This window comes from Lacerta agilis, chromosome 10 (genome assembly GCF_009819535.1).
Source record: "Lacerta agilis isolate rLacAgi1 chromosome 10, rLacAgi1.pri, whole genome shotgun sequence".
Classification (NCBI taxonomy): Eukaryota; Metazoa; Chordata; class Lepidosauria; order Squamata; family Lacertidae; genus Lacerta; species Lacerta agilis.
The window spans coordinates 2,596,152-2,883,547 of record NC_046321.1 but is presented as its reverse complement, the minus strand read 5'-3'; the positions used below and the strand labels follow the sequence as shown (position 1 = coordinate 2,883,547).

The window sequence follows — 287,396 nt, the reverse complement described above, 5'->3', positions numbered from 1 at the left end:
TATCCTTTATTTAGGTGTGGTTTTTTAAAAAATTTTTATTATGCCAGATCCTTCCTTGATGGTCAAGTTACGCTTTGTCCTAATTTGATGCTGTTTGGTGCAGCGGTTACAGAGAACATAGGTTTCCGGCGTACACACAATGGGAGCATACACACACACACACACACACACACATTATAATATATATATATAACACATTTGTAGGCTGCCCTATACCCACAGGTCTGAGGGTGTTACAACATAAAATCACAATATAAAAACACAAAACAAAAACAACCCAATAACCCCCCCCCCAAACAGTGACCAAGGTGACCTGGTGAGCCTCACGGCCGAATTGGAATTCAAAACCTGTTCTGTCCCAGGTGCTAGTTCGACACTCTAACCACTACACTGCACTGCCTCCTAGTGTGAGTGTTTGGCTCCCAACAGTTCTATGTTTGCCCCTCTCCCTCGCCTTCCACTCTTCTTCTTCTTCTTTGGCGACCCCTTGTAGCCAAGTGAGATTGTCTTCCATGTACGCAGTCTTAGCAGTGAGTCCGTAAGTGACTGTGGAGGCCAATTCTGGACCCCCACGTCCTTCCACAATGGGGACATTGGTTCCCGGGCGGGAGTTGATCACAGTGTGGATTTGCCAAGCGTGCCTTCCTCTTAGCACGTTTCTCCCTTGCGTCCTGAGTCCGAACGTCTTCAAAGCCCATGACACTTTGGTAAAGGCTGCTCTCACAGGCCAGTGTTTCCCAGTTGCTGGTGTTCATACTACATTTTAAAGATTTACATTGAGAGGGTCTTTTAACCTCTTTCGTTGACCATCAGAATGACGCTTTCCATTTTTAATTTTGGAATAGAAGAGCTGCTTTGGAAGACGATCATCAGGCATCCGCACAACATGGCCAGTCCAACGAAGAAGATGTTGAAGAATGATCGCTTCGACACTGGTGATTTTTGCTTCTTCCAGTACACTGCAAGTACCCAGATGCCTCCTTGCTTGCCCCACAAATGGGTTGTGCTTAGCTTCCCTGACCTGTAAAGTCCAGGCTCCTCAACTCTGTCCGGACTGCGCTTGCCATGCTGCTGAGCAGGGAGGTCCAAACAAATAAAATATCTTGTTATGCTGATGCAATAGTTAAAATAATATAGAGTGCAACATGCTGTGTGGTAATGTTTGCAACAAATTTCTTTACCTTTTAATGAGGTGTGAAAGAGGAGAGCGCAAAATATGGTCTGAAGCTCAACATCAAAAAAACTAAGATCATGGCCACTGGTCCCATCACCTCCTGGCAAATAGAAGGGGAAGAAATGGTGGCAGTGAGAGATTTCACTTTCTTGGGCTCCATGATCACTGCAGATGGTGACAGCAGTCACGAAATTAAAAGACGCCTGCTTTTGGGAGGAAAGCAATGACAAACCTAGACAGCATCTTAAAAAGCAGAGACATCACCTTGCCGACAAAGGTCCGTATAGTTAAAACTATGGTTTTCCCAGTAGTAATGTATGGAAGTGAGAGCTGGACCATAAAGAAGGCTGATTGCCAAAGAATTGATGCTTTTGAATTCTGGTGCTGGAGGAGACTCTTGAGAGTCCCATGGACTGCAAGAAGATCAAACCTCTCCATTCTGAAGGAAGTCAGCCATGAGTGCTCACTGGAAGGACAGATCCTGAAGTTGAGGCTCCAATACTTTGGCCACCTCATGAGAAGAGAAGACTCCGTGGAAAAGACCCTGATGTTGGGAAAGATGGAGGGCACAAGGAGAAGGGGACGACAGAGGACGAGATGGTTGGACAGTGTTCTTGAAGCTACTAGCATGAGTTTGGCCAAACTACGGGAGGCAGTGGAAGATAGGAGGTCCTGGCGTGCTCTGGTCCATGGGGTCACGAAGAGCTGGACACGACTGAACGACTGAACAACAACAATGCAGATATATTTCTTCTTCATACATTCTTGTTCGAGTTCATATATTACACAGTCCTCAAATTTGGATAAGGAAAGGTCCCTGGAATGACACAGGGAGGCTGGCTCAGGCAGCTGGGTGGGGTAGAGGGTAGAACAAGGTTTGCGGATATTTCCTTGTTTCGCCCAGAAGGGCTTCCTCAGCTATTAATAGTTCTATATTATACAAATATAAACACTTGATAATACAATGATGAATATTTAACATGTAGAAAGGAGGTCCTGCAGCAAGGGATGCTGGGAGCTGTAGTGCAACAGAGTCTGACAGAGTTCTCTGGGTGGGGTGGTGGACCTCTAACAGGGAGAGAGGGTTTCCCCTACCTGAGTGTCCCAGAGAATACAAAGAATATTTCTTTATTATTGAAAGCTGCAAGCAGTTTGTTTATTGTTTATTCACTATCGAGTGCTGAGTGGGGGGGTGGGGGGCAGGACCTGAATGAATCAGTTCAAATTACAAGAAGGGAGATTCCAACTGAACATTAGGAGCAACATTTTGATGCTAAGAGCCATTCGACAGTGGAACAGCCTTCCCCTGAATAACAACAACAACAACACAACAACAACAACAACAACAACAACAATTTTATTTTTATACCCCGTCCATCTGGTTGTGTTTCCCAGCCACTCTAGGTGGCCCAACAGAGGAGTGAAAACAGAATAAAACTTCAAACACTAAAAAAACTTCCCTAAACAGGGTTGCCTTCAGATGCCTTCTAAAAGTCAGATGGTTGTTTATTTCCTTGGATGTTGGGGCTCCCAGTTTCCGACCGTGGGATATGGCTGCCTCCCATGAGATCGGACCCCAATCGTGCCAGTAATTCGGGGTTAATATGGGGGTAATTAGCCCTGCCAGCCCCCCCCCCAGGGTGGTGGGGGCTGTGCCACCTGCAGATAATCTGTTATCTGACAGGGACGCTGGGTGATGTCCACGGCATGAATCGGGAACTCTCCAGGGTCAGTCTCACAAGCCAGGGATCACTGTTTTCTAAAAATTATTAAAATTCGGACTAAGAAACAGGTGTGTTCTGGATGGAAGGAGATGAAAAAAGATCTGCTAAGCTTACCAGTCGCTGGACACTAAGGCTTGGACTTGAAAGAGACTCTCATCTTTACACTTGGATTTATGAGGTGAGAGGCTGCTGTTCTTTCTACTTCCTATATTGGATATCTCATGATTTGGCAGACTTCACCAAGATAGAATCAACTGTCTAAAGGAAACGCAGGAGGTGTAAAAACTAATTGGATGCTTGGCTGCACAGTCTTTGGTGGAGAGACCCAATTAGAATTAGAATTGGCAAAACAAGACCAGACAAGATCGATTATTTAGCACCATACACATCTCACGCGTAAGTCCTGGGTTTCAAGGATAGGAACAGATTTATTGCAAGAAAATAAAACACATGCGGAATATTTTGATGCTTCGGGATGAGCTGCAGCCTTGATAAGGGGGATATCAGGCTTTGGGGAAATCAGATCCCTCCCAAGGAGGCAGCAAAGAAGCAGAGTTCTTACCAATTAGATTGTTCAATAATCACAGCAAGAGACCAAGGAGTGCCGTCTCTAATGGTGTTGCTCCAAGTAAGATCCCACCCCCTTACGTCTCTAAAAGCTAGAGTTTATTTCCTCGACCCCTGAAGGGAGGGCGTTCCACAGGGTGGGCGCCACCACCGAGAAGGCCCTCTGCCTGGTTCCCTGTAACCTCGCTTCTCGCAGGGAGGGAACAGCCAGAAGGCCCTCGGAGCTGGACCTCAGTGGGGGTGAAGACGCTCCTTCAGGTTTAACATTATTAGAATGATATTAGATATATTATTGTAAAATGTCACGGGAGATACTTGTAAATCAAAACATTTTTGTTACCTTGCTTCCTTTCGTCAAAAACGCTGTTTCCCTTCTGCTGCTTGCTGGTTACTCTGGTTACTCTGCAGCGCCCTCTGGTGTCATGTTTTAATAATGGGTTATGAACCTTAAAAGCAGGACGTCCTGCGTCCATATAGTTATCAAAACCATTCCTTAGCCTTTCCTTAACATTTTTAACCAGGAATGGAGATCTGCCCCGGTATAGGGAAGCTTCCCATCATGCCGAAGCTCACCAAGATGACTAGATTCAAGGAGGCAGAGACAAAACTGGAGCCACATATGTGCTTGAAAGAGAGTTTATTCATTGGTGTGTCACACACAGGCCAGACAAGAGAGAGGCCAGACTCTTGGGCGAAGGCACTGGAACGTAGCGAGCACAATGGCTTGGGCCCCGTGGAAGGAGAGGACTCGAACCCAACCCCATTCTCCAACACGTGGGGCTCGTGGAAGCGGCGTGGGAAGCCATGGCAAACTGCTGCACTCAGTACAACGAAAATCGGCACAGAAAGGGAAGCTTTTCCGTACAGGAATTATCGCCCCATTGAGCAAGGTCTGTAAGAGATGGGGGGGGGGAATGTCACCAGTCTTTCCCTACTGAAACAGTGCTATTTATCACAGTTGGTGAAACGATACAGATGGAATCATGTGGCTGACACATGGGAGCACGTAGCATTTTTAAGAAAAACCTTTAAAAAGGAATTTTTCAAATCCTTTAAACATTGCAGCTTTCTTTCTTCTTCTTTAGTCTTTTAGAGGTGCATTAAAATCTGGTGTGTGTGTGTGTGCATGTACTATGGAAATATCAAGAGCATTCAATTGCCCTGTTTGTACCTATAATTTTGGCTGTGCCACATGACACGGACTGATGGAGACTTACTTCTCCTTTATTCTTGGACTGAATAATGAAACAGGTGAAACTCGAAAAATTAGAATATCGTGGAAAGGTTCATTTCTTTCAGTAGTTCAACTTAAAAGGTGAAACTCATATATGAGATAGACTCATGACATGCAAAGCGAGACATGTCAAGCCTTTATTTGTTATAATTGTGATGATTATGGTGTACAGCTGATGAAAACCCCAAATTAACAATCTCAACTTTGGGGTTTTCATCAGCTGTACGCCATAATAATCGCAACTATAACAAGCAAAGGCTTGACATATCTCGCTTTGCATGTCATGAGTCTAACTCATATATTAAACTAGTAGCTAAGGAAAACAATTGCATACATAAATGGACTTTTCCACGATATTCTAATTTTTCAAGTTTCACCTGTGTGCCACCCAGGGCACAGGACAGAGAAAACTCTGCAGGATGAGCTCTACTTTGGCAACAGGTTTTCTTAAAAACAAACAAAGAATTAAACAAAACGAAAAACCATTGGTGGTGCATTTGCCAAATGATGGGGTGTGTGTGTGTGATCCCTTTGATTTTCAATCTAAAATCAATAGTGCCAGTCCATCTGGTGTGCAGCTATTTGGGATCTGTGCAATATTATTAATACAGCAAAGTCTACCAAAGAGAAAATGTGTGCTGCACACACAAAGCTTCCAAAGTGGGTGGCGCTGTGGTTTAAACCACTGAGCCTCTTAGGCTTGCCGATCAGAAGGTCGGTGGTTCGAATCCCTGCGAGGGGGTGAGCTCCCGTTGCTCGGTCCCAGCTCCTGCCAACCTAGCAGTTCGAAAGCACGTCAAAGTGCAAGTAGATAAATATGTATTGCTGCAGCGGGAAGGTAAACACCGTTTCTGTGAGCTCTGGCTTCCATCACGGGGTGGACAAACGGTGGCTCCCTTGGCCTGAAAGCAAGAGGAGCACCACAACCCCATAGTCGCCTTGGACTGGACTTAACTGGTGCCAGATATGAGTAAGTAAGGTGTCTAATATGGCAGACAGGTTCTGAGACTGTGTCTTGGTTCAAATAAAGCTCTTCTTGCAACCGATGACTCAGATAGACTGGTAAAGAAAAAGTGATTTACAGTATACGTGTTGTGTGATAAGGACGTGGGTGGCGCTGTGGTCTAAACCACTGAGCCTCTTGGGCTTGCCAATCAGAAGGTCGGCGGTTCGAATCCCCGCAACGGGGTGAGCTCCCATTGCTCGGTCCCTGCCTGCCAACCTAGCAGTTCGAAAGCACACCAGCGCAAGTAGATAAATAGGTACCACTCTGGCAGGAAGGTAAACGGCGTTTCCGTGCGCTGCTCTGGTTCGGCAGAAGCGGCTTAGTCATGCCGGCCACATGACCCGGAAGCTGTACACCAGCTCCCTCGGCCAGTAAAGCAAGATGAGTGCCGCAACCCCAGAGTTGTCAGCGACTGGACCTTTACAGGGGCGTGTGCAATATAACACCCTGCCACGGATGGCGACGTGGAGTCCTTTTTCTCTACCTATTTTCCCTATTTAAATTTATGCTTTAAACTGAAACAATTCTTCGATGTGTCTAGATCCAGCCTGACAAGCACTGTGTGGTTGCGAATCTATTTTGTGCATTATACAAGCAGTCCTGCTCTGCCCTGAAGGTTTAGGGTTGCCACACCTATTTTTGTGAGCTGGCTGGCTCTGAGATGTGACTCTCCTGCTGCAATTCAATAATCCCAATTTTCATATGCAGCTGCCAAGAACATTCTGAATTATGCGGCGAAGAAGAGGGGTAGTTTGCGCTTGCTGTACAGTACGTATCTGCAAAGGGTTGCCTTAACAGGGCAGGCAGGAAAGATGAATTCAAAGACTGAAATTAAGAGGAAATGTTCTCGAACCCCACCGAGATTGTCAAATCTCCTTACTTTCAGCAGTCAGCGCTACACAGTGCTCATTCTCCCGATAGCCCGGTTCCCCAGCTGCCCAAGGCATGTAGTCCGATGCCGAATAATCTGCCCATCTCCACCGTGGGAGCTGTAGAGATAGCAAAAGTCTCAGTGTCTTTTTGAGAAAGCAGCACCATCCAATTCCAGCTCCTGACTCAGACTCTTTCATTGGCTCTGCCCAAGTAAAAGAGGAAGAAGGAGAAGAGAGAAGAAGAAAAGAGGAGGAGGAGGAGGAGGAGGAGGAGGAGGAGGAGTTTGGATTTGATATCCCGCTTTCTCACTACCCGAAGGAGTCTCCAAGCGGCTCACATTCCCCTTTCCCTTCCTGCCCTACAACAAACACTCTGTGAGGTGAGTGGGGCTGAGAGACTTCAGAGAAGGGTGACTAGCCCAAGGTGGAGGAGCATGTGGAGGAGCGGGGAAGCGAACCCGGTTCCCCAGATTACGAGTCTACCGCTCTTAAACACTACACCACACTGGCTCTGAAGAAGAAGAAGAAAAAGAGGAGGAGGAGGAGGAGGAGGAGGAGGAGGAGGAGGAGGAGGAGGAGTTTGGATTTGATTTTCTGCTTTCTCACTACCCAAAGGGGTCTCCAAGCGGCTCACATTCTCCTTTCCCTTCCTCCCCCACAACAAACACTCTGTGAGGTGAGTGGGGCTGAGAGACTTCAGAGAAGGGTGACTAGCCCAAGGTGGAGGAGCATGTGGAGGAGCGGGGAGCGAACCCGGGTCCCCAGATTACGAGTCTACCGCTCTTAAACACTACACCACACTGGCTCTGAAGAAGAAGAAGAAAAAGAGGAGGAGGAGGAGGAGAGAGGTTGTTTGGATTTGATTTTCTGCTTTCTCACTACCCAAAGGGGTCTCAAAGCGGCTCACATTCTCCTTTCCCTTCCTGCCCACAACAAACACTCTGTGAGGTGAGTGGGGCTGAGAGACTTCAGAGAAGTGTGACTATCCCAAGGTCACCCAGCAGCTGCATGTGGAGGAGGGGGAAGCGAACCCGCTTCACCAGATTACGAGTCCACCGCTCTTAACCACTACACCACGCTGGCTCTCTCAATTTACCCGTGGACTGCCATCTGTCCAGATTCTAATTTGCTCTGAATTAATTTTAAGATGTATTTTAATTCACTGAAGGCCTGTTTTATGTTCTTTGTATACTGTGTTAGCTTTATGATGTTAGCCGCCCTCAGCCCAGCTCCAGCCGGGGAGGGCAGGGGTACAAATAAAATGTATTATTATTATGAAGAAAGTGAAGAAAGCTGATGGGTCACAACAAGCCAGGCTGTTAGTCCCAAGTGTCGTGGTGCCACAAGCCGATCAGGGTGGCAATATATTCCTGCCACAGCCGGAACCACCAGAGAGTTACCAATGTGCAGAACTAGTGCTTGCCCCACAACCTGGCAGGAAAAGACAGCTTTGGTTGGAGGCATGGGCAGCACCCTGGGGTGTCAGAAGGGGAGGGGCAGTGGGGCAGTGGGGCAGTTCGCCCCGGTGCCGACCCTAACGGAGGAGACAAAATCCCCCTGGGCGGATTGGTGCGGCGGCGCTTGCACCCCCGGCGAGTGGATTTGTGCAGCAGCACTCGTACCCCCCACTGTGTGGATCGGTCCCGCGTCGCGCGCACACACCCCCCCCGCTGGGCGAATCATCGAAACAATGTATCTGAAGAAGTGTGCATGCACACGAAAGCTCATACCAAGAACAAACTCCCCAAAATCAAAAACAGGAACAGGGAAAAGGGATAAATAAGTTGATCGTCCAGGCAGAATTGTAGAGTTGAAGGAAGCCCCATGGGGCCATCTAGTCTGCCCCTGTGATGCAGTGATCTCAATAAGCACTGATAGATCTGGCCTCTGCTAAAAACCTCCGAGGAAGGAAAGTCCGCCATCATCTCAGGGAGCCTGTTCTGCTCAGAATGTTCTCCCTGATGTTTAGGTTCTATAAACATCAGGAAGAACATTCAGAGTCATCCTAGTAGCACCTTAGAGACCAACTAAGTTAGTTCTTGGTATGAGCTTTCATGTGCATACACACTTCTTCAGACATTCCACCTTACATCTTCCCCTCCATGCACACGAAAGCTCATACCAAGAACAAACTTAGTTGGTCTCTAAGGTGCTACTGGAAGGGATTTTTTTATTTTGTTTTTACTATGGCAGACCAACACGGCTACCTACCTGTAATCAAAACAATGATTCTCCAACGCCAACTTCGTTGGACTGGTCATGTTGTGCATGATTTTTGATTAATTTTTTTTAAAACAAGGAATGGGGAAAATATATAATTCACCTTAAAAAGCATTGTAAACAATTAAAATTATTGGTAGGAATAACACTTGTAGTTTAATGTTAAATTTTGGGTGTCATGGAGATTTCATAGATTTGGATTAATAGACGAGATGCAGGGGGGAAAGGTTAATATAAGGACCCACAAAGGAGAGAAGGAAAGTTCAGGAGACTCTCCGGAAACTCTCTTCCTATGTTGGATGTTTGATAATTGTTTGCAAATTGTTAAAATTTGAAAAACTGAACAATTTGTTATGGTTTTTTTTAAAGGAAAACAAACAAAAAAAAAACAAGATGCCAAATAAAAAAATTCTTTGCAGTAGCACCTTAGAGAGCAACTAAGTTTGTTCTTTATATGCCTGTTGTCTGTCCAGGGAGTTTTCTTGGCAGGGATACTGGAGTGGCTTGCCAGTTCCTTCTCCAGGTGGATCACATTTAGTCTAAACTCTCCGCTATGACCTGTCCATCTTGGGTGGCCCTGCAAGGCATAGCTCAGAGCTTCCCTGAGGTATTCAAGCCCCTTCGCCACACAGTGATCAAACTTATCCATCCTTAAAGAAATCAGCCCCAAGTGCTCACTGGAAGGGCAGATCCTGAAGTCGAGGCTCCAGTACTTTGGCCACCTCGTGAGAAGAAGACTCCCTGGAAAAGACCCTGGTGCTGGGAAAGATGGAGGGCACAAGGAGAAGGGGACGACAGAGGACGAGATGGTTGGACAGTGTTCTCGAAGACTGGCATGAGTTTGGCCAAACTGCGGGAGGCAGGAAGATAGGCGGCCTGGTGCTCTGGTCCATGGGGTCACGAAGAATCGGACACGACTGAACGACTGAACAACAACAACAAGTTTGTTCTTGGTATGAGCTTTGTGTGCATGCAGAGTTCTTCAGATACCAACACGGCTACCTACCTGTAAGATGCCAAATGTAAAGGCAGCCAGGACATCTGTCCCTCTTACATCCACACCAAAGAGGGGATAGTGGCAGCTGCACCAATGGTGAAGAAAGGGGGTTCGGGGGTTCGATCCACCCGGGGTGTCATCCTGAGGGGGGTGACATCGCGCGCCTTCCCCCCGGGACGCTTGCCGCCATCAGCACAGCACCCACGCCCTGTCCGTCCCTGTGGGCGGTTTGCCCCATCCCCACGGGCGGTTTGCTCCGCCCCTGAGCGTGCCGCCCCAGGATAGCCGCAAAAAATCGCAGGCTGCCTCTACTCACCTTCCCACCTTTCCGCCTGTACATCCCAATCCAGACTTTATGCTTAGGGTTAAATAGCTCAGTTAGTTGTTGGCCACAACGGCCATTTCTTCACGATTGGGAATGGTGGCAAGATGGACCTTTGCGCCATAGGCTTGGCATTTGGCCTGGGGGAGAACGAGGAAAAGGAGGCGGTTAGCCCAACGAACAGACGGCTGCCTCGTGAATACCACAAAGTTCTTCTTGTGCCTTCTGTGCATCTGCACTAACAATCACTTCTGAGGGATAACAGGATTGGTCCCCCCCCCCTCCGCCCTGAGTTTCCCTGAACCGGCATTTTACCCTAAAAGAGTAATGCAGCAGAGAGAGAAGTGGAGCAGGAAAAGGAAGTAAATTGAGGCACCAGATAGATTTGGTGAGGATTATTCTCATTTATGGCTACTTAGCAACATCCCTTCTCATTTCCTGAACCCTTCTGCTATATTTTCTGGCTAGAAGCTACCATAAAAGGTAAAGGTAAAGGGACCCCTGACCATTAAGTCCAGTCGTGAATGACTCTGGGGTTGCGGCGCTCATCTTGCTTTACTGGCCAAGGGAGCCGGCGTACAGCTTCCGGGTCATGTGGCCAGCATGACTAAGCCGCTTCTGGCGAACCAGAGCAGCGCACAGAAATGCTGTTTACCTTCCCACCGGAGCAGTACCTATTTATCTACTTGCACATGCTTTCGAACTGCTAGGTGGGCAGGAGCTGGGACCGAGCAACGGGAGCTCAACCTGTCGTTGCGAGGATTCGAACTGCCGACTTTCTGATCAGCAAGCCCTAGGCTCTGTGGTTTAGACCACAGCACCACCTGTGTCCCTACAAGCTACCATAGTACCATATAAATAAACCTTATACAAAGCCTATTTCTCTCTGTGTGTGTGTGTAATCAATAATGAATACCAGTATGCAGTGCTTTTTTCCCCTTCTAAAAAACTGTTTGGGAGTACTCTCATTTTGACTCAAGAAAATCACAATTTTATAGTTCAAATCAGGGGAAATAAATACAGTCAATGGACAAAAGTACAAAGATGCACAAAATGTTTAGGGGTATGTGTCCCCCCAGGGAAAAAAACAACTCACTGCCAATATGGCAATATGCCCTTACCATATGGACAAGCTATTGTTTTATTCAGTTACTACTGCACAGCCCGGCTACTACTCCCTCCCTTAGATCCTGGGGTACATTGGCTTGGCCAAGGTTTTTACCAAAGGAAAGGGGGTTCACCTGTCACAGGATCTCATGGCTTCCAAGAGTGTGGTTTTGATTGTAGCTTAAAGATCATCAGAGAAATACAGGTGAAACTCAAAAAAATAGAATATCGTGGGAAAGTCCATTTATGTAAGCAATTGTTTTCATTAGCTACTGGAGTTTAATATGCGAGATAGACTCATGACATGCAAAGCGAGATATGTCAAACCTTTGTTTGTTATAATTGTGATGATTATGGCGTACAGCTGATGAAAACCGCAAAGTTGAGATTGTTAATTTGGGGTTCTCATCAGCTGTACGCCATAATCATCACAATTATAACAAATAAAGGCTTGACATATATCTCGCTTTGCATGTCATGAGTCTATCATATTAGTTTCACCTTTTAAGCTGAATTACTGAAAGAAATGAACCTTTCCACGATATTCTAATTTTTCGAGTTTCACCTGTAAGTTTTGGCATGCAATGGAAGTTGGGCAGCAAATACAGGGGCTTGGGGATTTGGTTTGGAGACAATCCTAGGTTCATGCCTTACCTCTGCGCTGTGCCAAGATTCTGGGTTGCTGTGGTATTTATAGCAAAATCGGGAAAAGGAGAACCAGTCTTTGGGGCAGGGACTTCCTGATCCAGTCACTGGAGAATGAAAGGAGGGTCAGAAGGGAAGAAGGAATTGTTCCCCAACAATTAAAGCTATAGCCTTGCTGCATTTCATCCGATAAAGATTAAACCAGAGACTCTCCTGATATCTAACATAGCATATTTTATGTTCCAACACCTCCCTTTAAAAAAAACAAAAAACCCTGTATAAATTTGGCAGACTGACCTTGGCCACCTTTCGAACCGTCTACAAGTTTATTTATTCTGTCCATCAACACAGTGTTATTCTTTCTCAATTCCGTCATTTCTTTACGATAGGCTGCGGAAAAGCTTTCCAGCTGGGAGAGTCTAAATTCTACCTTCGCAATGCGATCGATAATGTCCTTCGTGGAGCTTTGAGGTGGGGCGCCAGAATTTCCATCCTTTGATCTCCTAGCCCTCTCTGTGAGAATAAGCAAAACATTAGGCTCTTCAGAAGGGCTCGTTTTGCCGACAGCTGGTATCTACAAGCTCTTTCGGGCACACAGGGCAGAGAACAGAGGAGGAATTTGATCAGTTATTACTATTAAATTAAATTTATTACAGTCGTACCTTGGAAGTCGAACAGAATCCGTTCCGGAAGCGCGCTCGCCTTCCAAAACGTTCAGAAACCAAAGCGCGGCTTCTGTTTGGCTGCAGGAAGCTCACTTCTGGGTTTGTGGCATTCAGGAGCCAAAACTTCAAAGGACCAAGGCATTTGGGATCCAAGGTACGACTGTATTTGCTTTATCCATTTGCCATGGCAACTCAAAGTGAGTCACCAGCCTGCCCACCTCATGCAGACAGTAAAACCATAGCAAATATACATTAGAAGATCCCAACTGCTCTAAAAGGCCACAGATTGTTAAAGGCCAAATGCTTGGCTGATGACTGAAGATGAGTAATGTTTGCGCCAGGCGAAGCTCCCCAGTGAAAATATCCCAATAATGGGGAGCCACCACTGAAAGACCCAGTGTTCTTGTGTTTCCACCCTCCAAACCTTCCATGAAGGGGCACACGAAGAAGGGCCTTGGATGGTGATGGCAACAGTGTAGCTGCCTGAACCTGGACCTAGGGACAGAGATGGACTTCCATGATTGCAAAAGCCAGGAATGATAGCTGGGGGGACCAGAGGTGGATTTCTACGACTGCAAAACGTAATAGCCTAACATTCCTGTAGCCGCCATGCTTGGCCAAGCCAGATAGTTGAGCTGGTTAATTATAAGCTAAAAATGTAGCCTGTGACTCTTGCGTTCAACACTTTCCTGTTTTGTCAAAGGAAGGGAGTGCATACGAGGAACTGTAAAAACTGCCCTGGCTGGTTCCACCAGCTAGTTTCAGAAGGGAAAGTTCGAACTGGTAGCTATGGAAATATATCTTCTTCTTCTTCTTCTTCTTCTTTTTCTCCTCCTCCTCCTCCTCCCTCCCTCCTCCTCCGCTCCCCGCTTCTCCTTACTCCTATCGCTCCGCTTCTCCTCCTCCTACATACTCCGCTGCTGCTGCTTCTCTTCTTCTTCTTCTTCTTATTCTTCTTTTTCTTTTTTTTCTTCTTCTTTCTTCCTCCCTCCGCCTCCTCCTCCTCATCCTCATCCTCTCCTATCCCTTCCCTTCCTTCCTTTTCCTCCTCCTCTATCCTCCTCCCTTCTCTTCTTCTCCTCCTCCTCCACTTCTCCTCCTCTCCTGATACACCATCTAACCGCAGGGTCTCAGGGCGGTTCGCAACATATAATAACAATATTGAAATACAAAATACAAGCAAAACGAACCTATGCCCGCATGGTTGGCCTTTCCCAGACAGAAATATCTTCGTGGAAGATGACCAGGAGCCCCAAAAGAGAAAGTCTGAACATGTGTGAGAGAGGCCCATCTGCACCTGGAGAGCAAGGGAAAAGGATTGGTAGAAAGGCTCATGTGCTTATGCAACTGTATTCAGATGCGTCGCTGGGGTAGCATTTGCTTTGGCTTAAGCAGGAAGAACCGCTGTTAAAACCCTACCACATCCTTGTAAGGCACTACATAAGAAGCCAGCTACTTCCATTCCAAATGAACACCACTGGCATTAATTAGTCGTGTATTGATGTGCTGAATGTGTCCATGGCATTGCTTAATAAACAACTAGGTAGGGAGCCCCAATCCATGCTTCAAAGAGACTTTGTAGTGGGACCTCTACTCACGACCACAATCCGTTCCAGAGGCCCGTCCTTATGGCGAAACGGGTTGCTGGGAGAGGCGCCGTTATGTGAGGGTGACAATTGCCCGCTTCTGCGCATGCGCCAATGGCAATTGCAGCCGCGCATGCACGAGCGGCGGCCAAACCTGCCGGTTACTTCTGGGTTTGCTGCGGTCGCATCTTGGAACATCTGCCAGTGGAGGCGGTTGTAAGTAGAGGTTCTACTGTACAATCATAGAATCATAGAGTTGGAAGAGACCACAAGGGCCATCCAGTCCAACAATGATCTACTAGCAGTGATTTACCTGAACAGATAAGAACATCCATCTAGCTCAGCACCCTGTTCTCACAGTAGTCAACCTATGGGAAACAGGATGCAGAATTTGATCATAAGAGCACTTTCCCCTCCTGGGGTTGTTTATAATTGCTCAATTACACATTGAAATGGAGCATAGGAGCCAACTCCTAGGGCCCCTGGGGTTTCAACCTCCACAATAAATATTTGAGGGGCCAGGCCCCCAAAATTGATGGGCATTCCCATTCAAATGGTGTGTGTGCACTGCATCATGTGATCGATTCTGCAGGGTGGGGCATATCTGGGCCCCCACCATATTTTATTCAAGTGGCACCCCTGAAATGGAGAAAACCTGTATGCATATTGGCGAAGGGTTTGACACTGGAAAATTCCATGGAAGCACACTGAAGCTTTCTCTGAGCTTGAACAGGTTGATAACTAACTGCTGGTGTTCTCTGTTAACACTCACGTGAGTGTTTAACCTTAGATCATGTGAAGGGATTCAATTGCAAAACTCCTGTTAGTCTTTCTCTGGACAGCACAGAGAACATAAGAACATGATCGTGGTGCCTCTCCAAGGAGCTGCGTACTCTTAGGCTGGATGCAGGCTATGGGAGAGACAGGGCTTTGATTTTGGCTCTGACTGTAATTCTATATTTAAGAAGAACCTATGCTTGAATATGCGTCTGTTTTATACCACTTTTGGGAGGTATCATTGATTGCTTTCTGTACCTGTTTTGAAGAAGTTCCAAAGGGCAGGTGTGCTAGGGCTCGAGACTGTTGTGAGGATATATGCAGCTTTTTGGAGGAAAGGCGGGGTTTTTAAAAAGCAATAATAAAATGCATAGTCCCCCGCCACACACACTTTTACCAGTCAGTTGCTCTCTACAGCTCTCCATTTACTCTGCTATGGCTCTCAGCTCACCAACACATAACACCGACTTTACCAACAGGAGGATTAGGAATCTAAGCACCGGAGAGGCTGGTTTTTTAAAAAATATATATCTTTAGACAGTTAGGCTAAGCCATTTCCGCCTTAAGGAGGATGTGGGGTTGCTGGCTTCACGACCTCCCCACATGCAGTGCGCAGGGAGTGGAGGCCAGCCCTGCGCAGCTGGGAGATTCCCAGTTGTGTCATACCCCTGCCCGGCCAATCGGGCTGCTCAGGGGGTGTGGCCTGACCCATAAATGCAGGACGCAGCTGGGATCTCCCTCTTTTCCACCTTCCAGCTGCTCCAGTTTTCCCACCCTCCTTCTTTCTTTGACCTTGCTATGGACTTCGGTTGGTCGCCGTTGAGGGACCTGGTAGGAATTTTTCCACTTGGCAAATTGGCACAAGCCACTTGGTTTTCGCCTACCTCGTAGCTAATTGTCACAACTTTCAGGGTATTGGCGGTTAGGCATTGGAATAGTTCTGTAGATGGAAAGAGGGGAGGTAGCGCTACTACCAGCCCCGGATATTGAAGGGTAGTCCATTAAAGGATTCTGGGGGGGGGGTGTGGCCCGGTCCAAAGCCTAGGGAGGTTAGGGCCTAAGGCACGCCCCAGTGGTGACCCCGGGGAGCTCCTAGTTGATGCATCAGTAGGATTCCCCCTACTGGTGGTTAACCCTTCCTGGACTTATAGTTGACCTCCTTTGTAATGTTTTATTTTGAAATCTTTAAGATAATTTTAGTGTCCTGTTAATTATGTTGCTTTGACTATATACTTTATACTTGACTTTCTTCAGAGATGTTTGATTCTCGATTGTTTTATTGATGTTTAATGGCACTGCTCACCGATTGGAAGGTTGGCGGTTCGAATCCCCGCAATGACGGGGTGAGCTCCTGTTGCTCGGTCCTCCCTGCTCCTGCCAACCTAGCAGTTCGAAAGCATGTCAAAGTGCAAGTAGATAAATAGGTATGCCGTTCTGGCAGGAAGGTAAACGGCGTTTCCGTGCGCTGCTCTGGTTCTCCAGAAGCGGCTTTGTCATGTTGGCCACCTGACCCGAAGCTGTACGCCGGATCCCTCGGCCAGTAAAGCGAGATGAGCGCTGCAACCCCAGAGTCGTCCGTGACTGGACCTAATGGTCAGGGGTCCCTTTACCTTTACCTAATACGCTGTAAACCGCTTTGAGGTTTTTCTTAAAAATAAAAGCGGTATAGAAATGAAATGAACAACAACAACAACAACAACAACAACACACAACAACAACAACACACAACAAATAAATAATAATAATAATAATAATAACCAATTTATTAATCACCTTCTAAAGCAGCATATGAAGTAGCAACCCCCCTTTTCTTCCTCTGTGACTCCTGCAGTCTAAATGCCCTGCCTTACTTCTACATCCATGCATGAATTTCTAACCCAACCTTCACCAGCCAGCACCTGGGAGGAATTGCAATAGAATAACAATGCTGAAGAATGGATGCTTTTGAATTATGGCGCTGGAGGAGACTCTTGAGAGTCCCATGGACTGCAAGAAGATCAAACCTATCCATTCTGAAGGAAATCAGCCCTGAGTGCTCACTGGAAGGACAGATCCTGAAGTTGAGGCTCCAAGACTTTGGCCACCTCACGAGTAGAGAAGACTCCCTGGAAAAGACCCTGATGTTGGGAAAGATGGAGGGCACAAGGAGAAGGGCGACAGAGGACGAGGTGGTTGCACAGTGTTCTCGAAGCTACTAACATGAGTCTGACCAAACTGCGGGAGGCAGTGGAAGACAGGAGGGCCTGGCATGCTCTGGTCCATGGGGTCACGAAGAGTCGGACACGACTAAACGACTGAACAACAACAATGCTTTTTAATAAATCCATTATATAACGTTGAAACTGATATTGTTGGAGTAAATGACGCTTTCCAACTCCACATTCTTTGAATCCATGATCGTTGGAAAGCAAACCCTGCAAATTTCGAACCCAGCCAGTTTATTTCGTCTTTCCGACAGAGGCCCACCCATTTCCCTTCCAACTTTTCATGTGCGTTTCCTCCACTGAGAGCCTCTGAAAGATTTGCAAGGCCAAAGAGAACCACTTACCTCTTTGTCTCAATGCCTGTCTCCAATTAACTTGTCCAGAGGAAGGGAGACTTTTGTTCCTTCTGCCAGGGGGTGTCATGTGCTGGCAATGCTGTCATCAGACACAACCTATTAGAACAACAGTTTATTTTTCCAGGTGAGCAGTGACTCGCGAACCAGGAACTCCCAATGAACTGGTGTAGGGTACATGGAGAGTATAATATTAAAAGCTGAATTCTGCGGCAAATCACAGGGGAGACATACTGGGAAATTTCTTCCAAGTCTGGTCACTGGTCCATCGAGCTCAGTACTGGGTCTGATTCTAAACTGACAGTCAGAATAGGGTTGGCATATTCAAAGTTGCTAAGTTTTTTTGGGGGGGTTAAATTTGCTAAGCTTTGCCGTTTTTGAACTGCTTTTATGGAAAATTGGCAAAAACGGCACTGCCGCCATATGTCCGATTTTCCTGGACGTTTTTTATTTCCGCCCGGACACTGCTGCCGACTGCAATATTCCAGATATGTTCAGGAAATTTGAGACGTATGGCAATCCTAACAGAATCTCTCCAGTTACAGGTGGGTAGCCTGTTGGTCTGCCATAGTCGAAACAAAATAGGAAATTCTTTCCAGTAGCACCTTAGAGACCAACTGAGTTTGTTCTTGGTATGAGTTTTCTCTCCAGATGTTCAGGCAGGAGTCTTTCCTAACCCTACCAGAAGATGTTGGGGATTGAACCTGTGGTGCTGTGGTGTAAACCACTGAGCCTCTTGGGCTTGCCTATCAGAAGGTAGACAGTTCGAATCCCCATGACAGGATGAGCTCCCGTTGCTCTGTCCCAGCTCCTGTCTACCTAGCAGTTCGAAAGCACATCAAAGTGCAAGTAGATAAATAGGTACTGCTCTGGCGGGAAGGTAAATGGTGTTTCCGTGCACTGCTCTGGTTTCCGTCACGGTGTCCCGCTGCGCCAGAAGCGGTTTTGTCCTGCTGGCTACATGGCCTGGAAAGCTGTCTGTGGACAAACACCACATGCCCCCTCGGCCTGAAAGCAGAGGAGCACCGCAACCCCATAATCGCCTTGGACTGGACTTAACCACCCCAGGGTCCTTTACCTTTACCTTCGGCACGCTAAGCAGATGCTCTTTTGCCTACCCTGGTAGCCTCAAAGTGCTGGCCACTGGAGATACTTAAGGAGCAAAAGGAATTCAGCACAGCAATCGTGCAACGCCCCTACCGACTGCAGAAGTTTTAGTGTGGGATTAGAAGGAGTCATGTCTCTCTGAACTAAGTGATGCACCTTAGACGGCAAATAAATTGGGGGTGTGCAACGCACGGCGTGCAACCTTCATTGCATTCCCTGCTCCAAGATGTTAATGGAGAAATCTGACTGTGGGATGTAAAACACAGGCGCAGTCAACAACATTGCTAGGTGGACATGAGGGGGTCTCAGCTGCCAGCTGGAACTTCCTGTTTATTCTGGGCTGGGATGAGCTTCCACTGCGTAACTAGAGATGGGTGTGGCTTCACCTGTGCAGGTAACACAAAACCACAGGCCAGCCACCATTTCTCTTTTTTCCGACCATCTTTCACCACAGCAACATGTGCTTAGGCAAGCTGCTCTCTTGGCCTCCAGCCAAGAGACTAGAAGAAGCTATCTCTCTTAAGGAATAGTCTCCTAATGATGTATATATTTTCTAAGCTAAAAGTCTGCCTTCTGGGCTCCGATTGTGAACAGATGATATCTTGTAAGTAAACTCTTTTTATGCTTTTATAGAAGACTGTGTCGTGTCTTATTTTAAGAGGGGTTAAAGGGAAATACCAGGACAGTATTATTATAGAGACTCTAGCGAGTCTGAGCAAGCTATCCGCTGTGTGTGTTTAAAAAGGCGAATGAAAACACTGCTAAGTTCTGGGACTTGTTAACACAAGTTGGAATAGGATATAATAAACAAATAAAATCCTCTCCTGCATCCCTAAAAATTCCCACACTGACGGCTCCCTTGGACAAAAACATAAGGACACCAGCCAGGAATACCAGAGCAAAACTGAAGCCAGTAGGCTTGGTCTTTATTGAAGACTGTCAAGACAGGACGCCCACCTGCCACCAGGTAGAACAAGATGGAAGCCCCAAACAAAAGTAGGGTTGCCAGGTCTGCTTCCAAAATATAGCAGACAAGCAGGGGGGGGTTAAATTAAATTAAATTATATATTTTCTTACAAACATTTTAACATGTATTAAAATAACATTTCATCATAAAGCTTTTGAATAAAAAATGTCCACTATTTTGGGGGGGAATAGTGAACATAATGTGAAAAAAGTGGACTGTCCACTCAAATAGTGGACACCTGGCAACCCTAACAAAAGGAGACCCCAACTTTTATTAGTTCCTAATCCCCAAGTTACACCCCTAAAACTACATCATCACTCCATCACAACGACATCATTGATACATCACAAAAGGGAGGGTTTGAGGTGGTAACCTGAGTATTTTGACACCTGCCTTCTTCCTCCTCATACCACTCCCAGGCACACATTTCCGAGGAACAAAAGGATGTTGACAGTTTCTGCCCTTCCCGGGAGGGTGATCACCGTCCTTTGTCTTGTTGTTGTTGTTCAGTCATTCAGTCGTCCAACTCTTCGTGACCCCATGGACCAGAGCATGCCAGGCACCCTATCCTCCACTGCCTCCCGCAGTTTGGCCAAACTCATGCCAGTCGCTTTGAGAACACTGTCCAACCATCTCATCCTCTGTCGTCCCCTTCTCCTTGTGCCCTCCATCTTTCCCAACATCAGGGTCTTTTAAGGGAGTCTTCTCTTCTCATGAGGTGGCCAAAGTACTGGAGCCTCAACTTCAGGATCTGCCTTCTAGTGAGCACTCAGGGCTGATTTCTTTAAGGATGGATAAGTTTGATCTTTTGCAGTCCATGGGACTCTCAAGAGTCTCCTCCAGCACCAGAATTCAAAAGCATCAATTCTTCGGCGATCAGCCTTCTTTATGGTCCAGCTCTCACTTCCGTACATTACTACTGGGAAACCATAGCTTTAACTATACGGACCTTTGTCGGCAAGGTGATGTCTTTCTTTTTTAAGATGCTGTCTAGGTTTGTCATTGCTTTCTCCCAAGAAGCAGGCGTCTTTTAATTTTGTGACTGCTGTCACCATCTGCAGTGATCATGGAACCCAAGAAAGTGAAATCTCTCACTGCCTCCATTTCTTCCCCTTCTATTGCCAGGAGGTGATGGGACCAGTGGCCATGACCTTAGTTTTTTTGATGTTGAGCTTCAGGACATATTTTGCGCTCTCCTTTCACCCTCATTAAAAGGTTCTTTAATTCCTCCTCACTTTATGCCATCAAGGTTGGTCCTTTGTCTTAGTCTGTGCCAAATCCATTTCCAAGTGGTGGACCCTTTGTGAGTGAAATGCCCCATCGTCTGACACCTTTTGGGCAGGTGTGTCCGCCTGGCAACACTCGCTGTGGATGTGCCGCCAAGCTCAGGGGATTATAGCTGCCTTGTGTGCATCCCCCCCTTTGATAGTCCTTCTTCCATGGTGGAAAACAAAAGTGGAACGGTGTGGATCTGATACACGGGATTTTATAGGAATTTATAATGAAAACACTATAGAGAAAGAAATATTTTCACTCAAGTGTGTGAGTGTGAGTGTCGTGCTTGTGGAACTGGGTGGTTCGAGGAAATTCCTGAAACAAGGATGCTTTATCACAATTTATAAATTAATCCCCCTGCTGCCAAAGAGGACCTTAGCATGACTGTCCGAGTTCGTTTGCTCCCCCCCCCCCTTTCCTCCTTCCTCCTTCCTTTTCATTGTTCTGTTTGTTAGACTGCAAGGCCATGAACACAGGCGGCTTTGTTTGTAATTTTTTTTTGCGGCGTCTGGGAAATGTTAAGATGCATTGTAAAAATAATAGCATGAACAGCAGTTGTACAGGGAACTATTTGTTTTTTAAATGACTGGTGTTCTATTATGCTTTTATATTTATTGGAAGCCGCCAAAGTAGCTGGGGCAAACTAGTCAGATGGGTGGGGTACAAATTTTAAATAAAAAAAAATACTGTTATTAGAATCATGGATTTATAGAACTGTAGAGTTCCCATCACCTCCTGGCAAATAGAAGGGGAAGAAATGGAGGCAGTGAGAGATTTCACTTCTTGGGCTCCATGATCACTGCAGATGGTGACAGCAGTCACGAAATTAGAAGATGCCTGCTTCTTGGGAGAAAAGCAATGACAAACCTAGACAGCATCTTAAAAAGCAGAGACATCAACTTGCCGACAAAGGTCCGTATAGTTAAAGCTATGGTTTTCCCAGTAGTAATGTACGGAAGTGAGAGCTGGACCATCAAGAAGGCTGATCGCCGAAGAATTGATGCTTTGAATTCTGGTGCTGGAGGAGACTCTTGAGAGTCCCATGGACTGCAAAAAGATCAAACATATCCATCCTTAAAGAAATCAGCACTGAGTGCTCACTGGAAGGACAGATCCTGAAGTTGAGGCTCCAGTACTTTGGCCACCTCATGAGAAGAGAAGACTCCCTGGAAAAGACCCTGATGTTGGGGAAAGATGGAGGGCACAAGGAGAAGGGGACGATCGAGGATGAGATGGTTGGACAGTGTTCTCGAAGCTACTAACATGAGTCTGACCAAACTGCGGAAGGCAGTGAAGGATAGGCGTGCCTGGCGTGCTCTGGTCCATGGGGTCACGAAGAGTCGGACACGACTGAACGACTGAACAACAGAGTTGAAAGGTACACCTAGGCTCATCTAGTCCAACTCCCTGCAATGCGGGAGCAAAAACAGACCTTTTTTTTAACTTTAACATAGAATCATAGAATCCTAGAGTTGGAAGAGACCAAAAGGGCCATCCAGTCCAACCTCCTGCCAAGCAGGAAACACCATCAAAGCATTCCTGACAGATGGCTCCGCTTAAAGACCTCCAAAGAAGGAGACTCCACCACACTCCTTGGTAGCAAATTCCACTGTCGAACAGCTCTTACTGTCAGGAAGTTCTTCCTAATGTTTAGGTGGAATCTTCTTTCTTGTAGTTTGAATCCATTGCCCCGTGTCCGCTACGCTGGAGCAGCAGAAAACAACCTTTCTCCCTCCTCCATATGACATCCTTTGATATATTTGAACATGGCTATCATATCACCCCTTAACCTTCTTCTCCAGGCTAAACATACCCAGCTCCCTAAGCCGTTCCTCATAAGGCATCGTTTCCAGGCCTTGGACCATTTTAGTTGCCCTCCTCTGGACACGTTCCAGCTTGTCAGTATCCTTCTTGAACTGTGGTGCCCAGAACTGGACACAGTATTCCAGGTGAGGTCTGACCAGAGCGGAATACAGTGGTACTATTACTTCCCTTGATCCAGACGCTATGGTTAAAGCTCTAAGAAATCCTGGAAAGAGGGGTGCAAATGAAGATAAAGAGGATGCAGAGTTTTTTAAAAATCCCAATCCATAATTCCAGGCCCCCAGGAGACAATTGGATGTTAAGGTCCTGATCAGAGCAATTATCTCCCCCTTGCTCCTCCTCCTCCTCCTCCCCTCAGAACTTTTCTTTAGCTCTCTGCATCCTGTGCTTCCTGAAGGGTGTTGGCTGTTTCCATCAAACCACTTTTTAATTTTGGCCTCCATTTGCAAAAAAAAATTCAAACGATACATGGTGCACAGCCCTTGAAATTCTCCGCTGTCTCCGCTTAATTGTGAACACCCATTAGTTGACCCAGTTTTTTCCTGGGCTTCCCAGAGTGTTTAGGAAGAAACATCCCTTCTTCTAGGGTCAGGCTACAGTCATACCTCATGTTGGGTAACCTCCTGGTTACAGAATCTTCGGGTTACGACCACGGCAAACCCGAAACTGCGGCGCCATGTGTGTGTGTGCAGAAGCGGTCCTCCGGTTATGGACTTTTGGAGATACGGCCGGGCCTCCGGAACAGATCCCGTTCATAACGGGAGGTACCACTGTATTCACCTTTCTAAATGTTCCTAGAATGTGCCGTTTTCTTCGTTTTAATCCATGGGTAGGCAAACTCAGGCCCGGAGGCCAGATCTGGCCCAATCGCCTTCTAAATCCGGCCCACGGATGGTCAGGGAATCAGCATGAATGCGTCCTTTTATTTAAAATGCATCTCTGGGTTATTTGCGGGGCACAGGAATTCATTCATTTTTTTCCATCAAAATTTAGTCCGACCCCCACAAGGTCTGAGGGACAGTGGACCAGCCCCCTGCTGAAGAAGTTCAGAATGGACAGGTTTCCTTCAGAATGCATAGGTTTGATCTTCTTGTAGTCCATGGGACTCTCAAGAGTCTCCTCCAGCACCATAATTCAAAAGCATCCATTCTTCGGTGATCAGCCTTCTTTATGGTCCAGCTCTCACTTCCATACATCACTACTGGGAAAACCATAGCTTTAACTATACGGACCTTTGTTGGCAAGGTGATGTCTTTGCTTTTTAAGATCCTGTCTAGGTTTGTCATTGCTTTTCTCCCAAGAAGCAGGCGTCTTCTAATTTCGTGACTGCACTCTTCTACAAATGCTTTTAGAAACATATCCCCAGCAGGAAAGCTCACCAATACAGTGTTTGGATCTAGTGAACAGAAAACCCCAATTCCAACAGAGATCTGAAAGAGTCTTTCATATAGGATGGCACAATTACCTTATGACCCTCAGAATACATTGTGCAATCTGTGCTACAGAACAGTGTTCAATTCTTGTTGAGTTACGATCACATCGGATGCTCATGATTCAGAAATGTTTGGCTAAGGAAATGTCTCCATGATCCAAAGGACATACCGTACTTTTCCGTGTATAAGACGAGGTTTTTTCTTACGAAATAATGTCAAAAATGGGGGGGAGGGTCCATCTTATAAATGGATAGTGCAGAGTTGGGACAGGGAAATTGGTTGCTACCGCGAGCAGGAGATTTTGTGGGGCAATTGGGTGGGTGATTGGTGGCTGCGGCAAGGGCTGCTGTCGATTGGCTGTTGTATCGGCAATTGGGCTGGTGATTGGCGGCGGATGGAAGCAAGCGGGCAGACGAACGGTGGATTTGGTGAGGTATGGGCTTTTGAATTATATGCAATGGGAAAGGTTGGCAGTACGACCCATGAAGGGGAAAGTCAGAAGTCCACAGATTCGAAGGAATCTTTGAATGTGGATGTGTATAGTTGTATTCAGTATTTTTTTCCCGGGGGGGGGCATGCAGGGGTATGCATACCCCTAACCAGTACTTTGGCCACCCCATGAGAAGAGAAGACTCCCTAGAAAAGACACTGATGTTGGGAAAGATGGAGGGCACAAGGAGAAGGGGACGACAGAGGACGAGATGGTTGGACAGTGTTCTCAAAGCTACCAACATGAGTCTGACCAAACTGCGAGAGGCAGCAATGGATAGGCGTGCCTGGCGTGCTCTGGTCCATGGGGTCACGAAGAGTCGGACACGACTGAATGACTGAACAACAACAACAAACCTGTTTATGAATTTTTGTACAGGTGAAACTCGAAAAATTAGAATATCGTGGAAAAGTCCATTTATGTAACCAATTGTTTTCATTAGCTACTGGAGTTTTATATATGAGATAGACTCATGACATGCAAAGCGAGATATGTCAAGCCTTTGTTTGTTATGATTGTGAAGATTATGGCATACAGCTGATGAAAAGCCCAAAGTTGAAATTGTTAATTTGGGGTTCTCATCAGCTGTACGCCGTCATCACAATTATAACAAATAAAGGCTTGACATATTTCGCCTTGCATGTCATGAGCCTATCTCATATATTAGTTTCACCTTTTAAGTTGAATTACTGAAAGAAATGAACTTTTCCATGATATTCTAATTTTTCAAGTTTCAGCTGTACTTTTGTGTCCATTTACAAGTGGGTAGCCGTGTTGGTCTGCCATAGTCGAAACAAAATAGAAAATTCTTTCCAGTAGCACCTTAGAGACCAACTAAGTTTGTTCTTGGTATGAGCTTTCGTGTGCATGCACATTCTTCAGATACAGATTTCATGCTCATGCACACGAAAGCTCATACCAAGAACAAACTCAGTTGGTCTCTAAGGTGCTACTGGAAAGAATTTTCTATTTTGTGTCCATTGACTGTGTTTATTCTTCCCGATTGGAACTACAAAATGGTGGTTTTCTTGAGTCAATATGAGAGTATCCCTAAACATTTTTTAAGGGGAAAAAAGCACTGGTTGTATTGTTTTAATTTTATATTTGTAAAACCAACTAAAAATTATTTCAGCAACAACAACAACAACAACAATTTATGCTTTATGTGATGCTGCCCATGTGAGTACTGATTTTTTTTTTCAAAACTGAGAGGAAAGTCCAGCTCTTGGTCCAGTTAGTCCTCCATATAAAAGGTCTGTTTAGATTTATTTGTTTATTTTGGTTAGGGGTATGTTTGGTTATATGGGATTTTCTCTTCCTTCCTTTCTTCATTCTTTCTGTCTGCCAGTGGCCCTGGCTCGCCCAGCTGAAGACTACAAGGCTTGAATTATTGCCTTGGACTGCTACTTATGATTTTTTATTGATCTAATATGCTATGGAATATACAACAGACACTCTGGGCAAGCAGATTGATGCAGAAACACAGGGCAACAGGACATTTGCTAGTGGGGCAGGACTTTTGCATCCTATTTACACTGTGCACAGATTGGTTTTGTATTTTTTTAATGTTTTATTTATTGCAGGCCAACAAACTGCATGAGTGCTTTGTGTATGAATGGGTTAAAATCATAGAGGTGTGTTCCTAGGTTCAGCTAGGTCATTCCCCCTCTTCTCTGATGAGGGAGTAAGTGAAGTCTTCACTCCTTGTACCCCCGCCCAACTTTGCACCATGGCCAAGAAAGACGCGGGTGGCGCTGTGGTCTAAACCACAGAACCTAGGGCTTGCCGATCAGAAGGTCGGCGGTTTGAATCCCCGCGACGGGGTGAGCTCCCGTTGCTCGGTCCCAGCTCCTGCCAACCCAGCAGTTCAAAAGCATGTCAAGGTGCAAGTAGATAAATGGGTAACGCTCCGGCGGGAAGGTAAACGGTGTTTCCGTGCGCTGCTCTGGTTCGCCAGAAGCAGCTTAGTCATGCTGGCCACAAGACCTGGAAGCTGTACACCGGCTCCCTCGGCCAGTAACGTGAGATGAGTGCCACAACCCCAGAGTCGTCCGCAACTGGACGTCACAGTCAGGGGTCCCTTTACCTTTGAAGAAATATGTGTCTACGTGGGCTCCAAGCTTAGAGCACGTGGTTGAAGCTACCATTTTGCGTTTACTACCCACAAATATTCTGCCTGCGTTTTCCTTGCCGCTGCTTGAATAAAACAAACCAGGGTCCCAAGCCAGAATTTCCATCTGGAAACTGTAGAAAAGGCTCCCTTTCCTTTAGAAGCTGCAGAAATGTGAGTTGAACCCTATAAAAATGGAGCTTTTCCTCTTTGCTTTTCCCCCTTTGGAAAACGAGCTTTGCTTTTCCCCCTTTGCAAAAAAAGCTGCAAAACATTTAGCTGATCCTAAAAAAACCAGGGTTTTTCCCTTTGCAAAAAAGCTGCAAAACTTTTAGCTGACCTTAAAAAAACTGGGTTTTTCTCTTTGCAAAAAAAGCTGCAAAACATTTAGCTGATCCTCAAAAAAACGGCTTTTAGAGGAGGAAAACCAGAATTTTTTTTTCTTGTTTCCTCCTCGAGAAACGAGGTGCGTCCTATGGTCCGGTGCGCCTTATGGAGCGGAAAAATGTGGAAATCCATTCAAATACACATATTCAGACACAGATTACAAACTCAAACTCACAGGGATATGTACAACACAATAATCTGTTACAGTATTGGAAATGAGAGTATTTGAATAGAGACAAGTTCATGTTAGTCCGTAATCAGATTTGTTGTGAAGATCTTAGTTTCAGGAGTCAGAAGTCAGTTATGGATCAGAAACAGGGCCCTGTTTCGAAGTATTCACCTTCATCAGCTAAGTTTTAAGGGGTCGTTTAAGTTTGAGCTCAAGATACCCGTCGATCTTCACGTATAGGTACAAACTATCCTGTTATTTTCTATTTCTCAGAGATAACAACTAAGTGTGTGAAGATCGACGTGTATCTTGAGCTCAAACTTATACAACCCCTTAAAACTTAGCTGATGAAGGTGAATACATCGAAATTTATATTGGCCAGAGTTCTTGTTGTGTTTTTTTTTCTCTTAGAGATTGCATGGGATTATTGTTCTACTAACCAGAACTTTCTTCTTTGGTTTCCTCTCTCAGCTGAAGATGAGTCGCATCACTTCTTCCATCTCTCCATTTTGGGCTTCCTGGCTGCCTGCTTCTTTCTGCAAGGTACATCCCGGCTGGGCTCCTCCATCTCTGGCTGAGAAAAGCCAGGCAAAATATAGTGGTTCTCGGGAGGAATGGCATGGCTTGATGCCTAGCCACCAACAGCGTACGAATCAATATGGCCAACCTGATTCAAAAACACCCACCCTCCCCACTCACACGTGAAAGCAAAGTTCACCAGCAACTGCACCCTAGGCCAACCCCAATCTGTCTCACCACCAAAGGAACGCAAGCGAATAGCAAAGAGAACCTGCACAAGCAACGCTGACACCAAACCCCACACATACAGGTGAAACTCTGAAAAAATAGAATACCGTGGAAAAGTCCATTTATGTAAGCAATTGTTTTCACTAGCTATTGGAGTTTAATATATGAGAAAGACTCATGACATGCAAAGTGAGATATGTCAAGCCTTTGTTTGTTATAATTGTGATGATTATGGTGCGCAGCTGATGAAAACCCCAAAGTTGAGATTGTTAATTTGGGGTTCTCGCCAGCTGTACGCCATAATCATCACAATTATAACCAATAAAGGCTTGACATATCTTGCTTTGCATGTCACAAGTCTATCTCATATATGAGTTTCACTTTTAAGTTGAATTACTGAAAGAAATGAACCTTTCCAAGCTATTCTAATTTTTCGAGTTTCACCTGTACATTAAGCAGAATAGAAACATCGCCACCTGACTCCACCACCACCCACCCTGGCCCCCTCCACCTCTTCCCCCCTTTTCTTCCTAAGGCAACACTACTGTTTCAACAAATGAAACTGACGTATAGAAAATGTAAGTTGAAAAAGAGACACTGCAATACTTTTTGTAAACCAAGAAATAATAATAATAATAATAATAATAATAATAATAATAATAATAATATAATAATAATATTGCCTGTGGGAAGCCAGCAAGCGAAGATGAACACAAGAGCTCTCTCCCCTCCTGTGGTTCCTAGTAAGTGGGATTCGAAGCATTGCTGCCTCCAGCTCTGGAGAGAGAGCAGAGCCATCATGGCTGTTAGATTCTCCATAAATGAGCTACATGAATATTCAAATGCAACTTTCCAGCCTGTTAGGAGTTTGAGGGTAAGGTGGACAGAGAGGAAGTTTTCTGAGACTCTCGCCTCAATATTCAGCTGGTGAAAATGTTATTGGAAGAACTCTGATGGTAAGAGCTGTTTGACAGCGGAACAGACTTTCATTTGAGGTTCTGAGAGGAGGCTCGATGGCCATCTGTCAGGGATTATTTAGTTGTGATTCATGCATTGCAGGGGTTGGATTAGATCAGGCAACCTAAGCCCGGGGGCCGGATGTGGCCCATTGCCTTCTCAATCCATCCCACGGACAGTTGGGAATCAGCGTGTTTTTACATGAGTAGAATGTGTTATTTTATTAAATGCATCTCTGGGTTATTTGTGGGGCACAGGAATTCATTCATTTTTTTTTCAAAATATAGTCCACTCCCCCACAAAGTCTGAGGGACAGTGGACTGGCCCCCTGCTGAAAAGGTTGTGACCCCTGCCCTATAGGGCACATCACAGTACCCCATACTCTGGCCACTAATTTTGCAATATTTGAAGTCACTCTCCATCTCCTTCCCATGATTCTAGAACTGAAATGCTCCAAGAGAGACTAATCAGTAAGAGAATTCCTCTCTTGTGACTCGAGGACCCATATCCCGCATTCAGAAATAAAACACAATGACACATAATTTTTTGGTTAATGGAAGGAAAAAGGCCACAACTTTATTGGTTACAGCATGTGAGTGGTATTGGCATAGGCATTGGGTTGAACAAACTACAGTAGACCCCCCCTGCAGAGCGTGGAGTCTCTGAAGGGTTAACCGCCCAGGAGGTGGAGCCTGTTGATGCGAAATACAACTGAAGCTCCACCCCTGTAGTCACGGGGTCGTGACATGGCCCTAGCCACCAACAGGGCATCGGACAGGATCCACGACCGCCGAGTGATGCGAAATGGCGGAAAGAGCCGCCGCGGCTGCCTAAGGAGCAGCAAAAGCCCGCCCCTGCTCCAGCCCTATTGGCTGCCAGCTAGGGGCGTGGCGTGGCGGCGGGAAAAGGTAAGGCTGGGGGCAACGCCCCCCGCCTATGCCGGAGCCGGCTCCCGCTCACAACCCCTCCCCTCCTGGAGGAGAGGCTTTGTCTGTATTTTCTCTCCCACGGAAGATGCTTTCAGTTGGACTTACTTCTGAGAGGACATGGTTAGGTTGCCCTGACAGTAAATATATTGAGTAAATAAATGACAGGAGAGATGTAAATAAGGTCATGTCTGCTCCTGTGTCATGTTGGGCGTAGTGGTTCTTGCTGCCTCCTCTGAGTGTATAAATAAACAGTTTTTTGCCTATTGGAACCCATACTGAGATTTCTTCTCCACCATGAAGCTGACACTCGTCCTTCTGCTCCTCGCCCTGACATGCTGCTCCTCGGATGAAATCGCAAAGGTAAGCATCACTCCTCTGCTAACTATCGCTATGACACTCAATGGCGCTTTACCTCAAGTAGTAGTATATAGTATATATAGTATTATATAATAATTATTTATACCCCTCCCATCTGGATGGGTTTCCCCAGCCACTCTGGGCAGCTTCCAACACAACATTAAATGCAATAATCTATTAAACATTAAAAGCTTCCCTAAACAGGGCTGCCTTCAGGTGTCTTCTAAAGGTCTGGTAGTTGTTTTTCTCTTTGACATCTGGAGGGAGGGCGTTCCACAGGGCGGGTGCCACCACCGAGAAGGCCCTCTGCCTGGTTCCCAGTAACTTGGCTTCTCGTACAGAGGGAACCGCCAGAAGGCTCTCGGAGCTGGACCTCAGTGTCCGGGCTGAACGATGGGGGTGGAGATGCTCCATAATCCATTCTATGTCTTCAGATATGGCATCTACAAATGAGATGCTGGAGAACTTCACCAAGTTCATGAATACCAGTACCTGACACTTTAGGCTACTCTCCTGAGGTAGCTGCAATGGAAACCATGAACTCACTAGCCTGCCACCCATAATCTTTCTATCTGTCCATTTGGGGCTTCCTGGTGGCCTGCTTCTTTCTACAAGGTTCATCCTCAAACGGAGACTGGGAGAAGCCAAGCAGATAGCAATCCTTAGGAGAAAAGGCATGGCCCATGAGGCAAACCCTAATACTGTAATATAGATTTGAAAGACGAAGCAGAGGACAAAGGGGGACGTTTTATGTTTTTGTGACCAACGTAACATACTGATGTAAGCTTTATTGTCCTAATCTCATAGGACTTAAGTTGTAATGTAAAATTTCTTCCTAGTTCATTAAAGGAGGAACCAAACGTATCTTTAACCCATTATCTGTTTGTTTGGAGAGATCCTTAACTGAATTTCAGGGGTGGGGGGTGTCATCTTGCATGTCATGATTCTGGTTTATTTTCATTTCTGGACAATATGGGGAAAGATCTTCTATCTTTCCCCACCCCCACCCCCCAACTTACCTCCAGTGGGTGCTGTATCAACCTCTCTCCTGCATCTTCTTCCCTAAGCGCATTTTGCACAAATCCTTTCTTCTCAATCACAGCATATATTAGGACCAACAGTTCCTCAGCATCCTTGAGATTGTGCTGGCCACACAACCTTTCAGGTCTCACCTCTAGGTCCTGGGTGAGGACCCTCTCCAATTCCTGCAAATAGTCCGGATTCGGACTCAGCCATCTCCTCCACAAGGCAACCTTGACTTTGTTTTTTTTTTTTTTAATAAAAATTTATTGGTTTTTCCACATAAAAGACAACAACAAATAAACACATTCAATCAACATAAAACAAATACAACAAAAACTAACAAAACTAATACATACCTCAACAAAACAGGAATACAGGAATCTATTAATTATAATCTCGTTTCAAATCTTGTTTGGGGGGGACTTCCCCTGTTCTCTCCTCTGCGTTCAAATTCTAATTTACTTTTAAGTAACTTTGTAACTAATTTAACAATCATTCACCATAAATCTTAAACTTCAAATAAACATCTTAAACATCTTATATCATTCAATTTATTATTATCACATAAAATCATATTCTGAATCTTAACTTCTTAGATCCTTTTTTCTCTTAACTTAGTAAAACTATTGCTGTTATTACTTCTAATTCCTACCTTAAAATATTATAATCATAACATTATTATAAAGAACATCTAAACATTTCTTCCCTTCTCCAAATCTTATGTTTCCCTCTGACGTCGGAGTACCATGGTTAGCCTTCCTGATAAATCTCATAAATTCCTTCACCCCACCCCCTCCTCACCATCCTCTCTTCTCATCTCAATCTCCCATCAGTCTTCCCCCCAGCAATTCCCAGTTGAAATCTTCCTTCCCTCCCACCAGCTTCTTCTTTCCAATGTCACATCTTCCTTGTTCCAGAATGTCACCTTCTCCTTGATACCTAAAGACCAAAACATTGGTACCAAGTCCCTTTGCTGAACTCTTCCAATCACTTGTACATTGTCCCAAATGGTTCTAGTCCATTCTGCAAATCCATTTTTAAATCCCAGTGTTGATGTTCCTGCATTTCTGGGCTCTCACCCCAGAAAGCCATTATAAAGTCATTATCAGCAGCTCAGACCTCTCACATCCATGAGGCCCTTCTTTTGTTGAACCTGTGTCTTCTCAACTTCAGATGGTAGTTCTGGAAAATAATTCTCTGCAATTGTATCTTAAATGTATCTTTAAATTCACTAATTGTTACTTTGAGTTCCTCAGCAAAGTTCTTAAGAGCACTTTGAATCCCAGAAAAAGTTTCAGTGACACTCTGATGCAAAAGTTCCAATGCAGTAAGATTTTTTCCTGGCCTGATAACATTGCTGGGTCTGGAAGAACCGTGGGAACCAGACAGATATAGGCAGGAGCAAGCAGGAAGCAACAAAATCTCAGTACTTTTCCATCCTCACTGATCAAATTTCAGCTGCCATTTCCCCCTTCATCAGAGGTTAAACTTTCTTTCACTATAATACTCTGTTAAACGGAAGAAATAGTTCAAATTTCTCAGTCTCACCCCAATAAGGGATTTCTTAAGCAATGAGAATCAGAATCAAATCAACGAAAAACTTCAAAGCATTCCACAATAGCAACAGCCAAATCCGGTGTTACTTTGATCTTGCCGCAAAGGAGAGAAACGGACTTCCTCTTTTAAGTTTCTCTCCATAAGCCAATCAGTCCAAATCAGTCCAAATTGGGTCTAAATTCTTTCCTTACTTATGGTTTTTCTTTTACCAGGCAAATTTCAGAAGAACGGGCGCTCACTGCCGGCGGCCGGCTGCCGCTTGGTTTCCCCCGGTTGGGGACAGCTTCCTCAGCCCCGCGCCAGAGCCAGTTCACTCGAGCCTCCCATTTACAAGGGAAACTCGAGAACTGGACGACGCAAAGGGGCCCACCGGAATGCCCTGTCCACGGGATGCTCCTCCCGTGGGTTACTGGAGCCCGCAGCGCGGTTGCGGAGCTCCTACCCCCGGGGGAAACCGGAGCTATCTCGGAACCGAGACAGCTCCCAACCACCGGCAATGGCACTCGCGCCGGAGGTCGAGGCAACCTTGACTTTGTTTTCCCTCTCCTCTTGCAGGCACAGAAGCAGATAGCTGCCCCCCAGACTGGATCAATTTTCAGAGTCATTGCTATTCATTAAAGAAAATTGCACGGAATTGGAATGCTGCAGAGGTAAGGAGAGGTTCTTGGAAGCCCTGTGTAGCAAATTCCTCAAGACACCATGTTTCTGGTCAAATGTCAAACACCCACCCACCCTTCCTCTCCTCCCTGGCAAGCAACTCACAGCAAATTTAGCTTAGTCTTGGAATACAAAGTTGTCCCTGCATATGTCACATGGCAGGTTAAAAAAAAATGAAAGGAAGATGGATGGTGCTGCTATAAAGGAATATAAAAACTGGTTTCTCAATGAAGAGTAGAAACCAGTTAATTTCACACACACACACACACCCGAATCGGGAGATAAGGCTCACATCCGCACCACACATTTAAAACACTCCTTTACTATATTGACAGTCCTGTATAATCCTCGGAACTGTGGTTTGATAAGGATGCTGGGAATTGCAGCTCAGTGACATCAGCACCCTTAACAAACTACATTTCCCAGGATTCTCTGCAGGCAACCATGACCGCCTAAGCGGTTCCCTCCCTGCGAGAAGTGAGGTTACAGGGAACCAGGTAGAGCCATGAAATGTCAAGGAAATATACAAGTATGTGACTTTCAGAAGACATCTGAAGGCAGCCCTTTTTAGGGAAGTTTTTAATGTTTGATGTTCTATTGTGCTTTTAATTCTGTTTTTATTATTATTATTATTATATTATTATTATTTTACAAGAGTGCTTTAATGTATGTCATGAATGCCGAAGAAATGCAAGCACACTGAATGGATCCATCTTTATTTCTTCCATAGCTGCCTGAATGAGGGCAGACCTTTAGCTGTGATTCCTGCATTGTAGAGAGTTGGACTAGGTGAACCTTGGCCGTCCCTTCTAACTCTACAATTCCATTATTCTTTGTAGTGGGTCATTGTCAGATGGTGGATTTCCTCTTCCTCTTCCAATGATGTGATCAGAAAGGTGTGGTACACAAGTGTACACTCATGCAACGTTGCATGTTAATAACCATACAAATATACGACTCAGCAGTTTGCAGACACAAGTAGGCAGACTGCACATGGGTTGCATGTAACATGTGAACATGCCCTAAACTGAGGTCTCGTCTTTGAGACCCCACACAATCCTGCTTGGGAAATCTGCAGGAGCCACTCGATGCAACCAATCAGCTTGCCCTCACCTCCAAGGTAAACCCCTTGTTCTTTTCTTTCACAGGCAGACTGCCAAACGCATGGGTCTGAGAGCCACCTGGCCTCCATCCGTAGCGAGAAAGAGAACAAGCATTTGGCTCTTTTATAGCAGGAGAAAATGATCCCGGATTTCCTGTCTGGATTGGACTGTTCAGTTTCAAAGGTGGGGGAAGGTAAGTGAAGGGGGTAACCTCTGCTTTTTCACTTGCCTCTCATTAGGAATAGCAGCCGGCAAGTGCACAGAGGAGAAGTCCAGAAGATGAGAGCTCCCTACAGGGAAGGAAAGGGCAGATATTTCCATTTCTGAAAGGGAGAATCTGGGGCTCAGGTAAAGCTCTTCATTCAAAGAGTAGCCATCTGCCTGAGTCCCCAGGATGCAACACAGGCCCCATTTATAACCCTCGCAATATTGCTTTAATAAGGTTTTAAATCAACAAAGTTGATATGCCCCTTAGCCTTGGAGCAATATTTGGATCTCCAGTTGGAAAGGAGGACATACTGTCTTTCCCACCTTTAGGACTTCTGCAGAAGAGAGGAATGAAGTGGGTGTGTTTCTTGTGCTGGGCGAGGGGGAACAGCTGACCCTGCCTAGTTCTCCCCCATCCAGTACAAGTCCGAGAGGTCCAGCAGCCTCATCTTCCTTGGGATTTGATCCACCAGCTGAAAATCAATTCATTGACAGCCTCGCTCTAAAATCACACTGGGGAGAAGAGCTGAAGGGTCAGGGCAAGGGTGTAGGAAGTGGGGTGTGGGGGGTGCAGACTGCCCTGGGTGTCATCCGTGAGGGGGGTGACAAAAAGGCACCACCGCCACTGTTGCGCACCGCGGGTGGGTCACCCTGCTGCCATTGCATGCTGCACACACGGTGGATCTCCCCCCCAGCTTGTGCCGCTCCCGGGGGTGCATGGCATGGCTGCTGCTCCGGATGCCCATGCAGCTAACTCTGCCACTAGGGTCAGGGTCCTCGAGTCAATATGGCTCACTGCTGCCTCCAGAAGTCTTAATGTATGGGTGCCCTCGCAGCACCCCTGGCCTCAAATGGAGTCCCTGCAGCTCCTCTTTGGACTCATGTCCCTGGGAGTCAGTTGGTAGAGCATGGCAATCTTCATCTCACGGTCGTGGGTTCGTGCCCCACGCTGGGCAATAAATTACTGTATTGCAGGAGGTTTGGGTCCCTTCCAACTCTATGATTCTAGGATTGTGCCCCCAAATCTTCATGCCCAGCGTGGCCAAACCAGTCATGCTCCCCTAAACCCGTTTCTGAATGAGGCAACTGGAGATTCCTGTTTCTTCCTCAGCAAGACTTTTGCTGTCTCTACAGATCATACGTAAGATGGACTGATAACACCAATGTTGACTACACCGCTTGGGCAGATGGAGACCCAGGCAAGAGAGGATATTGTGTCGAGATATCTGCGGATGGTAAGAAGGGGCCTTCGTAAGCTGAAGACCTTTGCTGAATTTTTGTTCTGTGAGCCTTGATTCCAAGGTATTGATTGTGCTCTCTATATCAGGCCTTTCAGGACATAAATCCTTCTCAGGCAGCCTACAAGTAATGAGGGACTGCATGGTGTGTGTGTGTGTGTGTATGTATATATATATATATATATATTATATATATATATATATATATATATAAACAAAACGCTGTCAACATCATGAACTTATTCTTCCTTGACCTGCTCATTCTTGATGTGAGATGCTCCCTTGATCTACCAGCTGGGTCAAGTCACTGACCAGATTCAGCCTCTGGCCACCCTACTTGCAACTCACAAATTAGAGGGTGGCAATTCTCAGCCAGAAACAGTGTCTATATGCCTACCGACCGTTCATAGGCCAGGTTTAATAAGTTAACTCCACAATCCCCAAATCCAGGGGTCAACAACCTTTTTCAGCAGTGGGCTGGTCCACCGTCCCTCAGACCATGTGGTGGGCCGGAATATATATCTATATATCTAATCTATATCTATATCTATATCTATATCTATATCTATATCTATATCTATATCTATATCTATATCTATATCTCTATCTCTATCTCTATCTCTATCTCTATCTCTATCTCTATCTCTATATGGATGGGGGGGAATGGATGGGTTGTTGTTGTTGTGTTGTTGTTGTGTTCAGTCGTTCAGTCGTGTCCGACTCTTCGTGACCCCATGGACCAGAGCACGCCAGGCACCCCTATCCTTCACTGCCTCCTGCAGTTTGGCCAACTCATGTTAGTAGCTTCGAGAACACTGTCCAAACCATCTCATCCTCTGTCGCCCCCTTCTCCTTGTTCCCTCCATCTTTCCCAACATCAGGGTCTTTTCCAGGGAGTCTCTCTTCTCATGAGGTGGCCAAAGTACTGGAGCCTCAACTTCAGGATCTGTCCTTCTAGTGAGTACTCAGGGCTGATTTCATTGAGAATGGATAGGTTTGATCTTCTTGCAGTCCATGGGACTCTCAGAGTCTCCTCCAGCACCAGAATCAAAAGCATCAATTCTTCGGCGATCAGCCTTCTTGATGGTCCAGCTCTCACTTCCGTACATTACTACTGGGAAAACCATCGCTTTAACTATACTAGCCAAGGGGAGGTGGAGGTCTAGCTAGGACATGCCTTGAGCTGTCCTTATTTGCTTCCTTCTCTCTTTCCTGGAATTTCCCCCACAGGACAGTTCATGACAGATCTCCTGGGGCAGGGAGTGGGGAGTCTAGTTAGATCAGGCCCTTCAGTCAGAGGTGGGAACTGGATCCCACCCCATGCCAACCCTCCAAGCAGGGGTGTAGCAAGGTAAATTGGTACCCGGGGGTTTTGTCACCTCCCTCCCCAGAGGCAAGGGAAGGTCAGGTGGTACCCGGTGTGGAATATTTCTTGTCACCCCCCCCATTGATCCCCCCCCCCCGCAAAAACAGTTTTACGTTAATTTCATATTTTCTTACAAAGGAATAATAACAAGTAATAATAAAAAAACTTTTATTATATCCCGCCCTCCCCCGGCCAAAGTCGGGCTCAGGGTGGCTAACATCAGATACATAACATTGGTGTAAATCAACAATAATTAAATGACCTCTAAAAACATCTCAAAAACAAATTCAAGTCTAATTAGATCGCTTTCCACAGGGTGTAGGGTTTGGGAACAGTAATTGCTCCACTGACCTGAAATTTCAGCCTTCACGACATAGGAAACAGCCAAGTGAACAGCTATTTTGGTGGAGGAGGGTCAAGATATTAACCAATATGCATGAAATTTCATATATAGCTATATATCCCTAGTATAGTAAGATAAGACCTTTGGAGCAGGCATTTTTTTCAAAAAAAGTTGTTCCCTTGATAATTTGTTACCCCCCTCCATTATGGGTGCGCATACCTCTAAACATGTTGTGAATCTTTTTTTCACAATTTTTCACAATGTTTCACAATTTTTTTAAAAAACAAACTTTATTAGGTTTTAAAAAATTACACACTTATCACTCGACAGCAAAAAATATACCACAAAAAGAACAGAAGAAAAAAGAATACACAATATTGACATACATAGATTTGTATGTGCATAAACAGACAATTATGGGGCTCTCCTTACCCCTCCCCATCACCTGGTGTTAACTTCCAACCTTATCTTTTATTGCGGTTTCTGTAACTATATCTCTTTGTATACCTGAACTTGTTGTTTGTCCTTTTTTGATTTGCTTTGGGCCCTCTCATACATTTGTTAGAAGATTGGCCGTTTCCCCCTGTATTTCCTATATAATCTTTGAATGCTTTCCAATCTATCACTATTGTCTGGTCTGGTTGCTCCCCTGACTTCTCCTATCTTTCTTGCCATATTTTGGTATGATAACAATTTCGTTTTGCCAATCTTCCACATTTGGTACCGTTTTACTCTTCACACTTTTTTTAAAAATTTTTGGTGATTAGGAGCCTCGCTGCCATGGTGGCATACATTAACACACATCTATCTTTCTCCTTAATTTCATCGTTGTGAATCTTTGTACCCTTGTCCATTGATTGTATTCATTTTTCTTGATTCGAACTATAAAATGGTGCTTTTCTTGAGTCAGAAAAAAGGACTGGTGTTAGTAGATCAGTTCAATAAGCGCAAATAATTGGGCATAGGCTGCAATTTCAAACTCATTTTTTTTTAGCAGCAACATGTCAAATCTGCAGGACAAAAGTTCCAACTCTTTAAATTTATCCGTGCTGGTTTCTTTCTTTTTTTACAATACAATTTATTAATTCCCCAAAACGTAGACATAATAACAACAGTAGATAAAGAAGAAGAAAAGAAGGGGAGAACGGCAAAAAACTATGATAGTCAAAAAGAATTTAAACCATAATTTTTGCTTGATTTCCCTCCCTTCCCCCTCTTGGTTTCATTGTTTAATGCTTGTTTGTGCATTAAACAATTAATCTTTTAATCTTAATAATCTGATTTTTAAACCTTATTCATCTTAATACAGTGAGTTTCAAAAGTTATACTAACGTAAGAGTATATACACAATTCACCAAATTGATCTTTTTATTGCAAACTCCGCGTTTTGAATGCAATACTCCCTTTGTCCACGGGACAAGGGTGGCGCTGTGGGTTAAACCACAGAGCCTAGGTGTCAGGGAAAGAAGGATTGCTCAGGAGGAGCAGGGGAAGAGAAAGGGGGCAAGCTGCAGCTGAGAGAAAGAGAGCGATTCCTCCAGTAAAGGGGGGTCGCTGGATACCGAGAGCAGTTGCCTATAATCTCAACAGATTCATCTTCCTCCCCCAGCCCCCATCAGGAATTGTCTCCGGAGGAGGGAGAGATTTCAAACATTTTCCAGTAGCAGACAAGTGAGTGAGCAGGGGGGGGGGAGGCGACGACGTCATATTAGTGTGCCGAGAAATTGGCTCTGTTGGTGCGCGCGGGAGGGCAGCAGTCCAGGAAACTGAAACTATTAAGCAGTCATGTTTCAAAACTCTGTAACTCTTAATGAACAATAAATAGCTTTGTAGCTCACCGCTGGAGCTGTCTTTTCTCATGAGCAACATCAAAGGGAAGAGATCACTAGGGCTTGCCGATCATAAGGTTGGCGGTTCGGATCCCTGTGACGGGGTGAGCTCCCGTTGCTCGGGTCCCAGCTCCTGCCAACCTAGCAGTTCGAAAGCACGTCAAAGTGCAAGTAGATAAATAGGTACCGCTCCAGTGGGAAGGTAAACGCCGTTTCCATGCGCTGCTCTGGTTTCGCCAGAAGCGGCCTAGTCATGCTGGCCACATGACCTGGAAGCTGTACACACACCGTCTCCCTCAGCCAGTAAAGCGAGATGAGTGCCGCAACCCCAGAGTCGTCCGCGACTGAACCTAACGGTCAGGGGTCCCTTTACCTTTACCTTACTTGCATCCCTTTCCCTTTACCTTACTTGCAACTAATCATTCATTAGTTAACTTATCTCCCAAAGTAAGTTTGATCCACAATTCACTTGCATATTATTTTGTGCTTGTAGCAACCGGAACAGGAGCGGACTTCCTTTTCACACTCCCATTTTTCTTGCCAGATCATCCAATTAAACAAATCTTTAATTATCTTCTCACGTTCCAGTCGGCCAATTGTTGGGAAAGTACCCGCTGGTGGCTGGATCAGTAGCTGGCTTCCGTAGAGCTGCGCTGTTGCCTAGCGCACTGACTCCTTTCGGTTCCCACCACCACCCACTCTCCGTTCCTTTCAGGACAGAGGCAGAGGTCGGTAGATGCGTGGGCCGTCCGTGAGTCTGCAGAACCCCGAGGGCACCCCAATGCTCCTCTTGGATTTTTGGGGCGCGCGCGTCACTCTCGCGCTCTTCCCCTCGCTCTACGGAGCAGAGTCTGATGGAGCGGTCAGATTCTCAGGTCCGGTCACCATGTTGCGGGACCCAGAAGTCGCCCATCCTTGCTGGTTTCTTAACGTTGATGGAGGGAGGGAGGGAGGGAGAAGAAGAAGAAGAGTTTGGATTTGATATCCCGCTTTTCACTACCGAAGGAGTCTCAAAGCGGCTAACATTCTCCTTTCCCTTCCTCCCTCACAACAAACACTCTGTGAGGTGAGTGGGGCTGAGAGACTTCAGAGAAGTGGTGACTAGCCCAAGGTCACCCAGCAGCTGCATGTGGAGGAGTGGAGACGCGAACTCGGTTCCCCAGATAATGAGTCTGCCGCTCTTAACCACTACACCACACTGGGAGGGAGGATGGTAAGTCTGATGGTTCTTCTTTGTTGTCTTCTCTAGGGTATGATAAATGGAACGGTGCCGACTGCGAAACAAAGAAGTATTACATGTGCAAAATGCCACTGTAGTGATGGGCGTCCTTCACTACCGAGGCTTCTACAATTTCAGCACCTTGGAGAGCGGGACCAATCTGGAGGTCTTTTCCTTCCACCGAGGCATCCGTTCCCCTGCCCACACTGCAACCGCATGTCGTAGCCTTTGAGATGTCTATGTGCTGAGACTTCAATAAAGAAATTCTCCTCTGCATCCCGTCTCTGTCTCCTTCAAACCGATCGTGGGGCTGCTAACCAACCAGGGATGTCAGAGGTCGCTGTCAGGAACAGAGGCAGGAACAGCCCATGTCTGCTTTATCGTCCCGTGTCTGGAAGGGAAGCTCATCCACCCTGGCATACGAGTTCCCTGTTCCCTATTCTTACTTCTTTATTACACTTATGGCTCTTTCTTTCCTCCAAGGAAATGAAGGTGATTTTCCTCCCCACATTTAACCCCCACAACAACCCAGTGAGGTAGGCTAGGCTGAGAGATTATTATTTATTACATTTGTAGGCTGCCCTATACCCACAGGTTTGAGGGTGTTTACAACATAAAATCACAATATAAAACCACAAAACAAAACAAAAAACCCAATAACACTCCCCTCCCAAACAGTGACCAAGGTAACCTGGTGAGCCTCGTGGCCTAATGGGGATTCGAACCCTGGTCTCTCTCAGGTGCTAGTTTGACACTCTAACCACTACACTGCACTGCCTCCCTGTGTGAGTGTTTGGCTCTCAACAGTTCCATATTTGCCACCCTCCTTCGCTTTCCACACTTCTTCTTCTTCTTCTTCTTCTTCTTCTTCTTCTTCTTCTTCTTCTTCTTCTTCTTCTCTTTCTTCTTCTTCTTCTTCTCTTCTTCTGTGATCCCTCATAGCAAGTAAGATTGTCTTCCATGAACATGGTCTTAACAGTGAGTCCGTAAGTGACTGTGGAGGCCGATTCTGGATCCACATGTCCTTCCACAGTGGGGACACAGGTTTCCGGGCTGGAGTGGATCACGGTGTGGATTTGCCAAGCCTGCCTTCCTCTTAGCATGTTTCTCCCTTGCGTCCTGAGTTCAAGTGTCTTCAAAGTCCATGACACCATTGGTGGAGGCTGATTTCCAACTGGAGCGCTTGCAGGCCAGTGTTTCCCAGTTGCCAGTGTTATACTACGTTTTTTAAAGATTTGCCTTGAGAGAGTCTTTGAACCTCTTTTGTTGTCCACCAGGATTACGCTTTACCATTTCAAAGTTTGGAATAGAATAGAGTTGTTGCTTTGGAAGATGATAAAATTTAAGCATTAAAAAACTTCCCTAAACAGGGCTGCGTTCAGATGTCTTCTGAAAGTCAGATAGTTGTTTATTTCCTTGATATCTGATGGGAGGTGGTGGGGTCTCCTTCCTTGGAGGTTTTTAAGCAGAGGTTGGGTCGCCATCTGTCAGGGATGCTGTAGCGGTGATTCTTCTGCACTGTATGGGGTCGAACTAGGTGAGCTTTGAGCATCTTACAACTCCACAATTCTATGATTCTGTGAGCTAATGTTGCATACCTTCCAAGTGCCCCAAATATCCCAGGATGGTCACCAGAACCCTGAAGCCATCGTGACTTCTCACTTGGTCACGGAGAGTCCCAAATTCATAGCGCAGGAGGCAGGAGGGGTTGAGGGCAGGAACTTTGTTGTTGTTGTTGTTGTTCAGTCGTTCAGTCGTGTCCGACTCTTCGTGACCCCATGGACCAGAGCACACCAGGCACGCCTATCCTTCACTGCCTCTCGCAGTTTGGCCAAACTCATGTTAGTAGCTTCGAGAACACTGTCCAACCATCTCGTCCTCTGTCGTCCCCTTCTCCTTGTGCCCTCCATCTGTCCCAACATCAGGGTCTTTTCCAGGGAGTCTTCTCTTCTCATGAGGTGGCCAAAGTACTGGAGCCTCAGCTTCAGGATCTGTCCTTCTAGTGAGCACTCAGGGCTGATTTCTTTGAGAATGGATAGGTTTGATCTTCTTGCAGTCCATGGGACTCTCAAGAGTCTCCTCCAGCACCAGGAACTTACACTTTACCAAACATATCACAAATTCAAAGCACATCTCAACTGAAGGCACAATCCTACACACATCTCCCACTTTCCTGTGACTTGAGGCAGATTTTTAACCTCAGAATACATTGTGCAATCTATGCTACAGAACAGCGTTCAATTTTGTTGAGTTATGATGACACCGGATGCTCATGATTCAGAAATGTTTGGCTAGAAGGAAATGTCTCCATGACCCAAAGGGCATACTGTACTTTGCATGGACAGGCGGAGTCCCCCAAACCCCAGGCGACCCCCGAGCGGAATAATGTCACAAGACAACGTGCTATGGGATTAAAATTGGCCACAACTTTATTAAGAGTCAGATGTAGGGAGACCTTGGCTCAGGCATTGGGCGTTTATCCTTCCCAGCCCCCCAGCCGGGGATCTGGGAAACTTCAGGGTTATCCAGAATATTTGGGGATTGGGCTGGCTCTGAAGAACATGTTCAAGCAGAGAGCCCGCCACCCGTTTTGCCGCCACTGGTGGGGGAGAGCAATGAGGGGGAGAGCGTATGGCCAATGCCTCCCCCCTAGACCCCTTTAACAGGGAACCCTGGTATCGCCGCCGCACTGGGGGCTTGGGGTCACCGCCCCACGCCCCCCCCATTTAGGAAGATGACTAAAGGATTCCGCCCAAGGCCTGAAACTGCCAAAGTTTGTGACGTTTTGCTACGGGAAGGGCGAAACCTGCCAATGCAGGGAAATTCCTTTCCGGCCCTTCAACAGCAGCCGTGACATAACAGCACCGGCATATCTGTGGGGGGGGGGGGGAGGTTAACCTGCAAAATTAAGCCTTAATTGAGGGAGTGGAGGGTGGGAGAAGCTCTGGAGCCCGACTGCCATTTCCCAGGTAAGCTACACCTTCTATTGTGTGGGCTGGGTAGTCCCTCCCCTTACCTGGCCAATCCCCTGGCAATGCCTCCCCCAGGAGGGATTGGGCGCTGGCTGAGGTAGGCGGAGACCACAGGTATCCAGCCTGGGGAAGGCGACGCCAGCTCCGAGCTAACAGGAGCCGCTCTGGGTTCCAGGGGGGCTGCGCGTGACCACGCAAGCGTCGCCCCCATTTGATGTGTGGAGCGGTCATTTCTGTGTATAAGATGTGGTTTTATTCTTATGAAATAATGTCAAAAATGGGGGCGTCATCTTATAAATGGATAGTGCAGAGTTGGGACGTGGGAATTGGTTGCTGCCTCGAGCAGGAGATTTTCTGGGGTAATTGGGCTGGTGATTGGCGGCGGCTGACAGTGAGCAGCCAGATGATTGGTGGGTTTGGTGATGCGCGTGATTGCCATCGTCGGTCTTGCGGGTGTGTGATTTTCTTTGTGTGTGATTTTGTGTGTGATTTTCTTTGTGTGTGATTTTGTGTCCCCAAAATACAGGGCACTGGGACCTTAAAGAGCATTCTCCCCCACCCTAGTCCCAAAATTACGCACCCCAGAAACATAATCCCCTCAGAGCTGGTCTTACTCAGTGCGACCTCTCAGGCATGCCTCCTGCTCCATCTTTTTTTTCTTTTCTTGGCGCATGTGAAGCTGCAGCGGCCATTTTAGGTGAGGGCACTGGGGACCCCCCCCACCCCCACCCCCACCAAAAGCAATTTCGCCTGCGCCACATTTCCACTAAGCGGTTTGTGTCAGAAAGTCCTCAGGTGCTTACAGATGGCAGTTATAAAATGGTGGACAGGGCATTGTTGCTCTCTCTGGCCAGGTCTGATGATGTCGACGGGCAATCCGCCTTTCTATTGGATGCTGTTGGAGTCTTCATTCCTTTTGCTGGTGAGGTATAATAGGCGCACCACTTTTTTGCCTTTATTCTATATTTTAGGCATGACAAGTGTGGTTTTTTTTGAATTTTTATGATGCTAGATCCTTCCTTGATGGTCAAGTTACGCTTTGTCCTAATTTGATGCTGTTTGGTGCAGCGGTTACGGAGAACATCGATGTCCGCCGCACACACAATAGGAACATTTATATATATATAGATTACTTTGGCAGGAATGAACCTAAAGACATCCCCGCCTTTCAGATCTGAAGCTCCAAAGAACACTTGGGGTGAGCAAATTTCATTAAGATGTAACTGTCCCCGAAAGAAAGAAAAGTGAGAGCTCAACACTTTTTGGGGGGTGGGGGGAGCCAGTGTTTGTGTTTGTCAAAGCGTCTTGCAGAAAGAGTCCCTGTAACTTACTTCCCTTTCCCAGATTATAGTAACTCATAATCTATGTGGGAATGCAATAACACTTGTAATGTAGCAGATACTAGGGAAATAATGGAGCAGCATAAAATATGGACTATTGAATAAGGCACAAAAAAGGTAAAGGACCCCCTGGAAGGTTAAGTCCAGTCCAAGGCGACTCTGGGGTTTCGGCGCTCATCTGGCTTTCAGGCCGAGGGAGCCGGCGTTCGTCCACAGACAGCTTTCCAGGTCATGGGGGCAGCAGGACTAAACCGCTTCTGGCGCAACGGGACACCGTGATGGAAACCACAGCGCACGGAAATGCCATTGTTTACCTTCCCACTGCAGCTGTACCTATTTATCTACTTGCACAGGTGTGCTTTTGAACTGTTAGGTAGGCAGAAGCTGGGGCAGAGCAATGGGAGCTCACTCCGTTGCGGGGATTCGAAATGCCGACCTTTCGATCGGCAAGCCCAAGAGGCTCAGTGGTTTAGACCACAGCGCCATATGCAATTGAAAAGGTTGACAATAGGACACATAAAGGGGAAGGTCGGAAGTCCAGAGATATGAAGGAATCTTTGAGTGTGGATGTGTATGGTAGCATTCAGTGTTTTTTCCCCAGGGGGTACACAGGGGTACGGATACCCCTAACCATTTTATGAATTTTGGTACTTTTGTCCATTGACTGTGTTTATTTTTCCTGATTGGAACTACAAAATGGTGGTTTTCTTCAGTCAATATGAGAGTATCCCTAAACATTTTTAAAGAAGAAGAAAAAGCACTGGTTGTATTGTTAGAATTTAACACTCATAAAACCAACTAAAAATTATTTCAATAATAATAATAATAATAATAATAATAATAATAATAATAATAATAATAATAATAATAAATGCTTTTTGTGATGCTGGCCACATGAGTACTGAGGTTTTTGCAAAACTGAGGGGAAAGTCCAGTACCGTATTTACGTATAAGCTAAACAAGCTATAGCTTAGGGCCCCACTCTCTTGGGGGTCCCCAAAAAAATTAAAGGGGAAAAAAACTGGATGTACATTTCCAAAATAGAAGATGAAAAACCAATAAAATAAAACCTACATACAGCAACAGTGTTTTGTGTGTTGTGTAGGCTCCTGTGATGTAAGTCATGGGCCCCACCTGCTAGCCTGCTCCCTAAAATATCACAGGTTTGTTCCTTTCTATATATAGGGTGCCTACATTCTGCATGGACTGGTTGGATGGCAACACGTGCAAATGGCTTTAGATGCCTATGAGGTCCATAAATTACCATATGGCATATATTCCACACAAAAAACAACGGCCATTTGTTGTTGACAAAGGACAGCTGGACATAGAAAGGGCCTCGTTACCTTCAGTAGCTTAGGGCCTCATCAAACCTAAATCCATAAGAAAGGTCTATTCAGATTTACAGCTGTGCCTTGCAAAACGAATGCATGGCTAGATGAAAAACTTGCTAGACAAAAGGCATTCGCTAACGAAAGGATGACTCGCAAGACGAATTTTCCTATGGCCGTGACTCGCAAAACGAAAACGTTTTGCAATTTTTTCCCGTAAAACCGTGCTTCCTCCGATCGTGCTTCGCAAGACGAAATTTCCACTATACGACAACACTTGCGGAACAAATTAATTTCGTCTTGCGAGGCACCACTGTATTTGTTTACTTTGGTTAGGGGTGTGTTTGGTTATATGGGATTTTCTCTTTCTTCCTTTCTTCATTCTTTCTGTCTGCCAGTGTCCCTGGCTCGCCTAGCTGAAGACTACAAGGCGTGAATTATTGCCTTGGACTGCTACTTATGATTTTTATTCATAGCTGTCAACTTTCCCTTTTTTTGCAGGAAATTCCCTTATTCCAGCGCCGTTTCCCATTACAAAAAAAGGGGAAAGTTTACAGCTATGGCCGTTTCCCAATGCAAAAAAAAGGAAGGTTGACAGCTCTGTTTTTATTTATCTAATATGGTATTGAACATACAACAGACACTCTGGGCAAGCAGACTGATGCAGAAGCACAGGGCAACAGGACCAGAGGCGTAGCAAGGGAGGGGCGCGGGGGGCCGCCCTGAGTAGTGCCCTGGGGAGGGTGACACTCGCGGTGGGGCCCCGCCCCCGTGATTGGCGCCTCCAGCCAGCGGGGGGGGGGAAGCCGCGGAAAGGGGGCTTTCCCCCTTTCAGCGGCTTCCCCCCCCCCTGCTGGTTGGGCTCCCTGAGCGGAGCCGGGACATGGAGAGGGGCGGGCCAGCGAGGAGGGGTGACACAAGCGTGACGCCCCTCCTTGCTGGCCCGGGTGGTGGCGTCACTCCGTGTGCATGCGTCATGACGTCATGTGCACGGAGTTACGCCCCGCCCCCCCAGGGGTGCCGCTTGGGTTGCTGCCCCCGGCAGCCAAGCGGCTCGCGGCTCCAGACTTCTACCCAGGGAAGGCCACTTCAGTGCTGCTTATGCTGCAGTTCGACTTCACCCCCAGAAGCGCACTCCATTGTCTCTCAAGACAGAGGAATGCCAAGAACCAACAGCAAAAAATTTTTTAATGTCCCCCTTGGGGCAGAAAATCAATTTCTCCAAGAAACTCAGATGGATATGCAAGAATTTCTGTAAACCAAAGATGGCATGGATGGATAAAAGGAGAGGAGACAGAAAAACTCCAAGCCCTCGTGCTGATTTGAGAGAAAGTTTACTGGTGTCACAGGCCAGAGAAGAGAAGATCTGACCCACTGGCAGCCTATGGGGAGAATTCAGCCCCATATTCCTCAAAGGTCACTGAGCAGCATGTTGAAGCCTCGATAAACGGCTGCCGTCACTACTTGGAATATCTGCAGAGAAAGGGGAGGGCTATTTTACAGTCACGGTCGTTCCACGACATGTAATCTAGAGGGGGAAAAGAGAGTAATGGTGTCAGGCATCCCTGTGGCTTCTTTCCACTGAAAGAATATCTTAATTCAGACCTGGCAAAATGATCCCAATAAATTAAATTAAATTGGAGGGCAGTTTCCACTCCACACATTTGACCAAGTAATTTTTGTTCTCATTGTAATTTACAGAATCTAGGCCAATTCCGGACTGCAGCGATTTTTTTTGTTGTGATTTATGTAGGAAATTGTTCAGTTTGGTTTTGTATATATTTATTTTTTAAAAAAATTATTTATTGCAGCCAAACATAACTGTGCATGAGTGCTAGTTTGTGTATGAATGGGTTAAAATCATAGAGGTGTGTTCCTGGATTCAGCTAGGTCATGCCCCCTCTTCTCTGATGAGGGAGTAAGTGAAGTCTTCACTTCTTGTCGTTCCCCCCCCCCCCCAACTTTGCACCATGGCCAAGGATGACATGCCTTCGTGGGCTCCAAGCTTAGAGCACGTGGTTGAAGCTACCATTTTGCATTTACTACCCAAGAATATTCTGCCTGCGTTTTCCTTCCTGCTGCTTAGATAAAACAAAGCAGTTTGGGGCACCTCCAAGAGACTCTCCCACCTATCATCTGTCTGTCTATCTATCTATCTATCTATCTATCTATCTATCTATCATCTATCTATAAAATAATATGAAAGAAAGGAAACGTGAATAATGTGAAAGGGAGAGAGATAAAATAACCATAGACAATACAATAGAGTATATATGTACATAAGTAATACATATAAGTAATAGATATATAGTTATAAATTTATTTTATAAATAATTATAAATATAATCATAGAATCATAGAATCCTAGAGTTGGAAGAGACCACAAGGGCCATCCAGTCCAACCCCCTGCCAAGCAGGAAACACCATCAAAGCATTCCTGACAGATGGCTGTCAAGCCTCTGCTTAAAGACCTCCAAAGAAGGAGACTCCACCACACTCCTTGGCAGCAAATTCCACTGTCGAACAGCTCTCACTGTCAGGAAGTTCTTCCTAATCTTTAGGTGGAATCTTCTTTCTTGTAGTTTGAATCCATTGCCCTGTGTCTGCTTCTCTGGAGCAGCAGAAAACAACCTTTCACCCTCCTCTATATGACATCCTTTGATATATTTGAACATGGCTATCACCCCGTAACCTTCTCTTATTACAGGGGGGAAATTGTGAGAATGGATTTTAAGTAATAGTGCAAATAATGAAATGCAAGACTAAGCGATGGAGGTTGAAAGTCATTAGACGTGGTTGATGGAAGTCCTAGGCTTACAGCCAACATGTTGTGTAAGATGAGAGGAGATGTTATGTTTTGTTTGGAAAATATATATAAAAACTAATAAAAATATTTATAAAAGAAGAAGAAGCAGCAGCAGCTGACTGCTGGCACTCCCAAAGGCATATTGTGACACACACACACACACACACACCTTCTCACCTTTAGTTTTCAGCTCGGCACACTTTTCAATGCCGCGATACCCATCGGGTTCCCCGGGTGCCCATGGAGTGTATGTGACTGGAGACAAGTCTACCCACCGCCACTTGGCCTCCTGTAGAGACAGAAAAAGAGACAGGGGCTTTGCTGGGGAAGGAACAGAGCCACCCAGTACCTCCTCCCTCCCAGCATAGAAGGGGCGGAAGGGACCCCCCCAAAAACCCTGCTATGCAGGAACCCCTGCTAGAGACTCCCCAATTGTGTGGGAACCTTTATATAATATAGTTGCAGAGTTAAACGTTCCTTATTTTAGGCAAGTTTTCAATCTGTGACATTTTGATGTATTTTAATATTTGTTGGAAGCTGCCCAGAGTGGTTTGGGGGACCTAGCCAGATGGGCGGGGTACAAATAAAATTATTATTATTATTATTATTATTATTATTATTATTATTATTATTTAAACCTGCACAGCGGCAAACGGCTTGCTGACTCGTTTGAGTCTTTCGCCCTTTTCTTGATTGTCAATCCCTATATCCCTCTCAAAATAAAGATACACATGAATCTGATTAATAACCGAAGTAAAGTAATTTACTGACAGATTCATTCATGAACATATTTAGGTTACAAAACAAAAGATATAAACTATATTAGTGAGTCTCCTAACACATCTTTAAGCAGCAGCAGCCTAACCGGCCAACAGATCAAAACTAACTGACACGAAGTTGGTCTTCCCTTACAATGTTGGACTTGACGGAGTTCATCCCACAAATTGATGGCCATCCAACCTCTGCTTAAAAACCTCCAACGAAGGAGAGTCCAAGACCTTTTGGGATTCTCCCTTGCTCAGTCGGTAGAGCATGAGACTCTTAGTCAGTTTGCATTTCTTAGTGCAGAAAGATGTGTAGAGATCTTTCCTGTTCTGCTTAATTTAAGAGGGTTCTGGAAGCTTCTTTGTGTGAAAGGAACAAGGAGAAGGTTGGTGATGGTTGGGCTATTCGTTCAGAGAAGCTGAGTACAACTGGCTTAAACTGGTTCTCTTATCTCTTTCTGTCAAGGTCATGCTGACTATAAAAGTAAGGCCAGAAGGAGCCTGGGTTTCACTTTCTTTTTCTCTCTTCTGGTGTGGTGTTCTGTATATGGAGTTAAAAAAAAGGTAAAGGACCCCTGACAGTTAAGTCCAGTCGCGAACGACGCAGGGGTTGTGGCACTCATCTTGCTTTACTGGCCGAGGGAGCCAATGTTTGTCTGCAGACAGATTTTCCGGTTCATGTGGCCAGCATGACTAAGCCGCTTCTGGCAAAACCAGAGCAGCGCACGGAAACCCCGTTTACCTTCCCGCTGCAGTGGTACCTATTTATCTATCTTTGACGTGCTTTCGAACTGCTAGGTTGGCAGGAGCAGGGACCGAGCAACGGGAGCTCAACACGTCATGGGGATTCGAACCGCTGACCTTCTGATCGACAAGCCCTCGGCTCAGCGGTTTAGACCACAGCGCCACCCGTGTCCCCTATATAGTGTTAAGGTATAGTCTTATTATAAGTGATTGTAAATTTAAGTGAAGTCTGCTGCAACTGGATTTCTTATGGACTGTGCCAATCCTGAATATATTGGATTTGTGACCATTATGCTCATTGGCCTTCAGTAGCAGTAAAGCTCTTGCTGGGTGAAATATTAATTGCCTCTGGTCTATTTTTGGGAATCCTGCAACGTGTTTAAGTTTTTACTTTGCTAACTATCCGCTGGAATCTTCTCTGGATCACTATGAGTAGAATTTCATGACAAATCTCACAGTTGTGGGTTCTGTGCTGCACCTTCCAAAGAACAAACACAACAAGCCATCACATTGGAGGACTACAGTCTATTTAAGGTCCCTAAAATTCTTCTATGGCTTGGATTAAATTCTGAGCCAGAGAACAGCTGCCGATTTCTTGACCTTTCAATTCCCCCCTATTCAATATGATGGAGTGTGAGGCCAGAAAATGACCTTAAGGTAAAATTGAAGATATATTTGGTATGCCTACATGGTATGAATGGAGGTATGTATGAAGTGTGAGTAGAACCAGATGCTATGTGACTCTGAAGAATAAAGATAAAGAGATTATTGAGTCAAAGATAAAGAACTATTGAGCCAGCTAATGGACGGGGCAAAATAGGATGAATGAGCATATAAGCAGGATGTACCCAATGTCTGGGTGAATCAGAGGACAAACTGAAGACATGTTGAAACAAGCAAGCTATTCATGAAGGCAAAATGGCAGCATGATGGAAGGTGTGCTGTGGGATGCTCTTCATGAGGACATTGTGAGGGATCAGCGTAATAAAGGGAACATTGATTCCTAGGAGAGATGAGACTATTTAAGAAGCTGCAAAGCCCTGGCAAGGTTTCGTTTGCTGTCCAACTGCAGAGGAAAGCCACCCAACAGACTCTTAAGAAAGACTGATTAGTGGGTCCAACCTTCTGGTGAGTATGAACGAGAGGAGTGAATGAGTCCTTATTAGCTATTACCTGTTAATCAATAAAGGGTTATATCCTGAAGAGGTTTGTGTCATTCTGCCTTTCTTGAAAACGCTGTGATCCAAAAAGAACTAAACTGTCACTCGATAAAAGAATTTCATGACAGGAGCACTGGGAAGGAGGAAGTTAAGAGGCTGCAGGACTTCAACAGTGATGGTGGAGTTGTCTCTCCTCCATGGAAGGACGGAGTGGGCTTTGTTCCCTCACTGACCTTGGGCCTTCTCCTTCCCTCTTTGGAATTCGATCCTATCCCAAGTAGCAAAGAGCAGGGTATTGCTCAACCTGTTCCACCGCCTGAGGAGAAACGGGGGATGTGCTGTCCCTCCCAGCTGCTGCCAAAGCCTCCTTTACCAGGCATGGGTGGCGGTGCCTGTGAAGCAAGCTCTGGCGAGATTTTGACAAGATCACGTGAGATCTCGCCAGTAGCAGGCGCTGCTGCCAGCGCCGTTTCTCTTTCGTTGGCAGAGGTGGTGGGGTGCCACCTCTTGGGGTTCTGCTATGACTGCTTCACCCCGCCTCAGGGAAGGGCCTGTCCTGTAAGAGAGGCTTCTCTCCATTTAGTTGAAGAAGTGATGGCGAGACTGGTGTGCCGCTGTTCTCCGCACTGCGTGAGAAATGTGCCTGGCACAATCGCCTCTTCTTCTAACGTGGGGCACACTTTCTTGGTTCAACGGCATCTTCCTAAGCTTTCGATCTGCAGTTTCTTCGGGCACAGAATGTGGAGAGGAAGAAGAAACAGGGGCATAGCAAGGAATAATTTTTTTTGAATTAAAAATTTGAAAAAAAAATTTCAATTTTTTTTCAATTTTTTTTTAAATGCCTGCTCCGAAGGTCTTATCTTACTATACTAGGGATTATATAGCTATATATGAAATTTCATGCATATCGGTTAATATCTTGACCCTCCTCCACCAAAATAGCTGTTCACTTAGCTGTTTCCCTATGTCGTGAAGGCTGAAATTTCAGTCCAGTGGAGCACTTACTGTTCCCAACCCTAACCCTGCGGAAAGCCACCTAATTAGACTTCAATTTTGATTTTGTGATGTTTTAGGAGGTAATTTAATTATTGTTTGATTTTATACCAATGTTATATATCTGACTTTGGCCGGAGAGGGCGGGATATAAATAAAAGTTTTTTATTATTATTATTACTTGTTATTATTCCTTTGTAAGAAAATATGAAATAATGTAAAACCATTTTTGCAAGGAGGGGGAATCAAGGGGGGGATTGACAATAAACTTTCCGCACCGGGTACCATATGACCTTCCCATGCCTCCGGGGGGGGGGGGTTACTTTTTTTTTTGCCCCCGGGTACCAATTTACCTTGCTGAAGAAACAAAACAAGAAGCTCCCTGTACACACCTTACCCGCCTTATGGGTAAACAGCCCAATCCAGACTTCAGATTCTTTTTCTTGATTGAAACGGATATAGGATGCTACTGTCCTCATCTCTATGTAATTAAGGATGGATGCCAGGTGTCCTCCTTCTCTCTGCGCTTGGCAATACATCTGAGAGAGACAAAGAGTTCAGGCTTTCACCCTAGAGGCTGCCCTCTTTCGCTCCACCCCACCCCCAGGGGAATGAATTCCAGCGGCCAGCTCGGGTTGGCAGGATCAGCCCCACAAAGCATCTAGGGGGTGGGGCTCCAGGTGAGCTCAAACATTCTTGAGCATAAATGTTGCAGAAATTAGAAAGTGCATCTTTACTTATGTCTGCTTTGTGTGATTTAGACTCTTATGCCTCTATGAATTTTATTTGATAGTAATAAATCAGATAGAAAGAACAAGAGATCATTTTGCCAGTTAGTGGTTTGAGATTTTAAACAGACCTTCTCTCTCCTCCCCCACCCCACCACCATCACCATGCTGTATGACACATACCGTATTTTTCGCTCCATAAGATGCACCTGAACATAAGACGCACCTAGTTTTTAGAGGAGGAAAGCCCTGGTTTTTTGAGGATCAGCTCAAATTTGTGCAGCTTTTTTGCAAAGGGAAAAGCCCTGTTTTTTTGAGGATCAGCTCAGATTTGTGCAGCTTTTTTGCAAAGGGAAAAGCCCTGTTTTTTTGAGGATCAGCTCAGATTTGTGCAGCTTTTTTTGCAAGGGGGGAAAGCAAAGCTTTTGCAAAGGGGGGAAAGCAAGAGGAAAAGCCCCATTTTTATGGGGTTCAACTCACATTTCTGCAGATTCTTAAGGAGCCCTTTCTACAGTTTGCAGAAATATAATCTAATCAGCCAGTTACATGTGGCTGGGGAAACAAACAGCCTCCCTCTGCAGGCACATTCAAGAATGGAGGCCTGGGCAAGGGGGCGGAGCTGAAAGGGAGCCGGGAGTTTTATCTCTCTCCAGATCTCTTGCTGATCAGCTGCTGAGCGGGGTCCTTTCAACACTCCCTTCTCTCTCTTTCTTTTTAAAAAAATATCAGGATCTGCTTTTGGCCCCTGGGCAATTCGGCTCCAGGGACCACCATTCGCTCCATAAGACGCACAGACATTTCCCCTTACTTTTTGGGAGGAAAAAAAGTGCATCTTATGGAGTGAAAAATACGGTAAATGTGTATTTTTCTTTTATAATTTTGAGTGCATTTGGCCATGATTACTCCTTGAGAAGATTATTAGGAAAATACTTTGAGAAATTTTATAGAAGTTGAACAGGGCGCAATATCCCAAGAATGGCTTCTTTACCTCTGCATCATTCCAAGATAGGGGATGCTCGAAAAATGCATAGCAACCGCCATCGTAGAACATCCAGTTATCTGGGCAGGATTTTGCTTCTGCGCCCGCTAGAGGAGAGAAAATCATGCTGAAGGGGTGTAGCAAAGCCATGCCCTTAACTGTAATTTAAATACAATCAACGAATTTCAGCTACAGTTAGAATCATAGGATCATAGAACTGTAGAACTGGAAGGGGCCTCACAGTCCAACTCTTTGCAAAGCAGGAATCACAACTAAAGAACTCATGAGAGACGGTCATCCAACCTCTGTTTTAAAACTTCCAATGAAGGAAAGTCCACCAGCTTCTGAGGGAATCCATTCCTCTGTCGAATGCAGGGTTGTCATACAACCGGAATTTCCTGGACATATCTGGAATACTGCAGTTGGTAGCAGTGTCCGGGCGAAAATTGTCAAAATGTTGGGGGGGGGGAATCTGGACATTTGACAACCCATGTTGGCAGTGTTGTTTTCATCAGTTTTCCATAAAAATAGCTCAAAAACGTCAATTATCTATGTGGTTTTGCCTAAAGCTTTCCATTTAAAAAATAGCTCAAAAATGTAAATTATCTACCTGATTTTGCAAAATAAGCTCAACAACTTGGGGCAACTCAACAACTTTCTGTTTGGGTTTTCACTCTTTGAAATATGGCAACCCTAATCGAACAGCTCTTGCTGTCAGAAAGTTAACCCTGATATTTAGTTGGAATCTCCTGTCCTACCCTTTGGAACGGCAGAAAACAAGTTTGCTCCACCTTCCTCGTGTCAGTCCTTTAGATATTTGAAGATGGCTATATTCAAACATTTATACTGAGTTATTTGTGTTGAATTGCTTGCTTGGGTGAACGATTAATTACAAAGCAGAAAATGCAATCCTATACAAGCTGAGTTCAATAGGATTTACCCCTACAATCCTGTAATACCTCATTCATCTATGGGCTTATCCACAGTGGAACAAAATGTGGACCCCACCACAGTGTTGGCCCAAATCTTTTCCGCTTCACATAGGGTGGTGTTGATGGTGTCCTAATTTTCCAAGGATCAACCTCTCCCCCCTGCATTTAAAAGGGGAATGTCCAGGACAGCGCCGGGGTGAGGAGAACGCCATGTGGACATCTCTACATCAATGGTGAGACATCCACATTTTCCTCCAGTGTGGACGTGCCATGTATATAAAATATAGCACCTTGTGGGGAAGAGTAGGTCAGAATTCAGATGCAGATTTGCTCAACGCTGTGTGCGAAGTTCTTTGTGTGGCTAACTAGAAACAGGCAACGGCTAATTTGGGAAGAGGAGTCAAGAAGCACTTGAAGGAGGTGGTAGATGCACATTGCAGGACATGAGGGCAATCGGACTCTATCATGCTTGATCCCCAGTAGATTGTACTCACACACATGTTCCCACTGGTCCTGGATAGTCATTGATAGTCTCTTCGTCCATGAGAAAAAAGATTTGGGGAAAACAAAGCCAGAAGGACTTCTTTGTTATGGGAAGACCTTGTGTCTGTTGTGAGTCTGGGAGAGAAGGGTTTTTACGATTACCTGCCACCTGGTCCTCTTTTTAACTGGAGATATTGTGGGTGGGTCCAGTGTAGGACCTTCACCATGCATAGTCTATGCTCCAACACTAAGTGATGGCTCCACCACGGCATACAAGCAGGAAGGAATCCCTTCTGAGTGCTAAGCCATCCTGTTTCATCTTGGCTTGCCTCGTCTCAAACAGAGATTGAGGAGTCCAGCTTGGATGTACCTTGCAGAAGAAAGGTGATGACCAGGAGATCAGGAAGGAAGGAAGCGACTGGTCCCATCTGTACTTGAAGAGAGATGAAGAAGAAGAAGAAGAAGAAGAAGAAGAAGAAGAAGAAGAAGAAGAAGAAGAAGAAGAAGATAAAGGAATACGTAGAGACACTTGTTCTCCAGTAAACTAAGTTTCCTATCTTGTATCCAATTTCCCACCCTATAAGAGGATGAGATGGTTGGACAGTGTTCTCGAAGCAACTGGCATAGAATCATAGAATCATAAAGTTGGAAGAGACCCCAAGGGCCATCCAGTCCAACCCCCTGCCAAGCAGGAAACACCATCAAAGCATTCCTGACAGATGGCTGTCAAGCCTCCGCTTAAAGACCTCCAAAGAAGGAGACTCCACCACACTCCTTGGCAGCAAATTCCACTGTCCAACAGCTCTCACTGTCAGGAAGTTCTTCCTAATGTTTAGGTGGAATCTTCTTTCTTGTAGTTTGAATCCATTGCCCCGTGTCCGCTTCTCTGGAGCAGCAGAAAACAACCTTTCTCCCTCCTCTATATGACATCCTTTGATATATTTGAACATGGCTATCATATCACCCCTTCACCTTCTCTTCTCCAGGCTAAACATACCCAGCTCTCTAAGCCGTTCCTCATAAGGCATCGTTTCCAGACCTTTGACCATTTTGGTTGCATGAGTTTGGCCAAACTGCGGGAGGCAGTGGAGGATAGGGGTGCCTGGCATGCTCTGGTCCATGGGGTCACGAAGAGTCGGACGTGACTGAACGACTGAACAACAACAACATCATCATAAGAAAATACTTGTTTTCCTGGGGGTTGACATGCCTATTAGAGACTCTGTTGTAGTCAAGTTTATTACTCTTCATTTATTGGCTTTGTATGCCTCCAGATGCTTCATCTCCCCATTTCATCCTCACAACACACCTGAGAGTTTGGTTAGGCAGAGAAGGAGTGACTGGCCCAAGATCACCCAATGAGCTTCCAGGCCGAGTGGGGATTCAAACCCTGCTCTCACAGGTCCTAGTCCAACACTCCAACCACTTTGCCACACTGGCTCTCTCAAGCTGGGATACCAGGGCTCAGATGTCCCAAAACGGAACACTTAACCTGGTAAGCACATCTGCAACTCCTGGAATCTTGCACCTCTTCTGGAGATTGGGGTTGGCATGTAGCAATAGAAATATGCAATTCCTTGGTGAAGTTTAAACACCACTATTTTAGTTTCCTCCCCCCCCACCCCCTTTCCCACTGAAAATGTTTTTCCTTAATTTTTACCTAAACTGGTTTCCTGTTTGGATTTTCTTGGATGCCATTCCCTGGATACCAGATTGATCGCTAGCAAAATGCTTCTAAGACTCCAGGATCCTGATTCCTGGAATGTCTCTCTGGATTGGCAGCGGGATAATGTAGTAAGCTTAAACTAGAGGGCTGGTGAAATTTAGGTGGTTGAAATATAGGATTCAAAGAATTGTAGAATTATAGAGTAGCTAGCCTAGCCCCCTGCAATGCAGAAACCGCAGCTAAATATTTCCTGACAGATCCAATCTGTTTAGGGAAGTTTTTAATGTCCAGCCAGATGCGTGGGAAGTTTTAATGTCCAGCCAGATGTGTGGAAATCCAGCCAGATGCATGGGGTATAAATAAATTAATCATCATCATCATCATCATCATCATCATCATCATCATCTATGTTTAAAAACCTCCAAAGGAGGAGAGTCTACCTTTCAACTGTGTATGCAACACTGGATCCGAGATGAAACAAAGCTGGAAGAAAGGTTTCAAACATATTCTCCTAATATAGTACATCTCTCTCTCTCTCTCTCTCTCTCTCTCTCTCTCTCTCTCTCTCTCTCTCTCTCTCTCTCTTTCTGCTAGATTAAAAAAAAAATCTAATTGATGGTCCAGAGAAGTTTGCTTTTCCATTGACAGTGTGGGATTTTTCTTTTCTCATTTGAAAAGAATGTGTTTTATTGAATCTTAATTTGTTTGCCATGAAATGTACCACCAACATTCGAGATTTAATGCTTGTGACTGTGTTGAATGCACCCCCTCCCAGCTGAAACACCTCACCAGCTTCGATATCTGCCAGCTTTTGGCTTAGCCTCTGCAATGGTGCCATGGTCTAAACCCCTGAGCCTCTTGGGCTTGCTGATCAGAAGGTCGGCGGTTCAAATCCCCGCAATGGGGTAAGCTCCTGTTGCTCTGTCCCACCTCCTGCCAACCTGGCAGTTTGAAAGCATGCCAAGTGCAAATATATAAATATTTACTGCTGTGGCGGGAAGGTAAACAGCGTTTCTGTGCACTGCTCTGGTTTCAATCACAGTGTACCGTTGCGCCAGAAGCGGTTTAGTCCTGCTGGCCACATGACCCAGAAAGCTGTCTGTGGAAAACACCGGCTCCCTTGGCCTGAAAGCGGGATGAGCACTGCAACCCTATAGTCACCTTTGACTGGACTTAACCATCCAGGGGTCCTTTACCATAAAACCCCCACAAAACCCCATTAGTTCCACTTCAAAACTGCTGTGAGAATCTGGTACCACTGAGCACCTCTCCAAGGAAGGACTGGGCAACTAAAAAGCAATCTGAGAAAGCTACTCACTTGTCTGTCTGTCTGTCTTTCTCTTCTTCAGTTGCTGAAAATCGTGACAACTTTAACTTCTCCTATTTGCGAACATTTCAGAGGCTTTATAGATAATATTGTGGGGGGTGGGGGGCCGTCATATACATATGAGTTTGTAATAATCAGATAGATGCACTCAACCCAAAAGCACACCCAGACCAATTTCCTTTGAAAGCTCTATGGATGAGCAGCCGTCCAGGCAGCAGAAATTGCAGGAAATGTAATACTGTATTAGAGAATAATGGAGAAACAATTGGACTAGGGTCTGGCACAGCCCATGTTTCACATCCCCACTCAGCCATGAAGCTCAGTGGGTGACTTTGGGCCAGGAATTGTCCATGAAATGAATCTGAATCAAGACCGGCCACTGAGGTTTCAGGCAGCTGCTTGGAGGCAACACTGGGGTGAATGAAAGCCAAAGACTGGAACTGAATCTAGAGAAGGCTGCAAATCTTACTCTGTATTCTGTCAAAATTCTCATTTATTGATGTGTGTTTATCTAATTCAGAAAGTCAGCAATCCAATTCACACAAAAGCTCATACCAAGAACAAACTCAGTTGGTCTCTAAGGTGCTACTGGAAAGAATTTTCTATTTTGTTTCCTACAGTTGTTTTGTACTGAAGGTGCACCTGAGAAACTAAACTGGTGGTTTTTGGGGGGTTGTGACCTACTTGTGTGAGGCCCATGAGTGTCTCAGAGTATGGATGAAGATATGTATGTTTTGAGTGTGAGTAAAACCAGATGGTATGTGACTCTGAAGATAAAGATAAAGAAATCGTTTGATTCCGAAGATAAAGATAGAGATTGTTTGATTCTGAAGATAAAGAAAGAGGGACTGTTGAACCAGCTAATGGAATGTATAAAACAGGATGGAAAAGAAGGATGTACCTGATGTTTGGATGAGTCAGAGGACATGTTGAGACAAAGAACTATCCATGAAGATAATCTTCTTCTTTCTTTTTTTAATTGAATCTTTCATCGTGCAATAAGATATAGAAAACTAATCTTAAAAAAGCTACACAAAAAACATAAGCACAATAAGTAGAATATGGAACAGAACAGAATAGAATCTTCCTTCTTCTTCTTCTTCTTCTTCTTCTTCTTCTTCTTCTTCTTCTTCTTCTTCTTCTTCTTCTTCTTCTATCACTCATAGCCAAGTAAGATTGTCTTCCATAAACACGGTTTTAACAGTGAGTCCGTAAGTGACTGTGGAGGCCAGTTCTGGATCCACACATCCTTCCACAGTGGGGACATTGGTTTCCGGGCAGGAGTTGATCACGGTGTGGATTTGCCAAGCGTGCCTTCCTCTTAGCACGTTTCTCCCTTGCGTCCTGAGTTCGAGTGTCTTCAAAGTCCACGACACCTTTGGTAAAGGCTGTTCTCCAACTGGAGCGCTCGCAGGCCAGTGTTTCCCAGTTGTTGGTGTTTATACTACATTTTTAAACATTTGCCTTGAGACAGTCTTTAAACCTCTTTTGTTGACCAACAGCATTACACTTTCCATTTTTAAGTTTGGAATAGTTGCTTTGGAAGACGATAATCAGGCATCTGCACAACATGACCAGTCCAACGAAGCTGATGTTTAAGAATCAATGCTTTGACACTGGTGAATTTTGCTTCATCTAGTACACTGATATTAGTTCACCTGTCTTGCATGATGTGTAAGATTTTCTGGAAACACCGTTGATGGAATCTTTCGAGAAGTTGTATTTTCCGGGCAGGAGTTGATCACGGCGTGGATTTGCCAAGCGTTCCAGTGTTGTGTAGTGGTTAAGAGTGATAGACTCATAATCTGGTGAACCGGGTTCGCATCTCCTCTCCTCCACATGCAGCTGCTGGGTGACCTTGGGCTAGTCACACTTCTCTGAAGTCTCTCAGCCCCACTCACCTCACAGAGTGTTTGTTGTGGGGGAGGAAGGGAAAGGAGAATGTGAGCCGCTTTGAGACTCCTTTGGATAGTGATAAAGCGGGATATCAAATCCAAATTCTTCCTCTTCTTCTTCTTAGCATGTTTCTCCCTTGCGTCCTGAGTTCGAGTGTCTTCAAAGCCCATGGCACCTTTGGTAAAAGCTGTTCTGCAACTGGAGTGCTTGCAGGCCAGTGTTTCCCAGTTGCCAGTGTTTATACTACATTTTTAAAGATTTGCCTTGAGACAGTCTTGAACTTCTTTCCATTTTAAGTTCGGAATAGAGTAGTGTCTTTAGAAGACAATAATCAGGCATCTGCACAACATGACCAGTTCAACGAAGTTGATGTTGAAGAATCATTGCTTCAACACTGGTGATCTTTGCTTCATCCAGTACAGTGGTACTTCTGGTTGCGAGCAGGATCCGTTCTGGAGCCCCATTTGGAACTTGAAAGGTCCGCAACCTGAAGCACCGAATCTGCACACTCGTGTAGTGTGATTCAGCACTTCTGCGCAACCCATTCCGGTACTTCCAGGTTCGGCACGTTCATAACCCATGCTGAACGCAACCCGAGGTATGACTGTAGTATATTAGTTCACTTGTCTTCCTAAGTGATGTGTAAAATTTTTCGGAGACACCGTGGATGGAATCTTTTGAGAAGTTGGAGATGGCGTTTGTAAGTGGTCCATGTTTCACAAGCAGACAGTAAGGTTTGTAGTACAATAGCTCTGTAAACAAGCATTTTGGTTTCCCTGCGAATGTCCCGGTCCTCAAACACTCTGCACTTCGATTGGGAGAAAGCTGCACTTGCAGAGCTCAGGCGATCCTGAATTTCGGCATCAGTGTTAACCATTGTGGAGAGATAACTGCCTAGGTAGGAGAAGTGAATGACATTTTCCAACGTTACACCATTGAGTTGGGTTTGTGGCGCTGTTGTTGTTCAGTCGTTCAGTCGTGTTCGACTCTTCGTGACTCCATGGACCAGAGCACGCCAGGCACCCCTATCCTCCACTGCCTCTCGCTGTAGAGGGGTTGTTTTGTACTTGTTGGTGTAGCACTTTGGTTTTTTGGATGTTGAGCGACAGGCCAAGCTTTTCGTAAGCCTTTGCGAAGATATTTAGGATGGTTTGGAGGTCATCCTCTGAGCGTGAGTACACTATGTTGTCACCAGCATACTAAAACTCTATGGCGGAAGTTACGGTACCCTTACTCTTTGCTTTCAGCCTGCTCAGATTGAAGAGCTTTCCATCTGTTCAATATATGATTTCTACCCCAGTGGCGAGTTTCCCTTTGACAAAGTGTAGGATCATGGCAATGAAAATAATGATTAGTGTTGGGGTTATAACACAACCCTGTTTAACACCTGATCCCACTGTGAATGCTTCACTTTGAGAGCCATTGTTACCTGCGATTGTTGCTGTCATATTATCATGGAGGAGCCGAATGATGTTTACAAATTTATCTGGGCAGCCAATTTTCAGAAGGACAGTGCACAGGACATTACGATTTACAGTGTCGAAAGCCTTAGTCAGGTCCACAAACGCCATATACAGGGGATATAATATGAGGAATCAACATGACGGAAGCTATGGTAAGACTTATGCATGGTGAAACTATATAAAGGCTGAAAAGTCCCTGGCACAGTGCGTTGCTATTCTGCTGCAGAGGAGGCCGTCCGAATACTCTTAAAAGAGATTGATCACCTCTTTTAGTGAGTCTGCCCATCTGGTGAGTATGAATGAGAGGAGTGGATGAGTTCTTATTAGTTATTACCTGTTAACCAATAAAGGGTTATTTCTAAGAAGATTTGTGTCATTTTGTTTTTTCTTGAAAAGTCTCTAATCTAAAAGAATCACCTGTCACCAGTCGTGTGACACTTGTATCACAGTGTTGCATCAATAACTCCTGTCAGACATACAAAATCTCCCAAACCATCACCCCATCTTGTACTCCTTGTTCAAAAATATTATTTCTCCATCCTCCAGAGGATTCGGCTAATAGCTTCCTGGAAACGTTAACTAATGGCACACAACTAAACAACTTTGCTTTGAATGAGATAGCCATCTCCACAAATCTGAAGCGCCCTCACATGGAAGATGGATCAAGCTTGTTTTCTGCAGCTCTGCAGTGGAGGACCTGAACCAGTAGATTCAAGTGACAAGGAAGGAGATTCTGACTCAACATTAGGAAGAACTTTCTGGTGGTAAGAGCTGTTTGACAACGGAACAGACTCTCTGGTGGACTCTCGTTCTTTGAGCTTTTTAAACAGAGATTAGATGGCCACCTGTCATGGATGCTTCAGTTGTGATTTCTGCATTGCAAGGGGTTGGACTAGAGGACTTTTGGAGTACTTTCTCATTCCACAATTCTACGATTCCATCAGTATCTATGTTCACCCTACTTTCCTCAGATCCCTTCTGCTTGTCAGATGCACACTCTTGGGGAGCCTCTACTTTAAGTTTACCAGATTTTTTTCAAAGAATCCGGGGACACTTTTTTTGAAAAGAGAAAAAAAGTTATTTTTTAAAAAGTTATTTTTTTAAAAAATTAAGAAGTAATATTTTCTCTACTGTGGTTTCCTCTGTTGAGCAGCCTTCCTCTCTTGGAGTGCTAGCTGCCGTGGAGTAGACTCAGGTCGGGCCTGGGCTCGGACATGTGTCCTTGCCCTCCCGGTGCTCTCCTACTTTTCCTCCTCAGTGGCGGCGGGGGTGGTGGCTGTGCGGCAAAGTCGGGGCTCCCCTCTTTTTTTCTCCTCCCTCTTTCTCTTTCTCTCTCTTCCTTCTCCTTCTCCTCTCCTCCTTATCCCTGCGTCAGCTTATGGGTTTTCCTGCCCCCGGAGTGCCACTGGGCAGTTGGCTAGGTGGCTGGGCAATCTCGCTCCCGGCTGAATTTGGGTCTGGGGGGGGGGGTCAGCAGTTCTCCCAGTCAGGGCCAGCGCATCCATTTAGGCGAACTAGGCAATTGCCTAGGGCACCAAAATGGAGGGGGCGCTGGCCAGGCCTGGGTGGGACGGGCTAGCAGCAGCTTCTCTGCTGTAGCGGAGAAGTGCTGCTTGCCCCACACACCACCACCCCCCGTCTCCCACTAAAGCAGGCTTTGGTGGGGGGCGGGACAGGCGAGCAGCAGCTTCTCCGCTACAGCGGAGAAACTGTTGCTTGCCTCTCCACCTCCCGCTAAAGCAGGCTTTGGCGGGGGCGGGGGGCACCAGAAGGTGGTTCGCCTAGGGCGCAAGAAGCCTTAGCACCGGTCCTGCTCCCAGTTGATGCGCTGGGCATTCCCGGTTCCCCCTTGGCAGTGGCAGCAGCAGTCTCAGCAGCCCGGAGCTATCCTGGTAGTGTAGTTGGCTCTGGCTGGATTCAGGAGCTGCTTGCTGCCATGCCGCCCGCCATTTTGCCTCGCCAGAAGTCCCCATATGATGTGTCTTGTGCCGTTGAACCAATCACGCAACATTCATTCCTTACTAATAAATCTACAACGCTTAAAGTATAAATCCGGGGACATTAAATGAAATCCGGGGACATTCCGGGGACGGATTTTGTCCAGGGACAGATTTGTAAGTCCGCGAAACGGGGACGTCTGGTAACCACACTCTACTTCGCATTGGGGAATTTGGCTTTAAGAAAAAGGTGGAAAGTTTCAGTGATGGAACCATTTTTTTAAAAAAAAGACTGAGGAACTTGGGTCCCTTCTACAGTCCGTTTTGTGCTGAGCAGTAAGAAACTGCTTGCATTTGCCAGAGTAGCCTTTCACACAAATTTTCTGTCACCACCAGCATTTACCACCATCGGTGAATATGCTGGTTCATCCAACAGCCTCAGAAGATTACTGTGAACATTATCTGCATTACTAAAATCAGAAATATTTCCATTAAACCTAACAGGTAGGTTGCGGTGGTTTTTTTTTAAGGCTACTGCCGAGACAGTCTATATTGTTGCAAGCTGCTAGTTTATTAAATGTGCGTTTCTTTGGCTTACTCCGAGAAGCTGGCCACCTGACTGTGAAGTTGTTTTTATGCCTTCTGGTACACGGAGAAATTTCCTTATGGGATAAAGTATCTTGAGCAATGAGCAAAAGACTGCAGATAACCACGACTATTGCAATAATGTCCATCCACCTGATGGAATCCTGGGTTGGGTTCCGAGTCGCTTTGGTGCATGTTTAGGAAATATAATGGAAGGTGGAAAAGGTTATTTACATACATACCTGCTCCACCAGAACCTCTGTTGTTTTTTTAAAATGCAAATTTGTGTGTGCTTCTTGTTATGCCCATTCCTTTTGGCAATCAAATAGCGCAGAGATACTTCACATCTTGCATAAAAGTAATAGATGCTTCTGTCACTCTGGCCAGCTAATCGGAGGCAGACCCACAGAGACGATGAGTAAATAAAGTTGCTCCGAAGGGAACCAGGTCCACCAAGGTAAATGGGCAGTAGCACCCCTTGTGGGGGGCAGTGGGATTACCTGGGGGGTACAAAGAGGGGGGTACAAAGAGGAACAGGGGGGCAGGGGGGCACAGAAGCCTAGTGAATTCAAACCAGACAATGGGAAACTCGCATCACTTCATGAAACCCATCCATCACATTAAGAATCGACTGAATGAAGAAGTTGTTTTGAATATGGGATCTCTCTGGTCTTTGGGCAGTATTCTTTTACAGCTTTCTTTAATAATAATAATAATAATAATAATAATAATAATAATAATAATACAGTGGTGCCCCGCTAGACGAATGCCTCGCTAGACAAAAAACTCGCTAGACGAATGGCATTCGTCTAGCGGAAGCTGCCCCGCAAGACGAAAAAAGTCAATGGGGCTGCTTCGCCAGACGAAATTTTTTTTTTTTTTAGCGCGAAAACCTCCGCGCTCCATTGCCGCTTCGCTAGATGAAAAATTCGCTCTACAAAAAAACTCGTAGAACGAATTATTTTCGTCTAGCAGGGCACCACTGTAATAATAATTTATTACTTATGCCCTGCCCATCCGGCTGGGTTTCCCCAGTCACTCTGGGCGGCTTCCAACAAAAGATTAAAAATACATTAAAACATCAGTCATTTAAAACTTCCCCAAACAGGGCTTCCTTCAGATGTCTTCTAAATATCAGATAGTTGTTTATCTCCTTAACATCTGATGGGAGGGCGTCCCACAGGGCGGGTGCCACCACCAAGAAGGCCTTCTGCCTGGTTCCCTGTAACCTCATTTCTCGCAGTGAGGGAAGTGCCAAAAGACCCTCGGAGCTGGACCTCAGCGTCTGGGCTAAATGATGGGGTGGAGACGTTCCTTCAGGTATACTGGTCCAAGGCCATTTAGGGCTTTCAAGGTCAGCACCAACACTTTGAATTGTGCTCGGAAATGTACTGGGAGCCAATGTAGGTCTTTCAGGACCGGTGTTATGTGGTCTTGGCAGCCGCTCCCAGTCACCAGTCTAGCTACATCATTTAAAGCAGAACATGAATGCCTATTGCTTTTGCTGATGCAGATGCTTTTGGGTTCAGAAGTGGGAAATTGTTCCATGGAGTTATCTGCCTATCTACCTTTTTCATTTTGTTCTTTCCTGCCAGGTAAAGATGGGACCAGGTGCTTCCTTCCATCTCCCCATTCTGAGCTTCCTGGTCATCTCCTTTCTGCAAGGTACATCCTGGATGGGCTCCTGTGGTGTTGGCCCCCAGCCTGAGGACTCCTTCATGCTTGCATCACCAATGTCACTAACTGGTAGCTTAGTATGACAAGAACAAGCGTAGTCTTGCACAATCCCCATCTACCTCTGGTACAGCCACAGAGAGAGGTTTCGAAGCTTTGGCTTCTGTTTCTGCTCTGCTGTGGCTTGCCATTTCATGCGAACGTACAAACATGTAACAATCCACATTTCTGCAGCAAAGGCTGGACTAGTTTGGCCTCCTTCGGCCTGATCCAGCAGGCTCTCCTTAATAGGAAAATGTGGGACATTCAATAGAGAAATTTGTGGTGGGTTATGTTTGGGATGCGGGTGGAGCTGTGGTCCAAACCACAGGGCCTAGGGCTTGCCGATCAGAAGGTTGGTGGTTCGAATCCCCGTGACGGGGTGAGCTCCCGTTGCTCGGTCCCAGCTCCTGCCAACCTAGCAGTTCGAAAGCACGTCAAAGTCAGGGCCGGCGCGTCCATTAAGGTGAACTAGGCAGTTGCCTAGGGCGCCAAAATGGAGGGGGCTCTGGCTTGGGCGGGGGGGGCGGGACGGGCTAGCAGCAGCTTCTCCGCTGTAGTGGAGAAACTGCTGCTTGCCTCTCCACCACTCCCCACCTCCCGCTAAAGCAGGCTTTGGCGGGGGCGCCAGAAGGTGGTCTCGCCTTGGGCGCAAAAAAACCTAGCACCGGCCCCAGTCAAAGTGCAAGTAGATAAATAGGTACCGCTCCAGAGGGACAGTAAACGGCGTTTCCATGCACTGCTCTGGTTCGCCAGAAGCGGCTTAGTCATGCTGGCCACATGACCCGGAAGCTGTCTGCAGACAAACGCCGGCTCCCTCGGGCCTATACAGCGAGATGTGCATGTAATCCCAGAGTCGTCTGCGACTGGACCTAACGGACAGGGGTACCTTTACCTTTGGAAAAAGTTCTGTAGTCACCACTAGAGTCTCTGAGTTCAACGTTTTGCTGTTGAAAGTCCATCAGCCCCTCACAAAAAACTTCCCCTCTTTTCTCTCAGCTGTTGGCTGCAGCCTTCACTGGTCTTCCATTAAAGGCAACACAATGTCTACTGCCCCTCTTTATGCCCTGAGTGGATTTCCCCACAATCCACCTGCAGGAAACGGTTGTATTTCTGTATTCCGATCCACCAAGCCAAGCTCTCTTGACCACGGCTCATGTTTCCCTCTTCTCTAGCCAGCTCAGCAGGTCCTTCCTGCCCCACTGGTTGGACGTTCTTTGAGAAAAGCTGCTACGGACTCTTCACCCAGGTTCCCCTGGACTTACAAAGGCAGAGGTAAGGAGCATGCCTGGGCCAAACCAAGGGGCGCAATCTGAGAATGCTTATTCCCCCTCTTTTCTGTAATAACCTAGCAGGCTTTAAATGGCCAGCGTTTTCCACATGTACCCATGGTAGGCTGGTCACAAGGGCAAGGTGGGGGCAGAGCCCTACCAGTACTTTGGCAATACTTCAAGGCTCATCCAGGCTTCTGCTGTTCTGCAGCAGCCCCGATCTTATGCACTGAATTGAATCTTATCAGGTCTTGTGGAACATCCAAAGGAATTTTGCTTAACCAAGCTTCAGTTCAGCAGGTGTCCTAGGCACTAAGTCAGAACTCTGCTCACTACTCCACACTTGAAACAAAATAGAAAATTCTTTCCAGTAGCACCTTAGAGACCAACTGAGTTTGTTCTTGGTATGAGCTTTCGTGTGCATGCACACTTCTTCAGATACACTGAAACAGAAGTCACCAGATGGCTAAAGATAGCTTTGTTATGTATAATGAGATAAGAATCCAATGTCTTTGTTCAGACCAGGTTTCTCCATGGTTTTAAGTTTGGTGATTAGTTGCAATTCAGCCACTTCTCTTTCCAGTCTATTTCTGAAATTTCTTTGTGTTAAGACAGCTACTTTGAGATCTTTTATAGAATGTCCTGGGAGATTGAAGTGTTCTCCTACTGGTTTCTCTGTCTTGTGATTCCTGATATCAGATTTATGTCCATTTATAAATACATAACAAAGCTATCTTTAGCCATCTCACCCCTTGCCTTTCCCTGCAAGACTAATTGCAGCCGTTAAGAGTCGTCAACAGGTTTTCCACACCTATCAGTTGATCACCCATTCCCACCACCCTTCTGAGTAATACCCCTCCCCACTCCCTCACTATATTTAAGGATCTGGTGACTTCTGTTTCAGTGTATCTGAAGAAGTGTGCATGCACACAAAAGCTCATACCAAGAACAAACTCAGTTGGTCTCTAAGGTGCTACTGGAAAGAATTTTCTATTTTGTTTCGACTATGGCAGACCAACACGGCTACCCACCTACTCCACACTTGTTTTGTTTTACCGCTCTATCCTAATAGCATGTTGATGGTAGTAGTAGTAGTAGTAGTAGTAGTAGTAGTAGTAGTAATATTGTACCTTGTCCATCTGGCTGGATCGCAACATATATATGGCTTCCAACATATAGAAAAACATTTTAAAAAATTAAACATCCAAAAACTTCCTTTAGATGTTTTCAAAAAGTTGTTTATTTCTTTATCTCCTTGGCATCTGCTGGGAGGGGCGTTCCATAGCACAGGCGCCACCACCAAGAAGGCCCTCTGCTTGCTTCCCTGTAACCTCACTTCTTGTAGTGCAAGAACAGCCAGAAGGTCCTCGGAGCTGGATCTCAGGGTCCGGGCTGGATAATGCGGGTGGAGCTGAAGCTGTTTAGGGCTTCTCATTCATGTGGTGTGACATCATCAGCACATCAAGCATTTCCCTCCCTTCCACCTGCAGCAGCCAATGGTGTCGCAGGGAAGGGGTGGGGAACACATGGTATGATGACATCACTCTGGTCAAGGATAAGTGAAGCTGCCAGTTACAAGGAAGGAGGGAGCTGTAAATCAGGGTTCCCCCGTGCCAGTTTTCCTACCTTCTGCTTACAGCCTTCCTCTTGGGGAGCAGGAATGTTGGTTTGGAGAAGAAAAAGGTAAATGTCTTCTCTTACTGCTCAGAGTTGCACAATGACTGAGAAGCCTACTGAGATGTTCAACCCAATTCAAGTGGCATCCCCTGCTGTCTAAGGTGAAACCTTTTGTCCGTCTTCTCTCCCAGGAGCAGTGCCGTTCTTCGGGGAGAAATGGCCACCTGGCCTCCTTCATGAGTGCCCAAGAAATGTCTGTAGTGGCTGCATATGTCAAAGACCTCTATACAGCTGGGAAACCTGTCTGGATTGGACTGCACACCTACAATATGGTCAGTAGAAGCAACCTTGGACTCTCCTCCCTATCAGTATTCTGAGTACGGGAACTGCATACTATCCAAGGTGAAGCTGTAGAGCAGCAAGAGGGCATTGAAGAAGAAGAATCTGCTGGATCTGGCCAATGGCCCAACTAGCCCAGATGCCTGGGAGAAACGTGTTAGCAGGATTCAAGCACACAAGCTCTTTCCCGTCTGGTGGTTTCCACCAACTGGGATCCAGAAGCTTTTCTGCCTCCAACAGTGGAGGCAGAACATAGCCACCCTGGCTTCTGTAGCCCTCTACTCCAGAACTGAGGAACCTCCTCACTGTCTGAGCAGGACCCTCCGCTGCCAATGGGCACAGTGTTAAGTCTAGGGGAGGAGAGAGTTGTTGCTTATTCCTCGGCAATGAGTCCCACCTCTTTTGGTCTTTCTCCAGGGCAAAGCATGGAAATGGACCGATTTATCCACAGTCTCCTATCAAAGTTGGGCACGGGGGCAGCCCTCAAAATCCATGGATAGGCTGTGTGTTGAGCTGATGGCAAAAGGTGAGTTGGAGGCTTCAGCGCTCAGGAATGGATGCTTTAAGGCAGAGGTGAGCATTTTTTTTTCAGCAGGGGGCCGGTCCACTGTCCCTCAGAACTTGTGGGGGGCCAGACTATAATTTGGAGGGGGGGGAGAATGAATTTCTATGCCCCACAAATAACCCAGAGATGCATTTTAAATAAAAGGACACATTCTACTCATGTAAAAAACACCAGGCAGGCCCCACAAATAACCCAGAGGTGCATTTTAAATAAAAGGACACATTCTACTCATGTAAAAACATGCTGATTTCCGGACCGCCCGTGGGCTGCATTTAGAAGGCGATTGGGCCGGATCCAGCCCCTGGGCCTTAGTTTGCCTACCCATGCTTTAAGGTACATTGAGGTGAGAATGATCCATTGTTTGGAGGAATAGAATACTTACTGGGAGAACTCTAAGAAGCCATGATCCCTATGTTATAGGAATTCTAGGGTCTTGTATATAAAAAAAAATAAAAGTTCATAAATGTACAAGGCAAACACATACATAAGTATATAAACCGCGTGTCTGAAATAGTACAGGAGAACAATCCTGAAGCCATTTGGACTCTCCCATATTGACCTCAAATATTTCTCTGCAAGGAGGAAGGAAAGCTTTCCAATGGTCTTTGGACTGTAGGAGCTTACACCTCCCTGTAAATACAGTCCGGCAAGTATCTGTTAATCAATATGCGTAAGAGATTCAGGAACTGAGTATTTTCCGTCTCAAAGGAATTGCCAGGCTACCCAGAAAAGGCAATCAGATAAGAATAAGGCATGATCAGGTATCCTGGCAGATGGAGAGAAGCAACACACTCAGATTTCTGCTGGGGACCATTTCCTTCTGTGATGTTTGTATGATGTTTTGGGGGGTGGTCTCTGGCTACAGGGTGGGCAATTTCAAAAGTCTATATAAGAACTTGCACGCCAATGTTCTGGGTTCCTCTCCTCCCTCCCTGAGAGGGCGAGTGGGGGACCCTGTTGCAACAGTTTAATAAAGATCAGGGTTACTAGCTGCTTTGCTTCTCAATATTCTCTGGTTGGCCTCTGTTATTTTCTCCTACGGATAGAGAAACCTACATAAGGACTCTATACGGGCTCTTGGACACCCCATAAGGGAAAAAGGAGAAGGTTTTTTCTTGTAACACCTACCACACACTTACAACTATAGATGGACATATCACTCCGTGGAGCTTAGATGTGAGGGTCTTCTTCTTTTTTTAATAATAATTTTTATTGTTTTAATAAACAACTTCTACAAAGAAAAAAAAGATCAATTCACGCATAATCACCCATATTTTCCTCCTTTCTGGCTTTCATAGCTGTGACTTCCCTCAGACCTTCCAAATGGCTTTCAAATTTCTATCTTTTAATCTATACATCTTTAGTCTATCATTGCTTAAACTATCATATACATAATAATCACTATAAAATTCACAATTACAATAATATTTCTTCATTTATCTACGAAGCTTCTTGAAGTCCTATAAATGTATTCAATTGAGTATCATTATCTTTCAGATAGTTCGTAAATTTAGTCCAGTCTTTGATGAATTTCTGGTCCCGCTGTTCTCGGATTCTTCCCGTCATTTGTCCAGTTCTGCATATTCCATTAATTTCACTGTCCATTCTTCCTTTGTCGGTGTTTCTTCCTGTTTCCACCTTTGTGCTATCAAAATTCTTGCCACAGTCACTGCATGTTGGAAAAGTTTAACATCTTGCTTTTTAATGTCAGTGCCTATAATACCCAGTAGGAAAGCTTCTGGTTTTTTTTAACAAATGTATATTTCAACATTTTCCTCATTTCATTATATATCATGTCCCAGAAGTTCTTACCTTCTTACACTCCCACCACATATGATAAAAGGTGCCAACTTTTTCTTTGCATTTCCAACACTTATTATCAATCTTATACAGTGGTGCCCCGCTAGAACGAATTCCTCGCTAGACGAAAAACTCGCTAGACGAATGGCATTCGTCTAGCGGAAGCTGCCCCACAAGACGAAAAAGTCAATGGGGCTGCTTCGCAAGACAAAAAAAAAATTTAAGCGCGAAAACCTCCGCGCTCCATTGACGCTTCGCTAGACGAAAAATTCGCTTTACGAAAAAACTCGTAGAACGAATTATTTTCGTCTAGCGGGGCACCACTGTACATCTTTGCCAATTTGACTGGGGTAATATAAGATGCAAGGGTCTTCAATGATAGCTGAACAGTAAATAAGATAGCTGTCAGGAACGTCCCCTCCCAGAGCCACAGCGAGGACTGTGGGGGTGAGGAGTGGCAGGCTGGGGAGAACAGAGGCTTGCTTCCTTCCCATCCTGAAGATGACGCAATCCCCTCCCGTCCAGGAATGCAGGCTAGAAATCCCCAAGACAGCGTAGGTCAGATGGCGACAGGCCAGGCTTCAGAGGAACTGCAGCTTTTAGACATCACTCCGAGGAGGGTGGGGATTGATTCAGGAGAGGAGGGACAGGCTGTTCCTGAGTCCCCATGGGCTAGCAGAAGGGGCAGAGTCCAGGCTTGGCATCAGGCGAACAGGAGGCGGGTTGGCCGATGGCGGATATCCTGTTGGCGTAGAGCCTGCCCTTCAGTCGGCTCAACGTCTTCACAAGGACTGGAGCTGGGGAGCTCAGAATGTAACTACTGTGCAAATACTAATAAATCTAAGCACAATTAAACTGTCAGCTTGCCATGTTCTTGGCAAGAGCCAGTGTGGGTAGTGGTTAAGAGCGGTAGACTTGTAATCTGGGGAACCGGGTTCGTGTCTCCACTCCTCCACATGCAGCTGCTGGGTGACCTTGGGCTAGTCCCACTTCTCTGAGTCTCTCAGCCCCACTCACCTCACAGAGTGTTTGTTTGTGGGGGAGGAAGGGAAAGGAGAATGTTAGCCGCTTGGAGACTCCTTCAGGTAGTGAAAAGCGGGGTATCAAATCCAAACTCTTCTTCTTCTTCTTCTCTTCTTCTTCTTCTTCTTCTTCTTCTTCTTCTTCTTCGGGGGAGAGACATCTGGAATCCTGACAATAGGGAAAAAATTATTAGAATATGGAAAATTAATGAGAAAGGGCAAAATACTCGAGCAATAATATGGGATACAATGAAAGCAGTGATTAGGGGAATTAGTATTAGGGAATCAAGTAAATGGGGGGGGTGACAACAAGAAGAAATGAAAAGTTAGAGGAAGAAATTAGGACACTGGAAAATCAATGTATTAATGATAAAGATAAATTACAGCCAGAAATTAGTTGAGATTCTTGCATTGCAAGGGGTTGGACTAGATGGCCCTTGGGGGTCCCTTCCAACTCTAAGATTCTGTGATTCTTAACTGGTAATGAGTTTCATCATCACCATCGTCACCCCCTGTCCATCTGGCTGGGTTTCCAGCTGAAAGATAGACAGACAGACCATTCATTTATCTGCAGACTACTCTGTAAATTATGAACTGAGAGGGGGCAATAGAAAACTTTTATATAAATAAAAAGCCTCTTTTCTTCCAGATTATTTAAAATGGAAAGCTGTGCCATGTACAGGAAAGCAGCCCTTCCTGTGCAGAGTTCCTTTGGAGAAGAGACGTTAAATCAGGATTTCAACATGTCCAGAATCATGGAGAAATGGAACTGCCCCAGAGGAGAGGCCCTTCCTTCCCGACGGCACAAGTCACCCAGTGTTCTGACCCCATAGAGTGCCTGGGGTTAAATGCCGTCTGTTCTGGGCTGTGGTAATACCAATAAACTCTCTCTTCTGAGTACACGTGTCACCTTCAGTCTTCTAGCTGTGATTCCTGCATTGCAGGGGGTGGGTACTAACAGGAGGATCCCTTGACGGAGTCCCATAGAAAGCATCGACACACATCCGAAAGACATGCGCACAATAATACAGCATACTAGCAGAGTCAGCGAAAGCAATGTTGTGCGGGAATTGTGGCATTGAGCATTTTATTATTTAAATCAAAGGAAACAAGAGAAACTTGGCATGCTGTGTGAGCGGCTTCTCACACATCCTCTCTAGCTGTTAGCTGGACAGAGAACAAAGAGTGAAGTGGTCAGCTTGACTTCCGCTCACACACACAGTGATCAGAAATGAAATCACCCAATCATATGACCCTCTGCAATAGTGGCAGTGGAAAATACTAAAATCCTCCCCTTTTTCCTTTGCAACTACTACTGCTGCAGCATCTAGTACATATGCAACATACGTACAAACGCATCTTGTTGTTCCTTGTTAACAACTTTCGACAAAAGGTCAGCAGGAATTTCTTTTCCTGGATATAGGATACATTTATCAATCCTCTTTTGATAGAGTCTCTTGTACGAAATAACTAGATTTGCAAGTATTTGGTTCTTTGCTTACAACCCTCAGAATTTAGCAAAGCTATGCAAGATTTGTTGTCCTGATAAACCTGTACAGGACAGATACATCAATCTCATGTCTTTACATAATTGTAACAAGCATGTCAACATCCAGGAGTGAATATGTGAGAGCATTAAGTTCAGCTTCACAGGAACTTAAACTTACAGTGGTTTGCTTCTTGCATGACCAGTCAAATAAACAGTTGTTGTACATTGGCACACACCAGAAGTGCTTTTACCATATATGGGGTCACTTCGAATCTTGCACCAGCATATATTTCAAGCCCTCCAGACATCTGATTAGTAAATCTCTGTCTGTAATGCATAGTACCTTTCAGATAGTGAGCAACGCGTTTCAACACTTTCCATTCTTTAACAGTAGGCTTGGTAGCATGTCTGCTTAACAGATTCACACTGACTGCAATGTCTGGTCTTGTATAACTGTCAATGAACTCAGCTTGCCTTAAAAAAACCGTTGGGGAAAGTAACATCAGAAAGGATATCATCAGTATCATCCATCTGACAACCTGTAAGCATAGGTGTCTCAACAGAATTAGCTTCAATCAAATTCAGTTTAGTTATTACATCACTGGTTTTCTTTGTCTGGTGTACCAAAATATTGCAATCCTGGTTTCTCTCTATCTCCGAGAGAGATATAATTGGTACCTCACCAAGATTCTTTATGTCAAAATGCTCCTGTAGCTGTAATTCAGCTAGGTGGTTTTATGCATGCTTCATCCTTTCCATAGGAATAGGATATCATCAAGAAAACAGATACAAGAGAGCCTGTGTTGCTTTCCCTCTTTGACAAACACACAAGGGTCAGCTTTACCTTGGGTGAAAACCCAAACGGAAAATAATACTTCTGTCAATTTCGTGTGCCAACAACCGAGCGCTATGTTTGAGTCCATACAGAGATTTCTTAAGACTACACACCATTCCCTGTTTCACTTTTATACCATCAGGTGGCAGAATGTAAATTTTCTCATCCAGTTCACCAATACAGTAAGGCTGTGTTAACATCGTGATAAGAAACATTCATTTTCTCTTCGCCAGCAATTTTAAGCATCAACCTTAGGCTTTCAAACTCACAGTTGATGAATAGACCCGTGGTAATCTTGATCTGGGATCTGTGAAATCCACAAGCGACTAGGCTCGCCTTGTGTTGATTACCTTCTATGTTGGGTCAGTTTTGGCTTAAGACCCAACGACTATCATTAACCTTCATGGAAGGTTGCATTGGAAACCAATTCCCAAGATTTCTTGCCTTAAGGAATCAAGTTCAGCCTTCATGGAATTAAGCCAAGGCTCGGCATCCTCTGAGGACAAACTGAACTTCTTGGAAATTTGCGGGTTCTAAAACCTCTTTTGAGTTGCTAGCAACAGCCGTGTAGCATGCTCACCAGCATACCTTTTTAGGAGGTTTACCTTTGGTAGCCTCTTGGGTCCTGCGTATAATACGTAAATCCTCAGGGTCAGGTCTTTCACTCTTTGGAGGAAGACAGCCCTGTAGTGAAAAGATGGTACCTATAATTCAGTATCAGACTCATCAGATGGTTTGAGAAATGTTTTGGTGCTTTCGTAATCAGCTGTGTCTGTATTACTTTCAGAGCCTGCAGCAGCAGCACCAAAATCACTATTAGAATCTGAACCTTCACCATCAACAGATTCATCACTTGTATCATTAGAAGCAGGGTGACACTGAAAAATCCCCACACTGTCCCATTTTGCATTATTCAACATCCTGTTGGTTGTTCAGTCGTTCAGTCATGTCGACTCTTCGTGACCCCATGGACCAGAGCACGCCAGGCACGCCTATCCTTCACTGCCTCCCACAGTTTGGTCAGACATGTTGGGAGCTTCGAGAACACTGTCCAACATCTCATCCTCTGTCGTCCCCTTCTCCTTGTGCCCTCCATTTCCCAACATCAGGGTCTTTCTAGGAAGTCTTCTCTTCTCATGAGGTGGCCAAAGTACTGGAGCCTCTACTCAGGATCTGTCCTTCCAGTGAGCACTCGGGGCTGATTTCTTTAAGGATGGATAAGTTGATCTTTTTGCAGTCCATGGGACTCTCAAGAGTCCTCCTCCCAGCACCATAATTCAAAAGCATCAATTCTTCAGCGATCAGTCTTCTTTATGGTCCAGCTCTCACTTCCATACATTACTACTGGGAAAACCCATAGCTTGAAGTATACGGACCTTGGTCAACAACACTCCTAGTCAACCTTATTGTGTGGTATCAGACATTAGCACACTGTAAGCACCTTTCTCATAACCAAGAAGTTAACCATGCAAACCTCTTTTGCTCAATTGTGTTGTCTTGAGGTGTATGAACCCAGACATCTGAACCAAAAATTCTAAGGTGCTTGGTGAAAGGCTTTTTCTGGAACAGCTTTTCATAAGGGGTGCAGCCTATGGCTGGTGAGAACCTGTGATTGTAACAATAAACAAAGCACTTTAAAGCCTCTCCCCAAAAAGGGGACATCTGATGGGAGGGCATTCCACAGGGCGGGCGCCACCACAGAGAAGGCTCTTTGCCTGGTTCCCTGCAACCTCACTTCTCGCAGGGAGGGAACTGCCAGAAGGGCCTCGGCACTGGACCTCAGTGTCTGGGCTGAAAGATGGAGGTGGAGATGCTCCTTCAGGTATACTGGGCTGAGGCCGTTTAGGGCTTTTAAGGTCAGCACCAACACTTTGAATTGTGTGGAAACAAACTGGGAGCCAATGTAGGTCTTTCAGGACCCAGTGTTCTATGGTCTTGGCGGCCACTCCCAGTTACCAGTCTAGCTGCCGCATTCTGGATTAATTGCAGTTTCTGGGTCACCTTCAAAGGTAGTCCCATGGAGAGCGCATCCAAATGACTCTCAGGCTGCGCACCTGGACCTCCAGGGGCACAGTATGCCCCATTCCGGACCAGGAAGTCCCTCACAACTGGCCCGCCCCCTGTCCCCCAAAAACAGAACTTCTGTCTTATCAGGATTCAACCTCAATCTGTTATCTGCCATCCATCCTCCAAGTAAATTGCATTGGAATAAATGGTGCTCACCACCACCCCATCACTCCCACTTCCAGGAGGAAAATTTTGCAGCATTTAGGGCTGTTTTGTTTAGATAAATGGCAAATAAGGTGTGACATGATAGAAGTTTATTAAAATTCTGGATAGCATGAAGCGAGGTGGATAGAGAAATATTTTTCTCTCATCATAACACTAGACATCCAAGGAAACTGAATGTTGGAAGATTCAGGACAGGTAATAGAAAGTCTTTCTTGTGCAACACCTGGTTAAATTATGGAACTTGCTCCCAGGGGAGGCAGTGGTGGCCTTAAAAGAGAACTGGACAAATTCGGGGAGAAGGCTTTTGATGGCTGCTTTCTGGAGCCATGGGAGAGACAGTGTGTTTGTGCTTGGGTTCTGCTTCTGTGGACGCCTGGGTGGCCACTTTGAGAGCAGGATGCTGGACTAGATGGGCCATTGCTCTGATCCAGACGGCACTTCTTACGTTTTCCCTTAAGTCTCAGTGTGACCCTTGCAGAACTCAGCAGGGCTGAGGATGGGGATGAAATCAGCCAGCTGGTATAGCTACCGTATTTTTTCCGCTCCATGACGCACTTTTGTCCTCCTAAAAGTAAAGGGAAATGCCGTTTACCCTTCCCGCTGCAGTAGTACCTATCTATCTCCTTGCACTTTGGCGTGCTTTCGAACTGCTATGTGGGCAGTAGCAGGGACCGAGCAACAGGAGCTCACCCCGTCGCAGGGATTTGAACCGCTGACTTTTTGATCAGCAAGCCCTAGGCTCTGTGGTTTAGACCACAGCACCAGCCGTGTCCCCTATATAGTGTTAAAGTCTAGTCTTATTATAAGTGATTGTAAATTTAAGTTTAGTTCTGCTGCAACTGGATTTCTTATGGACTGTGCCAATCCTGATTGTATTGGATTTGTGACCATTCTGCTCATTTGCCTTCAGTAGCAGTAAAGCTCTTGCTGGGTGAAATATTAATTGCCTCTGGCCTATTTTGGGGGATCCTGCAACGTGTTTAAATTTTTTACTCTGCTAACTATCTGCTGGAATCTGCTCTGGATCACTATGAGTAGAATTTCGTGACAAATCTCAAGGTTGTGGGTTCTGTGCTGCACCTTCCAAAGAACAAACACAACAAACCATCACATTGGAGGACTACTGAGCCGGAGAAACAGCTGCCCATTCTTGACCTTTCAATTCCCCCTATTCAATATGATGGAGGTGAGGCCAAAAATGACCTTAAGGTATAATTGAAGATATATTCAGTATGCCTACATGGTATGAATGGAGGTATGTATGAAGTGTGAGTAGAACCAGATGCTATGTCACTCTGAAGACAAAAGATAAAGAGATTATTGAGTCAAAGATAAAGAACTATTGACCCAGCTAATGGACTGGGCAAAACAGGATGGATGAGCATATAAGCAGGATGTACCCAATGTTTGAAACAAGCAAGCTATTCATGAAGACAGCATGGCAGCATAATGGAAGGTGGGCTGTGGGAAACTCCTTCATGAGGACATTGTGAGGGATCAGCGTAATAAAGGGAACATGATTCCTAGGAGAGATGAGACTATTTAAGAAGCTGCAAAAGCCCTGGCAAGGTTTCGTTTGCTGTCCGACTGCAGAGGAAAGCCACCCAACAGACTCTTACGAAAGACTGATCACCTTTTCGTAGTGGGGCCAACTATCTGGTGAGTATGAATGAGAATCATAGAATAGAATCATAGAATCCTAGAGTTGGAAGAGACCACAAGGGCCATCCAGTCCAACCCCCTGCCAAGAAGAAAACACCATCAAAGCATTCCTGACAGATACAGTACCACTGTATTCTGCTCTGGTCAGACCTCACCTGGAGTACTGTGTCCAGTTCTGGCACCACAGTTCAAGAAGGATACTGACAAGCTGGAACGTGTCCAGAGGAGGGCAGCCAAAATGGTCAAAGGCCTGGAAACGATGCCTTATGAGGAACGCTTAGGGCGCTGGTATGTTAGCCTGGAGAAGAGAAGGTTAAGGGGTGATATGATAGCCATGTTCAAATATATAAAAGGATGTCATCTAGAGGAGGGAGAAAGGTTGTTTTCTGCTGCTCCAGAGAAGCGGACACGGGGCAATGGATTAAACTACAAGAAAGAAGATTCCACCTAAACATTAGGAAGGACTTCCGGACAATGAGAGCTGTTTGGCAGTGGAAATTGTTGCCAAGGAGTGTGGTGGAGTCTCCTTCTTTGGAGGTCTTTAAGCAGAGGAATGCTTAAAGACCTCCAGGAATGCTTTGATGGTGTTTCCTACTTGGCAGGGTGTTGGACTGGATGGCCCTTGTGGTCTCTTCCAACTCTATGACTCTATGATTCTATGATCTGGGCGTCTTATGGAGCGAATGGTGGTCCCTGGAGCTGAATTGCCCAGGGGCCAAAAGAGGATCATGCTTTTTATTTTACAAAGAGAAAAGGCGTGTTGAAAAGACCCCGCTCAGCAGCTGATCAGCAAGAGATCGGGAGAGAGATAAGAGTCCCGGCTCCCTTTCAGCCCCACACTCCTTTGTTGAATGTGCTGCAGAGGGAGGTTGTTTGTTTCCCCAGCTACATGTGACTGTCTGATTAGATTATCTGTCTGGAAACTGTAGAAAAGGCTCCCTTTCCTTTAGAAGCTGCAGAAATGTGACATGAACCCCATAAAAATGGAGCTTTTCCTCTTTGCTTTTCCCCCTTTGCAAAAGGAGCTTTGCTGTCCCCCCTTTCAAAAAAAAAACTGCAAAACTTCTAGCTGATCCTCAAAAAAACAGGGCTTTTCCCTTTGCAAAAAAGCTGCAAAACCTTTAGCTGATCCTCAAAAAAACAGGGCTTTTTTTCTTTTATCCTCTTCTAAAAACGAGGTGCGCCGTATGGTCCGGTGCACCCTATGGAGCGAAAAATACGGTACTTGGTAAGACTCTCTTGCCTACTTCCCTTTGCATCCCAATCAACAGCTGCTTTCAGGCCATTTTGTGAGGGGAAAGCTGCTTTCCTGGGGACCATTATGCTACACAGCATCTGAAATGTGTGAATGCAAAATGAAGCCCATTCAGAGCAAGGGCAAAGTTGCCCGGATCAATTTGCCTTTACTCGGAATGGATCGCAGGGCATTGGTGTAGACGACCCTTGTGGTCCATTCCAATCAGTGGCAGAGGAACGGTGTGTGGTGGGGCAGCTTGCCCCGGGTGTCATCCATGGGGGGTGACAAAAACACCTCCTGGGTGGGTCGCCGCCCCACCCCCCTGGACGCCGATTTCCCCCAATGGGTGCCAATCGCTGTGCCAATCGTCCCGCGGGATGCTCGCCCTGACCTGTGGCCGGCTAGCGCTGCCCCTTGGTGCACAGCATGTGCGCTGCTACGGGTCCCAGAGAAGCTAGCTCCACCTCTGCTTCCAAGTCCGCCTTCCTAGGATTCTCATCATTGGCTCCAGAGCCACCTAGCGTCAGGCACCCTGCCTTCTTCCCTACCAGTGCCAATAGACACCAGGCACTTGTATGGGAAAGACAAAAATGTACCAAGGAGTTAGTGATCTGACACGGTTACCCTCCCTGCCTCTGTTCCTTCCCTCTCCCTCGCTCTTGTGAAGTTTTTTTGATGGTGTGAGAACAGTCTTTAATGTCCTGAGAACGTTGGGAGGAGGTGAAGTCCCCCCCCCCGCTGCCTTAATCATTTGTGGAGGATAATGCTGGATAGCTTCTTTGATGTTGGACTTTGGTGGCTAATGGAGGATCTTCACGTAGCCGGTCTTGAAAGCTGCACGGGTTATCTATAAAATCGGATGGTTTGGGCAGATTTCCTTTGAAGCTCGTGCACAGACAAATCGGCCGCAGGGCTGCCTGGAGGAGTCGCTCCATCGCTTCTTGAGGGCTTCCAAGTGGCAGGTTGAAGTGCTTGCTCGATGCAAATACATCGCTTGCTGTTTTAGAACGAAACCTTTAACCTTCTCGCTCGCTTGTGTATTTTGTATTGCTTCTGAATCTCATTTTAAAAGAACCACCTTGCCTTTGGCAAGGCAGCACCACAGCTACAAGCAGTGCTGGGTTTACGTATAAGCTGAACAAGCTATAGTTTAGGGCCCCACCCTCTTGGGGGCCCCAAAAAAATGTGAAGAAAAAAACCTGGATGTACATTTCCAAAATATAAAATGTTGTGTTGTTGTTGTTCAGTCGTTCAGTCGTGTCCGACTCTTCGTGACCCCATGGACCAGAGCACGCCAGGCACTCCTGTCTTCCATTGCCTCCGCAGTTTGGTCAAACTCATGTTGGTAGCTTCGAGAACACTGTCCAACCATCTCATCCTCTGTCGTCCCCTTCTCCTTGTGCCCTCCATCTTTCCCAAAATCAGGGTCTTTTCCAGGGAGTCTTCTCTTCTCATGAGGTGGCCAAAGTACTGGAGCCTCAACTTCAGGATCTCTCTTGGGGGCCCCCAAAAATGTAAAGAAAAAAAACCTGGGTGTATATTTCTAAACTATAAGATAACAAAACCAATAAAATAAAACCTACATACAGCAACAGTGTTTTGTGTTGTGTAGGCTCCTGTGATGTAAGTCATGGGCCCCGCCTTCTATCTTGCTCCCTCAAATATCACTGGTTTGCTCCTTTCGATATACAGTGGTACCTCTAGTTACGAACTTAATTCGTTCCGGAGGTCCGTTCTTAACCTGAAACGGTTCTTAACTAGAGGCGCGCTTTCACTAATTGGGCCTCTTGCTTCCGCTGTGCCGCCGGCACACAATTTCCGTTCTCATCCTGGGGCAAAGTTCTCAACTCGAGGCAAGTCTTCCAGGTTAGTGGAGTTTGTAACCTGAAGCACTTGTAATCTGAGGCATTTGTAATTTGAGGTAGCACTGTATAGGGTGCCTACATTCTGCATGGACTGGTTGCAAGGCAACATGGGCAAATGGCTTGAGATACCTATGAGGTCCACAAATTACCATATAGCATATATTCCAAAGAAGGGCAGTGCCAAAGAATGCTCCAACTACCGCACAATTGCACTCATTTCACACACTAGCAAGGTTATGCTTAAAATTCTACAAGGCAGGCTTAAGCAGTATATGGACCGAGGACTCCCAGAAGTGCAAGCTGGATTTCGAAGGGGCAGAGGAACCAGAGATCAAATTGCAAACATGCGCTGGATTATGAGAAAGCTAGAGAGTTCCAGAAAAAACATCTACTTCTGCTTCATTGACTACGCAAAAGCATTTGACTGTGTCGACCACAGCAAACTATGGCAAGTTCTTAAAGAAATGGGAGTGCCGGATCACCTCATTTGTCTCCTGAGAAATCTCTATGTGGGACAAGAAGCTACAGTTAGAACTGGATATGGAACAACTGATTGGTTCAAAATTGGGCAAGGAGTACGACAAGGCTGTATATTGTCTCCCTGCTTATTTAACTTATATGCAGAATTCATCATGCGAAAGGCTGGACTGGATGAATCCCAAACCAGAATTAAGATTGCCGGAAAAAATATCAACAACCTCAGATATGCTGATGATACTACCTTGATGGCAGAAAGTGAGGAGGAATTAAAGAACCTTTTAATGAGGGTGAAAGAGGAGAGCGCAAAATATGGTCTGAAGCTCAACATAAAAAAACTAAGATCATGGCCACTGGTCCCATCACCTCCTGGCAAATAGAAGGGGAAGAAATGGAGGCAGTGAGAGATTTCACTTTCTTGGGTTCCATGATCACTGCAGATGGTGACAGCAGTCACGAAATTAGAAGATGCCTGCTTCTTGGGAGAAAAGCAATGACAAACCTAGACAGCATCTTAAAAAGCAAAGACATCACCTTGCCGACAAAGGTCCGTATAGTTAAAGCTATGGTTTTCCCAGTAGTAATGTACGGAAGTGAGAGCTGGACCATCAAGAAGGCTGATCGCCGAAGAATTGATGCTTTGGAATTATGGTGCTGGAGGAGACTCTTGAGAGTCCCATGGACTGCAAGAAGATCAAACCTATCCATTCTCAAAGAAATCAGCCCTGAGTGCTCACTAGAAGGACAGATCCTGAAGTTGAGGCTGCAGTACTTTGGCCGCCTCATGAGAAGAGAAGACTCCCTGGAAAAGACCCTGATGTTGGGAAAGATGGAGGGCACAAGGAGAAGGGGACGACAGAGGATGATGGTTGGACAGGTTCTCGAAGCTACTAACATGAGTTTGGCCAAACTGCGAGAGGCAGTGAAGGATAGGCGTGCCTGGCGTGCTTTGGTCCATGGGGTCACGAAGAGTCGGACACGACTGACGACGACTGAACAACAACAATATATTCCACACGAAAAACAGTGACCATTTGTTGTTGACAAAGGACAGCTAGACATAGAAAGGGCCCCATTACCTCCAGTAGCTTAGGGACTCATCGAACCTAAATCTGGCCCTGGCTACAAACTAAGTACAAGTCTTCAGACATCTGACAAACAGGACTCTAGTTCGAGCACATTGGAACGTTTTCCATGCGGGCAATGCAAAACGGTGTGAAAGGAAACAGGTAGAAATGAATGAGTAGATGAAACCCATGGCAGCTGCGAGGCTGGGGCCGCTGTAGGCGTCGCGGTGGTGCTGTTGACTGGTTGCCAACCCCCAGTCTCTCTGCTTTCTCAAGCTACTTTTTGCACCTTTTCCTTCTTTGTGTAGCATTCTGCGAGTGACAAGAACGGCCTCTGCTATGCATTTTCTGCCTCCAATACACAGCTGCACCCTTGTTACGGAAATTACAAGGCGGTGGGGGGGGGGTCACCTAAGCAAAGTCTCCTCCTGAGTACTCATTGGGGTACTGAGTGCTGCCCTTAAGGGAACCCATCTCTCTGCCATGATCCAGTAGGCGAGAGACCATGTACACAGGGAAATGCCTCAGCAGGTAATCTCTGGGTGCTTCAGGAAGCCACTGGGCTATATCCCTCAGCTGGAATCCCATTGTTCTCTCCCAGATAAGTGCTCAAGGTATCCTTGCCAATACTTAACACCCATTCACATTTGCTCAGGGCTATCTCCCTGATATTACTCTGTTTCCCCCATATGCAAATCTTGTCTTTCCTATATGTTAATCATGTATAACCCTCCCCTTTCATGATGTAGTGATGATGTTTTAGTGATGTAGTGGTGAGGTTTCCAAACTGTATTCTGGGATATGATAGGAGTTTTAAAAGTTCTTGTAACACTGTTCTGGGTGTGCAGTTTGACTGTAACCTATTGTGCAATAAACCCTGTCTTGTCCTTGCTCCAGTGGCTGGACTTCTTTTATTTAACTCCGCAGAAACCAGTGGGCTTATCCCCAAGGGCCAGGTGCCTGGGCAGTTCCACACCTGGGATTTTTCCGTTACAGTCCTTCACCCTGCTGGGTGCCCACCCACATTAAAAGTTTGAACCAGGTCAGGGGAGGGAAGAATCAAACACCCAGCTTCCAACAAGGAACATGAAGTGCCTGTTCTGTCAAATCAAAGGAGCAACGCTGGGCTGTGGGCGCCATTTTGGCTTTCCGCCTACGCAACCTGAGTCGCCAGGTTCCTGCATTTTTGGCTGCCTCCAGACTCATTATTTTGTGGGAGGAGAAAGAGCAGCCCGGATGATCAGGGAATCAAGCAGGGAAGGTTGGAGAGTTCGAGACTTTAAGGCCACTTCTGCACCAAACTTTTAAGCAGTATCACACCGCCTGAAGCAGCCATGGTTTCCCGCAAAGAACCCTGAAAACAGTGGCTTGTTAAGGGTGCTGAGAAACCCTTGTTCCCCTCCCAGAGCCTATAATTCCCAGCATTCCCTGGGGAGTAGGTATTGATTGTTAAACAACTTGTTTCCGAGCACAATTCAAGTGTTAGTGCTGACCTTTAAAAGCCCTAAACGGCCTTGGGCCCATTAGTCCTGAAGGAGCATCTCCACCCCATCATTCTGCCCGGACACTGAGGTCCAGCTCCGAGGGCCTTCTGGCGGTTCCCTCCCTGCGAGAGTGAGGTTACACAGGGAACCAGGCAGTGGGCCTTCTGGGTTGGCACCCGTCCTGTGAACGCCCTCCCACCAGATGTCAAAAGAGAAAACAACTACCAGACTTTTAGGAGACATCTGAAAGCAGCCCTGTTTAGGGAAGCTTTTAATGTTTATAGATTATATGTATTTTTAACATTCTTTGGAAGCCGCCCGGAGTGGCTGGGGAAACCCAGCCAGATGGGCGGGGTATAAATAAATTATTATTATTATTATTAATTATTATTATTATTATTATTATTATTATTACTATATTATTAAAAGTGCCATGAGATGAATCAGAAATCAAAAAGTGTGTGTGATGTTGTTAGTTGGTGTCTAGTTGTTATGAGAGTATGGTAATGTTTGTGTTGTTTTTTATGTTTTATGTAAATTGTTTTGCAATAAAAGTGTGTGTGTGGGGGGGGGAGATGTTGTTGCAACCCATCCCTCTGAAAAGTTAACATATTATATATTCACCACCACGTTCAGTCTGTTCAGACTTTTCAGTAACCATTAACCGCTCACTTTCCATGGGATTTTTGCGTGGGATCACGGTGCTCACGCGTTTGATGCCTGCAACGGAGGCACATGCTGTCCCGCACCTGTTGCTCTATAAATGCCCCAAGAGGGTTGAGAATTCTCTAGAGGAAGGAGAGAGGTTTTGGCATTTGGACAACTGAAGCAGAGGGACAAGTGAGTAGCCTTTGTGGCCGAGTCTCCTTGGCTCTGCCAGTATCGGGGGGGGGGGGGGGCTCAGTGGCAGAAAACGCTCACAGCTCTCTTGAAAGCAAACAGGTGCAGCTACCTTTGAAATGTAGCACCTATTCTCACTGGGAATACCTTGATGGATGCATTATTAAATTATCTGAAGATTGCTTGGTTAACTTTACAGAAATGCCATGAACCGCTTGCCAAATTCAACTCTTTGTAATAATAAAATAGAAAATTTCCAGTACACCTTAGAGACCAAATAAGTTTGTTCTTGGTATGAGCTTCGTGTGCATGCACACTTCTTCGGATACCTGAAGAAGTGTGCATGCACATGAAGGCTCATACCAAGAACAAACTCATTGGTCTCTAAGGTGCTACTGGAAAGAATTTTCTATTTTGTTTCGACTATGGCAGACCAACACGGCTACCCACCTGTAACTGGATCTGTGTAATAAGTTTTTTTTTGGGGGGGGGGAGGTGAGGGCAATGCAGCTTTGATAAGCAGGGAGAAACAAATCTATGAATATGAGCAGGGAGAAGAAAAAGAAATTCCGGTAGGATTCCTGCATTGCAGTGGGTTGGACTAGATGGCCCTCAGGGTCCCTTTCAACTCTACAATTCTGTGATTCTAATGCAGGCATCCTCAACCTCAGCCTCCCCCCAGGTGTTTTGAGACTACAATTCCCATCATCCCTGACCACTGCCCCTGCTAGCTGGGGATCATGGGAGTTGTAGGCCAAAAACATCTGGAGGGCCGAGGCTGAGGAAGCTTGTTCTAATGGCTGGCTGGATATCACTTGGTCCAGCATCCTGTTCACACAGAATAAGAAGGAAATGTTCTCTCTCCACAGGTGCAGATGGGGATGTTCTCTCCCTTCAACCTCTCCCTTGTGGCTTTCCTGGTTTTGCCTTTCCCCGCAAGGTATGACTAAGTTGGGCTCATCAAAACCCTGGTTGGGACAAGCCAAGAAAAGTCTTCTCCAAAACCAAGTGGAAGTAACCAGGGGTTACCATCCTCTTGGAGCGGTTGCAATGGACAACTGCTTGCTCCATCCTCAATGCCACTCTCCCCCTCCCCCCCAGTCAGCCTTTGGCCAACCTGATGCCCTCCAACTGCTTGGACTACAACTCCCAGCAGCCTCAGCACCATACAGCTGTGCTGCGTTTTAGCCCAACACATCTGACAGGCACAAGGCTGCTCTAGATAACTTCTCTTTTTTTAAAAAAATAAATCTTTATTGAACTTAAAAATACAAAACCATAAAACACAACAAAAATAAATCAAACATAACTATAGATATATATATATATAGAATATATATATATATATATATACCAACATATAAACAATTTTGACATTATCCATATTCTCACTATTTCATCATTTTAACATTCACTTGTTTATCTCAAACTCTCTCGTATCTCCTCTAATAAATCATTCCACACTTATTTACTCCACCTGTCGTCCTCTCGGGTTATTAAACTTTCCATCTTTGGCTACTGTAATATTCCTTATATCTATGCTCTATCCTTTGCTTCACACCGTCACTACTGCTAATTAATAGTTCCCAGTACAGAATATTTAGAAATGGATCCAAGATTTCAATGTGGGGCATTGTTTTTTTCAAATACTGTAATCTCCAAATTTTTCCCAACTTTGTTGAAATTTTTGATTGCTAGCGTCCCCTGATTGAATCTAAATAAAATAAAAATTCTTTCCAGTAGCACCTTATTGATTAACTAAGTTTGTTCTTGGTATGAGCTTTCGTGTGCATGCACACTTCTTCAGATACACTGAAACAGAAGTCACCAGACCCTTATATATAGTGAGGGAGTGGGAACGTGGTATTACTCAGAAGGGTGGTGGAATGGGGGATTGGCTGATAGGTGTGGTAACCTGTTGACGACTGCAATTGGTCTTACAGCAAAAAGCAAGGGGTGAGATGGCTAAAAATAGCTATATCATGTGTAATATAAGGGTCTGGTGACTTCTGTTTCAGTGTATCTGAAGAAGTGTGCATGCACACGAGAGCTCATAACAAGAACAAACTTAGTTGGTCTCTAAGGTGCTACTGGAAAGAATTTTTTATTTTATTTTGTTTTGACTATGGCAGACCAACACGGCTACGCACCTGTAACTGATGAATCTGTTAGTTTAGCTAGATCTATATAACTAAATACTTTCTCCTGCCATTCTCCAATTTTAGGTACTTCTTTCTTTTTCCAACATGTTGTGGAAGGGGTTAATTAGCTAACCTGTATATATTTACCTGAATGTATTGTTAGTCCAGAAGTAAAAGAACTTTTAAGCTTTGCCTTATGAAACCTCTCTGTAAAGCTGTGAACTTTCATCTGCATTGTATTTCTTTCTGGCAAGCTATGACTAATAGTCTGGAGATAACAAAGAGAGTAACTGTCCTTGCAGAGAGGAACTAGGTCAGAGATAGGATGGCCTTGCTGGAGTGCGCATGAACCAACTCAGGGCTAAATGTCCTTTTGCCTTATATGTACAACACGAAATGTTCCTTATATCAGTGTTTTTCAACCACTGTTCCGCGGCACACTAGTGTGCCGCGAGATGTTGCCTGGTGTGCCGTGGGAAAATTGAAAAGTAATTATAAAATACTTCTTTGTGTTTATTTGATTCCTATTCAAGAGAATTACTTTATATATAGTCAATATAGGCACAGAGTTAATTTTTTTAACATTTTCTAATGGTGGTGTGCCTCGTGATTTTTTTCATGAAACAAGTGTGCCTTTGCCCAAAAAAAGGTGAAAAACACTGCCTTATATGGACAAGCGGAAGATTTGTGGGGTGGGACGAGAGCCAGAGAACTGTCTATAAGAAATGTCTGAAAATTGACTGGTTTTGTACTTGCTTAGATGTCTGAACACGGCAGGTACCTCTGCATGCAGAAAATAAATCTTTCTCTCTCTGAAGCCAGCAGCCTCAGGTGTCTTTTCTGCTCCCATGTTTTCTCACCGGGCGCAACCATGGGAACCCGTAGGCTCCACTTGCAGTCATGATTCTTGCCACAGCTTCTCCTCGGATCATATAAATCTTTCGCCTTTTACTCTAATATACCGTATTTTTTGCTCCATAGACGCACTTTTTCCCTCCTAAAAAGTAAGGGGAAATATCTGTGCGTCTTATGGAGCAAATGGTGGTCCCTGGAGCTGAATTGCCCAGGGGCCAAAAGAGGATCATGCTTTTATTTACAAAGAGAAAAGGGGGTGTTGAAAGGACCCCGCTCAGCAGCTGAGCAGCAAGAGATTGGGATAGAGATAAGAGTCCCCGCTCCCTTTCAGCCCGCCCTCCATTGTTCAATGTGCTGCAGAGGGAGGTTGTTTGTTTCCCCAGTGACATGGACTGGCTGATTAGATTATCTGTCTGGAAACTGTAAAAAAGGCTCCCTTTCCTTTAGAAGCTGCAGAAATGTGAGTTCAACCCCATAAAAATGGGGCTTTTCCTCTTTGCTTTTCCCCCTTTGCAAAAGGAGCTGCAAACTTTTAACTGATCCTCAAAAAACCAGGGTTTTTCCCTTTGCAAAAAAAGCTGCAAAACTTTTAGCTGATCCTCAAAAACCAGGGCTTTTCCCTTTGCAAAAAAAGCTGCAAAACTTTTAGCTGATCCACAAAAAACAGGGCTTTTAGAGGAGGAAAACCAGAAAAAATATTTTTTTTCCTTGTTTCCTCCTCTAAAAATGAGGTGCACCCTATGGTCCGGTGCGTCCTATGGAGCAAAAAATACGGTAACTTCTCAGTCTTCATCCTTCTTTATTATGGCTTGCTCTGCCATCCTCCTCCTCCCTCCCTCTTAAGGCCACACCCCTCGCTAGAGGACCCACATTCCCAAGCGGGACCTCTTGCTCCTTCCTTCCTTCCTTACAAGCCAGCTGTGGCCCACCCACGGTTTTCTTTCCCTTCTCTTTCAGCAGACGCAGCAGGCTTCAGCTGCCCCAGAGGCTGGATCAAGCAAGGAAAGCAATGCTTTGGGTTCTTCAACGTTCCTTTGACGTGGCAAGATGCAGAGGTATGGTGCCGAGAGGGCTTGAACCAGGGACTCAACCATATTTTTCGCTCCATAAGACGCACTTTTTCCCTCCTAAAAAGTAAGGGGAAATATCTGTGCGTCTTATGGAGCAAATGGTGGTCCCTGGAGCTGGAATTGCCCAGGGGCCAAAAGAGGATCATGCTTTTTATTTTACAAAGAAAAAAGGGGGTATTGAAAGGACCCCGCTCAGCAGCTGAGCAGCAAGAAATCGGGAGAGAGATAAGAGTCCCGGCTCCCTTCAGCCCCACCTTCCATTGTTGAATGTGCTGCAGAGGGAGGTTGTTTGTTTCCCCAGCCACATGTGACTGGCTGATTAGATTATCTGTCTGGAAACTGTAGAAAAGGCTCCCTTTCCTTTAGAAGCTGCAGAAATGTGAGTTGAACCTCATAAAAATGGGGCTTTTCCTTTTTGCTTTTCCCCCTTTGCAAAGGAGCTTTGCTTTTCCCCCTTTGCAAAAAAAGCTGCAAAACTTTTAGCTGATCCTCAAAAAAGGGGGTTTTCCCTTTGCAAAAAAAGCTGCAAAACTTTTAGCTGATCCTCAAAAACCAGGTCTTTTCCCTTTGAAAAAAAACTGCAAAACTTTTAGCTGATCCTCAAAAGACCACGGCTTTTCCCTTTGCAAAAAAGCTGCAAAACGTTTAGCTGATCCTCAAAAAAACAGGGCTTTTCCCTTTGCAAAAAAAAAAAGCTGCAAAAGTTTTAGCTGATCCCCCCCCAAAGAAAACATGGGTTTTAGAGGAGGAAAACCAGAAAAATATTTTTTTTTCTTGTTTCCTCCTCTAAAAACGAGGTGCGCCCTATGGTCTGGTGTGCCCTATGGCGCGAAAAATACGGTATTTCATTAAAAACTTAAGCACAGTAAAAGAGCCGGCTGGATCAGGCCAACACATCTTAGTGCAGTCTCCTGTTCCCAAAGTGGCCAACCACAGGCTTACAGGAAGTCCGCAAGATGAATCTGGGTGCAAGAGCACTTTTTCTTCCTGCGGTTTCCAGCAACTGGTATTCAGAAGCTGATCTCTTGGCGAGGTGCAGCCCGCTGGGAAAAATTGGCTTTGCAAACTCCCAGGCTGTGCTTGCCTTACCTTGCTTCCTTATCAGGGATCTTTGATGTGGCTCACTGCTTGTTTGTGCTTGTGGTTCTCATGAGTGGGATGCAGGTGGCGCTGTGGTCTAAACCCCTGAACCTCTTGGGCTTGCCGATCAGAAGGCCGGCGGTTTGAATCCCCACAACGGGGTGAACTCCCATTCCTCTTTCCCAGCTCCTGCCAACCTAGCAGTTCAAAAGCACGTCAAAAGTGCAAGTAGATAAATAGGTGTACCGCTACGGCGGGAAGGTAAACGGCGTTTCCATGCGCTCTGGCACTTCTAACTCTACAATTCTAGGTTTGTGTGATTTTTGCAGTACATGCTCAGCCCGTGGTGGATACATGGGCTGCAAATGTCTCCTCTTATTGCTCTGAAGTTGCTGTCCAGGCACAGTGACAGAATACAGGATGGGTGACACCTGGCTTGAGAGCAGTACATGTGAAAAGGATCTAAGAGTCTTGGTAGACCACAAACTTGACATGAGTCAACAGTGTGATGCAGTGGCTAAAAAAGCCAATGCAATTCTGGGCTGCATCAATAGGAGTATAGCATCTCGATCAAGGGAAGTAATAGTACCACGGTATTCCGCTCTGGTCAGACCTCACCTGGAATACTGTGTCCAATTCTGGGCACCACAGTTCAAGAAGGATACTGACAAGCTGGAACGTGTCCAGAGGAGGGCAACCAAAATGGTCCAAGGCCTGGAAACGATGCCTTATGAGGAACGGCTTAGGGAGCTGGGTATGTTTAGCCTGGAGAAGAGAAGGTTAAGGGGTGATATGATAGCCATGTTCAAATATATCAAAGGATGCCATCTAGAGGAGGGAGAAAGGTTGTTTTCTGCTGCTCCAGAGAAGCAGACACGGGGTAATGGATTCAAACTACAAGAAAGAAGATTCCACCTAAACATTAGGAAGAACTTCCTGACAGTAAGAGCTGTTGGACAGTGGAATTTGCTGCCAAGGAGTGTGGGTGGAGTCTCCTTCTTTGGAGGTCTTTAAGCAGAGGCTTGACAGCCATCTGTCAGGAATGCTTTGATGGTGTTTCCTGCTTGGCAGGGGGTTGGACTGGATGGCCCTTGTGGTCTCTTCCAACTCTATGAGTCTATGATTCTATGAATGTAGGAGAAGCCTACTGAGATGTTCAGCCCAATTCCAATGGCGGCCCCCATTCCCCGGGTTGCTCTTTTTCGGTCTCCCTCAGATTGCCTGCCAGGCCTTTGGCGAGAACGGCCATCTTGCCTCCATTCACAACGAAGACGACATGAAGGTCCTGTCGAAACATCTGTACCGTAACTATAAAGGCGGCCAGCATATATGGATCGGCTTGTACGACCCCAACACTGGGAGTGATCATGTGAGGTCTGTCCTCCTCTTTCCAATCAATATTCAGGGACTGTTCAAAATGGCAGCCTCAAAGGGTGAGGAAACCAGCCTTGAGGTGGTTCCTACATGGAGGGAAAGAGCAGAAAGAGGAACCCAGGTGTCAGGTGAGCCTTTACAGAAATGGTTAGCCATCCACCTTTCTGGGAAATACCTGAGAGTCCAGCATGCGAGTCAGAGCCCTGTCTTAACTTTGACCATACAGGGCTGTCTTTTGAAGGTGGCTGGATGGAGAGGATGACGTCTGGTCTGCCACACCTTTATCATCTCTGAAGAAGAGGGGATCACGGCAGGTGTGCTTCTTGTGAAAGTGGGGCTGTCGGCAGGGGGGAGAGAACAGCTGCACCTGCCAAGATCCCCTCTTCAGCATGAACATTGGAGGACCAGGTGTTCAAACTTGATCCTTTCCAACAAGGTGTGTGTGTGGGGGGGAGGGAAATAAATCCTCTTTTTTTTTCTTTTTTTGCAAATGGCATAGCCATTTTCTCAACAAATTTCTCCAGCGCATGCATGTTCAGAAGCAAGTTCCTCTATCTTTATATCTCTGCTGTATTATCCCAGTGCTTTTTCCCCCTGGGGGTACGCAGGGGTATGCATACCCCTCAACATTTTGTGAATCTAAGTTTGGCCTCATTGAAGGGCAGTATTTCAATATGAGTAGGAAAATGAGAGTACCCCTAAACATTTTTTTAAAAGAAAAAAAAAGCACTGTGTTATCCTATATAGTAGGAGCGGGTGGTGCTGTGGGTTAAACCACAGAGCCTAGGGCTTGCTGGTCAGAAGGTCGGCGGTTCGAATCCCCGCGAAGGGGTGAGCTCCTGTTGCTCGGTCCCCGCTCCTGCCCACCTAGCAGTTCGAAAGCACGTCAAAGTGCAAGTAGATAAATAGGTACCGCTCTGGTGGGAAGGTAAACGGCGTTTCCGTGCGCTGCTCTGGTTCGCCAGAAGCGGCTTTGTCATGCTGGCCACATGACCCGGAAGCTGGACGCCGGCCCCCTCAGCCAGTAAAGCGAGATGAGCGCCGCAACCCCAGAGTCGGACACAATTGGACCTAATGGTCAGGGGTCCATTTACCTTTACCTATCCTATATAGTAGCTACAGAAATCTCTGAGCCTCAAGTTTTAGGATAACATTATCAGGTTGAAACAAAATCGAAAATTCTTTCCAGTAGCACCTTAGAGACCAACTGAGTTTGTTCTTGGTATGAGCTTTTGTGTGCATGCACACTTCTTCAGATACACTGAAACAGAAGTCACCAGACCCTTAAATATAGTGAGGGAGTGGGGAGGGGTATTGCTCAGAAGGGTGGTGGGAATGGGGGATTGGCTGATAGGTGTGGAAAACCTGTTGACGACTCTTAACGGCTGTAATTAGTCTTGCAGGGAAAGGCAAGTTGTGAGATGGCTAAAGATAGCTTTGTTATGTATAATGAGATAAGAATCCAATGTCTTTGTTCAGACCAGGTTTCTCCGTGGTTTTAAGTTTGGTGATTAGTTGTAGTTCAGCCACTTCTCTTTCCAGTCTATTTCTGAAATTTCTTTGTATTAAGACAGCTACTTTGAGATCTTTATAGATCTCAAAGTTATTATCAAATAACTTTGATATTATAGATATCAAAGTTATTATCAGGTTGACACAAGTTAACCTGACGCAGTCCGCTTTCCAACTATGCCAAATTTTAGTAAGCAGGAAGTGGCAAAAACAAACCAACAAACCTCAAAGCTGTTTTGTGGCGGTGGTTAGTAACATGATTGCGGGAAGGACTTTAAAACAACGAAGGACCCAAACCGATGGCTTCAAGTTACAAGAGAGGAGATTCCGACTAAACATACGGAAAAACATTATGACAGTAAGAGCTGTTCTGAAGTGGAACAGACTCCCATGGGAGGTGGTGGACTCTATTTCCCTGGAGATTTTTAAGCAGAGGTTGGAGGGCCATCTGTCATAGATGCTTTAGCTGAGATACCTGCTGAGATTAGCTGAGATCAGAGGTGTGGGAAGGTCAGGTGGTATCCAGTGCGGGAAATTTCTTGTCCGCCCCCCCATTGATTCCCTCCGCCCTGCAAAAATGGTTTTACGTTATTTCATATTTTCTTACAAAGGAATAATAACAAGTAATAATAATAATAAAAACTTTTATTTAAATCCCGCCCTCCCCGGCCAAAGTCGGGCTCAGGGTGGCTAACATCAGATACATAACATTGGTATAAAACCAAAAAATAATTAAATTACCTCCTAAAAACATCTCAGAATCAAATTAAAGTCTAATTAGATGGCTTTCCACAGGGTTAGGGTTGGGAACAGTAAGTGCTCCACTGAACTGAAATTTCAGCCTTCGCGACATAGGAAAACAGCCAAGTGAACAGCTATTTTGGTGGAGGAGGGTCAAGATATTAACCGATATGCATGAAATTTCATATATAGCTATATAATCCCTAGTATAGTAAGATAAGACCTTCGGAGCAGGCATTTTTTAAAAAAGTTTTTTTTAATGAACCGCCCTAGTAGGGCAGTAATTGTTCCTTGATAATTTGTCATCCCCTCCATTATGGAACATGGGGCGGACCGCCCCCTACGCCCCCCCCCTTGCTACGCCCCTGGCTGAGATGCTATGATTCTAAGTCCCAGCATCGTGGGAACTGGGATTCTGAGTCTCCAGGTGCCCTTCTTCTGCCCATTGATTGGACAGGGAAGGGTCCCATCCTTCCTCAGCAGAAACTATGCCTCTTCTGCTCTCTCTCTATAGAACAGGCAGTTCAAATGGACAGACAGCACCACTGGAAGATACTATCCTTGGGCCCCCAGTGAGCCCAACAATGGGAATGGCAACGAACACTGCGTTGAACTCTACAGCCATGGTGAGGAACAAGAGGAGGAAGCAGAGGAGGAAGCCCTGGGATGCTTCAGAGATGGAGGGTGGAGCACTGGAGGAGGGGGCAAGGCAGGGCAGGGCAGGGCAGGGCAGGGCAGGGAAGGGAAGGGAAGGGAAGGGAAGAGCCAGGTGTTTCCCCACCCTCTCCTGCACCACTGTCTCCCAGAACCAGGAGGGGACTGAAGTGGGAAGAGCAGAGGACCTTTCCATGTAGGCATAGTCTCTGGCTAGATGCATGCAGCCTGTCGGTGGGGGCAGGGTGGTCCCTTGTTGCTGCAACTGTTCCATCAAGCACAGACCTTTGAATAGCTGCCTAGATGCTAGACTGGGGTGGGGTGGGGGGTATTCACAACCATGGAAACTACTGTAAGTGTCAGCTTTGACAACAGAGAGTTAACTATCTGCCCTGGCGTCCCTTTGGGCTTCGGGGGGGGGGACCCTTGGCATCAAAGCTGGAGAACGGCACATGGTTTCAGAGAACTGGGTTGCTGCTAGTAGGTGCCTGTAACTCCCTGCCACATGTTTCCTAGACCTCCTGCCACCCCGATGAAGTTGGACACTGAAGTGGCTGGCTGCGAGCATTAGTAACATCCTCCCATGTTTTCTTCCAGAATACATGAAGTGGAATGACGACAATTGTGCAGAAAAACACCCCTACCTGTGTAAATACACTATCTGAGGCCGAGAAAAGACTCTGACATGCTCAATAGCACCTGGGAGACGGACCAAGATGCATCTTCTACCTGCGAGAATCCAAGTCTTTCCATCTATTGTGCTCTGAAGCCCAAGCCCATGCTTCCCCAACCTGGTGCCCTCCAGAGGTTTAGGATTAAAACTCCCATCGCTCAGTGGGACAGACTTTCTCTCCTGTGGCCAATAAATTCTCTTCCAAATACACCTGTGGCTCTGAGTTTCTCCTGTTTTCATTTTAGCCACCTGTTATAGGAATTCTAAGGTCTCGTGTGTGTGTGTGTGTGTGTGTGTGTGTGTAATGTTCATAAATTTGCAAGGCAAACACATACATAAGTATATAAACCACGTATCTGAAATAGTACAGGAGAGCAATCCTGAAACCATTTTGACTCCCCCAAATTGACCTCAAATATTTCTCTACAAGGAGGAAGGAAATGGGAAAAGCTCTCCATTGTCTTTTGCTTACCTGTCTTTTTTTAAAAAAATAATTTTTATTAAATTTTACATACATTCTTTTAAACATCCATTGATATTCATCACTTATACATATTTTGGACTTCCATCAACCTCTTCTCAGGATTTTCAAATTTTCTAATTACTTACTGTATTTCCAATTTCACTATTAATTTCTATCTCAACAATTAATTGTTGTTGTTCAGTCGTTCAGTCATGTCCGACTCTTCGTGACCCCATGGACCAGAGCACGCCAGGCACGCCTATCTTCCACTGCCTCCCGCAGTTTGGCCAAACTCATGCCAGTCGCTTCGAGAACACTGTCCAACCATCTCATCCTCTGCCGTCCCCTTATCCTTGTGCCCTCCATCTTTCCCAACATCAGGGTCTTTTTCAGGGAATCTTCTCTTCTCATGAGTTGGCCAAAGTACTGGAGCCTCAACTTCAGGATCTGTCCATCCAGTGATCACTCAGGGCTGACTTCCTTCAGAATGGAGAGGTTTGATCTTCTTGCAGTCCATAGGACTCTCAAGTCTCCGCCAGCACCATAATTCAAAAGCATCAATTCTTTGGCAATCAGTCTTCTTTATGGTCCAGCTCTCACTTCCATACATTACTACTGGGAAAACCATAGCTTTAACTATACGGACCTTTGTCTCTGCTTTTCAAGATGCTGTCTATGTTTGTCATTGCTTTCCTCCCAAGAAGCAGGTGTCTTCTGTCACTATCTGCAGTGATCATGGAGCCCAAGAAAGTAAAATCTCTCACTGCCTCCATTTCTTTTTTCTTTTTAAAATAATATTTATTAAGATTTTACTAAAAACATACAAAAAGAAAACACAACTACAATAATAACCAACATAACAAACATAACAAAACACAACTTATACATTTCTAAAACTAATATTCCTTCCTCACATCATAGTGGGACTTCCTCCTGTCTCCTCCTCCTGCGTCCCTTGTAAATACCTTTTTTGTAACTTCCAAAATTTCCTACAATTCTATTCTATTCTCCAATAACAAAAAACATTGATATTTTATCTCTCTTAATCTATATTATACCATTGCCTAAATAATTGCTCATATGTCATATCTTAATCCTAATCATCCTCTATCTTAATCATTTATCTTCTATTCTACAACCTAACTTATACTCAAATTATATCTAACTTTCAATCATACAATGATTTTTTAAATACAGTTTAAAATTTTTCCATTCTTTTTCCACTGCGTCGTCCCTCTTGTCATGGAGTTTCCCGGTCATTTCTGCGAGCTCCACATAGTCCATCATTTTCATCTGCCATTCTTCTATCGTTGGTAGTTCTTCTGTCTTCCAGTTCTTAGCTATCAAAACTCTAGCTGCTGTTGTGGTGTACAAAAACAAATTTCTGTCACTTTTAGCAATATCCTGGCCTAGGATGCCCAGTAGAAAGGCTTCTGGTTTCTTCTTAAATGTGTCTTTCAACACTTTTTAAATTTCATTATATATCTTTTCCCAGAAGTCTTTCACCTTAGGGCACGTCCACCACATATGGAAGAAGGTTCCTTCTGTTTGTTTACTGTGGGAATATGTTTTATAGGTGCCTTTGCACCTGTTCATTTATGTTTATTTATGTTTACTTTGTGAAATCCTTCCGCCCTTGGAAGGAAGGGCAAAAGGATCCGACAGGCAACTCACTGCATGGATCCTTCTGCGGTTAAAAAAGGCGCTCTAGTTTTAAATAAGGTAACGGTCACTAGTCTGTTTCCCGCTTAAAGTTAGCACAGTAACAGGATTGTAATTGGTTGATATGCTTGTTATGACGTTGGTTGACCCTACAACAAATAGCCGCCACTCCCTGTTGTGGTGTGGAGAAAGCGCGAGGCAAGCCGAGTAAGATCATCGTTGCGTGGCAAGCATAGAGAGAAAGAGAAACTGAAACCAACCACGCAGGGTAGCGGAAGGCTTCTTCACCAGACTGCAGTCTCCGTTGTGTTTATTTCATTTTCGTTTTAAAACCTTTTATTTGGCCGTCTAGTTTTTGGCCATCGTTTAGTTTAGTTCTTCTTCTTCTCCGGAACCTTTGGAACTCACAGACGCTCGCAGAAAACTTCCGAGGCAATCAACGACTTTCCGAACTCACAAGCTAAACCTTCAGATCGTAGCCAGCGGACCCTTTTCACGGCGTGGTGGGAGTGGGAACTCCAGCATTACCAACCGTCCCATCTGCTGGCTACCCCCACAGTTTACATTTCCAGCATTTGTTGCTTTGGCCATGGTAAATTCTAGCTATTTTCACAGGTGTTAAATACCACCTGTACATCATCTTCATAATATTCTCTCTTAATAAACTACACGCTGAAATTTTATATTTGTGTTTCATAACTTTTCCCAATCTTTCCAACATGATGTTGTGCCCATTCAATCGTTGTTGATTTTACCATTTCATCTTTCGTATGCCACTCCAGCAGCAAACTGTACATTCTGGAAAGATTTTTATTCTTTGGCTCTATTAATTCAGTCTCGAACTTAGATTTTTCTATCTGAAAACCAATTTTTCTATCTGACTTGAATGCCTCGTTTGTCTGATAATATTATAACCAATCTGTAACATGCTCTTTCAAATGTTCATATGGTTTTAACTTAAATTTCTCTCCTTCTTGTATCAAAATGTCCTTGTATTTCAGCCATTGTCTGTCCATATTTGCTCTTTTATGGGCTTTAGCTTCTAACGGTGACAGCTATCTGGGTGTTTTTCTTTCTAGCAAGTCCTTATATTTCAACCAAACTTTAAGCAAACATTTCCTAATTATATGCGTTTTGAAACCACTATGTGAGACAGAATGCTTTTTTAAATATGTAGTTGTTTCTTTATTAGACCAGTAGTTGTATAATTTGTAATATTGCAAGTCCAACAAATTCTTTAAGCAGAACAGAAGTAGGTGAGCTGTTTACTCCCACATGGGAGTTGCCCAACAGATGAGCTGAACTGAGGAAGAAGATTCTGGGAGACTTGCTGGGTGACTCTGCTGACTTAAAAGAAGAAGAAGAAGAGTTTGGATTTGATATCCCGCTTTATCACTACCCGAAGGAGTCTCAAAGCGGCTCACATTCTCCTTTCCCTTCCTCCCCCACAACAAACACTCTGTGAGGTGAGTGGGGCTGAGAGACTTCAGAGAAGTGGGACTAGCCCAAGGTCACCCAGCAGCTGCATGTGGAGGAGCGGAGACGCGAACCCAGTTCACCAGATTACGAGTCTACCACTCTTAACCACTACACCACAACTGGCTCTCTTGAAAGGAACCCCAAAGGGCACAAATGGCATTGACAGGACAATGGTCTGGGATGACACCAGCTTTGTTCCATCTGAAGGTCTACAGAGATCGTCCATCCTTGACTCACAGGGGAAGGTGCTCTTGCACTCAGTCCTGCTTCCAGGATTCCCATGGGAGCCTCTGGTTGGCCATGGTGAGAGCAGTAGGCTGGACTAGAAGGACCAATGGCATGATCTAGTGGGGCACTAAAAAGGTACAGCTAGAAAGGTGGGGCTGGGAGACCTCAGCTACTAAGTGGGGTGGAAGCCTCTTGGATTTGATGGAGCCATCCGGGGGCAGTGATGAGGTCATTGGGCCTATCCCTTTGGCTTATGTTCACAAACGTAGGACACATGGTATGGGCAACGGTCAGCTCTGAATTTCTGAAAACCTGGAAAGAGAAAGAGAGACAAGCTCAGTCAGAGTCAACACCTGCCCTGAGCAAATCCAGCCTAAGGAGCACAAACAGGTGGCAGTTCAGTTCTTTTTGTCAGGAGCGTAGCAAGGGGGGCGGGGGGCAGGCTGGCCCGGTTTCCATAATGGAGGGGGTGACAAATTATCAAGGAACATTTTTTTTTTTGAATTTTTGGATTATTTTTTTTGAAAACGTCTGCTCCGAAGTTCTTATCTTACTATACTAGGGATTATATACCTATATATGAAATTTCATGCAGATCGGTTAATATCTTGACCCTCCTCCACCAAAACAGCTTTTCACTTGGCTGTTTTCCTATGTCATGAAGGCTGAAATTTCAGTTCAGTGGAGCACTTACTGTTGTTCCCAACCCTAACCCTGTGGAAAGCCATCTAATTAGACTTTAATTTGATTTTGAGATGTTTTTAGGAGGTAATTTAATTATTGTTTGATTTTATACCAATGTTATGTGTCTGATGTTAGCCACCCTGAACCCGACTTCGGCCGGTGAGGGTGGGATATAAATGTTACTTGTTATTATTCCTTTGTAAGAAAATATGAAATAACTTAAAACCATTTTGGGGGGAATCAATTGGGGGGGGGGTGACAAGAAATTTTCCGCACCGGGTACCACCTGACCTCCTTTTTTGCCCCCGGGTAACAATTTACCTTGCTATACCCCTGCTTTTTGTCAAAACACTCAGATCACAGCAAGGTATTTTGAGCAACACATCCTCCTGACAGTGTTCCAAAACAGATTAGGTTGTAGCCAAAAGGCAAGAGCCTGAGGCAAACGTGCTGCAAACAACACGGTATTTATTCTTTATATTGTGCTGAGTCAGTCTGGCTCACTCTCACGTTTGCTGACTCACACTTAGCCAGCTGCAGGTGCGGGAGAAGCACACCTAGATTAATCCTTTCTTGTCCTTTCTCTCTGCATGCAGAAACTAACACTCGCGGCCTATTCTTTGCCGTATGCACAAACTATTAAATTCGCTTGCAAGAGGTGTTAAGGCGTCAGACAAGCCTCACAGAGTCAAATGTAGATCTCAAGACTGCGTGTCCTGTTGCTACGCTCCCATATCTGAAGGAGCTTCTCCACTCCCATCGTTCAGCCCGGACACTGAGGTCCAGCTCCGAGGGCCTTCTGGCGGTTCCCTCCCTGCGAGAAGTCAGGTTGCAGGGAACCGGGCAGAGGGCCTTCTCGGTAGTGGTGCCCTCCCTGTGGAACGCCCTCCCATCAGATGTCAAGGAAATAAACAACGACCAGACTTTTAGAAGACATCTGAAGGCAGCCCTGTTTAGAGAAGTTTTTAATGTTTGATGTTTTATTGGATTTTTAATATTCTGTTGGGAGCTGCCCAGAGTGGCTGGGGAAACCCAGCCAGATGGACGGGGTATAAATATTATTATTATTATTATTATTATTTATTGAGAGACTCTGGAGGAGACTTTTGAGAGTCTCATGGACTGCAAAAAGATCAAACTTATCCATCCTTAAGGAAATCAGCCCTGAGTGCTCACTGGAAGTACAGATACTGAAGTTGAGGCTCCAGTACTTTGGCCAACTCATGAGAAGAGAAAACTCCCTAGAAAAGACGCTGATGTTGGGGAAGATGGAGGGCACAAGGAGAAGGGGGCAACCGAGGATGAGATGGTTGGACAGTGTTCTCGAAGCTGCTAACAAGAGTCTGACCAAACTGCGGGAGGCAGTGAAGGATAGGCGTGCCTGGCGTGCTCTGGTCCATGGGGTCAAGAAGAGCTGGACACGACTGAACGACTGAACAACAACAACAACAACAAATTATTTTTGTGTAAACTCATTTGGCCAGCAAGTATCACCAGCAAAGCATTTGAAAGCCACCTAACTCCCCCAACACAAAAACCAGGTCCTGAAAGCTGACTTCTTACCATCTTGGTGAGACAAGAAGACACAAAACTTGACACCAGAATCGTCAGGTTCCCCCTCACCCCAAGGCATGAACGAGGCTTCGGATCCATCTGACCACTCCCAGTTTCCATCCTGTAGGGATGCAGAAAGAACTGATCACAAACAGACACACCAGTACACACAACATGCTACATGATCATTCCACCCAAATGTACTGTAGAAAATCTTCCTTGACTAGCGGGACACCAACCAGGAGCCCACAATGACCCTTTGGGCTGTGGAGGAGGGAGCAAGGAGAGTTGGGGTGGGGGTGACAAGCACAATTCTGCTCACCCCCTTCCAGGAAATAGTGTGGTGGAGTCTCCTTCTTTGGAGGTCTTTAAGCGGAGGCTTGACAGCCATCTGTCAGGAATGCTTTGATGGTGTTTCCTGCTTGGCAGGGGGTTGGACTGGATGGCCCTTGTGGTCTCTTCCAACTCTAGGATTCTATGATTTGAGTTCCTAAAAACTGTGTGAAACTAAAACAAGAAAGAGTGGCTGATCTTCTCATTGTGGGGATGTTCAGGGTAGCAGAAGAGGATATATTTATTATTTCTATCCTTCCTAACTTGTGCTAGCAAGTTCCTTTACTTAGCAGAGCCCATTCCCCTTTACATAGCAGAAAACCAGTTGCAAACTTGTGTGAGTTTCTTAAGATAATAAGCAATTCAATCTGGCTCGTCCAGATTGAAAGGTGTTCTAATATTTTCCCGGTAAGGTCCCTTGAATCCATCCTAAAAGAATAAAGGCCCCACAGTCTTACTCTTAAAAAGAAAGTTTTCTCATGATGAGGCAGAGCACAGTGTGATCCCTGAAGGTAGGCTTAAGGCTTAAAGTTACAAACTTATACTAACAGGATTTCCCCATGTCACGGAAAACGGAGACCCTGAGGACAAAGTTACCCGTCCACCTGGATCGTCAGGCAAAGACCTGAAGACGTTGCGGAACAAAAGGAGTCCAGCCGCCACAGAGCAAAGCAAAGCACAAAGTTTATTGCGCAATAGGTTCCAGATAAATCTGAACCCCGAACAAAGGGTGTCCTGGACTTTTAAAAGTTCCCGCGATAGCCCAGAATACATAGCGAAATACATCACAGAAACGTCAGAGATGGGGAGGGGAGAGAGGAGGTTACAGTAAAATTTACATAGGGGAAAAACAAGTTTTGCATTTCAGGGAGGATGGCAGGAACCGGTGAATGGATCTAGGGTGGGTGCAATACACATTGAAGGTTTCTTCTGCGTTAGGACAATAGAAAGCTCCTAGGAGGATGTCTGCTGCCATGGTAGCTGATGGATGGGTGCTTGACTGGATTATCGGGAGGGGGCATCTCCTCCTGCGGACGTGACTCGCTGCTTAGGGGATTATGAAAGCCACTGAGTGGAGAGTCCAAAAATTATGCAGTATCGAAATAATATACTTCCGATGATCGGAGGATGGCGGGGACCGAGGGGTTAGAAAGGTTATTTTACAAGGAGCAAATAGACACCCGAACCAGGCAAATCGGACACTGCGTTCAGGAGTTGTGGATTTTTACAATAATAAATATTTCGAGCTGTCAAAATTGGGCCACCCAGCGTCTAAATTGTCCATTTGATACATTGTTGCAAGTTATAATTAATAGTTTCCTCAACTGGTTACATTTTGGTTTCGATTCCATTGTTCTCCCAGCAGGGAGCCTGTCAAAACCCACTTAGTGTTCAGTCAAGCGTGAAGGTGATGATTGAATCATAGTAGCTGACCTGAACGTTCCATTTTGCAGGCAGAGCTGAATGCATGCTCCTGATTGGTGGGTTTCCCGTTCATTGAGAAAATGGAGACCAGCGGAGCGCTGTTTGACAGAAGCGCTTTTCCAGGGGCTTTTTCGGAACGCAGATTGGGATATTGGGGAACCCTTCATCGCGAGGGTTTTATGTGGTGCTTGTGTGACTTGCAAAGTGTAGGGAGATGGCCGGAAAAGGGGGGGAAGGAATGCCCGCTCGTCGTCGGGCTTTTAGCGAGTTCATGAGTCCCGCACTCGCTACCGGGGAGGCATAATGGTGGGGGGAAGGTGGTGGCGGGTAAATTTCCCTATCAGTCCCGCACTTGGAGATAAGATTTGTAATCTGGTTCGTAGAACCACAAATCCTTTTCTCCACACCTATACCTCCGTGACTTGGTACTCACCTTCCCCCAGGTGTCTTAACTGGACGTATTCAGGGAAGGTGGGCTGGCCATGATAGTAAGCCCGGAGGGGAAACATGGAGGAGGAAGGTGGGCTTAAGGGACAGCGGATCAAAGAACAGCATGGGGTCCAGCAACGAGAGATACAACAAAGCACTAACATGCACAACACTATCACTATGATGACCAGAAAAATACCCTTTAAAAGTTGTTTTGCCCACCCCAAGTTGGGCAACCAGCTCCAAAGATCAAAGTCTGACATTCCTTCATGTTGAATGTCGTGCAAAGTGGAGGTCAGACGATGGATGTTGTTCAAATGTCCTGTAATGTTCAGGGTTTGATCTGTCACGTATGTGCAACACTCGGAGCCAATCAGAGCACAAGTCCCGCCCTCCGCTGATAATAAAAAGTCCGTAGCAATTCGGTTTTGAATTCCAAGTTGTCTCACCTGTGAGAGTTCGGTGGTCAGCGAACCCGTGATTTGCTCAGCTTCTCGCATGAATTTCAGGAGGACATCGGTGAGCCTCAGGATATCAACGTGGTTTGAACCGGCACCGTATGCTGGGAATAGGGCTCTTCCCCAGGTCTCTCCATTCGCAGCCACATCAGACAGGTCAGAGAGGGCCTGCTCCTCCCGCTTATTCCGCAGTCTCCCAGTAGGCAGGTCTTGGGTGACACGTACTCCTGGGACAATGTACCCTAGGTAGCAGGAGCCAGACATGTGGGGGCTTACCCACCGGTAGGCACGGTGGGCACAGATCCACCACAGTCCGGCTAGGTCAGTCCCGAGTCTGCCAGAGGCGAAGCTGTGGAGGAAGGCGATGTTGGGGCGTGAGGTCTGGCCCACTGGATTGGCACCTACTGCCAGCACCCAGGCTGATGGAAGGTCAGTAACCAAATGTGACTTTGATTGGGTACGAACAGTCACTTGTCCATTCTCATGGATTTCCAGAGAGGTGTCGCAGGAACTAGTCCCTACTGAGGCACCATCTCCAGAGAAAACACGGCAGAGGGGTCCGTGGGTAGGACCAGTGAGATACAGATACTGGTGGGTAAGGTTTAAGGCAGTGAGGTTCCATGAAGCCACGTTTCCTAGGCGGAGCTGTTCCAGGGTGACTGCAAAGGGAACCAGGGGAAGTCCTTGCCGGAGGTGGCTTGGTGCATGGGCACAAATCCAACAGTTCGGGTATTCTGTCTCCTTGGCCACCTTGCCAAGGAGTTGGATGAAGGAGTTTTGATCCCATGATGAAAGGAAGTCTGGCTCAGGGATGGAAGTGTCTGCAGCCAGGCGACGTGGAGCAGTTCCGACAGGGTGGAGGGGATCAGTGGTGTTTAAAAGGGAGGCTGTCTTGGCAATTCCTCCACATCGCAGGGGTCCGGTGTGATCCCAAACTGGTGGGTCTGAGGGTAGGATGGGGTGATACCAGCCCTCCAGGTAATCAGAGCCCCTCCAGTCCTCAGTGGGACCCAGGTCCCATAAGCAACAGAAACGTCTCAAGCAGATACCTTGGATCAGGGGTCTGGAAGGCGGTGGTACCAGGCGGGTACATTGAAACCCAAAAATGAGGTTTTGCGTGGGGAGAGAAGAAGTGTCAGTAAAAGTGTGGGAGCCCCCACCTTGCTGCACTTCAGTCCAATTAGGGCTCTTGGATACCTCTCCATGGCTGAAGAGGAGGTATGAGCCATTGACACAGGTAAGGCGATACCTCCCTTGATCCAGGATGACGGAGGCTGAGCCCAGCCTCCTATAGTCCTTGGAGCGTACAAACAGTTCCCACTGCTGTGTCCCATTCATCTTGGGGACCAGTGAGTGGCGTAACAGAGTCCTGCTTTCGGGGAGACAGAAATCAAAATCCCCAATCCGGTCCGGATTTTGCTTGCCACCCTGTTCCAAAAGGTGAAAGTCCAGGTATTGGTGGTCAGTCATTATTCCAGGGCAGTGTTCAGAGGTCCAAGCGAGGGGCCTGCCCAAGAAAGGGAAAAGGAAGAGTACCGTGACGGAGTTCATTTCTAAGGAGGAGCTGTCAAAGGCAAGCTGTCAAAGGCAAGCTGTCAAAGGCAAGCTGTCAAAGGCAAGCTGTCAAAGGCAAGCTGTCAAAGGCAAGCTGTCAAAGGCAAGCTGTCAAAGGCAAGCTGTCAAAAGGGCAGCAAGTCTTGGAAACGAACACAGGGAACTGTCAAATAGCTGTCAGAAGCTGTCAAAAGCTGTCAATAGTGGCAAATCCGAAAACACGGAGAGCTGTCAGAAGCTGTCAGAAGCTGTCAATAGTGGCAAGTCCGAAAACACGGAGGGCTGTCAAACAGCTGTCAAAAGCTGTCAATAGTGGCAAGTCCGAAAACACGGAGGGCTGTCAAACAGCTGTCAAAAGCTGTCAATAGTGGCAAGTCCGAAAACACGGAGGGCTGTCAAACAGCTGTCAAAAGCTGTCAATAGTGGCAAGTCCGAAAACACGGAGGGCTGTCAAACAGCTGTCAAAAGCTGTCAATCTGGGGCGCGACGAACAGGAACTGGGGTACGACGAACAGGAACTGGGGTACGATGAACAGGAACTGGGGTACGACGAACAGGAACTGGGGTACGATGAACAGGAACTGGGGTACGACGAACAGGAACTGGGGTACGATGAACAGGAACTGGGGTACGACGAACAGGAACTGGGGTACGATGAACAGGAACTGGGGTACGATGAACAGGAACTGGGGTGCGACGCTGGGGTGCGTTGCTAGGGTGCGTTGCTGGGGTGCGCTGCTAGGGTGCGTTGAGCTATCAATTGCGTTTCAAGCGCAGTCGGATGCCGTCTGGTATGAGCTCTGATGTCCACTCGGTGGCGTTTGGATCCGGTCCAGACTGTAGAGCCCGATCCTGTGGCTCCGAATCAGGTCCGGTCTGTAGAGCCCGATCCTGTGGCTCCGAATCAGGTCCGGTCTGTAGAGCCCGATCCTGTGGCTCCGAATCAGGTCCGGTCTGTAGAGCCCGATCCTGGTCCGGAGGCGAAGTCTGGTGGACCCGATCCTGGTCCCGATCCTGGTCCCGATCCTGGTCCCGGTCCTGGTTCTGGTCCTGGCCGTCTATGAAAGAATCTGGGGTGGAAGGGGGTTTATCAAAAGTATAGTCCTCTCCCCCACTTTCCTGGTTGTCTTCCGGAGGTTGGGTGAGTTTGCACCTTGTATGGTGTAACCAAGAGTTCTTTTCACCAACCTTAACTGCAGTGAGGGAAACGAGGAGCACTTGGAATGGTCCTTCCCATGAAGGTTGCAGTGGCACTTTCTGGTATACCTTTACTAGAATCCAGTCTCCTGGCTGGAATGAATGTACTGGGGCATCAGCTGGCAGGTTCTGCCCTTCTATTGCCGCATATTGGTGGAGACGTTGTAACTGTTTTTGGAGTTGAATGACATAATTCACTAGTTCCGATTCACCTATTTCCAATTCTGAGAGGGGGAACTGAGTGGTATAAACAGGGGGCGGTCTGCCGAATAAAAGTTCGAAGGGGGACAATTTCAGAGGTCCCGTGGGTGCACTTCTAATATTATGGAGGACTAGAGGTAGTGCATTCACCCACTTCAGTCCGGTTGTCTTACAGATTTTGCCCAGTTGGACCTTTATTTCCTGGTTCATCCTTTCAACTTGCCCCGAAGATTCTGGGTGATATGGTGTATGAAGTTCCCACTTTATGCCTAGGGCTTGTGCCACCTGCTGGACTACCTGAGCAGTGAAATGGCTTCCCCTGTCACTGTCTAATCTGCGGGGAACCCCAAACCTCGGGATGATATCTTGTAAGAGAGCTCTGGCCACTACGGTGGCAGTGGCTCTTTTAGCAGGAAATCCCTCAGTCCAACAAGAGAATTTGTCAATGATTATCAGTGCATGTTTATATCCTTGACACGGGGGAAGGTCGATGAAATCAAGCTGTAGGCTTTCAAAGGGAACAAAAGCCCACGGTCTGGCCCCCGGTGGTCGCCTGGGCTCACGTTTAGGGTTGAAGGTCTGGCATGTTATACAGTTTTTTGTAGCAGTTACAGCAGCTACGGCTGCCCCTGGGGCATACCAGCATCTCTGGATGTAGTTTATGAGTTTTTCCTTTCCCCAGTGGGTCTGCTGATGAACCACCCTCACTACTTTTGGAGTCCAGGCTTTTGAAAGGACGGCCCTTCCGTCAGGGAGCAACCAGATGCCGTTAACTTGTGTGGCTCCCAGGGAGGTCCACATTGACCTCTCTTCAGCGGAGGCTGATTGGTACATGATGTTAAAGTCAATGCTTGCTGGGATTTGGACACATTGAAAGTCCATTCCGTCTTGTGGAGCCTGTAGTGCGGCCATTTGGGCAGCTCTATCAGCTCTTCTGTTGCCTTTAGAAACTGGGTCTTTACCCTTGGTGTGGGCTTTGCAGTGTACAACCGCGATGGCCTTGGGCATATGTATGGCATTTAAAAGTCTTTCTACTAGTGCGGCATGAGAGATTTGGGAACCTGCCGCAGTTAGAAAACCTCTCTGAAGCCAGATCTGCCCAGTGGTATGTACTAACCCGAAACAATATTTGCTGTCTGTGTAGATAGTAGTTCGTTTTCCTTCACTCAGTTCACATGCCCGGATGAGGGCAACTAATTCTGCAGCCTGGGCACTATATTGTGGATTTATCGGGTTAGCCTCTACTACTTCAAAGTCAGAGACCACTGCGTATCCGGACTTCCGTTCTCCATTGATCACTTTGGAACTGCCGTCAGTATAGAGGATGAGATCAGGATTCTGTAAAGGGATGTGGTCTAAGTCTTCTCGGGGCTTTTCTGCCTGTCGTACTATTTGGGCGCAGTCGTGGTGGGGTGAGCCATCTCCAGGCAACGGGAGGAGGGTGGCGGGATTTAAGGAGTTGACCCTCTTGATAGTGACGTTAGAAGGAGTAAGTAACAGGGCTTCATATCGGTTCAGGCGTGGATTGGAGAAGTGATGGGTTCCCTTTAAAGTTAACAGGGTGGCAACGGCGTGGGGAACGTGGATAGTAATCTCATGACCCAGGACAGTATCCTGGGCCTTTTGGAGCAGTACAGCAGCAGCAGCAATGGCTCTCAGGCAACTTACTGCCCCCTTTGCGGTATTATCTAGCTGCACACTGTAATAGGCGACGGGTCTCTGTAGATCGCGGAGGGATTGTGTTAATACTCCTGAGGCCACCCCGTCTTGTTCATGGATGTAGAGGTTGAAGGGGATGCGGTAGTCTGGGAGACCTAGGGCTGGTGCAGAGCGGAGTTCCCTCTTTAAACGCTCAAAACAGTTATATGCCTCCTCACTCCAGACTAACTTGTCGGGGTGATCCTGTCGGGTCATGGCGGATAGGGGCTTCGTTATCTCGGAGTAAGAAACGATCCACGCCCTGCAGAACCCGGCCATTCCTAAAAACCCGCGTAATTGTCTTTTTGTCTGGGGTAGGGGTATTTTGACAACGGCTTCCACCCGGTCTGTTGCTAGGCTCCTAGTGCCTACCCCTAGGATATGGCCAAGATATTTCACATTTTGCTTACAGAATTGTAATTTTTTCGGGGAGACCTTATGCCCCTTATATGCTAGCTCAATGAGGAGGTGCTTGGTGTCGATCTTACACGCTTCCTCGCTGGTAGAACATACCAAGATATCATCTACGTAAAGTAAGAAGGCGGAGCCTGCTGGTAAACGCACATCCTGTAGGTCTTGGTGGAGGACAGCCGAAAAAATTGCCGGTGACTCCACATATCCTTGGGGCAATCTGGTCCATGTTAATTGACCGGGTCCCCAAGTAAATGCGAAGAGGAACTGACTCTCTGGGGCTACGGGGATACTGAAGAAAGCGGAGCAAAGATCTGCAGCGCTGTACCAGCAGGTCCCGGGTGGGATGGCATTCAAGAGGGAATTTGGGTTGCCCACGACTGGATGACGGGGTATTACAAATTGATTGACCAGTCTGAGGTCCTGGACAAAGCGATACCGGACGGGGGCCCCTTCGGTAGCTGGCTTTTTAATGGGGAGTACTGGGGTGTTGCATGGTGAGGCACAGGGAACTAGGATTCCTTTCTCCAAAAAGTCCTGGATCATAGGGGTCAATCCTTCCACCGCTTCAGTGGGTAAGGGGTACTGCTTAGTACAGGGGTACGGGATGTCCGTTCGGTAAGTAATTCTAACCGGAGTTGCTGACTTTAAGAGTCCCACCGAGGTGGATTCTGTGCCCCATAACCAGGGTGGCATCTCTAATTCTAGGTCGAGTGGCAGGTCCGGGAACTGGCGTTCCGACTTAGCATCTTGTAGGATTCCTTGGAAGGCAAGGATGGATTCTTCGGGCATATGTAAATATATGCCGTCTTGGGAACATTTGATAGTAGCATTCAATTTACACAAGAGGTCTCTTCCAAGGAGATTTACGGGGCTGCTAGTAAGTAAGAATGTGTGCTCGGTCAATAGCGGTCCTAGGGTGACCTTTGCTGGTTGAGACAGGGGGCAGGTGCGGGGGATCCCATCTAGTCCCATGACTCGCTTAGTTTCCCTTCCTGGCTCCAAGTGGCTGTTTGCTAATGTCGAAAAGGTGGCCCCAGTGTCCAAGAGGCACTCATAGGAGTGCCCATCAATTTCGATGGTGCATATGGGGTCCTCAGGGGAAAGAGCGAGAACAGGGCAAATAGACTGGGCCGGATAGGGATCCCCCTCTGATTGTCAATAAGATTCTGGTATCGTCCCGCCCGGGGTTGGGGCGGATTGGGTGAAGCCAGTTTGCTGAGTTGCAGGAGGCTGGGCATCTCGGACGGACAGGTTGGCTAACTGCTTTGCGGTCCGGAATACTCCTGCTGCCTGAGGTGGTCTTTGCGTCTGAGGCTGAGGTGCTAAGGCTTGTGAGCCGCCTGGGATCATCTGTTGGTTCCCGTACACTGGCATGTGCTGCGGCGGTGCCCAGTTTTGCTGACTATTCGGTATTACTGGTTGAACTTCGTAGCCTTGAGAAGGCTGAGAGGGAGACTGAAGGGGGGGGTAGGCTAAATATGGACAAAATCGTTTTATGTGTCCTTCTTCCTGGCAATGGAAGCAACCCCCCCCCCGAGGGGCCCCACGGTCTGCGTATGGCTGGTGGCCCCCCCCCCTCTTCCTCTGTGTCTTGGCATTCCTCCCCTGCCTCTGTGTGGCATCATCTCCACGTTAAGGGCCAACACGTTATCCTCGTCGGGCTTATGGTCTTTCTTCTTCCTTTCATCTCTATTATTAAATATAGTTCGGGCTATGGAGAGAATTTCGCTAATGGTTTTGCCGTCGTATCCGATTTGCAGATTTAGGGCTTTACGGATGTCAGGGGTTGCTTGGTCCTTAAAGAACCCCTTCACTATAACTTCATGCTGGGTGTTCTCAGGGTCAATCCCTCCCCAGGTCTTAATGGCCGACAGAAGTCGGGCGTAGTAGTCGGAAGGGTGCTCATTAGGGCCCTGGAGAACGGATTGGACCTTTGTCCAGTTTATAGTACGTTGTCCAGCAGCCTTGATTCCGTCTAATATGGCCCTTTTAAAGGTCTTTATATACCATGTTCCTTCGGGTGTATTATAGTCCCATGTTGGTTCGACCCGCAAGTGTTGTGTAGTCAGGGCTTCAATTCTGTCGGGTTTACCTGTCTGGTAATTGGGGCGTTCCAGCGCCTCCCCTGCTTTCGTCAATATATCAGCCCTTTCTGCTTCGTTGAAGAGGGCGTTCAGGAGGACGTGGACATCAGCCCAGGTCGGGTTATGGGTAGAAAAAATTGTGCTGATTTGGCGGTAGCAGATGTCGGGGTTATCTCTCAAGGACGGCATTTGATTGGACCAGTTAATTAGATCGGCCGTATGGAACGGGTGGTGGGTATATATCATTCGGGGAGGGTCGGCCGGATCTACCGGGGGTATCGGTAGAGCCCTTAAAGGCATTTGCGGCGCTGGTTCTTTAGGCGCAACAGCGGGTGTCTGCCCGGTTTGGGTTCCATTCCGAAGGAGCATTCCACCCCCACTAGCCCCTTGTTCTTCCTCGCTATCAGGGTCATCTGTTAGTTCCTCTGGAGTAGGTGCAGTGGCCCCACGGTTTAAGAAGGGGAAGAGAGCTTGTTCCATAGAGTCGTCTGTTAGAGGCGCCTCATAAGGAGGAGGTAGAGTCCTTTCTATGGTGTTTCTCCGTAGTTTATTGGATCCTTTCTTATTTAGCACGGGCAGTTGCAGGAGAGCATCTCCTTTGGGTATTAAATCTTTGGCCGATTCGAAAACTACCAGGTACTCAAGCTGGCGGGGCCTCTCTTCCCTCAGATATTTCTTAAGGAATTTCAGGCGGTCTGGGTTGAACGATCCGTCTGAGGGCCAACGCAACTCCGGTTCGGCGTTAGACGTGTTGGCCGGCCATTTGTTTTGGCATAAATCCTCCATTTTTTCTCTGGACAGGAAAGCGTGTCCAGGCAGTGCCTTCCAATGCTTGAGGACAAATTCTATGGGAGAGTCAGGGTCCCGCAAGGATTTGGATGGCTTCTTAGAAGCCTTCCTCCCTGAGGGAGTCCGCTCATGCTTTGAGGCTTGGGTACCCATTTTTAAGTCGACTGGGGTCTAAACGGGGAAATAAAACAAGAGGGAAAGGATAAGGGAGTGTAGCCACAGGATAACACTCTGAGCTGACTAGTCCAATCAACCGTAACTATCACCTATACCGTCTAGATCCTCCTAGACCTTCAACTGTTGCAACTAACGTATTCCTGGGGTTTACCTTCACCACTCTGCCACCAACCGCCCTGCTAAGCCGAGCACCCTCCTGGCAACTCCTACCTATCGTTAAACTTAGAAAAGGGACCCTACTGAACGCCCGCGCAGTGCGGTGCCAGATCGGGTGACCCCCAGATAGAGCAATCGTTCCGGAAAACCTCCCTTGCTTTCAGAAGCGGGTTCACACACGACATGCGTGTACACGTGTCCCGACTGGTGCGGCTGAGGTTAAATAGGAAAGGAAGTCCCCTTGCCCCTTGCTTTCGATAGGATTTCTCCTACCGGGGCGGCTGGCAAAGGTACGAAAAAGAGCTCCGATCCCTTGCTTTCGACGGGGTTTTAGCCCATCGGTGCGGCTGACCGGAGAGGGAGAGAAAGAGATAGAGCTCAGAACTCCCCTTTTCGAGTTGAGCGCGGTCCCTCGTGAGGTTGGACCAGAGAAAAGGCTAGAAAACGATAGATAGGAAGGCAGAGAATTTTGTTGCCAGGATATACCACCCCAATTCCCACCAGTGCACTGGATTTTTAACTCATACTCACGCGTCTCACGCGTCTCCCTGGATCCAGATGAAGCCGGCAGAGCGTTCCTTTGCTCTCGGGCTGGCTCCTGGAGGCTCACAATTCCAACCCGGTGACCGGCCGGAAGCTTTGGAGATCTTTCGGGAAAACGAGACCCGGTGCCGGCTGAAGAACCCACAAGCCCCGGTCGGCAACACGGGGGGACCGCAAGCCTCCCGGGTTTCGGCACCAAGAACTGTCACGGAAAACAGAGACCCTGAGGACAAAGTTACCCGTCCACCTGGATCGTCAGGCAAAGACCTGAAGACGTTGCGGAACAAAAGGAGTCCAGCCGCCACAGAGCAAAGCAAAGCACAAAGTTTATTGCGCAATAGGTTCCAGATAAATCTGAACCCCGAACAAAGGGTGTCCTGGACTTTTAAAAGTTCCCGCGATAGCCCAGAATACATAGCGAAATACATCACAGAAACGTCAGAGATGGGGAGGGGAGAGAGGAGGTTACAGTAAAATTTACATAGGGGAAAAACAAGTTTTGCATTTCAGGGAGGATGGCAGGAACCGGTGAATGGATCTAGGGTGGGTGCAATACACATTGAAGGTTTCTTCTGCGTTAGGACAATAGAAAGCTCCTAGGAGGATGTCTGCTGCCATGGTAGCTGATGGATGGGTGCTTGACTGGATTATCGGGAGGGGGCATCTCCTCCTGCGGACGTGACTCGCTGCTTAGGGGATTATGAAAGCCACTGAGTGGAGAGTCCAAAAATTATGCAGTATCGAAATAATATACTTCCGATGATCGGAGGATGGCGGGGACCGAGGGGTTAGAAAGGTTATTTTACAAGGAGCAAATAGACACCCGAACCAGGCAAATCGGACACTGCGTTCAGGAGTTGTGGATTTTTACAATAATAAATATTTCGAGCTGTCAAAATTGGGCCACCCAGCGTCTAAATTGTCCATTTGATACATTGTTGCAAGTTATAATTAATAGTTTCCTCAACTGGTTACATTTTGGTTTCGATTCCATTGTTCTCCCAGCAGGGAGCCTGTCAAAACCCACTTAGTGTTCAGTCAAGCGTGAAGGTGATGATTGAATCATAGTAGCTGACCTGAACGTTCCATTTTGCAGGCAGAGCTGAATGCATGCTCCTGATTGGTGGGTTTCCCGTTCATTGAGAAAATGGAGACCAGCGGAGCGCTGTTTGACAGAAGCGCTTTTCCAGGGGCTTTTTCGGAACGCAGATTGGGATATTGGGGAACCCTTCATCGCGAGGGTTTTATGTGGTGCTTGTGTGACTTGCAAAGTGTAGGGAGATGGCCGGAAAAGGGGGGGAAGGAATGCCCGCTCGTCGTCGGGCTTTTAGCGAGTTCATGAGTCCCGCACTCGCTACCGGGGAGGCATAATGGTGGGGGGAAGGTGGTGGCGGGTAAATTTCCCTATCACCCATAAGGGAGATGACCAGGGGGACTGCTTGGCTGGCAGCCAACAGTTCAGTCCAGGAAGTTCGCAGGACGAAAGGAAGGTGGGAGAGAGAGAGAGAGAGAGAGAGAGAGAGAGAGAGAGAGAGAGGCAGTATGCCTTGGCCTTTTACCAGGTCTGGAAAGATCACGCCCACCCACTAGTCACATGCAAGGAAGGATGCTCCAGGACAGGAGGAACAGGAAGTTTTGACTGGCTGGACCAAACATTCCCTTGCATGTCCACTCTAGGAAAACAAGGAATGTTGTATTTGACTGCTCCCACACCCATTAGTTTTAGATTTTACAGTATTTTCACATGTTGGTTTTAGAAGGTGGTTAGGGCAGGTATAGCCCAGAACATCTCAAGGACATCAGCTGTGGAAGCTTCGTGGAACACCCTTCCCACAGAATTCACTCACGATTAGCTCTGACAGTGCAAGGAGAGAAGGAGAAGAAAGGCTTGGGTGCTCACCCTATCTTGGTCAGATAGTCCGATCCAAACATGTTGCACTTGTGTAGCTGAAAGGTGGACGGCTAACAAGCGCAGGTCTTCTGCGTCATGCAGAGATGCAAGGTGGCCATTGGGCTCATATTTGCGGCAGGCTTCCTGAAAGGCAACAAAAATACAAGTTTAATGCAACTAGGTGTGCCTTAGAAATGTCCTGAATGTCAGGCTTGGGTTGAATATTGGGTTGAATGTTGATTTCAATACATTGAAAACAAGGTCCAACACCCAACAGCCTGGAAATGCAGGTTTTGTTTGGCTGCTGCAGAAGATGGATGGGATAACCTGCCCATTTATATCTTTGTTTCTTCATCTACACACTGCACCTTTCGATGTTATTTCCACCAATATCTGCATTACGGTGGTACCTCGGGTTGTGGACATGATCCGTTCCGCCGTTTGCACCCCGAAAAGTCCGCATCCTGAGCAGCGATATTGCACTTTTGCTGCAAAAACTCTCAAGTGTGTCTTGGGTTTTGTGCCGTTGCATTTTTCTAGGTTCACCCCCCCCCCTCCCAAAGCACCCAGATGCCCTTCTCACTTCTGCCTCGTCCCATGAAAGTGGGTCGTCGAAGACTTTATGGCAGCCATCACCCCATCCCAGCCAGCGCCTGAGACACCCTGGAAGTAAAGGAAAGGGGAAGCATTAGCGTTCAACATGACAATAGCTGCACATGAAATGAGCATAATAAAATCTGCTCAGGGTGATCCCCGCCCCCACCTTCTGTTGAAAGAATGTGAGGAAGAGTCACGTCCCATATCACTCACTTTATTATACATATATATATATATATATATATATATATATATATATATATATATAACCCCCTCCCCGCTACGGCCGGCGTTGCAGGAGCATTTAGAGTACAGGGATCCACGTCCGCTGTTTACGAGCTCCCCCTCCCCCTCATCCAGTGGGAGCTCGCATTCTTCGCATTCCTCAGGCGGGGACGGAGAGGGGGAGACAGGAAGGCGATGCAGGGGCTCAGAAGGGGTTGGAGAGCCTCAACAACACAGGGAAAGCAGAGATAGAGGTCAGGTTCCCACGCTACGTGGTCGGTCACAGGAGGGAAGAAGGAGGGGTTTCAGGGTTCCGAGGCTTTTCTGCTGGAAGAGAAACCGAAAGAGTTCATTCCTGGACACTGCTGAGCATTGAGAGGACGCTTGAGACTTTGCTTTGCTGTACATAGCTTGCACAATAAAGAATTAGTTTTTAGAAGTTCTTTGCCTTGGACTGTTACTCATGAGCAACCACTAAGCGTCCTTACAATATATGTGGAAAAATACGGTAAATTGTTTTATATATATATATATATAAAACAATTTACTGTACTTTTCTGTGTATAAGACTAGGTTTTTTTTGGTTTTTTACCACAAAATTATGTTTGAAAATTGGTCTTGTCTTATACATGGGTAGTGCTGAGGTGTGATGGGCAATTGGTTGCAGCCGCGAGGAGGAGATTATCAGCAGCAATAGGGTGGGTGATTGTTGATTGTGGCCAGTGCTGTTGGCGATTGGCTGCTTTTGCGGCAATTGGGCGTCTGATTGGAGTCTGTCATTAGAGATTGCGCAGTCGATTGGTGGCTATGGCAATGCATGCGATTGTAAGTGTCGGTGCAACGGGTGAGCGACTTTTGGCAATCCACTCCCCAAAAAACTTAACAACTCTTGGCAATCTCCCCGCATTTTCTTAATTTTGAGTGCCCCAAAATAGGAGGCATCTTATACACAGGGGTGTGTTATACATGGAAAAATACGGTATATGCCGTATTCCTGGCCAGGGCAAGCAAATAAACAGTGAAGAAAGCAATTCCAAAAAATGCGGCAAAAATGACTCAGGGGAAGGCTGTTCAAAACAAGTGCCTCTTTGAGGCCTTCTGAAAGGCATGTCTGTCCACTGCAGCTGTACTTGGAGTTTCAAAAATGCAGAGCTGTCACAGAAATGGCCTTTTCTATATGGTCACTCACTGGACAGGTCTGTTGGGGAAAATGCCCTGGGGAGACGGTGAACTCCCCAAGACTCCAGAGCATCCCCCCGGTGGTCCTCTCTGGCTTGCATGCCCCTTCAGTCTAGAGCGCCAGTAATCTGCAACCCTTTTCTTATGAAAAGAGCACACAGGTCTTCTAGCATCATGCAGCAAGAAGAAAGACTCATCTGTAGCTCTAAACTACTTTATTTACAGTCTATATACAGAGACTCCATATTCACGTCTGTGTTCTCCAAACAAGAGTACAAAACTGTGACACGACAGAAGTGAAACTAACTCATACAATAACAACACCTAGGTGGAAGAGATAAGACAGACTTCCGTTCCCACACTCTCTCAGACATTCATTTGATTTACACTAAACATTATAGCCCTGCTGAAGCAGCTGAGGGTAAATAAAAATCCTAACAAGGTCAAGGTGGTAGACACACCAAGACGGCTTCTAATCGGGAAATTGGTGTGCAGGCAAGATGGTAAAGGCATGAGAAGTTCAACAGATATAGCACAGGACTGACTCATTCAGGGACCTCAAAGGTCAAAACCAAAATGTTAAATTGCGCCAGTATATGTACTGGAAGCCTGTACGGCTGGTACAACAGACAAGTGCTATTTAAGCTGATGGCTGCAAACGGGTTAGGAAGGAAGACCCCCAAATACAGCACATTGCAGTAGTGAAGTCTGGAGAATGAGAAGCATACAGATCACATCTACCACTTGTGAGATGCAAAGATACATTACCACCCGATGGGGAGTAAAGGCTCTCCTCAGAGCCCACCGAGAGCTCACAGAACAGAACAAGGCTGGTGATGAGAAGCCTGGGCCTGCCGGAGGATATGGGCTGCATTTGTCCTTCACAAGAGAAAGAAGAAAAGCTGAAAGAAAATGGCTTTCCAATCTTGGCTAAAAGTAGGTGTCATAGAATCATAGAATCATAGAATCCTAGAGTTGGAAGAGACCCCAAGGGCCATCCAGTCCAACCCCCTGCCAAGCAGGAAATATCATCAAAGCATTCCTGACAGATGGCTGTCAAGCCTCTGCTTAAAGACCTCCAAAGAAGGAGACTCCACCACGCTCCTTGGTAGCAAATTCCACTGCCGAACAGCTCTCACTGTCAGGAAGTTCTTCATCAGTACTGCTTTTTTAAATACCATCCATCAGGAGTCCAGATTCTTAGCTTGATAACACAGTTGTTGTTGTTGTTGTTGTTGTTCAGTCGTTCAGTCGTGTCCGACCCTTCGTGACCCCATGGACCAGAGCACGCCAGGCACGCCTATCTTTCACTGCTTTCCGCAGTTTGGCCAAACTCATGCTAGTCGCTTCGAGAACACTGTCCAACCATCCCATCCTCTGTCGTTCCCTTCTCCTTGTTCCCTCCATCTTTCCCAACATCAGGGTCTTTTCTAGGGAGTCTTCTCGTGAGGTGGCCAAAGTACTGGAGCCTCAACTTCAGGATTTGTCCTTCCATTGAGCACTCAGGGTTGATTTCTTTAAGGATGGATAAGTTTGATCTTTTTGCAGTCCATGGGACTCTCAAGAGTCCCCTCCAGGATAACACAGTAAGTGTAGGTAATTAAAAAGGAGGATTTGTTGCAAATACAAATAGATAGTGCCAGACGGCTCTAACAAAGCCTCCGGCATCATTACTCAAGATTACCCTTCTGAAGACCCCTTCCCGCATCGACAAAATATATTGAACTTAAGACCCCTGCGTCTCTTGTTTTGCTTCCTATCTAGCAGCCCTCCCATTCGCCAACTCTTTGGACTTAGTGTGATCAGCTCCAACCTCTTCCTGTTCTGAGAGGCTATCTCTTAGTCTGTTTGTGCCTGTTTGTGCTTCCTGCGACCTTTGGCTGTGTTCTAGCCTGCTTTCAGCCCTCAAGGTCAGGAAGAGCCAAAGTCTGCAACTGCCGGCTCTCCCCTGCCTGACTAACATCTAAGCCTCTCTGTTCCTGGCTGCGTTCTGCAGTTGGCTGCAAACCTTCGCTGGGAGCTGGCTCATTCCTGACACCATCCAAAGAAGTCTTTGATGCCACCAGAGCCCCACATGAGGCATGTGTCTCCACACGCTCCACTTGCCCTGATGGAGAGTCAAAGAGATCAAAAGGGGAAGGATAACTCACCTGGTTTATCAGTTAGTCTCTCTCTGAGTTGATTCTTGTTCCTTATTCTAAGAAATGAGTGTTGAAAGACTCCAGGCTAGAAAACGGGTGGTTATGGGGCATTTATAGCCTAGAAGGTGGGTGAGAGAATGTGGTGGTTGACACTTGGCGGCACAAGGGAAGCCAAACACACACCAAGATCTTTTACATCTGAGCACAAAAGTACACAGAGATCTATTTCATCTGAGAGCTACCACCGACGGCCCAATATCCAACTGCTATGAAGTGGAAATCAGCCAGGAGAATCATCCTAGAGGAGGACAATGCAGGAACGCAGGAAGAGTCCTGGTGCATCAGCCCATGCATTGGACAAGATGCGGTGAAGGCTGTTCCTCTCCTGCTACTTTTCATACAATTTTACGAGCTTCAAAACATTTAAAGTAAGGGAAGGATGAGAGCGAAGGAGAAGGGAACAGTCGCATCTCGTCCCATGTGCCCTTTTCCCATTAGCCAAATGTGGTGATTGCTGCTCCTTTCTGATGCTCTTCCTACTTCGAATGAATTGCTCCCGTCTCTCTGCCTCTGAGGAATGGAAAGAGCATCCTTCTTCAGAGTTAGGCATTCTGGGATGGCCCAGGAGAGGTTCTGTTCCACCACCACCACCACCACGTCTCCATGGTGGCCATATAGGTGGACCAGGCACATATGCCACAGCATCTGGGAGGGATACCAGTATTTTTGGTTTTTTAAGACTCTCTGCCTCTTTTGTTTTTCCTGCCAAAATTCCCCAGCCTTCAATATTTCTGTTTTCCACCTCAGTCTTTCCATTAAGCTCAAACTGTCTCTCTCTTTCCCCCTCCTTTCCATTTCCTTTTTTCGGGGGGCCCCTGTCTGTGTCTCTTTATCCTTCTCCTCAAACTCTAAAGCACTGATTTTGTTTTGTTCCCACCGAATCTCTAAATGCCCAGAGTCTGTGACTTTTACCGCTAGACATTTCCATACCATATCTAAGGTAAAGGTAAAGGGACTCCTGACCATTAGGTCCAGTCGCAGATGACTCTGGGGTTGCGGCACTCATCTCGCTTGACTGGCCAAGGGAGCTGGCATACAGCTTCTGGGTCATGTGACCAGCATGCCTAAGCCGCTTCTGGTGAACCAGAGCAGCGCACGGAAATGCTGTTTACCTTCCCGCCAGAGCGGTACCTATTTATCTACTTCCTCTTTGACATGCTTTGAACTGCTAGGTAGGCAGGAGCTGGTACCGAACAGAGGGCCTGCTGGCGGTTCCCTCGCTACGAGAAGCCAAGTAACAGGGAACCAGGCAGAGGGCCTTCTCAGTAGTGGCACCCGCCCTGTGGAACGCCCTTCCATCAGATGTCAAAGAGGAAACCAACTACCAGACTTTTAGGAGACATCTGAAAGCAGCCCTGTTTAGGGAAGCTTTTAATGTTTAATAGTTCCAGTTACAGGTAGGTAGTCGTGTTGGTCTGCCATAGTTAAAACAAAATAAAATAAAAAATTCCTTCCAGTAGTACCTTAGAGACCAACTGAGTTTGTTCATGGTATCAGCTTTCGTGTGCATGCACACTTCTTCAGATTATTGTATTTTAATATTCTGTTGGAAGCCACCCAGAGTAGCTGGGGAAACCCAGCCAGATGGGCAGGGTATTAATAATAATAATAATAATAATAATAATAATAATAATAATAATAATAATAAGGTCCTGAAGGGAAATTGGCCCCTAAGAGTTTCTCCTATGGTTAACACCAACTGTTACATCCAGTGCAGTTTTTCTAGGAAAAGAGGTGCCTGAACTCACCATGAATGCCTCGCTCTTTCTCTTAGAATGGCACTGGAGCCCAACTGATTTCCTGTCAGTTCCCCCTGAAAAGAAATCCTGGTTATAATAATAATTTATTATTTTTACTCCGCCCGTCTGGTTGGGTTTCCCCAGCCACTCTGGGTGGCTGGGTGGTTCATCAATAATTCCCTCTCTGCTATGGCACCATCCTCACATTCGCCTCAAATCCCTTGCACCTCCTCCCTCCCTGTAAGGTTCACAGCCCTGAGGTTATTTAATAACATGTAACTTGAAAAACTTTTATATGCCTGTTGTCTTTGTTCATGGAGTTTTCTTGGCAGGGATACTGGAGCAGCTTGACAGTTCCTTCTCCAGGTGGAACACGTTTAGTCAAAACTCTCCACTATGACCTGTCCATCTTGGGTGGCCCTGCACGGCATAGCTCATAGCTTCTCTGAGTTATTTAAGCCCCTTCACCACAACAAGGCAGAGACATCACCTTGCCAACAAAGGTCCGTATAGTTAAAGCTATGGTTTTCCCAGTAGTGATGTATGGAAGTGAGAGCTGGCCCATAAAGAAGGCTGATCGCCAAAGAATTGATGCTTTTTGAATTGTGGTGCTGGAGGAGACTCTTGAGAGTCCCATGGACTGCAAGAAGATCAAACCTATCCATTCTGAAGGAAATCAGCCCTGAGTGCTCACTGGAAGGACAGATCCTGAAGCTGAGGCTCCAGTACTTTGGCCACCTCATGAGAAGAGAAGACTCCCTGGAAAAGACCCTGATGTTGGGAAAGATGGAAGGCACAAGGAGAAGGGGATGACAGAGGATGAGATGGTTGGACAGTGTTCTCGAATCTACCAACATGAGTCTGACCAAACTGCGGGAGGCAGTGGAAGACAGGAGTGCCTGGTGTGCTCTGGTCCATGGGGTCACGAAGAGTCAGGCACGACTAAACAACTAAACAACAACAACAACAACAACTTGAAAAACAAGAAGCCAACTTACAAGTGTTTCTGTACCTCTGCTGTAGAAGACCAGGGGCAGTTCTTCTGAAACTAAACTCCCCCTGAGTATATCAGGATGTGCTCATAACAGCCCACAAACTGCATCAGCTGGTGGGCAGGATTTCAATCTCTGATTAGGCAAAGGAATGTGAAGGTTCATGCCCTGTCTTCTCTGTTGAAAGAGAATGGATTCCTATTGATGATGCCAAGTGAGTTGCAAGAACATTAGTTGATGGCGACGACATGTGGGAAAGTTTGCACTAGTCTTATGGACTCGTGCATTTGTGGCAGAAGAGGATAGCAAGGAAGGAGGATAGCATGAAGGAAGGTGCCAGTAAACTTTAAGTTACAGGTGGGTAGCCGTGTTGGTGTGCCATAGTCAAAACAAAATAAAAAATTCTTTCCAGTAGCACCTTAGAGACCAACTAAGTTTGTTCTTGGTATGAGCTTTCATGTGCATGCACACTTCTTCAGATACATGCATGCACACGAAAGCTCATACCAAGAACAAACTTAGTTGGTCTCTAAGGTGCTACTGGAAAGAATTTTTTATTTTGAGTAAACTTTAAATTAGGTTAAAAGGAGAATGTCTAGCTGCCCCAGAAGGTTGGAAGAGGGAGAAATGTTCAGCCTTCATGTTAGGGGAGAGGACCCCCCCCCCCGTCCTCTTCTCACAGTAAGGGAGATAGGAGGGACAGCCAGGGCTGCCTTTGCTCTCCCTCTTACCTTAATTAAAATGTTTTCCAACTCTTAACAATATCTAGTGCAACATAAACTCTCCTGGGCCATCTCAACCAGATTGCCTCCCTCTGAAGATGGACCACTCGCTCAGGGTGAGGGAAACGGGTGGGGGCTTCATTAGCTGAAGCAAATTATTCAAAATAAGAGGAGCAGGGGAGAGAAGCAGCAATGACCACATTTTGCAAAATGGGTGGGCAGATCCAACAGGACTCTTTCCACCTTCTTCCTTTCTCCTCATCTGGGACGGCTCTCCTCCTCTTTGCTCATTTCAAAGCAGCTGTATATTGGACAATCCATGGCAGCTTTCAGATGAAATAGATCTCTGAGTTCTTTCATGTTCAGATGCCAAAGATCTCAGTGTATGTTTGGGTTCAACCATTAGGCTTCCCTTGTCCTGCCAAGTGTATCCCACCACATGCCATCGCCCACCTATCAGGCTATAAATGACCGAGGAACGAAATTTTTCTACCCTGGAGTTGTTCTACAGTCATCACTTTGAATAAGGAAGAACCATCAGCTCAGAGAGAGAGAGAGAAGCTGATAAACCAGGTGAGTTATCATCCCACTTCTGATCTCTTTGACTCTCCATGCTGGCCTTTGGATGGCAGATACAGGTGAAACTCGAAAAATTAGAATATCGTGGAAAAGTCCATTTATGTAAGCAATTGTTTTCATTAGCTACTGGAGTTTAATATATGAGATAGACTCATGACATGCAAAGCGAGATATGCCAAGCCTTTATTTGTTATAATTGTGATGATTATGGCGTGCAGATGATGAGAACCCCAAAGTTGAAATTGTTAATTTGGGGTTCTCATCAGCTGTACGCCATATTCATCAAAATTACAACAAATAAAGGCTCGACATATCTCGCTTTGCATGTCATAAGTCTATCTCATATATTAGTTTCACCTTTTAAATTGAATTACTGAAAGAAAGGAACCTTTCCACGATATTCTAATTTTTCGAGTTCCACCTGTATATCTCCAAAGTGAGCAGTACACTAACAATGGGGTACCTTTGCATCTCATGAACCAGCTCCCCAACAAATCCAAGAGTTGATAAATCTATAAAGCGAAATGATTTGATCTTGAGGATTTGTAACTCCTTACTTTATTCTATGTGGATGAGATAATGTGTTAGTTCCCCCCCCCCCAATTACCAGTAGAAAGAAAGAGAATGCCTCGCCTTCTGACTGTTGGATACAGGAAACTCAGCCTAGCAATTGTGTGTTTTGTGTTTTCTGTCTCCAGGAACAGATGCAGCCTTCCTTCGACCCCAGGCTCTGCCTCCTTTGCACCAGCCTTGTTCTGATATGCCAGCTCTCCCTTGCCTCAAACAGAGAAAAAGTAGACAATGCCAATGTCTACTCCCCAGAGACGGGTACTGTAGGTTTTGATCTCTGAGATGGTTGGTGCCTTCTTGAGGGAAGGAGCAGCTTTTGGCAGCCTTAGAAAGGCAAAGGTAGATTCATTGGCGTTTCTGCCCAGTCCCTCCTTTGCCATTTTGGGTCAAAGTATCAGAGCCAGAGATTCCATTTTCCTCCCCAATTATTTTTATTGATTTTCTAAATCATTACAGATCAGACTGTATTCATTTAATTTCATACAATTTCTTTTAAAACCGGTTTCCCACTTTCATTGCAGGATATCTCCAAGATGTACGGCCTTTGCTGAGTCATTTCTCACTTAGTCTCTAGTTGACCTCACTTCGCTTGCCATTAATTGCATTCGTTCAGCTGCCCCTTTACTATCCTGCAAACAGCAACAATCAATTTAGCCTTAAGTCTACATAATCCATAGCAGAATGTGTAGTTCTTCCTTTGAACCCTTGATTCCAGTCTCCAACATGTTGTTACGACTCCAGTCCTCTCTCTCGTTGTTCCCATCATAGATCTTTCCCTAGTCAAGTGTTTCATAGCAGTGTTCAAGGCCACGTTCCACTCCGCTAATAGCATAGCAAGTATACCACAGCTAGAATACTTTGCAAAGCGAATCTTTCAGAAAACATCTGAAGGCATCCCTGTTTAGGGAAGCTTTTAATGTTTAATACAAAATAAAAAAAATAAAAATAAAATCCTTCAGTAGCACCTTAGAGACCAACTAAGTTTGTTCTTGGTATGAGCTTTCGTGTGCATGCACACTTCTTCAGATACACTGAAACAGAAGTCACCAGACCTATCTATGTTTAATATGTTTAATAGATTATTGCATTTTAATATTCTGTTGGAAGCCGCCCACAATGGCTGGGGAAACCCAGCCAGATGGGCGGGGTATAAACAAACAAACAAACTATTATTATTATTATTATTATTATTATTATTATTATTATTATTATTATTCCAGACCTTTCTCTCAGCCATTAGATTCCACCTCGCAGTTCCTTCTCCTTCTGTACAAAATGCATCCATTACAACAATGTCTCTCCTCGGCTCCATAGCAATCCAGCTGTGTGTCATTTTTTCACTGCATTCCTTCTTCAACAACACCCATCCAGGGGTGTTCATAAATGTCATCCATTCACTCCACGGCCGTAGGGGATTTTCGATGCTTCAGAACACCATTCAAATACCTTCCAAAGTCCTGGTTCTTTCGGCAACTGATTCATCGCAGCTCATTTCCATATCTTGGTTCAAAAGCGCCTCGAGATTTAAGCCAACTATCCAAATCAAGGAGGAACCTTCCAGAAATCATGCTGGTGACAGAGGCTCATCCATGGCAGGAGCATGCTCCCAGGTTGCTCCCCTTCTGCCTTCCAAACACAGGATCATGCGGTTCCTTAGGTGCCATAGTCTTCCCAGTACCCCTGGAAAATTCAGGAGGGTTTATGCCTCATTCCCCCCCCCTCCTTCGCAGCCCCCAGAAGGGCAGTGGAGAACATCCACCATGAAATGTGGCCGTGGCTGGAAACTGAGCCAGCAGTTCCAGACATAAATAGGTACTTTCCACATTCTGTCACAAGGAAAGGGGGTGGGGGAACCTGTCACTGGGCACATCTGAGAAGTGGCTCAGTTCTCTTTTGCTTTTATGGCAGATTAAAGTCCCCCTCCCCAAGAGATTTTATTTCCACTGTTTCATGTGCTGATATGACCATGTTGAATGCTATTGCTCTCCCTCCACATTATCTCAAGGGTGCATACAGGGCTTCAGCAAAAGAAGGGAACGCTGCTATCAAGTCTTTCCAGACAAGCTGATGTGGGACCAGGCAGAAGTAAGAGGGGCCTCTGGGTGCTTTGGGTGGGCGCAGAAAGAGCGGGGGTGGGGCACAAAACACAAGATACGCTTGAGAGTCTCTGCACAAGACCTGCTTTAAATCTCACTTCCATTGCGATGACCTATCCCTCAAGAGTTATTGAGGTGCCATTTAGGGATCTGAAGTGAGTTTCCTTCAGTAGCCCGTAGGCACCCTGCTCAGTTCTTTTTTCTCATCAGATGAGGCTGAGGAAGCTGTGGACCAATGCCTGGAACCACTAGTGTGCTGGGTGAGGGCCACCAGGCTGAAACTGAGTCCTGGAAAGATGCAGGGTCTGTGGGATAGTGAGTGGGTAGATACGCTGTTCGTAGGCTGCAAGTAGCCAGGTCTTCTTTAGGATGGCTTGAGATGGTGAGCTCATCATCCCAGAAAAGACCCGTTGGCCCCAAAGTTTGGAGTACTTACTCAGGTTTGATGAAGGCTCCAACATGTTCTGCTTTCTAGCCAGCCCTTTCTCTCTCCCCCCCAAGTCAGCCCTCCCCCCCCCCAAAAAAGCAGTGTGCAATCTCTCTCTCTCTCTCTCTCTCTCTCTCTCTCTCTCTCTCTCTCTCTCTCTCTCTCCTCAAACCAGCTGGGCTGCGGAGCTGTTATGGGAGACACTCCTCGCCCCCCCCAAAAAACCAGCCCAGAATCTCTCTCTCTCTCTCTCTCTCTCTCTCTCTCTCTCTCTCTCTCTCCCTCCCTCCCTCCCTCCCTCCCTCCCTCCCTCCTCAAACCAACTGAGCTGCAGAGCTCTCCTCAGAACACTGCAATTACAATGGGGAGGTCCAAATTAGCAGCGCAACCGTAAAGACAGAAAGGGAAGCCTTCAATTATAATTGGGAAGGGGACACAAATTAGCAGTGCAACAGTAAAATAGGAAAGGTAAGCCTTCAATTACTATTGGGGGGGGGCACAAATTAGCAGCCCAACAGTAAAAACAGAAGCTCGGGACTCAAAACAGAGCACGTTTGGCTTCTGAGGCAAAGTTCACAAACCGGAACACCTACTTCCGTGTTTGCAGCATTCGAATTCCGTGTTGTTCATGAACTAAGCTGTTTGAAAACCGAGGTACCACTGTATTGCCAGTGCAATATTCAGTCTTGAGCCAGACTTCTAGGAGATTTCAAAGGAAAAGTCCAGCTGCGTAAAACTCATTCTTTTATTTTTCTTTTCTTCTTAGGACCTCTGCACCTTGTTTGGCCCCAACGGTCATCTTGCCGCTATACTTGATGTGGAAGAACTGCATGTCTTGGTTAATCTCATTAAAAAATCAAAACACCAACATGTCTGGATCGGATTCTCTGACCTAGATTTTGTGAGTCCCCAAGGCTTTCTCCGCCACCTCCGCCTGCAATGTCAGAGCTCATAATAAAAAGAACAAAGTGGGGAGGCTGTTCTATGAAACTTCCCCAGTTGATGTCCTTGAGATGTTATGGGCGGCAATTCCTACCCGCCAAAGTCACATTTCCGAAATAGCATCTTAACATCATGTGAAAAGTGAAAGTCAACTGACGAACATCTGAGAATACAGCCGCTTCCGTTGCTCATTCTTGTTTCAGTTTCTTGTTTTGGTTTTTGACTGCAAATGGGTACCCCTGTTTGGATGCTATTCTTCCGGGCACTCAAAGATCTCCTAGAGGGGGAGCAGAACTGTGCCTGGTGCCCCCCTCAACACCACCTTCCCTGCTCCCTCCTCCATTCCAACTATCCAACCATCCCAAGTTGAGAAGGAAGATCTGGAGGGGGATGAATCCTGCATGACTTAGTGTGCCCAGAGATGGAAATGAGTGAGATTTCCTCTGTCTGGTGTGTGGAGAGGACATACAAAGAGAACGTTCTCAGTATTCAACATACTTGAGCCCCAAAGAGTCATGGTGGGCCCTTAGCTGATCTTCTGCAACTCAAATACTGTGTTTTTTGCTCCATAAGACGTACCTGACCATAGGACGCACCTAGTTTTTAGAGGAGGAAAGCAAGGGAAAAAATACAGAGCGTGCGAGGGAGAAAGATCCACCTCTGCGCTGGCTCCTGGCTGCTCTCATGCAAGTTACAGAGCCCCTTGGACAGAGGGGACTCTAAGGAGTGTTCTAAAGACCTCTTCCCCCGCCTCTCCTCTCCCCACCCCCTCGCGCGGGCACCGCCATTAGGACTCTCCCACGGAGGCGGCGTGCCATGCCCCCACCGCTCCGGGAACCCAAGTCCCCAGCTCTGCCACTGCCAAGGACCCCACACATTCGCTCCATAAGACACACAGACATTTCCCCTTACTTTTTAGGAGGAAAAAAAGTGCCGTCTTATGGAGTGAAAAATATGGTAATCTTGTCTGTGGTTCGTTTGGGTGGAATCATCAAGCAGCGTGTTGCGTCCTTGGAAGTGTCTCCTTGTGACCTGTTCTTTCTAAAGCAAATACCCACCCTCTTGTCCCCACAGGATGGAAATTGGGAGTGGACAGACAGCTCTCCAGCTGCATTCAAACCATGGGCTGAGCATCCTGGTGTCAAGAGATGTGCCTCCTTGTTTCGCGTGGACGGTAAGGGGTTAGTTCTCAGAACTGGTGCTTTGGAGCTGACATGCAGAGTGGTGTCAGTATTTTGGGGTGTGGGGTCCCACTGGCAGCAGCATGCCAAGGAACCCCTGATGTCTACTGTTGACTCTCCCTGAGCTCGTTTCTCTTTTTCTTTCCTTTTTTTTATTTATTTAACTTTTTCGGATTTTGTTTGACAATACATATATCCATTTAAACCAATAACAAAATATAAACGTAAATAAAGTATTTAACTTGTTGATTTCTCGTTGTTATTATTTATATCTTCTTTTAGTAATGTTTTCTTATAAAATAAACATTTTGACATCACAATGCCACCTTTAAATAAATAGGGGGGATTAAGAATTTAAAAAGTTCTCCCTCCCACCATAAGTAAATAAATAAATGTTTTTTAAAAAAAGACTTCCTATTAATTCCTTTTGCTTATACACATATTCTAACATGAAAGTACATAAATCAATAATAATTATTCTTTGAAGTACTTCTCTATTACACTCTAACAACACTTTACATCCTTAGCTTCATTTTCCAACACATTATCTTTCTTTAATCACACAAAAGCTGGCATAGTTAATGAATTGTTACTATATTTTTGAACGTATTTCTTACATCCATCCCATTTTTTCATTAAATCGTTGCTTTGATATACCTCTAAGACTGCTTCTCTTTTTCTTTCCAGGTTATATGCTATTTAGAGCTCAGCATTGCAATATTAAAAATGGTTACATTTGTGAACATGAGCCAAAGTCTCAGCCCGAATAACCTCTTCACTCTCTCTGGCTGACCCCACCAAATCTCAGAGGCTTCCATCCAACGCTGTCTTTCTACCTGCGCCTTTTTCAGAATATGAAAACATCAGAAGTGCCCTGCTGCCCCATTCCAGCGCCTCAACCAGCCCAGTGTCCTGCTCTCACTGTAGCCTGCAATATACCTAATTGAATCCTGCAAGTATCAAGAGATCCCCCTTCCCTGGGAGCCCAGGATGAAGAACCTGTGTGGCCTTTCAGATGTTTCTTGAGCACCACTAGACAACTGGCCATGATGAGTGGGGATGATGAGAGTTGGAGTCCACCAACGTCAGGAGGACAGCAGACTCCCCATCCTTAATAGATGCCTCGGCCCTTTGTGAATTTAAACACAAGCCCCTGAAACAAGAGTCAATTGTTGTTGTTGTTCAGTCGTTCAGTCGTGTCCGACTCTTCGTGACCCCATGGACCAGAGCACGCCAGGCACGCCTATCCTCCACTGCCTCCCACAGTTTGGCCAAACTCATACCAGTCACTTCAAAAACACTGTCCAACCATCTCATCCTCTGTTGTCCCCTTCTCCTTGTGCCCTCCATCTTTCCCAACATCAGGGTCTTTTCCAGGGAGTCTTCTCTTCTCATGAGGTGGCCAAAGTATTGGAGCCTCATCTTCAGGATTTGTCCTTCCAGTGAGCACTCAGGGCTGATTTCTTTTAAGGATGGATAAGTTTGATCTTCTTGCAGTCCATGGGACTCTCAAGAGTCTCCTCCAGCACCAGAATTCAAAAGCATCAATTCTTTGGCGGATCACTGCCTTGTCGTGGTGAAGGGGCTTGAATAACTCAGGGAAGCTATGAGCTATGCCATGCAGGGCCACCCAAGATGGACAGGTCATAGCGGAGAGTTTAGACTAAATGTGATCCACCTGGATAAGGAACTGGCAAGCCACTCCAGTATCCCTGCCAAGAAAACTCCATGGACAAAGACAACAAGAGTCAATTACTTCCCTTTATTTACTTCTCCCCATTCGCTTCCCCCTCTGCTTCTTGTACCTTTTTTTCCAGATTGTAAACTGTTTGGGATATGGAACTGGTCTCTTTTACTCTGCAATAAACCAATGCACTCTTTGCCATAAGAGTCTACCAGAGCCCTGGGGAACCAGTTCTGATAGTTGGGCTGGATCCAACCTCCCCCACCAAAGATGTGAAGACATCAAAGTCAGTTGCTGAAAGCAAACATCTGCAGAGGAGAAAAGTCTGCTTGCAGGTGTAGCTTGAATCCAAGCCACACCTGCAAAAAGACAAAGTGGGACTTGCAGCCCCCTTGCAGCTGTGCTCTCAGTGCAAACTGGCTGCTTGTTGCTGGAAGGGTGTCTCCAAAGGGGCTTGGGTTCAGCACTAATTTGATGAGAGCAAGGTCCCCCTCGGCGGCAATAGGACGTTCCCAGTGGGGCTGGCTCTTAGCACCGATCAGTGGTGAAGAGGGGGGCCTCTAAGGTGCACTTTCCCATCAATTTGGAAGGGAAATCTATGGGGGAAATCTGTATTGCCACCAATTCAAAGCAGTGCTTGCTGTCCCCACGTCCTGCTTGCAAAGGATTAATCAGGAGCTCACTTTCAACTCCCAATCGCCCCATAGGCTTACCTGCTCCACACCTAATGTTACATAGAATCATAAAATTGTGGAGGTGGAAGGGACTCTGAGGGTCATCTAGTCCAACCCCCTGCAATGCAGGAATCACAACGAAAACATCTCTGACAGACAGTCATCCAACCTGTGCTTTCAAACCTCCAAGGAAGAAGAGTCCACCACCTTCTGAGGGAGTCCATTCCACTGTCAAATAACTCTTACACTCAGAAAGTTCTTCTGTGTGTTTAGCTGGATTCTCCTTTCTTTTAACCTGAATCCATTGAGGATATAGTTGGGAGGGGAACAGCCTCGCAGGTGCCCCATCCCTCCATCCCATCCATGGGATGATGGGGACTGAGGGCAACAGAGGCACTTGCGGAAAGAAATGTTGCAACCATGGTGAGATGCCAAGAGATCTACTGGACTAGGAGCAGAAGACAGAACCCTCCTTCACTGCAGATCCCTGACCTTTATTTCATTCTGATGGGGAAGCATAACTTTTTTAACATGTACATGCTCTACAAATATGCTTCAGCAATAAAGACTTCTAAATTGCATCAGCCTCAGTGGCTTCTCTGTCATTTGTGCACACACTTCAAAGTGCTGGCTAAGACCTTTGACACGTTGGCAATATGGTGCCTTGAGGGCAATCTGCTCCTCTATAAGCTTTGATGTTCATGGAGGCATCTCAGGGGGGGTCTCCCCTTCAACTGTCCCCAAAACCCTCCAAGCAAGATGCATGGCAAAAAGAGGCTAATCTGGAGTTCTACATCAGATTCCCAGCTGTTTTCTGTGTCAGAAGGGTTGAGGAAACACACAAATTTACAGTACCAAAGAATGCCGAGGCCTAAATCCAAGCATTAGTGGCAAATACTCTCCCAAGTGGAGCTACCAAATGAGCATAAGGAGATTTTTATTTTTATAATATCACACAAGTTCAATATACAGACTGAATGATGCTAAAGCCAATGCAATTATGGGCTGCATCAATGGGAGTATAGCATCTAGATCAAGGGAAGTAATAGTACCACTGTATTCCGCTCTGGTCAGACCTCACCTGGAGTACTGTGTCCAGTTCTGGGCACCACAGTTCAAGAAGGATACTGACAAGCTGGAACGTGTCCAGAGGAGGGTCCAAGGCCTGGAAACGATGCCTTATGAGGAACGGCTTAGGGAGCTGGGTATGTTTAGCCTGGAGAAGAGAAGGTTAAGGGGGGATATGATAGCCATGTTCAAATATATAAAATATATATAAAATATAGAGGAGGGAGAAAGGTTGTTTTCTGCTGCTCCAGAGAAGCGGACACGGGGCAATGGATGCAAACTCCAAGAAAGAAGATTCCACCTAAACATTAGGAAGTACTTCCTGACAGTGAGAGCTGTTCGGCAGTGGAATTTGCTACCAAGGAGTGTGGTGGAGTCTCCTTCTTTGGAGGTCTTTAAGCAGAGGCTTGACAGCCATCTGTCAGGAAGGCTTTGATGGTGTTTCCTGCTTGGCAGGGGGTTGGACTGGATGGCCCTTGTGGTCTCTTCCAACTCTATGATTCTATGATTCTATGAGCTGATTGGAATAAAGAACTGGAACTTTCATTATTACCCAGACATTGGGGAAATGTAATAGCTCCAATTGTTGTTCAGTCGTTCAGTCGTGTCCGACTCTTCGTGACCCCATGGACCAGAGTACGCCAGGCACGCCTATCCTTCACTGCCTCTCGCAGTTTGGCCAAACTCATGTTAGTAGCTTCAAGAACACTGTCCAACCATCTCATCCTCTGTCGTCCCCTCCTCCTTGTGCCCTCCATCTTTCCCAACATCAGGGTCTTTTCTAGGGATTCTTCTCTTCTCATGAGGTGGCCAAAGTACTGGAGCCTCAACTTCAGGATCTGTCCTTCTAGTGAGTACTCAGGGCTGATTTCTTTGAGAATGGATAGGTTTGATCTTCTTGCAGTCCACGGGACTCTCAAGAGTCTCCTCCAGCACCATAATTCAAAAGCATCAATTCTACGGCGATCAGCCTTCTTTATGGTCCAGCTCTCACTTCCGTACATTACTACTGGGAAAACCATAGCTTTAACTATACGGACTTTTGTCGGCAAGGTGATGTCTTTGCTTTTTAAGATGCTGTCTAGGTTTGTCATTGCTTTTCTCCCAAGAAGCAGGCGTCTTCTGATTTCGTGACTGCTGTCACCATCTGCAGTGATCATGGAACCCAAGAAAGTGAAATCTCTCACTGCCTCCATTTCTTCCCCTTCTATTTGCCAGGAGGTGATGGGACCAGTGGCCATGATCTTAGTTTTTTTGATGTTGAGCTTCAGACCATATTTTGCGCTCTCTTCTTTCACCCTCATTAAAAGGTTCTTCAATTCTTCCTCACTTTCTGCCATCAAGGTAGTATCATCAGCATATCTGAGGTTGTTGATATTTTTTCCGGCAATCTTAATTCCAGTTGGGGATTCATCCAGTCCAGCCTTTCGCATGATGTATTCTGCATATAAGTTAAATAAGCAGGGAGACAATATACAGCCTTGTCGTACTCCTTTCCCAATTTTGAACCAATCAGTTGTTCCATATCCAGTTCTAACTGTAGCTTCTTGTCCCACATAGAGATTTCTCAGGAGGCAAATGAGGTGATCCGGCACTCCCATTTCTTTAAGAACTTGCCATAGTTTGCTGTGGTCGACACAGTCAAATGCTTTTGCATAATCAATGAAGCAGAAGTAGATGTTTTTCTGGAACTCTCTGGCTTTCTCCATAATCCAGCGCATGTTTGCAATTTGGTCTCTGGTTCCTCTGCCTCTTCGAAATCCAGCTTGCACTTCTGGGAGTTCTCGGTCCACATACTGCTTAAGCCTGCCTTGTAGAATTTTAAGCATAACCTTGCTAGCGTGTGAAATGAGTGCAATTGTGCGGTAGTTGGAGCATTCTTTGGCACTGCCCTTCTTTGGGATTGGGATGTAGACTGATCTTCTCCAATCCTCTGGCCACTGCTGAGTTTTCCAAACTTGCTGGCATATTGAGTGCAGCACCTTAACAGCATCCTCTTTTAAAATTTTAAATAGTTCAGCTGGAATATCATCACTTCCACTGGCCTTGTTGTTAGCAAGGCTTTCTAAGGCCCATTTGACTTCACTCTCCAGGATGTCTGGCTCAAGGTCAGCAACCACATTTCCTGGGGTGTATGAGACCTCCATATCTTTCTGGTATAATTCCTCTGTGTATTCTTGCCACCTCTTCTTGATGTCTTCTGCTTCTGTTAGGTCCTTTCCACTTTTGTCCTTAATTGTGGTAATCTTATAGCTCCAATACCTAAGGTATTAGATTTAAAATTAAGACTAATACAACAGAAAATAATATTTAGTGTTTATTGGACCCCTTTATGGTTGTATAAAAAAAGGGTTAGCTAAAATGACTCAGTGCTGTAGATGTGGCAAGGACAAAGAAAAGATTGGAAATTTTGGAAGAGATAAATGAAAATGAAAAAGATTTATACCAAACTCCAGGAAATGAAAACAAAATAAAAAAATAAAAAATCCTTGCAGTATGACCTTAGAGACCAACTAAGTTTGTTCTTGGTATGAGCTTTCGTGTGCATGCACACTCCTTCAGATACACTGAAACAGAAGTCACCAGACCCTTATATACAGTGAGAGAGTGGGGAGGGGTATTACTCAGAAGGGTGGTGGGAATGGGTGATTGGCTGATAGGTGTGGAAAACCTGTTAATGACTGCAATTGGTCTTGCAGGGAAAGGCAAGGGGTGAGATGGCTAAAGATAGCTTTGTCGTCTATAATGAGATAAGAATCCAATGTCTTTGTTCAGACCAGGTCTCTCCATGGTTTTACGTTTGGTAATTAGTTGCAATTCAGCAACTTCTCTTTCCAGTCTAATTACCAAACTTAAAACCATGGAGAGACCTGGTCTGAACAAAGGCATTGTTGTTGTTGTTTAGTCGTGTCTGACTCTTCGTGACCCCATGGACCAGAGCACATCAGGCACTCCTGTCTTCCACTGCCTCCCGCAGTTTGGTCAGACTCATGTTGGTAGCTTCGAGAACACTGTCCAACAATCTTGTCCTCTGTCGTCCCCTTCTACTTGTGCCCTCCATCTTTCCCAACATTTGGGTCTTTTCCAGGGAGTCTTCTCTTCTCATGAGGTGGCCAAAGTACTGGAGCCTCAGCTTCAGGATCTGTCCTTCCAGTGAGCACTCAGGGCTGATTTCCTTCAGAATAGATAGGTTTGATCATCTTGCAGTCCATGGGACTCTCAAGAGTCTCCTCCAGCACCACAATTCAAAATCATCCATTCTTCGGTGATCAGCTATGAAAATACTGATAGCTAAAGGATGGAAGGGAGATAAAACACCATCTAAAGAGGAATGGCAGGTCAAATTGTTTGAATATATGGAATTGGCTGAGATGACAGCGAAAATTCGGAATCAATCAAACCAAGTTTAACAAGGAGTAAGATATTTACCGAATATATTTGAAAGAACATTGTTCCCATATGAAATCTTTAACATGCTTCAATTAACTATCGCAATGCGATACCTTGTGGTAGAAATGTATAATTAAACTATAGTTGATGCTAAGTCAAACATTATATAATAGGCAGTTACTAAGGAAAAAAAGGACCCACATTGAGGTTGATGGGAGTCAAGTCATAAAGAAAAAGTTATTTAATTTTTATGTAATAATTTATTTGCATTGGGTGTTATGTTTTTTGTTTGTTTGTTTGTTTTTGTGTGTGTTGCGTTGTTTGGATGTTATATATAAAACTAATAAAGAGTAATTAGAAAAAGGAAAAGGAAATTAAATCTTCCACCAGAGAATATTTTATTGAACTATATAACTGCCGTATGGAAATTAACAATGGGACAGCAGAAATGGATTTTCTGTGCCCTAATGGTGGCCAAGAGATTGATATTGAGGAACTGGAAAAATAAAGATATGATGCCCTTGAATCAATGGACTGACGACATGACACCACTGGCAATTTATGAACAAACTGCCGGGCACAGACTCTGTATGGATAAATAGGCCTACTATAACATTTGGAATGAGTTTACACAAAATGTAGTAGGCTATTAGCATTTAAATAAGCACTAGGACAATAACATTATTTCAATTTATATAAGACTGTATGGGAATATCATATATTGCTCTTTTTCATATTTTCACTTTTATATGTGCCAGTGTGCCAGTGTGGTGTAGTGGTTAAAAGCGGTAGACTCGTAATCTGGGGAACCGGGTTCGCGTCTCCTCTCCTCCACATGCAGCTGCTGGGTGACCTTGGGCCAGTCACACTTCTCTGAAGTCTCTCAGCCCCACTCACCTCACAGAGTGTTTGTTGTGGGGGAGGAAGGGAAAGGAGAATGTTAGCTGCTTTGAGACTCCTTCGGGTAGTGATAAAGCGGGATATCAAATCCAAACTCCTCCTCCTCCTCCTCCTTCTTCATTGCAGTTTTTATCCCTTTCACTATTCCTTCTTTTTATTCCATATCACTTTAACTGGAATCACTATATGTGTGTGTGTGTGTGTGTGTGTGTGTGTGTGTAGAGGAGTGATGCCATCATTGGAGGGTTCATCGGGGTAGCTGATCACTGACTGATGTTGATACGAAGATTTTAACAGCCACCTTAGAAAACAGAATCCAGCAAGCCATAGCATCAGTTGCTAAGAATGACCAAACCAGTTTTATAAAAAATGAGACGAGAAGCAGATTACATCAGATTAGTATGGCTTTGACAGAATTAAACAAAAGTAAAGATCAATTCCTAATGTTATCACTAGATGCTGAAAAGGAGCGGTATATGGAGCCAGCTTTCACTAAAGTTGGATTTCCTTTGGACTTTAAAAACAAATAGAAAAATTGTATGACTCGCCTACATCTAGAATGAAAGGGACTGGTATTGTGATTTCCCCCTCTGCTATGTGGGGCTAATGCGCCACACTCTCCCCCACCTCAGATCCCTTGCACCACCTTCCTCCCTGAAAGTTGCACAGCCTTAAGGATATTTAATTACATATACCTTGAAAAGCAAGATGTAGCCTTTGAAGTGCGCTGTTGAGGGTGTGAACATTCTGTGCCTCTGCTGCAGAACACCAGGGGCAGTTCTTCTGAAACTAAACTCCTCCTGGGTATATCAGGATGTGCTCATAACAGCCCACAAACTGCATCAGCTGGTGAGCAGGATTTCAATCTGTACTCTGGTTAGGCAAAGGAATGCAATGTTTCATGCCCTGTCTTATCAGTTGATGGAGAATGGATTCCTCTTGATGATGCCAACTGAGTTGCTGATGATGACGACATGTGGGAAAGTGTAAACCAGTCTTATGCACTCGTGCATTTGGATCAGAAGAGGATAACAAGGAAGGAAGACAGCATGAAGGAAGTTGCCGTTCTGGGTGACACCTTGGACCAAATCAGTTTTCATGTGGGAGTTATAAAGATCATAGGAACTGAGGTCGTTCTCTGAGGTCGTTCTTTCAGGTTAGGTCCACTAACTGGTACACCTGGCTCAGTATGGTGCACAGTGATGGGGAGCAGCTCTCCTGGCTTCCAGGAAGGACTCTCTCTCTTCCAGCCCTACCAGAAGATGATGGGGAAACAAATCTGGAGCCTTCTGTCTCAAAAAGCAGAGGCTCCACCACAGAGCTATGCCAACCCCGAAAAGGATTTCCCAGCAGTGGCTTGCACTGAGCATGTGAGAGCTCCCTGCCTTTGATCAAGCAGGAGGTGTTCAGCGACACTGCTGTTATAACAAGCACCTCACCTTTATGGCAGGCTCTGATCCACTGTCCCACAATCCCAGAGACCCAGTGCTTCAGGGGACCACACAGCCCTGCCATTCCACTTCAGTTGCACCCTGCGCAGAAGGTGATATTCCCCACCCCTCATTCCAGATCAGGAAACTGGACAGAATCTCACCCAGCCATTCATGATCACCCTGGAGATGTGTTTGTGGTAGAACAGACACCCTCCTTGTCCATCTCACCCAGATTGCCTCACTCTGAAGAAGGACCCCCTTTTTCTTCCTTAAAGTGAGGGAGAGAAGTGGGGCTACATTAGCTGACACAATACACTCAAAGTAAGAGGCGCTTTGGAGAGAAGCAGCAATGACCACATTTTGCAAAACGGGTGGGCAGATCCAGGAGCACTCTTCCTACCTTCTTACTTTCTCCTCAATAGGGTGACTCTCCTCCTCCTGGCTAATTTCCACTTCATAGCAGTTGGATATTTTTCAATCCATGGCAGCTTTCAGGTGAAAGAGATCGTTCTGTACTTGTGTGCTCAGATGTAAAGGCTCTTGGTGGGTGTTTGGGTTCAACCAGTAGGCTTCCCTTGTGCTGCCAAGTGTCTCCCACCACATGCCATTGCCCACCTATCAGGCTATGAATGACACATAAAGACCAGCTTCCCACCCAAGCGTAGCTCAACTGGCACACTTGAATAACAAAGAATCCCCAGCACAGAGAGAGAGAAAGAGATTGAAAGAGAGAGAAGCTGATAAACCAGGTGAGATATCTTCTCCCTTCTGATCTCTTCGACTCTCCATGCTGGCCTTCGGATGGCAGATATATCTCCAAAGTGAGCAGCACCCTAACAATGGGGTACCTTTGCATCTCATGAACCAGCTCCCCAACAAATCAAAGAATTGATAAATCTATAAAGTGAAATGATTTGATCTTGAGGATATGTAACTCCTTACTTTGTTCTATGTGGATGAGATAATGTGTTTGTTTTCCCCCCAATTACTGGTAGAAAGAAAGAGAACGCCTCGCCTTCTGACTGATGGATACAGGAAACTCAGCCTACCAATTGTGTGTTTTGTGTTTTCTGTCTCCAGGAACAGATGCAGCCTTCCTCCGACCCCAGGCTCGGCCTGCTTTGCACCAGCCTTGTTCTGATATGCCAGCTCTCCCTTGGCTTCGCAATGAAAGTAAGAAAAGCAGTCAACCCCTACAGTCCCAATGGTAAGGTATCATTTCATCTGGGAGGTGGTTGATGTCTCCTTAGGGAAAGAGCAGCTTCTGGCAGCATTAGAAAGCCAAGTGTAGATCCATTGGCATTTTTGCCCAACCTCTTGTGTGCCATTTTGGGTTAAAGCATCAGAGCCTGCAATTCCAGCCAGTCTTGGATGGTGTGTATTTGTTTCATCAGCTTCCGAGGGTAAAATAGTGGCATCCGTTTCTGAAGAGGTGAGTTTTAGCCACTGTTATCCATGCACTGGTCATGGTTCAGGCTAGACTACTGCAATGTGTCATGTGTGGGTCTGCCTCTGTAGACTGTTTGGTTCAAAATGAAGTAGACAGAATCCTGTTCTGTTTACAGCACACAGCTTCAATAGCACTTAGATCGTACCAGTTTAAATGTCTCCCATTGCATTTCAATGTGCTGACTTTAACCTTCAGGCCCCTGAATGAGATGGACCTATGAAATCTGTGGAACTGTTTATGTCTGTATCCAATTCCCTGCACAGAGATGTTCCAGTTGGAAACTGGCCTGTCCACCATCTTCATCTGTCAGTTGAGCTACCCCAAAAGACAGGGCCTTTTCTGTGGTGACTCCACCCAAAGTATAGTTGCAGTGAACAGCTACACTTTTCAGAAGGCCTTAAAGAGCAAAAAAGCCTTCCCATAAACCATACTCTCCCCATTTATTTATTTTTTTTGGAATAGCCTTTTGCTATTAGAATTTCAACTTTTTTGCTGTGAATCATTCTTGGTTTAGCAGTGGCTTTTATTATTGGTTGAAATAAGATTATCTATTGCTGTTAGTCTCATAAGCTTCCCATCGCTGGAAAATTGGCAGGTAAAGAATTTAATACAAAAAAATGAAAATATTATATGTCATACTGGACACCAAGAAAGTGGTGGACCCCGTGACCTGGAACGTATTTGAGGCCGTTCAATTTCCCTTTGGCTTTTATGGCAACCCAAAGATATTTTATTCCCACTGTTTCATGTGCTGGCATGACCATGTTGGATACTAATGTTCTCCCTCTCTGTTACCTCAAGGATGCCTCCGGGGTTGGAGCAGAGAAGAGGAAAGCTGCTATCGAGTGTTTTCCAACCCGCTGACATGGGACGAGGCAGTGGTAAGAGGGGACTCTAGGTGCTTTGAGTGGGTCCAGAAAGAACAGGGGCACAAAACACAGGATATGCCTGTGAGTCTCTGCAGAAGACCTGTTATGAATCTCAATCCCATGGCCATGTTTTTTTTTATCTCAAGAGGCCATATTTTGCATCTCAGGAGCTGGTGAGATGTCCTTAAGGGATCTGAAGTAAGGTTTTCCTTCAGTAGGCCTTGGTCAACCAGTTCAGTTTATCACTTTATCTTTTTTCTCAGATTCAGATGAGGCTGCGGAAGTTCAGGACCATTGCCTAGTGGGCTGGATGAGGACCACCAGGCTGAAACACAGTCCTGGAAAGATGCAGGTTCTGTTGGATAGTGATTGGATAGATACGCTGTTCATAGGCTGGAAGTAGGCAGGCCTTCTTTAAGATGGCTTGAGATATTGGGCTCATTGTCCCAGAAAAGACCCGTTGGCCCCAAAGTTTGGAGTACCTACTCAGGTTTGATGAAGGCTCCAATGTGTTCTGCTTTCAAGTGAGCCCCCAGAGACAGGTAGCTTCATAAATGATGCCCATTTGTTGGGAATAGCATGGAGAACCCGAAGTATGTTAGAGCGAGTCAGAACAGCTCATGCAATAAGGGATGAGGCAAGCAAGATCCACAACAGCCACTGAACACACATTTGAAGAACACGGAGTTCCCCTATGAGTCCAGGGAGCTGTAGGATGCTGTCCACAGTGCTACAGTTCCCATGATTCTTGGGAATAAGCTACATGTTTACTAAAGGTACTTGAAATGTGTGTTGTGGGTTACTGGAGTATGCAGAATTGGACAAAATGACGGGAAGAATCCGAGAACAGCGGGACCAGAAATTCATCAAAGACTGGACCAAATATACGTATTATTTAAAGGACAATGGTATTCAATCAAATACGTTGATAGGATTGCAAGAAGCTTTGTAGATTATTGAAGAAATGCCATTGTAAATATGAAATTATAGGGATTAAGATTATTTTGAACAAGTATACATACACTCCACACGACATGCAGTGTACGCAAGTGAGGTAAGCACATTATGACGCATGCATGCACAGACACCACAGAATTTTGAGGGGACCTGGGCACTTCCTGTGAATATTTGTGGGGCTCTTGGCCTCCTGCCCCCCAGTTGGCGCCACTGTATTAGAGGAAATTGTGGATAAAGTGTATTGTTGAAAATAACACCCAAAGCTGCAGTATATCAGGTGAAATTGCAAACAAATGTTTTTATACTGGGGCAATGTACACTCAAATGCTGCTCAATTCTCCTGAGAACTTTTCTTTTTATAAACAAAAATCACAAACCGAAAGTGGAGAATCTAATTTAAAATCAGATAATGAAGAAACTGAGCGAGACACAAAAGGGGATATTAATAATAATAAACCTTTATTGTCACTACACCACCTGTTTGCAGTGAAATTAAACGAGCCCCACTCCCCCCCATAAACTCAGTCGTGTTTGCACTCTGTGTGCTTGTCGGAAGTTAATTGCACCCCTATTTTTTCCCATCTCAGGTGGCCAAACAAAATTTGCATTTCAATCAGTCACATGTCCAGAGCTAAGATTTCCATGTATTGCGACTGCAATATTCAACCCTGAGCCTGACTTTGAGAAGAATTCAAAGGTAAGTCTATTTGCATAAAACTCATTCTTTTTTCCCCACCTCTCAGAAAGTCTGCCGTGTGTTTGACCCAACTGCTGAGCTCGCCTCTATCCATGATATGGAAGAACTGCGTATGGTGTCTAATATGCTTCTAATTCCAATGGAACTACGTGTCTGGATTGGATTGTCAGTCAAGGATAAGGTGAGTAACCAAGGCTTTCTCCCCCTCCTCCATCAGCACTGTTGGAGCCGATAGTAGATGAATTCAGTGGGAAGATTCTTCTATGGTGCTTCCCCAGCTGATGTCCTCGAAATGTTTTGAGAAGGTTCTCTAGATTCAACATACTGGAGGCCGAAACAGTCATGGTCGGATCCTGGCTGACGTCCTGCAACTCAAATAATGTTGTCTGTGGTTCGTTTGGGAGGAATCATCAAGGAGCGTGTTGTGTGTGTCCTTGGAATTGTCTCCTTGTGATCTGTTCTTTCTAAAGCGCATCCCACCTCTCTTGTCCCTACAGGATGGAAATTGGGTGTGGACAGATGGATTTGCAGCTGAGTTCACACCGTGGGCTAAGGGGGAACCTAGTGATAAGGGAATCAACTCATGTGCCTACTTGTTTCGTGGGGATGGTAAGGAGTCCACTCTCAGAACTGGTACCTTGGAGCTGCCATGCTCAACACAGTGCAGATTGCAGTATTTTCCAAATTTCTCCTGTGGGTATGAGATGTGCTTCTTGCCTGCTCTTTGGCCAAGAAGTCGTGAGTTAAGGACTTCCTTTGGGGCCCTTTCATCTGTTTGGTAAAGATATCTCCAAGCTGCCTTAAAAGAATCTAACCTTCCCAAGGTGGCTCAGACTGACAGGGAACACCATCCATCCTAATCCACTTTTGCTTTCCACTCAAGGTCCTCCCCATAGATCCCACCACCTGCCTTGGCCGATTTAGTATTGGGTGGGTGGGTTTCTTTTGAATGGGAGAAGAAGAAAGGACATTTTTTGCGGCCACCGTGGGGTGGGGGGGTGCATGTGTTTTGAGGGTGTGGGGGTCCCACCAGCAGCAGAATGCCAAAGAACCACTGGTGTCACTCTGCCTGAGCCCATTTCTCTTTTTCTTTCCAGGTTTTTTGAGATTTAGAGCTGAGAATTGCCTATATGCAGAATCCTATATTTGTGAACATAGGCCTGCATATGAACCCTCCTGACGTCTCCACTCTCTCTGGCTGACCCCACCAAATCTCAGAGGCTTCCATCCAATGCTGTCTTTCTACCTGCGCCTTTTTCAGAATATGAAAACATCAGAAGCCCCATTCCAGCGCCTCATCTAACCCAGTGTCCTGCTCTCACTGTAGCTTGCAATATACCTAATTGAATCCTGCAAGTAGCAAGAGCCCCCTTCCCTGGGAGCCCAGGATGAAGAACCTGTGTGGCCTTTCAGATGTTTCTTGAGCACCACTAGACAACTGGCCGTGATGAGTGGGAATGATGAGAGTTGGAGTCCACCAGTGTCAGGAGGACAGCAGACTCCCCATCCCTAATAAATGCCTCAGCCCTTTGTGAATTAAAGTACATGTCATCGAATCAACAGTCAACTACTTCCTTTTATTTACTTCTGCATCTTCCCCATGTCTCCTGTATTAATTTTTTTCTAATTGTAAGTCATTCAGGACATGCAACTGATCTCTTATACTGTGCAGGGAACCAATGCACTTTTATGGCAGTGTCTACCAGAGCCGTGGGAAGGGGGGAGGCTTAGTGAAGCCCCCTGGAGAGGAGAAATGACTGTTTGCAGGTGTGGCTTGAATCCAAACCACACCTGCAAAAGGACAAAATGGGACTTGCAGCCCCCTTGCAGCTGTGCTCTCAGCAAAACCAGCTGCTTGTAGCTGGAAGGGTTCTCCAAAGGGGCTTGGGTTCAGCACTAATTTGATGAGAGCAAGGTCCCCCTTGGCGGCAATAGGACGTTCCCAGTGGGGCTTGCTCTTAGCACCTATCAGTGGTGAAGAGGGGGCCTCTAAGGTACACTTTCCCAACAATTTGGAAGGGAAATCTATGGGGGAAATCTGTAATGCCACCAATTCAAAGCAGTGCTTGCTGTCCCCACGTCCTGCTTGCAAAGGATTAATCAGGAGTTAACTTTCAACTCCCAATCGTCCCATAGGCTTACCTGCTCCACACCTAATGTTACATAGAATCATAAAATTGTGGAGGTGGAAGGGACCCTGAGGGTCATCTAGTCCAACCCCCTGCAATGCAGGAATCACAACGAAAACATCTCTGACAGACAGTCATCCAACCTCTGCTTTCAAACCTCCAAGGAAGGAGAGTCCACCACCTTCTGAGGGAGTCCATTTCACTGTCAAATAACTCTCACACTCAGAAAGTTCTTCCGTGTGTTTTGCTGGAATCTCCTTTCTTTTAATCTGAATCCATTGAGGATATAGTTGGGAGGGGGACAGTCTTGCAGGTGCCCCATCCCTCCATCCCATCCATGAGATGATGAGGACTGAGGGCAACAGAGGCACTTGCAGAAAGAAATGTCGCAACCATGGTGAGATGCCAAGAGATCTACTGGACAATGAGCAGAAGAAAGAACCCTCCTTCACCGCAGATCCCTGACCTTTATTTCATTCTGACAGGGAAGCATAACTTATTTAACATGTACATGCTCTACAAATATGCTTCAGCAATAAAGACTTCTAAATTGCATCAGCCTCAGTGGCTTCTCTGTCATTTCTGCACCCACTTCAAAGTGCTGGCTAAGACCTTTGACATGTTGGCATTATGGTGCCTTGTATAATGGTGCGGTGTATAAATTATTATTATTATTATTATTATTATTATTATTATTATTATTATTATTATTATTATTAAACTATCCCCAAACTCCAACCAAGAAAGAAGCTTGGAGACTAATCTGGATTTCTACATCTTGTTTTACTGGCCGAGAGAGCCGGCATACAGTTTCCGGGTCATGTGGCCAGCATGACTAAGTTGTGTGGGAATTATAGTTTAGCCAGGCGCTGGCATACCACGCCTCTCATCAAGATAGAATGCCTCTCTGTCAAGATAGAATAATTAATATACAGTGTTGGCATACCACACTTAATTAGCCAAGCTACAGAGCCTTCATTTGGCATACCATTTGGCTCTCTGGGCATTGTGGGCACCAAGTTGGGAAACACATGTTTTGGCAGAGCAGGAGAACAAAGGAATAGGTGGGAAAGTACTGGGGATCATGAGGTGTTTAGAGGAGGGGGTGAGTGAGAGAGCTGTAAGCATGCATCAAGTCACGTACTCAATGAAGGGAGAAAAAGGGTGTGCCATTAGGAGGGGCTTTCCATATTTGGTATTGGAAGGTAGCACCATTCCTTATTTGGTCTTTGGAGTTCTCTGTGTATGTTAATGGTTAACTTAGCTGCGAAGTTTTCAATAAATGGGAGCCTCATGCGGGGCTCGAGGCCTTCCCTCCATTCTCTCCCTACTGTTCGACGCGTCATTATTTATCATTGCAACAAAGTCGCTTCTGGCGAACCAGAGCAGTGCACAGAAATGCCGTTTACTTTCCCGCTGCAGTAGTACCTATTTATCTACGTGCACTTTGACGTGCTTTCGAACTGCTATGTGGGCAGGAGCAGGGACCGAGCAACAGGAGCTCACCCCGTCGCAGGGATTCGAACCGTTGACTTTTTGATCAGCAAGCCCTAGGCGCTGTGGTTTAGACCACTGCGCCACCCACATCCCCTATATAGTGTTAAGGTAAGGTATAGTCTTATTATAAGTGATTGTAAATTTAAGTGAAGTGTGCTGCAACTGGATTTCTTATGGAATGTGCCAATCCTGATTGTATTGGATTTGTGACCATTATGGTCATTTGCCTTCAGTAGCAGTAAAGCTCTGCTGGATGAAATATTAATTGCCTCTGGTCTATTTTGGGGAATCCTGCAACATGTTTAAATTTTTTACTCTGCTAACTATCTGCTGGAATCTGCTCTGGATCACTATGAGTAGAATTTCATGACAAATCTCAAGGTTGTGGGTTCTGTGCTGCACCTTCCAAAAAAACAAACACAACAAACCATCACATTGGAGGACTACAGTCTATTTAAGTTCCCTAAAATTCTTCTATAGCTTGGATTAAATTCTGAGCCGGAGAACAGCTGCCAATTTCTTGACCTTTCAATTCCCTCCTATTCAATATGATGGAGTGTGAGGCCAAAAAATGACCTTAAGGTATAATTGAAGATATATTTGGTATGCCTACATGGTATGAATGGAGGTATGTATGAAGTGTGAGTAGAACCAGATGCTATGTGACTCTGAAGACAAAAGATAAAGAGATTATTGTCAAAGATAAAGAACTATTGAGCCAGCTAATGGACGGGGCAAAACAGGATGGATGAGCATATAAGCAGGATGTACCCAATGTCTGGGTGAATCAGAGGACAAACTGAAGACATGTTGAAACAAGCAAGCTATTCATGAAGACAGCATGGCAGCATGATGGAAGGTGGGCTGTGGGAAACTCTTCATGAGGACATTGTGAGGGATCAGCGTAATAAAGGGAACATTGATTCCTAGGAGAGATGAGACTATTTAAGAAGCTGCAAAGCCCTGGCAAGGTTTCGTTTGCTGTCCAACTGCAGAGGAAAGCCACCCAACAGACTCTTAAGAGAGACTGATCACCTTTCTTAGTGGGTCCAACCATCTGGTGAGTATGAATGAGAATCATAGAATAGAATCATGGAATCCTAGAGTTGGAAGAGACCATAAGGGCCATCCAGTCCAACCCCCTGCCAAGCAGGAAACACCATCAAAGCATTCCTGACAGATACAGTACCACTGTATTCCGCTCTGGTCAGACCTCACCTGGAATACTGTGTCCAGTTCTGGGCACCACAGTGCAAGAAGGATACTGACAACTGTGGAACATGTCCAGAGGAGGGCAACCAAAATGGTCAAAGGCCTGGAAACGATGCCTTATGAGGAACGGCTTAGGGAGCTGGGTATGTTTAGCCTGGAGAAGAGGAGGTTAGGGTGATATGATAGCCATGTTCAAATACATAAAAGGATGTCATATAGAGGAGGGAGAAAGGTTGTTTTCTGCTGCTCCAGAGAAGCAGACACGGGGCAATGGATTCAAACTACAAGAAAGAAGATTCCACCTAAACATTAGGAAGAACTTCCTGAGAGTGAGAGCTGTTGGACAGTGGAATTTGCAGGAGTGTGGTGGAGTCTCCTTCTTTGGAGGTCTTTAAGCGGATTCTATGATTCTATGATCTGTGCATCTTATGGAGTGAATGGTGGTCCCTGGAGCTGAATTGCCCAGGGGCCAAAAGAGGATCATGCTTTTTATTTTACAAAGAGAAAAGGGGGTGTTGAAAGGACCCCGCTCAGCAGCTGATCAGCAAGAGATCGGGAGAGAGATAAGAGTCCCAGCCCCGCCCTCCATTGTTGAATGTGCTGCAGAGGGAGGTTGTTTGTTTCCCCAGCGACATGGGACTGGCTGATTAGATTATCTGTCTGGAAACTGTAGAAAAGGCTCCATTTCCTTTAGAAGCTGCAGAAATGTGAGTTGAACCCCATAAAAACGGGGCTTTTCCTCTTTGCTTTTCCACCTTTGAAAAAGGAGCTTTGCTTCTCCCCCTTTGCAAAAAAGCTGCAAAACTTTTAGCTGATCCTCAAAAAACAGGGTTTTCCCTTTGCAAAAAAAGCTGCAAAACTTTTAGCTGATCCTCAAAAAAACAGGGCTTTTAGAGGAGGAAAACCATATATATATATATATATATATATATATATATATATATATATATATCCTCCTCTAAAAACGACGTGCGCCCTATGGACCGGTACGCCCTATGGAGCGGAAAATGTGGTAGTTAACGTTTCCAGGAAGCTATTAGCTGAATCCTCTGGAGGATGGAGAAATAATATTTTTGAACAAGGAGTACAAGATGGGATGATGGTTTGGGAGATTTTGTATGCCTGACAGGAGTTATTGATCCAACACTATGGTACAAGTGTCACACGACTGGTGACAGTTGATTCTTTTAGATTAGAGACTTTTCAAGAAAAAACTAAATGACACAAATCTTCTTAGAAATAACCCTTTATTGGTTAACAGGTAATAACTAATAAGAACTCATCCACTCCTCTCATTCATACTCACCAGATGGGCAGACTCACTAAAAGAGGTGATCAATCTCTTTTAAGAGTATTCGGACGGCCTCCTCTGCAGCAGAATAGCAACGCACTGTGCCAGGGACTTTTCAGCCTTTATATAGTTTCACCATGCATAAGTCTTACCATAGCTTCCGTCATGTTGATTCCTCATATTATATCCCCTGTATATGGCGTTTATGGACCTGACTAAGGCTTTCGACACTGTAAATCGTAATGCCCTGTGGACTGTCCTTCTGAAAATTGGCTGCCCAGATAAATTAGTAAACATCATTTGTCTCCTCCATGATAATATGACAGCAACAATCGCAGGTAACAGTGGCTCTCAAAGTGAACCATTCACAGTGGGATCAGGTGTTAAACAGGGTTGTGTTATAACCCCAACACTAATCATTATTTTCATTGCCATGATCCTGCACTTTGTCAAAGGGAAACTCGCCACTGGGGTAGAAATCATATATTGAACAGATGGAAAGCTCTTCAATCTGAGCAGGCTGAAAGCAAAGAGTAAGGGTACCGTAACTTCCGTCATAGAGTTTTAGTATGCTGGTGACAACATAGTGTACTCACGCTCAGAGGATGACCTCCAAACCATCCTAAATATCTTCGCAAAGGCTTACGAAAAGCTTGGCCTGTCGCTCAACATCCAATAAACCAAAGTGCTACACCAACAAGTACAAAACAACCCCTCTACAGCGAGAGGCAGTGGAGGATAGGGGTGCCTGGCGTGCTTTGGTCCATGGGGTCACGAAGAGTCGAACACGACTGAACGACTGAACAACAACAGCGCCACAAACCCAACTCAATGGTGTAACATTGGAAAATGTCGATCACTTCTCCTACCTAGGCAGTTATCTTTCCACAATGGTCAACACTGATGCCGAAATTCAGCATCGCCTGAGCTCTGCAAGTGCAGCTTTCTCCCAATCGAAGTGCAGAGTGTTTGAGGACCGGGACATTCGCAGGGAAACCAAAATGCTTGTTTACAGAGCTATTGTACTACAAACCTTACTGTATGCTTGTGAAACATGGACCACTTACAAACGCCATCTCCAACTTCTGAAAAGATTCCATCAACGGTGTCTCCGAAAAATCTTACGCATCACTTAGGAAGACAGGTGAACTAATATCAACGTACAGTCATACCTCGGGTTGTGTTCAGTACGGGTTACGAACGTGCTGAACCCGGAAGTACTGGAATGGGTGGCTTCTGGGTTTGGTGCTTCGCGCATGCGCAGAAGTGCCGAATCGCACTGCGTGTGTGTGGAGATTCGGCGCTTCAGGTTGCAGTCCTTTCAGGTTGTGAACGGGGCTCCGGAACGGATCCTGTTTGCAACCAGAGGTACCACTGTACTGGATGAAGCAAAGATCACCAGTGTTGAAGCAATGATTCTTCAATATCAACTTCGTTGGACTGGTCATTTTGTGCGGATGCCTGATGATCGTCTTCCAAAGCAACTACTCTATTCTGAACTTAAAAATGGAAAGCATCATGCTGGTGGTCAACAAAAGAGGTTTAAAGACTGTCTCAAGGCAAATAATTTAAAATGTAGTATAAACACTGACAACTGGGAAACACTGGCCTGCGAGCGCTCCAGTTGGAGAACAGCCTTTACCAAAGGTGTCATGGGCTTCGAAGACACTCAAACTCAGTACGCAGGGGAGAAACGTGCTAAGAGGAAGGCACGCTTGGCAAATCCACACCATGATCAACTCCCGCCCAGATACCAATGTCCCCACTGTGGAAGGACGTGTGGATCCAGAATTGGCCTCCACATTCACTTACGGACTCACTGTTAAGACCATGTTCACGGAACACAATCTTACTCAGCCAAGAGGGATCGCAGAAGAAGAAGAAGAAGAAGAAGAAGAACAAGAAGAAGAAGAAGAAGAAAGAAAGAAAGAAACAAAGAAAGAAAGAAAGAAAGAAGCTTCTATTCTATTCTATTCTATTCTATTCTATTCCTATATTCTACTTATTGTGCTTGTGTTTTTTGTGTAGCTGGTTTTTTAGATTAGTTTTCTATATCTTATTGCACTATGGAAGATTCAATTAAAAAAAGAAAGAAGAAGATTATCTTCATGGATAGTTATTTGTCCCAACATGTCCTCCAACTCATCCAAATATCTGGTACATCCTTCTTTTCCATCCTGTTTTATACATTCCATTAGCTGGTTCAACAGTCCCTCTTTCTTTATCTTCAGAATCAAACAATCTCTATCTTTATCTTCGGAATCAAAGGATTTCTTTATCTTTATCTTCAGAGTCACATACCATCTGGTTTTACTCACACTCAAAACATACATATCTCCATCCATACTCTGAGACACTCATGGGCCTCACACAAGTAGGTTACTCCCCCAAAAAAAACACCAGTTTAGTTTCTCAGGTGCACCTTCAGTACAAAACAACTGTAGGAAAATAAATGAATTGGATGGCTGACTTTCTGAATTAGATAAACACACATCAATAAATGAGAATTTTGACAGAATACAGAGTAAGATTTGCAACGTTCTCTAGATTCAGTTCTAGCCTTTGGCCTTCATTCACCCCAGTGTTGCCTCCAAGCACCTGCCTGAAACCTCAGTGGCCGGTCTTGATTCAGATTCATTTCATGGACAATTCCTGGCCCAAAGTCACCCACTGAGCTTCATGGCTGAGTGGGGATGTGAAACATGGGCTGTGCCAGACCCTAGTCCAATTGTTTCTCCATTATTCTCTAATACAGTATTACATTTCCTGCAATTTCTGCTGCCTGGACGGCTGCTCATCCATAGAGCTTTCAAAGGAAATTGGTCTGGGTGTGCTTTTGGGTTGAGTGCATCTATCTGATTATTACAAACTCATATGTATATGACAGCCCCCCACCCCCCACAATATTATCTATAAAGCCTCTGAAACGATCGCAGATAGGAGAAGTTAAAGTTGTCGTGATTTTCAGCAACTGAAGCAGAGAAAGACAGACAGACAAGTGAGTAGCTTTCTCAGATTGTTATATAGTTGCCCAGTCCTTCCTTGGAGAGGTGCTCAGTGGTACCAGATTGTTACAGCAGTTTGAAGTGGAACTAAAGGGTTTTTGTGGGTTATTTTAAAGGTAAAGGACCCCTGGACGGTTAAGTCCAGTCAAAGGTGACTATAGGGTTGCAGCGCTCATCCCGCTTTCAGGCCGAGGGAGCCGGTGTTTGTCCACAGACAGCTTTCTTGGTCATGTGGCCAGCAGGACTAAACTGCTTCTGGTGCAACGGTACACTGTGACGGAAACCAGAGCACACAGAAACGCTGTTTACCGTCCCGCCACAGCAGCACCCATTTATCTACTTGCACTGGCATGCTTTCAAACTGCTAGGTTGGCAGGAGCTGGGAAAGAGCAACGGGAGCTCACCCCATTGCGGGGATAACTCTATTCTCCTCACTAGGGTGACTCTCCTCCTCCTGGCTAATTTCCACTTCATAGCAGTTGGATATTTTTCAATCCATGGCAGCTTTCAGGTGAAAGAGATCGTTCTGTACTTGTGTGTTCAGATGTAAAGGCTCTTGGTGGGTGTTTGGGTTCAATTAGTAGGCTTCCCTTGTGCTGCCAAGTGTCTCCCACCACATGCCATTGCTCACCGATCAGGCTATGAATGACACATAAAGACCAGCTTCCCACCCAAGCGTAGTTCAACTGGCACACTTGAATAACAAAGAATCCCCAGCACAGAGAGAGAAAGAGATCGAAAGAGAGAGAAGCTGATAAACCAGGTGAGATATCTTCTCCCTTCTGATCTCTTTGACTCTCCATGCTGGCCTTTGGATGGCAGAGATATCTTAGGGTTACCGGACGTCCCCGGTTCCTGGGGACAGTCCCTGGATTTGCAAGTCTGTCCCCAGGAAATGTGGCAAGGGCACCCTCAGCAGCCCGGAGCCAGCCTGGTAGTGCAGTTGGCTCTGGCTGGCTCTGGGTTGCTGACTGCTGCCGCCTCTGCCACTGCCGAAGTGGAACTGGGGACGTCCGGTGGTACAGATCTCCTTCCCCCTTTCCCCTTTGTTTTGACTGTTTTGATTGGGGAGGCTCGGGAGTTGTGGGCGGGTAGCCATTGCCCAGGAGGGGGGCAAGGCGCATGGTTTCTCTACCGGGCAAGGTGCAAAACCCTTCTTTCACACCCTGTGAAAAATAAATGTGCAGAATTTTTTTAAAACTGGGCAACGGAACACCGCCCGCCCATGACTTCCGAGTCTTTCCCCATCTCCTTCCCCCTTGCCCCTTTGTTTTGCCAGATCGGGGGAGGCTCAGGAGCTGTGGGCGGGCAGCCATTGCCCAGTTATTAAAAAACGCATATATGTTCCACAGGGTGCGAAAGAAGGGCTTTGTACCTTTATACAATATGCATTTGTGTTTGGGCCCAGGGTCTTTTGCATCCCCATCCGCATAACTGACTCCCTGTTGCTGTTGTTGTTGTTCAGTCATTCAGTCATGTCTGACTCTTGGTGACCCCATGGACCAGACTACACCAGGCACTCCTGTCTTTCACTGCCTCCCACAGTTTTGTCAGACTCATGCTGGTAGCTTCGAGAACACTGTCCCACCATCTCGTCCTCTGTCGTCCCCTTCTCCTTGTGCCCTCCATCTTTCCCAACATCAGGGTCTTTTCCAGGGTGTCTTCTCTTCTCATGAGGGGGCCAAAGTCTTGGAGCCTCATCTTCAGGATATGTCCTTCCAGTGAGCACTCTGGGCTGATTTCCTTCAGAATGGAGAGGTTTGATCTTCTTGCAGTCCATGGGACTCTCAAGAGTCTCCTCCAGCACCAGAATTCAAAAGCATCAATTCTTCGGCGATCAGTCTTCTGTTGCTACTCAGCTTCAAAAGACAAAAAGTGTCCCTGCATTCATTGAAAAAAATCTGGTAACCATAACATATCTCCAAAGTGAGCAGCACCCTTACAATGGGGTACCTTTGCATCTCACAAACCAGCTCCCCAACAAATCCAAGAGTTGATAAATCTGTAAAGTGAAATGATTTGATCTTGAGGATATGTAACTCCTTACTTTTTTCTGTGTGGATGAGATAATGTGCTTGTTTTCCCCCCAGTTACCAGTAGAAAGAAAGAGAGAGCCAGTTTGGTGTAGTGGTTAGGAGCGGCAGACTCGTAATCTGGGGAACCGGGTTCGCGTCTCTGCTCCTCCACATGCAGCTGCCGGGTGACCTTGGGCTAGTCACACTTCTCTGAAGTCTCTCAGCCCCACTCACCTCACAGAGTGTTTGTTGTGGGGGGAAGGAAGGGAAAGGAGAATGTTAGCCGCTTTGAGACTCCTGCGGGTAGTGAAAAGCGGGATATCAAATCCAAACTCCTCTTCTTCTTCTTCTTCTTCTTCTTCTTCTTCTTCTTCTTCTTCTGACCGATGGATACAAGAAACTCAGCCTACCAATTGTGTGTTTTGTGTTTTCTGTCTCTAGAAGCAGATGCATCCTTCCTCCGACCCCTGGCTCAGGTTCCTTTTCACCAGCCTTGTTCTGATATGCCAGCTCTCCCATATGGAAACAGAAAAAGCAGTCAGCCCCTACGGTCCCAGTGGTAAGGTATCATTTCATCTGGAAGGTGGTTGATGTCTCCTTAGGGAACGAGCACTTTCTGGCAGCATTAGAAAGCTAAGTGTAGATTCATTGGCATTTTTGCCCAACCTCTTGTGTACCATTTTGGGTTAAAGCATCAGAGCAGGCAATTCCAACCAGTCTTGGATGGTGTGTATTGTGTTTCATCAGCTTCCGAGGGTAAAATAGTGTCATCCCTTTCTGAAGAGGTGAGTTTTAGCCACTGTGATCCATGCTCTGGTCATGGTTCAGACTAGACTACTGCAATGTGTCATGTGTGGGTCTGCCTTTGTAGACTGTTTGGTTCAAAATGCCGTAGACAGAATCCAGTTCTGTTTACAGCATGCAGCTTCAATAGCACTTAGATCGTACCAGTTTAAATGTCTCCCATTGCATTTCAATGTGCTGGCTTTAACCTCCAGGCCCCTGAATGGGATGGACCTATGAAATCTGTGGAACTGTTTACGTCTCTATCCTCTTCCCTGCACAGAGATGTTCCAGATGGAAACTGGCCTGTCCACCATCTTCATCTGTCAGTAGGTCTTTTCTGTAGTGGCTCCACACCTTTGGGAAACACACCCCTCCCCCCGTATAGTTGCAGTGTACAGCTACACTTTTCAGAATCATTCTTGGTTTAGTAGTATTTATTTCCTAGTGGTTTTTAATATTGGTTGAAATAGGATTATCTATTGCTGTTAGTCTCGTTAGCTTCCCTTGGCTGGAAAATTGGCAGGTAAATAATTTAATGCAATACAATAAAAATTTAATCTGTTATTTGGGCAGCAAAAAAAGTGGTGGACCCGGTGACCTGGAACATCTTTGAGGCCGTTCAATTTCCCTTTGGCTTTTATGGCACCCCAAAGATATTTTATTCCCACTGTTTCATGTGCTGACATGACCATGTTGAATACTAATGTTCTCCCTCTCCCTTACCTCAAGGATGCCTCTCGGGCTGGAAAAGAGAAGATACAAGTTGCTATCGAGTGTTTTCCAACCCACTGACATGGCACGAGGCAGTGGTAAGAGGGGCCTCTAGGTACTTTGAGTGGGTCCAGAAAGAACAGGGGCACAAAACACAGGGTATGCTTGTGAGTCTCTGCAGAAGACATGAATCTCAAACCCATGGCCATGTTTTTGTTTTTGTTTTTAATCTCAAGAGGCCATATTTTGCATCTCAAGAGCTGGCGAGATGTCATTTATGGATCTGAAGTGAGGTTTTCCTTCAGTAATCCTTGGACAACCAGCTCAGTTTATCACTTCATCTTTCTTCTCAGATTCAGATGAGGCTGCGGAAGTTCAGGACCATTGCCTAGTGGGCTGGATGAGGGCCACCAGGCTGAAACACAGTCCTGGAAATATGCAGGTTCTGTTGGATAGTGATTGGATAGATACGCTGTTCATAGGCTGGAAGTAGGCAGGTCTTCTTTAAGATAGCTTGAGATGGTGGGCTCATCATCCCAGAAAAGACCCATTGGCACCAAAGTTTGAAGTACTTACTCAGGTTTGATGAAGGCTCCAACATGTTCTGCTTTCAAGTGCGCCCCCAGGGACAGGTAGCTTCATAAGCAATATCATTTTATCAGGAATAACTTGGAGAACCCATCATATCATAGAGACCATGCGAGCAAGATCCACAACAGCCACTGAACACACATTTGAGGAACATGAACTTCCCCTAAGAATCCTGGGAACTGCAGGTCACTGTCCACAGGGCTACAGTCCCCACGGTTCTTGGGTATAACCTACATGCTCCGAATGCTTACTAAAGGTGCTTGAAATGTATGTTGTGGGAGTCACTGAAGTAAACCAGGAAAATAACAGCCGTGTCAGCACCCTGAGGGATGCAATCTGGTGCACCAGCTAGTCTGCTTGCACTGCTCCGACCTCCAGGCTGCCCTGGCGCAAGCCTGCCCTGTCGAATCAACAGCAGAGATGCAATGGCAGAGCAAGCCGGTTGGGTGCCTCTGTGCCCTGTGCCCAGGAGCGGGGCCAGCTGCCCACGGGGCGGGGCCAGTGGGGCAGGACTCTCTGCTGACCCTCCGAGGAGTCTGCCTGCCTCCCCCCACTTAGCCACCCTTCAGTTGAGGGGGAGGCGGTGTGCAGACCGTTTGGGGCAGTGTGGAGCCTCCGGGCGACCAAGCCACCACGTCACTCCCAGGAGAGACGTGTGGCTTAGGCACACTGCAGGCCCCGGGGTGAGTGCTGCCTGGCATTTTGTCACCCCCCTCAGAGGTGACACCCGGGGCAGCCTGCCCCCACCGTACCTACCCCCTTCCTCCGCCCTGGCAGAGATGCCCCTGTTATGATAGGGCAATTTTCTGGCATTCTCCTACCATGTCCCAATCAGCCAAGTGGATCCCAATAGATTAGGCATTCTACCCTGTACTGTTCCTCTTTGGGGGAAGGAATATATTAACAGATCAACACAGCTACCTGCACTTTTTCGTTCTTTCAAGGCAAGGCTTTCAGCTCTCTTTGGGGACATGTTGGCTGTTGTGTCCAGCTTCTGCGCAGACATAAAATGACCACTACGCCACTGGACATTGCCCGAGGATGCTGCATGGTGGATCTAGCAGCCTTAAAACTACACATGCAATTCATTAGATGGGCATGATGGGGGGTGTACAAATAATAAATTATTATTATTATTATTATTATTATTATTATTATTATTATTATTTGATGCACATTTTAATGAGAGCCACTCGATTTAGCATGTCCTGAAATAACACACATCAAAACAGAGGCATCATTTGAAATTTGGTTCTCCCCATAAATATTTTGAACAAACATACATATATAAGAGAAAATGTACCAGCTTGGCCCTGTGATTGAGAGGGCCAGAGCTCTGCACCGTGGTGATGCCATGCAGCTAGGTTCCTAATGTCATCCATGCATGCCATGAGCCATGCTAACATGTTTTGCACACGCCATGCCATGTACGCGAGTGAGGTAAGCCCGTTATGAGGCATGCGCGCACAGACTCCACAGAATTTTGAGGGAGCCCGGCCACTTCCTTGGAGATATGGGGGGCTCTTGGCTTGCCCCCCCCCAAGTTGGCACCACTGTATTAGAGGAAATTGTGGATAAAATTTATAATTGAAAATAACACCCCAAGCTGCAGTATATCAGGTGAATTTGCAAAACAAATATTTTTATACTGGTAAAATCAGTAATGGTTAAATGGGCTCAAGATTTTGGTTACAACATCCCTATGGATGCCTGGGGAAAACTAAGGAAGGTAGATACGAAGTTCACCGCATGTTACGCTTTGAAAGAAAAGTTTATGAAGATGCAATTCCGCTGGTATTTAACTCCATGAAAACTATCTAAAATGTATCAAAACACCTCAAGTAAATGTTGGAGGTGGAGAAGTGGAAGGTACAATGCTACATGTGTGGTGGAACTGTAAGAAAATAAAGGATTTTTTGGAGGTAATCTATAACGAGCTCAAAAAGATGTTTATGATTTCCTTTATTTAAAAAACCGGAAGCTTGGGGATATTGGGTCCAGATATACCTAAGAAAGTGAGGGAAATATTCTTGTATGCCACGGTAGCTGCAAGAATGTTAATTGCTATGAATTGGAAAGGTGAAAAAATTCAAACTAAACTGGAGTGGCAAAGTAAACTATTAGAATATGCCGAGTTGGCAAACATGACAGGGAAACTGAGAGGTCATACTGATCAAACATTTATTGAAGAATGGGACATGTACAAAAAATATCTTAAGGAACATTGTAATAACATGATATCAATGACAGGCCTTGAATGACTTCTGTGGTATGATGGATAATTATAGGAGAAGAAATCATTAATGAAAATAAATAATAGAGAATTAATAGTGCACTAGATGGATTAAGTGGTAGACACAGAATGGGGTGACAAGAAGTCGACATAGATATAAGAAGAATATATTGTTATCTGAAGTAACAATTACTACTTTTGTCTCTTTTTTCTGGATAAATTTTTTGTTTGCTGTTTCTTCTTAATTTCAATAAAGCATTAAAAAATTAAAAAGAAAATAACACCCAAAGCTGCAGTATGTTAGGCAAAATTGCAAACAAATGTTTTTATACCAGGGCAATGTACACTCAAATGCTGCTCAATTCTCATGAGAACTTTTCTTTTTATAACCAAACTCACAAACTGAAAGTGGAGAATCTAATTTAAAATCGGATAATGAAGAAACAGAGTGAGACACAAAAGGGGATACTGCACCATGCTGGATCTCAGGTGGCCAAACAAACTTGCATTTCAATCAGTCACATGTCCGGAGCTGGATTTCCATGTATTGCAACTGCAATATTCAACCTTGAGCCTGACTTTGAGGAGAATTCAAAAGTAAGTCTGGTTGCATAAAACTCATTCTTTTTTTTCCCACCACTCAGAAAGCCTGCCGTGTATTTGACATGACTTCTGAGCTTGTCTCTATCCGTGAAGCAACAGAATTGGATTTCTTGGCTGAAAGCCTTAAAAAATCAATGGAACTACGTGTCTGGATCGGATTGTCGGACGAGGATAAGGTGAGTCTCCAGGGCTTTCTCCCCCTCCTCCGTCAGCACTGTTGGAGCTGATAGTAGATGAATTCAGTGGGAAGATTCTTCTATGGTGCTTCCCCAGCTGATGTCCTTGAAATGTTTTGAGAAGGTTCTCTGGACTCAACATACTGGAGGCCGAAACAGTCATGGTCGGATCCTGGCTGATGTCCTGCAACTCAAATAATGTTGTCTGTGGTTCGTTTGGGGGGAATCACCAAGGAGTGTGTTGTGCGTGTCCTTGGAATTGTCTCCTTGTGATCTGTTCTTTCTAAAGCGCATCCCACCTCTCTTGTCCCTACAGGATGGAAATTGGAAGTGGACAGATGACTCTGCACCCGAGTTCCTACCGTGGGCTGAGGGGGAACCTAATGATAAGGGCATCAACTTATGTGCCTCCTTGTTTCGCGTGGACGGTAAGGAGTCCGCTCTCAGAACTGGTACCTTGGAGCTGCCATGCTCAACGCAGTGCGGATTGCAGTATTTTCTAAATTTCTCCTGTGGGTATGAGATGTGCTTCTTGCCTGCTCTTAGGCCAAGAAGTCGTGAGTTAAGGACTTCCTTTGGCGCCCTTTCATCTGTTTGGTAGAGATATTTCCAAGCTGCCTTACGAGAATCTAGCCTTCCCAAGGTGGCTCAGACTGACAGGGAACACCATCCATCCTAATCCACTTTTGCTTTCCACTCAAGGTCCTCCCCATAGATCCCACCACCCGCCTTGGCCAATTTAGTATTGGGTGGGTGGGTTTCTTTTGAATGGGAGAAGAAGAAAGGACATTCTTTCCGGCCACCGTGGGGTGGGGGGGTGCATGTGTTTTGAGGGTGTGGGGGTCCCACCAGCAGCAGAATGCCATGGAGCCCCTGATGTCACTCTGCCTGAGCCCATTTCTCTGTGTTTTTACAGGTTTTGAAAAATTTAGAGCTGAGAGCTGCAATAATGTAGAGTCCTATATTTGCAAACATAGGCCACAATACATGTAAGAATCCTCCTGACCTCTTCACTCTCTGGCTGACCTCAGCAAATCTCAGAGGCTTCCATCCAACGCTGTCTTTCTACCTGCGCCTTTTTCAGAATATGAAAACATCAGAAGCCCCATTCCAGCACCTCAACTAGCCCAGTGTCCTGCTCTCACTGTAGCTTGCAATATATCTAATTGAATCCTGCAAGTAGCAAGATCCCCCTTCCCTGGGGGCCCAGGATGAAGAACCTGTGTGGCCTTTCAGATGTTTCTTGAGCACCACTAGACAACTGGCCATGATGAGTGGGGATATTGAGAGTTGGAGTCCACCAACGTCAGGAGGACAACAGACTCCCCATCCCTAATAGATGCCTCAGCAATTTGTGAATTTCCACACATGCCACTGAAACAGCAGTTAATTTATTACTTTCTGCCACCTACCAACTCACATGTCTCCAATACTGTACCCTGATTCAGATTGAAAGCCATTTAGGACATTCAACTGATCTCTTATACTGTGCAAAGAACCAATGCAGTTTTATGGCAGTGTCTACTGGAGCCCTGGGAAGGGGGAAGGCTTAGTGAAGCCCCCTGAAGAGGAGAAATGACTGTTTGCAGGTGTGGCTTGAATCCAAACCACACCTGCAACAAGACAAAGTTGGACTTGTAGCCCCCTTGCAGCAGTGCTCTCAACGCAAACCAGCTGCTTGTTGCTGGAAGGGTTCTCCAGAGGGGCTTGGGTTCAGCACTAATTTGATGAGAGCAAGGTCCCCCTTGGCGGCAGTAGGACGTTCCCAATGGGGCTTGCTCTCAGTGGTGAAGAGAAGGGCCTCTAAGGTACACTTTCCCAACAATTTGGAAGGGAAATGTATGGGGGAAATCTGTAATGCCACCAATTCAAGCAGTGCTTGCTGTTCCCACGTCCTGCTTGCAAAGGATTAATCAGGAGCTCACTTTCAGCTCCCGTTGTCCACACCTAATGTTACACAGAATCATAAAAATTGTGGAAGTGGAAGGGACCCCGAGGATCATCTAGTCCAACCCCCTGCAATACAGGAATCACAACAAAAGCATCCCTGGCAGGTGGTCATCCAACCTCTGCTTTCAAACCTCCAAGGAAGGAGAGTCCACCACCTTCTGAGGGAGTCCATTCCACTGTCAAATAACTCTCACACTCAGAAAGTTATTCCGTGTTTTTAGCTGGAATCTCCTTTCTTTTAACCCAAATCCATTGAGGATATAGTTGGGAGGGGGACAGTCTCGCAGTTGCCCCATCCCTCCATCCCATCCATGAGATGATGTGGGCTGAGGGCAACAGATGCCTTTGCAGAAAGAAATGTCGCAACCATGGTGAGATGCCAAGAGATCTACTCGGTGCTCTTTTTCTTTAAAAAAATGTTTAGGGGTACTCTCATTTTCCTACTCATATTGAAATACTGCCCCTCAATGAAGCCAAAAAATATTTAGGCGTATGCATCCCCCTGCGTCCCCCCAGAAAAAAAACACTGGATCTACTGGACAATGAGCAGAAGAAAGAACCCCCTCCCTTCACTGCAGATCCCTGACCTTTAGGTCATTCTGATAGGAAAGCATAACTGTCTATAATGTGTAAATGCCTCTACAAATATGCTTCGGTAATAAATACTCCTATATTGCATCAGCCTCGTTGGCTTCTGTGTCATTTGCGCACCCACTTCAAAGTGCTGGTTAGGGCCTTCCATACGTTGGCCTTGAGGGCAATCTACTCCTCTATAAGCTATGATACTCCATAAGCTATGATGGAGGCATCTCAAGGAGTCTCCCCTTCAAGTATCCCCAAAATCAGAACTGTATTTGTTTGGGAAGCCAGTGGTGCCATGGGGATAGGCAATGCTCTTCAGATATTGGAAGATAGCTATCACCTCTCAGTCTCCTCTTTTCCATGCTAAACATACCCAGCTCCTTCGACCATTCCTCATAAGGCTTGGCTCACAGGCAGGTCGTTGTTTATTTCATTGACATTTGATGGGAGGGCATTCCACGGGGCAGGCGATGATCAGCGGGGGGGGGGGGGACGGGCTGCAGATGTGCAGAGAAGTGAATTTAGGAATTGAAAAATGAGAATCGGAGAGAACCGAAATGGAGAGCCCCCCCCCATCCCTACCTGAGGGTGATACTGTACATTTGGCCTCCCAGCTCCATGCACATATTCATGTTATCTGCATTCTCAGAATCTTCCTTGAGCAAACCTTTCACTCCCAGTGTGGTGTAGTGGTTAAGAGCGGTGGACTCGTAATCTGGGGAACCGGGTTTGCTTCCCCGCTCCTCCACATACAGCTGCTGGGTGACCTTGGGCTAGTCACACTTCTCTGAAGTCTCTCAGCCCCACTCACCTCACAGTGTGTGTGTTGTGGGGGAGGAAGGGAAAGGAGAATGTGAGCCGCTTTGAGACTCCTTTGGGTAGTGGGAAAGCGGGATATCAAATCGAAACTCCTCCTCCTCCTCCTCCTCCTCCTCCTCCTCCTCCTCCTCCTCTTCTTCTTCTTCTTCTTCTTGGCATCCAAGGATCCAACTGCCTCTCTAGCTAGTCCCCTGCTCTTCCTAATGTATTTAAAAGTTGCTTTCATTTGCGATCTTCCTGTTTTTAAGAAAGTGCTCCTCAAATTCTATCTGCATCCTTCCTTGTCTGCTGGCATTCCCTTTGCCAGAATCTATGTTCCTTTCTTGTTCTCTTAATTTGGGCAAGACTTTGCTTTTAAAGCAGGCATGTCCAACAGGTAGATCGTGATCTACCGCTAGATCACTGGAAACCTGCAGTAGATCACTGGTAGCTCCCCCCAAAGAAGCTGAACAACTGTGGTTCCCCTACAGAAGCTCAACATTTTACCTCCTCCCTGAAAAAGCTGTCCCCCCTCCCCCTGTTTTAAAGGATTTAGGATGAGCCCAGGGCCGTAGCTAGGGGGTAGCGAGGTGGGCCCCCACCAGGGGTGCAGGCAAGGGGGGGGCGCAAAATCGGCTTAAAACATGTCCAGAAATAGGTCTATAAATAAAAATATAAATTATTGACTCATAAGAAAAGGTTTTTAATAGAGGGTGAATTGAATGGGTGGAGGGAGGGGTTGGAGGAGAGGCAGAAAGAAGAGCTAATTTGTTCATGGCTAGGGGGTGGAAGATCACCTAGCTATGATGCTGGATGAGCCTGCTGGATTAGGCCAATGAACCACCTAGTCTAACATCCTGTTCTGCCAGTGGCTGACCACATGTCCTAATGGGAAGCCTGCAAGCTGGACGGACAATTGTAGAGTTGGAAGGGACCCCGAGGGTCATCTAGTCCAGCCCCCTGCAATGCAGGAATCTCAGCTAAAGCATCCATGGCAGGTGGCCATCCAACCTCTGCTTAAAAACCTCCAAGGAAGGAGAGTTCGCCACCTCCCAAGGGAGACCATTCCACTGTCTAACAGCTCTTGCTGTCAGAAAGTTCTTCCTGATGTTTAATCGGAATCCCCGATGAGAGCAATCTTAGTTGACAGGACCCCCAGATTGGACTTCCTGGGAGAGGAGAGAGCATATTTTCTCGGGAAAGTGATCCCCGACACATCAGTCAGTGTGCGTCTCCTTCAGAGGCACTGGAATGGCGGGAGGGGCAGTGCCCAGTTTACCCCTCCTAGAATTGGGCAGCATTTGGGAAACGTCATAGTGTCAGTTTGCGTTTCTTAGTGCAGAAAGTATTGATCTGATGTGCAGAGATCTTTCCTAGTCTACTTAATTCAAGAGGGTTCTCGAAGCTTCCCTGTGTGAAAGAAACAAGCAGAAGGTTCGCGGTGTTTGGGTTATTCCTTCAGAGAGTACAGCTGGCATAAACTGGTCCTGTTATCTCTTTCAGTCAAGGTTATGCTGACTATAATAATAAGGCCAGAAGGAGCCTGGGCTTCACTTTCCATCTCTCTTTCCTTCTGGTGTCGTGTTCTGTACATAATATGCTTAGTGTTGAGGTTTAGTCTTATTATAAGCTATTGCAAGTTTAAGTTAAGTCTGCTGCAAGTGGATTTCTTATAGACAGTGCCAATCATGGATGTATTGGATTTGTGACCATTATGCTCATTGGCCTTCAGTAGCAGTAAAGCTCTGCTGGATGAATTACAATTGCCTCTGGTGTGTTTTGGGGAATCCTGAAACGTTTTAAAGTTACAGGCAGGTAGCCGTGTTGGTCTGCCATAGTGGAAACAAAATAAAATAAAAATCCTTCCAGTAGCACCTTAGAGACCAACTAAGTTTGTTCTTGGTATGAGCTTTCGTGTGCATGCACACTTCTTCAGATACACTGAAACAGAAGTCACCAGACCCTTATATATAGTGAGAGAGTGGGGAGGGGTATTACTCTCTCCCAGTCCCAGCTGGACATCAGGAATCACAAGACAGAGAAACCAGTAGGAGAACACTTCAATCTCCCAGGACATTCTATACAAGAATCAAAGTAGCTGTCTTATTACAAAAGAATTTCAGAAATAGACTGCAAAGAGAAGTTGCTGAATTGCAACTTACTACCAAACGTAAAACCATGGAGAGACCTGGTCTGAATAGAGACATTGGATTCTTATCTCATTATACATGATATAGCTATTTGTAGCCATCTCACCCCTTGTTTTTTCCTGTAAGACTAATTACAGTCGTTAACAGTCGGCAACAGGTTTACCACACCTATCAGCCAATCCCCCATTCCCACCACCCTTCTGAGTAATACCCCTCCCCACCCTCTCACTATATATAAGGGTCTGGTGACTTCTGTTTCAGTGTATCTGAAGAAGTGTTAAAGTTGTTACTCTGCTAACTATACGCGGGAGTTCTGCTTTGGATCGTACTGAGTAGAATTTCAACGACACGTAGCTCAGTCCCCACAATCTCCAGCTGGGGCTGGGAGAGAATACTGAGCTAGATAGACCAACGGGTCTGGCTCAGTTGCTGGCAGCTTTCTATGGCCCTTCCTACTTGCAGGTGTCCATTTGCAGGCCAGTCCCTTTTTCAGGGATGTGTCATCAGCATGAGGTCACAATGTGACCAAATCACCTCTCCTGGCAAGCAGGCAGGCACAGGCCAGAGTGGACGGGAGCAGTGTCTAAACTGAGGTGGGCAACTCTAAGAGCACACAACCATCTACTTTGCTGTGACTGAGGTTGGATTTAAAGGTTTTCCCCCCCTCCCTTTTTAAAAGAAATATTCTAAGACAAGCAAGAAAAGGGAAGCAAAATATTACGTACCAAAAAAACAGGGCGGAGGGAGGGAAGAGGAGGCTGAATGTTTTAATCTTTTGCAATGGCAGCCAAAGAGCTTGTAAAGGCAGGCAAAGTGCGCACGTGAATCTCTTCTGAATAAGGTCCCTTCAAAGAGATGCTGGGATGTGGGTGGCGCTGTGGTCTAAACCACAGAGCCTTGGGCTTGCCGATCAGAAGGTTGGCAGTTCGAATCCCTGCGACGGAGTGAGCTCCCGTTGCTCGGTCCTTGCTCCTGCCAACCTAGCAGTTCGAAAGCATGTCAAAGTGCAAATAGGTAAATAGGTACCGCTCAGGCAGGAAGGTAAACGGCGTTTCTGTGCGCTGCTCTGGTCTGCCAGAAGCAACTTAGTCTGCTGGCCACATGACCCGGAAGCTGCACACCAGGTCCCTCGACCAATAAAGCGAGATGAGCGCCACAACCCCAGAGTCGTCCGCGACTGGACCTAATGGTCAGGGGTCCCTTTACCTTTAAAGAGATACTGAGTCCATTCTCAGATCAAAGTAGGGGCTTCTTCCTGCGTTGTTACAAAATTCATTCCGCTGGAACTCCATGCACAAGGGATCTGTAGCAGGGGGTGCCAAAGTGGTCCCCTGTAGGCCGATGGGATTACCTGGGGGTGGTGGTTCTTAATAGGCAATGGGGTGCCTGAGCTGCAAATTACTTCCAGACTCTGAAAAGCTGATCTCACCAGAGCAAGTTCATCAGTTTTGTTGAATTGATCAAACCGAATGATTTTAACTGGAATGAATCTGCAATTAGTTGTTATTGCTTTGGATCCGACTTGCACAGGCATGCGGCTGGCTGGCCCCTGCGAGAACAGGATGCTGGACTAGGTGGGCCATTGGCCTGATCCAGATGGCTCTTCTGATGTTCCTCTGTTCTGCACAGAGCGAAACCGAAGTGGAATCCCAGCACTCTGCGGTCCTCCGGTCCATTGGTGGTGTGTGACTCTGGACCACAACCTCCCCTAAAGTTGATGTGCAGTGATAGCATTACCACTGCCCACGTATATGGGACGTATCAAGAAATCCCAAAGACATGTTTGTACTAAAGATGGGTCCCACCATCACTTTCAGCAAGCATTGTGAGTCAAGGTTGTTTCATGAGAGTGTGGCCTGGATTAGAAACTAGACTGGAAGCAAAATCCAGCTCGCCCCCTTTTCCCCATCTCCCTACCCCAGGATTCACCTTACAGGATGTGATTAATAGCTACAACACTCTGGAGACCGTCTTGTTTATTTCCCCCTGGAAAGCTTTTTGAGTTCTGGATCAGCATAATTCATGGGAAGTTCATTTGGGTCCATTCATCCTGCCCTGCAGCAACTGTAGCTGCTTCAGAATGATATGCATTTGACTCGAATGGATCAGATTCAGTTCAGGATTCGCATCCATTAGTTGCACGGCCCTGATAATCTCCTTTCCCCTCCTGATCTCCTTTCAGGGCAAGAAGAAGAAGAGTACAAAGATTTCAACATGTCTGCAGATGTGTGGGTGGGGTCCTGGCGCCCTCACCGGCCCAGAGGCCCAATCGCTGCCCTCTACAGCAGCCCAGGACCCAAATATGCTCTCCCAACAAATGTAGGTAAGTGAAAAGCAATGAGTCCAAATACTGGCCCTAGCCCATTTCTGTAAGAGGTGATATACCCCAGCATCAAAATCCTAGAATGGGAGAAGTTTGGGTTGCTGGTATTGCAGATATTAATATTGTGCAGCTTGAAACAACTGGGTGCATAAAAAAGAACTCCTTTTGGGATAAAACATTGTCCAGTTTGATTCAAAGCTTCACTTGCAGAACTTTCTTCCAAACAGATCAAAAAGCAGTAAATGATACACCCAAACAGTTCCTTAATATCAAGAGCATGTCCAGCACAAGCTCAGCATTTTATAAGAAATTACTTCTTCCAGAAATCAAAACTGTGCCTCTCTCTCGTTCTAGCCTGCATCTCCTGGAGATTCATTATCACATATTACTCCCACTTTGACTGGGAACAAAAGACCAAAGTCCAACTCCCCAAGATGCTGATTTGCAATTGAATACCTTAATCACCTGATCTAAGGTTAAACACTCATGTATTAGTTGGCAGAGAACAATAACAGTTAATTATCAGCCCATCTAGGTGCATAGAGAGCTCTTCTTGCTCTTCTTTAGCTCCAACGGAATCTTCCAGTTAAACCCTTTCAGCAAAACACACAGGCACTCTCCATTTCAGTGTGAATTAAACAAATATGCTTAACAGCTGCTTCTTTCCCCAGCGTCGAATGAACTTGTGGAACTCCTCGCCACTGGATGTTGTGATGAGCAGGGGTGTAGAAGGCTGAACAAATACTAGAGGGTGGAAATGGTCTACTACTTGCAAAAATGAAAAGATTGTCCCTGCTCCCAGGCAGTATAGCTCTTCTTCATCCATTTCATGGAGAGAGAGAGAAAAGGGGTGGGGGTTGGGGGTTGGAAGTTGCCATTTTGCCTCACTTGGTTGCTGTTAACGGACAAGATGCTGAGCAAATTGGAATACAGGATCCTAACCATCTCAAGTTCTCTTCCTCCCTCTCTGCGCTCACTCTTCCTCGCAGGCTACCCGCTGCACGACCCTTCTCGCTACCGGGCTCCCGCGTACAGCTTTGGGATCCGCCGGCCCCAAGAGCTAGTGGGCTGCTCCCCCGGGCCAGGCTACCTCATCCCAACCAACATGACCATGAGGGGCAAGGACGGGATCCCTGCATTCTCCATCTACGGACGCCCCAGGGATGTAATGTCTTTTATGACTCCAGGCCCAGGTCAGTCTCGAAATCTGGGCATGAAATGCCTCCCCAGTGGAGCCTGAGACCAGTTACATACGTGAATTTTCAGGATCTACTCAAAACGTAGCTAAAGTTGGGGGGGAATCCTGGCTTTGCACAGGAGGGAGTTCCTTAAACGGGATACATCCCACCAAGAAAGCCCTGTCTTCTCTCACTTTCCTAGTCCTGCCTCACTAAGGCATGGACCGGAGTTTGTGGGGAGGGCCCTCCTTCCCCCATGATGTCACTTCGTGAGGGGGAAATGGGGAGAGCGTAGCAAGACAACTCCCAAACTGGTCTCCACATTTTCGTCTCGGAAGGCAGGGGCATCGGCAAGGTGCAACATTCTACTTCTAGAACAGTAGGGATGTTGGGGGAAATCTAAAGGGGTTCCTAGACTTAGAATCATAGAATCCTAGAATCATAGAGTTGGAAGAGACCCCCAAGGGCCATCCAGTCCAACCCCCTGCCAAGCAGGAAACACCATCAAAGCATTCCTGACAGATGGCTGTCAAGCCTCCGCTTCAAGACCTCCAAAGAAGGAGACTCCACCACACTCCTTGGCAGCAAATTCCACTGTCGAACAGCTCTCACTGTCAGGAAATTCTTCCTAATGTTTAGGTGGAATCTTCTTTCTTGTAGTTTGAATCCATTGCCCCGTGTCCGCTTCTCTGGAGCGGCAGAAAACAACCTTTCTCCCTCCTCTAGATGACATCCTTTTATATATTTGAACATGGCTATCATATCACCCCTTAACCTTCTCTTCTCCAGGCTAAACATACCCAGCTCCCTAAGCTGTTCCTCATCAGGCATCGTTTCCAGGCCTTGGACCATTTTGGTTGATGTATCCCTCTCAGAAATGCCCCCCCCCCAAGGACGCAGGCTCCAAGTAAAAAGAGAGTTCTTTACTGAAACACAAATGTGCATAGGGACAGCCTCAAAAATAAGGAGGAGACTGCAGGGAACCACATGCAAAGCCATGTTTTTAATACACTTCCAGATCACACACGTCATTTCATTTGCCCAGTCAAATGACCACAGCGATCTTAACAATTGCAACCCATTGTCTTCATCCTGCACCCATCAAAATCTTTTATTTCTTCAGTTGCCTCATCATAATCCCATGCGGTCGATTATACGTTTTTAAAATTCCAAGGTCTTTCTTTATTACGAATGACTAATTTTCATATTCATTAATGTCTCCCAATACCCTGTTTCATCTGTCTACAGAACAATTCTAGATTAATCACAATGGCCAGGCCAGGCACAAGGCAAGAGCATTACTCTTCTTCCAGGCCTTGGTCTAATTAAGATAAGATAAGATAAGATAAGATAAGATAAGATAAGATAAGATAAGATAAGATTTCTTTATTGTCATTGTACAGGTACAAGTACAACATTGTACAAGTGCAACGAAATTGAATGCCATCCCATAAAAACAAAACAAAAAACACATTTTCAGCCACACATGCACATACATACCCACCCATCACAACTTTCCAAGATCTTATTATCTGCTTACAGCATTTAAGATGGTTATAGCTCTGGGGTAGAAACTATTTTTTAATCTATTTGTTCTTGATTTAATTGTTCTATACCTCTTGCCCGAAGGCAGTGGTGCAAGAAGACTGTATCCCGGATGAGATGGATCCTGTAAAATATTGTTTACTTTTTTAAGGCAGCGGGAACTGAATAGTTCTTCCAAAGATGGGAGAGGATTAAATTAAACAATTTATGGCCTCTCAAATGTGCTGTGCGGGATGCGGGTGGCGCTATGGTCTAAACCACAGAGCCTAGGGCTTTCCGATCAGAAGGTCGGCGGTTCGAATCCCCGCAATGACGGGGTGAGCTCCCGTTGCTCGGTCCCAGCTCCTGCCCACCTAGCAGTTCAAAAGCACGTCAAAGTGCAAGTAGATAAATAGGTACCACTCCTGCGGGAAGGTAAACGGCGTTTCCGTGCGCTGCTCTGGTTCGCCAGAAGCGGCTTAGTCATGCTGGCCACATGACCCGGAAAAACTGTCTGCGGACAAACGCCGGCTCCCTCGACCTGTAAAGCGAGATGAGCGCCGCAACCCCAGAGTCGTTCGCGACTGGACTTAACTGTCAGGGGTCCTTTACCTTTCTTTACCTTTTTAAATGTATTGTGGGAGGGAGTTATTGCTTTGTTCATTGTTATGTTATGCGTGTTTGTGTTTGTGTTTTTGTACTGTAAACTGCTCTTGCGATCCTAGGATGAAGAGCGGTGTATAAATTTAATTAAAAAATAGTAACAGAAATGCAGGACGGTGTTGTGAATTCAGCCTTCCCCTGTGTGCTTTGCTTTTTGCAGGTCGGTATTCTCCAGAGAAAGCAAAGAACTTGGCCTACCCTTCTGCCCCAAACTACTCTCTCGCTTCCCGGACGAAGAACTTCGATTACGACCAGTCGCCAGGTGAGAGAGCAGCACCTGCAGAGAAGCTCCCTCCATCTGGCTGCTGATCTGCTGTTATACTAATATAGGGTGCATGTGCGTCAGTGCAGATCTATAAATGCCTATTCCCTGAGCTTAAAAGAACAAGATCTGTTGCAAAACAGCCCCATCTACAGGCTCCAACAAGATCCCTTTGCAAAGGCAATCTGCAAAAGAGCTCAGCTGAGCTGAAACTTACAATGTCTCCACTTATCTGTCGGTTGCTTGCAGATACTCTTCCAGATATGAGATAAACCAGTTTTTTTCAACCTTTTTTGGGCAAAGGCACACTTGTTTCATGAAAAAAATCACGAGGCACACCACCATTAGAAAATGTTAAAAAAAATTAACTCTGTGCCTATATTGACTATATATAAAGTAATTTTTCAATTTTTCCCACGGCACACCAGGCAACATCTCGCGGCACACTAGTGTGCCGCGGAACAGTGGTTGAAAAACACTGAGATAAACAGAGCAATTTGCAGGAAAATTCCCCAGATGCTTTAATGCACTGAATTCCTTCTCTCCCATTCAACCTTCCATTTTCCTCCTCTAGGACCTGCAGCCTACGGCCTCCCTCCCATGCTTGGCCCCAAGGTGATCGGCAAGAGCACCGCCCCCAATTACTCCATTTTTGGACGCAGCATGATTGGCAGCTTCTATGAGGACCTCAGCAGGGTAAGCAGCCTAACAGCCAGGAGTGGGAGATTTTAGGAGACACAGAAACGATTTGATGAAAGCAAAATCAAGAAAACTGTGGGGTGTTCTTTAAATATGTGCTAAGGAGTCATCTTCTCCTTCTTCTTCTTCTTCTTCTTCGGCAATCCCTCGTAGCCGAGGAAGATTGTCTTCCATAAACACGGTTTTCACAGTGAGTCCGTAAGTGACTGTGGAGGCCAATTCTGGATCCACACGTCCTTCCACAGTGGGGACATTGGTTTCCGGGCAAGAGTTGATCCACGGTGTGGATTTGCCAAGTGTGTCTTATACAATCCAGTGTGGATACTCCAAGATGCTTGCGTGGCCCCTGGCAAGCAACTTTCCGCCAACTCCTGCAGCCAAGCTGGGGCCAAATGTCTCCGGACCACATTAGTGGGGGCAGGGGTCTTGTCACCTGGGCAGCGCAGGACCTCCGGACACCCAGCCCAGGCTTGCACCTTGAAGCGGTCACTTTGGGGCTGATAACGGAGCTGTTTGTCCTCACCCTCAAAACTGCACCCCATTGTCTCTCAAGACCATGATGAGAAGGAGAGTGGGGTTCTGCTTGATGACTTTCACATGCCCATAATCAGAGGACAGGGAAGAAGAAGAGTTTGGATTTGATATCCCACTTTTTATCACTACCCGAAGGAGTCTCAAATTCTCCTTTCCCTTCCTCCCCCTCTGTGAGGTGAGTGGGGCTGAGAGACTTCAAAGAAGTGTGAATAGCCCAAGCTCACCCAGCAGCTGCATGTGGAGGAGCGGAGACGCGAACCCGGTTCCCCAGATTACGAGTCTACCGCTCTTAACCACTACACCACACTGGAAGCACCCTAGCAGGGGCTGTAGAGGTTGCAGGGTGTGTGGCTGGCACTGCTCTTGGGCATGCCTGGCCTAGTGACCCTTTCTCTCTCCTTGCTCAACAGACGCCAGGGCCCTGCAACTACCGCCTGGTGGATCCCAGCGTCTACAAGAACCGCCCACCACACTTCAGCATGCTGGCCCGTAACATCCCCCCAGGAGACAACACTCTGAAGCCGGGTCCAGGAGCCTACAGCCCCGAGAAGGTGAGGGCAGGTGGAAGCAGAAGGCCTGGTATTGTTCCGGGCGTAGCTGTCCACTTTCCCCTTTCTTTAAGGGAAATTCCCTTATTCCGAATAGAATTCCTCGCAAGAAAAGGGAAAAGTTGACAGCTATGGTTCCGGGGCGAAGGGTGCAGTTGTCCTGCAGCAAAGATGTGGGTCTTATGGGATGGTGGGAGAGGTGGATAGCCCTTGCCCCAACATTCAAACGTGAATGGGCAAGGTGAGCTTCATTAGCTTCTCGCTCCTCTGTGGAACCAGCAGAAGCCACAATCTCTGCAAGCATGAGCATGCATGTTGACAACCTAACCAGAAATTAAATATACTCTCGGTCGTCCTCCTCTGCACACGTTCCAGCTTGTCAACATCCTTCTTAAATTGTGGTGCCCAGAATTGGACGCAGTATCCTGGGTGTGGCTTGGCCAAGACAGAACAGAGTGCGGTGTGAGATCCTGGCCTGCCAAGAACCTTCCATGAAATTTATATCCTGTGTGGTAGGGGGTGAGACTCTCCATTCTTCGGTGCCCCAACCCCTTCCCTTCCGCTGGCGGTGACTAAGCCCACCCCTCCGTCTCTCCTTCCTCCTGCAGCACACCCCGCAACGTGGCTTGACCTTCGGGATCCGCCACTCGGACTACGTGGCTCCTCTCATTGTGGACGTGGCAGAGTAAGCTGGCCCCACCGGCGGAGATGGTCTGGACAAGAAATGTTCCTTTGGAAACACATGAATCTCTCGATGCTTTGTGTTCTTGCTGGAGATTGGGGTCTGGGGAAGGAAGTGGGGTGGGTAGAATCCGAGGCCAGGGAGGGTCCTCAGAGCTGGGCGGGCTGGGTTTAGTGAGGCAGCTGCGCCTTTGGGTCTGCCTGTTCCCAGATTCTTTGGCTGGATTGAATCACCCCTTAGTCTATCCAGTTGTCTTAATTGTTGAAGCAGGGCTGGAAAGTGTGGGTTACCCCATTTCTGCAGGGGGCAGGGAGGCAAAGATCTCCATAACTGTAATATTTGTTAATTTCCCTGCTTTGTGAGCTTGAAGCAAAAAAAACCCAACCAAAATTCGGTGTCCATAAGGGCAAAATTCTGCAACCCGTATAAATTCTGGAGCCTGAGAAAACTGTACAGGTACCTACCTACCTTTCCCAGTTTGCATCATGTGCTCTCCTTCTGCCAGTCACACAGGGCCAGATTTCGGTTTGATGAGGCCCTCAGCTCCTGAAGGTAATGGGTCCATTCCTATGTCCAGCTGTCCTTTCTCAACAACAAACTGTGGCTGTTTTTGTGTTGGATATATGCTAACTGGTAATTTATGGAGCTAATAGGTATCTCAAGCCATTTGCCCATGTTGCCTTGCAACCAGTCCATGCAGAATGTAGGCACCCTATATATAGAAAGGAGCAAAGCAGTGATATTTTAGGGAGCAGGCTAGCAGGTGGGGCCCATGACTTACATCATAGGAGCCTACACAACACAAAACACTGTTGCTGTATGTAGGTTTTATTGTATTTGTTTTTTATCTTCTATTTTGGAAATGTACATCCAGTGGGTTTTTTTTCCTTTAATTTTTTTGGGGGCCCCCAAGAGAGTGGGGCCCTAAGCTATAGATTGTTTACTTTATACAGTGGTGCCTCTGGTTACGAACGGGATCCATTCCGGAGCCCCGTTCATAACCCGTGACGTGCGCAACCTGAAGCGCCGCGCCTGTGCCTGTGCCTGCGCATGAAGTCACCGCGCGCTTCTGTGCATGTGCGACACGACGAACCTGTAAGCAACCCGTTCCGTTACTTCCGGGTCGCCGCGGTGCGTACCCTGAACGTACGCATCCTGAAGCGTTCGTAACTAGGGGTACGGCTGTACGTAAATCTGGCACTGCAGTCATATGTCCCACCCCTCTGTCCGCAGGAAGCCTTGATCAGTCAATCCTCTGGCTTCCTACAGTGTGGTTGCCATGGCTCCAATGCTCCCAAGAACACCTCCCCAGCCATCTGGGCAAGGCACCCGGGATCATTTCAAAGGGAAAGCGAGTTTCTTAGGAAGCTGAATCGTGTGCCTGAGGCACCAAGATATATATGGACAGAATGGACAGGAGATAGCCAGAAGGTATGGTCTCATGTTTAGAGAGAACCAGGGAAACTCCATTTTAGAGATGCAGCTTGATTCTAGCTAAAGCTCAATATTATAGTCTTTTAGACAGACATAACAGCTCAGCAGGATCTATATAAACATCTAACCACAAACGTCTGTTACAACAAACTGTCGGGTTTCGACAGACTGGCCGACCATTGACCTAGGGTTTCGACAGACTGGCCGACCATTGACCTAGGGTTTCGACAGACTGGCCGACCAGTGACCTAACCACAAGACTGAAGCTGTTTCCTCTCAACAACAGCATTAGCTAATATTAGGTCGCAGGTGGGGAAGGGGGCTAACGGCTAGGCAGTTAGATGCTGGAATAAGTATGTAGCCCCTCCTGGTGGATAAAGCAGCTTGAAACAGAAGAAGGCAACTGAGTAGGAGTACTACTCTGATAGGCTGAAGCAGTTTTAAAATTCTAAGCTTGATAGGCTGGGAGGTGGGGCTTTGCTATATGACAGAGTGTATAAAAGAACACCCCACACAGTGAGGGGTGTGCATTTTGCCTTTAATTACACTGAATGCACCTATTGCTTTTGTCTGACAAAACAATAAAATAGGAGCTTTGTTTTAATATCTTTGCTGCCTGAAGTTTTTCTTCTGGTCTCATTGGGTCAAGGCTTAACAGGCGTAACATGCCTAATAGCACCATCTGTTCTTTTCGCTCTGTAGAATCTGGGGCCTATGCCCAACCTTGGCTAGAAAGACCTTTAAAATGCACAACCTGAATTTGCCAGGATATAACTAAATTCTACCCACATAGTAGCAGAATTCTGAAAGTGCCCCTAATAAACGGTTTTCTTAACCATACACAGGCAGGAACCTCTCAGATATGAAATTGACCTCAGTGCCATTCAAGAATGGGCATTATGACGACACAGGGACATGGAAGTATATCGCAAATTTCAAAACATGCAACAGAAATTGCATTGTGCCACTGCTATAAGGGAAAGGGGGGGGGACAAAACTCACATTTTCTTCTTTAAAAATATATATATATTCAGTTTTACACTATACATTTGAATTCAAACGGTAATCATAATCATCATCATTTAGGATTCCCCAGACTTCTCTCCACCCCTCCATGGTTTCCATCATCAAACTTTGTGAAATATACTCGGAGTCAAGTGTGAATTTCATGCTCTTTATTCAGCTCATAGTAGTGAGGAATGCAGTTCCCCCAAAACGTTTGCTTTATATACACTGTTTACACAATGGGCCCCACGTGATTGGCTAATTCCGGGATACTCCTGTATGCCAATTGGAGTGCGGATTCACTTCCACCTGGAGCTGGATTGGGTGGCTCCTGTGGACCAATCAGACTGCTGCAATCTCAATCCTATTGTTCTGGGACCAATCAGACTGCTGCAGTTTGGATCCTATTCAACTCAGTACATAACACTTTGTCTACTGCATCATATAATTTCTCCATTTTTATTAAAGCAATCCATTTTTACCTTAGTCTTTTAGTACATTACAAGTATTACTCAAATCCTGCCAAATCAAAGCTCACATTTTCTCAACCTGCCATGTGTTCAGTAAAAAAAGAAGAAGTTCCCCATTCCAAGGCTGTAGGTGATTCAAGAGCTAAGCACAGTGATCATAACATGATCGGTCCCATGGCCAGTCTCGTCCCGCATCCTGTTGACAGTCAACAGCGGGCCCTCTAAGTCCTGCTAATCTTTATCGCCTGCGGGAGAATAGTCCTTGCCACCTTTGAGCCAGGAACGAAGGGCTCGGAGTCTTCCAGAATCAAAGCCTCCTGGAGCTCATGCCAGCCAGCGTCACCCAACTCTGGATTCTCATAATGGATCCGGATCCACGGATCCCCTGGAAGGGAGGGGAAAGAAGCAGTGGTAAGGACATAAGAACAGCCTACTGGATCACGCCAATGGCCCACCCAGCCCAGAATCCTGTTCTCATTGGGGCCAAACAGATGCCACAAGCAGGATTTGAGCACGAGAGCAAATCTCCTATCCTGAGGTTTCCAGCAACAGGTGGCAGAGAATAGCAATTGTGCTTCTAATTGATGGATTTGTCCTCCATGGATTTGTCCAATCCTGTTTTAAAATATGGTTACCAGACGTCCCCGTTTCCCGGGGACAGTCCCTGGATTTACACAAAATCTGTCCCCAGGTTTCATTTAATGTCCCCGATTTATCATATGGGGACTTCAGGTGAGGCAACATGGCAGGGGCCTTAGCAGCGAGCGGCACCGGAGGTCCTGGCCACGTCACAGTTCCAGCCAGCGAATCCTCTGGCTGGGGGGGGGGGGTCATTAAAACTGAGCTTCCTTCTGGCTCGCTTCCTCGATCTGCTCGCATCACTCTTCTGCTCCAACAAGGCTTCCTTGGCTGCTGAGTTCCAGGAGAGCGCTCAGCTTCGGGGAGAGCCCTGCTCGAATCCGGCGCTGCAGCTGGCCCGTGCTTTGGGGAGAGAGATTTTAACGTTCTACAGCTGATTGGCCAGCATCGGGAAAGCTGCGCGCGGCGGGGATTTCCCTTCTTTCTTACACAGGTATTTTGTGAAACTGCTGGTGTGTGGTCTTTGGTCTAGCGCAGGGGTCGGCAAGGTTTACCTCGCCTGGGCCGGTTCACACCAGCAGAGATCCCTCCGTGGGCTGGATTGCGCTCACGCGTGAGTGTACGCAGCTGCAATTTTCGCCGTCTGTGCAGACACAATTTCCGGCATCTGCATCTGCATCTGTGCCGATGCAGTTTTCGACATCTGAGCATGCGCAGGCGTGATTTCCGGAATCTGAGCATGTGCAGACGCGATTTCCGGCACCGTAGAAGTGAGTCCCCGCGCCGTGCTGTGCTAATTTAGCACGGCGTGCGGGGACTCGCCGAGCGGGTGGCTCGGTTTGAGGGCGGCTTGTGGGCCGGTTAAATGACCCCCATGGGCCGCTTGTGGCCCATGGGCCTTAGGTTGCCTACCCCTGGTCTAGCATGTGTGTGACTGGAAGCGTGTGTGGGTGTGTGCCAGTAGTGCAGGGAGCAGGTGGGGTGTCACTGAAGCTCAGATGCTGACAGGAGGAGGAGAAGCAGGCATAGGGAAGGGACAGTTAGCAACTCTTTCTCCCTTATGGGGTACCCAAGAGCCTCTATAGAGTCCTTAAGTAGGTTCACTATCAGTAGGAGAAAATAACAGAGGCCAACCGGAGAATATTGAGAAGCAAAGCAGCTAGTAAGCCCAATATTTATTAAACTGCTGCAACAGGGTCCCCACTCACCACAAGCAGGAGGGAGGAGGAACCCCGAACAATGGTGCGCAAGCCCTTATATAGACTTTTGAAATTGCCCACCCTGTAGCCCAAGACCACCCCCAGAAACATCATACATGCATCACAGGAGGAGGCAGGTCTACAGCAGAAATCCTGTTTGCCAGGATATCTGTGAATGGTCACTGATTGCTTTACCTGGGCAGACTGGCCATTCCTTTGTGATGTTAAATACTTTAATTCCTGAGTCCAGGTCACAGGCTCACCCTATTCATACGCAAATACGCCCTTAAGAAAGGTAAGCAAAAGACAATGGAGAGGTTTTCCCCATTTCCTCCCTCCTTGCAGAGAAATATATTGAAGTCAATTTGGGAGAGTCCAAATGGCTTCAGGATTGTTCTCCTGTACTATTTCAGACATGTGGTTTATATACTTATGTATGTGTTTGCCTTGTACATTTAGGAACATTTATTTTATATTTGGGACCTTAGAATTCTTATAAGAAGAAGAAGAGTTAGGATTTGATATCCCGCTTTATCACTACCCGAAGGAGTCTCAAAGCGGCTAACATTCTCCTTTCCCTTCCTCCCGCACAACAAACACTCTGTGGGGTGAGTGGGGTCGAGAGACCAGTGCTGTCAAGTATCCCATTTCCCCCGGGATTCTCCCTTATTTTAAGCAGTTTCCCGCTGCTCTCCCTTATTTTTTATTTCCCTTAAATTTCCCGTTTTTAATGGAAGCAGCTCCTCCCCTGCTGGCCAGGGACTGGGTGGGAAGACCTCGCCTACTTGGAGACAAAAGCCTCAGCCCTCAAAGCAAGTGGGAGCCGTTTCCCGCGCTCACAGGGGGGTGTATTCCTCCCCCTGCATCAGCCCCTATCTGTTGCCGACGAGCCCCTCAGCCGGCCAATAGGGTTAGTTGGCGGGCGGAGCCTGGCTGCCTTTGAGCAGCTGCTGCTTCCTGTCCTGTTTTGATGGGATCAGACAAGAAGACGATGGGGCTCCATCGCACGGAGCACATGGCTGCCCTCCTCTTTGCTCCGCTCCGAGCCCGAGCCCGCTTGGAGTTTACATTGCTGCTCCGCCCACTTTTGCTTCTGGCTCCGCCCACCACTGACATGTGACTGTCCCCGGGATAGGTGAGACTGCTGATCCCTTATTTTCAAATCCGAAACTTGACAGCTATGCAAGAGACTTCAGAGAAGTGTGACTAGCACAAGGTCACCCAGCAGCTGCATGTGGAGGAGTGGAGACGCGAACCCGGTTCACCAGATTACAAGGCCACCGCTCTTAACCACTACACCACACTGGCTCTCATATAACACCCGGCTGCCCCATCCCATGTATGAAAGCAGACCCAACTAGAAGATGAACATGAGCACTTGGTTCTCTCTCTCTCTCTCTCTCTCTCTCTCTCTCTCTCTCTCTTTCTCTCTCTCTCTCTCTCTCTCTCTCTCTCTCTCTCTCTCTCTCTCACACACACACACCTCTTGAAGTTCTTACCTTTCCTCACTTTCTGCCCCACAGAGACCAGCACCTCAGCTCCCACTCTGTGGTTGATCATTTGCCCTTTCTGGCTGCGGCCGCCTCCCAGACTATGTATTACCCGGGCAATGGGGAGGCCGAGGATCTGTTGGACTGTCCCTGCGGAGGAAAGTCAGGATGACGGTTAGCATGGAAGAGGAGGAGGAGGAGGAGGAGGAGGAGTTTGGATTTGATATCCCGCTTTATCACTACCCAAAGGAGTCTCAAAGCAGCTAACATTCTCCTTTCCCTTCCTTGCCCACAACAAACACTCTGTGAGGTGAGTGGGGCTGAGAGACTTCAGAGAAGTGTGACTAGCCCAAGGTCACCCAACAGCTGCATGCGGAGGAGCGGGGAATCGAACCCAGTTCACCAGATTACAAGTCTACTGCTCTTAACAGCTGCACCACACTGGAAGAAGGAGCAAGCTTGTTTTCTCCTGCTCCGGAAGGTAGGAACTGAACCGATAGATTCAGATTCCAGGACAGGAGATTCCAGCTGAACATTGGGAAGAACATTCTCAAGAGTGAGAGCCATTCAATAGAGGAGCAGATTACTTACAGGGTAGTGAGCTCTCCTTCCTTGGAGGTTTTTAAGCAGAGGTTGGGTGACCAGCTGCCAGGGATTCCTCCATTGTAGGGCGTTGGGCTAGATGATTGTTGGAGCCCCTCGCAACTCAACAGTTCCGTTATTCTAAGAGTGGCAAGCCATTGTTTCCTGTGTGGTGCTTGGTTTGAAGGGCACAGGTAGCAGGTAGCAGCCACAGCGCTCAATCTAGCTCATGTGCGCTTGACCAGACCTGGTGGCATTCTGGCTGAGGCTGATGGGAACGTTAACCCAAACATCTGGGGGTCATCTGGCTGGTGAAGGCTAGGCTCAATACAGCTAAACCCTCAGAAAGTGATTCCCATGGATAAATAATAATAATAATAATAATAAATTATTGATTAATAATAATAATAATAATAATTATTATTATTATTATAATCATCATCATCATCATCATCATCATCATCAAAAGTTCCCAGGGTAGTGTGCAATATTAAAAAGCACATTACATTTTTTTATGTAATGCAAAATGAAACATGGAAAGAGAAGGAGGGAAGTCACTGATATTTTAAGGTTGTTTAAATAAATAGTCTAAATTGTAAAACAGAAAATTTAATTACACACACGCAGTGCTTTTTTCTTTAAAAATGTTTAGGAGTACTCTCATTTTGACTCAAGAAATTTGCCATTTCATAGTTCAAATCGGGGGAAATAAATACATTCTGAGACTCAGGAAATGAGGTCTCCATCAGGGGCAGAAACGGAACTGATGATTCACTGTGCTAGAGAAGAAGCTAAAATTTATTTTCCCGTTAGATTCACAAAATGTTTAGGCTTATGCGTCCCCCTGTGTCGCCCCGCCCCCCAGAAAAAAAGCAGTGTGTGTGTGTGTGTGTAAAACAATTTTATTAATTTTCCAAAAATAACAAGGATAAAACAATAGTGATATCAAATCGAAACAAAGCAAAACGAGCATCAATAATAAAAACATAATAAAAAGCATAATAATATACAGCATAGAAACAAAACAATCATCACAATAGCAGTCCTCTCCCCCACACTTTCACAGGCCATAGATTATTTAAGAGCCATAGGCCTGGGTAAAGAGGGATGTTTTCGCCTGGTGCCTAAAGACATGTAATGATGGCGCCAGGCGAGCCTCTCTGGAGAGAGAATTCCGCGAACGGGGGGCCACCACAGAAAAGGCCCTGTTCCCTTGTTTTATAGCTGAATACCTGAGTCAGAGAAGCGGAAGGAGAACCTGGGAGTTCTGCCCAAGCTCACCCCCCCCATCCTTACCGTCACGCAAAGCCACCAGTTCCTCCTGTGCCCAGGCTTGCCCCAGCACCCGGAAGCGCTCTTCCTGGTCCCCGGCACACAGGGCACGGGCCACGTCAGCCTCCACCCCTTGCGCTTCCAGCATGGCCTGGAAAGTCCTCAGGGCAGAGCCATTGTGCAGGGCTTTGGCAATGCGGGCAGCGCCTTGGGAAACAGAGCTGGCTCTCCCACATTGCCACAGTAAGGTTCCTCCTGGAAAGGTGGAAGAAAAAATGGATGAGTTGGGTCAGTGGCGAACGGAGCTGCTTGGCTGCCCGGGGCGGCAAACGTGGAGACACCCCCCGGGGGCAGGGTGTCGCTCCGCAGCGTACTTGCGTCCTGACATCATGACATGCGCATCAGGACGAACGGCGCATGTGCACTGCTGCTCCCATGCCAAGACAAGCGGTTGCCGCAAAACAAAACAGGCAGCTACCTCTGCACCGAGCGAGGTTTTTGGCTCGGCTTGCTTGCTCAGCCAGCGTGTGCTTTGCTAAATTCTTCCTTGCCTCTGCAGCTCCGCCCAGAGCCCGGCAGGAAGGGAGAACTTAGCCAAGCCAGCTGCCACTGTGCCGAGCGAGGTTTTTGCCGAGCTGTGGGGGTCGCGGGTCGCAGGGCAGGGCCCTGAATGTCACCCACTCCAGGGTGGAACCCGGTGCGGGCCGCCCCCAACGCCCCAACCTTGCTCCACCCCTGAGTTCATAGAATCATAGAATCCTAGAGTTGGAAGAGACCCCACTTCTCTCCAGGATGAAGAGAAGCCGTTAATGAGCACCCTTTGATATCCCGCTTGATCACTCCCCGAAGTAGTCTCCAAGCGGCTAACATTCTCCTTTCCCTTCCTCCCCCACAACAAACACTCTGTGAGGTGAGTGGGGCTGGGAGACTTCAGAGAAGGGTGACTAGCCCAAGGTCACCCAGCAGCTGCATGTGGAGGAGCGGAGACGCGAACCCGGTTCACCGGATTACAAGTCTACCGCTCTTAACCACTACACCACACTGAAACGTTTTATAATACCACTTGGGTGCCGCCGCCCCAGTGCAGACCTAGTGTGGTCACCAGCTCACAGAGATCCCCAGGTCCTTGTCCTTCCAAGCACTCCAAGGATTCAAGGACCTCCAAGGAGTGACCCACTCGACACCCCAAAGGCCCGTCCATCTTGCTGAGCACCGCCGATGTGTTTATCCCTAGCTGGGTCCCAACACACACCTGAGAGAGAGAGAGAGAGAGAGAGAGAGAGAGAGAGAGAGAGAGAGAGAGAGAGAGAATGAATGAATGGGTATCTGTGCCTGTGCTCAGATAATTGCACTTGTTGCCAATTTTCTTCCAGGCCATGTTTAAGGTGTTATTATTACTACCGTATTAGCCTGAATATAAGCTGCACCCCCCCCCCAATTCCTACTGTGGCTTGGGGAGGTAGTGCCGGGAGGCGGGGGTGCAGTGACCTCGGAACCGAGTGCTGGCACCGGCCACCCCCCTGTCCCCTGTTCTGGGCGGTAGTGCCAGGAGGCGGGCTGCACCCGCAACGAAGCATAATAATAATAATAATAATAATAATAATATATTATTATTATTATTATTATTATTATTATTATTATTATTATTATTATTAATACCCCACCCATCTGGCTGGGTTTCCCCAGCCACTCTGGGCAGCATCCAACAGAATATTAAAATGCAAATTAAAATGCATTAAAAGCTTCCCTAAACAGAGCTGCCTTCAGATGTCTTCTAAGAGTCTGGTAGTTGTTTTTCTCCCAGCAACTGGGATTCGGAAGCACAGCTGCCTCCAACTATGGCAACAGAGCAGAGCCAACCTGGCTGGTAGACCTCGATAGCCCTCTCCTTCATGAAAGCCTCCAGAAGCCAATGGCCCTTCTCTGGGGACTCACCAGGCTCTCAGCCAGCTTCTGGGCGCTTTCCAGAGTGGGGTAAAGGGCTGCGCTGCCAAACTTCACATCCAGAACCAGGGTAGAGATGCTCTCCGCAGCCTTCTTGCTCAGGATGGAGCCTGTGAGGCAAGAGAGAGGCAGCGTCAAGGGGCTGTCAGGAATGCGGGTTCATCTGCAGGTCAGGAAAAGGACTCGAGACACAAAGTGCTATCGGCTTTTATTCACAAAATTAAAAACTGTTGTGTTCATCTAGGCCAGTGTTTCCCAAAGGGGGCAATACCATCTCCTGGTGGGCGGGGGGCGCTGGAGCGATCCAGGGGGCCAGTAGTAGCCTTGGGTGCAATTGGGGGGGGGGTACACACTTTGTTGTTGTTCAGTCGTTCAGTCGTTTCCGACTCTTGGTGACCTTATGGACCAGAGCACGCCAGGCACCCCTATCCTCCACTGCCTCCCGCAGTTTGGCCAAACTCATGCCAGTCACTTCGAGAACACTGTCCCACCATCTCGTCCTCTGTCGTTCCCTTCTCCTTGTGCCCTCCATCTTTCCCAACATCAGGGTCTTTTCCAGGGAGTCTTCTCTTCTCATGAGGTGGCCAAAGTACTGGAGCCTCAGCTTCAGGATCTGTCCTTCCAGTGAGCACTCAGGGCTGATTTCTTTAACGATGGATAAGTTTGATCTTCTTGCAGTCCATGGGACTCTCAAGAGTCTCCTCCAGCACCATAATTCAAAAGCACCCATTCTTCGACGATCAGTCTTCTTTATGGTCCAGCTCTCACTTCCGTACATTACTACTGGGAAAACCATAGCTTTAACTATACGGACCTTTGTCGGCAAGGTGATGTCTCTGCTTTTTAAGATGCTGTCTGCTTCTTAAGATGCTGGTACAGGCACCTTTAAGATTATGGTACAGGCACATAACTGCTGCCTGATTGGAAGGAGCCCACAGCCAGGGCCTCAGCACCGGGATTTCTCCTGCAACTGGATCTCAACCCATACCTGTGATGAGGGGCAAGCTGTCCACTGTGGCTGTCATGTCTCTCAGGGCATAGAGGGCCTTGTCTGCTGGGACCAGCTCCGTACTCTGCTCCACAATGCAGCAACCAACCTGTTCCAGGATCTGCTTCATCTGCAAGAGAACAAGTCCTGGGCTGTCTGCATGGGCCACTCGTCATCAGCTCCACCCAGGAACTCTACCACCTACCTCCCTTTGCTGCCAAGTAGCTAGTACAGAGGGAGAAGAGTCTAGCGCAGTGATTTCCAAACTTTTTCAGACCCATGCCCCATTGGTTCCATAAATTCACCCCACCCTACTCTATCAAAAGCTTTATTCAGGATAATAGTTCGCATGACCTACTAAGGAAGATAATACAATAAAATTCAAAACAGTAACAACTGTTTATTAGTTACAGGTGGGTAGCCATGCTGGTCTGCCATAGTCGAAACAAAATAGAAAATTCTTTCCAGTAGCACCTTAGAGACCAACTGAGTTTGTTCTTGGTATGAGCTTTCGTGTGCATGCACACTTCTTCAGATACCCAGAGCCCAGAACAGGTCAGGTATCTGAAGAAGTGTGCATGCACACGAAAGCTCATACCAAGAACAAACTCAGTTGGTCTCTAAGGTGCTACTGGAAAGAATTTTCTAACTGTTTATTAGATTTATTCAAAAATCTAATCAAAATCATTTTGTTTAATTCATTCAACAAAATTGATTAGCTTGGTCCATTGATGCCAGCTTTTCAATGGCTGATGGTCATTTACCAAGAATGGGCTTCACTGTTCTGTAAATTCTTAATGTAATGTGTGGGCTTCATGGACTGATACCAGCTTGCCAATGTCTGGCTTAAAGTCACTTAGAAGGAGTCTTAAATCATCACCTGTAGTGCCCCCTGCCAACCTCTTGCCTTTTAGCGCCCCCTAAGTAATCCCACTGCCCCCCAGGGAGCACTACTGTCCACTTTGGGGTCCACTGGACTAGTGTGTGTGTGTGTTTCTGTGCAAATTACTTGGCTGCAAAACTGCATTGTAAAATCTGGATTAGTGCAAATTTTGAAGGACCTCTGTGCTTCAGTTCAAATCCGGTGCGAATCAGGTAAGTTCATGTACAACTCTGAACTGAATTGAGTTTCTCCTCCAACCATAGTCCCAATTTAGATCAGGCACAGCTTAAAGGGACTTTCCTGCAGTTTAGAACAGGCTCTTGCTTCTCTCCTAGGAGAGTAGTATAGTGTCAGAATCCCTTTTTGCTAGCATTGTCTCCCTGGCTTATGCCTATTCCCCCCTCCACCCATGCCTACTCTTCTCAGCCGACAGAAACAGACAGCCACATACCCTCAACACACACCCAATAAGCCCCTTTGGCTCCATCACAACCTGGGATACCTGACCTGTTCTGGGCTCTGGGAGACCATGAAGCCAGGTATGGACTCCAGCTTGTCCAGCGTGCCTCCGGTGTGGCCCAGACCTCGGCCACTGATCATGGGCACCTGTTGAAAGGAAAAGAGGAAAGTCTAGGTTGTCTTAGATTATGAGCACCATAGGAAGTTGGGTAGTGGGGAAGGTGTTTCTTTAAGAACCACAGAGGAGTCTGCTGAATGGCTGACCTAGTTCAGTATTGTGGCTTGAGAACGGGCTGTGGGCCTCTTTAATTTTTGCCCAGGGACCAGAGAGGTTGGAAGAACCTTCTCAACTCACCTTACAGCCACAGGCAGCCAAGGCCGGTGCCAGAGGCAGGCTGACTTTGTCACCCACTCCCCCGGTGGAGTGCTTGTCCACCAGGACCCCTTGCCATTTCTCCGGCCATTCAAGGACCCTCCCTGAATTAGCCATTGCTTGCGTCAGCACCAGAGTCTCGTCAGGCTCCATGCCCTGTAGTCGGATGGCCATCAGCATCGCTCCTAGAAGACAAGAGGTGACGTGGGTGAGGTGCTTAAGCCAGAGGGATATTCTGAGAGGGGCTAGCAAAAGCCACAGAAATGGCCTGGCATGTCACACACGCTGGGTTTAGTTCAGTCAGCAGGTTGTGCAGGTTTCTGTATTGTTTTAAGAACCTGCCCATACTGTGGTACCTTGAAGAAGAAGAAGAAGAAGAAGAGGAGGAGTTTGGATTTGATATCCCGCTTTTCACTACCCGAAGGAGTCTCAAAGCGGCTCACAATCTCCTTTCCCTTCCTCCCCCACAACAAACACTCTGTGAGGTGAGTGGGGCTGAGAGACTTCAGAGAAGTGTGACTAGTCCAAGGTCACCCAGCAGATGCATGTGGAGGAGAGGAGACGCGAACCCGGTTCCCCAGATAACGAGTCTACCGCTCTTAACCACTACACCACACTGGCTCTCTGACCATTCTGATTCTTCAGCGAAGAGTTGGATCACTTTGTTGTTGTTGTTGTTGTTTAGTCGTTTAGTCATGTCCAACTCTTCGTGACCCCATGGACCAAAGCATGCCAGGCACTCCTGTCTTCCACTGCCTTTGGTCAGACTCATGTTGGTAGCTTCGAGAACACTGTCCAACCATCTCGTCCTCTGTCGTCCCCTTCTCCTTGTGCCCTCCATCTTTCCCAACATCAGGGTCTTTTCCAGAGAGTCTACTCATGAGGTGGCCAAAGTCTTGGAGCCTCAGCTTCAGGATCTGTCCTTCCAGTGAGCACTCAGGGCTGATTTCCTTCAGAATGGAGAGGTTTGATCTTCTTGCAGTTCATGGCACTCTCAAGAGTCTCCTCCAGCACCACAATTCAAAAGCATCAATTATTTGGCGTCAATTCTTTTGATCACTAGCAAGGTGATTATTCTAGCCCACAAGAGGGTCTTCTGTTGTGGCTTGCTCACCCAAAGCTCTATTTGTAAAGACGTGGCCAAAAAGAGATATTTGTACAGATAGGATTGCACAATTTTTAGGTAGTTTTTACCTTTTTAAAAGAAATCATTGGACATTCTACTTACAACTATATAATAAGGAAAGGCATGCAAGATTTCAGGAGAATTCTATCCAGCTGCTCAAGATGAAATCAACCAGCTCTTGCCTTCCATAATTCCTTTGAAGTAATTCAGTCCTTTAGAATGTAGTAGCCATCAGAATTTAGAAGCATGGAACCCTTCAAGTTTGAAGAACAGACAGAAAATCAGCTTAAGCCGTGTTGTGTTTGTTTGTTTTTTCCAGTTTCGAATTGGGGAGAGATTTGAAGGATTAGATGGAGTGAATTCAACATGGGGTGCAGCCTTTGGGGACTGAAAAAGTGAATTCCTAGGATCCCGAGGCAGGACCAATGATTGTGTTTTCTGCTGCCGGATTGTCAGTCTGCTTCCACTAGGGCCTCCTTGTAAGAATAATAGAATCATAGAATCCTAGAGTTGGAAGAGACCACAAGGGCCATCCAGTCCAACCCCCTGCCAAGCAGGAAACACCATCAAAGCATTCCTGACAGATGGCTGTCAAGCCTCCGCTTAAAGACCTCCAAAGGAGGAGACTCCACCACACTCCTTGGCAGCAAATTCCACTGTCAAACAGCTCTTACCGTCAGGAAGTTCTTCCTAATGTTTAGGTGGAATCTTCTTTCTTGTAGTTTGAATCCATTGCCCCGTACCCGCTTCTCTGGAGCAGCAGAAAACAACCTTTCACCCTCCTCTATATGACATCCTTTGATATATTTGAACATGGCTATCATATCACCCCTTAACCTTCTCTTCTCCAGGCTAAACAAACCCTATGAAGACACCCTAAGTCTCCAGTGCTTCCTCATTTGAACCCTGTAGCGTTATTCTTGGAGAGCAGTAAAAATAAGTTCTGGCTAAATTCCCTCCCCACATACAAGGAAGTCACTGTTGGGTTTCTATTCCTCTCTCTGTGCAGAGGATGGTTTATCACATGTCTGTGTTATGCATTCCAGCAGCGATTGTTGGAATCACGGGAGCGGATGTTTACTGTACTCTGTTTCCGTTCGTTGTTCCTTCTTCTTTGGACTTCTCTCCAGAGAGAGGAGACATGTTTTCTTTTGTTCTGCCTTATACTTAATAGTGCATACAACCTCAGCCTAGCTGAGTCTGAGTTTATTTCTGCTGGACTGTGAATATGTGCTCAGTGTCTCCAAGACATGAATCATTATAAATCGTCAGGGAAGGCTGTCGGAACTCCCTAGAGCTGCACGCTGAACATTGATGGGAGAGACGGGCTGGAAACATTCCTGTTATATTCCTGGGGGTCGTCCTAGCCCCCAGCCGACCTGACAGTCATGGCAAGGGTTGCCTTGGCTGTGCCTGTTTGCAGAGTTTCCGCCTCGTTCTCGAATGCATCCTCCTCTTCCCCCACCCACCCACAATCCCACCCCCTGATTCCCCAGCCCCACAACCTTCCTTACCGATTTGCCCTTCCTGCAAGGCCTTGCTGGACACGGCCTGGACAAAGTAGAGGATCTCCTCCTGCTGCAGCTTCTCCCCATCCCGCTTCTTCCGGATTATTTCTGGGATGCTGAGCATGCTGCCAGAATTGGGGGCTACAGAGCCGGAGCTGGTGGTGGGTCCAGACACTGCAGGGGTATACGCAATGGCATATGCAATTCAATGGAAACAAGTGTAAAGTGAGGATTAAAAAATCTTAATTTCGCATATATGCTTGTGGGTCCTGAACTGGCATTGGTAGACTAGGAACGAGACCTTAGGGTTTTTATATTTTATTTTATTTATTATATTTTTTATGCATTCTTTCCTGCCAGGGACTCGAGGTGGTTGTAGTCAATAGCTCAATGAAGATATTTCTCCATTGTTTGGCAACTGTGAAAAGGGCAGATTCCATGTTAGGGATTGTTAGGAAAGGAACTGAAAATCTGAGTGCAATTCTATGCAAATCTATGGTGCAACCGCATTGGGAGTACTGTGTCCAGTTCTGGTTGCCTTGGGTCAAAAAGGATATTGTAGACCCTGGTAGAAGTCCTTATACTGGACCTGTCCTGGAAGAATACATAGAATCATAGAGTTGGAAATTACCCCCAATGGTCATCTAGTCCAACCCTCTGCAACGCAGGAATCTCAACGAAAGAATCCCTGACATCCAACCTCTGCTTAAAAACCTCCAAGGAAGAAGAGTCCAAAACCTCACAAGGGAGACCATTCCATGGTTGAACAGGTCTTACTGTCAGGAAGTTATTCCTGACGTTTAGTCGGAATCTCCTTTCTTGTTACTTGAAGTCATTGGTTTGAGTCCTACCCTCCAGAGCAGGAGAAAACAAGCTTGCTGCATCTTCCATGGGACAGCCCTTTAGATATTTGAAGATGGCTATCATATATCCCCTTTTTCCAAGCTAAACGTAAGTTCTTGCCAGTGGCATAGCTAGGGTTTTTGCTGCCCGGGGCAGTCACTGAGCTTGCCGCCCCTCTCGCTGTTCCTCATCCGGGAGCCCCAACGGCTTGCCATGCCACAGTCCTCCCCTCTGCTTATTCTTACCATTTAAAAATACAGTATAGAAACACAAAATACCAACAAGTCCACTCCGCCACCAGCCTCTGTGCAGCTGAAGCCTAGCTTCCACTCAAGACTCCCCCCCCCGCCCCCAGGAGGTGGAACCACCCACTTTGCGAACCAATAATCTAGCGATTTTACACTATTCAGAGGTTACGGAGAGGAGATGTTAGTCTTTGGGATGACTAATTTCTTATAAAACCTCCTTTCTATAGCTCACTCTCTCACTATATATAAGGGTCTGGTGACTTCTGTTTCAGTGTATCTGAAGAAGTGTGCATGCACATGAAAGCTCATACCAAGAACAAATTTAGGTGGTCTCTAAGGTGCCACTGGAAGGAATTTTTTTATTTTTTATTTTGTTTTGACAATGGCAGACCAACACGGCTACCTACCTGTAACTCCTTTCTATTGTTCTGTTGTCTCTTCCTGAAAGTTCCTGCCTGTTTCATATTATGTCTATAGAAATGACTAGCTGGTCTCTTTGTCTGTTTCCTGAGTTTAACCCAGGTAGATTCTATCGTATATATACACCGTATTTTTCGCTCCATAAGATGCACTTTTTTCCTCCTAAAAAGTAAGGGGAAATATCTGTGTGTCTTATGGAGCGAATGGTGGTCCCTGGAGCTGAATTGCCCAGGGGCCAAAAGAGGATCATGCTTTTTATTTTACAAAGAGAAAAGGGGGTGTTGAAAGGACCCCGCTCAGCAGCTGATCAGCAAAAGATGGGGAGAGAGATAAGAGTCCTGGGCTCCCTTTCAGCCCCGCCCTCCATTGTTGAATGTGCTGCAGAGGGAGGTTGTTTGTTTCCCCAGCGACATGGGACTGGCTGATTAGATTATCTGTCTGGAAACTGTAGAAAAGGCTCCCTTTCCTTTAGAAGCTGCAGAAATGTGAGTTGAACCCCATAAAAACGGGGCTTTTCCTCTTTGCTTTTCCCCCTTTGCAAAAGGAGCTTTGCTTTTCCCCCTTTGCAAAAAAAGCTGCAAAACCTTTAGCTGATCCTCAAAAAAACAGGGTTTTCCCTTTGCAAAAAAAGCTGCAAAACTTTTAGCTGATCCTCAAAAAAACAGGGTTTTCCCTTTGCAAAAAAAGCTGCAAAACTTTTAGCTGATCCTCAAAAAACCAGGGCTTTTCCCTTTGCAAAAAAGCTGCAAAACTTTTAGCTGATCCTCAAAAAAACAGGGTTTTCCCTTTGCAAAAAAAGCTGCAAAACTTTTAGCTGATCCTCAAAAAACCAGGGCTTTTCCCTTTGCAAAAAAAGCTGCAAAACTTTTAGCTGATCCTCAAAAAAACAGGGTTTTCCCTTTGCAAAAAAAGCTGCAAAACTTTTAGCTGATCCTCAAAAAACCAGGGCTTTTCCCTTTGCGAAAAAAACTGCAAAACTTTTAGCTGATCCTCAAAAAAAAAACCAGGGCTTTTCCCTTTGCGAAAAAAGCTTCAAAACTTTTATCTGATCCTCAAAAAAAACAGGGCTTTTAGAGGAGGAAAACCAGAAAAAAAAAATCTGGGTTTCCTCCTCTAAAAACGAGGTGTACCCTATGGTCCGGTGCGCCCTATGGAGCAAAAAATACGGTACATGGAAACTGGTGGCAGCAGAAGCAGTGGGGTCGAGGGAGGGTGGACAGCTCTGTCACAGGGTTGTTGTGGAGTTTAAATGAGGGGGAGAATCATATTCGCCACCTTGAGCTCCTTAGAGTAAAAAAGTGATGTCTTAAGAAAATAGGTTCCCTTGAAGTCCACTAGCGGTCAAAGATACAGATGGGGGCTACCAAGGAAGCATGGAAACAGTGGTGGATCTTGGGGTCTCAAATTTCAGTGGCACCCTGCACAATGCCTCTCACGCTCCTTTCCCAGTAACCCCAGTGGTGCCCACAAGGATCCACACCCAGTACAAGCGAATCCATACCCTCCAACACTTCTCCGATGAAAATAGGGACTTCTTTTCCATAATAATAATTGTATCATGTATACCTCACCCATCTAATTGGTTACAGGTAGGAAGCCGTGTTGGTCTGCCATAGTCAAAACAAAATAAAAAATAAAAAAATTCCTTCCAGTAGCACCTTAGAGACCAACTAAGTTTGTTCTTGGTAAGAGCTTTCGTGTGCATGCACACTTCTTCAGATCTAATTGGGTTGCCCCAGCCACTCTGGGCGGCTTCCAACATACATAAAAACATAATAAAACATTTTTTAAAACTTCTGTATACAGGGCTGCCTTCAGATGTCTTCCAAAGCTTGTATAGTTACTTATCTTCTTGGCTCAGGGGTTGCATAACTCCATACTCTTCAACATTTCTCCGAGGAAAATAGGGCATCCTAAGGAAAAGCTGAGGCTCCAATAGAATAATAGAATCATAGAGTTGGAAGAGAGCACAAGGACCATCCAGTCCAACCCCCTGCCAAGCAGGAAACACCATCAAAGCATTCCTGACAGATGGCTGCCAAGCCTCCGCTTAAAGACCTCCAAAGAAGGAGATTCCACCACACTCCTTGGCAGCAAATTCCACTGTTGAACAGCTCTTACTCTCAGGAATACTTTGGCCACCTCATGAGAAAAGAAGATTCCCTGGGAAAGACCCTGATGTTGGGAAAGATGGAGGGGACAAGGAGAAGGGGACGACAGAGGACGAGATGGTTGGACAGTGTTCTCGAAGCTCCCAACATAAGTCTGACCAAACTGCGGGAGGCAGTGGTGTGCTCTGGGTCATGGGGTCACAAAGAGTCGGACACGACTAAACAACAACAAGGAAAAGCAGGACATGCCAGGATCAAATCAGAAACTGAAATGGCTTCTGTAAATCTGGGACTGTCCCTGGAAAATAGGAGCACTTGGAGGGTCTGTGAATCCACCTCTGAAAGGCAAGCTGTTGATCTTTATTGCTCTGAGGCAACTGAATCTCCCCCCCCCCATCCCCACCCTTGTAAGGAGGGGAGGAGCGCCAAACAATATCATGCAACAACCTTTAAACCCCCAGCAAGTATCCCCCCCTTTGACAAAAAGACCACCCGAAAGCGTAACATAAACGTCACCAAAACATTAAAGAAGGAGGGGTTGACCAGTAAAATTGGATATGTGACTTCCTTTCTGTCCACCAGTATACTTTGTGATCTGTTTATCTGGCGCATATTTACTTTTTTGCTTTCTATCTAACTCGACCCCTTCTTCCACTCTTGCTCATTCCTCTTCGACCTTGTTCAAACACCCTCCTATCGGCATGCAAGACAACCACCCTTCCTCGGATCTTACTTCCTTTGACGTGACCGGTTACACCCTTATGGCTCATTCGTCGGTTCCTTAAGGAAGTTCTTGGAGACATGTTGGCAGGTCAGGGACAGGGTGACAAGTCAAGGGCAGGTCAGACACTGCTGCGTGGGTCAGCTTTTTTAGGGGAGCCCAAAGTTGGTGAGCATTTTTGGGGGGTGACAAAGTTGTCTAGCTTTTTTAGGGGGGGAGAGGTCATAAGACGTGCAAAACCAACACAGATGTCAGGGTTGAGCTAGATGAGGAGGAGTGGTGGCAAGCCCCCCCTGGTGAGGCTGCACCCACTGAAGAACCTGGGGAATTGGAGGAGTTCATACCTGGAGAAGACTGGTGGCGGCACTCCTCGGAAGAGGAAGAGTCAGATGGAGAGGGGGAAAGACCAGAACAGGAGGAGGAGGAAGTCGAGCCAGAATCAGGCCCTTGTGAGGAGAGAAACAGCCCTTCCCCTCCTCCCCTCTCAGCTGTAGAGCGTAGAGCTGAGAGACGCAGGGAACAATTAGAGGCAGCTGCATCTTGTAAGAGACGTTGTTGCAGGCCAGCTACTTAACAAAGGCTAGCTCCTCCCTTCACTAGCACCTGCAACTGACATGCTGAGTTACAGGTGGGTTGCCGTGTTGGTCTGACATAGTCGAAACAAAATAGGAAATTCTTTCCAGTAGCACCTTAGAGACCAACTGAGTTTGTTCTTGGTATGAGCTTTCGTGTGCATGCACACTTCTTCAGATACACTGAAACAGAAGTCACCAGATCCTTAAATATAGTGGGGGAGTGGGGAGGGGTATTACTCAGAAGGGTGGTGGGAATGGGTGATCGGCTGATAAGTGACATGCTGAGTGCGTGGTTGCTCTTGCTCGTTCTGTTCCTGGCTCCTGGCTTGTTCCTGGTCCTCAGCTTGTTCCTGGCTCCTGGCTTGTTCCTGACCCTCGGCTTGTTCCTGACCCTCGGCTTGTTCCTGACCCTCGGCTTGTTCCTGACCCTCGGCTTGTTCCTGGTTCCTGGCTTTTCCCTGACTGACTTGGCTGGTTCCTGACTTGGACTGTTCTGACTTCGGCTTCTCCTGACCCCATACTGATACCTGACTTCGGCTGGCTTCTGACCCGGACTGTTCGACCTTGGCTTATCTGACTGACTGCTGCGCTACAGCATGCCAACTTGTTGGCGTCCTAACAACAGACGATATAACAGGCGAATGCAGCAATACAGGAAACTAAACTAGCAATAATGATCGCCCATTTCACATAAGAGATGGGCAGAGTGAGGACGGAATGGGGCAAGGATTTTAAACGCAATGCTTTTTTCCAACAAGCAGCCGGAAGGGAGTGATCGGAAGGGAGCCCGCAATCGACAGTGATCACTTGGGGATCGACCAGTAAATCACGATTGGACATCGCCTGCTCTAGAGGATACTCCCAGGGCTAAAGTTCCAGGCACTGAGGGTACAATCCTTCCCTAAAGTACTCACCAACAAGGGCAGGGTTGCCAATGAAACCCAGTCCAAACCCAGCGTGGTCAAGCACAGAGAATCTGTCCGGGTCCAAACAGAGATGAAGCCAGGGACAACCGTCCAAAATCTAGAATCCGGGGAATTCAGGCAAAAGTGCCTGGGCACCTAGACTCATTAGCATTTCCAAGAATTAGAAGACTCGAAAGGGAGACCATATATACTCTGCTGTCCTGGACCACACCCTGGCCACAAGAGCTGGCAGGGATTGCTCCTTCGTGAGTATATCCTTTGTGCAGAACCCTGGGTCTGTTGGCACATGCTGTGCGGTCGCCCTTCAGCACCGACCTGAAGCTTCTGGCACCCTCTCAAGGACTGGGTGGTGGCGGCTCCACCTTCTCCAGCAGCTCCACCTCCATAGGTTCTTCACCAGCTCCACCTCCATAGGTTCTTCAACAGAGGGATGCACAGCACTCGATTCAGAGGGCCCTGCCTCCTCCTCAAAGCTCTTGACCTGCGGGGTTCCTGCTTCAACCTCCGAGGTCTCCAGGCCTGGTACCCATTCAGGACTAGGCAGAATCATAGAGCTGTAGAGGGACTTCCAAGGGTCGTCTAGCAATGCAGGAATCACACCTGAAGCATCCCTGGTGGCGGGCCATTTGGCCCCTGTTTAAAACACCCCCATTGAAGGAGAGTCCTTCACCTTCTGAGAGAGTCCGTTCCCCTGCCAGGGCATGGAGAGGACGGTTCTTGAACAGATTGCTCTTTGCACTTGATCCCACATGACCTACTTGTTTGAGCAACAGCTGCTTGTTCCACACATGGCCAAGGCAGGTCAATGACTTGTGGCTGGCTCTCTGCCAAGCCTGTCCACTCAGCCGCCACTGGGGCAGGTTCTCCCCATCAATAGGAGTATAGCATCAATAGGAGTATAGCATCTAGATCAAGGGAAGTAATAGTACCACTGTATTCTGCTCTGGTCAGACCTCACCTGGAATACTGTGTCCAGTTCTGGGCACCACAGTTCAAGAAGGATACTGACAAGCTGGAACGTGTCCAGAGGAGGGCAACCAAAATGGTCCAAGGCCTGGAAACGATGCCTTATGAGGAACGGCTTAGGGAGCTGGGTATGTTTAGCCTGGAGAAGAGAAGGTTAAGGGGTGATATGATAGCCATGCTCAAATATATATAAGGATGTCATTTAGAGGAGGGAGAAAGGTTGTTTTCTGCTGCTCCAGAGAAGCGGACACGGGGCAATGGATTCAAACTACAAGAAAGAAGATTCCACCTAACCATTAGGAAGAACTTCCTGACAGTAAGAGCTGTTGGACAGTGGAATTTGCTGCCAAGGAGTGTGGTGGAGTCTCCTTCTTTGGAGGTCTTTAAGCGGAGGCTTGACAGCCATCTGTCAGGAATGCTTTGATGGTGTTTCCTGCTTGGCAGGGGGTTGGACTGGATGGCCCTTGGGGTCTCTTCCAACCCTATGATTCAATGATTCCTCTTGTGCCGCAAAATGCTAAAGTCTGGACAGAATGAGATTTGAGCCGCAAATGACATTTGGAACCAGAAATGGGAGTAGAAAGGTGTGTCTTAGGAGTTTTTCTTACTAGGTATACAGTGGTACTTCGGGTTACAGACACTTCAGGTTACAGATGCTTCAGGTTACAGACTCCGCTAACCCAGAAATAACACTTCAGGTTAAGAACTTTGCTTCAGGGTGAGAACAGAAATTGCGTGGTGGAGGTGCGGCGGCAGCGGGAGGCCCCATTAGCTAAAGTGGTACCTCGGGTTAAGAACAGTTTCAAGTTAAAAACGGACCTCCAGAACGAATTAAGTTCTTAACCCAAGGTACCACTGTATTTGCAACAGACATCCCAAAGCATAATACTGGGAAAGCAACACAATTTCAACAAAAAATAAATAAATTGTGTGAATATCTTGAATTGGCAAAACTAACAGAATTAGTAAGAAATCAACCAAGTGGAAAAAAATCAGGAGAGAATGGGATGTCTTTACAAATTATATGAGGAAAGTCGGTTCCCAAAATTATGACTGGCTTAAAGGTAAAGGTAAAGGGACCCCTGACCGTTAAGTCCAGTCGCGGACGACTCTGGGGTTGTGGCGCTCATCTCGCTTTACTGGCCGAGGGAGCCGGCGTACAGCTTCCGGCTCATGTGGCCAGCATGACTAAGCCGCTTCTGGCGAACCAGAGCAGCGCACGGAAACGCCATTTACCTTCCCGCCGGAGCAGTACCTATTTATCTACTTGCACTTTGATGTGCTTTTGAACTGCTAGGTGGGCAGGAGCAGGGACCGAGCAACGGGAGCTCACCCCGTCGCGGGGATTCGAACTGCCAACCTTCCGACCAGCAAGCTCACCCCGTCGCGGGGATTCGAACTGCCAACCTTCCGACCAGCAAGCCATGGGCTCTGTGGTTTAGACCACAGCGCCACCTAGATTAGCTTAGCCTAGATTAAAAACTCCACAGGTAAATCTCTCCACAAAGTATAAAATAATTACAGACAAACAAAGATATGAGATTATAGAAACCGTATAGTGGTTGAAGGAAGTCAATCTTTTTCTTTTCTTTTTCTTTTTTATTTTTGTAATTTTGCCATTTTTGCGTTTTTGTTTCATAATTCATTTCTTGGTATATGGTAGTTAAGGGGGGGGGGATATTTCTGTTGCACTGTGTGGCTGGTGCCAGTTTGCAAAGAACCCTCCCTGGCTGGGCTCATGATGCAGGACAGATAAAAGAAAGTTCTTATTTACGCAATTGATAGTTAAGCTAATGAACTTGCTCTCACAGGAGGCTGGGTGGTGGCCACCAAACTTGTTGTTGTTCAGTCATTCAGTCGTGTCCGACTCTTCGTGACCCCATAGACCAGAGCACGCCAGGCACTCCTGTCTTCCACTGCCTCAGTTTGGTCAGACTCATGCCAGTCGCTTCAAGAACACTGTCCAACCATCTCATCCTCTGTCGTCCCCTTCTCCTTGTGCCCTCCATCTTTCCCAACATCAGGGTCTTTTCCAGGGAGTCTTCTCTTCTCATGAGGCGGCCAAAGTACTGGAGCCTCAACTTCAGGATCTGCCCTTCCAGTGAGCGCTCAGGGCTGATTTCTTTAAGGATGGATGAGTTTGATCTTTTTGCAGTCCATTGTTGTTGTTCAGTCACCAATGTCACCAAACTAGAAGGTTCAAAAGAGGATTAAACAAATTCATGGCTATCAGTAGCTACTAGCCATGGTGGCTGTTCTCTGTCTCCACAGCTGGAAACCACAGGAGATGGTGATGATTTTATTCTTTATACCTCGCCTATCTGGCTGGGTTACCCCAGCCACTCTGACCAGCTCCCAACAAAATATTAAAAACACGATAAAACATCAAACATTAAAAACTTCCCTACACAGGGCTGCCTTCAGGTGTCTTCTAAAAGTCAGGTAGTTGTTTATCTCCTTGACATCTGGTGAGAGAGCGTTCCACAGGGCGGGTGCCACTACTGAGAAGGCCCTCTGCCTGGTTCCCTGTAAGCTCGCTTCTTCCAGTCAGGGCATCACCAAAAGTCCCTCGGAGCTGGACCTCAGTGTCCGGGCAGAACGATCAGGGCTGGCGCGTCCATTTAGGCGAACTAGGCAATTGCCTAGGGCACCAAAATGGAGGGGGCGCTGGCCAGGCTTGGGCGGAACGGGCTAGCAGCAGCTTCTCTGCTGTAGCGGAGAGGTGCTGCTTGCCCCCTACACCACCCCCCGGCTCCCGCTAAAGCAGGCTTTGGCAGGGGGTGGGGGGTGGGACGGGCGAGCAGCAGCTTCTCCACTACAGCAGAGAAACTGCTGCTAGCCTCTCCACCCCCCCCTCCCGCTAAAGCAGGCTTTGGCGGGGGGCGGGGGGCGGCAGAAGGTGGTTCGCCTAGGGCGTCAGAAGCCCTAGCACCGGTCCTGAGAACGATGGGGGTGGAGACACTCCTTCAGGTCTACTGGGCTGAGGCCATTTAGTGCTTTCAAGGTCAGCACCAACACTTTGAAAGAGTGTTACTCTTGTACGTGGGTCCAGATTGTGGGTTTACCCCAGGCGTCTAGGTTGCCACTGTGAACACAGGATGCTGAATTAGATAATTGGGCATTGGCCTGATCCAGCAAGCTCTTCTTACGTTCTAATGGGGGCAGATTCTCCCAGAGGCTAATCCCAGCCATTGCAAGCCCTGTGTTAGATAACAGCTCCTTTGGGGAGGCCACAAAGTTCAACGAAAGGAGAGTGTCAGGGAACTATCCCCGACTCAGCGCATAGTGGTGCAAGGGATCTCAGGATGTTCCAGAGAGCCCCAGTCCCACCTTGCCAGCAGCACCTCCTCTAGCAGCGGGAGGAGTGGTGAGGCATCCAGCGAGGAGGGGGAGGTCTCTCAGGGGGAAAGGAGCCGAGGCTCTGGGGATGCACGAGAGACCCAGCACTCACACAGTTCACCAGGCGATACAGGGGGTGCGCAACTTCCGTTGCCCCCCAAAGGCGTCATGGGGTGAAACGAAAAGATGGGAGGCGGGGTTTTCGTATCCCTAAGCTCTTTTGTTGGGGTCAGAACCGGAAGGGACCATTCCCGGATTCTGACACCGCTTGATACAGACATGAACTTTTTAGCTCTGCATTGTGTATAGTTTGCACAATAAAAACCTTAAAGGAAACAGCAGGGTTCTGGCTGCTTGTTGTTGTTGTTCAGTCGTTCAGTCGTGTCCGACTCTTCGTGACCCCATGGACCAGAGCACGCCAGGCACACCTATCCTTCACTGCCTCCCGCAGTTTGGCCAAACTCATGTTAGTAGCTTCGAGAACACTGTCCAACCATCTCATCCTCTGTCGTCCCCTTCTCCTTGTGCCCTCCATCTTTCCCAACATCAGGGTCTTTTCCAGGGAGTCTTCTCTTCTCATGAGATGGCCAAAGTCTTGGAGCCTCAGCTTCAGGATCTGTCCTTCCAGTGAGCACTCAGGGCTGATTTCTTTAAGGATGGATAAGTTTGATCTTTTTGCAGTCCATGGGACTCTCAAGAGTCTCCTCCAGCACCATAATTCAAAAGCATCTGCTTACTCATGAGCAACTAATTGAGAACCTTACAGCGAGAGTGTAGCAGTGGCCCAAAGGGACCACAATGAATGTGATAATGTGAACCCCTATAAATCCTTGAATATGCTTCTATAGAAATGTTATTGCTTTAAGAAACAGATGATTTGGCATGAGGCCTTCCCTACAGGGAAAGAAATACAGCGAATACGTCAATGCCGTTCATAAGCTAGAACGTAAGTTTATACATGCACAAAGAGCTAACTCAAGTTCCCGTGCATTGCATACTAACAGAATGTAACTGATTATTAGGACCAGGGAGTTGCTTCAAGTCTGCAGCAGCCCAAAGTGCTCTGCCTACCAAGACCTTCTGGGGCCCATAGCAGCTCTCTCTGCCTCTCTGAGCCCCAGCTTCCCTCTCCCGCAAGCTGGTCGGCAACCCGGAATGAAGGTTGCAGCTTGGTCTGCTTGCAAATTGCAAAAGGCAATGGTTTCTCTTGCAGCCCTGACCCACCGAGAGTGCCTTCGTTCCGCCCAGTCACTTACAAAGCAAAGGTCATCTGTAGCCAGGAGTTCACCTCTTGCTTTCTCATTTGCTTGGCTCCCAGGAGGTTGGGCTATTGATTAATCCGCCGCAATCAATTATTGCACTGGTCTTGGAGATCGTTGCTCAATCGTTTCATGAGAGGAGAAAACGAATGTCTGGGGAGCCCTGAGGACAACTCTGCAATTCTATGATTCTAAGATAGAGAAGCAGCTGCTCAGCGCACATGCAGGCCCTACCAAATTGGCAATGTTAGTTTGGAGGGAAAGGGCTGGGGTAGTTTGTCCAGGGGCAGAGGAACAGGGGGGCAGTGGGGGGGGGGCGCCCCGGGTGTCACCACTCAGGGGAGCAACAAAATGCCGGGCGGCACTCACCGCGGGGCCTGCAGCGCGCCCGAGCCATCTCTTCTGGGAGTGATGCGGTGGCTTGGGGGTCCACAGGCTCTGCGCTGCCCCAAATGGTCCGCCCCCTGCCTCCCCCCAGCTGTAGGGCGGCTGAGTGGGAGGAGGCAGTCAGACTCCTCGGAGGCCCTGCGGAGCGTCCTGCCCTGGCTTGCCCCGCCCCATGGGCAGCTGGCCCCGCCCCTGGGCGCAGGGAATGCATGCCACCTCAGGCGTCCGATCGGCTTGCTCCACTGCTGGGTTTGTCTGCTATGTTGTAGGAACAAAACTGAGGCAGGGTGGACACAATTCCCCCCCCCATGGAAAAGGACTTTCCCCCACATAGCCTGGACAGCCCCATCCTTCGCAATGGGCCCCAGGCAACCCTGTGGCTGTGTCACTTTTGGGGGTCGAGAGCTGGGATCAACACCCCAGAGAGAAATCTTTTCCTATCTGTGAAACAAACAAGTGTGTGAGTGATGACCCTCTTACTGGAATTTTTATAAAGGTTGGGGGTTACATGGGACACTGCACCCACAGACCACCCCCCCCAAACCTACACCATTCAAATTTGTAAATATCCCCATAAAAATCCCAGTTCCATCTTCCCTTGTGCAGCAAAACCTCCAAATATCCATATAAAATCGTCCCTACGTCGGATCGGCACCATTCCAACTTCATTTTACTCAGGCAACAAAGGACCAGAGGGGGGAGCTTGGAGGCAGCCATAATCCCTGAAACCTGTGATCATGTACTCAGCAGCCTCTTGCACAAGAGATAATCCCTGGCATCCTGGCAGATGGGTGCCAGACAGGTAGTCATTCCATGAACAACAGCAGACCACCCAAGAATGGATTGTGCTCTCGGTCAGGACAAAGAAGTGTGATTACCTGACGGAGAAAACCAGGAAAACCAGAAATATTCCTATTGTATCACTTGATGGGTGTGAGGTGGAGGGCAAGGAAGAGATGGGGGCAAACCTGATGATCAGCTTTCTGCCGGAAACCCCCTTCCCGTAATGTTACATAGGTAAAGGTAAAGGGACCCCTGACCATTAGGTCCAGTCGTGGACGACTCTGAGGTTGCGGTGCTCATCTCGCTTTACTGGCCGAGGGAGCCGGCGTACAGCTTCCGGGTCATGTGGCCAGCATGACTAAGCCGCTTCTGGCGAACCAGAGCAGTGCATGGAAACACCGTTTACCTTCCCGCCAGAGTGGTACCTATTTATCTACTTGCGCTTTGACGTGATTTTGAACTGCTAGGTTGGTAGGAGCAGGGACCGAGCAACAGGAGCTCACCCCGTCATTGTGGGGATTCGAACCGCCAACCTTCTGATCGGCAAACCTTAGGCTCTGTGGTTTAACCCACAGCGCCACCCGCATCCCTTTTAATGTTACATAACCATGATGTATTTGTGATGTGTGCATGATGCTTCACTAAGGGTGTTGTGGGTAAAGGGGGAAACCTATAAAAGTGGGAGCCGTCCTTTGTTTGAGGCTTCTTCCTGCTTCTTCCTTGGGGTGGGTAGAAGCCCTTTTGAATAAAGACCAGGCCTACTGGCTGCTGTTTTGCTCCTATATCCTTGCCTGGTGTCTTTGTCTGGCAAATCCAAGTGAGCCCAAGGATTTCCCTATAACAACCCCAAGACAAGAAAGAGTCACACACCATTTGTATCATCGCAATCGCCTTGCAAAGTTTTTTGATGGCACTGTCTCTCTTTAATCAGCGAGCTGAGGACTGTACAAGCGGCACATAGTCTTGGGAGGAAGAGGTTGGCACCCAGGAAATAGGCTTAGGGGTGATCAATGCAGGGAGTCAGAGCCAAGGAAAGGTCATTTCACTTCTGGGATGTGAGTCTCAGGGGCGTAGCAAGGGGGGACGGGGGGCGGGCCACCCCGTGTTCCATAATGGAGGGGGTGACAAATTATCAATCAACTTTTTAAAAAAAAACGCCTGCTCCGAAGGTCTTATCTTACTATACTAGGGATTATATAGCTATATATGAAATTTCATGCATATCGGTTAATATCTTGACCCTCCTCCACCAAAATAGCTGTTCACTTGGCTGTTTTCCTATGTCATGAAGGCTGAAATTTCAGTTCAGGGAGCACTTACTGTTCCCATCCCTAACCCTGTGGAAAGCCATCTAATTAGACTTTGATTTGATTTTGAGGTGTTTTTAGGAGGTAATTTAATTATTGTTTGATTTTATACCAATGTTATGTATCTGATGTCACCCACCCTGAGCCTGACTTCGGCCGGGGAGGGTGGGATATAAATAAAAGTTTTTTAAAAAATTATTACTTGTTGTTATTCCTTTGTAAGAAAATATGAAATAACATAAAACCATTTTTGCGCGGGGGGGGGGGAATCAATGGGAGGGGATGACAAGAAATTTTCCGCACCGGGTACCACCTGACCTTCCCATGCCTCGGGGGGGGGGGGGGTGACCAAAAAAAAATGCCCCCGGGTACCAATTTACCTTGCTACGCCCCTGGTGAGTCTACCTCGGAAGCATGGAGTCTGGAGAGGCCAGTTTGGCACAAAACTGAGGTGGGATCCCTTGACTGGCGGAAGGAGAGCAGAGGATGGAAACTAGGGGGGGGGGGGGGTCCGTAATGTTTTCTAACTACAGTGGTACCTCGGGTTACAAGTGCTTCGGGTTACAAACGCTTCAGGTTACAGACTCTGCTAACCCGGAAATAGTACCTCGGGTTAAGAACTTTACCTCAAGATGAGAACAGAAATCGTGCGGCGGCAGTGGGAGGCCCCATTAGCTAAAGTGGTACCTCAGGTTAAGAACAGCTTCAGACCTCCGGAACGAACAGACCTCCAGAATGAACAGACCTCCGGAACGAATTAAGTTCTTAACCAGAGGTACCATACTGTATGTAATTCATACAGATTGCAGAATTCAGCCTTTCCAGGCACAGAATTTGGATTCAAGCACACAAAATCGAGATGCGGTGGAACCCCGGTTTTCGAGCGTCTCAAAAACCTGGACGTAATTGCTTCCATTTCCGAATGTGCCTCGGAAGTCGAACGGCTTCCGCTGCGTGTTTTCCCCCCCATTTTTTCAATGGATTTTGCCCCGGCCACCCATTGATCCTCGGTTTTCGAACATTTCGGAAGTCGAGTGGTCTTCTAGAACGGATTAGGTTTGAAAACCGAGGTTCCGCTGCAATAGCTGTGAGGTACAAATAGGAAGATATGTTCCTCCTGGCCCCCCCCCATCTCACTGCAAAGCCTTCCTGGACCTCCCTCAGCTCACACATCCTTGGAGACAACTGGGGAGACTAAGGGGTGAAGGAATCAGAGCAATGGAGCCAAAGGATCTGGGAACAGGGGAAATCAAAAGTGCAACAGTTTCCCAAGGGAACTGAGAGGGTAGGCTATGAGCCTCGCTGAACCCAGGCCCTTCACCTCTGAGGACCCTCCCTGGCCTCGGATGCTGCCCACCCCACTTCCCTCCCCAGACCCCAATCTCCAGCAACAACACAAAGCATCGAGAGATTCATGTGTTTCCAAAGGAACATTTCTTGTCCAGACCATCTCCGCCGGTGGGGCCAGCTTACTCTGCCACGTCCACAATGAGAGGAGCCACGTAGTCTGAGTGGCGGATCCCGAAGGTCAAGCCACGTTGCGGGGTGTGCTGCAGGAGGAAGGAGAGACGGAGGGGCGGGGTCAGGCACCGCCAGCGGAAGGGAAGGGGTTGGGGCACCGAAGAAAGGAGAGTGGCAGGAACGCTGGCGCAGTGGTTAGAGCGTCAGACTAGGGCCTTGGAAACCAGGCTTCAAATTGCCCCCACTTGACCATGAAGCTCACGGGGTGTGACCTGCACTGCAGGGGGTTGGGCTAGATGAGCGTTGGGGGCCCCTTCCAACTGTACAATGCTACGATTGTATGACCTAAGTCCAGTCGCAGCCTCTCAGACTCACCTACCTCGCAGGGTTGTTGTGAAGATTTAAAAAAGGGGACAACTTCGCATGCCACCTTGAGCTCTTTGGAGGGAATGTGGGATATCATAGAATCATGGAATTGTAGAGTTGGAAGGGACCCCCAAGGGTCATCTAGTCCCACCCCCTACCACGCAGGATATAAATTTCATGGAAGGTTCTTGGCAGGCCAGGATCTCACACCACACTCTGTTCTGTCTTGGCCAAGCCACACCCAGGATACTGCGTCCAATTCTGGGCACCACAATTTAAGAAGGATGTTGACAAGCTGGAACGTGTGCAGAGCAGGACGACCGAAGAGTATATTTAATTTCTGGTTAGGTTGTCAACATGCATGCTCATGCTTGCAGAGATTGTGGCTTCTGCTGGTTCCACAGATGAGCGAGAAGCTAATGAAGCTCACCTTTCCCAATCACGTTTGAATGTTGGGGCAAGAGCTACCCGCCTCTCCCACCATCCCATAAGACCCACATCTTTGCTGCAGGACAACTGCACCCTTCGCCCCGGAACCATAGCTGTCAACTTATCCCTTTTCTTGCGAGGAATCCTATTCGGAATAAGGGGATTTCCTTTAAAGAAAGGGGAAAGTGGACAGCTATGCCGGGAACAATACCAGGCCTTCTGCTTCCACCTGCCCTCACCTTCTCGGGGCTGTAGGCTCCTGGACCCGGCTTCAGAGTGTTGTCTCCTGGGGGGATGTTTCGGGCCAGCATGCTGAAGTGTGGCGGCCGTCTCTTGTAGACGCTGGGATCCACCAGGCGGTAGTTGCAGGGCCCTGGCGTCTGTCGTGCAAGGAGAGAGAAAGGGTCACTAGGTGCCAGGGAATGGTCTGGAGACAAGGACTGGGGAAATGCCTTCTATGGGAGACCAGCTTCTCTCCAATGGAGAGCTGGAAGGGGAAGGGTCGCCCCCCTCATTGTCCACAGCATGTTGAGAAGCAGAGAGAGAGGCAGCAGCTGAAGAGCTTATGGGGGAGTTACCTAGTTACGAGATAGTGACGACAGAACCAGAAGGGAGGGGGCAGCTAGCTGGGACGCCACTTGAGAGCGTGGGGGACCCCCCCCCTCACCAAGGACTCGGAGGTCCAAACGTATCAGAGAGCGAAGGAGTCAGAGGGAGGGAGGAACTTCCCCTTGGCGCCCCAAATGCTGCGGAAGCCGGAAGGAGGGTTGGACTAGCCAACTGCCCTTCTTGTGGAGAGCTGTGTATTTGTGCTCGCAACATGGTGCTGTAATCAGAGGACTATACATCTATCAACTGCTTGTTAATTCTTATCTGTAAAGTTACCAAAGGGAGGGGAATAATAGAATCATAGAATCCTAGAGTTGGAAGAGACCACAAGGGCCATCCAGTGCAACCCCCTGCCAAGCAGGAAACACCATCAAAGCATTCCTGACAGATGGCTGTCAAGCCTCTGCTTAAAGACCTCCAAAGAAGGAGACTCCACCACACTCCTTGGCAGCAAATTCCACTGCCGAACAGCTCTTACTGTCAGGAAGTTCTTCCTAATGTTTAGGTGGAATCTTCTTTCTTGTAGTTTGAATCCATTGCTCCATGTCCGCTTCTCCTCCTGGAAAGGAGAATGTTAGCCGCTTTGAGACTCCTTCGGGTAGTGAAAAGCGGGATATCAAATCCAAACTCTTCTTCAAACTCTTCTTCTCTGGAGCAGCAGAAAACAACCTTTCACCCTCCTCTATATGACACCCTTTGATATATTTGAACATGGCTATCATATCACCCCTTAACCTTCTCTTCTCCAGGCTAAACATACCCAGCTCCCTAAGCCGTTCCTCATAAGGCATCGTTTCCAGGCCTTGCACCATTTTGGTTGCCCTCCTCTGGGAAGACTCTCCACGCCTGACGCTAGCCAGGCATTCCCAAAAGCAGTCCCCTGGGCCTCTCCTGCCCCTTCTAGTGGTTAAGAGTGGTAGACTCACAATCTGGTGAACTGTGTTCGATTCCCCGCTCCTCTGCACGCAGCTGCTGGGTGACCTTGGGCTAGTCACCCTTCTCTGAAGTCTCTCAGCCCCACTCACCTCACAGAGTGTTTGTTGTCGGGGAGGAAGGAAAGGAGAATGTGAGCCGCTTTGAGACTCCTTCGGGGAGTGATAAAGCCGGATATGAAATCCAAACTCTTCTTCTTCTTCTGAATAAGCACATGTAGAAGTCATCCAGAAGAACCTCACTCCCCTTCTAATCATGGTTGGCATCCATCTGTCTTGAGAGACAATGCAGTGTGTCTCTGGGGGTGAAGGCAAACCGCCGCATTAGCAGCACTGAAGAGACCTCCCCGGGGCGCAAGCCTGGGCTGTGTATGTGGGGGTCCTGGGCTGCCCAGATGACAAGACCCCCTTCTCGACCTGGCTGATGTGGTCCAGAGGAAAGCAGAGCAATAGGTTTGACACCAGCTTGGCTGCAGGAGTTGCCAGAAGGAGGTGTACAAAGTGTTAGGGTTCTATTTGCTCTCACTGTGCAGTCACGAGACTGTGTTTATATATTCCACACAGATTGTTGGAATCACGGGGAACGGATGTTGCTATACTCTGTTTCCTGCTGCTGTTCTTTCGTCTTCGGACTTCTCTCACAGAGGGAAGACATGTTTTCTTTACTCTGCCTTTTAGTTAGCAATAGAACTAGCTTGTAGCACATATCTCTGCCTCATTCCGCTTTTATTTGACTCTGCAAGATATCGGATTATGGAGAACGCTAGAGAGTTCCAGAAAAACATCTACTTCTGCTTCATTGACTACGCAAAAGCATTTGACTTTGTCGACCACAGCAAACTATGGCAAGTTCTTAAAGAAATGGGAGTGCCGGATCACCTCATCCGTCTCCTGAGAAATCTCTATGTGGGACAAGAAGCTACAGTTAGAACTGGATATGGAACAACTGATTGGTTCAAAATTGGGAAAGGAGTACGACAAGGCTGTATATTGTCTCCCTGCTTATTTAACTTATATGCATTCATCATGCGAAAGGCTGGACTGGATGAATCCCAAGCCGGAATTAAGATTGCCAGAAGAAATATCAACAACCTCAGATATGCTGATGATACAACCTTGATGGCAGAAAGTGAGGAGGAATTGAAGAACCTTTTAATGAGGGTGAAAGAGGAGAGCGCAAAATATGGTCTGAAGCTCAACATCAAAAAAAACTAAGATCATGGCCACTGGTCCCATCACCTCCTGGCAAATAGAAGGGGAAGAAATGGAGGCAGTGAGAGATTTCACTTTCTTGGCTTCCATGATCACTGCAGATGGTGACAGCAGTCACGAAATTAGAAGATGCCTGCTTCTTGGGAGGAAAGCAACGACAAACATAGATAGCATCTTAAAAAGCAGAGACATCACCTTGCCGACAAAGGTCCGTATAGTTAAAGCTATGGTTTTCCCAGTAGTAATGTACGGAAGTGAGAGCTGGACCATAAAGAAGGCTGATCGCCGAAGAATTGATGCTTTTGAATTATGGTGCTGGAGGAGACTATTGAGAGTCCCATGGACTGCAAGAAGATCAAACCTATCCATTCTGAAGGAAATCAGCCCTGAGTGCTCACTGGAAGGACAGATCCTAAAGCTGAGGCTCCAGTTCCTTGGCCACCTCATGAGAAGAGAAGACTCCCTAGAAAAGACCCTGATGTTGGGAAAGATGGAGGGCACAAGGAGAAGGGGACGACAGAGGATGAGATGGCTGGACAGGGTTCTTGAAGTGACTAACATGAGTTTGGCCAAACTGCAGGAGGCAGTGAAGGATAGGCGTGCCTGGCGTGCTCTGGTCCATGGGGTCACGAAGAGTCGGACACGACTGAACGAATGAACAACAACAACAAGTTTGCCTAAATTCCATATAGGTGAGGAGACTCCGGCGATTGGCTTGTGCCTCTGTGAGTGTTTGCAGGATGCTTCTCCAGCAACCAAAGTCAGCCTGAAAGGCGAGCTTCACTTTTCAGTGTACAGAGGTTTGCCTAAACGGCGTTTAAAACTGGCATCTGAGGCAAGCTACATGACCTTGCTACATGAAAGCAAAACCCTTCGTTGCAACACAGCTCTCTCCCAAACCGACCGGTGGTTACAAAACAAGAGCTAAAGGCGAATGAAAGCAAAATTTGTCCCCTTTGCATTAAAAATAGGAGCTGTTAAGTAGCTTGGATCTAAGGTTTTGGAAACTAAAGCAAAAACAACTCAGGATCTTTCCTATTAAACATAGCAGAGATGCTGAGACTAGACTTTACAATCATCAGCGACCGGTGAAGACTTAAGTCAGGGGTCGGCAAGGCTTACTGGGCATGGCTGGATCACTCCCGCGGAGATCCTCTGTGGGCCGGGTCAGTGCAGCGTGGCGCCGGAATTCACTTCTGTGCATGCCCAGATGCCAAAAATCGCATCTGCGCAGAAGCGTTTTTTTCAGCATCTGGGCATGTTCCCATGCTGCACTGGACTATGTTGCTTTCGCGCATAGCGCAGTGCGCGGGGACTCGCCGAGCAGGCAGCACAATTCGGGGACGTCTCATGGGCCGGTTAAGTGACCCTCATGGGCCGCTTCTGGCCCATGGGCCTTAGGTTGCCGACCTCTGACTTAAGCAGATTTTAAGCAGAGGCTTGACAGCCATCTGTCAGGAATGCTTTGATGGGGTTTCCTGCTTGGCAGGGGGTTGGACTGGATGGCCCTTGGGGTCTCTTCCAACTCTAGGATTCTATGATTCTAAGTGTTTGAAAATAACCTCATATTTGAAAATATTGTTACTCTTTTGCTTAAGAACCAGATCAATGCATGTATTAAAATAACTACCCTGGATTTCTTGGTTGTGCATTCACCAGACAGTTTCAAGGTCGCTGGGAAGGGGGAAGAGGATTTCCTAAATCTCTCACCCCACGGTCTTCCAAACCTGTCCGTTCCGCTACTCACCTTGCTGAGGTCTTCGTAGAAGCTGCCGATTGACTTACGCCCATAAATGGAGAAATTGGGGGCTGAGGTCTTGCCAACCACATTGGGCCCAAGCATGGGAGGGAGCCAGTAGGCTGCAGGCCCTATAGGTGGGGGGCAGGAAGTGGAGAGAAGAGATTCAGTGGGGAATATGGGAAGGAATAGAAGTGACAACCCTGAACCTTCTGTGTGCAAAGCAAACCTTCTATTGCTAAGCTACAATGGCCTTTCCAAAACAGAGGCTTATGAAACTACCCCATACTGAGCCAAACCACCAGTCCAAGTCCAACAGAGATATTTTAAGGGTAGCGCGGCTGGTTTGACAGCACTGGGCGCCGCACTGCTGAGGGCACAACCATAATGAAAGGAGAGCGAAAGCTGGGGGGGGCACTGAATTTTCACACTGCACAGGGCTCCGCTGAAATCTGAGAGCCCATAGTCCTCCACTGGGTCCATGTCACTCAGGCCAAAGTGGTGTTATAAGAATTCAAAGGTCTCAAATATAAATTAAAGGTTCATAAATGTACAAGGCAAACACATATGTAATTAAGAATGCTGCAAACCCAGAAGTAGGTGTTTTGGTTTGTGAGCTTTGCCTTGGAAGCAAGAACATGTCGAGTGTGTTCCATTTGTAAATTGAGTCCCCCGCTGCTATGGGGAAGCACGCCTTGGTTTAAGAACGCTTTGGTTTAAGAACGGACTTCCAGAAACAGATTAAGTTCGTAAACCAAAGTACCACTGTATATTAACCACGTGTCTGAAAAAGTACAGGAGAGCAATCCTGAAGCCATTTGGACTCTCCCAAATTGACCTCAAATATTTCTCTGCGAGGAGGAAGGAAATGGGCAAAGCCTCTCCATTTTCTCTTGCTTACCTTTCTTAAGGGCGTATGTGTGTATGAATAGGGTGAGCCTGTGACCTGGACTCAGGAATTAAAGTATTAACCATCACAAAAGAATGGCCAGTCTGCCCAGGTAAAGCAATCAGTGACCATTATCAGGTATCCTGGCAGACAGGATTTCTGCTGTAGACTGCCTCCTCCTGTGATGTATGTATGATGTTTTTTGGGGGGTGGTCTTGGGTTACAGGGTGGGGAATTTCAAAAGTCTACAAAGGGGCTTGTGCACCATTGTTCAGGGTTCTCCTCCCTCCTGTGTGTAGTGAGTAGGGACCCTGTTACAACAGTTCCTTGAATAAAGATCAGGCTTACTAGCCGCTTTGCTTCTCAATATATTCTGGTTGGCCTTACCGATAGGGAGCCCGCTTAAGGACTCTACAGTCATACCTCGGGTTACGAACGCTGCAAGTTGCGTGTTTTTGGGTTGCGGGCCGCGCCGAACCAGGAAGTACCAGAACGGGTTACTTCCAGGTTTCAGCACCCATGCATGCACAGAAACACAAAATGACGTCACGCAGAAGCGCCAGATAGCATCACGCAAGTGCGCAGAGGCGGCGCTTCAGGCTGCAACCGCTGTGGGTTGCGAACATGACAAGAGCCAGTGTGGCGTAGTGGTTAAGAGCGGTGGACTCGTAATCTGGGGAACCGGGTTCGCGTCTCCGCTCCTCCACATGCAGCTGCTGGGTGACCTTGGGCTAGTCAAACTTCTCTGAAGTCTCTCAGCCCCACTCACCTCACAGAGTGTTTGTTGTGGGAGAGAAAGGGAAAGGAGAATGTGAGCCGCTTTGAGACTCCTTTGGGTAGTGATAAAGCAGAATATCAAATCCAAACTCTTCTTCTTCTTCTTCTTCCCGCACAGATCACGTTCGCAACCCGAGGTATGACTGTCAGGAATGCTTTGATGGTGTTTCCAGCTTGGCAGGGGGTTGGACTGGATGGCTCTTGTGGTCTCCTCCAACTCTATGATTCTATGGTTCTATGTATACGGGCTCTTGGATACCCCATAAGGGGAAAGGAGCAGGTCCCCCCCCCCTTATAACCAAGAAATGTCATTTTTACCTTTGTCTGCAAACACTCTTCCCACCTGGGGACCTCGCTCTCACCTGGTGTCTGGTCGTTCTGGAACTCCTTCGTCCGGTAGGCAAGGGAGTACATGGGGGCAGAGCGGTAGGTCCATCTCCCAGCTTTCTCCGGGGAATAGCAGCCTGTCGGAAGCAGAGAGCCACAATCTGATCAGGGTGCAGAAGGGCACAGAAGATGTCCTATCGCCCGGCGCTTTTCAAACATGAGCTTTTGAGCCTCTCGCAAGTTTTCTTCTTCCTCTGTGGTCATGGCCAACGCAGAAGAGAGGCCATTGTCGTGTCAGTGAGCATGAGACCATTGCATAAGCAGAGCGTACTGGATCAGGCCAGTGGCCCATCTAGTCCGGCCTCCTGTTTAGTGCCGGATTTACGTATAAGCTAAACAAGCTATAGCTTAAGGCCCCACTCTCTTGGGGGGGGGGGGGAATTAAAGGAAAAAAATAAAGTGGATTTACATTTCCAAAATATAAGTTAAAAAACAAATACCATATTTTTCACTCCATAAGGCGCACTGGACCATAGGGCGCACCTCGTTTTTAGAGGAGGAAACAAGAAAAAAAATATTTTTCTGGTTTTCCTCCTCTAAAAGCCCTGTTTTTTTGAGGATCAGCTAAAAGTTTTGCAGCTTTTTTTGCAAATGGGGAAAAGCAAAAGCCCCATTTTTATGGGGTTCAACTCACATTTCTGCAGCTTCTAAAGGAGTTTCTACAGTTTCCAGACAGATCATCTAATCAGCCAGTCACATGTCGCTGGGGAAACAAACAACCTCCCTCTGCAGCACATTCAACAATGGAGGGCGGGGCTGAATGGGAGCCGGGACTCTTATCTCTCTCCCGATCTCTTGCTGATCAGCTGCTGAGCGGGGTCCTTTCAACATCCCCTTTTCTCTTTGTAAAATAAAAAGCATGATCCTCTTTTGGCCCCTGGGCAATTCAGCTCCAGGGACCACCATTTGCTCCATAAGGCGCACAGATATTTCCCCTTACTTTTTAGGAGGAAAAAAGTGCATCTTATGGAGTGAAAAATAAGGTAAAATAAAACCTCCGTATAGCAACAGTGTTTTGTGTTGTGTAGGCTCCTATGATGTAAGTCATGCACCCACTGGTGGACTACTATGGTGATATTGGCATTGTTACAGGAATTTCCCCGAACCACCCAGTTCCACAAGCATGACACCCACACTTGAGTGAAAATATTTCTTTCTCTATAGTGTTTCTGTTATAGTGTTTCTGTTATAAATCCATATAAAATTAACCCTGTATCAGATCTAAACCGTTCCACTGTTGTGCTGCACTATCGAATGTGATGTGTTCACAGGGCAGCCATAATCCCCTAAGCGTGCCAGCACGTCCACAGCAAGCCCCGCCAGGGGGGTGTACCCGCCCAGAGCTGCCAGACAACGGGACATTTTCGCTCACAAAGGACCCACCACCTGGAAATGGGGGCTAAAGCAAAGGCAGGGCAGGAAACCTTGAACACTCTTTTGTTTTGCAGGAAATGTGTGTCTGGGAGGGGTTCTCAGGTTGCCTCCTCTGACCCTCCCATTTTGTGATGTAGCTCTGATGTAGTTGTGATGTAGTGATGATGTTGTTTTAGGGGTGTAGCTTGGGGATTAGTAACGAATAAAAGTTGGGGTCTTCTATTGTTCGGGGCTTCCATTTTGTTCCACCTGGTGGCGGGTGGGAGCCCTGTCGCGACAGTCTTCTTCAATAAAGACCAAGCCTACTGGCTGCTGTTTAGCTCTGGTATTCCTGGCTGGTGTCCTTTTTTTTTCTTGTCCAAGGGAGCCCTCAGATTTTCTCCATTAACAATATTCTATAAAAATGCATTGTAATAACTACAATTGCATTGCACAGGTTATAACACTTAATTTCATATTAATAAAGTTATTTATAATTATTAGTAGTTTGCATCATATATTTACACCTATTATTATTTCACGTTATAGCAAGTTTCTAGAGACTAGATTATGAGTCTTTGTAAATTGTGTTTCTAAAGGAACTTTTGTTATTGCCAAATGCCAATGTGTTTGCATTATTAAGTTTGTTATGAATAAAAAAAAATAAGTTAGAGCTTAATAATTATTTCACTACCGTATTAATATACTTCTTCTTCATTGTATTTCATTATTAATATACTTCTTCATTGTATTTCAGTTCAACAATTACTTTGATAAAATACATATTTTTGTTATGTGCAAATGGCTTTAGATACCTATGAGGTCCATAAATTACCATATAGCATATATTCCACACAAAAAACAGCGACCACTTGTTGTTGACAAAGGACAGCTGGACATAGAAAGGGCCCCATTACCTTCAGTAGCATAGGGCCTCATCCAACCTAAATCCAGCCCTGCTCCTCTTCTCACAGTGACCAAACCAGTGCCCATTGTGGAAAACCTGCAAGCAGGATTCAAGCACGAGAGTCCTCTCCCCTCCTGAGGTTTCCAGCAACTGGGATTCAGAGGCAGAACTTAGGCATCAAACTGTGGAGGCAGAGCGTTGCTAGTAGCCATCGATGACCCTCTCCCTCTCCACAAAGGCAAAAGAACATGTTCAGAGGAACACCAGCAGGGGGAGAAATATGAGCACCAGGTTTTCAAATGGTGTGATGGCTGGTAACCGCCCCCCATCTCCCACTAAAGCAGGCTTTGGCAGGGGGCGGGCGGCAGGACGGGCGAGCTGTTAGAGATTGCAAATTGCCTACGTGCAGAAATGCAGCTGTCTATCTCCAAGCAATTAGCAGTTGGCAGAAAGCCCAGATCTGCTCTCTCTCATAACCTTAGCAACGACCTGTGATTGGTCAATGAGTTCCTAAAGACTCAGCTCTGTGTGAGAGCTTTGTGGTTAGTGTGTGGTGCAGGTGTTGGCGTGGAGAAAGTGGTCAGTGGAGAGAGAGAGAGACAGAGAGGAAAAGATTTTATGTTTTGTTTCTTTTGTTTTGTAAAGTCTGTAAATAGTAACTTATGGATGCTAGTTGCTTCAATCAATAAATACTGTATATAGTTATCCAGTGAGTTGCTGAGTTCCTGCATTGTGCTGTCCAGTCAATTACACAACAGCCAGAAGCTTCCAGAAAAGTCTGCGTCTAACTCTGTGGTGTCCAGGAATACGTTATACTCCTGACACTAAATCTTAAGACGAGCAGCAGCTTCTCTGCTACAGCGGAGAAACTGGTGCTTGCCTCTCCACCACCCCCCACCTCCCACTAAAGCAGGCTTTGGCGGGGGGCGGGCGGCGGCGGGCACCAGAAGGTGGTCTGCCTAGGGCGCAAGAAACCCTAGCACCGGTCCTGCCCCCACCCCCACCCCGGAAATGACACCATGGGGTGCCTCAGGCCCAGATTTCAAGACAGACCTGGCCCGGGGGTCCTAAAAGGCGGCACATCCTTGGGGCGTCCATAGATGGAATAAGCAGGAATCCCAGCCCTGCCCCTCATGGTCATGTTGGTTGGGACGAGGTAGCCCGGGCCGGGGGAGCAGTTCTCTTGGTCCTGGGAGTGGCGAGTGCCAAAGCTGTAGGCGGGAGCCCGGGAGCGAGAAGGGTCGTGCAGCTGGTAGCCTGCAAGGAGAAACAGCAGCAGGGAGGGAAGGTTAGACGTTGAGCCAGAGAGAGATGGCGGGGGGGGTGATGGTCTACTCCAGTGGTTCCCAAACATTTTGGGGCCACTACCAGCTAGGTTCCATAAACACACCCCAGGGCCCCCTCCCGAAGCCTATGAAATACATTGTGCAGAATAGCGGTTTTCATCACCCACTAGGGAAACTAATAACCCAATGAAATTCAAAACGGTAACAATTAATTGCATTTTAATTAATTGCATCTGAAGAAGTGTGCATGCACACAGAAGCTCATACCAAGAACAAACTTAGTTGGTCTCTAAGGTGCTACTGGAAGGAATTTTTAAATTTTTAATTAATTGCACATTTGCTTAAAATCGAATTGAAAGCGTTTAGTTAATTCAAACAAATTAAGTCTGATACAAGGTATTGGATGAGAAATATTTTTAGCCATTTTCCCTAACGAAAACATATGGGGGAAGGCAACTTATAGCATGGAATATTGTTTTGGTACAGTTTCTTCCCAACCAAGAACCAAGTTTTTTTAAATCCTGTGAGCAATCACAGCACAGCTCAAAATCAGAGAGAGAAATTACCACTGCCCACCCCCTGCCCCCTTGCCTCTCCCCAGCAGCTGGAGGAAGAAGAGCGATGCTGTCTTGGAGAACTGATTTTCGTTTTCTGCAAGTGGATGACATTTCCTTCCTGAGCTGACGCTTCTTGTCCCTTTTCAGCCTTTTATTCTCATGCCCACTGCAACATTCAGTGGCAAGGAGTTCCACAAGTTGTTCCTGTGCTGGGTAGATTGCTCCTGTCTAGCCCGTTCTAGGGTCTGAAAGCTGGAGTTTCTCCCCACTTGTAGAAATTGCTCAGGTGTGCAGTCCCTGGATACGCAACCCCAAATTCACTCACCTACGTTTGATGGGAGAGCATATTTGGGCCCGGGGCTGCTGTAGAGGGCAGCGATTGGCCCTCTGGGCCGGTGAGGGCGCCAGGACCCCACCCACACATCCGTAGACATGTCCAGTTCTTGGTGCTATCCTTCCACTTGCTCTGAAAGGAGAAAGAAGACTATCTTCAGCAAATGGCTCACCCCAGATTGCCTTTGGCCAGAGGCAGCCAATGGGAGCCTTCCCGGTATTGCTGGACTCCATCTCCCAGCATGCCTTGTACTGGCTATGCTGGCTGGGGCTGATGGGATTTGGAGTCCCATCAACATCTGGAGAGCACTGGGTTGGCTGCCCCAAGCTCTAGGCAAGTGGTTCCCAAACCTTTTTTGGGCCACTGCCCCTTGGTTCCATAAACCAAGTGCCTTCTACCCTATAAAAAGCATTGTCCGTTTTGAAAATAGACTGGGAACCATTTATTATGTACGCGGGTGGCTCTGTAGTCTAAACCACAGAGCCTAGGGCTTGCCGATCGGAAGGTCGGCGGTTCGAATCCCCGCGACGGGGTGAGCTCCCGTTGCTCGGTCCCAGCTCCTGCCAACCTAGCAGTTCGAAGAACGAAGTACAAGTAGATAGATAGGTACCGCTCTGGCGGGAAGGTAAACAGCGTTTCCGTGCGCTGCTCTGGTTCGCCAGAAGCGGCTTAGTCATGCTGGGCACATGACCCGGAAGCTGTACACCGGCTCCCTCGGCCAGTAAAGCGAGATGAGCGCCGCAATCCCAGAGTCGCTTTCGAACTGCTAGGTTGGCAGGAGCAGGGACCGAACAACGGGAGCTCACCCTGTCACAGGGATTCAAACCGCTGACCTTCTGATCGGCAAGCCCTAGGTTCTGCGGTTTAACCCACAGTGCCATCTTAGGGTAGTGATAAAGCAGGATATAAAATCCAAACTACTACTACTACTACTACTACTACTCCTTCTCTTCTTTTTCTTCTTCCAGCTGTGTAAAGGGGAATGTACTCTGCTAAGTGAAGAAGAAGAAGAAGAAGAAGAAGAAGAAGAAGAAGAAGAAGAAGAAGAGTTTGTATTTGATATCCCGCTTTATCACTACCCGAAGGAGTCTCAAAGCGGCTAACATTCTCCTTTCCCTTCCTCCCCCACAACAAACACTCTGTGAGGTGAGTGGGGCTGAGAGACTTCAGAGAAGTGTGACTAGCCCAAGGACACCCAGCAGCTGCATGTGGAGGAGTGGAGACGCGAACCCGGTTCCCCAGATAACGAGTCTACCACTCTCAACCACTACACCAAACTAGCTGCTAGCGTGAGTTAGGAAGGGTAATACTGATCAATATATCCTCTCCTGTTACTCACAACATTCCCACAAAGTCATGCATCCACAGCAGTGATTGGAGGAGGAATGAGTGCTGGGAGGAGCGCAGAGCGAAAAAACGCCCAGGTGCATCCACAGCTGTACATCAGATGCCTTCCTCTGCCCCAGCTGCAACAAAACATGTCTCTCCCGCATTGGTCTCTACAAACTTCTAACAGTTTGACTTCACCCCCAAAGGCACGCTCTTCTGTTGCCTCCCGAGGCATATGGATGCCAACAAACAACGCTGCAAAATCCAACTAGTTAGTTTAATTAATGCAACAAATCCGATGAGTTGGCTCCAGCTGTTCAAAGTCTGATAGTCATTGACACTTCCAGCTCCCCCTGCCGCTCCTTCGCCTCTTAGTTGTGGGGTCAGGTCAGGCCATGCTCCAGAAGCAGTCCTGGGGCAGATGACTGTGTCCAGTTCTGGGCACCCCAGTTCAAGAAGGATACTGACAAGCTGGAACGTATCCAGAGGAGGGCAACCAAAATGGTCAAAGGCCTGGAAACAATGCCTTATGAGGAACGACTTAGGGAGCTGGGTATGTTTAGCCTGGAGAAGAGAAGGTGAAGGGGTGATATGATAGCCATGTTCAAATATATAAAAGGAGGTCATATAGAGGAGGGTGAAAGGTTGTTTTCTACTGCTCCAGAGAAGCGGACACGGAGCAATGGATTCAAACTACAAGAAAGAAGATTCCACCTAAATATTAGGAAGAACTTCCTGACAGTGAGAGCTGTTCGGCAGTGGAATTTGCTGCCAAGGAGTGTGGTGGAGTCTCCTTCTTTGGAGGTCTTTAAGCGGAAGCTTGACAGCCATCTGTCAGGAATGCTTTGATGGTGTTTCCTGCTTGGCAGGGGGTTGGACTGGATGGCCCTTGTGGTCTCTTCCAACTCTAGGATTCTAGGATTCTATGACAATTTCTCACTACAGATAATAACACACACAAACGCCATCTGTCCTGGGTGCTTCGGCTGAGATCTCTGCATTGCAGGGGGTTGGACTAGATGACCGCACGGGGTCCCTTCCAACTCTACGATAATAATAAATCCAGGCATCTGATGAAGTGGACCGAGGCTCGTGCCATAATCAGTGTGATATTCCTTAATGCACTTTGTATTTGTTCATTTCGCTGTGCCTGCCAGGTTAGTCTCTCGCATGGTTTCCAAACAAAACCAGCAAACACACGGCATTGTGTGGGTCTCTCTCTCTCTCTCTCTCTCTCTCTCTCCCTTCTCTCTCTAGCCCAGTTGCCATGCCACCAAGGACAGCAAAACAGAGATTGGCCATGTGCTGGCGGCAGGCGGGGGGGTGGGGGGGGCATGGTCCTTCTCTGCACAAAAGCACCCACGTACACAGCTAAATAAATCCTGGCAGATGACCACCCAACCTCTGCCCATTAAAACTTCCTAGAATCACAGGACTGTAGAGTTGGAAGGGGCCACAAGGGCCATCCAGTCTAACCCCCCAGAAATGCAGGGATCTTTTTAAAAAAGAAAAGAAAAGAAAAGAAAAGGCAGTCTCTAGCCCTCCTAGGAGGAGAATTACTATGCAAAATGCACAAGCCCCCTTCTAAGGGAGAGGTGACCCAGTCTGGCTGCTCCTGCCTCTCAGAGGGGTTTATTTTTTTAACCAAAGTCAGATCTGTCCTGAACGGGTGAGTTGTTTGGACACCCGGCAACGAAGAATCCCCAGGATCCTATCTGGTAATAATAATAATAATAATAATAATAATAATAATAATAATAATAATTGCAATTATTACAATAATCATGTCACATTTTTAAATCCTTCGATTTTTCTGTTGCTTCAAATTATTTTGTGCTATCTTATTTTAATTCATCAGAGAGACAGAGACAGAGAGAGAGAGAGAGAGACCCAGCCAGCCTAGCTCTCAGAGCTGGAGTCCAAAAAAAGAGCTGTAAAAAATAAATTAAAAAATAGAGGGCACTAGGTTCCTATTTGAGATGGTGGGGCTGCCTGAGGCCATGAGAAACTCCTAATCTTCTTCATGCAGTGGTGTCCAACATTTTTTCAAAGAGGACCAAATTTGATGAAGTGAAGGGCCTTGGGGGCCGACCAAGGGGCAAACCAAAATTGTTGACCTTTATTAGGATTGAAGTGTCTACCAGCTCCACCTGGTACGCAGGCTGAGACCCTACCTGCCCGCGGACTGTCTCACCAAAGTGGTGCATGCTCTGGTTATCTCCCGCTTGGACTACTGCAATGCGCTCTATGTGGGGCTGCCTTTGAAGGTGACCCGGAAACTGCAATTAATCCAAAATGCGGCAGCTAGACTGGTGACTGGGAGTGGCCGCCGAGACCACATAACACCGGTCCTGAGAGATCTGCATTGGCTCCCAGTACGTTTCCGAGCACAATTCAAAGTGTTGGTGTTGACCTTTAAAGCCCTAAACGGCCTCGGTCCTGTATACCTGAAGGAGCGTCTCCACCCCCATCATTCAGCCCGGACACTGAGATCCAGCGCCGAGGGCCTTCTGTCTGTTCCCTCACTGCGAGAAGCAAAACTACAGGGAACCAGGCAGAGGGCCTTCTCGGTAGTGGCGCCCGCCCTGTGGAACGCCCTCCCATCACAGGTCAGGGAAATAAACAACTACCTGACATTCAGAAAAAACCTGAAGGCAGCCCTTTTTAGGGAAGTTTTTAATGTTTGATATTGTTGTATTTGGTTTCTGTTGGAAGCCGCCCAGAGTGGCTGGGGAAATCCAGCCAGATGGGCGGGGTACAAATAATAAATATTATTATTATTATTATTAAGTGGTTGAGGTTTTTTTTTTAGGATTTTTTACTCCAGGAAATAAACTACCAAAGGGGCTGGATTAAACCGGTGTGCAAGAGAGATGGAAACGTTTCCGTGAGAGACAGAGCATAGTAGTTATAAGCAGTGCTTATTTTCTTTAAAAAAGAAAGAAAGAAAGAAAGAAAGAAAGAAAAAGTTTAGGGGTACTCTCATTTTCCTACTCATATTGAAATACTGCCCCTCCATGAGGCCAAACTTAGATTCACAAAATGTTTAGGGGTATGCGTAGCCCTGCCTCCCCCCAGGAAAAAAAGCACTGGTTATAAGGAACCCAAAGTGTCCACCCCTCTGCAAAGAAGGAATCACGGCTAGAGAGGGGGGGCGGGAACAACACAGACCCCTATGCAGAGCAGATATATCTTATTGCAATTTAGTTCTAAGGAGGTGTTTCGGAATGATCCCTCACCTGGTCTCTTGAGGCTATTGGAGGATTACCTGGCCAGGTCTTGAGGTGTAAGCAGGGAAGCGTTGGCGCCAGGGCAAGCTGACCTAGACTCGCATAGCCGTTTGGATGAGACTTTCCGTGGACGGTCAAGGCGAGGGAGTCCCTGCAAGAAGAAGTGTGCATGCACACGAAAGCTCAGACCAAGAACAAACTTAGTTGGTCTCTAAGGTGCTGCTGGAAGGAATTTTTTTTTTTTTTTGTCCTGCAAGGGAGAATCATTCCAAGGAATCGTAGAATTGTAACGTCGGAAGGGAACATACACGCTCATTGCAATGCGGGAATGACAGCTTAAAAACCCCTGGCATCGAACCTCTGCTGAAAAACCTCCGATGAATCGCTAGAATCAGGGAATCGTAGGGTGGGAAGAGACCCCCAAGAGCCATCTAGTCCACCCCCCGCCATGCAGGAACCGCTGGCAACACAGTTGCCTCGATTCCACCCACAGTTTCTCCCCCAATATTCTGCCAAGTCATCCCAGCCAGACACGGGGCAGAGGGACGAGGGCACCCCCCATCGCCTTTCCAGCCAAGAGAGGATAGATCCCACCAGCCAGGGGAAGGAGATCCATCGGGGGTGGGGTGCAGAGACCTTGGAAGGAGAGGGGAAAGCGGTCCCCGATGGGGTGTGGGATCCCCACCACTTAAAGGTCTCTCAGCCACTGAAGAGGCGGAGAAGGGATGGATCCTGCGGGAGATGGGGCTGGGATCCCGGAGCACCGACCTGGGGCTGGGAGCGGACGGCAGGGAGAGCTGCTGGACCGCCGCTAGGCTCGAGGCGGTCCCCGGAGAGAGAGAAAGGGAGGCCGCCGGACTGAGCCGGCCCGGAGCTGCCCCAACCTCCGTCCCTCCGGCCCGCAGTGTGTACGCTGTTTCCCGGCAACGGCGCCTCCTCCTTTCCCCGTCCCGGGGCGGCTCCTAGTAGGTCTAGCAGGGTTTCTTATTTTAACATTTTTACAGGGTTTCTCTTTTTTTTTTTGCAATGCGATTTTTATTGCATTTCCAAATTTTTAAAACAGGTTTCCCCATCGAATGGTTTTATGAACAATTGCTGCAAGCCGCTCTGGTTTGTTCGGTTTTATGAATAACTCAGTACTTTTTTTTCTAAAATAAATAAATAAATCTTTAGGGGTACTCTCATTTTGACTCAAGAAAACCACTATTTTATGGTTCAACTCGGGAAAAATAAATACAGTAGATGGAGAAAAGTACAAAAATTCATAAAATGTTTAGGGGAATGCCTCCTCCCAGAAAAAAAAAAAACACTGCGAATAAAACTATATAAATGTAAAGAAACGAAAACCGCTGGCTGGGGTTACCCAGAGAGGAAAGGGCATTCTACACATGATCAGAGACACCTTTTCCGTTTTCTTTGCAAATGAACTCGCATCCCAGTTGACGGCAAGAGCCGTCGGACAGCGGAACGGTATCCCCGGGAGGTGGTGGACTCTCCTTCCTTGGAGGTTTTCAAGCAGAGGTTGGATGGACACCTGTCCTGGATTCGAGAGCTGAGATTCCTGCCTTGCAGGGGGTTGGACTAGATGACTCTTGGGGTCCCTTCCAATTCTACAACCGTAAAATCAATTCCATGATCACTGCAGATGGTGACAGCAGTCACGAAATTAGAAGACGCCTGCTTCTTGGGAGGAAAGCAATGACAAACCTAGACAGCATCTTAAAAAGCAAAGACATCACCTTGCCGACAAAGGTCCGTATAGTTAAAGCTATGGTTTTCCCAGTAGTAATGTACGGAAGTGAGAGCTGGACCATCAAGAAGGCTGATCGCCGAAGAATTGATGCTTTTGAATTCTGGTGCTGGAGGAGACTCTTGAGAGTCCCATGGACTGCAAGAAGATCAAACCTATCCATTCTTAAAGAAATCGGCCCTGAGTGCTCACTAGAAGGACAGATCCTGAAGCTGAGGCTCCAGTACTTTGGCCACCTCATGAGAAGAGAAGACTCCCTAGAAAAGACCCTGATGTTGGGAAAGATGGAGGGCACAAGGAGAAGGGGATGGCAGTGGATGAGATGGTTGGACAGTGTTCTCAAAGCGACTAACATGAGTTTGGCCAAACTGCGGGAGGCAGTGAAAGATAGGGGTGCCTGGCGTGCTCTGGTCCATGGGGTCACGAAGAGTCGGACACGACTGAACGACTGAACAACAGCAAAAATCAATAGGGTCACACAACTCGCTTCTGCTACACCAGGCACAGGCAAACGCGGCCCTCCAGATGTTTTGGGACTACAATTCCCATCATCCCTGACCACTGGTCCTGTTAGCTAGGGATGATGGGAGTTGTAGTCCCAAAACAGCTGGAGGGCCGAGCTTGCCTATGTCTGTGCTACAGGCATTTCTGGGGGGGGGGAGGGACCCGACCCTCTACGTGTCTGCTCAGAAGCGAGTCCGGTTGTGTCATTAAAACTACTGCATTCCTTTAAAAAAATTATTTATGCTTTTCAGGTTTATAAATTTCATTAATTTTACAATCCTTTTAACATTTCAGAACTTGACTTCCTTCCCTCTCTTTCTGCCCTTACTTAAATTTATTTTTAATCTTTTCTGCATATCCAAATTAACTTAATTTGCTCATTTATTTATCTACTTTAAATATATACTCTCATAAAACTGCAGGTTATTACATTAATCCTGCCAATGTATTGTGATGCATACTCCTGCCTGCTGATTCTGTACGTTAATGGGATTGCTTTTAGGACATTGCACAGTTCCTTGCAATGGCTTTTATATGGCCGGTGGTTTCGGAATCATATCATCGCCTCGATTGATTTTTGCATGGGTAGGACGCGGGCGGTGCTGCGGTCTAAACCACTGAGCCTCTTGGGCTTGCCGATCAGATGGTCGGCAGTTCGAATCCCCGTGACGGGGTGAGCTCCCGTTGCTCGGTCCCTGCTCCTGCCTACCTAGCAGTTCAAAAGCACATCAAAGTGCAAATAGATCAATTGGTAAAGGGACCCATGACAATTAAGTCCAGTCGCGAACGACTCTGGTGTTGTGGCGCTCATCTCGCTTTACAGGCTGAGGGAGCTGGCATTTGTCTGCTTCCGTGGACAGTTTTTCTGGGTCATGTGGCCAGCGTGACTAAGCCTCTTCTGGCAAAACCAGAGCAGCGCATGGAAAAGCCGTTTTGCCTTCCCGCCGGAGCGGTACCTATTTATCTACTTGCACTTTGACGTGCTTTCAAATGGCTAGGTTGGCAGGACCTGGGACCGAGCAACGGGAGCTCACCCCGTGGGGGGGGGGATTCGAACCGCTGACCGTCCAATCGGCAAGCCCAAGTGGCGCAGTGGTTTAACCCACAGTGCCATCCGCGTCCCCCAGTAGCACCTTAGAGACCAAACAAGTTTGTTCTTGGTATAAGCTTTTGTGTGCATGCAGGGCCGTCTCATCCATATGGGCTAGTGGCGCCAGCCCCCCCCCCCGGGGCGCCCCTGCGAGCCCGCCGGCATACTGGGTGCCCCCCTCCCCAACCTGCCCCCGCCCCCACGGGCGGGCTGTCGGCCGGGCGCTCGCGCACCGGCGGCGCAGCCGCTGCCACCCATGCCGGTCCCAGGCTTGGGCTGCGAGCCGGCCACCCTCGCCTCCCGTCCTGGGAGCACTGGAAGGGCACGCAGAGGCCTGCGCCGCTCCAGCGCCACACCCCTCATCCCCCGCTCACCCACCCCCCCTCCCGAGGGGCGGCAAGCGCGGGAGGGAGGCGGCGGAGAGGCGGCCGATCACCGCGCCACGGCGGCCGATCTCCCTAAGACGGCCCTGTATGCATGCACACTTCTTCAGATACACACGAAAGCTTATACCAAGAACAAACTTAGTTGGTCTCTAAGGTGCTGCTGGACTATATATAATACTTACCGGTATGTATGTGCTTGCCTTGTAATTTATGAAATTTATATATTTGAGATCTTAAACTCTTATAACAATGGGCTGGCCCCAGCTGCCCCCTGGCCAGGTGTCCCTATTTCATTACCCCCCCCCCTCTCACACACACACACACACACTCCAGGACTTTCCTAGCCTTAAGATTTCCTGCCTGGTGGAAGGAATGTGGAATTGTCAGGCCATTACACAATATATTTAAAGCCCTACAGTGCTACATTTTAAAATTAATAATCCTGGGAATTGTAGTTTGCACAGGGTGCTGAGCATTGAGCAGGTCTAACTGCCAAGCCCTCAAACCAGAAGCTTTCTTATTAGGAATTACAGGTAGGGGAAAGTGGGGCACGTTGAGCCATGGGGCACATTGATCCTTTCCATTTTAAAACCGTACTTTAGCTTTTATACAAAGTTTGTGGCAACACAAAAACAACAGCAGTGATACTACATACTGTCATTGTGTTTGGGTTTGTGTTTTCAAAGAAGTTTAAAAAAAATCCAGATTTGTTAAATTAGGTAAGCTTTAGTAAAAAATTGTATATGCATTGTGAACCATGTAGCTCTAAAAGTTGTAAAGGTAGCTGAAATATATTTTCATTTATGTGATCATAGTTAACATAGCTGCAGTATGTACTAAAATATTTGTCATGGCTGCCAGCCTGTTTTGCGTAAAATAGATGTATGTCTGAAATGGTGATGTGGGGCACATTGATCCAATTGGGAATGGGGTACATTGAGCCTGGAAAGGCTGTGTCAAAAATTATGAAAGAAAAGTTGAATGCGAACCAGCTGCTTGAAAGTGACTCGTCTGATTTTGAAACCTTTTCTAAAGATGGAGTAGAGGAAAAAGAAAATATAGAATTCAACAAGACTGTTGTGAAAGAGGGAAACTTTGTTATCGTAAAGATTTTAGGAAAAACCACAATTTCCCATTATGTTGCTGAAGTTACCGGAACTGATGAATATGGGGACTTCATTGTAAAATTTCTAAAACGTGTTCTGTCCAAAGTGAATGACCAGCCCAAGTTCACTCCCTCTTCTGAACCAGAAGCTTTGATTCCTTTTGAGGATATTGTAAAATTGTTGCCTAAACCACTCTGCTTCGGAGGAACTGCTCCTGCTTCTAGGATGGTAACATTTCCATGTTTACTTAATGAGTACAAGTTGAAGTGATGCTGACTCTTAAGAACTTTGAGATATTTTTTAAACTCTTTTGGAAGCTTATACTGTGTAGTAAAAATGCCTTCTTTGCTCTTAAATTGGAATGGCTCAATGTGCCCCAAATGAAGGATCAATGTGCCCCACTACTGGGGCACATTGATCCATTATTTTGAAAAACTTAAATGTGATTTTTTGTCATTTTATTCCATCAAATGTGAAACATTAACCCTTTGGTTTTGTTTGGAATAGTACCTAATCAATATTAAATGCAAAAGTTTTCTGTTATGTGCATTATTTTGAGGTGTGTAGAGCTTAAAGTAAAAAATGGCTCAACGTGCCCCAATTTCCCCTACCGACATACCAAAGGAGCAGAAAATACTTTTTATGTATGGAACAACGGCCGCCCAGAGTTGGAAAGAAGTCCCTACCATAGCTGTCAAGTTTCGGATTTGAAAATAAGGGATCAACAGCCTCACCTATCCCGGGGACAGTCACATGGCAGTGGTGGGCGGAGCCAGAAGCAAAAGTGGGCGGCACTGGTGTGAACGCGCACGGTAGGCTTACTGTATTTTGGAAACGCTGCCCGTGGGCTACGACGCCTGTAAGCGCGGGAAATGGCTCCCGCTTGCTTTGAGGCTGCAAGGAGGTGAGGTCTTCCCAGTCCCTGGCCAGCAGGGGGAGGGAGAGGAGCTGCTTCCTTTGAAAAAACGGGAAATTAAAGGGATATAAAAAATAAGGGATAGCAGCGGGAAACTGCTTGAAATAAGGGAGATTCCCGGGAAAAACGGGATACTTGACAGCACTGGTCCCTACCAGAGAGGAATGGCAAACCAAGCTGAGGGACTATGCCGAGATGGCAAAGCTGACCGGGAAACTCAGAAACCAAGAGGATAAAAACTTTATAAAAGAATGGGGGAAATTCGTAAGTTACTTAGGTGTCCACTGTAAGCAGATGGAAACAAGAGCAGGATTCTGACTCACTTGTTGTGTAAGTTTACTAAGGACAATATGGCTTGGTGTCAAAATTGGATTACGGATGAATATGCAGTTGTAGTTGTTAAAAATGAGACCACAAGGAGGGGATGGGGGGGGGGGAGTCCCGCAATTCAGAGACTCTCTTTATACATAGATATGTTTTATTATTTTGTGTTTATTCGTACTTGTACAGTATTTCTAAAACCAATAAAATAATTTCATTAAAAAAAATTTAACTGCCAAGCTCTCTCTTCCCAGGGGGCTCTGAGAGTTGTACTGCTGCAAGGGGAGCATGCAGGACCCTCTGCTGTGTGGGCATGTGGAAGGAGCCCTGGTTGATGATGATGATGATGATGATGATAATAATGGTATATTATTATTATTATTATTATTATTATTATTATTATTATTATTATTATTATTATTATTAAAATGTGTATACCTCCCATCATCCGGAGATCTTTCCACTGTTTAATTTTCACCATTGTTATCATTGCTCTGTTTTATATACACTATAAAATGATGCACTATTTTATTTTATTTTATCATTCTCCAGAAAGGGCGGGGAGAGCATCGCTTCGCTTGCAGTATTTTATTTTATTTTTATTTTTATTTTATTAATCTCCAAAGAGTGGGGAGAGCATCGCTTCGCTTGCCAGATTTATTTTATTTTATTTTATTTTATTTTATTTTATTTTATTTTATTTTATTTTATTTTATCATTCTCCAGAAAGAGCGGGGAGAGCATCACTTCGCTTGCAGTATTTTATTTCATTTCATTTCATTATTTTATGTCTCTCTCCAGAAAGAGCAGGGAATGCCTGGCCTCTCTCTCGCAGGTCTCCGCCTCTAGTCCGGCCTCCCCATGGGAACTACCACTCCCGTCATGCCGCGCGGCAGCAGGAAGCCCGTCCCGGAAGGGCGCCCGGGCTGCAACAGGCGCCCGGAAGCGCGGTTCCCGTGGCGCCCATGGCCGAGCAGGCGGCCCCTCCGCCTCCGCCGCCGGTCTACGTGCACAGCGCCGAGTACCTGGCGCGATGCGACGCCCTCTGCAAAGTCCCCGAGCGGGTGAGGGGGCTGGAGGGGGGGGCGGCGGCGGGGGAGGCGCACTGGCCAAGGCGCTAGTCCTCAGCGGGGTCCTTTTTTTGGGGGGGGGCCCAGAGGGCAGACCCTGAGGGAGACAAGCCACCCACCCAAGGCGCTAGTCCTCAGTGGGATCCTCGGGGCCTTTTGACAGTGGATGGGCTCCCTGGAAAGGCGGCGGGATCTCCCTCCTTGGAGGTTTCAAAGCAGAGGGTGTTTTGGGGGGGGGCCTTCGCCAGGGACCCCTTTGCTGCAACAATAACAACAACAACAACAACAACAACAACAACAACAACAACAATAATAATAATATATTTCTGGGGTCTCCTTCCTTGGAGGTTTTAAAACAGGGTTTTTTTTTGGGGGGGGGGCTTCGTCAGAGACCCCTTTGCTGCAATAATAATAACAACAACAACAACAATATATTTCTGGGGTCTCCTTCCTTGGAGGTTTTAAAGGAAAAGTTTCTGGGGGGGGCCTTAGCCAGGGACCCCTTTTGCTGCAATAACAACAACAACAACAACAACAACAACAACAACAATATATTTCTGGGGTCTCCTTCCTTGGGGGTTTTAAAACAGGGTTTTTTGGGGTGGGGGAGCTTCGTCAGGGATTCCTTTGCTGTGACAATAATAATAATAATAATAATTATTATTATTATTCTACCCCACCCATCTGGGTTTCCCCAGCCACTCTGGGCGGCTGCCAACAGAACATTAAAAACAGAATTCCTAAGCGAATTCCTAATCACTTATCGACCGATAAGTATTTTTATTTTTAATACATTTTCGGTTTTGCCTTTTTATTTTTCTTTCTCCCCCCCTTTTTTCTTTTTCTTTTTAATGGTATTATATTTATATACTTATATCTATAGAGTCACCTTAGAGTTTTAATTAATTTTACCATGTGCAACGCAACATTTGTTTGAGTCTAAGAATATCTCACGTAAAACCAACTTTATGTTTCTCTGGAGGTTTTGAAAATAAAAACAAAAAATAAAAACAGAACTCCTGCATTGCAGGGGGTTGGACTAGATGACCCCTGGGTGGGGACCCCTCCCAACTCTACGATTCTATGGCCTGTCCTTCCTTGGAGGGTTTTAAGCAGAAGCTCAGTGGCCGCCCGCAAGGGATGCTGTGGTTGAGATTCCTGTAGAAGTTGGACCAGAAGTCAAAATTAAAGAATCCCTCTGGCCCAACGAGAGATCAGTTTTTAAGTCTTCAAATAGTTTTATTATTATAGTCTTGAGACAAATTCCAGTTGAAATCAATTCCAGGACATGGCCCTGTTTCGCTAATTCTTCGTCAGGTAGATTGTCATGGTCAAAGCGTACCAATTCTCTGTATGCCTAACTTGCTTACGTTGTTTCTAGCTGACGAAGAATTAGCGAAACGGGGCCTTGTCCTGGAACTGGTATTTGTCTCAAGACTATAATAATAAAACTATTTGAAGACTTAAAACCGGATCTCTCGTTGGGCCAGAGTTCTTGGATTCTTGTAACTTTGACTCGTGGTTGAGATTCCTGTCTTCCGAGGGGGTTGGACTAGATGACCGCTGGGGGATCCCTTCCAACACTGCAGTGAGGATGGTGTGGTTTGGCTTACTTGCTCCCTTCCTCCCTTTTCCCCGCAGGCCAGCATGGTGCATTCCTTGATCGAATCCTACTCGCTGCTGGATCACATGAGGTATGTGGGCATCTCTTGGGCAACGGGGGTGTCTCTGCAGCTTCCACTTCTTCTGGAAAGGGGCAGGTGCAGAGTGGATTTGATTAAATCAAATTGATTAATAATAATAATAATAATAATATTTAATATACCCCCGCCCATCTGGCTGGGTTTCCCCAGCTACTGGGCAGCTCCCAAGAGAATATTGAAATGCTATTAAACATTAAAAGCTTCCTTAAACAGGGCTAAAATCACTAGTCGGTAAGACTTGATTTAAATCTTCTTTTTTTACAGAAAGAATCATTATTTCTGGTATCACCTTAATATCTGCAACCAAGTGAAGGTTTCCTTTTTTGGAACAATCAATTTTCAGAGTAGTTTTTTCCACTTAAAAATGACTGATTTGGTTATACTGTTAGGAATACATGGACAGATCATTATGGAATCACTGTGAGGTTTAATAAGTTCACTGTTTACATTTGGGCAACTTTTCTGCTGTACTTTTATCGGAAGGAGAAAAACAATCGTTTCCTTAATAACAATGCAAACATTTTATTTAACTAAAACAATAACATTATAGCGTATGTATCCATGTTTGTTAACTGATGTGGTTAAACAATTTTTTATTTATTATTTTTTTAAACACCTTAGACTGAGTTTTAACCCACATGAAAAACTTAAAACAAACCCTTATTTCCTGATGAATAGCCTTTGGACTACAATGTAACTTACAACAGAAAACATTTAAATTTTTAAAAATCTGATTTTTTAAAATAAAAAAATCATTGGTTTTTATCCACCCTGGGCAGGTGTCTCAATGCCAGCTTTCTGTGCAGGTCTCTACAATAATATTTTGTGGGTTTTCTCTGGCGTTTTCATGTCTATGCTTATAATATTTTATTCTCTTGCTGATTCTGCTGTGTTAAACATGCGTTTTATATTAGACCTCCCTTGGAAATGTTTTCTTTTCAGATTTCTTGTTGCTAACTTTGCTGCATTTAAATGTGTGCTCTGTGGTTGATCTCCTTTGTAATGTTTTCTCTTGAAATCTTCAATATTTTCATCTCTTTGCTTGAGTGGTTTGCAACCTGCCTTAAAGTATCAAACAAAACAATCCGGGGATAAATGCCCTTGAAGAAAGTCAGATACACTTTGATGGTTTAAGGCAGGTTGCAAACCGCTCGGATTTTTTCCTTAAAAATATAAAGCAGCATAGAAATGAAATTGATGATAAAAAATATTTTCTTCAGGCCACATTTCTCAGAGCTCTTGAAGAATACTTGCTAAGCAGCTGAGATCTCTTTGACTGACAACAGGGGGACAGTGCCCTGGGGGGAACTTTCCTGTAGTTCAGGAGATACAGAGGGGCAGCCGCAGAGGACTTCTCTTCTGCTCCTAACCCATCCCATAGCAGCAACACCTTGTTCGGTTTGAGGATTACCCATCCTTCTTCTTGTCCCACAGTTTTCCGCCTGGGAAAACTGCTGTTTGGTGCTCAATCGGAGAAGAAAACCGCTCTTTGGTGTTCAATCAGAGCAAAAAACTGCTCTTCGACACTCAATCAGAGCAAAAAAATGCTCTTCGGTGCTCAGTTGGAGCAAAAAATGCTCTTTGGTGCTCAATTGGAGCAAAAAAATGCTCTTCGGCGCTCAGTTGGAGCAAAAAAATGCTCTTTGGCACTCAATCGGAGCAAACAGCAGTTAGGGGTTTTTATGGATTGCCGTTTATTCCAATTTAAAGCCAAAGAGCAGGTATTCCTTGCATAGGAGCAGGGCAAGGGAACCACAGGAAGTTTGAGCGAGCCCTAGGAGCAGTTGAGGAGCTGCCTACCATATTCTGGGCCTGCCCCACCCACCCAGTTCTTCATTTCCGTAGGATTGTCACACCCAAAGTAGCTTCCATGGAGGAGATGGCTGGCTTCCACACTGATGCCTACCTTCAGCACCTGCAGAAAGTGAGCGAGGAAGGTGACGATGACCATCCGGAATCGGTGGGATTTGGACTAGGTGAGGAGGTGGCCGCTTGGTGTATTTTCCCTGGAGAACTCCAGACAAGGTGCCAGGGAAGATCAGCCTCCAGGCTTGGGGGGCTGAGATCTGTCTTACAGCCAGGGCTGGATTTAGGTTTGATGAGGCCCTAACCCAGGCATCCCCAACCTGCGGCCCTCCAGATGTTTTGGCCTACAACTCCCATGATCCCTAGCTTACAGGACCAGTGGTTGGGGATGCCTTCCCTTACGCTACTGAAGGTAATGGGGCCCTTTCTATGTCCAGCTGTCCTTTGTCAACAACAAATGGTTGCTGTTTTTTGTGTTGAATATATGCTATATGGTAATTGATGGACCTAATAGGAAACTAAAGCCATGTGCACATAACAAAATACGTATTTTATCAAAGTAATTGAGATGCAATTAAGAAGAAGTACAGTCATACGGTCATAGCTTGGGTTACGGCCACTTCAGGTTGCGCGATTTCGGGTTGCGCACAGCGCCAAACCTCGAAGTAACGGAACAGGTGTATGTGATCAATTTCTTTTTTCTTTTTATAAATGTTCTCTTTTTTTTCTTTGTATACTTTTGTATTTTTTTAGTTTTTATTCTTTGAAGATGTGGGTGCAATGCTCAATATTGCTTTCCTTGTAAAAAAAATTAATATACAATAAAGATTTAAAAGTAAAAATAAAGGATAAAAATATACACATGGGCTCTCTAATTCAGGGGTAGGCAAAGTAAGGCCCAGGGTCTGGATCCGGCCCAATCACCTTCTAAATCTGGCCTGTGGACAGTCCGGGAATCTGTGTGTTTTTACATGAGTAGAATGTGTGCTTTTATTTTAAGTGCATCTCTGGGTCATCTGTGGGGCATAGGAATTCTTTCATTTATTTTTTTCCAAAATATAGTCCGGCCCCCCGCAAGGTCTGAGGGACAGTGGACCGCCCCCCCCCCCTTGCTGAAGAAGTTTGCTGACCCCTGCTCTAATTCTTCTGCCACTCTCACCCCTTTCTCATGATGCATCCAGGTTACGACTGCCCAACATCCGAAGGGATCTTTGACTATGCGGCCGCAGTCGGAGGGGCCACCATCACAGCCGCCCAGTGTTTGGTGAACGGCGATTGCCAGGTTGCCATCAACTGGCCCGGAGGCTGGCATCACGCGAAGAAGTAAGGAAGTTCTGCCTTGCCTTGTTGCTTCTCCCAGAGCCTGCGTTGTTAGGCCTATTCCCCCTTGGCATCCATCAGGCCTGCGGGGAGAGGAATCGTAGAATCACAGAATCACTGTAGAGTTGGAAGGGACCCCAGTGGTAATCTAGTCCAACCCCCTTCAAGCCAGGAATCTCAACTAAATCATCCATGGCAGATGGCCATCAACCTCTAAATTTGACATAGATTTGGAACCTACTCGTCATTGATTCAAAATTTGGACATTTCATTAGTTTTACAAGCCATTTAACATTTCAAAATTTGACTTCTTTCCCCCTCTTTCTAGGGTTCCTTAAATTTATTTTTTAATATCTTCTGCATATCCAAATTCATTTAACTTGCTCGTTTGGTTATCAACTGTAAATAGTTACTCTTATAAAACTGCAGGCTACTACAATAATCCTGCTAGTCTAAAAACTTAACAATAATTTTTAAAACTCCAGCAGCGTCCGAGGGAGGCTGTTCTGCAGTCGAACGGCTCCTACTGTCAGAAACATCTTCCTGATGTTGAGTCAGAATCTCCTTTCTTGTAACCTGAAGCTGCTGGTTTGGGTCCTACCCTCCAGAGCCAGAGAAAAGCAAGCTTGCTCCATTTCCCCTGTGATAGCCCTTTAGATACCTGAAGATGTCTATCATATTTCCTCTCAGCTAGCTAAGCAGCTCAGAGTGTTGACCAAGAAGGAGGGCAAGCAGTCCTAGCTGCTTAGAAACACGACTGAGGTCATTTCTGCAGCTGGGAATATTCCTCTTGCCTACCAGAGGGGGAGACTTGCCATCAAAAATGTTCCATCTTCTGGTCTGTCACTATATATATTTATAATATATAGTGGGATTTGCTGCCAAGGAGTGTGGTGGAGTCTCCTTCTTTGGAGGTCTTTAAGTGGAGGCTTGACAGCCATCTGTCAGGAATGCTTTGATGGTGTTTCCTGCTTGGCAGGGGGTTGGACTGGATGGCCCTTGGGGTCTCTTCCAACTCTAGGATTCTATGAACCTTTCCCAGGATTCTAACTGGATATTATATCCGAAATCACCATAAGATTAATGTCACTATAACTTCAGAGCGCCATGTTCTTGGCTTGAGGCCAGCTTCGTTTGGCAGCTTCTGAGCCTTCGCATTTCACCAGCCACGTTTATTTGCAGGGACGAAGCTTCCGGCTTCTGCTACCTGAACGACGCCGTCCTGGGCATCTTGCGGCTCCGGCAGAAATTTGGCCGCGTTCTCTATGTGGACTTAGATCTGCATCACGGGGATGGTAAGGATCCTGCCAGCACATGGGAGCTTTGGTTTTCGTTGGCTAAAGCAAAAGCTGTGCCCCACTTTCCCTGGCAGCTGTGCCCTCCTTGACCATCAGCAGCATTTAAAGCTGTAAGCTACTATGGGCTCGTCCACAGTTACCTTTTCCACCCATACAGTGGCGCCTTGGTTCTCAAACACCTTGGAACCCAAACACTGCAAACCCAGAAGTAAGTGTTCTGGTTTGCAAACGTTTTTCGGAAGCCGAACGTGCTCCGTTTTGAGTGTTACGCTTCCGATTATAGTGCCACGCTTCCGTTTGGAGTGCTGTCTGTTTTTGCCATTTATTTTGCGTTTTTTCGGCCTCTTTTTGTTTTGTTTTTGTGACTGTGTGGAAACCAGTTCAGCTGATTGATTGATTGATTGATTGTGTGACCACAGTACATTGTTTATTGCTTTCATTTTATGGATCAATGGTCTCGTTAGAAGGTAAAATTAAATTAAATTGTTAAATTGCTGTTTTAGGGGTTGTTTTTAAAAGTCTGGAACAGGTTAATCCATTTTACATTACTTTCTATGGGAAAGCGTGCCTTGGATTTGGAACGCTTTGGTTTTGGAACGGACTTCCGGAACGGATTAAGTTTGAGAACCAAGGTGCCACTGTACTTTCTAGGCACAGGTTTGTGCTTTAAAGCATCATGTCTGAGAAGGGTAGATTTGATTTAAATCAAATTGATTTAAATCACAATTTAAATCACTAGTCAGTACAACTTGATTTAAATTTATTTATTTATTTATTTTACAGGAAGATTCATTCTTGCTGGTATCATCTTAATATTGGCAACCAGATGAAGGTTTCGTTTTTGGAATAATAAATTTCCAGAGTAGTTTTTTACAGTTATATCATAAATTACTGATTTGGTTATACTATTAGAAATACATAGACAGATCATTATGGAATTATTGTGAGGTTTAATAAGTTCACTGTTTATATTGGGGCAACTTTTCTGCTGTACTTTATCGGAAGGAGAAAAACAATTGTTTCCTTAATAACAATGTAAACATTTTATTCACCTAAAACAATAACATTATAGCGTATGTATCCACGTTTGTTAACTGATGTGGTTAAATAATAATAATATTAATAATAAAAATAATAATAATAAACTTAGACTGAGTTTTAGCACACATGAAAACTTAAAACAAATCCTTATTTCCTGATGAATAGCATTTGGACTATAATGTAACTTCAATAGAAAACTATCTTTAGAAAGATTTTTTCCTCCAAAAGCATTTTATTTTAAAAATCTGATTTAAATAAAAATATCTGATTTAATTTTTTTTTAAAAAAAAATCTTATTTATTTATTTCAAAAATCATTGATTTTTATCCTCCCTGTGTCTGAGTGCTTCTCTCCCCCACCCCACCCCACCCCGCCCTGGCACTTCCCATACTCTTGAAGTTCATCCTGAATCCCAATTATGTCTTTTGCGGGATTAGCTACCCCTCCCAGATGAGCATCCCCTCAATTCCTTCATCCAAGTCATTTATAAAGATGTTCATAATGGGCCCAGGACAGGACCAAGCACCCCTCTTGTCGCTTTCCCCCAGGATGACGAGGTACCATTAGTGAGCACCTTTTCAGTCAACCGGCTACAAGTCCACCTAACAGTTTCCTCGCCCAGCCCACATTTTACCAGCTTCTCCGCATGAATATCATGGGGGGGATTTGTCCAGAGCCTTACTGAAATCAAGATACACTATGTCCCCGCAGCATTCCCCTGATCCATCACGCTTGCAACTCTGTCCAAAAAAGGCTATGAGATTGTATTGTCTTTCAGCTTCCTTTCCTGATAAGCTCCTCTTCTATTCTGCTATAGGGGCTCTGGCCTCCAGGACTAGACTCTGCGGCTGGCGTGAGTGGCTGGTGGGCAAGGAGCCTGTCAAAATTATTTCACTTCTCTCTCTCTCTCTCTCTTTCTCTCTTTCTCTCTTTCTCTCTCTCTTTCTTTCCACCCAGGTGTAGAAGATGCCTTCATCTTCACCTCCAAAGTGATGACGGTGTCTCTGCATAAGTTCTCTCCAGGGTTTTTCCCAGGCAAGTGGTTATTATTTATTTCTTTTACTGTGCTTGAGTGTTGCTTCTCTTAAACCTCCCTTAAGGCTCTCGGTACATTTCCGAGCACAATTCAAAGTCTTGGTGCTGACCTTTAAAGCCCTAATATATATATATAATTGTCCAGTAGCAACTTAGAGACCAACTAAGTTTGTTCTTGGTATGAGCTTTTGTGTGCACGCAAACTTCTTCAGATGCACTGAAACAGAAGTCACCAGTCCCTTATATATAGTTGGAGGGTGGGGTGGGGTGGGGTTTTTCTCAGGATGGTAGTAATTGCAGTCGTTAACAATCATAGAATCATAGAGTTGGAAGAGACCACAAGGGCCATCCAGTCCAACCCCCTGCCAAGCAGGAAACACCATCAAAGCATTCCTGACAGATGGCTGTCAAGCCTCCGCTTAAAGACCTCCAAAGAAGGAGACTCCACCACACTCCTTGGCAGCAAATTCCACTGTCCAACAGCTCTTACTGTCAGGAAGTTCTTCCTAATGTTTAGGTGGAATCTTCTTTCTTGTAGTTTGAATCCATTGCCCCATGTCCGCTTCTCTGGAGCAAGAGAAAACAACCTTTCTCCCTCCTCTAGATGACATCCTTTTATATATTTGAACATGGCTATCCTATCACCCCTTAACCTTCTCTTCTCCAGGCAAGAGATTTACCATACCCATTGAGTCAATCACTACCCTTCTGAGTAAACGGTGCGCTCTGGTTTCTGTCACGGTGTTCTGTTGCGCCAGAAGCAGTTTAGTCCTGCTGGCCACATGACCCAGAAAGCTGTCTGTGGAGAAATGCTGGCTCCCTCGGGTCTGAAAGAGAGATGGGCGCCGCAACCCCATAGTCGCCTTGGACTGGACTTAGCCATCTAGGGGTCCTTTACCTTTTTACCTTATTAGTTTTGATACACAAACAGTACCCACTGTTTATTTCCCCTGTTCTCTCTTCATATTTTTCTCTGTACCCCGAGAAGCATAAGAACTTGAGAAGAGGGCTGCTGGATCAGGCCAGAGAGGCCAGCATCCTGCTATCATAATGGCCACCTGGACGCCCCTTGATGGGCAGCCCACAGGCAGCACCTGAGGCACAAAGCATCCTTCATGGTCCTGCTTCCTGGTCCCAAGTCAGTAAAAAAATCTCTCTTCTGCCTCTTGCTCAGGAACAGGAGATGTGACGGACGTGGGCCTGGGGAAGGGGCGTTACTACAGTGTCAATGTCCCCATTCAAGACGGCATCCAGGACGACAGATACTTCCAGATCTGCGAGACGTAAGAACCCACCACCCGTTGGCCCTTTGGGAGTAAAGTTTTTCGGTGGTTCTCCTGCAGTTCCTCCTTGGGCGCTCCTGCGCCCTCTGCCCCTCCTGGCATAACTCGCACTCGGGGCTCGCTCTGTCTCCCGTCAGATTGTTCTAGCCGAGCTGCTGGAATTGGCCCTGCGGCTTTTGAAACACTTCTGGGCTCCGCGAGGAAGGTTGGCGGTTCGAATTCCCGCGATGGGGTGAGCTCCTGTTGCTCGGTCCCAGCTCCTGCCAACCTAGCAGTTCGAAAGCACGTCAAAGTGCAAGTAGATAAATAGGTATCACTCCGGCAGGACGGTAAATGGCGTTTCCTTGCGCTCTGGCAATCGTCAGTTTAGTCCTGCTGGCCACATGACCCAGAAAGCTGTCTGTGGACAAACACCGGCTTCCCTCGGCCTGAAAGCGAGATGAGTGCTCCAACCCCATAGTTGCCTTTGACTGGACTTAACCTCTGCTGCCAGTGGCTCCCTGCCTGGCTGCTCTCCGGGTAACGGGGGGCTTCGTTCCTCTCCCTGCAGTGTCCTGAAGGAGGTCTATGCAGCGTTCAGCCCTGAAGCCGTCGTCCTGCAGTTGGGGGCGGACACCATCGCTGGGGACCCCATGTGCTCCTTCAACTTGACCCCCGAAGGGGTCGGCCGGTGCCTGAAGTACGTGTTGCAGTGGCGACTCCCGACCCTCGTCCTCGGAGGAGGTGAGTGAAGGAGGCCGGGGGGGCTGAGATTTAGCACACATGAAAAATTTGAAACAAATCCTTATTTCCGGATGAATATCCTTTGGACTATAATGCAGCTTCAATAGAGAACTATCTTTAGGAAGATTTTTTCCTCCAAAAGCATTCCATTTTATAAATCCAATTTAAATTTAAAAAAATCAGATTTGAATTTAAAAAATCAGATTTTTTTTTAAAAAACAAACAAACATTGATTTTTATCCACCCTGGCCTCAAGGAGCAGGATGTGTGCATTGTGGGTGAGGAAAACATCTGGCAGTTCCCCAACAGGTAATTCCTGTTGCTTCCATTTGGGGGCTAAAAGAGTCCTTGCTGCCATTGTTGCATACATGAACAGTTTTTGGTCTCTCTCTGGAATTTCTTCACCTACTATACCTAATGGAAATGCTTCTGGTTTTTCAACCAATGTGCTTTTATACACTTTCTTTAACTCATTCTTTAACTCCTCTTTCTTCCCTTTCCGGACTTCCTGCTCCTTCGCTCCTGGAGGCAGGAGGCTACCATCTCGCCAACACGGCTCGCTGCTGGGCATATTTGACGGCGGTCATCTTAGGGAAAACGTTGCCCTCCGAGATCCCGGATCACAAGGTGAGGCCTTGGCTAGCTGTTCCCTTCGCTACGCAGAAGAACCGACCCGTTCCTCTTGGACAGAAACCCCTCCCAGCCTTTTGCAGAGAGTCCTCCTAGTAACAATAATAACATTATACCGTATTTTTGGCTCCATAGGGCACACTGGACCATAGGGCGCACCTCGTTTTTAGAGGAGGAAACTAGAAAAACAAATATTTTTCTGGTTTTCCTCCTCTAAAAGCCCTGTTTTTTTGAGGATCAGCTAAAAGTTTTGCAGCTTTTTTTTGCAAAGGGAGAAAAGCAAAGCTCCTTTGGCAAAGGGGGAAAAGCAAAGAGGAAAAGCTCTGTTTTTATGGGGTTCAACTCACATTTCTGCAGCTTCTAAAGGAAAGGGAGCCCTTTCTACAATTTCCAGACAGATAATCTAATCAGCCAGTCACATGTCGCTGGGGAAACAAACAACCTCCCTCTGCAGAACATTCAACAATGGAGGCCTGGGCTGAAAGGGAGCCGGGACTCTTATCTCTCTCCCGATGTCTTGCTGATCAGCTGCTGAGCAGGGTCCTTTCAACACCCCCTTTTCTCTTTGTAAAATTAAAAAGCACGATCCGCTTTTGGCTCCTGGGCAATTCAGCTCCAGGGACCACCATTCGCTCCATAAGACGCACAGATATTTCCCCTTACTTTTTAGGAGGAAAAAAATGTATCTTATAGAGCGAAAAATACGATAATATTATTTATACCCCGCCCATCTGGCTGGGTTGCCCCTGCCATTCTGGGTGGCTTCCAACAGAACAGATATAAAAATAGTGAAATGTCAGATATTTAAAACGTCCCAATACAGGGCAGCTTTCAGATTTCTTCTGAATGTAACACAGCTGCTTATTTCCTTGGCATCTGATGGGAGGAGTTCCAGAGGGCTGGTGCCACTACCGAGAAGGCCCTCTGCCTGTTTCGCTGTGACTTTGCTTCTCGCATTAGGGGAACTGCCAGGAGGCTCTTGGAAGTGGACCTCAGTAACAATACAGTGGGACCTTGGTTCTCAAACTTAATCCGTTCCAGAAGTCCGTTCAAAAACCAAAGCGTTCAAAAACCGAGGCGAATTTTCCCATAGAAAGCAATGCAAAATGAATTAATCCGTTCCAGACTTTTAAAAACAGCCCTTAAAACAGCAGTTTTACATGAATTTTACTAACAAGACTCTTGATCCATAAAATGAAAGCAATAATAATCAATGTACTGTACTATAAAATAAATAAGATAGTATTGTAGATGATAAAAAAAAATTTTTTAGAAAATCTTACCTGCACTGATGATAGTCATTGTTTGGATGGGGGGCTTTTATCCATTTCCACAGTCACACAATCAATCAATCAATAGCTGAACTAGGTTCCACACAGTCACAAAAACAAATGAACCGAAAACGTCTCAAAAACAAAAACACAAATAAATGGCAAAAACAAAAAGCGCCAAACTTAATCCATTCCGGAAGTCCATTCGACTTCTGAAATGTTCAAAAACCAAGGCACAGCTTCTGATTGGCGCAGGTGCCCTGGAAACAATAGCCGGCAGCTGCATCGGACGTTCGGCTTCTGAAAAACATTCAAAAACCAGAACACTTACTTCTGGGTTTTTCGGAGTTTGAGAACCAAGTTCCCACTGTAAGTCACCCTGCCTTCTTACATTGCCCTCCTCTCCAAGGGGTTTCAGAAGCCAGCCCAATTGAGATGGGTTGTGTTGAAAGGAGGTTCCCTTGCTTGCTTGCACAAAATTGTCTTGCAGGATACGTGCATTAGCTACTTAGAAATTGGTTTTCATCGACGTATAAACCAAACACCAAGTTCCCCTTATTCCCACCCTCCAACCCCTGGAACAGAAGATCAGCGTGTTTGCCATATGTAAGGTCGGTGGGTGATTAGGGCAAGAGGGTAGGTTTCTGTGGGGCTTTTGGTTTTAACTGGAAAAGCCTCAAAACCAGTTTAGCACTTGGAGTGGTGTCCAGCAACGCTTCCTTCTGCGTTCTCCTGCTTCTCCAGTGCTTTAGCAGAGTCTCTTTTCAAACTTCTAAGTTCTTCTTCCTACGCAACGGTACGTGTGCCTTTCGTGCCAGCAATTAAACTCCCACAAAGTCTGGCTTGATTAAAGCAAGTAAGCTTTATTTACAAGCATGTAAATCATGGAGCTCCTCTCCGGGGCTAACGGAAGACATGTCGGCTCAAAAGTGAAAGCAGGACTGACCAAGAAATAAACGGTGCGTCACATAAATCACAAAGACATCGCATACAGCAGATAACCCGGATGTTGTGACACATCCTCATCCCTGTGGGAGGAGCGAACTGTTGAGCTTCTTTAACCCTCAAAGCTCCAAACATCACAGTTTCTTTTCCCAGGGAGAGGAAACAGGATGTCAGGGAACTGTCCCCGGTTCAGCGCAAAGTGGTGGAAGGGCTCTTGGGACATTACAGAGAGCCCCGACCCCTCCTAACTAGAAGCGCCTCCTCTAGCGAGGGAATCAGTGACATCTCCAGTGGGGAAGGGCAAGCAGCCAGGAGCGTCGGGGCTTGGGGGATGCTGTGGAGACCCTGCACTCCCCTCGCTCAGTGGGCGAGGAGGGAGGCACGCCACTTCCATTGCCCAAACCGTGCAAAGTGGTGAAACACAAGGCGGGGAGGCGGAGACTAGAGGTGCCGAAATTCTTAAGTTGGGGTCACAACCGGAAGGGACCACTCTCGGATTCTGCGAGCGATTGATACAGTCATGGAACTTGTAGCTCTGCACTGTACATAGTATGCACAATGAGCCTGTAGAAACACAGGCTGGACCCCTGCCTTGTTACTCGTGAGCAACCACCGCACGGTCCTTACACAGCCCTTTGCTTGTGAAGTCAGAGGCTCTCGTGCATCATGGTCAAGGCGGGATGGGCGACCTCCCTGGGTGCGCCTTGCCCCGCTTAGATCTGCCAGGAGCGGCTCCTGTTTCCTTCCTTCACCCTTTCCTTCCTCCTCTGGCAGTACTTCACGGAATACGGCCCTGATTACGTCTTGGAAGTTACACCAAGCTGCAGGCTGGACCGCAACGAGCCGCAGAGAATCCAAGAAATCCTCGGCTGCATTAAAGGTGAGTCCTGCCCTCCCCACCTGGGACAAGGGGGCCGCAGAGATGGGTGCCAATGAGCCTGGCTCCCAGGGAAGGGGCGTCGTCCGGTGGCAGAGCATCTGCTTTGGGCGCAGAAGGGATCAAGCCCCAGTGTCTCCGGATGGGATTGTAGAGGTCCCAGGGGCCATCTAGTCCAACCCCCTGCAGTGCAGGAATCTCAGCTAAAGAGTTGCTCCAGCCACACTTTAAAAAAAACCTTCCTTGAAGAGGAGCCCGCCTTTCTCCAAGTAAAAGGGAGGACTTTGCAAATGTTGCTCAGGTGGCCTCAGTGGCCCAGAGTGCCTTCCGTCAGCTTCGGCTGGTGGCCCAGCTACGTCCCTGTCTGGACAGGGATAGCCTAACTACTGTTGTCTGTGCTCTGGTAACCTCAAGGTTAGATTACTGCAATGCGTTGTATGTCGGGCTGCCTCTGAAGACGGTTCAGAAACTCCAGCTAGTGCAGAATTCAGCGGCCAAGTTGCTTACCCGACGGTTTGAGCATATTACACTGATCCTGATCCGACTGCACTGGCTACCGATTAGTTTCCGGGCCCAATTCAAAGTGCTGGTTTTGACTTAAATGGCTCAGGACCATAATACCTCTTTCCGTATGAACCTATCCAGACCCTGAGATCATCTCCTGAGGCCCTGCTTCGTGTGGCTCCTCCTTCAGAGGTCTGGAGGGCGGCAGCACAAAAACAGGGCCTTCTCTGCAGTGGCTCCCCATCTGTGGAATACTCTCCCCAGGGAAGTTCGCCTGGCGCCTTCATTATACACCTTTAGGCACCAGGCAAAAAGTTTCCTTTTTAGCCAGGCCTTTGGTTGATCTTACTGACATCCAACACCCTTTTAGAATGTGGCTTTTTGGGGGGGTTATTGGTTTTAGTTTGATTTTATATGTTGTGGTCTTGTTGTGAAACGCCCTGAGATCTCCGGGTTATAGGGCAGTGTATGAGTTGAATAAATAATAATCATGTTCGCAGGCAACCTGAAGAATGTGGTGTAGCGGAAGAGGACGGATCCTGCCTTCGCTCCTGCCAAAGGCCTCCCGGGAGAGCAAATTTGCCGGTTGCCGCTGCCGGATCCTTGAAGAAAGCCTCTGGGGGGTCTCTGGCAGGCCCCCTGGCCACCAACCCATCACGCCTCCGGCTCATTGCCCACTTTTACAAAGCAGCTGGTTCTTGGGAGGAGTTCAGTGGGGTTGGAGCTGCTTTTATTAACGAGGAGGGGTCATTTCCTACCATGGAATGGTTTTGCTGTTAGAAAAGCGTTATCTCCCCCTGGGCTGAACCCCCTCAGCCAACTAAAATGTCCTGCGCAGCCGAGGTGGGTTGTGTCTTGTTCTTGGTTGTCTGATCTGAAAATAAAGGTGTTTGATATATTTCCTTTTCGTCTGTGTCTCGGTTCTCTGTCATTTCCCCAGTTGGTGGCTGGCCTCGTCCCAGTCCCTCTTCGCTTTCTGGGGTTTCGCTGCTGGGGCTGCATCTGTTTGAACCCTTCGCCATGGGCTCTAGTTTCCCCAGTAGAAGCAGCCCCCACCCCCTAGATCCATTCCAATCAATCTTCCCGTTGTGCAGGAAATGCTTAGTAAACTCATTGCTCCTGATATAGATTTTCCCTCATCCCGAGGGGCCGTTTTGGGGTCTGCCTCAGGTGCCAAAGTGCCTTGGGCTGGCCGGGCTGGCAGCCAACCCTGAAAAGGCCTGTGTCCGTGTGGCATTCCGGCTTTAGCACTCATAGGACCTGGGAGGCGTGGGTTCGAATCCCCACTCAGCTGCGATGCTCCTGCTGGGTGATCTTTGACCGATCGCTGTCTTTCAGCTTGGCCTACCTCCCAGGGCTGTTGTGAGGATAGAATGGGGTTGGGGGGAAACCATGCCTGCCACATGGACCTTCTGGGAGGAAAGGTCACAATAAATAGCTATTTCAGTTGGTAAGGCTCGAGGATGTGGACAAGGTGCTCGGATCAGTCAGGGCAACTACTTACACTCTTGACCCTGGCCCCTCTTGGCTGATATAATCCAGCAGGGAGGGAACAGCTGGCTGGGCCAGGGAGGTGATCAATGCCTCTTTATGAGAGCAGGTGGTCCCTGCCTGTTTGAAGGAGACAGTGGTAAAACTACAGTGGCACCTTAGTTCTCAAACGACTTGGTACTCAAACAACTTGGAACCCAAACACTGCAAACCCGGAAATAAGTGTTCCAGTTTGCGAACTTTTTCCGGAAGCCGAACGTGCTCCGTTTTGAGCGTTACACTTCCAATTTGAGTGTTACCCTGAGGTTGGTCTGTTTTTGCTATTTATTTTGCATTTTTTTTTATTTGCAGCTCTTTTTGTTTTGTTTTTGTGACTGTGTGGAACCCAGTTCGGCTACTGATGGATTGGCTGTGTGACTGCAGTACATCGTTTATTGCTTTCCTTTTATGGATCGATGATCTCGTTAGATGGTAAAATTCATGTTGAATTGCTGCTTTAGGGGTTGTTTTTAAAAGTCTGGAACGGATTAATCCATTTTGCATTACTTTCTATGGGTTACTTTCTCCTTGGTTTTGGAACGCTTTGGTTTTGGAACGGACTTCCGGAACGGATTAAGTTTGAGAACCAAGGGACCACTTTATTCCTTAAGAAACCTTCCCTGGATTCAGAAAACCCAACCAACTACTGGCCAGTTGATAATCTCCCTTTCTTGGGCAAGGTTCTGCAGTGAATGGTCGTGGACCAGATCCAGGCACTTTTGGAAGAAACTGGTTTTCTGGATCCATTTTAGTTGGAGTTTTGGCCCGGTTTTGGCACAGAAACTGCTTTGGTTGTCCTGTTTGATTACCTCTGTCGAGAGAGAGACAAAGGAAACATGTCCCTGTTAATTCTCCTCGGCTTCTCAGCGGCCTTCGATACCATCAACTGTGATATCCTTCTGGAGCAACTGCAAACTGGGGGTGGGATAGGATGGGGTTGGGGGAGAACCGTGCCTGCCACATGGACCTCCTTGGGGTAAAGGTGGGATCTGAATGTCACAGTAAACAACTATTTCAAGAATACAGAGGACATGATTGCAGAATTGCATGCACAGAAGAAGGTTTATTGTTACTACGGAGGAAGACAGGAGCTGGCCAGAGAGAGAGAGAGAGAGCAGACACTTGCAAAGGTTTGCATTTCCATGATGTGGTCTGGGAAAAGGGGTTCCAAAGTTGGCTCCATCACTTTGCAAAGCACAAGGAAAGCTTCGTTTACTCAGCTAACCGGTCCACAAAAGCATCTCATCTCTTTGCAGAAAAGTGAGACAGATTTCACATCTCATGGGGCAAATTTCCTAGTTTGTGGGGATGTACTTTTGCTCACAGCCTCAAGCTTTGGGTTTGGCAAGGTCTTAGTGGACTCAAGAGTCCAAACTGGATTTATTTTGGGAAATGCCTCTTGTTTTTTCTGCTCCAGGCCAATAGAGGAGGGGAGGGAATAGATTTCCTGCAGGTGAACAGAGCAGTTGGGAAAAGGGCCTTGGACCTGTCAGGAAGCTGGAGGTCTTTGGGTGTTCCTCTCAGGCCCAAGGTGGCATTTCAAGCCTAATAGGTGGCCTTGTATTTGCACAGGTATGGCAAGGTATTCGTACAGGAACGCTGGATCCATTTCTGGGAACCTGCAGGGCAGAAGGTTGAGAGTGAATGTTAGGGAGTGCCCAGAAACTGGGAGGGAATGTAGACTTGCTTTTGAGTAAATAAAGTATTTCCTTCCCTGTTTTGGGAGAGAGGGACAATTACGAGGAAAAGCAACAAAGAGATTTGATAAACACATAAGCAGAAGTATTTTGAACAAGCCATTATACTTTTACCAGTAGGCTGTGTGTGTGTGTGTGTGTGTGTGTGTGTGATGAAGAACCCTTTCCCCATGGTTTGTGAGATCTTTGTGACATTTGATATGTTTTCAAGCATTCCCCACACCCGCAAGAATTGAAACCTCACTGAAGCCGCCTATCAAAAAGCTGAATCCTGCATTTAAATTAAGTTCCACCTTTGCATGGGGCAGAGTTCCCTGATGGATTAATCCGTATATCCGGACTCACAACTGCTAGCTGTCAGCACCAATAAACAGATGAAGTTCAGCTCCAGAGGTTTTGAAGTAATCCTTTTATTTTATAAGCTATATATATATATATATATATATATATATATATATATATATATGAGAGAGAGAGAGAGACTACAGACTGTGTGAGTTTCAGTCACCTAGCAGAGATGAGAACACATTTTACCTTAACAATAAAAAATTCCTTCCAGTAGCACCTTAGAGACCAACTAAGTTTGTTCTTGGTATGAGCTTTCGTGTGCATGCACACTTCTTCAGATACACTGAAACGGAAGTCATCAGACCCTTATATATAGTGAGGGAGTGGGGAGGGTTTTCCACTCAAAATGGTGGTGGGAATGGGTGATTGGCTGATAGGTGTGGAAAACCTGTTGACATCTGTTAATGACTGCAATTGGTCTTACAGGGAAAGGCAAGGGGTGAGATGGCTAAAGATAGCAATTAGTGGCTGAATTGCAACTAATCACCAAACTTAAAACCATGGAGAAACCTGGTCTGAACAAAGACATTGGATTCTTATCTCATTATACATGACAAAGCTATCTTTAGCCATGTCACCCCTTGCTTTTTCCTTTAGGACTAATTGCAGTCGTCAACAGGTTTTCCACACCTATCAGCCAATCCCCCATTCCCACCACCCTCCTGAGTAATACCCCTCCCCACCCTCTCACTATATATAAGGGTCTGGTGACTTCTGTTTCAGTGTATCTGAAGAAGTGTGCATGCACACGAAAGCTCATACCAAGAACAAACTTAGTTGGTCTCTAAGGTGCTACTGGAAGGAATTTATTATTTTATTTTGTTTTGACTATGGCAGACCAACACAGCTACCTACATGTAGTTAGGAACATTTAGGAATAACAGTCCATAATAATCCATATTATTATGCTCTTCCCCGTCTCTCTCCACTGCGTCAGGAGATTGACAGAAAGGGAGGGATGAAAATGCTAACATTCCCTGTGCCCTAATCTGGGCCAAAGAACCACTCTAGACTTACCCCACCGACCCCAATGGAGGTAACAGTTCAAAGACAAAAATGCAGCCCAGGTGATACGAAGTGCCAAGTATAAAGAGGAAACTAGTGGGGTTCTCTCTCTGGAGCCCCATCTCTCCCTGTCCTCAGTTTCCTTGCCCAAGTCCTTTCTGCACAGGAATAAGCAAGTCTGTCCTTTAAAAAAAATAATTGTCAGTTTCCCATTTTCCCATTCTTGAGTTCTCTATAGTTCCACATCAGTTTGTGATTCTCAGTGGGTGTTGTTTTCACCAGCATTTTAAGGCCACTATCAACCAGTCGACAATTTCCCCATATACCATGGACCTTTGCATGTTACTTTTGCAGACGTTACCCTTTTTAAGCACACGTTTGATCCAAGTGTATGTGGCTTTCTACACATTAGTTGGCTGGAGAACTGCATTGCAACATTCAGAGTGTCTGAGAATGGTTTTGTTTTAGTTCCCCTCAATGCCTTGAATGGAATGGGTTTCCCCCCTCCTTCCTGCATACCTGAATAAGAAAGTGAGGCACATTCATATGAAGAGATGGAGGTGCTGATGCTCCGGCCGTCCCAGAGGGGTTGAGAGAAGACAGATCCATCGCTCCATTGCCAGATCATATTCTGGAGAGAGAGAAGGAGAAAGGGGTAAACGGGGAATGCAAGCTCGTTGCTCCCCACATCCCCAGAGAGGACACAGCTGGGGAATCAGCACAACTGACAAGGCCAAGGGGTTGGTTTGAGTCTCCAGCAGCTGGAGCCATAAAGGTGAAAGGGGACTGGCAATTCGTAAGGTGGTGGGGAGATGTCACGGAATCTGTGACTTTATAGATAGCGCAATGAGAGTTTGCAAGGAGGAAAGACAATGAGGATCTGGAGCTGAAGCTTCAGAACCTAGATTCATAGAATCCTAGAGTTGGAAGAGACCCCAAGGGCCATCCAGTCCAACCCCCTGCCAAGCAGGAAACACCATCATAGCATTCCTGACAGATGGCTGTCAAGCCTCCGCTTAAAGACCTCCAAAGAAGGAGACTCCACCACACTCCTTGGCAGCAACACAGAGCCAGTCCGAGAAACAGTCCCATCTCAAAATGAGGGCTCCAAGGTTTGACATTTGGGGAAGAAAGAGGTTTCAGAGTGAAGGGAGAGCCATTGAGCTACACTTGAAGGACCTCAAGGGAGCTGAGGAGCTTGCACAGTCTGCATCTTCAGAGAGTCTCTAAAGGCACCTACCGAGCTACCACGGTCAGCTACCAGACCGATCCATACGTTGCTAGAGCCATAGCGTCTCAGGTAACTGTAAATCACATTTGCTTCCCTTGCAGAAAGAATGGAGGCCAACTGGGACCCATGTCTCCTCTGGCAGCTGACCTGTAGAGAGAAGAAAGGGGGCAACCAGTGAGGTGCTGCCCACAGTCAGGATTCCCAAGGAGTCGGCCCTTGCTCTTCTCATTCCCCCTGGTGAAACTTACCTCAGCATCATCCCACGAGAGGCTAGAGCTAAAATACTCGTAGCAGTACTTTCTGTAGAAGATGGCTCCTGGTGGGCAGTGAGCTCGAGCGCTCTGGCTGCGACTGGCGGCACCTGTGAGAAATTGGATTGAGACTGGAATAGATGCCCCAGACCTCCAACCCTTTCATTGACAGATGGAGCCCCTCGAGGAAGCCCTGGCGTTAGGAATCTAGAGGTTCCTTCTGGCTCTTTCCAAACTAATCTTTCACCCTTGAACTGCCACCTGCTCACTCCCCTCTTTATGGGAACCCAGACGTTATTGCCGAAATTGTTGCAGCGCTGTGTTGTCTATGCAGCGCCAGCAGAGGCTTTTACACATCTGGTCTGTGATGATGATAATAATAATAATGATATTACCGTATTTTTCGCTCCATAGGACGCTCCGGACCATAGGGCGCACCTCATTTTTAGAGGAGGAAACAAGAAAAAAAATATTTTTCTGGTTTTCCTCCTCTAAAAGCCCTGTTTTGTTTTGTTTTTTGTTTTGTTTTTGAGGATCAGCTAAAAGTTTTGCAGCTTTTTTGCAAAGGGAAAAGCCCTGGGGGTTTTTTTGGTTTTTTTTTTTTTTTGGAGGATCAGCTAAAGGTTTTGCTGCTGTTTTTGCAAAGGCAAAAGGCCTTTTTTGAGAATCAGCTAAAAGTTTTGTAGCTTTTTTTGCAAAGGGAAAAGCCCTAGGGGTTTTTTTTGGTGTTTTTTTTTTTGAGGATCAGCTAAAGGTTTTGCAGCTTTTTTTGCAAAGGGGGAAAAGCAAAGCTCCTTTTGCAAAGGGGGAAAAGCAAAGAGGAAAAGCCCCATTTTTATGGGGTTTAACTCACATTTCTGAAAAATCTTAAGGAAAGGGAGCCATTTCTACTGTTTCCAGACAGATAATCTAATCAGCCAGTCACATGTTCTGGGGAAACAAACAATCTCCCTCTGCAGCACATTCAACAAAGGAGGGCGGGGCTGAAAGGGAGCCAGGACTCTTATCTCTCTCCCGATCTCTTGCTGATCAGCTGCTGAGCGGGGTCCTTTCAACACTCCCTTTTCTCTTTGTAAAATAAAAAGCACAATCTGCTTTTGGCCCCTGGGCAATTCAGCTCCAGGGACCACCATTCGCTCCATAAGACGCACAGGTATTTCCCCTTACTTTTTAGGAGGAAAAAAGTGCGTCTTATGGAGCAAAAAATACGGTATATTATATTATATTATATTATATTATATTATATTATATTATATTATATTATATTATATTATTATTTATACCCCGCCCAGCCACTCTGGGCAGCTTCCAACAAAATATTAAAATACAATAGTGCATCAAATATTAAAAGCTTTCCCTTAACAGGGCTGCCTTCAGATGCCTTCTAAAAGTCAGATAGTTGCTTATTTCCTTGACATCTGATAGGAGGGCGTTCCACAGGGAGGGCGCCACCACAGAGAAGGCCCTCTGCCTGGTTCCCTGTAACCTCATTTCTCGCAGGGAGGGAACCGCCAGAAGGCCCTCGGAGCTGGACCTCAGTGTCTGGGCTGGACAATGGGGGTGGAGACACTCCTTCAGGTATACAGGGCCAAGGCCGTTTAGGGCTTTCAAGGTCTGCACCAACACTTTGAATTGTGCTCAGAAACGTACTGGGAGCCAATGCACAGTGTGATTGCAACAGCCGTCCAGCTAGCGTGGCAATAAGGCGCCGCTTATGCTTTCAAATAAAATTGCTATACTTTTTATTTATTTGTTTTTTTTCAAATTTTCAAAAAGAAAACATTTTTTTTTAAAAAGAAAAACACGGACATATGCACCTAAGTGTAAAATTGTTATTTCAAGCTGGAATATTTCTATTATTGCAAAACAGCACTCTTTCTGGATTAATATAAAGAAGGGGGGGTGATTTACTTAGTGATGGGGACGGAAGAAACGCACTGGTGATTTAACAAACATGCACAGGACGAAAGGAAAGACCCAAAACCTATGCCAGAAGGGGACAGATTTCAGGAGAATGGGAAGCTCGTGGAGCCCCCCCCCCCACAGCCTTTGAGTGCTGCTCTTCCGTCATTTTAAAAAGGGGCAGAGAGCAGCTCCAGACAGACAGCTTATGGGAAAAGACTTAGTGCTTTTTTCTAGTTAGGAACAATAATTTCCTCCATCCATCCATCCATCCATCAAGCAAAAATGGTAACACATACCTTCTATAAATTTACAATATATAGAAGTGCTGTAGAACTGCCTCTTTAAAATATACATGCAGCAAAGTCCAAAGGCATCAAGCAAGAACTTTTTTTTTTTCATTTCCACAGTGGGGACCAAATAAATACACCCCCCCCCCTCCGGGAGGAGATTCCACAGATGTGGAGCCACTACCAAGAGCAGCAAGGCCAGGAAAAAGCTGCCAACTCTGCACAGGCAAACCTACACAGATCTAATGAACTGATTAGAAGCAGAACCACAGAATTGTAGAGTTGGAAGAGACCCCCGAGGGTCATCTAGCCCAACTCCCTGCAGTGCGGGAACCTTGCCCACAGCTGGGCTCGATCCCCCAACCTCCTGCTTAAGAGCCAGAAGCACCGACCCGTTGCACCGCACAGCAAAGTTGCCCTTTTTCCTAATGCTCACCTTCCGCCAAAGGGTTAAGGATCAGGCAGCCCAACAGGCAGAGCCCAAGGTAGACAACTTGCCCCATCTTCTGGTTCTCCTGGGAAAACAAGGGGTCAGCAGCATCTCAGCGTATTCTCGCATGCCCCACATTCTAGAGTCCCTCGATCCTAGGCTCTGATGGGGTAGGCTCAGATTCTGGATGGCAACGCTTAATTGCTATCAGCCAGCAGGGCTGGTATCAAACTCCCCTGAGCCTCACCCACCCCTCCTGCTATCACTGGGGTCCCAGGCCCAAACAGAGGGGGGGTGTCATATGGGCCTCCGATTCCAAAGGGGGCCATGGTCAGCATATTCACAATCGCTCACCATTATTTAAATGTAAATACTTCAAATACTGTAATCCTTTTCCCTATGTATTTTTTTAAAAAGCACTATTGTATATGAAAATGTGAAAATTATTTATATACTTACTTATTTATAAGACTTTGGAGATCCCCAGGGTAAAAAAAAGGGGGGGCACATTATCTACCTGGCCCAGGCCTCTACCTGGCTATGCAAGGGCCTGTGGGGTCCTGCAGCAATGGGTTTCCATGAGATCCAGTGCGGGATTCACGTATAAGCTAAACAAGCTATAGCTTATGACCCCACTCTTTTGGGGGGGGGGAATTAAAGGGGGGGAAACTGGATGTACATTTCCAAAATAGAAGATAAAAAAACAAATAAAATAAAACCTACACACAGCAACATTGTTTTGTGATGTAAGTCATGGGCCCCGCCTACTAGCCTGCTCCCTAAAATATCACGGGTTTGCTCCTTTCTATATATAGGGTGCCTACATTCTGCATGGACTGGTTGCATTGCAACAGGGGCAAATGGCTTGAGATACCTATTAGCTCCATAAATTACCATATAGCATATATTCAACACAAAGAACAGCGAGAATTTGTTGTTGACAAAGGACAGCTGGACATATCAAGGGCCCCTTTACCTTCAGTAGCTTAGGGCCTCATCAAACCTAAATCCAACCCTGATGAGATCTTACCGGAACCTGCCATGATGAAACCTTGAAAAGTGAGGTGGGAGGGCAGGCAGGGGTGAGGCTGCAACTGCTACCCATATTTTATAGGACACTCGCAATCGTTCAGTGCAGGGGCCAATTTGGAAGGTTTGCCCTTAGAGTGGGACAAAAGTTGATCGGCCCAGAAACTGAATGTGGGAAATTTGGCTGGTTTGTTTTCTTAAGGACATTGGGATCGACAAATCTGCCCAATTTAGTTCTCTGTTTTTCTTATTTTTCCAGTCTTAAATTCAGTTCTCCGGGAGTGCACAGTTTACATTTGGGTTGGGGGGGGTCCTTCATGAAATCTCTTCCGCGTGTTAGTGTGACTTTCTCCCAATAAAACTTATTTTTGCATACAGTTCTGAATAATGTACACATTTTTGGAGGGCAAATTTCCCTAAACAGAGTGCATTTTTGCCTCTCATTTCACTAATAGGTTTCTTTGTAGACACACTTTCCACTAATATAGACATTATTCTGCACACAGAATCATGAAATTGTAGAGTTGGAAGGGACCCCCCCAGGGAATCTCAACTAAAGCATCCCTGACCGATGGCCACCCGGCCTCTGTTTAATAACCTCCAATGAAGGAGAGTCATTGATTCAAGAAGTTCTACACATTGGTTCAGAGAAGTGCAAATTTCAAAGGTTGGCTGTGCTTCAGTTTGCATATTGGCTGAAAACATGTTGAATTACGGTAGGTGATTCCAAATTGCATGCAAACAGAGCGCAGATCTCCCTCCCACCATTCTTACTCCTTGCAAACAAGGAGCTCATTGCTTACCTGTTTTCACTAGCAGTGCCTTAACAAGAAACGCAAGGATCTCAAGTGAGGAAGGAGGGAATTTTGGGGGTGCGAAGACTCACCTCTCTGCTTCTCCCTTTCTGAGTGGCTGGTCTGGAGTGCTGTAGTCCGAGGACCAAATTCTGAAGAATACTCACCCACCCTTGGACCATTTTAAAGGAAGGGGGGCGGTGATGATGGCTTCTAAGCAAACAAACCGAAGCATCCCACCTGTCAGAAAGCAAACAGAGGAGAAACCACACGATTGATACCGGCAGGAAAATTTGCTCTTGAAAAACACCATTTTATGGTGAGACAACATGCAAAGCTCACTTTCAGAGGTGCCAGCTGGGAGATAAGCTGGGAATGATTTGTGACAGAGAATGATATCATAGAATCATAGAATGATAGAGTTGGAAGAGGCCACAAGGGCCATCCAGTCCAACCTCCTGCCAAGCAAGAAACACCATCAAAGCATTCCTGACAGATGGCTGTCAAGCCTCCGCTTAAAGACCTCCAAAGGAGGAGACTCCACCACACTCCTTGGCAGCAAATTCCACTGTCCAACAGCTCTCACTGTCAGGAAGTTCTTCCTTATGTTTAGGTGGAATCTTCTTTCTTGTAGTTTGAATCCATTGCTCCGCGTCCGCTTCTCTGGAGCAGCAGAAAACAACCTTTCTCCCTCCTCTAGATGACATCCTTTGATATATTTGAACATGGCTATCATATCACCCCTTAACCTTCTCTTCTCCAGGCTAAACATACCCAGCTCCCTAAGCCGTTCCTCATAAGGCATCGTTTCCAGGCCTTTGACCATTTTGGTTGCCCTCCTCTGGACACGTTCCAGCTTGTCAGTATCCTTCTATGTTCCAGTTCTCGGAATTACAGCAGTTGTTAACTGCACGAAACAAGCTTGCTGGATGGGACCATTGGCCTATCTAGTCCAGCATCCTTTTCCAACAGTGGCCAACCAGATGCAAGAAGGTTTTCCATAGGTATCTGTACAGGTAACACATTTCCCTGGAAGGCTAGGAGGCACTCCCAACACGCTTTTGGTTGAATGTTCATCTTCATTTCTGCTCATGAGGTTATTGGGATCAGTGCCAGATTTATGTATAAGCCAAACAAACTATAGCTTAGGGCTCCACTCTCTTGGGCCCCCAATTTTTTTTAAAAAAGAAAATAAACACTGGATGTACATTTCCAAAATATAAGATAAAAAAACACATAAAATGAAATAAAACCTACACACAGCAGCAGTGTTTTGTGTTGTGTACGCTCCTATGATACCAAATAAGGTCCATCAATTACCAAATAGCATATACTCAACACACAAAAACAGCGACCACTTGTTGTTGACAAAGGACAGCTGGACATAGAAAGGGCCCCATTACCTTCAGTAGCTTAGGGCCTCGTCAAACCTAAATCCGGCCCTGATTGGGATGGTTATACACAATCATCCTTTCAAGAGCCAGTGTGGAGGTGTGGTTAAGAGCGGTAGTCTCGTAATCTGAGGAACCAGGTTCGTGTCTCCGCTCCTCCACTTGCAGCTGCTGGGTGACCTTTTCAGCCATTTGGGGGCTTTCTGTTTGGGGGGGGGAGTTTTTCTGTTTTTTGAAGCTGTTTTTGTTTGCTGTTTACATAATATGGTCAGTAATCTAAAAACGAACTGAACCCCTAAAAACGGGGCATTCCTCATCCCCAAAAAAGGTCAACAACTTTGAGCTGAACCCCCCAAAAACGGGGGTAGATCACTGCTGAAAGTAGATCACGGTCTCTTGGGAATTGGCCACCCCTGGTATAAGACATGTAACTAGAATTTTTTTTTAAAAAAAAATTCAAGCAAATAATTGTAATAACTACCGTAATAAAGCACTGCTTTAATTATATATAATTTTCCTAAAATTTTGGTTTCATTCGCCTTTCCGTGCTGAAATGTCACAACCTGAACGACCATGGCTTGCCCCCCCCCCCCAGTTTTGATCCTGGGTATGCCCCTGGACCTCAGAGTGCTTCGTGTGCCATTAAAAAAGCATGTCCACTAATTTCCTACTAAAACTCTATAGCTTTTCATTCTGGAAATGAATGACCAAGTGGATGCTGGTGATGTTGGATGGGGTGGGGAATGTGCAGACCCCCAGCTGACTCTCTCAGGCATCCTGGAAACAGCCAACATCCCAGAAAGGCAAAGCTTAGAAGCTGCAGAAATCTTTAACTTCTCAGATTCCCCAGCCCCACTAATCCAGTTGTGTCGGTTCTGCCTTACTGGAAAGAGACCGCTGGTGCAAGAATATGCAAATATTCCAAGTCACACAGATACCTTCATCAGGACATTTACTTTTATTGGTTTATTATTATTACTTTTCAGCTTTATACATTTCACTAATTTTACAAAACAAAATAAAATAAAAAAATGCCTTCCAGTAGCACCTTAGAGACCAACTAAGTTTGCTCTTGGTATGAGCTTTCTTTCATGTGCATGCATACTTCTTCAGATTCTTCAAAAAAATTCATTTTTTATTTCTTTTTTTGTTTGTTTGTTTTGACTATGGCAGACCAACACGGCTACCTACCTGTAACTAATTTTACAATCATTTTAACATTTCAAAACTTGACTTCCTTCCCTCTCTTTCTGCGGTTCCTTAAATTTATTTTTTAATATTTTCTGCATATCATAATTACCTTAATTTGCTCATTTATTCATCTACTTTAAATATACAGTGGTACTTCGGGTTAAGTACGCTCCAGATTAAGAACTTTGCTTCAGGATAAGAACAGAAATCGTGCTCTGGCGGTGCAGCGGCAGCAGGAGGCCCCATTAGCTAAAATGCTGCTTCAGGTTAAGAACGGTTTCAGGTTAAGAATGGACCTCCAGAACAAATTAAGTACGTAGCCAGAGGTACCACTGTATACTCGTATGAAACTACAGGTTATCACAATAATCCTGCCTATGTTCTTATCTGTTTACAATTTATCTGTAAATATTCAATAAACAATTTCCATTCTTTTATTTTAAAAATAAATTGTTATATTGATTTCTTATTCTTCCAGTAAGTTTTGCCATTTCTGCATATCCCATAAGTTTTTGTATCCATTCTTATTTTGCCGGAACATCATCTTCTTTCCATTTTTGGGTGAGTAACATTCTTGCCGCTGTAGTCACATACATAAATAAATTTCTATACAGTTTTGGTAGTTCTGTCCCTATAATTCCCAAAAGAAAAGCTTGATGTTTTTGTTGTTTTGTTTTGTTTTGTTTTGTTTTACAAACGTTATTTTAAACATCCTTTTCATTTCATTATATATCATTTCCCAGTAAGCTTTAACCTTACTACAAAACCACCACATATGATAAAGGGAACCTTCTTTCTCTTTACATTTCCAACACTTCTTTGATTTAGATTTATATGTTTTTGCCAATTTTGTGTTAGATACCATAGATATATCTTTTTCATATAATTTTCTCTTAGACCATAACATGCTGTAAATTTTATATCCATATTCCACAATCGTTCTCATGCTTCCATGTCTATATTATGACCAATATCTATTGCCCAGTGCATCATTGAGGAATTTACTTGCTCATCCTTTGTCTCCCATTCCAATAATATCTTATACATTTTAATAATAATAACAATAACAATTAATAATACTTTATTATTTATACCCCAGCCACTCTGAGCAGCTCCCAACAAAATATAAAAAATTACATTCCAACAGGTCTCTCTCCAGTTGTGATATTTGTTCCCCCAAACAAATATCGCATCCTAACTTTCTTAAATACTTCGTTCAAATGATGCTATTGTATCCATGTTCTAATTTCCCTGATAATTCAGGACATTTACTTTTATTGATTTAGGTCAGGCATGTCCAACAGGTAGATCGTGATCTACGGGTAGATCACTGGACGTCTGTGGTAGATCAGCTTTGCCCTGAACCCCTAAAATGACCTGAACCACCAAAAATAGGGCTTTCCTTCCTAAAAAGAAAAGCTCAATGTCGCTTTCCTCTTCCCCAAAGAAGCTCAACAACTTGTACGTGAACCCCAAAAAACAGGGCTTTCCTCCTAAAAAAAGCTCAACAACTTTGACCTGAACCCCCCAAAAGCGGGTAGATCACTGCCAGTTTTTAACTCTGTGAGTAGATCGCAGTCTCTTGGAAGTTGGCCACCCCTGATTTAGGTAATTGAGATATTGCTCTGTATTTCAAAGCAACCTAAGAGGTTTCCGACATCATGGAAATATTGCAAAGAAATAGCAAGGAATGCAATTGGCAAACAATGCTACTTCTTTATCTTGGAGACGCACAGCTGGGAAGTGCAGAATCCTTTCCCTTATCGTTCTTGTCCAGCTCTGCTAATCCCTCTTTATGGATTCCACCTGCTCTCCTCCCCTTTAATCTGAGCTCTTTCATCAGCCCTTTCATCTCGGGAAACTCCACCCCACCATCCCGGGTTGAGAGGGACAACGAAAGGCTTCTGCTGCCTTCCATGGACAGATACTGATGTTATAAGGGGGGGGGGGGAAATCTGCTCCTTTTCCCTTATGGGACATCCAATAACCCGTATAGAGTCCTTTTTATTATTTTTATAAGAATTTATTGGTTTTTCAAGAAAAATAACAAACATATAAAAACAATACAAACATACTACATACTATAAAAAAATAAACAAAGAAGAAAAAGAAAACTCATACAAAATATAAAAAGAATACATAAAACACCTATTTAAATATCTTAATCTTATTTCAAATCTTGTTCAGGGGACTTCCTCCGTTCTCTCTTCTACGTTCAATTCTAATTTACTTTAGTAACTTTGTAACTATTTTAACAATCATTACAAAGTTACTAAAGTAAAACACCTATTTAACTATCTTAACCCGTATAGAGTCCTTATGTAGGTTCTCTACCAACCGTACTGTCTGCTTGTGAAACGTGGACCCCTTATAAATGCCATCTCCAATGCCTCAAAAGATTCCATCAACGGTGTCTCCGAAAAATTTTACACATCACTTGGGAAGACAGGCGAACTAATACCAGTGTACTGGAAGAAGCAAAGATCACCAGTGTCGAAGCAATGATACTTCAACATCAACTTCGTTGGACTGGTCATGTTGTGCGGATGCCTGATGACCGTCTTCCAAAGCAACTACTCTATTCCAAACTTAAAAAATGGAAAGCGTCATGCCGGTGGTCAACAAAAGAGGTTTAAAGACTCTCTCAAGGCAAATCTTAAAAAAATGTAGTCAAAACAAAATAAAAAAATTCCTTCCAGTAGCACCTTAGAGACCAACTAAGTTTGTTATTGGTATGAGCTCTCGTGTGCATGCACACTTCTTCAGATACACTGAAACAGAAGTCACCAGACCCTTATATTATACATGATATAGCTACTTTTAGCCAACTCACCCCTTGCTTTTTCCTGTAAGACCAATTGCAGTCGTTAACAGTCGTCATCAGGTTTTCCACACCTATCAGCCAATCCTCCATTCCCACCACCCTTCTGAGTAATACCCCTCCTCACTCTCTCACTATATATAAGGGTCTGGTGACTTCCGTTTCAGTGTATCTGAAGAAGTGTGCATGCACACAAAAGCTCATACCAAGAACAAACTTAGTTGGTCTCTAAGGTGCTACTGGAAGGAATTTATTATTACTATTTAGTTTAGAGAATACAATAAAATTTATATATACAAAAAGAGTCGACAAAAGAGGTTTGAAGACTGTCTCAAGGCAAATATTTAAAAATGTAGTATAAACACCGACAACTGGGAAACACTGGCCTGCGAGCGCTCCAGTTGGAGAACAGCCTTTGCCAAAGGTGTCATGGACTTTGAAGACGCTCAAACTCAGGATGCAAGGGAGAAACATGCTAAGAGGAAGGCACACTTGGCAAACCCTCACCGTGATCAACTCCCGCCCGGAAACCTCTGCCCCCACTGTGGAAGGATGTATGGATCCAGAATCAGCCTCCACAGTCACTTCCGGACTCATTGTTAAAACCGTGTTTATGGAAGACAATCTTACTCGGCCACGAGTGATAGAAGAAGAAGAAGAAGAAGAAGAAGAAGAAGAAGAAGAAGAAGAAGAAGAAGAAGAAGAGGAAGAAGACTGTTGTTATAAGGGAAAAAAACTGTTCCTTTTCCCTTACGGGGTAACCAACAGCCTGTATAGAGTCCTTAAGTGGGCTCCCTATCGGTAGGAGAAAATAACAGAGGCCAACCAGAATATATTGAGAAGCAAAGCGGCTAGTAAGCCTGATCTTTATTCAAGGTACTGCTGCAGCAGGGTTCCCTACTCACCACACACAGGAGGGAGGAGAACCCTGAACAACGGTGCACAAGCCCCTATGTAGACTTTTGAAATTGCCCACCCTGTAGCTCAAGACCACCCCCCCCCAAAAAAAAAACATCATACATCACAGAAATAGGTGGTCCCCAGCAGAAATAAATCACAGGGCAGCGGTCTACAGCAGAAAACCTGTCTGTCAATCATTGCTCTACCTGGGCATCCTGGCCATTCCTTTTGAGATGCTAAATACTCAGTTCCTGAATCCAGGTCACAGGATCACCCTATTCATTTCACAGATATGCCCTTAAGACAGGATTTGTGAGCAGAGAGACAATGGGGGAGGCTTTATATATATATGAAACTGGCAGAGGTGATTTCAGAACCACTGGCAGTAATCTTTGAGAATTCCTGGAGAACAGGCGAAGTGCCAGCAGACTGGAGGAGGGCAAATGTTGTTCCTATTTTCAAAAAGGGGAAAAGAGAAGACCCAAACAATTACCGCCCAGTCAGCCTGACATCAATACCAGGAAAGATTCTAGAGCAGATCATTAAGCAAAAGGTCTGTGAGCACCTAGAAAGGAACGCTGTGATCACTAAAAGTCAGCATGGGTTTCTGAAAAATAAGTCATGTCAGACCAATCTGATCTCATTTTTTGACAGAATCACAAGCCTGGTAGATGAAGGGAACGCTGTGGATGTAGCCTATCTTGATTTCAGCAAGGCCTTTGACAAGGTGCCCCATGATATTCTTGTAAAGAAGCTGGTAAAATGTGGACTAGACAATGCTACCATTCAGTGGATTTGTAACCGGCTGACTGACCGAACCCAAAGGGTGCTCATCAACGGCTCCTCTTCATCCTGGAGAGAAGTGACTAGTGGGGTGCCACAGGGTTCTGTCTTGGGCCCAGTCTTATTCAACATCTTCATCAATGACTTGGATGATGGGCTTGAGGGCATCCTGATCAAGTCTGCAGATGACACCAAATTGGGAGGGCTGGCTAATACCCCAGAGGACAGGATCACACTTCAAAATGACCTTAACAGATTGGAGAACTGGGCCAAAGCAAACAAGATGAATTTTAACAGGGAGAAATGCAAAGTACTTTTGTTGTTGTTGTTCAGTCGTTCAGTCGTGTCCCACTCTTCGTGACACCATGGACCAGAGCATGCCAGGCACGCCTATCTGCCTGGCGTGCTCTGTACTACACTTGGGCAAAAAAAATGAAAGGCACAAATACAGGATGTGTGACACCTGGCTTGAGAGCAGTACATGTGAAAAGGATCTAGGAGTCTTGGTAGACCATCAACTTGACATGAGTCAACAGTGTGATGCAGCAGCTAAAAAAGCCAATGCAATTCTGGGCTGCATCAATAGGAGTATAGCATCTAGATCAGGGGAAGTAATAGTACCACTGTATTCCGCTCTGGTCAGACCTCACCTGGAATAGTGTGTCCAGTTCTGGGCACCACAGTTCCAGAAGGATACTGACAAGCTGGAACGTGTCCAGAAGAGGGCAACCAAAATGGTCAAAGGCCTGGAAACGATGCCTTATGAGGAACGGCTTAGGGAGCTGGGTATGTTTAGCCTGGAGAAGAGAAGGTTAAGGGGTGATATGATAGCCATGTTCAAATATATAAAGGGATGTCATATAGAGGAGGGAGAAAGGTTGTTTTCTGCTGCTCCAGAGAAGCGGACACGGGGCAATGGATTCACACTACAAGAAAGAAGATTCCACATAAACATTAGGAAGAACTTCCTGACAGTGAGAGCTGTTCGACAGTGGAATTTGCTGCCAAGGAGTGTGGTGGAGTCTCCTTCTTTGAAGGTCTTTAAGCGGGGGCTTGACAGCCATCTGTCAGGAATGCTTTGATGGTGTTTCCTGTTTGGCAGGGGGTTGGACTGGATGGCCATTGAGGTCTCTTCCAATTCGATGATTCTAGGACGGATCCTGCCTTCGCTCCTGTCAAAGGCCTCCCGGGAGAGCAACTTTGCCGGTTGCTGCTGCCGGATCCTTGAAGAAAGCCTCTGGGGGTCTCTGGCAGGCCCCCTGACCACCAACCCATCACGGCTCCGGCTCATTGCCCACTTTTACAAAGCAGCTGGTTCATGGGAGGATTTTGTTGGGGTTGGAGCTTCTTCTTCTTTTTTAACAAGGAGGGGTGATTTCCTACAATGGAATGGTCTTGCTGTTAGAAAAGTGTTCTCTCCCCCCGGGCAGAGCCCCCTCAGCCAACAAAAATGTCCTGCGCAGCCGAGGTGAGTTGTTTCTTGTTCTTGGTTGTGTTGCAGTATTTCCCCACACAAGTTACATAAGCACCACACACAGTCTCCCTGAACTTTATACCCTTTATTGCATGAGGTCGCCCTCGTAAATAAGAGGAAAATAGGCCCGAAGATCCCGTCTCTTCTCCTTCCGTGGATCCCATTCATTCATAAAAAATGACGTTTCTAAATAGCGCCCCTGGTGGCCAGCCCGCTGGTACTGCAGGCTCTCCGCTTTGACAGCTCTGACAAGGTGCAAATACATTGTTTCCGTTTTCAATCGACCGTGACTAATCCAATCACAAATGTATCAATTCCTTTATACAATGTTTCCGCTCTATTTCTGTGTACTTCTTGGACCTTTTTCTGAATTGTGTATGACTCCCTGCCACCGGTAACCAGCAGGGCTCGCTCAGGGCTGCCTCCTCCATATTGTTCACCCTCCTCCATATTGTTCACCCTCCTCCATATTGTTCACCCTCCTCCATAATCCTCTAAGCGTGACCCCACGTCCGCAGGAAGACAGGATTTTCCCGCCTCAACCTTGCCAGACAAGGAAAATCTGTTTAATAAAGGACTGCCTCTTCGGAGTGGATTCCACTCAATGGGACTGTGCTTGGTCCTACCCTAGGGCAATATCACCTTTTGTCTTCTTGTGCCTCACTACCTGGAGGGGGTAGCCCAGGTGTGAAACCACTCAGGTTTCTGCTCCTAGCCCCTCCCGTCCTGAAATTCTTTAATGTAGTCTGATGTAATTTTGGGGGTGTATCTCTATGTGAGGGGGGGAGGCAATAAAAGTTTGGGACACTTCCTTCTCGGGGCTTCCATCTTCCCTTCGTGCTGAGGAGTGGGAGCCCTGTCGCGACAGTAATTTCTCCAATAAAGACCAAGCCTACTGGCTGCTTTTTGCTCCTAACTTTGGCGGTGGTCTCCAGTTTTTGCCCAAGGGAGCCCTCAAATTGCTGCGTTATCAGCTTGGCGACCACGGAGCGGGACCCTTGGTTCTCCCACGAGGGTGAGGGGGTGAGGCGGAGAGGACCAGGCGCCACTGGGCAGCTTTGACTCAGGGATTCTTTCCCTCTCTCTGTCCTCTCTTCGTGGGCGGTAATCAACTGTTACCTGGGAAGACCAGCCAAAGGGAGCAAAGGCACGGTCAAGCCGGCCGGCAAAGGATCCCGGGATCTACAAAGGATTTTGGACGTGAGTATGGTGCAGATTTAGAACACGGGGAGGGGGGGGGAAACGTGTGAATTTACTCACGACAGCTAAAACCTTCTCTCTCTCCTTCCTTGCTCTCTCTCTCTCCTTCTACTAATTCTCTGTGTCTCTCTCTCTCTCTCTCTCTGACCCGGCTCCGTCGGAAAAGGTCCAGAACGGTGTCAGAGAGGAACTCTTCCCCTTCCTTTTCCTTTCTCGGCCCGGCTCCGTCGGAAAAGGTCCAGAACGGTGCTGAGTAAAGGATAAGGATCTCTCTCTCTCTCTCTCTCCTCCATCTCCTGGCTCCTTGACCCGGCTCCGTCGGAAAGGGTCCAGAACGGTGTTAGGGGGCCAGAGAGACACCTACTTCTTTCTTTACGCTCTGTTCTTCTCACTTCTTATCAAATGAAGCCGCACCTCCTGCATGGAGACTCTTGTTGAGGATGACCCGTGTATGTGAGAACGCAAGGTCATTTGTTCCTTTCCACCCTTTATTTTCCGGGTTCTGAACCGGCATCGCGCTGGGCGAGCGTTCGGCAAAGAATTCCGATCCTAGGTTCATGGCTAGGTAGGGGCTGTCGTGAGTAGCAGAACGGGAGGTACATGTGGAGGATTGGGCCCCGCACTAGGGTTTCTAGTTGACACGTGTTGGTTGAGTTCGGGTCTAGTCTGTGAGTTGAACGACAGGGCAAGAGAGAAACTGATAGGCAGAACAGTCAGACGAAGCCAAGGCAAGGAAAAGGGTTTGCCTGAAAGTGTAGTGATCCCGTCCCAGTCCGATCCGTCGGAGTGTGTCCAGACGGTCTGGGAAAGGGGGGGTACAGGGAGGTGGACTCCCTTTAAGTGTGTGATTTCCTTCTAAAGCACTAAGCCATTAGGTTTGCAAACTGACAGAGTGTTTCCTTTCTCACCCCACCCTCTTGTGTCTCCTCTCTATCCTTTGAAGTGTGTCCCCTTTCTTAGTTGGGCGGTTCGTCCGAATTGGGTCTTGCCACAAAATGGGAGCCCAGTCTTCCAAACAGCAAGGGTGGACTCCTTCCGACAATCAGGCTTCCTTGAAGCCTCCTTGCCTTGGAACGGACTCTGACACCCCATTGAACTTTGTGTTGGCTAATTGGAAAAGCTTGAAAGGACGAAAGGATCTGTCGAAATCCAAACTCCGAGATCTCTGTAACCTGTCCTGGGTGGCATATACCCAGCATCTAGAGCCAGAGACCCAGTGGCCGCCACAAGGTTCCTTTAATGGAGGCAAGCTGCAAGCGCTCAAACTTCTCTTAGCCGACGAGAAGCCACGTCAGATCTTTTATTTAAATGCCTTTATGGAGGCACGGGAAATCTTTAGAATGCAACAAGCACAGATTGCCCGGCAGATGGCTATACTGAACCCAGTCCGGCCTCCACCATATGATGAGATAAGGATACAGGAGGAACAACTGGATCGCTCTCTTGTTCCCTTTTACTACCCCCGACCAACTGCCCCTCCCCGCGGTCCCGGAACAGGGGGAGGAGGTGCCAACCCAGGTCCCAGCGTGGATCGGGGCCCCTCTAACCCACACCCTACAGAGGAAAGGGATAATCTACCCGCTGATGTCCCGAACAACGATAACTCTCAGTCGCTGCGAGCGGAAGCTGGAGGGGGGCCGTTAACCACCGCCCCAACTACTCTTACCCACGATGAACAAATCGAGTCGCCTATAGCTCATAGGCTACGAAATAGAGACACTTTGCTAGATGGGCAAGTGGAAAATATATTGCCTCTAAGAGCCTTGCCCATACCTCCAGCTCGAGCAGGAGATCCCCCACGCATGGTTTTCACCCACCAGCCCTTCCTCACTTCTGACCTAATGAACTGGTCAGATAAAATGCCCTCCCTGAGGGATGATCCGGACAAATGCTACCGTCAGGTAGCTACTATCTTTTCTACACACAATCCTACGTGGGCTGATGTGCACATGCTATTGAGCGCGCTCTTCAATGACGCGGAAAAGAGAGAGATAGTCGCCAAAGCAGGAGAAGCTTTACTCCGGCCTAATTATCAACCCGATCCACCAGACGGGACCGCTCCATTGACTCCCCAAAATCTGCAAACTGAGCCCAATTGGGATTATAATACTGCGGGGGGAACATGGTGCCTTAAGATATTCAAGAAAGCTATCTTAGATGGACTGCAAGCTGCTGGGCAGCGGACAGTAAACTGGACAAAGGTCCAATCCGTCCTCCAAGGTCCGGAGGAACACCCTTCAGACTATTACTCCCGCTTGGTATCTGCAATCAAAACCTGGGGAGGGATAGATCCGGAGAGTGCCCAACACGAAGTAATTGTAAAAGGCTTCTTTAAAGACCAAGCTGCGGCCGATATACGAAAGGCGTTAAATGCCCATCTGGGTTATGATGGGAAGTCCATCAATGAAATTCTTTCCATTGCCAAATCCGTTTTTAATTCCAGAGATGACAGAAAACGGAGAGATTGTAAGACTGAGGTCCCACGCGTATTGGCTTATTCTAGTGACTTTCCCCCACCGCGGGAAAGGCAGAGGGGAAGGGGACAGGGACCACCAAATCCACCCCCCCTAGAGGCTCGAGCTTGCTACTACTGCCACGAGAGGGGCCACATCAAACGAGATTGCCCCCTACTGGCCAAATACCGCGAGCCAGGAAGTTATAGACCGAGTGATGGGAACTTTCCACACCAAAAAGTGGACTACGCAGCAAATCCTGCTCCCACTTACAAGGACTCCAACGCAGGCTATGATCACACCCGAACCCAGCCTCCAAGACAATCCTTTCCTCCAGCGCCACATCCCAGGAACAATCACAGTAACGCCAACCCTTTCGCCCAACCCCACCGCAACCCCGGCACCTCTCGAGAAATGATGGTCGCGGACCACACTGAATATTGACAATTAGAAGCAGATCCAGCCCCTTTCCAGTTTCTCTGTCCCGTTCTACAGCTCTCTTCAACTGACCCGATGTGCACCATCGAAATAGATGGCAAACTATATAATTGTCTTTTGGACACCGGGGCAACTTATTCCACCCTCTCTGACAGCCACCTTGCTCCCGGAAAGGAATCCAGGACAGTGATGGGATTAGATGGGATTCCACGAGTCTGCCCCTTATCAAAGTCCGCCCACGTCTCATTGGGCCCCCTCTCTGTAGAACATACTTTCTTACTGACCTCCAGTCCAGTTAATCTACTGGGGAGGGATCTGCTCTGCAAGTTAAAAGCCACCATACAGTGTGGACAGGATGGCATATATTTACACATGCCCGAAGAGGCTGTGTTTAGTTTCCAAGGCATGCTTCAAGATTTGGATACTAAGGACCCTGACCTACCCGCAGACCTTTTAAACGCTGTTCCCCCTTGGCTGTGGGGCACCGAGTCCACCTCCGTAGGACTGCTTAAGTCAGCCACTCCGGTGAAGATAAACTATAGAAGGGATCTTCCTTTTCCATGCACCAGACAATACCCCTTACCACAGGCAGCGATTGATGGGCTAACCCCAATGATTGAGGAGTTCCTAAAAATGGGAGTTCTAGTTCCATGCGCCTCCCCTTGCAACACCCCTTTGCTCCCCGTCAAAAAGCCTAATACTAACCCTGTGAGGTGGCGCTTAGTTCAGGACTTAAGACTTGTCAATTCCTTTGTTATACCCCGTCACGCAGTGGTAGCAAATCCTCATCACCTCCTCAGCTCAATTCCGGGGGGAACTGTAGTTTATTCTGTCATAGATCTATGCTCTGCCTTCTTCAGCATCCCAATAGATGTTGACAGTCAGTTCCTCTTCGCCTTCACCTGGCAGACGGGCCAGTTAACTTGGACTAGGCTGCCACAGGGCTATGTAGAATCGCCAGCCATTTTTTCCGCAATTCTTTATCAAGACCTGCAGGACATCACCCTCCCTGGGGGGTCCACCTTATGCCAGTATGTAGATGACCTTCTTCTGTGTGGGAGGGACGTAGAATCCTGCAAGCTGGACACCAAAACCCTTCTAACAGCCCTAGCATACAAGGGACACAAGGTATCTCCCAAGAAAATCCAATACTGCCAGAAGGAGGTGAAATATCTCGGGCATATCCTAGGAGAAGGGACACGTGCTTTAACCACAGACCGAATAGAAACTATAGCCCGACTCCCGCTCCCACAAACAAAGAGACAGCTCCGTGGTTTTATCGGGGTCACTGGATATTGTCGCCAGTGGATTCCAAGATTTGGAGAACTTACCAGACCCCTCACTGCTATGACTCAAGAGGCAGCTCCGGAGAAGTTAGAATGGTCGGGAGAAGCCCTTGAATCCTTTGAGGCAATTAAGAGAGAGCTGAGATCGTCCCCTGCTCTAGGACTCCCCGACTACAGGTTGCCCTTTGCCTTGTTTGTCCATGAAAATAAAGGCATAGCCTCCGGAGTACTTACCCAGCCGTTTCAGGGTAGAAACAGACCTGTGGCATATTATAGTCTTCAGCTTGACCCCACGGCACTGGGCCATGTGGGATGCCTTAGAGCAGTGGCTGCAGCCGCTTTGCTTTTGGAAAAGGCACAAGAAACTGTTTTAGGACATCAAATGACTCTAAATGTTCCTCACGCGGTTGCAACCCTCCTAAATATGCGTGGCTGCCAGCGCTTTACCATTCAGCGGCTGAATAGGTACGAAGCCATCCTGTTAAGCCCTTCTAACGTTACCATTAAAAGAGTCAATACTCTCAACCCAGCCACCTTGCTACCACTTCCAGACGATGGGACCCCCCATCATGACTGTTCCCAGGTCGTCCGTCACGCAGATAAACCGCGAGAAGACCTTGACTACCTCCCTCTAGAACACCCTGACCTCATACTTTTCACAGACGGTAGTTCCAGAGTAGTGGGAGGGGAACGGAAGAGCGGGTATGCGGTTGTTACTAATGATGATATCCTGGAGGCCAACCCCATCAACTCCCGATATAGCGCACAGGCAGCAGAACTCATTGCCTTAATCAGAGCCTGCGAGATAGGAACTGGTCAACGCATTACCATATACACGGACTCAAAATACTGTTTTGGACTTGTGCATGCAACAGGACAGATATGGTTACAGAGGGGATTCCTTACAGCAGCAGGATCCCACATTGCCCATGCCCCCCTAGTGGAACGCCTCATGAACTCCATCCATCTTCCTGAGGCGATAGCTGTTGTCCACTGCAAAGCCCATACTAAGGGGAAGGACCCGATCTCTTCCGGGAACCGCTATGCGGATCACGTGGCCCAAGAAGCGGCTCTTCAGCCACTCACTCCTCACCATGAATTTCAGGGCGCTCAACTGCCCGCTGATGTAGATTTCCAATTAATGTACGAAACAGCGACCCCTGAGGAAGTTGAGGGTTGGAAGGAAAATGGGGCTACATTCCAGAACGGGATATGGTATCTTCCCGACAGGCGCCTAATAATGCCAAAACTTTGGGTGCCTAAACACCTCAGGGTATTACACCACTGCACGCATTGGGGACGGGATAAGCTAATCGACAGCATGCAGCGATGTTGGTATGCCCCTGGATTAGCCCTTGCTGCCAAAAGCGCCGTCAAGAATTGCCATACTTGCCAGAGCTTCAATCCAAAACACACCGCTAGAAGCCCCCCAGGGGCCAGACCCTGGGCATTTGTCCCTTTTGAGAGTCTGCAACTGGACTTCATTGACTTGCCCCCTTGCCAGGGATTTAAACATGCCCTAGTCATCATTGATCAGCTAACCGGGTGGATCGAATGTTTCCCCGCCAGAAGAGCAACAGCACAGGTTGTTGCAAAGGCCCTACTACATGAAATAATTCCCCGGTACGGCGTACCACGACATTTAGACAGCGACAGAGGAACTCATTTTACTGCGGATGTAGTTCAACAAATCGCCAGGGCGTTGGGCATTAAATGGAGGTTACATACCCCCTACCACCCTTCCTCCTCCGGACAGGTTGAACGGGTTAACCAACAACTGAAATTACAATTGGGGAAACTTTGCACAACCGCCGGCATTAAGTGGGTAAATGCGCTGCCACTGGTGCTGCATAACATACGCAGCTGCCCAAGAGGTAAACTGAACTTGTCCCCATATGAACTGTTGTTTGGAAGACCATCCCCTGTGTATAATACGCAACTCCCACCCTCTGAATTGGAGGTTGGGGAGTCCGAACTAACCCATTATGTTATTCAACTGCAGAAACAGCTTGCTCACCTCCACAGATATGCCGCTGCCAGTCAGAACATACCCCTGGATGAGAACGTCCACTCCTTCCAGCCCGGGGATTGGATCTTAACAAAAACTTACCTGAAGGAGCCACTCCAACCCGGCTGGGAAGGACCTTACCAGGTATTACTGACCACTCCAACCTCTCTTAAAGTTGCAGAGAAATTCTCTTGGCTACATCACACTCGCTGCAAGGCTGTACCCCCGCCTCCGGACTCTGTGGACACTGAGGACCCCAACCACCCTTTCACCACCCCACCGGCTCTACCGCCTGCTGATCGGAGCCAGGATCGGGCTCTACCGCCTGCTGATCGGAGCCAGGATTGGGCTCTACCGCCTGCTGATCGGAGCCAGGATCGGGCTCTACCGCCTGCTGATCGGAGCCAGGATCGGGCTCTGCCGCCTGCTGATCGGAGCCAGGATCGGGCTCTGCCGCCTGCTGATCGGAGCCAGGATCGGGCTCTGCCGCCTGCTGATCGGAGCCAGGATCGGGCTCTGCCGCCTGCTGATCGGAGCCAGGATCGGGCTCTGCCACCTGCTGATCGGAACCAGGATCGGGCTCTGCCGCCTGCTGATCGGAGCCAGGATCGGGCTCTGCCGCCTGCTGATCGGAGCCAGGATCGGGCTCACCTTACCGCGCTACCGCAACAGGATTGCCTGCCTGCCGCCTCTACCGCCCCTTGGACTTCAGAGATCGTCCCAGACACCCCTGGCATCAAACTGCGCTTCAGGCGGGTTTGACAGTTCGTTTGACAGCTGCCTTTGACAGTTCGTTTGACAGCTGCCTTTGACAGTTCGTTTGACAGCTGCCTTTGACAGTTCGTTTGACAGCTGCCTTTGACAGTTCGTTTGACAGCTGCCTTTGACAGTTCGTTTGACAGCTGCCTTTGACAGTTCGTTTGACAGCTGCCTTTGACAGTTCGTTTGACAGCTGCCTTTGACAGTTCGTTTGACAGCTGCCTTTGACAGTTCGTTTGACAGCTGCCTTTGACAGTTCGTTTGACAGCTGCCTCTGACGGCCCGTCTCATAGCTACCTCCGACATCTCATCGGACGGCCACCTCTGCCAGCTCGTGTGACACCACGTTCCACGGCTCCAACCACGTCACACCCCGCCAATCATGTCCCTATTTTTGCTCTTCCTCTCTTTCGGTGCCCTCGCTTCCGCTACCGTTGCTCCCACCCCAGCCACTAATCAATGGTGCCCTGGACTGAACATAACCCAACTATACCTGGACTATGGGACAGTAGATATGGTACGGAAAGGTACCCCGGACCGATTAGGAGATTTTGACTTCTGCCTGCCAGAAACCCGAGTACTGCTGCGCTACTCCATATTGCCAGTGCTGACATCCTCCCATAGCTGGGAACTCTTTATCCGCTCTCCTTCCTTCGCTCTCATAGGGACATTTACGCTTACCCTGGACGACACCTGGTATCGGGCACGGTGTGTCAACGGTTCCTATACCCGATTCCAGGACGGGGAGACCCTACAACCCCTAAACTGGACTTTGATGGATATTGGGGGCGCGGAAACCACGTACACTGACAAACATCACCCTTCTCATCGTCTTTTGTACGGATTTTATTGCAAGCGAGTTGATTCACGTCCCAGACATAGTCTCCTGCAAGGTGTCTGCCTCCGTCGCTTTTGCTGCATTTGGGATATTGGCATGGCAGAATATTGGGACGGGAAGGCTTACTTAGAAGGTTGGCATCATTCCACCCCGGACACCATAAACACGTGGGATAATACTGGCCCCCAACGTTGCGGTGGACTGGCTTCCTCTCTGTCGTTGCTACATCGACAGGACCCCCTCCACCCAGTGGGGACGGCACCTCGACAAAGGGGGGAACTGTTGGTGTCAAACACTCTTTCCAACAAGGATCTCCTATCCACCTGGCACTCGAACTCCTACGTGAGGCTGGTTGCCAAGGTAGCTGAACAGGCGAAAATGGACAACTGCTGGGTGTGTGCAAACACACCTGCCCACATTCAAAGTGGCATTCCTTTCCTTGGAGTTCCTCTCACTCTGCAGCAATACCTTTCTGCCAATGTGGCTGCATGGAACCTAACAGCGGTGAACCTGACCCATCAGTACATCTACTTGACTGGACCGACCAATGGGGACTTATGCCGCAAATTTGTCGGGGACGAACGAATGATCGGAGACAGTACCTGTAAGTACTCTATTGCCATCTCCCTGTCGGGGCGGGTAACCCTCTGGCATGATAATGTACCCAAACCCCAGGCAGACCTTCTCTCTGCCTGGAAAGTAGTTATGAATCTACCTGACTCCTGGGTCCCAACTCCCACTTCAAAGTGCTTTTTCCGGACCTTTGCAACTGGTCATATTGGCACTTGCCTGCAAGGACTATTCTGGTTGTGTGGCCACCGGGGATATGTTTGGGCCAGTCCCCACTCACGTGGAAATTGCTATTTAGGATTAATTTTACCAGGAATTAGAGTCACCCCTGAACTGCCCATAGGAAGGAGGCGCAATAAGAGGGACAAGACTTTATCTGACCACTCCCAAGCAGAGGCAAACGGGGAGACCTATGGCAGAGCCCTTTTTCCCCCATATGGGGCAGGTGCCAACCATGTTGATATCCTTAAACTTACGGACATCTTACTAACTTTTATGGAGGAATCAAATGCAGCCACGCAATCTGTACTTGCAGAACTATCGGAGGTCCGCCAGGTGGCGCTCCAGAACAAACTTGCTTTGGACTATGTTTTAGCTTCGACTGGAGGTGTGTGTGCCCTAATTGGGGCAGAATGTTGCACGTTTGTCTCTGACCAAACCCTCAACATCACCGGACACTTAAATAACATTCATGCGCTGGCCAACGATCTAAGGGATATCCAGCATGAAGGGCTATCTGACGCTTCTCTTTGGAGTTGGTTGCCTGGGACTGGGTGGCTAAAACACTTGGTGGGAAACATCATTGTTGTTATATGCGCTGTTGTCCTCTGTATTGCCATATTTTGTTGTGCGATGCATTGCTTCCCTTTATGCTGCCAGACATGCCGTGCGTGCTTCCCCAGACAGACTATTCCGACTCAGCAGAACAGGGCAGCAGGGTTGCACTATGATCACTCTGACTACGTTGAGATGAGACCCATAGCTGCCCTTCGCAACAAAGAGTTTGCCCTTTAACTCCAACTTTGTGCGGAGAAAAGGATCGCAAGGACCCCCCCTTGCGATCTTATCTCCGAAGGGGGGAACTGTTGCAGTATTTCCCCACACAAGTTACATAAGCACCACACACAGTCTCCCTGAACTTTATACCCTTTATTGCATGAGGTCGCCCTCGTAAATAAGAGGAAAATAGGCCCGAAGATCCCGTCTCTTCTCCTTCCGTGGATCCCATTCATTCATAAAAAATGACGTTTCTAAATAGCGCCCCTGGTGGCCAGCCCGCTGGTACTGCAGGCTCTCCGCTTTGACAGCTCTGACAAGGTGCAAATACATTGTTTCCGTTTTCAATCGACCGTGACTAATCCAATCACAAATGTATCAATTCCTTTATACAATGTTTCCGCTCTATTTCTGTGTACTTCTTGGACCTTTTTCTGAATTGTGTATGACTCCCTGCCACCGGTAACCAGCAGGGCTCGCTCAGGGCTGCCTCCTCCATATTGTTCACCCTCCTCCATATTGTTCACCCTCCTCCATATTGTTCACCCTCCTCCATAATCCTCTAAGCGTGACCCCACGTCCGCAGGAAGACAGGATTTTCCCGCCTCAACCTTGCCAGACAAGGAAAATCTGTTTAATAAAGGACTGCCTCTTCGGAGTGGATTCCACTCAATGGGACTGTGCTTGGTCCTACCCTAGGGCAATATCACCTTTTGTCTTCTTGTGCCTCACTACCTGGAGGGGGTAGCCCAGGTGTGAAACCACTCAGGTTTCTGCTCCTAGCCCCTCCCGTCCTGAAATTCTTTAATGTAGTCTGATGTAATTTTGGGGGTGTATCTCTATGTGAGGGGGGGAGGCAATAAAAGTTTGGGACACTTCCTTCTCGGGGCTTCCATCTTCCCTTCGTGCTGAGGAGTGGGAGCCCTGTCGCGACAGTAATTTCTCCAATAAAGACCAAGCCTACTGGCTGCTTTTTGCTCCTAACTTTGGCGGTGGTCTCCAGTTTTTGCCCAAGGGAGCCCTCAAATTGCTGCGTTATCAGTTGCCTGATCTGAAGCAGGAAAAACACCATCAAAGCATTCCTGACATAATAAAAGTGTTTGATATATTTCCTTTTCGTCTTGTGTCTCGGCCAGCTGTGGGTGCCACAAGCAGGGAGCAGCGGCCTCCCATCTCTGTGTGTTTTGTTGCAGTTAAATTGCACATTGGGGGGGGGCTTTCTTTCTGTGTGCTTTGAATTGAGACTTGTGTTTCCAGCTCAGCCAAGGGAGCTGGGGCTGGAGGGTTCTCTCTCTCTCTCTCTCTCTGTGTGTGTGTGTGTGTGTGTGTGACCCCCCCCCCCGGCAACAGTGGACTCCCACCTCTGTGTATGTCTATGTATTGTCTCTAGCTTAGCCAAGAGGGGCTGAGGCTGTGAGGAAAGGTGTGTGGGGGGGTTCTCACTTTGTTTTGCTTTAAGGCTTGTGTCCGGCTGGGGACCAGGGGCTGCAGAGAAGAGGCTTTCTCTCCACTTGGCACAGCTGCGAGTTCTCTGCCCGGGGCTGCCAGGCTTTCTCAAGCAGGAGGGCATAATGGGGGGGGGGGGTCCCCCCACACTCACAGGTGGAATGGACTCCATTACAAGGCATGGTGAATAATTTTGGCTAATTCATGCGCAAATATGGTGGAACAATCAACCCCAAATGACTGACAACTCCCTGCAAACAGCCCCCCCCCCGGGCCAGGACCAGGGGTCAGCAAACTTTTTCATCAGGGGGCCAGTCCACTGTCCTTGAGACCTTGTGGGGGGCCAGACTATATTTTGAAGGGGGGAGAAGAAATTCCTATGCCCCACAAATAACTCAAGAGATGGATTTTAAATAAAAGCACACATTCTACTCATCTAAAAACACACTGATTCCTGAACCGTCTGCAGGCCGGATTGAGAAGGTCATTGAGCCAGATCTTGCCCCTGGGCGTTAGTTTGCCTACCCATGACCTGGACCTAGCCAACCAGGTCTTCTGAAGCCTGACAAAACACCCTGTATGTTTGAAGCAGTTTGAATATACTGAAGACTCCTGGGAAGTTGAAAGGACAGTATTGTACCTCGCTGGTGGTGCAGTGGGCATTGACGGAGGAAGAAGTAATCCAACTGCAAAAGAAAGAGCAGCCCAGAAATCCAACCCTCTTGTCCCCAGAAGACTCTCTGAACTTCACCCTAGTTAGCTGAAGCAAGGAGATTCACTTCTGCTTTCTCGCAACGACCTTCTGCCCCTGTGAACTCTCTCCCAATTCCTTTCGTTGGGCCATTGTTTCAGCTTGGTCAGCATATAAGTCTCATTATGTCAGACTTGGCCAAACTCTATATGTATCTCAAACACCCAGAACATTCTGCAGAAATCCTGTTTCTCCCAACATCCTGTCTCACTTGGAGACATAGGACCCAATGACATAATTTATTTCTTCTGCGGTCAATCTGCCTAGCTAGATATCTTCTGCTTGCTTCAGCTATAACCCACAACTCTTTGTAAGAAGCATTCCTTACAAGGCACAGTCTTAATGCATAAATGGTTACTCAAAATTTTGATCAGGAATATAAGCATACAGAATAAAGCAAAGGTGAGATTATATGTTCCCAGGTTACAACAGTTTCTCTCCTGTGTGAGTCCTTTGATGTTTTCTAAGGGTTGCATTGCAAATGAAGCTCTTTCCACACTCCATACATTCATATGGCTTTTCACCCGTGTGATTCCGCTGGTGTAATTGAAGGTCCCCATTCTGATTAAATCTCTTTCCACACTCCATACATTTAAAAGGTTTCTCCTCTGTGTGCGTCTGTAGATGAATATTGAGGTTTTTGCAATGACTGAAGCTCTTTCCACGCTCCATACATTTAAATGGTTTTTCACCCGTGTGAGTCCATTCATGGCGTCTAAGGGTTACATTCTCACTAAAACTCTTTCCGCACTCAATACATTTAAATGGTTTCTCCCCTGTGTGAGTCCGTTGATGTCTTCTAAGGTGTCCACTCTGACTGAAGCTCTTTCCGCACTCCATACATTTATATGGTTTTTCACCCGTGTGAGTCCGTTGATGTATTCTAAGGTGTCCACTGTGACTGAAGCTCTTTCCACACTCCATGCATTTAAAAAGTTTATCCCTTGTGTGAGTCCGTTGATGTCTTCTAAGGTGTCCACTCAGACTGAAGCTCTTTCCGCATTCCATACATTCATATGGTTTTTCACCTGTGTGAGTCCGCTGGTGTATGTGAAGGTCTCCATTCTGACTAAATCTCTTTCCGCACTCCATACATTTAAATGGTTTCTCCCCTGTGTGTGTCCGTTGATGATTTCTAAAGTTTCCATCATGACTAAAGCACTTTCCGCACTCCATACATTTAAATGGTTTCTCCCCTGTGTGAATCTGTTGATGTTTATTGAGCTGTCCACTCTGACCGAAATTCTTTCCACACTCCATGCATTTATATGGTTTTTTACCTGTGTGAGTCTGCTGGTGTACTTTAAGGTCACCATTGTGACTGAAGCTCTTTCCGCACTCGAGACATTTAAAAGGTTTCTCCCCTGTGTGAGTCTGTTGATGTACTCTAAGGTGTCCACTCTGACTGAAGCTCTTTCCACACTCCATACATTTAAAAGGTTTTTCACCTGTGTGAGTCCGTTGATGTCCTCTAAGGTGTCCACTCTGACTGAAGCTCTTTCCACACTCCATACATTTAAAAGGTTTTTCACCTGTGTGAGTCTGTTGATGACTTCTAAGGTGTCCACTCCGACTGAAGCTCTTTCCACACTCCATACATTTAAAAGGTTCTTCACCTGTGTGAGTCCGTTGATGTCCTCTAAGGTGTCCACTCTGACTGAAGCTCTTTCCACACTCCATACATTTAAAAGGTTTTTCACCCGTGTGAGTCTGTTGATGTCTTCTAAGGTGTCCACTCCGACTGAAGCTCTTTCTACACTCCATACATTTAAAAGGTTTTTCACCTGTGTGAGTCCGTTGATGTCTTCTAAGGTGTCCACTCCGACTGAAGCTCTTTCCGCACTCGATACATTTAAATGGTTTCTCCCCTGTGTGAGTCCGTTGGTGTTTCCTAAGGGTTGAATTCACACTAAAACTCTTTCCGCACTCCAAGCATTTAAATGGTTTCTCCCCTGTGTGAGTCCGTTGATGTATATTCAGGTATCCGCTCCGACTGAAGTTCTTCCCACACTCCCTGCATTGGAATCCTTTCTTGCCCATGTCAGTTCGATGATGTTTTCCACTATCAGTTAAACTTTTTCCACTCTCCATCCTTTAAATGGTTTGGCCCTTTTTTGGGTTTGTTGATGTCAGCTATGTGTGCTCATTTAGTGAAGCATATTCCACATTTCACACATTTTAATGTCTATTCCTAATGAAACGAAAGGTGCCCCTTCCCCTGGAATTCTGCCTGTCTTCTCCACCACCTTCTTCAGAGTTGGAGGAAATGAAATACTGTTTGGGTTTCAAGGAAGAGAACAAAGGGAAAGAAAACACATCAAGCACCATTAGCACCTTCTCTTATTTCAATGTCTCCTATATTCCCCCACCTGCTACCCATGTTCCCAATTTTTAGGAAATGAAGATGCAATGTATCAAATGATAGTAATGCATCAGCCACCTTTCATAATCCTCAATCATCATTAACAAAGCAGCATGATCTGGGAATACAGCCTTTTCAAATCAATTGTTTCCTCACAGGAAAGGTAGCTGCTCTCTGTCTATGGACAGGCCCTCTCTTTCTCCGGTTCATTGTTCCTTGGACATTTCCCATCCTCTGCATCATAGTCCTCCATCCACCCAGGTTTCCACCTCTAGATCTTCATGAATCACCTGCACAGTCCCATTGGCCTCAGGAGGTCCATGTGGACCATTATGTGAGACCCAGGTCTACGTCTTTTCCCGGGACTGTGGTCTGGGTCAATCAGAGAACTAGTGACAAGGCTTGGTGCTTGGGGTCAGCTGAATGGGCGCTCAAGGAATATCCTGTTCTTGGAGATGGATCTCCATCTACATGCCTCACATTGCATGGAGAGAGCAGGAGAAGCAGAAGGAAAGCAGCTGGCACATGGGAATCCCAGACGGAAACACCCACCCCCATTGTTCTTTATAATAATGATGGGCTGCCTGATCTCGAGCCCATCTTCTGACACAGGACTATCCTAATCTGGCACTGAGAAGCGGGATATTAAAGGCAAACGGATAACCTTTTTTAGTGGAAACTTCAACCTTCAATATGTAGTATTGACTCATTAACAACCTGAAGGTGTGTTATTTCTTGAGATATGAATTTATTCCTGATCCGTCTTAAATATCACAATTATACGATTATCTTGGCGTGTTAAGGAAGCGGTAGTAGCATTGGTGGGGGACATGTCATGCACCTTCTGGGGTAATCTATCCATCATTGGTCCCCACCCTGCACTCAGCTCTCACCTGTGGCTTGCAGAAACTGTTAGCATGCAACAGGGGCCATGATCCAAGCAATGGCTTCAACTGGCCGGCTAAACCAGGTGAGGATAGTTGATGGGTCTCCAATCCTTGGTGGGTTGGGTAGTTCTGCTGCAGGTGAAGGCAGGCCCTGGTGGATGGAGAGGATGGGAACAACAGTGAATCCCACAGTCAAGAAGGCAAATTCTGCCTATGCTGCAGAGGAAAGTGAAGGGCAGATGGGCTCGTCAACTGGGGAAGGGAGCCCATCGAGAAGGAAAACTGTGGTCTTAAACCTTCACTGCCTCTTGAGTTATCTTTGGGAGAAGAAAATGCTATGGAGGAAAACCTGCACAAATCCAGAGTGGAATCTCTAAGACGGTTGGATGGTGCCCTGCACACCTCCTTCCAGCACCTCCTGCAGCCAAACTGGTGCCAAACGTACTGCTCTGCTTTACCTGGGACCATATCAGCCAGGCTGAGGAGGGGGTCTTGTTGTCTAGGCAGCCCAGGACCCCCGAACACACTGCCCAGGCTTCCATTGCTGCTAACACAGCAGTTTCAGGCAGAGCAATGAACTCAGACCTGTGTATCAAAGTCTCTCCTACGTGGAATAAGGAAAACAGCAGCGCTATTTGCATCATACATCATTGTAAAGGTATTCAAAATATTTGTCTTTAGAAGAAAAGACCACCAAGTAACCGATGGCCCCTTGAAAGTTTATGAACGTATTGCTCATGGAGCTTTGGTGGGCTGCAGGACCAGGAAAGCTTCTGCCACCATTATTCTTCCATTTGGGATGCAGGCCTCATCATGGGACTGAAACTGCCCTGGTTGCGCAGATTGATGATCTCCAAAGGGGTAGAGGCCAAGGGAAAACCTGTTTCCTGCTTCTGCTGGATCTCTCAGCGGCTTTGGATACCTTTGACCATGGTATCCTTCTGGACCCTCTAGGGCAGGCATCCCCAAACTCGGCCCTCCAGATGTTTTGAGACTACAATTCCCATCATCCTTGACCACTGGTGCTGTTAGCTAGGGATGATGGGAGTTGTAGTCCCAAAACATCTGGAGGGCCGAGTTTGGGGGTGCCTGCTCTAGGGGAGCTGGGGGCCCTGTTATGCAGTGGTTCCCCTCCTACCTCCTGGGCCATGTCCAGAAAGTGATGGTGGGGGATGAGTGTTCAGACCCCTGGGCCCTCAATTGTGGGGTGCCTCAGGGCTCCGTCCTCTCCCCCATGCTTTTTAATATCTATATATATCTTTTTATTATCTATATGGGCTGGGTGTTCACCAGTATGTGCATGATACCCAGCTCTTCCTCTCTTTTAAACTGGAACCAGTGAAGATCCTGTGTGAGTGTCTGGAGGCGGTTGGAGGATGGATGGCGGCTAACAGATTGAGGATGAATCTTGACAGGACAGAAATACTGTCCTGGGGGGGGACAGGGGGTGGGAAAGTGTGGGGGACTCCCTACACCTGATGGGGATAAGTGTGTTTCATTTTGGACTCACAGCTGTCCATGGAGGCACAGGTCAATTTTGGGCCCAGGGCAGCTCTTTCTGGTACGCAGGCTGAGACCCTACCAGCCTACCGACTGTCTCCCCAGAGTGGTGCATGCTCTGGTTATCTCCCACTTGGACTACTGCCATGCGCTACATGGGGCTACCTTTGAAGGTGACTTCTAAACTGCAACTAATCCAGAATGCAGCAGCTAGACAACTGAATGGGAGCAGCCGCTGAGACAACATAACACCTGTCCTCAAGGATATTCACTGACTCCCAGTACATTTCTGAACACAATTCACACTGTTGGTGCTGACCTTTAAATTGCCGTGGTTACATTTTTCAGGCATAGAATCTTGTTATGCTTCTTCGCTTTCAGTAATAAATTTCAGTCACTATATTTAAGGATCTGGTGACTTCTGTTTCAGTGTATCTGAAGAAGTGTGCATGCACACGAAAGCTCATACCAGGAACAAACTCAGTTGGTCTCTAAGGTGCTACTAGAAAGAACTTTCGATTTTGTTTTGACTATGGCAGACCAACACGGCTACCCACCTGTAACTAGTAATAAATTTATTTGCTGAAGGAAATATGAGGAACAGCTTAGGGAGCTGGGTATGTTTCGCCTGGAGAAGAGAAGTTAAGGGGTGATATGATAGCCATGTTCAAATATATAAAAGGATGTCATATAGAGGAGGGAGAAAGGTTGTTTTCTGCTGCTCCAGAGAAGCAGACACGGGGCAATGGATTCAAACTACAAGAAAGAAGATTCCACCTAAACATTAGGAAGAACTTCCTGACAGTAAGAGCTGTTCGGCAGTGGAATTTGCTGCCAAGGAGTGTGGTGGAGTCTCCTTCTTTGGAGGTCTTTAAGCGGAGGCTTGACAGCCATCTGTCGGGAATGCTTTGATGGTGTTTCCTGCTTGGCAGGGGGTTGGACTGGATGGCCCTTGGGGTCTCTTCCAACTCTAGGATTCTATGATTCCGAGAAGGCCCCTTCCCTCCCCTCTTCCTCTCCTCTCCAGGGGGACCAATGGTTGGAATTGGCAGAACCTCTTCGTCTGGACAGGGCAGGGGCTTATGGGGTGGGAAGAGGATGGAGCTTCCAGGAAGGAAGGGGTGGGGGGACTGGACCTCCACTTTCCATGGATCCCTCTCTGGTCGCCTTGACGGGGTAGCCGATTCCTGGGCGGGAGGGAGAAGCCAGACGGACGCTCCGGAGAATCCCCGCGGGCGCCACGATGGAGACGTCTCCCTAAAGACTGCTCTTCCTCTATCGCTCTCTCTTTCTCTCCCCCGCTGCCCTTCCCTGCCCCAAGGATGCTACCCTCCCCCCACTTCCTCTTTCCCTGAATCTCCTCTGCACCGAGACCCCCTTGGCGGGTCCCACCCCTCGCTCTGCGCACCCCATCTCTCCATCCAGAGGACCCCCAAACACGAGCAAGGAGGCGACAGGGGAGGTCTCTATCCAGGCTTCTCTCGCGCCCCTTAACCCTTTCATGGCCCGCCTTTCTCCGCGCGGAACCCACAGGGTCCCAGGGATGCCTGCGTGGGGGAAACGGGGCAAGGGGACCCTCGTGGGGACCTCCTGGGTAGGGGCCCTACGTCCGCCGCTGCCAAGGCGCCTAAGGGGCCAAGGAAAGCCCCCTTCGCAGAACGCGTGCTTGGATCCAGGCCCTGCCGACGGGACCCACGAAAGGCGCTTTGTGGAGCTGGCGGGTGGTCTCTGGGTCCTTCTCTCCGCTCCCCCCCCCACCGTGACCAGTTTACCTCTTTGTCCTCGATCCTTTCCTGCAACATCCACGGGGGGGGTCCCTGCCGCCCCTCCTCCCCTTTCCGAAAGCGCGCGCCCCTGGAGCTACGGAGCAGCTGGAGAAGCAGGCAGTTTGGGAGGGGGGGTTCCCCCCGCCTCGTTCCCGGAACAGAAGCCGGATGGCCAGGAGGAGGAGCAACATTTTGGGGAGGGGATATGGGGTTGTGGCTTGTTGTGGGGGCGGGATGAGGGAAGGATTTGCAGGGAGGGGAGCAAAGGAATTGAGTGGGGGGGAGAGGAAGGTTCCCCCCCCACTTCCTCGCCAAACGAGCGAGCTTGGTGGAGTTTGCATCGTCGCAAGCGGAAGGATCTCCGTCTTCCCTGCGACTCCTCGAGATCAGGTTGCAGGACTGATTTTCATAAACCTACCTTTGCACTGAAAGTCCCGTCGCTGCTCTCAGGCTTACACTCGCAACTCTGCTGCCTCCCTTTAATACTCCGTCTCAGTGTATCTGAAGAAGTCTGCATGCACACGAAAGCTCATACCAATGTTACGGAAATTACCGGGTCGAGAAACAAGTTTTGCATATCAGGAAGGATGGCAGGAACCGGTGAATGGATCTAGGGTGGGTGTAATACACATTGAAGGTTTCTTCTGCGTCAGGACAATAGAAAGCTCCTAGGAGGATGTCTGCTGCCATGGTAGCTGATGGATGGGTGCTTGACTGGATTATCGGGAGGGGTGTATCTCCTCCTGCGGACGTGACTCGCTGCTTAGGGGATTATGAAAGCCACTGAGTGGAGAGTCCAAAAATTATGCAGTATCGAAATAATATACTTCTGATGATCGGAGGATGGCGGGGACCGAGGGGTTAGAAAGGTTATTTTACAAGGAGCAAATAGACACTTGAACCAGGCAAATCGGACACTGCGTTCAGGAGTTGTGGATTTTTACAATAATAAACATTTCGAGCTGTCAAAAATGGGCCACCCAGCGTCTAAATTGTCCATTTGATACATTGTTGCAAGTTATAATTAATAGTTTCCCCAACTGGTTACATTTTGGTTTCGATTCCATTGTTCTCCCAGCAGGGAGCCTGTCAAAACCCACTTAGTGTTCAGTCAAGCGTGAAGGTGATGATTGAATCATAGTAGCTGCGCTGAACGTTTCATTTTGCAGGCTGAGCCGAATGCATGCTCCTGATTGGTGGGTTTCCCGTTCATTGAGAAAATGGAGACCAGCGGAGCGCTGTTTGACAGAAGCGCTTTTCCAGGGGCTTTTTCGGAACGCAGATTGGGATTTTGGGGAAACCCTTTATTGCGAGGGTTTTATGTGGTGCTTGTGCGACTTGTGTGGTGAAGGGGTACCCGCTCATCGTCGGGGGGGGGGGCAAAGAGAAGAAAAGAGGCTTCCAGGTCCCGCATTTGGCAGCGCGGGAGTCCCGCGAGGAGGCTGCACGGTGGGGGAAGGTGGCGGCTGGAATTTTCCCTAACAGTCCCGCATTTGGAGATAAGATTTGTATCTGGTTCGCAGAACCACAAATCCTTTTCTCCACACCTACACCTTCGAGACTTGGTACTCACCTTCCCCACGCGCCTCGGCTGGTCGTATTTCAGGGAAAGCGGGCCGGTCATGGTTGGATGCCAACATCGGGTGCAGGCACGGTGGGCTGTCAAAAGCCAGCTGATCGGAGAGTATGATGAGCTGTCACACGGCTGTCAAAGTGGCAGGTAGTCACACCGGCGAGCTGTCAAAGGTGGTCAACGGGAGACAGGGTGTGCTGTCAAATAGCTGTCAAACAGCTGTCAAACGGCAAGCAGGTAGACCAAGGCAAGCTGTCAAAGTAGTAAGTCCGAAAATGTGGAGAACTGTCAAAAGCTGTCAAACGGCAAGCAGTCAGAATAGGGCAAGTTGTCAAAGCGGTAAGTCCGAAAATGTGGAGAACTGTCAAAAGGCTGTCAAACGGCAAGCAGTCAGAATAAGGCAAGCTGTCAAAGCGGTAAGTCCGAAAATGTGGAGAACTGTCAAACAGCTGTCAAGAGCTGTCAATAGCGGCAAGTCCGAAAATGGTCGGTGGGAGCGATGTACGGGGACTCGGGAATGGTGAAGCAGGAACTGGGGTGCGATGGACAGGAACTGGAGTGCGATGCTGGGGTGCGATGCTGGGGTGCGACGAACAGGAACTGGGGTGCGATGCTGGGGTGCGATGCTGGGGTGCGACGAACAGGAACTGGGGTGCGATGCTGGGGTGCGGTGATCAGGAACTGGGGTACGATGCTGGGGTGCGATGCTGGGGTACGAGGAACAGGAACTGGGGTGCGATGCTGGGGTGCGGTGCTGGGGTACGAGGAACAGGAACTGGGGTGCGATGCTGGGGTGCGGTGCTGGGGTACGAGGAACAGGAACTGGGGTGCGGTGCTGGGGTGCGGTGCTGGGGTACGGTGGGCTGTACCCCCGGGTATACGAGGGGTGGGAATTGAGCGCAGTCCAAAGGGGAAGGGCTTCAAGGTCCTGTTGGGGCTCTCCTTATGTTCTCAAGTCGGAAGGAGGGGCTTGAACGAATTGCGGGTCAGTTTGAGCTGGCAGAGGGGCACGGAAAGGATTTGGAGGGTGTGACTCTGCGGTTGGTTGGGCCACCGAGACCTGGGTGCCTTGGGGTGGCCAATTCCCTTGGGGATGAGGTGGCACCATTTGCTGGTTCTCATAACCCTGGGCCCAAGGGGGGTGCGAAGGAAAGGTGGAGTATGGTGAGTTTCCTCCGGGGAATGGGTAGGAGTTGGTTTCAACCCATGGGCTCCCCGGGTATAAATATGGGCAGTTTCGTCTTAGGTGCCCTGGTTGAAAACACAGGTGACAAAGGCCAGTGGATGGGCCCCAGGGTCGTGGCATGGATGGGCTTGCATTCAATCCTTCCCCTCTTCCTCGCCCCCTGCCTCCTCCCCTGGCCGGGAACCCTGGAGCTGGGAAGTAAGGGGTTTCCATACTGAGGGCAAGCACTGCCTCCTCCCCTGCCCTGGTGTCCATCCTTTTCTTTTCGTCTCGGTTGTTAAAGACGGACTTGGCGATGGACAGTATTTCGCTAAAAGTTTTCCCATCGTAGCCAACTAGGAGATTTAAGGCTTTCCTTATATCTGGCGATGCCTGGTCTTTGAAGAAGCCTTTTACTATTATATCATGGTGCGGATTCTCGGGGTCTATTCCGCCCCAGGTTTTAATAGCCGCCACCAACCTAGAATAATAGTCCGACGGGTGTTCATTGGGACCCTGGATCACAGTCTGAACTTTAGTCCAGTTTATGGAGCGCTGCCCTGAAGCTTTAATGCCGTCTAAGATGGCCTTTTTAAACAGGTTCAGACACCAGACGCCATTAGGGGTATTGAAGTCCCAAGCAGGGTTGGGTTCAATACGGAGATCCCTAGGCGTCAGGGCCTCCACCCCTTGAGGTCTTCCTTCTTGGTAGTTTTCCTGGTTTAGGGCTTCTTCAGCCTTACTAAGAATGTCAGCCTTCTCAGCCTCATTGAATAGGGCATTTAAGAGTACGTGGACATCCGTCCAAGAAGGGTGATGGGAAGAGAAGATTGTAGCGATTTGTCGGTGGCACTTGTCAGGGTCATCCCTCAAAGAGGGCATCACGTTCGCCCAGTTTACTAAGTCTGCAGTCCGGAAGGGCTGGTGGGTGTAAATCATCCGTGGGGCCCCATCCGGAGTTGCAGGAGGGATGGGGAAGGCACGTAGGGGCATCTGGTAGGAGGCCGCCTGGTGATTGATTCCCCCACTCCCTTTAGCTTTTCCCTTTACTGGCTGCCGGGAAGCAGATGGCGAGAAAGCACCCTGGATGCGGATGGCAAGGTCCTTAGCAGTCTGCACCATAGAGCGGGTGGTCATGCCCTCCACGTTCTCAAGAAGATTGGAGTGGGGCGACAGAGTATAGGCAGCGTGGTCACTGACTGGCGTTAAGGCCGGGTCAGGTTCCATTTGGTCGTTGGATACTGTGGCTATCTCTTCCTGGTCCATGGGTTGGACTATTAGCTGCCCGCCTTGAGCTCCTGCCTGATTGTTCGGGTCTGCATCATTTTCGGGTCCCGGGAGATTATTTTGCCCAGGGACATCATTCTGTGCAGGGGGAGCTGTGGGGGCTTGTCTGGGTCTATTATAGTATAGCGCCATGGCCTGATCCATAGAATCATCATCTGATGGATCCTCATAAGGGGGTGGTGCAGGACCTCCCTTGGGTTTCCTAGAGGCTTTCTTAGGAGGTTTTATCATAGGCATCTGGAGAGCTGGGGCATCCTTCAGAGTAGTAAGGATTTGATATACGACCTCGAAAGCTTTTAGGTAGTCCAACTGGCGGGGTCTTTCTTCTAGTAGGTGCTTCTTTAGAGCATTCAAACGATCCTGGTTGAAGGATCCCTCCGGTGGCCAGCGGAGTTCAGATGTCAGTTTATCAGTAAAAGATGGCCAGGTGTTTTCGCAGAGTTCTTGCAACTTCTGCCTGGATAATATTTCTGAGCCCGGAATCTCTTTCCAGTGATCTAGTACAAACTCGAGGGGGGAGTCGGGTTCCGGCTGGGCAAAAGAAGGCTTGCGAGAAGCCTTCTTCCCAGTGGAAGTATGACCATGCTTCGAAGCCTTGGCACCCATCGTTCCTTGGGGTTTAAGAGGAACCTGGGGTTTTTGGGAAAGGAGGGACGGGAAAGGTATCTTTGTAAGTCTGGGTTTCTCACTAAGGGAGTGGGACAGGGGGGTTTCTTAACACAAGCAAAGTACAGTACACAACGTTCCAATAATCTAGCCTGGTCCCTTGCGTTCACTAGTTCGGCTAGCGGGGCGGCTGACCAGGGGGATCTACTCTAAACTACCTCTTCCTTTCCTTTTTCCTGGAGCTCCCTTTTCCTCTTCCTCTCTCTTCCATTTCTTCTCATCTATTCCTATTTCTCAACCCCCATTTCCACCCATTACAGGGTACCCCCACCTGGCAACCTCCTGCCTATCGTTAACAGCTAAGGAAGGGAACCCTACTGGACGCCTGCCACTGCAGTGCCAGATCGGGCAGCCCTTTAAATAGAGTTAAACGGTCCGGAAAAACCTCCCTTGCGTTCGGAAGCGGGCTCACGCACGACCAGCGTGTTTTACATGGCCCGACCGGGGCGGCTGAGGTTTAGGATAGTGCAGAGAAGTCCTTTGCCCCTTGGCAGCTGGCAAAGTAGAAAAAGAGCCCAGTCCCTTGCGTTCGTTAGACCAGCTAACGGGGCGGCTGACTGGGTATTGGAGAAAAAGAGATAGAGCTCAGGACTCCCCTTTCGAGTTGAGCAGCAGTCCACGGGACAGACTGAGAGACAGGCAAGAAATGATAGGCAAGAGAGCAGTAGATTGCGGTTGCCAGGCTTACCTCCCCCCTCCCCCCAATCACCAGTGCACTGGATTTATACTTACGCGTCTTCCACCGCGATCCGCTGGATCGTTGGAGACGAAGCCGGCTGAACTTTGCCTTTGCTCCCCGGTTGGCTCCCCTTGAGACCTGCAATTACCGCCCGGAGGATGGCCAGGGATCCGTCGAGTCTCCACGGGAGAAAGGGTCCCGTTGCCGGCTGAAGGCTCGGTGGGGGTCCCCAGCCACCACGGGAGAACGCAGGTCCCGGGTTTCGGCACCAAGACTGTTACGGAAATTACCGGGTCGAGAAGGCTCAGCTCCCGGTCCTACGGAGGAAGCCCGTGGTTCGCTGCGGAGGCAATGGAGACCAGCCGGAGATTGGAGCAAAAGCAAAGGAGTTTATTGCGCAACAAGGTTCAGGAGGATCCGAACCCCGAACAAAGGGTGTCACGGACTTTTAAAACTTCCCGCCATTGCCCAGAATACACAGCGAAATACATCATAGAAACGTCAGAGATGGGGAGGGGAGAGAGGAGGTTACAGTAAATTTACATAGGGGAAAAACAAGTTTTGCATATCAGGAAGGATGGCAGGAACCGGTGAATGGATCTAGGGTGGGTGTAATACACATTGAAGGTTTCTTCTGCGTCAGGACAATAGAAAGCTCCTAGGAGGATGTCTGCTGCCATGGTAGCTGATGGATGGGTGCTTGACTGGATTATCGGGAGGGGTGTATCTCCTCCTGCGGACGTGACTCGCTGCTTAGGGGATTATGAAAGCCACTGAGTGGAGAGTCCAAAAATTATGCAGTATCGAAATAATATACTTCTGATGATCGGAGGATGGCGGGGACCGAGGGGTTAGAAAGGTTATTTTACAAGGAGCAAATAGACACTTGAACCAGGCAAATCGGACACTGCGTTCAGGAGTTGTGGATTTTTACAATAATAAACATTTCGAGCTGTCAAAAATGGGCCACCCAGCGTCTAAATTGTCCATTTGATACATTGTTGCAAGTTATAATTAATAGTTTCCCCAACTGGTTACATTTTGGTTTCGATTCCATTGTTCTCCCAGCAGGGAGCCTGTCAAAACCCACTTAGTGTTCAGTCAAGCGTGAAGGTGATGATTGAATCATAGTAGCTGCGCTGAACGTTCCATTTTGCAGGCTGAGCCGAATGCATGCTCCTGATTGGTGGGTTTCCCGTTCATTGAGAAAATGGAGACCAGCGGAGCGCTGTTTGACAGAAGCGCTTTTCCAGGGGCTTTTTCGGAACGCAGATTGGGATTTTGGGGAAACCCTTTATCGCGAGGGTTTTATGTGGTGCTTGTGCGACTTGTGTGGTGAAGGGGTACCCGCTCATCGTCGGGGGGGGGCAAAGAGAAGAAAAGAGGCTTCCAGGTCCCGCATTTGGCAGCGCGGGAGTCCCGCGAGGAGGCTGCACGGTGGGGGAAGGTGGCGGCTGGAATTTTCCCTAACACCAAGAACAAACTTAGTTGGTCTCTAAGGTGCTACTGGAAAGAATTTTTATTTTTATTTTTTTGTTTTATACTTTGAAATGTAAATCAGAAAATTTAATACATTTTCTGACTGACATCTCAAAATATTCATTGTTGTTGTTCAGTCGTGTCCGACTCTTCGTGACCCCATGGACCAGAGCACGCCAGGCACGCCTATCCTTCACTGCCTCCCGCAGTTTGGCCAAACTCATGCTAGTCGCTTCGAGAACACTGTCCAACCATCTCGTCCTCTGTTGTCCCCTTCTCCTTGTGCCCTCCATCTTTCCCAACATCAGGGTCTTTTCTAGGGAGTCTTCTCTTCTCATGAGGTGGCCAAAGTACTGGAGCCTCAGCTTCAGGATCTGTCCTTCCAGTGAGCACTCAGGGCTGGTTTCTTTAAGGATGGATGAGTTTGATCTTCTTGCAGTCCATGGGACTCTCAAGAGTCTCCTCCAGCACCATAATTTAAAAGCATCAATTTTTCGGCAATCAGTCTTCTTTATGGTCCAGCTCTCACTTGCATACATCACCACTGGGAAAACCATAGCATTAACTATACGGACCTTTGTGGGCAAGGTTGATGTCTCTGCTTTTTAAGATGCTGTCTAGGTTTGTCATTGCTTTCCACCCAAGAAGCAGGCGTCTTCTAATTTCGTGACTGCTGTCACCATCTGCAGTGATCATGGAACCCAAGAAAGACCTTTGTTACGGAAATTACCGGGTCGAGGCTGCTCAGCTCCCGGTCCTACGGAGGAAGCCCGTGGTTCACTGCGGAGGTAATGGAGACCAGCCGGAGATTGGAGCAAAAGCAAAGGAGTTTATTGCGCAACAAGGTTCAGGAGGATCCGAACCCCGAACAAAGGGTGTCCTGAACTTTTAAAACTTCCCGCCATTGCCCAGAATACACAGCGAAATACATCATAGAAACGTCAGAGAAGGGAGGGGGAGAGAGGAGGTTCTAGTGAGATTTACATATAGGAAAAACAAGTTTTACATATCAGGAAGGATGGCAGGAACCGGTGAATGGATCTAGGG

The 287,396-nt window shown here is 46.8% G+C and overlaps 6 protein-coding genes and 1 long non-coding RNA gene across 9 annotated transcripts; 4 read left to right on the top strand and 3 right to left on the bottom strand.

The window, feature by feature from the left end:
* The first annotated feature begins 30,142 nt into the window (after window positions 1-30,142).
* LOC117054068 (snaclec 1-like) lies at window positions 30,143-46,826 on the top strand. Its single transcript, XM_033162522.1, is given in 7 exon segments — window positions 30,143-30,208; window positions 30,440-30,455; window positions 33,332-33,435; window positions 34,591-34,653; window positions 34,656-34,738; window positions 35,887-35,987; window positions 46,789-46,826. Coding segments are annotated over 7 exon segments (471 nt in total).
* A 19,531-nt stretch (window positions 46,827-66,357) lies between these two features.
* On the top strand, window positions 66,358-74,029 carry LOC117054550. The gene is made up of 5 exons (XR_004427516.1): window positions 66,358-66,518; window positions 67,742-67,841; window positions 69,646-69,786; window positions 70,211-70,319; window positions 73,830-74,029. It is a non-coding gene; the product is annotated as an uncharacterized LOC117054550 (long non-coding RNA).
* A 92,345-nt stretch (window positions 74,030-166,374) lies between these two features.
* Window positions 166,375-172,672, top strand: LOC117054549 (outer dense fiber protein 3-like). Its single transcript, XM_033163500.1, has 6 exons — window positions 166,375-166,511; window positions 167,501-167,704; window positions 170,037-170,138; window positions 170,713-170,834; window positions 171,782-171,922; window positions 172,528-172,672. Exons 1-6 carry the CDS (start codon window positions 166,403-166,405, stop codon window positions 172,606-172,608), a joined length of 759 nt encoding a protein of 252 aa, XP_033019391.1. The 5' UTR covers window positions 166,375-166,402; the 3' UTR covers window positions 172,609-172,672.
* Window positions 172,673-175,731: 3,059 nt separating this feature from the next.
* Window positions 175,732-194,318, bottom strand: TYMP (thymidine phosphorylase). 2 transcript variants are annotated; one of them, XM_033163487.1, is made up of 10 exons: window positions 194,073-194,318; window positions 187,920-188,087; window positions 185,262-185,464; window positions 184,955-185,053; window positions 183,565-183,694; window positions 182,568-182,686; window positions 181,722-181,884; window positions 180,657-180,887; window positions 178,788-178,928; window positions 175,732-175,895 (listed from the first exon to the last, which is right to left on the bottom strand). In XM_033163487.1, exons 1-10 carry the CDS (start codon window positions 194,305-194,307, stop codon window positions 175,732-175,734), a joined length of 1,653 nt encoding a protein of 550 aa, XP_033019378.1. In that variant the 5' UTR covers window positions 194,308-194,318. The 2 variants fall into 2 exon arrangements, with proteins under 2 accessions (XP_033019378.1, XP_033019379.1); XM_033163488.1 differs by having other exon boundaries at window positions 193,746-194,154.
* An 8,885-nt stretch (window positions 194,319-203,203) lies between these two features.
* On the bottom strand, window positions 203,204-220,536 carry LOC117054542 (outer dense fiber protein 3-like). Its single transcript, XM_033163492.1, has 8 exons — window positions 220,363-220,536; window positions 219,604-219,745; window positions 215,027-215,167; window positions 213,912-214,115; window positions 210,574-210,675; window positions 208,555-208,676; window positions 204,294-204,434; window positions 203,204-203,348 (listed from the first exon to the last, which is right to left on the bottom strand). Exons 3-8 carry the CDS (start codon window positions 215,133-215,135, stop codon window positions 203,268-203,270), a joined length of 759 nt encoding a protein of 252 aa, XP_033019383.1. The 5' UTR covers window positions 215,136-215,167; window positions 219,604-219,745; window positions 220,363-220,536; the 3' UTR covers window positions 203,204-203,267.
* A 6,056-nt stretch (window positions 220,537-226,592) lies between these two features.
* HDAC8 (histone deacetylase 8) lies at window positions 226,593-242,073 on the top strand. Of its 2 annotated transcripts, none has more exons than XR_004427515.1 (11): window positions 226,593-226,731; window positions 228,379-228,431; window positions 230,286-230,416; window positions 231,428-231,569; window positions 232,749-232,861; window positions 234,863-234,940; window positions 236,115-236,223; window positions 236,774-236,946; window positions 237,475-237,573; window positions 240,567-240,672; window positions 241,674-242,073. XR_004427515.1 is itself a non-coding variant. In XM_033163490.1 (11 exons), exons 1-11 carry the CDS (start codon window positions 226,633-226,635, stop codon window positions 241,694-241,696), a joined length of 1,122 nt encoding a protein of 373 aa, XP_033019381.1. In that variant the 5' UTR covers window positions 226,593-226,632; the 3' UTR covers window positions 241,697-242,073. The 2 variants fall into 2 exon arrangements, 1 of the variants encoding a protein (XP_033019381.1); XM_033163490.1 differs by having other exon boundaries at window positions 237,479-237,573.
* Window positions 242,074-243,704: 1,631 nt separating this feature from the next.
* LOC117054543 (lithostathine-like) lies at window positions 243,705-276,466 on the bottom strand. The gene is made up of 7 exons (XM_033163494.1): window positions 276,241-276,466; window positions 251,773-251,920; window positions 249,864-249,942; window positions 247,233-247,345; window positions 246,994-247,131; window positions 246,273-246,384; window positions 243,705-244,322 (listed from the first exon to the last, which is right to left on the bottom strand). Exons 1-7 carry the CDS (start codon window positions 276,264-276,266, stop codon window positions 244,249-244,251), a joined length of 690 nt encoding a protein of 229 aa, XP_033019385.1. The 5' UTR covers window positions 276,267-276,466; the 3' UTR covers window positions 243,705-244,248.
* Between the last annotated feature and the right edge of the window lie 10,930 nt (window positions 276,467-287,396).

Coding starts and splice junctions, on each gene's coding strand:
- LOC117054549 (XM_033163500.1), top strand. CDS start 166,403: ATGTCTGCAGATGTGTGGGTGGGGTCCTGGCGCCCTCACCGGCCCAGA. Junction 170,835..171,781: donor TCTATGAGGACCTCAGCAGG/GTAAGCAGCCTA, acceptor CTTGCTCAACAG/ACGCCAGGGCCCTGCAACTA. Junction 171,923..172,527: donor GAGCCTACAGCCCCGAGAAG/GTGAGGGCAGGT, acceptor TTCCTCCTGCAG/CACACCCCGCAACGTGGCTT.
- LOC117054543 (XM_033163494.1), bottom strand. CDS start 276,266: ATGCTAACAGTTTCTGCAAGCCACAG. Junction 249,943..251,772: donor AGAAAGGGAGAAGCAGAGAG/GTGAGTCTTCGC, acceptor TTGTTTTCCCAG/GAGAACCAGAAGATGGGGCA. Junction 247,132..247,232: donor TCTCGTGGGATGATGCTGAG/GTAAGTTTCACC, acceptor TTCTCTCTACAG/GTCAGCTGCCAGAGGAGACA.
- TYMP (XM_033163487.1), bottom strand. CDS start 194,307: ATGATTCTGCCTAGTCCTGAATGGGTACCAGGCCTGGAGACCTCGGAG. Junction 181,885..182,567: donor AGAAGCTGGCTGAGAGCCTG/GTGAGTCCCCAG, acceptor TCTCTCTCTCAG/GTGTGTGTTGGGACCCAGCT. Junction 175,896..178,787: donor GGGGCAGAAAGTGAGGAAAG/GTAAGAACTTCA, acceptor CCTCCCTTCCAG/GGGATCCGTGGATCCGGATC.
- HDAC8 (XM_033163490.1), top strand. CDS start 226,633: ATGGCCGAGCAGGCGGCCCCTCCGCCTCCGCCGCCGGTCTACGTGCAC. Junction 228,432..230,285: donor TCGCTGCTGGATCACATGAG/GTATGTGGGCAT, acceptor TCATTTCCGTAG/GATTGTCACACCCAAAGTAG. Junction 231,570..232,748: donor GGCTGGCATCACGCGAAGAA/GTAAGGAAGTTC, acceptor GTTTATTTGCAG/GGACGAAGCTTCCGGCTTCT.
- LOC117054542 (XM_033163492.1), bottom strand. CDS start 215,135: ATGTCTACGGATGTGTGGGTGGGGTCCTGGCGCCCTCACCGGCCCAGA. Junction 214,116..215,026: donor TGCTCTCCCATCAAACGTAG/GTGAGTGAATTT, acceptor TTCTCCTTGCAG/GCTACCAGCTGCACGACCCT. Junction 203,349..204,293: donor GAGCCTACAGCCCCGAGAAG/GTGAGGGCAGGT, acceptor TTCCTCCTGCAG/CACACCCCGCAACGTGGCTT.